This window comes from Pelodiscus sinensis, chromosome 1, assembly GCF_052426305.1.
Source record: "Pelodiscus sinensis isolate ZL-2025 chromosome 1, ASM5242630v1, whole genome shotgun sequence".
Lineage (NCBI taxonomy): Eukaryota > Metazoa > Chordata > Testudines > Trionychidae > Pelodiscus > Pelodiscus sinensis.
Window position 1 is genome coordinate 232588410 of NC_143052.1, and position 288358 is coordinate 232876767.

Genomic DNA, 288358 nt, shown 5'->3' on the forward strand with positions numbered 1-288358 from the left:
GCGGCGGCCATGTTTATTTAAATGCCGCGGGGGATATTTAAATCCCCCGCGGATTTCCCTACGACGACTGCTGAAATTTACATGCCCCTTACGGAAGAGGGGCCAGTGTAGACGTAGCCGCCGTGTTCTGTTGTAAGAATTAGATTGTATAAAGTTATTTAATTAAATTGATTCTTTTGGAACTTGAATGTAGGGAGGCTGACGCTGTGCAATCCTTGCTGAAATTCCTTACAGACTAAACTCTGGGTCTCCAGTACTGCAGTGGAAGTGGTGGTTTCTTTAGCAAAATGCAGGACAATGTAGCACTTTAAAGACTAACAAGATGGTTTATTAGATGATGAGCTTTCATGGGCCAGACCCACTTCCTCAGATCAAATAGTGGAAGAAAATAGTCACAACCATATACAGGCAATCCCCGGGTTACGTACAAGATAGGGACTGTAGGTTTGTTCTTAAGTTGAATCTGTATGTAAGTCGGAACTGGCATCCAGATTCAGCCGCTGAATCTGGACACCAGTTCTGACTTACATACAGATTCAACTTAAGAACCCCAGGCGTCCCCAAGTCAGCTGCTGCTGAAACTGATCAGCAGCTGATTCCAGGAACCCCGGGGCAGAGCAACTCTGCCTCGGGCTTCCTGTAGTCAGCCGCTGGTCAGTTTCAGCAGCGGCTAACTTGGGGACGCCTGGGGCAGAGCAGCTCGGGTGCTGCTGGGTTGGTCCAGTAGCGCGGCCGCTCCTCGGCGCTACTGGACCAACCCAGCAGCACCCCAGCTGCTCTGCCCCAGGCGTCCTGATTCAGCCACTGCTGAAACTGATCAGCAGCGGCTGAATCAGGACTCCTGAGGCAGAGTAGCTGGGGTGCTGCCGGGTTGGTCCAGTAGCGCCAAGGAGTGGTGCTGTGGGACCAACCGGCAGCGTCCCACCTGCTCTACCACAGGCCCCGGGCTTTGCTCCACATCTCCCTGGTCTGCTGAGGGGGGCACTAGCTGCGTCCCCCCCAGCAGACCAGAGAGACGCGGAGCAAAGCGGCAGAGGACTCGGGGCCAGACCCGCGGCCGCTTCCAGATCAGCTGGAAGCGCCGGGTCCGGCCGGGTCCTCCGCGGCTTTGCTCAGCGTCTCCCTGCTCTGCAGACCAGAGAGACGCTGAACAAAGTGGCGCAGGACCCGGGGCCGGACCCGCGGTGCTTCCAGATCAGCTGGAAGCGCCGCGGGTCCGGCCCCGAGTCCTGCGCGGCTTTGCTCAGCATCTCCGTGGTCTGCTGGCTCCCGCAGCAGACCAGGGAGACGGGGAGCAGCTTTTCTCGCCCCGGAGGAGGCGGGCGGCGGGACCAGGCGTCCCGCCGCTCCAGTCCTCCGGGGCGAGAAAATCCCCGTTCGTATCTGCGGATCCGACATAAGTCGGATCCGCGTAACTCGGGGACTGCCTGTATACCAAAGGATACAATTAAAAAAAAATGAACACATATGAAAAGGACAAATCACATTTCAGAACAGGAGGAGGATGCGGGGGGGGGGGAAGGAAGGAAGGTAAGTGTCTGTGAATTGATGATATTAGAGGTGGGGAGAGTGGGATCTTTGTGAGTTAATGGTATTAGAGGTGATAATTGGGGAAGCTATCTTGGTAATGGGTAAGATAGCCTGAGTGTTTGTTCATTCCTTTTTGGAGAGTGTCGAATTTTAACATGAATGACAGTTCAGAGGATTCCCTTTCAAGTGCAGATGTAAAAGGTCTTTGTAGCAGAATGCAGGTGATTAAGTCATTGAGACAGTGTCCTTTCTGGTTAAAATGGCAAGAGACTGTTTTTTCTTTGTGATCTTGTCTGATATCTGTTTTGTGGGCATTAATCCTTTGGAGAAGGGCAGTGAAGTCTAGCCCGCTCAAAGTTACACTACCACCCAATGAAGAGTACAGCAGTGTAGTGGGGTTGTGACTAGGAATGAACTAAAAGTTAATCATTTATCCCTACTTCATCTCCTTGAGCCTTATGGTTTCTGGTAAAATGGGTCCTGCAATCCTACTGGTTGGCGTGGAATGGGCTCAGGATTTTGCACAACCTATGTGAAGCTACACAAGTTACAAAAGTTCAAATTGCTGTGAGATCAGAATTAGAACCTTGAACTTCACAGCAGTGAGAGTTATTTAAGATATGTGGGGGAAAAGCTGCACGGAATGTATATAATTCTCCGTATAATTACCCAGATGATTGCCGGGATACATTTAATCTGACTCAATTTAAATGGCCTTTGAAATCAGGAGACAATGGGGTAGTGCTTTTAACAATGGCATATATTATATTGTGCACCTCGAGGCAGCTAATATTATTTGAGGTCAACAGTATATTTTTCTATAATAAGTTTCCAAACTGAATCTGAAATGAGAATCTGTTCAGAATGAAGCTAACCATGGTGCAGTGCAGCAGAAAAACTTTATCTCCGGGTGACACAAAGACCGTCTAAGTGATTTTAATGAGGATTTTGTTTTGTAGCTGGATACAGGAGGCTCCAGAGATGCAACCGCCCGAGTTCTGACCCTCTGCACTTACAAAAATGGTTGTAAGTGTGGAAGGGGCCAGAAACCCCCAACTTACCATAAATGCGGTTTCAAGTTACAACGCCCCCGACTTGCAATGCTTCCTCCTGGAACCAATCACGTTGCAAGTCAGGGGCCTCCTGTATACTGCTGTTACAGCATGAACAGTTTTCCAGAAATGTTTGCAAGATCTGGAATTACAGTATTTAAATTAATTTCCATTTTTTTCCCCTAATAGCTAATGGAGAAATCTCTAGATAGGAAAAAAATCATTTCTTTTTGTTGTAATGCAATATATATTGTCTTCTCAAATGAGTTAGCAAAAATGTGTAGCCAAAATACTTTTTATTGCGGTGAAACCATTGCATTTTGTTACCTTATAGGTGATTCTTCTAGGTCACAGATGAATATAAGTATAGGATAGTTTGCAGTGGTGCTACCTTTAAATGATATGTGTTCTGTACATTGAATGCAGACTTCATTTTTCAGTTTAGTTTTTATATATAAGTGATTTTGTGTGGACAAGAAAAGGTTTTAAAAAAACAAAACAAAATAGCTAAATTATTATAAGTCAATAGTGTTCAGCTATTAATAATTATAAGTCAATAGTGTTCAGCTTGAGAAAACCTCAAGGAAACACAACGTGAGAAGAGAAACCAGCCAGCATGCATGCAGCATCCTCTACAGCACGAGAGATGCACAGTATGCCACATCCAGGGGCAGCCCATCCATATAGGCGAACTAGGCGGTTACCTAGGGTGCCACGTTAAATGGGGCACCAAATGGTGGCGCAATATCATTGAGAGGTTTGGAGGTGGGGGCGCCAATTGCATGGTTCGCCTAGGGCGCCAGTTCATGGCAGCTAGTCTAGGGCCGCCCTTGGCCACACCTAAACTTGGAAAGCTGGTTCCAGAGGTGGTGTTAGACCCCAAAGCTAGATCACCATTCATCTGGCCGAGGGAAAATGTGGGAGTTTCAGTAATGTCAGAAGCTCTCTCCCATTTTGCTCACTACGGTGATTGATAATGTTATCAGCTGTCTACACTTGCCCCCTAGTTCGGACTAGAGAGGCAAACGAAGCATACCGAAGTTGCTAATGAAGTGCGGGATTTAAACAATCAAGTGTGGGATAGCATATTTGCAGCCGGTTGCTATTTTAAAATGCCAGTCGCCCGATTTAACTTGCTGCATGTAGACGCAGTAGTCCGATCCAAAACCCTTCCCTCGAATTAACTGTTACTTCTCATTGCACGAGGAGTAACAGTTAATTCGAGGGAAGGGTTTTGGATCAGACTACGGCGTCTACACGGGGCAAGTTAAATCGGCGACCGGCATTTTATAAGGGCGACCGGCCGTGAATATGCTAATCAAGCAAGGGTTATTTAAATCCCACGCTTCATTAGCAACTTCGGTATGCTTCGTTTGCCTCTCTAGTCCGAACTAGGGGGCAAGTGTAGACATACCCAAAGATGTTAAACTCAAGTTGATTATGAGGATGGTGCAAATGGAAACATGTTGACATGATCTTTTATATACATGGTTTCAATGTCCATTCCTTACAGTAACTATCAGTATATACTATTGACTTTTTGAGAAGGATGGTGACAGGAGGTTCAAGATGCTAGAAAAACAGAAAATGCAATAGTAATGGGTGATTTCAATTTTCCTCATGTTGACTGGTTTAATGTCACCACACGGCATGGTGCAGAGATTCAATTTGTAGAAGAGCTTTTCTTGGAACATCTGCTGCTAGAACATACAAGGGGCAAGACAATTCATGATTTAGTTCTAAGTGGTGCACAGGATCTAGTCCAAAGGGACACCATAGTTGCACTGCTTGGTAATAGGACCATAATGTAATTTAATTTAGCATCTTTGAGTGGGGGAGTACCAAAAAAATCCCTACCATGGTAACATTTAACTTTAAAAAGGAGAACTACATAAGAATGAGGCACTAGTTAGAAATGTAAAAGAGCAGTCATAAAGGCAACAGCTCTACAAGCAGCATGGAAACTATTTAAAACTCCATAATAGAAGCTCAGATTGAATGTATAGCCCAAGTAAAAAAGACAGTAGGAAAACTAAACGAATGCCACCATGGCTAAACAGCAGAGTAATGGAGGCCATTAAAAGCAAAACACATCCTTTAAAATTTAGAAGTCAAATCCTAATGAGGAAAATAAGGAAGAAGCACAAACTCTGGAAATTTAAAATACAAAAGTATGAGAGAGACAAGCCAAGAAAGAATTTGAGTAATAACTTGTTAAAGGCACAAAAAACTAGTGGTATTTTTTAAAGTTACATCAGAAGCAGGAAACCTGCCAAACAAGCAGTGGGGCTACTTAGTAGGCAAGTGGGAAAGGAGGAAGGTCCTGTCATTCATCAGTAACTGGTGCTCATTCAGAAAAAGGCTTCTTCCTCATAGAAAGAGGTTTTCCAATGTCGGGAAAACCCCTCTGTTCTTTCGATTTTTTTTCGAAAGAATGCAATTACAGTGTGGACGTAAGTGAATTTTTTTTAGGAAAATAGCCATTTTTCTGAAAAAAAACTCTGCAGCGTAGACGTACCCTAAGACTTTTCTACATGAGCAGTGACTTAATTTAATAAAAAAAATTGAATAAGTGTATTTTATAATCTGTCAAATGAAGGAAATTGAAGGAAAGACTCTATATTAAAAGAAGAGAATGCCAAATTCTGTCTCTTTCCACGGGTGACTTGACCATGTACAGTAAACTTCCAATAATCCGGCACCTTTAGGACCCAGGGGGTGCCGGATTATCAGATATGCTGGACTATCAGAAGGGGAGGCTATGAGGGGTCTGGGGCCAGACCCCTCATAGGCCCCCCCCTTCCGATAGTCTGGCTCTGCCCCAGAAGTCCCTGATTCAGCCGTTCCTGGTCAGTTTCAGCAGCGGCTGAATCGGTGACGCCTGCAGCAGAGCAGCTGGAGTGCTGCCGGGTTCGTCCGGGAGCGCCGACCCTTGGCACAGGGAGACCAACCCGGCAGCACCCCAGCTGGTCTGCCCCAGGTGTCCCCAAGTCAGCCGCTGCTGAAACTGATCAGCGGCTGACTCCAGGAAGCCCAAGTCAGAGCTGCTCTGTCCCGGGCTTCCTGGAGTTAGCCGCTGGTCAGTTTCAGCAGCGGCTGAATCAGGACGCCTGGGGCAGAGCAGCTCGGGTGCTGCCGGGTTGGTCCCACATCGCCGAGGAGAGGAGCTACTGGACCAGCCCTGCAGCACCCCAGCTGCTCTGTCCCAGGTGTACCCAAGTCAGCTGCTGTTGCGCAAAAACTTGCCAGCTGTCTACACTGGCCGTTTGAATTTGCTCAAGAGCACTGACTTTGTAATGTACAAAATCAGTGCTTCTTGCGCAAATACTTTCACGCTCCCGCTCGGGAAAAAGCCCTCTTGCGCAAGAATACTTGCTCAAGAGGGCCAGTGTAGACAGGGAAGAATTGTTTTGCGCAAAAAAGCCCCGATGGCTAAAATGGTGATCGGGGCTTTCTTGCACAAAATCGCATCTAGACTGGCCACAGATGCTTTTGCGCAAAAGCACTTTTTGCACAAAAGCATCCGTGCCAATCTAGACGCGCTTTTGTGGAAATACCTTTAACGGAAAAACTTTTCCTTTAAAAGTATTTCCGCAAAATCATGCCAGTCTAGACGCGGCCTGTGAGTACTCAATCAGATCTGTTTGACAGCCAATGAGAGGAGAACTTAAAATATTTGTGCTAAATTACTGTTCCTTAGCTCTGTACGCATGAAAAATCAGTGAAAATTAATTTGTGGTGATTTATTTCTTGCAAGTGGCTGAGTGTAATTTAACGGCGAGATGTGGCCAGTCTCTCTTGGGCTAAAACAAACAATTCTATAGTACCTGTGAGATGGCACTGAAGAATCTGTGGTAGATATGCTAATTTAATTGTCCAAATATGCATCCTAAGTGTGACAGATATGCAGGCATTTTAATTATATAACCTTGGAAAAAATGCATTGTGACAGGAGCAGATTATGTCTAAATATATGCAACCATTGTGTTTATATTCAGCACATACATCCAGTTGCTTAGAGCAGAAAGTAAATTACATAGGCCAATTTTGACTGATATAACGCTATTCACTTTGCAGGTATTTACAATTGCTTACCACTACACTGAATTTGGTGCCACACCTGTTAGAATAGGGGTGTTAATTGAGGCAACACGAGGCATACCTGTGCCGATCAAGAAAGGCTTCTTTGTCGGCGCGGCGCGTCCAGACTGCCCCGATCTGCTGACAAACAGCTGATCGGCAGAGCGGGGCAGCCATTTAAATTTAAATGAAGCCGCGATTATTTTAATCGCGGCTTCATTTCCCTCTGCCGATCTGGCTAATCTACATGCCTCCGTCGACGGAGGCATGTACTCTAGACACACCCTAAGGGTACATCTACATACTGACATTCTGAAATAACATAGTCTGCATCTACTCTACAAGCAGTTATTTTGACATGACAAAATAATGTCGATCTGGAGGACTTCTTCCTCTGACTCCTGTAGCCCTCATTTTATGAGGAGAAAGGGAAGTCAGAGGAAGAGTGCTCTAGCTCGGACTTCCTGCCGCATAGAGAGCGCCAAAAACCGAATTAAGATATTTCAGCTTAAGCTACGCAATTGATGTAACTCAAGTTGCGTAGCTTATTTTGGCTTTTAGCCCTGCTGTGTAGATGTGCTCTTAGGTGTTACGGGACAATTGTTGTTTTTTAAGTTTTCTTGTAGTCTTGATGAGGTGAGCATAGGAACTTGTTCAGGGAAAGACGCTCAGAAGAAAGAGCACTTGGAAGAGGAACTGGAGAAGCAGCAGCAAGTCCCACAAACACAGATAAGTGATGTCAGCCACTGATTTTAGCTTTGGGGTGCTCTCTCTGCAGTTGATTTTAGGAAGGTTGTGTGGGGCTTTATTACTTGACTTAACTAAGTTGGATAAGAGAAAAGCTGATTTTAGGATGGGGACAATACAGAGGAGAGGAGAATAAAGAGAGGAGGGCTATGTGTGACTGGGAGATGTTCTTGAGGAGCAGCAGGATGAGAGGTTGGGAGAAGTTTAAGGCTTCAGGGTATTTCTGCCTCATATACCTCATTCCATAAGGAGTAACAGTTAATCTGAACTAAGGATTTAGTTTGGATTAACTTTCAACTGCCGCATGTAGCCGCGGGCAGTTCATTCGAACCAAGTGGGATTTAAAAATGGCAGCCGGACGGGAACATGCAAATAAATATTTAAATCCCGGGCTTCATTTGCAACTCCGGTTCCCTGATTTGCCTACCTAGCTCGAATTAACGAGTTAGTGTAGACATACCCTAGGAGAGTGAGGAGGGTGGGAAGGACAGCTTAAAACTGCCTCTCCCCTCATGACTATGGCCCCTTCATACGCTGACGTTTTGGCCCAGGGCTGACAAGGCAGAACACCACTTCTTCAGGGACTTCCACCAAGAGTTATGGGAAGGGTCTAAAGTGGATCACAAAATTGACTATTTGGAAATAATCTAAAAAAGCCATCTTTATTGCAAGGACTTGGCTTTCCTTTGAGTACATTTATGGTTGAGGATTTCAGAGAATGGAATACACAGGATGCCTCTGTCAGTGCTTCAAGAACTCCTGGTAGTTACTAAATAGTTATGCACCCCTTACATAAGACTTCTGTACAATACAGCAGCTCCATGGAGGAGGATCTTAAGTAGTATTTATTCTGTATATTACATGTCAATAAGATTTTTTTAAATGATTGGCCGGTATGTAGTGTTTGATTAGCTAGTATTCTGTTAGGCTCTCTTTTCACCACTAGATGGCGGGGATGGTTAGTACAGTCTTTTTCTATCTTCCGGTTTAGTCAGCATGTAGGACCAAGCATTATCTCTCGTACAGTAAGTAGGTTCCTTAGCCTGCAGCCTTACCCCGTTTTCCCCATTACCTCTCATTGATGGGTAATGAGGAGAATGGCTGTTGTTAAGAGAGTGTTGGGATTGGGATTACCATACCGTTAATATTAATGGCCACATTTTAAACTGAAAGTGTGGGTGGCGGAGGCATGTATTTTTATTCTAGAAAGAGAAAAAATAACAGAAATTATTTTTGAGAGGGTATTTCATGACCACCTGCTTCTGTGAATGACAGACTACAGAACTTCCCCAAATCTCTGTGTGCAAGTTTTCCCACAAACCTTCTTGGGCCCTGGCTGGCCCATGGAGCCAGGCTGTTCCTCAGGCTTCTCCTCCAGCACTGTTTACATCAATGGCTCCTCCCTTGGTCTCATCATGTTGTAACACGGCTGCCTCCTAGCTGGACTGCACTCTCCTATTCCCTGCCCTGTCCTGGGGAAGCTTATGCGTGCTTTCTCTTCTCTAAAGGGGCTGTTTCTCCTGGATGTAGCTCCACCAATACCTCCCACCTTCCAGACACACTACAATCCATACAGCATGGCAGTGAGATCGGCTTCATAAAGGGTATGTCTACATAGCAGCATTATTTCGGAATAACTTTGACATTGTTCAGAAATAACAAAGAGTGTGTCTACACAACATGCCATTATTTTGAAATAATGTCATGTTAGAGGACATCTTACTCCAACTCCTGTAACCCTCATCTCGCAAGGAGTAAAGGAAGTCGGAGGAAGAGTGTTCTTCCTTCAACTTCCTGATGTGTAGAGACAATGCCAAAAGCTGAATTAAGCTACTTCGACTTAAGCTATGCAATTGACTGCAGCTGTGTAGCTTTTTTTACCTTATCCCTGATGTGTAGATGTACTCTTAGGGTGCATCTACACTGCACCCGTAACTCAAAATAAGCTATGCAATTTGAGCTACACAAATTGTGTAACTTATTTCAAGTCAATTTCAAAGTAGCTTATTTCGATATTTGGTGCTGTCTACACAGCATTTATTTTGAAATAAATCACTATTCTGAAATGTCCCTTACTCCTTGTAGAATGAGATTTACAGGGACATCAAAATAGTGAGCCTTTTATGTTTTGAAATAACAGGTGCGCTCAAAAGATGTGAAATAGCTATTTCAAGATACAGGAGGTATCTTGAAATAGTGCTGTAGTGTAGATGTAGCCATAGTGTGCAAACACTATCCTAGTCCATTATACCCCCTGCAGCAAAGGATAGGAAAATTTCCTATATATTTGTTTCTACTATGATGAATCATTCCCTCACCGTCTTTCAGATTTATGTTCCCCTCAGATTAACACTACATCCTTTAATTGTGTGAAAGTCTCACAAAATCTCACTTTAATTCATCATGCCCCTATCTAGCCCTCAGATTTGACTTTTGCCTTTCTAATCTTTTTCTTCAATTGTTTTCCCCTCATGTTCTGTCTTTACATACTGCTCTGAACAAGAACAGCCAGTCTTTCGGACCCTCACATGAGAGCCAAGCTCTGCTTACAAACCAAAAAATCTCCCATGAGAAACACCAAAACAATATGCCCTTATAAATGCCTTTGATGTTGCTCATTGTTCAAAATGAAAAAAGATTTAATTTTGCCATTCACAGTATGTTCTTAAAAATTCTATTTTAAACATAAAGATTTTTTTTTTGTTGGCTTAAGAGTTGAAAAAACTATTTTCCTTCACATTTTTCATGGTACGGTCAGTGCATCACTGCAGCACTCCCTCACTTGGGCTTCTTTTCCTGCTAACCAAATTTAGGCAAAACTCCAGCATGAAACTTAGTGGGAGTGAAGGAGGAGCATTGTACAAATGTTTGCATTTCTTATTATACACCAATTGTGGCTGTTAAATCTGTCTGTTCTGGCAGGTCTTTTGTGATAAACATTCATTTAAAATCCAAACCAGAAACATAGTTTTAACTCTTTCTTACTGATAACAACTGGGGAGAAAGAGATTTCTCAAACATTGCCCAATGTACTAATTAAATACAAATGAGCAAGACCGGGAATGGAAGAGATACAGTAGAAAGACGTGGGGAGCATCTGCAGTAGCTGAATTATGATAGTTCCCTACCATGTCATCACTTTGTTGATGATGTGGAAATGAAGCAAAACAGCAGCTTTTTCTCGTGATGACAAATGAGGTGCAGGAAAAGTTCCATCTGTGAAGGAATCTAGTAACCAGGCAGTGTTACAGAACACAAAAAGGTGTATTCCCTTACTCCGTTGATTTATGTGTATCTGCTGCCTAGTTCACTACCATGTTTTGCTCTCTGGTACATTATGCTCTTGTGAAATGGGGCGAGCTCAGGTTGAAGGAATGAGGAAACAAACTCCTTGCTTCTTGGTTGAGGAAGTGTAAAATATTTAGGTTGAAAGGATAAGTAAAGATTCGGTATCAGGGGTGAAAATTACCAGCATCTTTGGTAATTAGGAAAGATCGAGGTGCTAAGCTCAGCGCACTTGGGGCATTTATGTAAAGGGAAACTTGAGGCTTGGATAAGAGCAGGGGCTGGACTGAGCTCGATACCATCTCTGTAGTGACTCCTTCAGTTTTGTCGCTCAAATTAACTTTGTTCTATTTAAATATATATTTTAGCTCTTTTGGCCATCAGAAAAACCTCCTACAACCTGGCACCAGGCATCCGTGCAGCTGGTCTGTACTGTTCACAGATGCACTGCTGGGTAGGCTTCCAAAATTTCTTGGCTTAATCTTTGTGACTTCAACATTTTTGTAGGAAGTGAGCAGCATAGTGGTTGGTGCTTCAATGTACAGGAGAAGGCATACCCTTCTCCAGCCAAGCATCTTTACAGCCCTCTCTTTGTGCATAGGAAATACACGGTGGTTTTGCTTAATTTGGGACCTTCTATACTCTACAGAGCCTTAAGGAACCTTTCCTCAAGAGATTTGTGAATTCTCTCCATTTATTTTAATGGAGTGAACACTGAAGGTTAATGAGGACTATTTACAACATTCTTAACTATATCAGTGGGTGGAGCTTGTGTATTTCCTTCATGCCCCAGCCTCTGTAATCTGAACGTTGAGAGACGGTGAGCGCTAAATGGGACTAACTGGTTAAAGGCAGAGGACAAGGCAACATTAAAGGTTTTCTAGAAGAGGGGAGAACATGCTTAGAAAACGAGGGATTAAGAGATCACATCTAAAGTGTTGATAATATTTGTTTTTTTTTATTGCCAGTATCATATTTTGTGTTTCTTTTTCTTAAACCCCAAGGCTACGTATAGACTGGCATGGTTTTCCGCAAATGCTTTTAACGGAAAAGTTTTCCATTAAAAGCATTTGCGGAAAAGAGTATCTAGATTGGCACGGACGCTTTTCTGCAAAAGCACTTTTTGCGGAAAAGCGTCCATGCCAATCTAGACGCGCTTTTGCGCAAAAAAGCCCCGATCGCCATTTTAGCCATCGGGGCTTTTTTGCACAAAACAGTACTGTGCTGTCTACACTGGCCCTCTTGCGCAAATGATTTGCCCAAGAGGGCTTTTTCCCGAACGGGAGCAGCACAGTATTTCCGCAAGAAGCACTGATTTCTTACAGGAGGAAGTCAGTGTTCTTGCGGAAATTCAAGCGGCCAGTGTAGACAGTTGGCAAGTTTTTCCGCAAAAGCAGATGATTTTGCGGAAAAACTTGCCAGTCTAGACACAGCCCATCTGTTAGAATCTTGTTGTTGTTACCAGTTTTTAAAGTAAGTTTCTAGCCCTGATAGTGCCAGAGAGAAGGTAGAACATGTGAACCCTAAAGTTTCCTGCACCAGAAGGCACAGAAAAGGAACCCACAGTTTCTTATTTTTAAAATCTCAGGATTTGGGGGGGCTAATGCATTATTTTTAAATGCTTCTAGTTGGCAACACTGTGATCAGGATGTATTATCATTTTATTAAGTTGCAGTCAATCAGGGTATGTCTACACTACCCCCCTAGTTCGAACTGGGGGGGGTAAGGTAGTCACATGGAGTTGCAAATGAAGCCCGGGATTTGAATTTCCCGGGCTTCATTTGCATAAAGCCGGCCGGAGCCATTTTTAAATGCCGGCTAGGTTGGACCCCGTGCCACGCGGCTACACGCGGCACGGACTAGCTAGTTCGGATTAGGCATCCTAATCCGAACTAGGTGTACACCTCGTTCCACAAGGCGTACAGCTAGTTCAGATAGGAAGCCTAATCCGAACTAGCTAGTCCGTGCCGCGCGGCACGGGGTCCGACCTAGCCGGCATTTAAAAATGGCGCCGGCCGGCTTTATGCAAATGAAGCCCGGGAAATTCAAATCCTGGGCTTCATTTGCAACTCCGTATGACTACATTACCCCCCCAGTTCGAACTGGGGGGTAGTGTAGACATACCCTCTGAAAGCAATTTTTGGTGTGAGAGCATGAGGACATGTCCAAAAAAAAAAAAGGGAACAAGGGATAAGCGGCAATCGCAACCCCGCCTCCCAGCAGCTGGGACTCACAGGCTGGAAGGCAGGGCCATGATCGGCCCTGGGAGCCTGCGACTGCGCAGAAGCCTTGCGGGGGCAGACTCCTATCCACTCCCCCCACCAGGCTTCTGTGCAATCACAGGCTCCCTGGCTAGGCTTCTGAAGTGCCCAGAACAGCGATCGTGGCCCCGCCTCTCAGCTGGGACTCCCCACCTGGTAGTGCTCTGGGCACTTAAAAAGCCTTGCAGGGGCGGGGGGAGTGGTTGGGACTCCCAGCCACTCCCCCTCACCCCTGCTAGGCTTCTGAAGCACCCAGAACAGCGATCGCGGCCCCACCTCCCAGCTGGGACTCCCAGGCTGGGAGACGGGGCTGCCATCAGCACTGGGAGCCTGTGATTGTGCCTGCGATTGGGAGTCCCAGCCACTGCCCCCGCCCCCGCCAGGCTTCTGCGCAATCACAGGCTTTTAGCGCCGCTCCCCACGCCAGGCTTCTGTCCGGTGCGCAGCCAGAAAAATCAGAGAATAACAGACCTTGCACATGTTGGGTACTCTCTGATTTTTTTTTTACAGGACAAAGCACGCAAATACTGGACACTTGGCAACCCTACCAAGGACTGATAGTAAAATTAGGTTTTTAGAATAGGAAAGATGGAAGGAAAGGATTGAAAAGCACAGACATGGGTATGTTTGGAGAGGAATGCTAGATGAGACAAGGTAGTTGTAATCAAATGCTGAGAGGAAAGATGGGTAGGGTCTGCGGTAGGGTGAGTGAGGGTTGGAGTGGGACACGTTAAATTCACATTGAATCCCACAGTGAGGATAAAGTCTGGCAAAGATCAGTGAGAGAAGGAGTCTAGGTCATGCAGCAGAGAGTGCCATGTGAGCAGGGAGTGTAATGTTAATATGTTAATGCAGGCAGTCTCTGTTTAAAATCTAATAAAATCACAGTTGGTACAGCCCTCTATTCCAAAGAAAATAAGAATATTAAAAATAAACAACACTCCCCATTTCTTATGACTGGACTTTTACTCAGACCACACACTTTAAAAAGAATATGAGCTCACTCTTTCCTCCTTTATTTTGTTCCAGGTCTCGCCACTTGGCTATATTTTTTTTCTTCTGTAGTAATTTGTAACATCAGATATGATTGGAGAATAGCATGTGTTCATTATCTGAGAAATTACAGAGTTATTCTGAAATTAAAATAGAACTATATTTAGCTCTTAAAATCATAGCATCTTCTGCTTATGTAATACTCAAACCCCTGTGGTTCAACGGCTTTTTGCTTTTGCTACCTATATGGAGTGTTCCTATTTTCATGCAAATACGGGGATGCTATCCCAATTCTTCTCCACCCTATATATTTATTACACTAGCTGCCCTTCAGGGTTTCTTTTGACCTCATTCAAAACATCACCCTTCCACTGGCATTCTCCCCAGTTTCCCTCATATTAACCTGTTTTCATTGAAGGTACAGGCCTCTCAGACCCAATGCTGGGTTTGCCTGTCCAAACACGGAATAATGGGATTTACATTTCGGAGTGTAACAGTGTATCACTCGAAGACATACTGCCTTTATGGCACAATCTAGCTCACAGTGATTAGTTAGCAAAGAATGGACAGGCAAACATTTGTTTTTGTCAAACAGTGGATAATGAACAAACATTTCAAAGAAACAAACAGTTCTCTCTTGACCCCCAAACAAAGAAAAGGCCACACTCCACAGATAAATTATTTGCAAATGATGACTTAATCAGCAATGCTATAGTGATGTGCATGATAGAAAAGTCTAAGTGGAACAGAAGACTAATGCAAACATTTTGTTTTCTAGTCTTTCAAAGCCAGAAAAAGTTAATCGTTTCTTTCATGGAAGATGGATAGCACAAAGGGATCTTGAGAACAGTCACTCTGATTTCTGAAGCACTGGATATGTCTACACTGCAGCGTTTTTCTGGAATAGCAGCTGTTATTCCACAAAAACAATACTTTTTTTTTGTTGCTTTTGCGTTCTTTCGACAAAAAATCGAAAGAACAGAGGGGTTTTTCTGATGGTGGTAAATCTCTTTCTGCAAGGAAGAACACCTTTTCCAAAAAAGCTTTTTCAGAAAAAGGTGTGTGTGGACACGGAAGAGAGAGTTCTTTTGAAAAAAGAAGCCTCCAGGAAATAACAGAGGTGCCAATCCATCCAAACTCATCACAACTCTATAGTTCTGTCCCCTGCCAGCTCTTAAAGCTGCAGGTACCCGGGACAAGCCTTGTGGCAGGAAGCTGGCCCTGAGAGTTGCACTCACCATGTGGCTCTAACTGCCACACTGCTGCTAAGCTATGGCCCAGCTACAAGCCCCCCCGAGATTCTCCTGGCCCTCACAGGGAGCATGACGAGGGCTCTCACAACCCTGCCACAGGCCAGAAGAGGCATGTGCCATTGTGGTCTGAGGTGGGAATCCTGGCCCTCCTGGAGTTGTGGGGTGAGGAGGAGACCCTCCAGGATTCTCTGCTCCTCATGGCTCAATGCCAACATATATGGCTGGTTGGCCGAGGCTCTGGGTGCAAGGAGCTACCACCCCAGGAGTCTCAAACAAGTAAGGAGCAAGGTTAAAGAGCTCTGCCAAGGCTACACCAGGGTAAGGGAGAGCAACTCTTACTCCGGGACAGGACCCCACTCCTGCCCCACACAGGGCTCCGCCATATCTTGGGGGGTGGTGAAGCCCCTTTCCACCCTTGGTCATCAACTCAGGGCTGGAGATGCCCATTGTCACTTGCCTTGGGCTTCCAGGCCAAGAGGAGGAGGACCAGCTGGAGGAGATGGCCACCACCATCACCCTCATCCTTGAGCCAGTACCCCAGGGCCTGGATGTGTCTCAGACATCCTCCAAGGGTGGGGAGAGATCATTAGGTGAATGCTCTCAGTTTTTCACACACACAGGACAGGGGAGGCGGGCACCAAGAAGCTGGGGAGCGATTGTCACTTGGCCTTCTCAGCCTGGACATAGCGCTGCACTCTGTGCATGTGGAAGCATGTGCAGCACCAGTCTGCATCTTGTGGCCCAGGAGACAGCCCCAGAGCACCCCCAGTCTCCTGCTCACAGGCTCTGGGGAGGACACACAGACATCTGGCTCCCGGGGAGGACACCTTCCCCCCACCAGCCACCACTGGAAGCAGGCTGGGGACAAGGGCACACACATGGTCAGACACAGATCAAGGAGTACCACACACGGCACACGGGCATGCCTGCAAGCGCAAGGCACCACCTGCTCCCACGGACAGAACTGTCAGGTGCTGGTGTGTATGTGGCCCCCATGGAAGGCCAGGATGCTCCAGGCCCCTCTCCTGCCCTGGAGATCCCAGTGTGGACAGACACTTCCCTTGCCTGCTTGTCCAAGGAACAAAAGGGTGAAGCAGGGGGAAGAATGGTCTGCTGGGCACCTTAGGACTTCTGTGAGGCAGAGCCAATGTGCTGGCCACACATGGCCTTGCTCCTGGGACATCACTGTCCTGTGACCCGAGGACTGTTGCTTGCAGATCACAGAGGAGGGCACGGCCTCATGGACAGTGTCTGCATGGATGACTGACCGCCTCTCCCTCTTTATTCTCCACAGCTGGACCAGCCATTGCTGAGGGGCGATCACTGCCAGCCAAGGCAGCCGCCTGACCCCAGGGGAGGCACGAGCACCGGAGGGCCCAGAGGGATCTGACGAGAGAGCACGTGGCCATCCTCCAGAACATGCAGCAGACCCTGGCCCAGAAGGTCCGGGAGGATGCTCAATGGTGGACCTGAATCTTGGCTGAGCTGGTGCAGCAGGGCCAAAACATGTGTGCCACCATCTGTGAGATGGTGGCACACCCAACTCCTGTCCCTGCCATCTTGCCCCCCGATCCTGGCCCCTAACCCCCAGCCCTCCCTGCCATGCTTATGCCCCCTCCCCCTTCTCTTGCCATGTCTGACCCTGCTCCAGCCCCCCTCCTGCTCATCCCCTGTTGTCCTAAGCCTCATCCATCCCCAAGGCTGCTGAGGTCCCTGGACCTGAGGCGGCACTTTCAGCCACACCACGTGCCACTCACAGCCCTGAGCCCCCTTCCTCCCAGCCCCTATCCAGGTTCTGAGCCCCCCTCCTCCCCAGTTTCTGTTATTGACAAACAAAATACAAAAAATGAGGAGTAACATTAGTTTGAACCAAGGGGTTTGAGTCGAACTAACGCAGCCCGGAGTACACTTCCTGGTTCGAATCAGATGGCGATCAGAATAGCGCATGGGCGAGATTATCCTAATGAAGCGCAGGATATTTAAATCCCCGCTTCATTAGCAATTTCGGTCGGCTACATTTGCATCCCTATCTCAAGATAGGGAGCAAGTGTAGACGTACCCTAGGAGGATGGTGAAGCACTGGAATGGGTTACCTAGGGAGGTGATGGAATCTCCATCCCTAGAGGTTTTTAAGTCTTGGCTTGACAAAGCTGGGTTGATTTAGTTGGGATTGGTCCTGCCTTGAGCAGGGGGCTGGACTTGATGACCTTCTGAGGTCTCTTCCATCCCTAGGATTCTCTGAATTGGGCAGCTCAATGTTGTCATGCTCAGATGGGAATATGGGTTCCATCTAGGGCCCTCTGCAGTTGGGGAAGCCCAGGGTAGCAAATCTGGCCATGATGGGGTCGAGGTCTCCCATCCGGATGACCCTGCACAGCAGGACAGAGTTTATGGCTTTCACCATCTGCAGAAGAAGACAAAGAAACACACAAAACAGAGAATGACAGGGGGTGCCCAAGTCCCTGCTCCTTTCCCTCCTGAAGCATCCCAGGAGCCATCCCTTATGAGCCCCCCCACAGGGCTGTGTGAGGGCGGGACAACAGAACCCCCCCAGGGTGGGGCTTCTCCCCCACCCCCAGCCCACCCCGTGCACTCCTTTCCCTAGGGTCCCCCTTTCCAGTACTTCTTCCCCCTCCAGGCACTGCAGTCCAAGAGTGCCTGGCAACCCCTCAGTGCCACGAGGAGGGCCCTGACAGTGGACTTTCCCATGTTGAACTGGTTGCCCACAAACCGATAACTGTGTGGGGTGAAAAGCTTCCAGACGTCGATGGCGACCCACTTCTCCATATCTGGGTGTTCCCTCCACTTTCCCGAGGGTCCCCCTTTTCCAGGCCCACCCAGAGGGAGTGTACGCCAAGAGTGCCTTACCTCCATAAAGAGGACCTGACAGTGGACCTCCCCATGCCGAACTGGTGTCTCACCAAGCGGTAGCTGTCGGGGTGGTGAGCTTCCAAACAGCAAGTATGACCCGCTTCTCAAGGAGGATAGCAGGCCAGAGGTGGGTGCCCTGTCGATGTCACCCCAGACCTTCATAGCCCCTCCTTCCGATAGTCTGACTCTTCCCTAGGCGTCCGTGATTCAGCCGCTGCTTGTCAGTTTCAGCAGCGGCTGAATTGGGGACGCCTGCAGCAGACCAGCTGGAGTGCTGCCTGCTTGGTCCGGTATCACCGACCCTTGGTGCGGTGAGACAAACCCGGCAGCATCTCAGCTGCTCTTGGGGATGCCTCGGGCAAAGCAGCTGGGGTGCTGCCAGGTTGGTCCTGCAGCGCTGCTCCTCGGTGCTACTGGACCAACCCGGCAGCACCCCAGCTGCTCTGCCCCAGGAACTCTGCCTCGGGCTTCCTGGAGTCAGCCACTGGTCAGTTTCAGCAGCGGCTGAATCGGGGACAGCTGGGGTGCTGCCAGGTTGGTCCCGCAGCCTCGAGGGGCAGCGCTACGGGACCTACTCGACAGAACTCCAGCTGCTTTCCCCCCGGCTTCCCCGATTCAGCCGCTGGTCAGTTTTAGCAGTGGCTGAATCGGGGAAGCTGGGGGCAGAGCAGCTCCAATGGTCCGGCTGCCCAGAGCACTTCTGGGTTCCTGATGGTGCCGGACCATCAGGAGTGCTGGACCGTCAGATGCCGGACCATCAGGACTACCGGACCATCAGATGCCGGGCCATCGGAGTTTTACTGTATTTCCAATTCCATGGCATGCTTTGTAAGAGTAGCAATGTTTCCAACACTATCTCTTTGAGTCAGGCCTCCCAAAATCACACAACTGGCTTTAAAATCACAATATGATTTTTTTTTAGTTAATAGATTTTTGCATCTTTTCATTTACTTTCTGCTGTCTGAGCCTTTAGTGTGTTTTCAAACTTCTCTTTTCTACCATGAGGTGAGATACTTATTTCCTTAAAAGGCTGAGATTCTCAAGTAATCATATGACTCCAGAAGCAGAGATTTTAAGTAAGAACCCAAGTATAATTAGACTCATGATAAAATCGCAATAGTTGGAATAGGAATGCTAATATTAATCCCTATTTCCTACCAAATTCTAACTTGTTCCTTATACTCTTCCTGAAGGTTAATTACACATGATCTTAGGCTTCATTTCCTGTTCTAAATTATTTTGTAGTGTCCCTTTGAGCTGTTAAACCACTGCTGGACTGAAGTAATGGGTAAGTTAGGTTCCTTGTAAAGAGATAAAAAGATGCATTGAAAGCATGCCATAGTTCTGAGTCAGCATTATCTAATGGTTACCACAGGGACTCTATTCCTGACTCAGGCTTTGTCTACATTGGCAATCGAGAAACAAAGCTTTTGTCACTCTCGTGCTTAAACCACATCTCACCATGACACAAGCTTTGGCAAGTACTAATGTAAACTGTGCTTTGTTCACAGGAGTGCTCTCCTGCCCACAAAGCAAATGATGTTCATAGGCAAACAGTGTTTACACTGCCTGACTTTTAGTAACATGGTTGTGTCCGCACAACCCTGTCTCTAAAAGCTATATAGTGTAGCCATATGCTCAATCACAAGTTCACTATGTGGCTTTTGGTACATTTGTCTAATAAGTACTTACCTTTCTTTGTAAGGCTGCCTGTAACATTTAAATGAAGATTACAATATTTCATAGCTGCAAAGTCTTCTTGTGAGCTTGCATGTGTCCAATGTGACAAGTCTTTACACCTCTGTTTTTATGGGTTCACTCCAGGAGCTAGGGGCTGCCAGTGGCTGCGGGGACCTGGTGCCTTTTCCTTCCCATGGTCTCTGTCCCCACAGCCCTCCAGAACCAGATTCCCGGGGGAGGGGAGGAAGGGGAGTGGGGGATGTGCCATTATAGGAGCAGAGGACAAGTGCTAACCATGTATTTTTACTAGCAGAGCCTGGGGCAAGCCCTGCCCCCATGAGTGGGGATTTTATGTTCAAAAATAGGGGTGCAGCAGGAATTTTGAATATAAGGAAAATTTAGCAAGGCAGGGTACTAGTACTTGGCTTTTATTTCCCTCCCCCTCCATGGCTAGGAGGGAGTGCAAGGAGGTGTGGGGGAAAGGGCGTCCAGTCTTCTCTTCCCTTGTTCTTTGTCAGGGAACCTAAAGGTGTGAATTGCCACTTTCATATGATTTTAGTTCTCACTGAGTTGGGTGTTCACTTGGGACTCATATCTTTAGACTAAATACATCTACAGGTCGGAGCTTCCTAGTATGGCATCCTCAGGACCTGTGCAGTCCAGAACCAGGAGAGCTTGCTGGACCACGGGAGGTCAGGCACCTGGATACTCTCAGGACTCTCCTCCTAGCCAATGCCTTGGCCAGCTGCCAGCCTCCTTCCTCCCTGCTCCCGGCCACTAGGGCACTGGCCTTGCATGCGTCCAGCCCGCCATAGTGGCTCTGCTCCCATTCACTCTCAATCTCTGCAGATGAGGCTCTCTGGTCCAAGGGCTCTCTGATCCAGAAACATTTGATGTTTCTGGACCACAAAGTCCTGAACCAGAGAAGTTCAACCTGTTCTTGAATAATTTTGTCTTTATTTTCAAGTTTCTGTATCACTTTAGTTCCCTTTCCTTGTGTCAAGTCTGGGGTATAAGGTAGTATGGCCTAATGGTTGGCGCTAGAACAAGGCTTCTACTTCTTTCATCTCCCTCCCTTCAATCCTCCATCTCAGAACATGAGTGGAAAAGGAATGAGGCTTGTTTTGGCTTTTTCCCTCATGGGCTGGCTAGAAAACTAGAATTCCATCTTATGAAAAATGTTGAGGTTTGACACTTGTTTGCATTCCACATCAGCTCAAAACTGAGACTTTTGAAATGTCCAGAAAAAGAGGGAGACCCTGCTCAGAATACGAAGTAGTTCTTTGGTTAGGACAGGCAGCTGGGGTGTGGGAGATCTGGGTTCTCTGATTTGGAACAGGGACTTCAACCTGGGCTCCCGTTTCTCTAGCCTATTCACTATTACTTGTATTTCTCTGTGACTTGCATATCTGATCAGCTCTAATCCCACTCCTTTGATTAAATGTAGTTTTTGTAGGGCATTTTAGTGGGGCATCTGCTTATTTAAAGCTCCACACTGGAAAACAGTAGGCATGATCTTGCTTCTATTTTGCAATTTTCAAATGTATGACGGTTAAAAAGTGAATGCAGATAGCTTTCAGCCTTAATGAGAGCCAAACAGACACAGCCTCCTCTGCAAACAGAGGCTTGGATTCTGCACAATGAGCAGTGCCACTCTGTAGCTGTTTGTCCCATGACAGACTCCATGGAACCTAGATTCTGATTTAAAGCCTTAGGGCATTCCCATGATATGAAGAGTAGCAGTAGTTTAAAATGTGGGAATCTGGGGTAGTTTGACATGTGACTGACAATATCCTAGACATCTTCTACTGGCCTGAGGATTTTTACTTTTTAAGTTATATGCAGGTCAGATTCAAGAAATTCTTCACAGCTATGAGGATTAGACACTTGCATTTCTTTTTAATGAATTCAGGGATTCTTATGTTTTCTAATGATGTCAAGAGCTGGGGTTGTAAGTAATACAAATATTGCACAAGCTAGCATCATTTGAGAAGGTGAGAAAGCTCTTCTGTCATACTTCCAAAAGACTGGTATGTTGATACAGGAAATAGTTTCAGATGAAATCTTACTGTAAGATAAATGACAAAATTGAAGAGTGGAATGTCCTTCCTTAACCACTTTGTGGTGGAATGACTCCATGAAACTGGCTAAGTAAGTCATTTATTTAAAAGTTTCAGAGGGATAACTGTGTTAGGGTATGTCTACACTACCCCGCTAGTTCGAACTAGCGGGGTAATGTATGCATACCGCACTTGCTAATGAAGCCCGGGATTTGAATTTCCCGGGCTTCATTAGCATAAGCGGGGAGCCGCCATTTTTAAATCCCCGCTGCTTCGAACCCCGTGTAGCGCGGCTACACGGGGCTCGAACTAGGTAGTTCGGACTAGGGTGCCTATTCCGAACTACCGGTACACCTCGTTTCACGAGGAGTACCGGTAGTTCGGAATAGGACCCTAGTCCGAACTACCTAGTTCGAGCCCCGTGTAGCCGCGCTACACGGGGTTCGAAGCAGCGGGGATTTAAAAATGGCGGCTCCCCGCTTATGCTAATGAAGCCCGGGAAATTCAAATCCCGGGCTTCATTAGCAAGTGCGGTATGCATACATTACCCCGCTAGTTCGAACTAGCGGGGTAGTGTAGACATACCCTTAGTCTGTAATTAAAAAAAACTTAAAAAACCAACAATTGGTCCTGTAGCAATTTAGGGACTAACAAATATATATATTCATTATATATATATTCATTAGTTGTACAGTAAACTTCCGATAATCCAGCACCTTTAGGACCTAGGGGGTGCCGGATTATCAAATATGCCGGACTATCGGAAGGGGAGGCTATGAGGGGTCTAGCCTGGTGTGGGGGGATGCCACCCCAGGCCCCTCATAGCCCCCCCTTCCGATAGTCCGGCTCTGCCCCAGGCATCCCCGATTCAGCCGCTGCTGGTCAGTTTCACCAGCAGCTGAATAGGGACGCCTGCGGCAGAGCAGGTGGGGTGCTGCCAGGTTGGTCCGGTAGCGCCGCCCCTTTGCGCTGCGAGATCAACCCGGCAGCACCTCAGTTGCTCTTGGGGACACCTGGGGCAGAGCAGCTGGGGTGCTGCTGGGTTGGTCCCACAGCGTCAAGAGGCAGCGCTACCGGACCAACCTGGCAGCACCCCAGCTGCTCTGCCCCAGGCATCCCCAGTCAGCCGCTGCTGAAACTGACAAGCAGCTGACTCTAGAAAGCCTGGGGCAGAGCAGCTCTGCCTCGGGCTTCCAAGAGTCAGCCGCTGGTCAATTTCAGCAGCGGCTGAATCGGGGACAGCTAGGGTGCTGCTGGATTGGTCCCGCAGTGCTGAGGGGCAGCGCTACGGGACCTACCCGGCAGCACTCCAGCTGCTCTGCCCCCGGCTTCCTCGATTCAGCCACTGGTCAGTTTCAGCAGCGGCTGAATCAGGGAAGCCGGGGGCAGAGCAGCTCCAATGGTCCGGCTGGCCGGAGCACTTCCGGGTTCCTGATGGTGCTGGACCATCAGGAGTGCCGGACCAATGGAGTTTTACTGTATATAAAATCTTTCATGGGCACAAAAAAACTCATGATATAGGTTGCACCTCCCAAAACCAGAATTCTCTGGTTCAGCAATATCCACGGTCCAGTAGGACCATGAATGTTACTGGATCAGAGAACCCTGGTAGCCTAGTGGCGGGAGGGCAATCCAGGGGAGACCAGGCTGAAGTAGCAGGATAGGTCAGGGGTTGGGGCTGGCAGCAGAAACCCACAGCCATGGGGCTGGAGCCAACAGCAGCCTCCTACAGCTCCCAACAGCACACAGCACTGGGACCTTGTCAGGGCAGTGCCTGGTAGCGCAAGATCGTGCCAGCAACAGCCCATGGCAGCACGGGGCCAGGGCCAGAGCCCCAGACAGCCTGTGATCATGGGACCAGGACTGGGGCTTGCAGCAGCCCTAGCAGCATATGGCAGTGTCAGGCTGGAGCCCCGGAAGCCCGCAGAAGCAGGGCCAGAGCTCGCAAGCTGCTGCAGGGCTAGGACTGGAGCCTGAGCAGTTGGCAGCCCCTAGCAGCCCGACCAGGGCCAGAGCCAGCAACCTGCGGTAGCGTGGGCTGCTGTCGCCTGGCAGGCAGTCTGGCCAGGACTGAAGCAGTGAGACCAGTAACCCAGCAGGCAGACCGGCCAGGACTGGGGTAATCCTGCTGTCTCCCCCTGCTCCCTCTGAGCCCTGGTCTACACTAGAGAGTTATTTTGAAATAACCCCCCCCCCCCCCCCATTTCAAAATAATAAGTGGAGCATCTACACTTCCTGTTATTTCAAAATAACAGGCTGGTTATTTTGAAATCTGTACTCCTGCTTTCCTGAGGGAATAAGCTTATTTCAAAATAGTTATTTCAGGTGTTATTATTTCAAATGTAGTTATTTTGAAATTATTTCCTAGTGTAGACATGCCCTAAGGTGCTACAGGACCACTCATTGTTTTAAGTCATTCATTTAGTATGCATGAAAGTACTTATACTTCCAAACCCCTTCTTTCTTTAGCCATTTTGCATGCTAGTGTAATGTTGGCAGGCGGAACCAAACCTGGGATCTCTTAGTACATGAGCCTCTATTACGTGAGCTAAAAGTCTGCTGATGCTCAGCTAAGGCTGTAGAGTAAACTCATTCATTCTCTCTACAAGTGGTCTAAGTGCCACTACATGGGACAGTGAACCACACCCAGCAGGTGTTTCAGTTACAGTAGCCCTTGAGAAATTGAAATATAAACCTGATCCTACAACATGGGAGGGGCTGGGCAGTGTGGGCAGAGCATGTATGTGGAGGGTGGGGAGGACAAGAAGGGCTTTGGACAGCGGGAGAAGGGAAAGGGAAAAGGGCCACCAGGAAATCTGGCCAATAGCAGGGAGCGGTGCACAGGGGAGCCAGGGAACCTCCATTTTTGTGTGAGTACTTTGTATATATTTTGACCTGTAGTTGCCACGGGTCATGAAGACTTGTGGATGGGTGAGATAAAAAACAGATGTTAGGTCAAAAGTCTCTGGTCTATACTTAAAAGTTAGGTTATCATAGCTATGGCACCTAAGCATGTGAAAGCCTTGCCAACCTAATACCCACAGTATAGATGCCTCTTGATCAATGGAACAATTCTTCCATCAACTTAGCTACTGCTGCTCTGAGAGGTGGATTATTACAATGGTGGGAAAAACCCTTTGCATCTCAGTAAGAGAGGTCTGCACTTTGGCTGCAGCATTGTAGCTGGCCCACTGTAGTGCCCATATTGTACACACATGGTTCCAGTATTTATTCTGCTGAAACCTTTGCATGATTTTAGGCCAGCCACTTGGTTTGGTGGCCAGGTTGACTCATTTTTTTTAAACTTTTGTGGCTGGCAGTATTGCAGTAAAGTTTAGCCATTGAGTCACCAGCAATTACTGGTAACATGGGTTTTCAAAAGCTTCAGAGGGGTAGCCAAGTTAGTCTGTGAGGCTTTGTCTACACTGCGAGTGTAGTGTCCCAGAGAGACATAAGGATCTTGCACAAAATGGGGTTTTTGTGCAAAATGGAAGCGGCTACACTGCTTTTTACGTAAAAACCCTTTGCACAAAAAGAAACAGCAGAAAATACACTAATGATATCATGACTCATGCAAATGAGTCCCTCATTAGCATATTTTCTGCCACAAAAATTTGCAGTGTAGACAAAGCCTAACTGGAAAAACTTAAAAAACAATGAATAGTCTAGCAGCACCTTAAAGACTAACAAAACACGTAGCTGGAATCATGAGCTTTAATGGGCACAACCCACTTCTTCAAGACACTTTAAAATCAGGCTGAACTCTTGTTTCTATCAGTCATGGTTATTTAAATAAATATCCATGATTTCTGGCACTTGGGGATCTCTGATATGACTGAATGAGAAGACATAATGGTGAACAGTTGAAAAAATTTCAAAAGAAACCCCCAAGTTAGTCTTGCTTGTGTAAGAGCAGTTCAGTGGCAACACAGCTGAGTAACTCAGAGGGGTAAGATCATGAGAGTTTTAAAAACCCAATCCTGCAACCCTTCCCATTCATTTAACTACAAAAAGCTGTTCAAAACTGGCCATTTATTTTGTGTGTGCCTGACAGAAGACATTAAAACAGTCGCAAATCAAGTAATACAAAATCTGTATGTAACTTCTTTACAGTGCTCACATTGGCTATGTCTAGACTGGCTAGTTTTTCTGGAAAATCAGCCACTTTTCCAGAAAAACTTGCCAGCTGTCTACACTGGTCGCTTGAATTTCCACAAAAGCACTGACTTTTTTGAAAGAAATCAGTGCTTCTTGCGGAAATACTATGGTGCTCCCATTCAGGCAAAAGTCCTTTTGCGCAAAACTTTTGCGCAAAAGGACCAGTGTAGACAGCTCATATTTGTTTTCCACAAAAAAGCCCCGATCGTGAAAATGGCAATCGGGGCTTTTTTGCAGAAAAATGCATCTAGATTGGCACGGACGCTTTTCTGCAAAAAGTGTTTTTGCAGAAAAGCGTCCGTGCCAATCTAGATGCTTTTTTCCGCAAATGCTTTTAACGGAAAACTTTTCTGTTAAAAGCATTTCTGGAAAATCATGCCAGTCTAGATGTAGCCATTGAGTCTCATAACATTTTGAGCGTTTTAAAATCAAGTTCCAGCTCTTGGAGTCATGTGATTACATGAGACTTTCAGCTTTTGCTTTTACTTTTTTGATTTCTTTGTCTTTTAAACAGAAGTAAGTTTCTGCCCTGATGTTTGTGGAGGAATGCTCAAAAGAATCCTAAAGGATGAAAACCAGAAAGCCAATAAAAAGATCCCCCACCCTCACACACACCTTTACAAAAAGAAGCCCTCATGATGTTTCATCCTGTCTCATGATTAGGAGCCGTGAGAGACTCATGATTATTGAATGCTTGAGATTAGTAATGCTGCTCTGAAAATTCTACCCAATGTGCTTGGGAGATGAGTGTTCATTTCCTCCCACAATCAAGGTCTCCATCTTTAACTGCCATACACTAGTTTTTCCAAGAGGCATGGGTATGAATGATGCCAGCTTTTGATTTTTCTTGGCTTGTGTTCTGTTTTGTAATTGAATAGCAGTTGCTGGTTCTATTCCATACCTAGTACAGAACTTACTTTTTGTCACTCTTCATCAAACATACACAATGCAAAGAAAGAAAGAAAGAAAGACTGATGCATGGCATCAGGGCTCAGACTGACCTGGTTAGCAGCAGCAAATCAGTACATCTTCTTTTTATGGTTTCTTTGTGCTCCAGGATGTCAGCTAGCTTTAAACAAATAAAAAGGTGAAGCCTGATTTTTCAAAAGAGGTCAAGGCTGGACTTCTGAATTCTCAGCACCACCAATTGGAGCCAGATTTTCAGAAGAGTTCCACTCTCACTTAGGCACGGGAGTGAAATCCTAACAAATGTTCCCTCTAATCTCTTCCATCCATATGTGGAATAATGTTATGTGCACCAAGACATGTGTGAATGTGCACCAGCCGTAGAAACAAAAAGCTAGCCAAGGACACTCTGCTAATTATTTGGGTGGCATCTGAATTGCTCCGGAGTGGCTGCCCAAGCACAGCTTACAGGGAATACTTTTGAAGTGATTGGGAGTTTTGACATTGACTTCTGTGAGCCCAGAATAGCCTTCATCCTAGGACATAGCAGCTCCCATTGTGACACTGGGTAGGTTTTTCTAAGGAGCTCAGTATCCAATCTGGTGAGCTCTTTTGAAAGATCCCTCATTTTAAGAGGGATAAGGGATCTTTCGGAAAAGGCTTTCTTTTCCGAAAGATCCGCGTCTAGACTGGCGCTTTTTTCCGGCAAAGCTCCAAGCCGGAAAAAAGTGGCAACCATTTTTATGCTAATGAAGCGGGGGGAATTTAAATCCCCACTTCATTTGCAATTGCGATACATCTAATTTACATCCCTTTTACGGAAAAGTGATGCAGTCTAGACACAGCCCAAAAGTTGGCAATACTGTGGAAAGGCACTGTTTAGCCTGTGTATTTCACAACCTCATTCTTAATGAAAGTGTTACAGCATCAAAGTGTTGTGCCAAAGCCATTCTTAGAAATTCAGATGTACGAGTTTACTAATCTGCACATCTGCTTTTATTTGGGTTAGCATAATTGCACCCATCTCCACACTCACACAAAGCTAGAGTTCATACTCTAACTTTGCAAGGCATGCTATTTTACTATTTAGCTTTGTTCAGAAGAGACTGGCATTAATTAGGGCTTGTATAGTGCTTTGTATGTTGGAAATGTTTCATAAACATCATCTAAAACACAGCCCTCCAAGACATTTGTATGATTATTACCACTTCCCAAATGGAGAAAATGAAGATAAGAGGAAGGACAGTATTGTGGTTTACGGCATAAGGCATGAAATGTGGACTTGGTTCCTGGGTCTGCGGTGCACCTCAGTTTTCCCATCTGTACATGCCTGATTTTCTGTTCTGTCTGATGGTGAAAAGACAGGCAAGCATACGTGCACTGCAAAGAGTAGGAAGGGAGGCATGTGCAGCTTTGTGCTTGTGAGATCCTTACGTGTAAGGTGTTTTACTTGATCGCTGCAATGTCTTGTGCTTAATGCATTTCTCTGGTGTGAATAGTTTTCATTCCACTGATATTATTTCTCTTTGGATATTTGCATAGTTGTGTTGCCCTTCAGGCTCATATCTGTGGGCTAAATATACCTACTTACATCAGGCTAGTATGCAGGAATTTCTGTGGGGGGTGCTTTTTTGTAAAAGTGGAACGTAATTTTTTTAAATATAAAGTTCAAAATGATCACGAAATGAGTGTTCATAAGAAAAGTTAATGAAAAATTTGAGTGGAAACAGTGATTGGTAAAATGATTTTCTTATAAAATACTAAACATTTATACAGTAATAAAGGTTTTATAGAAATCACCTTCTGGGATCATGGTGGCACAGCCGTCGTGCCCCTCTGCTCCCTCAGCTGCCTCTGCCTGCTGCTATTCTACATGCTCCATGAGGCCAGCACCAGGCCAGAGTGGGTGGGACTTCTCGAGGGTGAGGGTACCATTCCCCCAGACCTGCTGCGCTGCCACCAGCCCCGCCCACCTGCAACACAGAGCTCTTCCATCCCCCTAACACAGTGGTTCTCAAACTTTTTGGCTCATGGCCCACCTGGCTCTATGCAAACCTTTTCGTGGGCCACCAGTTGCTAATGAAAACTCACTGTTAATTATATAATTACACCCAGGCCGTAGTGCTGCAGCTAGGAAGAATGGTTTGATTTAACCAGTAAGAAAGGAAATATTAATTTAAATTATTGAACCAACTAAACACTTTAACTTTCTCATGTTAGGTTATCAAACTTCATTTTAAATAAGGTAAAATATTAATGTATGTCCAACACAAAAGGTTCCGATGTTTTCTTTATTTATGGCAGGCCTGAGGGAACCTTTTTTGGGTAGGGGAGCCACTGACCCACAGAAAAATCAGCTGGGGACCACACAAGTGAGAAGCACAAAAAAAACCCCAACCTACCTCCAACCTCCCCCCCCCCCAATCTCACTGATATGGCCCCCAACTGACATATTTTACTCCTCTGGTGCTCCAGCCCCACCAGGGAAGGCACAGAGAGGACTGAGGTTCAAGGCTTCCCATAGGCCAGATTTATTCTTCTGGGGTTCCAAGGTTAGTGGATTTTGTGTACCTCCTAGCCTCTAGGGTTGGGACAAAAATGGGAGGTTCATTGTGCAGGAAAGGGTTGCCAGTGAGATGAATGGAGGTGCAGCATTTGTGTGGGAGGTGGGGTACAAGAGAGGAGTGAAAATGTGAGGTCTGGATGGGAGGTAGGGAGTCTGGCTAAGTGGAAGGGGCAAGAGCAAGGCAAGGTGCAGTGTGTGGCCAGGAGGAAGGGTGCAGGAATAAGAGTGGGTGCAGGAGCACGCTGGGGGTAGAGTGTCTGGCCAGGGGGGGGAAGGGTACAGGAGCAGGAGAGGATGCAGGAAGTGGCTTGAGGTGTGGGGGTCTAGGCATGAGATAGTGGGGGGCACTTACTTGCCTTTGCACCCCGTCAGTCCGAGGTACCGCCTCCCACTGCTCCCATTGGATGGATTCCATTGGAGCATTAGCACCAGCTTCCTACTGGGGGTGAAGAGGAGGGAAGAGAGAAAGTACTGAGCTATGTGTATGGCTAGCGGGGAAGAAGCACTCCTCCTCCCCTTCCCCCAGCTGGGAGAGGGAGAGCACTTCTTCCCCATAAGCCAGATCACACAGTGAGGCTTGCTCTCTCCCTCCTCCCCTGCAATAGGAAGCTGGTGCTGACATTCCAACTGGGGGGGGGAGAGAGGAGGTGGGAGGGCGAGGCAGCAGCACAAGCATGGGCTCCCTGCTGTGGGGGAAAAAGAGGGGAGCTGAGCTCAAGTCACGGACCACCAGGAAGGTGGTCGCAGAGCCCCCTCCCACTGACTTAGAGGAACTATGGGGGGGGCAGTGTATTTGCACCCTTCCCCACATACAGGCCTGCACATTAACTGTTCATTTGCAAGTGCCTGTATCACTCTGGTTGTGTTTTCCCAAAGTTTGAGTTTTTAATAGTTGCCTTTTTAAAAGGTAGAGACCAGATCAGTGCAGAGAGTGCACTGCCCACTCACCCTGTGCAGCTGGAAAAGTCACTGCAGGGGAACTGAAAAATCCTTGTGAAATTAAATAACATATTACAGGTGAGGTGGTAGTCAGTCTAGTTGAGGTTATCCAGCTGCTCCTCTAAACCCCTATTTTCAGTTACTCATAAGGTTCCCCAAATTTAACCATTGAAACTGAGCTTTTCCGTGCCAGGTGTCTGTCTGCCTGAGACTCAATTATTTTTGGAGCAAATATGATTCAGCTGCTTGAGAACAAAGTTAGGGGGAAATAGGTTGCTTTTTCCATGTTAAAATGTGTGTGATGCCGCTTTATTTAAAGAACACTATCAAAAACTGTGATATTTTTAAATGAATCACTATATAAAGTCTTCCTTGACAAGGACTCTTAAAGGTAGATTTGTGTCGCACTCTGGAGAGCCTTGGCAGGATGCAGCACGAAACTTAACTTTCAAATGGAAGAGGGAGAAAAGAGAAACCACACCCTCCCCCTTGTTATGTGTAATGGCAGATCAAAGGCAGCACAAACTGCAACCTTTGGGTTTACCTCCGCAGTGTTTGTGGAAAGCAGGGGGCGCCCGCCTTTGGTTGGGCGTGTAAGTCCAGGGTCCAGGAGGATGGAATGAAGGAGCAGCTTCCAGCAATGCCAAAGACCCGGCGCACACCAGGGTCACACTTTAATTTACTAACTCTGGGGAGTCAAAAGTTCTCCTCCTCCTCCTCCTGATCCCCGAGCTGGCTGCTGTTCTGCCTTCCTCCTCCCACTCTTAAACAGTGCTTCGGTCTCCCGCCTCCCTCCCCAGCTTGTGCCTACCCCGCTCTGGGGTTTTTACTACTAAAGTGCTGCTGCTGCTCCTGCCGCAGCCGTTCTGCGAGCCCCTCAGGAGCGGAAAGAGGAGTGTGGTTGGTGAGAAATGACGTACAGGACAAGGGTTACTGTGTGTGTCTCTCTTGCGGAGACAGACAACGGGACACTCCTCGGTTCCACTAGCCCTTGCCAGGGGAGCACGAGCGAGCTTAGCCTTCCAAGTAGAAGAGGCTGGGCCAGGGAGGGCGAGAGAGTGGGAGGGGAAGAGCTCTCTCCTCCCAAACACTGGGGGTGGGGGGAGGAGGAAGAGAGGCAGAGGCCAAACAAAACGGAGAGTTGAAGTAAAACCTCCTGCCCTGTCTGAGGGGAAAAGGAAAGTGCAGAGTGAGTAAGCCCTGAGGATGATAACTTAGTGCAGAGCAGGGAGGGGCAGCCAGTCTTTGCTCAGTGCCTCTGTTGCGGAGCAGCTCAAGTTTGTGCTGTGTTTGTGTGTTTGGGAAGGAGGACAGGGGAGATGGCACAGGACACTGCTGCAGATGGGGATGTGCCCCAGCTGCAGAAAGAAGAGGAGAAGGAATGGAAGAAGAGGCGGCGGAGGAGGAGGAAGAAGGAAAGCAAGACACGGACTGTGCGCTCCAACTTGCTGCTACCTGGGCCTGAGGCGGAGAAGCCCAAAAGGAGCCCCCTGGCTAATAATCGCCTCAAGACTACCAAGTACACAGCTCTGTCCTTCCTGCCCAAGAACCTCTTCGAGCAATTTCATCGCCTGGCTAATGTCTACTTCGTCTTCATTGCTCTGCTCAACTTCGTGCCAGCGGTGAACGCCTTCCAGCCCGAGCTGGCCCTGGCCCCTGTGCTCTTCATCCTGGCTGTCACTGCCATCAAGGACCTGTGGGAGGATTATAGCCGCTACAGCTCAGACAATGAAATTAACCACATGGAGTGTCTGGTATACTGCAGGTGAGGGAGCAAGCTGTGTTCAGGGGGAGCTGGGCGGGAGATTGGCAGAGATCGGATGGGAGTATTGTGGCAAGATTGGAATGGGGATGCATAAGAAGGGCTGGGACATATTGAGGGGTTGATACAACCAAACAGAGGTTTGTCCCTTCCCTCACATGCTTGCTGCTATGAAACGTGGGAGACATTCTAGAGGACAGTACTGTACAGTGCCTAGCACAGTGGGGCCCAGCCAATAATTAGGGCTCTTGGTGGCTACAGTAATGTGAAGCATAATGAGCCCTGAGGAATGAGCTTCCATGTAAGTGTTTCCATTTACAAAATTAAACTCAGCATAAGGAAAACACTGGCACCCACATCTTAGGCTTTTATCCCACCCACCCAGTTTGTTGTCATTGTACCTTTAAGTTTTGACATTCCTGAAGCATTTGGGATACGCTGTACTTGCAAATCGAGAAATTCTAATTCATTCTGATGACTGGGAATCCCGCAGAGAATTATGGACTGGTGACAGTTAATGAATAAGCAAAATGTGTGTGCGCGCAGCGTCACAAAATGAATTTCATTCACTTACTAGATAAGTGGTGTTTGATGTATAAGTATTTGTGAGAATACTCCATGGTGTAAGCAATCAATTCTACTGCACTGTATTTGCTAACAGTAACTTAGCATCAGTAACATGAAACCAAACTCTAGCAATGTGCTATTGCTGAGCATAGGATATAGTTTCTCTGTTTGAATTATGGGCTGTGTGGGCTAGTGAAGTGTGAATTAGTGGGGTTCTGCTGTGTTTGCTTTTCTAAAGAATGTGAGATGGGGACATCATTCGCTATTTTCCTTTTTAAAGCCAGTAATTTATCATCTCAAGTGTCATCATCCACTATGAATTTGCTACCTCCCTGTGCTGAGAACAGAGTTTTCCCTTCATTTGTTTCTTCTCTCTTTGGAATTAATTTTTACATGTGATTGGAGCTATATTTTAGGAGTAGATCCTCAGCTGGTGTAAATTAGCAAGGCACCTTTTGAAATCAGTAGTTATACTGACTTACACCAACTGAAGATCCAGCACTTAGGCCAGGTCTATAGGAGAGTAGGCAGGGTGGTATAGAGTTTTATAGCAACTCATTTTGAAAAACATCACCCATTATTCACGCAATTCATACCTGAAGCTAAGATTTTTTGGGGAAGTTGTGGGAGAGCAGGTATCTTATGCACATGTTTTGAGAGTACTGCTTTTGCTGATTAAGTGAAGCAGGAATGTGGAACCCCTGTTAAGGAGTTTATGTTGTCTCTTGCTGGAATGGGTGGAGAGGTCCTAACCGAGAGAGGCATTCTAGCACATTGCAACTCTCATTACAAGTCAGAACAGACCAAGTCAGAGACATTCACAGCAGGCTTTATTTTTAGTCTTCATCAGATTCTCTTTCTGTTTCCCAGTCTCATGTCACACAGAGAAATCTCAACCTCATTTTTCCCCTCCTTGTTTGTGTGGGAAAGGCCGTAAAAGATTTTTATTTCAGTTGGCTAAAACTGTAATAACTAAACCAAGAAGAAAATATTTATTTAGGACCAAATATCGATACTCCAACTCATGTGGCGCAACCCATGTGCTTATTCCTAGCACTTCCACTTTCTTCAGCAGGGCCATTCCTGGAGCAAAGGAAAGCTCAGTGTGAGTAAGGGTGGCAAAATCTATCCATTTGTGAATACGAATAGAGTAGAAACAGTCTAGTCTAGGAAGGGCAAAATAGGGCTCATTAGCCTGATCTAGTCTGCCACCATCCCACAGCCAAGCGGGAGCCTAGGGCAGTGTCTGCCGTGTTCCCTTTCTGCTGTGCCCCACCACTCTACTCAAAGCAGCTGGCTGTGGGAGCCATGTTCATCTCTGTGCGACATGCACCCCTGTGGGGTGGGTTTGGTGTGCTGCCTCCGGCACAATCTTTCAGCTCCCATTGGCCCAGGGGAGCTACCTGGGTCACGCGTGTTGCATAGGCAGAGCGCGGAGTGCCCCTTCTAATGGATGTATGATGCACATGTCCCCCTGCATCCAGCCACTTTGAACAGCATGTTGGGACACTGTAGGTAGGGAGTCTGCCCTAGGGTTCCTCTGGGCTGTTGGTTGGCAATTGCCTAAAGTAAGTGCCTCCTGGCCAGAGCTTGCAGCTTGAATCCCACCCCCTCCTACACTTCAACTCCTTGCCCCAGGACACAATTCCAATCCTCAGCAACTCCTGCCTCAGTTAACAACTCTACCCCCCTGCACCTGCTTCAGAATCCATATGCCCTCCCAGACCGTGCACGACTTCCTGCACCCCAATCTGCTGCCCCAGGTCACAACCTTCTCATTCACCCAAACTCCCTCCCAGAGCCCACACCCGCTCCTGCATGCAACCTCCATCACAGACCCCATACCTCCTCCATTAAAATCATAGACGAGTGCAGCCCTTGACCACTTACCAAATTCTTGGAGTTGTCCCCCATCAAAAAATTATTGGGATGCAGAAGCTAGCCTCTGTAGTGTGTTTTGTATTTTTCTGCTAATTGATTTAACAGATGAATAAAATAAAATGCATCCAAAGATTTTTTTTTTCCCTGGGTTGGTTTAATCTGAGACTAGGTGCAAAGCCCTGCATTAAAATCCAAGCTGCAGAGGATAATTTGTCTTCAAACCTGAATCTGTGGTGAACTCTTCTTTCATTCTGCTCTGTCCCTATGATCTAGTGGGAGGTATTTCTGGGGTTTCAGGTGACAATATTATTTATTATGTTTAATAATTTGGATTTGAAATATCACAATCTTTTAGGGAAGTCCTCTGGTTTTGTTTTTTATGATCAACTTCTTGGACAGAGGTGACTCTTTGTTTTCTCTGTTCTAATGCCCTGCAGCAATAGAAAAAACTGAACACTGAAATATTTTCTCAGACTGATTCCAAGATGCACACATTGCTGCTGTTTTTAAATATTTGACAACACCACGTGTGGCCTGGGGGCACATGTCCTAAAAGGTCTTCTAGGCTGGGTTCTTGTTTTTAATGTGTTCTTGCAAAGTATGATGTGCATTCACACGCTATACATAATGAAAATTAATAGGAATAACATTGGCACTCATCCTGTATGGAATTATATTTTGTAAGTGATTTCATGTTGCTGAAACAGAGTTAGCATTTTTCATGGAACTTCATGTTAAAAACTAAAGAATTTAGTTTTAGTTCCTGATCCAATGTGTTTTAGGCCCAGAAAAAATATTGCCGCAAAGTGAAAGCTTTCCCGTTTACCGTTCAGAAGGTGACACTGATACCGTTTCTTTTTTGGACATGGAAATTCAGATTTACCAAATGAAAACTTCTGACCTGTTTTCCCCGCCCCCCCCCCCCCATGGTGTTGATCATGTTCAGCTCCTACTGATTGTAATGGGAACTGTGGGTGCTTATTACCTCAGAAAATCAGGCTTCTCCTCCCTCAGTAAAATCCAAGGGAAGGAAAAAAGAGATCATGAGAAACTTGTTTCATGGTGTTTCTGAAATATGTTCCTCTAATGAACAAGTTTTCAGCCCTACAGAAGAAACACAGGGTAGCCTTGTAAAGACCCACGCATAATGTGAGGAACAGGTGCAAAGCAAGTTACATCTCTTGGGATCCCAAGACATACATCTGGGGGCTGAAACCACTTCTCTGCATCCTTCTATAAGTAAAGTGTTCCTGTGTCTGACTCAAAAGGAAACTAAGGATTCAGGGCTGGCCTTACCATGAGGCAAACTGAGGCGGCCGCCTTAGGTGCCAGACTGGGCTTGGAGAGTGCAACTAGGACCCAGAGTGTAGAAAATTGTGTTTGCTGCTGGTGCAGCGAAGCAGCATGGGGGCATCATTTGAGCTCCTCGCCTCAGCTCAGGTGCCAAAATGTTGTGGGCTGGCCCTGTAAGGATTATTCCCTTTTCTCTGCAGGGAGCTCTTTACATTAGACATTGATTGCAGAGAAAAAGAGAGTAGGATTGTGTGATTGGAGTCAAATCCTTTTTCAGCTGGCTAGGAGAGCATTACTCTTGATGTTACCTGATATTACTCCCCATTTCGGGTATGTCTGCACAGTGTTATTTTGAAATAACTTAGTCCGTATCTACACAGCAAGCAGTTATTTTGAAATAATGTTGAAATACTGTCAAGCTGAAGGGCTTCTTACTCCAACTCCTGTAACTCTCGTATGAGGAGTAAGGGCACTCAGAGTGCTCTGTTTCGAAATAAGTGCTGTGTAGATGCTCCCAATTTTGAAATAAGCTATTTTGAAATAAACTATGCAATTGAGTTAAGCCCTGCTGTGTAGACTCACCCTTCAACTCCTATTGTAAACAGGCCCAACTGCTATAAACCCTGATGTGCGCTCATGTAATTTTACCATTACTGTAGGCTGCAGGAGTTACCTTCTGTATTGTACATCATGGATTATGACTGTTTTGAGTTTCTATGCTTGAAGTTTGCAATTGTGCAGCTATGCTGGTGGCTGGCCACCAATGAGTGTAACTAAAGCAAAGCTTCAGTGTCATCAAGTTCTGCTGCTGAAGTAATGCTTTCAGCCTGTCTCCCCAGTCAGGAGGTAGAAGCAAGAACTAGGCCATAAATTTTTTTTTTAAATAAGCTCCAGGTGAAGTCTAATTTTAATTGACCTGTCAAAGTTTTTAAAAGTGGTGAGATGCTAACAGAATGGGCCTGTCAACAAACCCTACTATTTCTGGGTTGGTCTGTGGATGGTACATCATCATTAGAACATAGAGGCTCAGGATGGTAGGCCTAAGACTAGAAAGTGCCTGAAATGTAAGTTCGGAAATCCAAGCTAACATGTCTGCCTCGTTTCTTTTTATAACAATTGCTGTAGGACATTTATTTCCATGGTTGGTAGCAACCTGGGTTAAGAGCCCTTGACTTTTCAAAGGGAGCCATAGACTTCAGTCCTGATTTCACAGACTTCTGCTAGCAGTTCTCTTCATGAAGACTGTCATTAGCTCCTTTGTCCCACACCATGGTCGTGATGCACTGATGGACTTACTATAGCCAAAAACCTGGGTCTGCTTTACAGACCACCCTCAGACACCTGGATAGCTCTAACATTCCAGCTAATAGGAGCCATGTATCAGTCCTCTGCTGGAAGGCAGGACCATGAGAACTAAAACCTCTCAGAACCATGGTCCAGATTTGCAACAAACTCCAGCAACAAGGTTGGGGGGGTTCTCAGATTCATAATGTAGGCCACAAGCTCAGCAAGAGATTGATGTGAGTCCATCCATGATTGTGTAGATCATATTCTCTCCCAGTGCTGATCAAATAACATTTTAAAACAGTTCTTTATGTGGAAAACTAATGCTTGGAAAATATTCAATGCGGTTCGGAAAGGAGACCCAGTCCCATGTGACCACGTTCTCTAGCAGGCCTGTCTCTTTGTAGACTACCAGCAAGAGCACTGTAGACCATAGTTCGGGAAGGTTCTCATTGGTACATCTATACTGGCATAGTTAAGACTCAAAATGCAGCTTTTTGTGAGTGCAAACAAGAACCAAATAGTAAAAAGCCTCTTTAATCACCTATCTTCAGCAATTTGACTATGAAAGTTGACTGTGATATCTTTATTGTCCTTCGAAGGATCTTTCTTTTCATCCACTGTCATCTTTGAAGGTTCAGAAACTTTCCCACAGACAAATTAAGGTGACTTAAAACCAATCCTCCCCCTCAAAAAAACAAAAGACAAACCCTGTCTGTCTTACTTATGAAGCCAGTTTTCCACACTAAAATTGACACTAGAGTTATGAATCCCCATTCTAAAATAAATAAATCTGCAGGTATCAACTTTATATTCATGGACAAGAACATAAAAACAGCCATACTGGATCAGAACAAAGGTCCATTTAGCCTAGTATCCTGTCTTTCAACAGTGGCCAATGCCAGACGCCCCCAGAGAGAGTGAACAGAACAGGTAATCATTTTGTGATGCCTCTCCTGTCATCCATTTCCATCCTCTGACAAACAGAGGCTAGGGACACCATTTCTACCCATCCTGGCTAATAGCCATTGATGGACCTAACCTCCTTGAATTTATCTAGTTCTTTTTTGAACCCTGTAAAGGTCCTGGTCTTCACAACATCATCTGGCAAGGAGTTCCACAGGTTAACAGTGTGCTGTGTGATGAAAAACTGCTTTTAGTTTATTTTAAACTGGCTACCTGTTAATTTCATTTGGTAACCCCTAGTTCTTATATTTTGGGAACAAGTAAATAGCTTTTTCTTATTCACTTTTTTCACACCAATCATGATTTTATAGACCTCTATCATATCCCCCTCTTAATCTTCTCTTTTCCAAACTGAAAAATCCCAGTCTTTTTAATCTCTCTTCATGGGGAGCCCGTTCCAAACCCCTAATTATGTTTGTTGCCCTTTTCTGAACCTTTTCCAATGCCAAGATGTCTTTTTTGAGATGAGGTAAGCACATCTGTGTATGGTATTCAAGATGTGGGCATACCATGAATTTATATAGAGGCAATAAGATATTCTCTGTCTTATTCTCTATCCTTTTTTAATGATTCCTAACATTCAGTTTGCTTTTTTGACTGTTGCTGCATATTGAGTGGATGTTTTCAGAGAACTATCCACAATGACTCCAAGATCTCTCACTTGAGTAATTATAGTTAAATTAGTCCCCATCATTTGTATGTATAACTGGGATTATTTTTCCAAAGTGCATTACTTTACATTTATCAACATTCAATTTCATTTGACATTTTGTTGTCCAATCACTTAGTTTAGTGAGATATTTTTGAAGCCCTTCACTTTCTACTTTGCTCTTAACTATCTTGAGCAGTTCAGTATCATCTGCAAATATATTTACCCTTTCTAAAGATCATTTATAAATAGGTTAAATAGGACTGGTCCCAGTATGAACCGTCCAGGGACACCACTAGTTACCTCTCTCCATACGGAAAACTTACCATTTATGTCTACCTTTTGTTTCTGTCTTTATCCAGTTATCAATCCATGAGAGGACCTTCCCTCTTATCCCATGTCAACTTACTTTACTTAAGAACCTTTGGTGAGAGACCTTGTGAAACGTTTTCTGGAAATCTAAGTACAGTATATCCCCCTTGTCCATATATTTGTTGAACTCCTTAAAGAACTCTAGTTAGGCATGATTCCCCTTTACCGACACCATGCTGACTTTTTCCTAACAAATTATGTTTATCTATGTGTCTGACAATTTTATTCTTTACTATGGTTTCAACCAATTTACCCGGTACTGGATTTAGACTCACCGGTCTGTAATTGCCAACATTACCTCTAGAGCCCTTTTTAAATATTGGCGTCACATTACCTATCTTCCAGTTGTTATGTACAGAATATAATTTAAATGATAGGTTACAAACCACAGTTAATAATTCTGCAATTTCACATTTGCAAAGCCGCGGGGGAAGCCGGCAGCGGGACAGCCCAGACGCCCCGCGGCTGTCCCGCTGCCGGCGTCCTCAGAGCCTTTGCTCCCCGTCTCCCTGGTCTGCTGGTCTCTAGCAGACCAGGGAGACGGGGAGCAAAGCTGCGGAGGACCCAGGCGGCGGGACCGTGGTGCGTCTTGGTCCGCCGCCCGTGTCTTCCTGGTCTGCTGAGGTGGGGGGGGGGGGGGCAGCTAGTACCCCCCCCCCCCAGCAGACTAGGCTTTTCTCCGGACGCCTGTGGCAGAGCAGCTGGGGTGCTGCCGGTTGATCCCGCAGCGCCGCTCTGGGCGCTACTGGTCCAACCCAGCAGCACCCCAGCTGCTCTGGTCCTGATTCAGCCGCTGCTGGTCAGTTTCAGCAGCGGCTGAATCAGGACGCCTGGGGCAGAGCAGATGGGGTGCTGCTGGGTTGGTCCAGTAGTGCCGAGGAGCGGCGCTACTGGAGCAACCCAGCAGCACCCCAGCTGCTCTGCCCCAGGCGTCCTGATTTAGCCGCTGCTGAAACTGACCAGCGCTGACTACAGGAAGCCCGAGGCAGAGTTGCTCTGCCCCGGGGTTCCTGGAATCAGCTGCTGATCAGTTTCAGCAGAAGCTGACTTGGGGAAGCTTGGGGTTCTTAAGTTGATTCTGTATGTAAGTCAGAACTGGTGGTCAGTTTCAGCAGCGGCTCAATCTGGACGCCAGTTCCGACTTACATACAGATTCAACTTAAGAACAAACCTACAGTCCCTATCTTGTATATAACCCGGGGACTGCCTGTACTCCTTTCTATTTTCCTCAATAGGATTTGACTTTGACTTTTTAAATGATGCCATGATAACCACTGCTATGTTTGTGGATTGCAGATCAGATGCGAATACAAAGTTCATATCCATGCAGGGCTTTGCTAATAGGTAATTACCCTCATTGTCACAAATTTAGTCCTAATTTTAGGACTCAGTTATTTGCTGTATTTCATCAGGATCTTGCTTTTGCCTTTGATTCCAGATGTATTGGCTGCCAACGTTGTCAGCTTTATTTTTTCTTCTGCCTTCCTCTTTTTTATAGTCTTGCAAATCTGTAAAATAAAAGCTTGAGCTTACACATCATATCAGGAAAAAAGGTATCCTTTATTTTTAGCATCTGAATGACATTTGCACAACTTAAAGCATTGTGACCTCTTTTTTTTTTTTCTGGAACTGGATATCTACACTGCATTCATATTTTATGTATTTTCATATAGAATAACTCTTTCCTGAATTAATGGGTTATTTGGTCTTTAACTCTTTTCCTTATACTATTACCTATCTTCCACATGCACAAAGGTTGATTCATTAATACGTAGATGGAGGATGGAAATCTTTTTGAATTCTAATTAGGCTTTCATTGATCTGTTGCCTGGAGTAATTTGTTAATTTCTCTCTCTCTCATTCAAACAGGAACTGGATTTTAATCATTCCAATGTATGCATCATTTTAGTCAATATCCAGTAAGACTTCTGGATAGTGGGTTCATTATCTGTCCTGCTGTTTTTCTAAATGGCTTGTTTAACAACTGGATTTTAAAAAAGAGTAGATTAAATGTGTTCTGTTAGATGAAGTGGTAAATTTAGTCTCAAATGCCTTATCTCAAATTGCATCCTGCTTTCAGTGTTATCCATTGACATATTATTCACACTTTCAAATTCTATTTACATAATTAATATCAAAGCTAAGAAACAGAGTTAGGCAACGTCTACGTTATGGGTTTTGCCAGAAAAGGCAATGCAAATTAAGTGCAGATTAGCATTTTCTCGCATTTCATTTGCATAATCTCTTCTGATCCGTTTTTCCGCAAGAGGTCTTTTTTTACTCAAAAAGGAAACGTCCACACTGCTTGGTTTTTGCGCAAAAACCTCTTGCACAATAACAGATCGGAAGAGATTATGCAAATGAAGCGCAAGAAAAATCTGCGCTTAATTTGCATTTCCTCTTCCTGCAAAACCCATCATGTAGACGTAGCCTGAGATATTAGTAGTTGTTGTTAATAAAGAAATTTCCCCTTGAATAACTGGTGACCTTTATGTGAAATTGTTGGTCTATAAAGTGGGCATTTTTCCTCCTTTTGCTGTTTGCTTTTACCTTCAAGTCATGACTATTGGTTTCCTTGTGATTATTTTTGTTTAATTTTAATTTTTTTTAAAACATGAGTTACTGTAGTGCTTGATTATGTTACCCACTTCACCTTTGTATGGGTTAAGTATTAGGTCATCAAAAAAAGGGTTGTATTTATAATTTACTAAAATACAGAAATATGTATGTGTTCAGCATGCTTATTGCTGTATTACAAAACAAAAATGAGCTCACTTTTGAAAGTGGAGAAACTAAATGAATTCTTTGCTTTGGTTTTCAAACCTGAGGATGTGAGGGAGAGTCCCGAAGCTGAGTCATTCTTTGTAGGTGACAAATCTGAGGAATTGCCCCAAAATGAGGTGTCATTAAAGGAAGGGGTTTTTTTTGGGGGGGGGGAAAGGAATGATAAATTAAACAATAATAAGTCCCCAGGGACACATAGGTGAATACTATCATTTTAAATCATCTTCTGTACTAGATGAATGAAGGATGCTCCAGAGGCAATCCCAACAATTACAGGCCACTTTACTATAGTTTCCTAGTACTGTTCAACATAGTCATAAATGATCTGTAAAAAGGAATAAACAGTAAGGTGGCAAAATTTGCAGATGATACAAAACTACCCAGATTGGTTGAGTCAAAAGTTGAACTGTGAAGCTTTGGTAAGGATCTCACAAAATTTAGTGACTGGTCACCAAAATAGCAGGTGGAATGATGATAAATATAAAGTAATGCCTATTTGAATACATCCCAACTATACATACAAAATGATGGGTCTAAATTAACTGCTACCACTCAAGAAATAGATCTTGAAGTCATTGTGGCTAGTTCTCTGAAAACATCTACTCAGTGTGCAACAGCAGTCAAAAAACAAACAGAACACTGGGAGTTATTAAGAAAGGGAGAGTTAATACTGAAAATATGATATTGCCTCTATATAAATACATATTACACTCACATCTTGAGTACTGCATGCTGATCTGGTAGCCCCATATCAGTGTATGTCTACACTACAGAGTTTTGTCAAAAAATGGCCGTTTTTCTGACAAAACCTGAGTTACGTCCACACTGCAATCACATTCTTCTGAAAGTAAATAAAAAGAACAGAGGGGGTTTTCCGGCATTGGTAATACTCTTTCTGCAAGGAAGAAGCCTTTTTCCCAAAGAGCTTTTTTGGAAAAAGGTGTGTATAGATGGGGAAGAGGGAGTTCTTTTGAAAGAAGAGGAAAAAAGCACAGGTTCACTGGTGGCCACTCTGTCCATAGTAATCACAGCTTAAATGCAATATAGCATCCATTCAGTGTGGACGCTATCTTTCGAAAAAGCAGATCGCTTTTTCAATGCACTTTTGTGTGTGGACGTTCTCTTTCGGGAGAAGTTTTTTTTTTTTTTTTTTGGAAGATCTCTTCCGAAAGAAGCCTGTAGTCTAGACATAGCCTCAGAAATGAAATAGTAAAATTGGAAAATGTACAGAACAGGATAACAAAAATCATTATGGGTATGAGGAAACAGCTTCCGTATGAGGAGAGGTTTAAAAGATTGAGACTTTTCAGCTTGGAAAAGAAGAGACAGCTAAGGAGAGGGGTATGATAGAAGTCTATAAAACTGACTAGTGTAGAGAAAGTAAATAAAAATGTTATGTACTCTTCCCTAGCTCTTGCATTATGAGAGTCACCAAATGAAATTAATAGACAGCATGTTTAAAACAAGCAAAAAGTAAGTATTTCTTCATACAACATACAGTCAATCTGTGGAACTCTTTGCCCAAGGATGTTGTTAAGGCCAAAACTATAATGAATTTTTTTTAAAAATAGAGAACTTCATTGAGGATAGGTCCATCAATGGCTTTTAGCCAGGATGGGCAGGGCTGCAAAACCATGGCTTAAATATCCCTAGCTTCTACTTGCCAGATGCTTAGAATGGGCAACAGGAGATGATCACTTGATTACCTCTTCTGTTTATTCCCTCTGAAGGGCCTGGCATTGGCCACTGTCAGAAGACAGGGTAGTGAACTACATGGGCCACTGTTCAGATCCCATACAACTGTTCCTATGTAGCTAGTCTACAGCACCATATCCACTTATGGCAATGGATGATATCCAGACCCTTATGATATTTCAGATTTTATTTACTGTCTCTATCTACCTTTACTTTTTGTTCTTCCTTCTTTCCATTCTTAAATTCTGCTTTTTTCATCTTCTATATCTCTTTTTCCACTCATTTTGCTTTTCTTATTTTCTGTGCTGCTTCCATGATAAATGATCATGGTAAATAGGAGCATTTCTTTCTTTCTTTCTTTCTTTCTTTCTTTCTTTCTTTCTTTCTTTCTTTCTTTCTTTCTTTCTTTCTTTCTTTCTTTCTTTCTTTCTTTCTTTCTTTCTTTCTTTCTTTCTTTCTTTCTGATAATCATATGTGCTTTTCATTCTGCAATTTTAATGCAAAGTCTCTGCAAGAGCTGAGCTAGCTATCATTCTGGGCGATATAGCAGAGATGACTTCTCATTGTTCTCCTCAGCTCTGGGACCAGTGACCCAGCTAATGGTCCGGAACAGCTGTTAACACAGAACGAACAGTGCATACAGTACAAGCAATTTGAATAATACTGCAGTTACTGAAGAGTGGATTTCATCTTTAAAGCTCTAATACCCATTATTACATAAAATACAATCATAATCCATTATAATATATAAGTGAAGTGGTTTGGGGAGGAGGGAGGAACTAGCTTGTGTAGGGAAAACGTACACTTGTCCATCTTGAGCATCCTGCAACTTAATAAGATATATTAAAGAATAGTTCCCTGTCCTCTTGAACATCCTGCAACTTAATAAGATATATTAAAGAATAATTCCCTGTCCTATCTGCCTTACACCATATTTAATGCCACCAAATATTTGATCATCTATTCCCATGGAGACTAGAAAGAAAACCACCAATGTGTAGGTGGGGTGTTCACATATAAAATATGTTCAGGGGTGGTGGTTATGCTTGTTTGTTGTCGATATTTTGAAGGGGAAGGGTGATTAAGCTTCAACCCTTGCTGCACTCATAAATAAACAGGAAGATTTCAAAACTGCAATAATCATTTTGTTCATTCCAGTTCTTATAAGGGGACCAGTATTGGGGGGGAAACTTGGATCCACATCATTCTGAGCTCCCTCGGATAAAAATGTTGTTGAAGTCAAAGGGAGTTCTGGCGAAACAGTGACAGAGTATTTGGCCCTAAACACAAAGGGATTCAGGGAGCCTCAACCTGTGTGTTCCAGTGCTTGCCAGAGATTTTAAAAATATTCTTACTCTTGAAAGAATGTTTAGAATTCAAAGCCCCATTTCTAATGTCTTTGTCCATAAGTTTATGTTCAGTAGCTTTTAGTTTGTCTTGAAAGATTTTTATATCCTTACTCAGTTCTGAGAACTACACTGTCTGTGCTTCATTGCTCCTAACTTGAAAACTTTCCATTCTGTATCTGGCAGACTTGGGCCCAGTTGTTTGAACTTTGTTTTATCACTGGTGGTAACTGTTTCTTGCAGCATGCCTAGTCTTTTAGTCATAACAACCCCTCCTTGGGCTGTCATTTGTCTGACACAACTGGAACAACTGTTTCTGGAACAACTTTATCGCTATCAAAATTTAACTTAGAAAAATGCTTTGAGATACTGCCACACCCTTACACAAAGAGCTCTTGTTGAGGAAAATGGATTGTGTAATTAATTTTTCAACATATGGGAAAAAGCTTAATTATGTCCACATTTTTTCTGATCCAGCTGCAGATCCCACTATGCTTTGTCATATGAGGACATTGTACTTCCTGTAATTTCTATTTGCCTGCCTTTAACATAGATGTTGTTTAACATCTGTAGGCAGTGTCTTCTCAAATAAATGTCTAACTCATGTGTGGTCTAATACTCATGAAGTAATTTATTTCAGTAATATCCTGCAAAAATTAGTTCCACAGAATAATGTACAACAGAATTTTTTAATTCAGTTGAAAGGTGCATGGCACAACGTAAAAAATGTATTATAATATATCTTCCTCATAGCATATATATTGTACACCTATACAATATTGTATATATTTAATGAGAGCACTATGCTCTGTGACAGGTTGTTATGGTCCAAGTCCAAAAAGGCTTTTATACATATTATTCTTTATTCATGCTCCATAGCCCTAGAGTTGGTCACTGTAAAGCAAAATCTTAAAGACATACACGTTCTCTTAGCAATTTGGGATGACAAAATAATCAGCATAAATAGAACATTTGTGCAATTTTTTTAAAATGTAACTTTTTAAAATAAACGTATGTGATTTGCTATATGAGTGCTGGTAAAAGTACCACTTGATTCATGTTTGTCGTAAAACAGCAAAAATATATTTAAGTTTAAAAAGTTCAAAAGATGCCAATGTAAGCAAGGGAAGCTGAATGTTGCATAGATTGTTCTTTATGTCTGAACTCTAAATCCACTTCTGCAAAGAATTTTTAAAAACTGAAGAGAAAGCACTCACTCAACTCCTGTATAGCAATGAAGCCTTTCACACTGGCTTTCAGAATCATAGAGAAGAGTAATCCTAAGGTGCAAAGCTTGATAGTTTAACAGCTTGCTGTGTACAGTATAAAGTTTTGGAGTGAAATCTCGGCCTCATGGAAGTCCATGGCAAAGCTCTCATTGACTTCAGTCACACCAGATTTCATTTCTGGATTTGTAAAACAATATTCTCTTTGCTAGTAAAACACTTGTTTAGGCTTGGTACACTATGGTACATTCGTTCTTCAGTATATAATTGAAACAAATGATCATGCTACTTATAGTCAGTTGTGGTACATGCTAAATATGAATGCTGAATAAATGTTGCTAGAGCAAAATGTAGCTATAGTTGTAAGTTCAAATGAAAAACTTTTATTAGAACAATATGATTTCAAGAACCTTAAATAGCTGAAAGGCGGAATGTTCAAATTTACAGTAAAAAAGATGAAAATGTAACATTCAAGTGCTCCGTAAGCAACATTAATATAATAATTTTTGGCCTTCCTGAAAGGTAGGTATGTTTATCAAATATGAAAACTACTCAACACAGTAGTCCTCAGAAAAACAGCTCCATGTAAGAACATAAGAATGACCTACTGGGTCAGACCAAAGGTCCATCTAGCCCAGTATCCTGTCTGCTGACAGTGGCCAATACCAGATGCCCCAGAGGGAGGGATCACAACAGGTAATCCTCATGTGATCCCTCCCCTGTCACTCACTTCCAGAGAAACAGAGGCTAGGGACACCATTCCTACCTATCCTGGCTAATAGCCATTGATGGACCTACCCTCCATGAATCTATCTAGATCTTTTTTGAACCCTGTTAAAGTGCTAGCCTTCACCACATCCTCTGGCAAGGAGTTCCACAGATTGACTGTGCGCTGAGTGAAGAAAAACTTCCTTTTGTTTGTTTTAAATCTGCTGCCTATTAATTTTATTTGGTGACTCATAGTTCTTTTATTGTGGGAATAAAGTAAATAATGTTTCCAGTGTGAACTTTATTTTATTTTATGTGGTGCCCATCGGAAGCTAATCTCAGACCTTCTCATCATCTTAATCCCACTCATTTTTTACTTTTTTATGTCTGCAGATATCTTAAACTCTGTTCATAGTGGATTTGCACAGCAGAGTATATTCCAAACTACAAAGGAATAAAGAGTTCTTAAGATGTCTGCCATTGTAGGCTTCCAAACACTGTCATTAATAAAGAATAATCAAACTATGAATTTTTAAATGTCTAGAGTGAAGAAAGTCTATGGCTGGTGAAATGGAGCTGGTTAGGGCTTTAAAAGGCTTATGGAATTTATAATCTCTTTATGGATTTTTGCCCTGTATCCAAAAAGTACATTATACTTCTTGCAAACAACATTTAATTTAGCCTTGAAACATATTAGTTCATTAGAAATATATGTGGATGAGGAAATTAAGGCACAGAAAGATCAAGGGGCTAAAGCTACTCAAGAAATCTGTGGGAAAAGCAGGAACAAAATCCAGAATTTAGCCATAAAACCATTATCTTCTCCCTAGTGGCAAGGTGATGATGTAGCTGTCTTATCAAAGACAGTTGAATTAACAACAAACAGGACTATGTAGCACTTTAAAGACTAACAAGATGGTTTATTAGGTGATGAGGTTTCATGGGCCAGACCCACTTCCTCAGATCAAACTGTTTCTTGCCATTTCAACCAGAAAGGGCATTGTCTCAACAACTTGATTACCTGCATCCTGCTTCAAAGACATTTCAACACCAGACTGGAAAGAGAAACCTCTGAACTGTCATTCATGCTTAAATTTGACACTTTAAGCCTGGGTCTCAACAAGGATGCTAATTACCTTACCCATTACAAAGATAGCTTCCCCAATTATCACTCCTAATATCATTAGGTCACAGACATTAACCTCACCCTCACCCCCCTCTGTTCTAAAATCTGATTTGTCTACTTTATGGCTACGTCTACACTGGCCCCTTTTCCGAAAGGGGCATGCTAATTTTACAGGTCGTAATAGGGAAATCCGCAGGGGATTTAAATATCCCCCGTGGCATTTAAATAAAAATGTCCGCCGCTTTTTTCCGGCTTTTAGAAAAGCCGGAAAAGAGCGTCTACACTGGCCCCGATCCTCCGGAAAAAAGCCCTTTTCCGGAGGATCTCTTAATCCTACTTTGAAGAGATCCTCCGGAAAAGGGCTTTTTTCCGGAGGATCGGGGCCAGTGTAGACGCTCTTTTCCGGCTTTTCTAAAAGCCGGAAAAAAGGGGCGGACATTTTTATTTAAATGCCACGGGGGATATTTAAATCCCCCACGGATTTCCCTATTACGACCTGTAAAATTAGCATGCCCCTTTCGGAAAAGGGGCCAGTGTAGACGTAGCCTATATGTATTCACTTTTATTATTGGTATCCCTTTGGTATATATGGTCGTGCCAATTTTCTTCCACAATTTGATCTGAGGAAGTGGGTCTGGCCCACGAAAGCTCATCACCTAATAAATCATCTTGTTAGTCTTTAAAGTGCTACATAGTCCTGTTTTTTGGTTCAGCTAGACTAGACTAACACGGCTACAGTTGAATTAATGGCTAACTATGATAAAGTGGGTGGTACATTGTTCACTGATTGTGCTGATTGTAGATGGAGGTGGGGGATGGTTATTCAAGCTGTAAAAGTTCAAGATGTTTGGCATGCAATAAAGGGTCTGCATACCGAAAGGTATCTCAGTAGACAACTTCATTTACGGAAAATGAATCAAGACAAATGCAGAGGTAGGTACTTTCTTCACAAAACTCAGAGATAGTGTGAAGAAGAAGATGCATAGTACAAACTGAATGCCGACTTTTCAGAGCATATGCATGTAATACAGAAAATGGCAACCTAACCTTTAGGATACAGGCAGTCCCCGAGTTACGCAGATCCGACTTACGTCAGATCCGCAGCTACTAACGGGGATTTTCTCGCCCCAGAGGACTGGATCTGCGGGACGCCTGGTCCCGCCGCCCGCCTCCTCCAGGGCGAGAAAAGCTGCTCCCCGTCTCCCTGGTCTGCTGGGGAAACCAGCAGACCAGGGAGACAGGGAGCAAAGCCGCGGAGGACCCGGGCCGGACCCGCGGCGCTTCCAGATCAGCTGGAAGCACCGCGCGTCCGGCCGGGTCCTCTGCGGCTTTGCTCAGCGTCTCCTGGTCTGCAGCAAAGTGGCGGAGGACCCGGGGCCGTACCCGCGGCCCTTCCAGATCAGCTGGAAGCGCCGCGGGTACGGCCGGGTCCTCTGCTGCTTTGCTCAGCGTCTTCCTGGTCTGCTGGGGGGGGGGGACGCAGCTAGTGCCCCCCCCCCCCCCAGCAGACCAGGGAGACGTGGAGCAAAGCCCGGGGCCTGTGGTAGCGCAGGTGGGGCGCTGCCGGTTGGTCCCGCAGCACCGCTCCTTGGCGCTTCTGGACCAACCCGGCAGCACCCCAGCTGCTCTACCCCAGGAGTCCTGATTCAGCCGCTGCTGATCAGTTTCAGCAGTGGCTGAATCAGGACCCTGGGGCAGAGCAGCTGGGGTGCTGCTGGGTTGGTCTAGTAGCGCCGAGGAGCGGCCGCGCTACTGGACCAACCCAGCAGCACCCGAGCTGCCCTGCCCCAGGCATCCCCAAGTCATCCGCTGCTGAAACTGACCAGCGGCTGACTACAGGAAGCCCGAGGCAGAGTTGCTCTGCCCCGGGCTTCCTGGAATGAGATGCTGATCAGTTTCAGCAGCAGCTGACTTGGGGATGCCCGGGGTTCTTAAGTTGAATCTGTATGTAAGTTGGAACTGGTGTCCAGATTCAGCCGCTGTTGAAACTGATCAGTTTCAGCAGCGGCTGAATCTGGACGCCAATTCCGACTTACATACAGATTCAACTTAAGAACAAACCTACAGTCCCTATCTTGTACGTAACCCGGGGACTGCCTGTATAGTCTAATTTCAATTAGAAATTGTGTTCATCTTAACTTCCGGTTTACCTATGTGTTTTAGGGTCATTCCAATAGTTAATACTTTTATGGATGCGTGCACTCTCAGTCTACAGGCACAAAGTCCAGGTTATGAAGCAAGAAGGCTACAATCTGTGGTGATGCTAACTTAATTTAAACTGCTGAGCAAAAAGAACAGTGGCAACCTTGATAGATTTATAGACTTGAATCTGTTTTCTTTTGTTTATGGATATTAAAGGAACATCTGAGTAATTTTAAATAAGAGGTTTTTTAAATGCTTCCCATTGTCTGTAATAATCTTAAACGCCTGCAAGTAAATAGTTTTCTCCTAAAAATGTTGTTTACATTTGGCAAGCTTTTGTATTTTTGGTTTTAGGAGTTTTTTTCTGCAGTATTTTGGATGGAGTTAAAATAAGCTATGTTATCAAAAGCTTACAAGTGCACACATAAACCACTTCACTTGGCAAAACAAACTTCTTTTTCCACAAGCATTATTCTTCCCCAGCACACTTTCAAAAATTGTGGCTTTTAACAGCAAAGGAAGATATTGGTTGTTTCAAGCTTGTTGCTTTTCAGCTATTACTTTATATATCAGTAATGGGAGAGGCCGTTAAAATGATATCTTGAAGGACTTCTCAAAGAAGGATCATTTTAAGGTAGAAAACGTTTCAGGGCAGAGACTAAAATTCCTTTTTAAAGTAGCAGATGCTTACATGGAAAAGAAGATTCTGATATAAGAGGTGTCTTTTGCTTCATTATTAATCTTCAGCCATATTCTATATGTGCTGAAGCTTCCAAGTGGCTTCCAAGGGTTAGTCCCATGTGAAGTGAAGTGCAGTTATCTATTCTAGGCCTCTTGCCCATCAAGGTTATTAATCAGCCAGATGGAATAGTGTCATCTGCACATCACATCAAGCTGAAAACAGAACTAAAAGGGACCAAAGCAATTCGAGTGCTCCAGTTGACATAAAAATTGCTTACCCACAACCATCACAATTATATTTCCCCCAAAGAGGAAGATACAGCTTAAATGGTATGCTCATTGATGACGAGATGTTTTCAGCATAGACCAAAGTCTAGTACCTTGCCTTTCTGAAGGGAGGAATTAATTATTTAGATCAGTAATTCACCTGGTATGCCTTCTCCCCCCCCCCCCCCCACCTTCATTTGATCTTACCAGCCATGAGGAACAACTATTTCATAGGCTTCTGTGCTTCTCCCAGTTAGAGAAACCAGCCGAAACATACCTAATGCATTTTTCCCCATTGGACCTTAAACAATCACCATGAACACAGCCAATCTCTTTTTCATCCAGTTAATTCTACCTATGTGTGAATTCTCCCTAGTGTTAATCATTAGGAAGAATTCAAGACTTCTTTGATACTAGGCCAGGAATCTGCATCTGTTAGCCATAACACAGGGATTTAGAAAAATGTGCGCCTAAGTCAGTCTGACTTGTACAGCTCTGATCTCTTTCTCAAACTGTTCATCTGTATACCATGGTGACTTTTGAGGTTATCCTAGAAAAGTTTATTTTATGCACCAGTGTGCCAGTGGAGGAAAATGAGAGGATCATAATATTCTACGAAGTCATCTGAAGCGCTGTTAGTTGCCAAGTTTGTGATTTTTTTTTTTTTAAATGATATTTTTTAAGCTAGCATTTTGTTAAATTACTAAGATACTTCAGACCCCTTGAGAGGAGTTCAGGCTTTGTAGTTTAAACACATGATACTACAGCTGTAGCACAGGCTTACTATATGATCTTGTATAAGTTATTTAACTGTTCTGTGTTCAATATGTATAAATGGGACTAATTCTGTCAGAAGTGTTTGAAACTTGATATGGAATATTAAAAGGACCCAAAAGGAATGTCTACACTAGAAAATTATTTCAAAATAACTACATTTGAAATAATTCCCGAAATAACTATTTCAAAGTAAGCTTATTCCCCAAGGAATGCAGGCGTTACTATTTCAAAATAAACAGCTCCTTATTTTGTAGTGTGGGTGCTCTGCTTGTTATTTTGAAATAAGGGGAGTTGTGGAATAAGTGGAATAAGTATTTACCCCCCACCACCACCTTATAGATAGCCTCACTCAGTTTTAGTTTCTCGAAGTGACTTTTCCAAGGCCCCTCAGTCAGGGTTTAGGACACAGGGACTCCATTATCCTGCCAGTTTTTCAATTGATTTCAAGGGACCCGTATGTCAATTGTGTCTCAAAATCTGGTGTTCAGTCAATTAAAGCTGCTAAATCTTTTAATCGTATTCTGATATATACTCCACTTTCAGGGAGTACTTAATAAACGCCCAGGCCATACATACAACAGGTCTTACCATTCCCCAAATTCAAGTCTGTGGGATTGATTAAATTCTCTCCTCTTCTGATTGAGTGAGAATACTTAGACTGAAGAGATTTTAGGTCAGCATTACTAGATCCCCTAAGAGCATGTGTAATTTATGCAAAAATGAATAAAAAATCCAAAGACATGCCAGATCTAGAAATAGAGCTACTTCAATAAATGTTTCTTTATTAGTAACACTTTTAAAATATATTAAACTCTCTGTGGTACAAGACATATGAAAAGATGATATGCATATTAAGGTAGAAGAAGGAAAGGTGAGAGGAGAGGAGAGGATGCAGAACAAAACTGCGAAACAAGTAAAATTATAGAACAGAATATTCAAGGTCACTCATTGCCTTCCTTAATAGCCAAGGAATAATCCTGTGAAATATCAGTTTCAAAGGTCAAAAGTAAAAGTTTAATAAACGTGTTAAAGCTCTGAATCCCTCACTATTGACAGCTCACCAACTACACCAAATAAGAAACTGCTTGTGAGCAACTTTGGTGAGCAAAGACATGAACAACTTTTCTCATGTGAGTAGTCCCAAAGATTTCCGTGGGTCTATGTTCTGTTTCACACCTAAATTTTCATGGTGATAAATGGAAAGATTTTTATATTTTGCACAAGTGGGGTTTTTTCCTTGTAATAAAAGCAATGTTAAAATTACAAAAGGATGCTTTAAAAGACAGAGGTGTCCTAAACAGTATTAAATAACACTCTGGTGGGCAGTACTGGAGGAGATAAGCTTGTATCCCATGGCTTGTACTTTAACCTAGTATTAATAGTGGTTATAATAATTACAGGTTGTGCCTTCCTTAACTGGGACTCTTTGGTCCGCCAACATCCCTGGTCCGGCAGGACCACAGATGTTCCTAGACCACAGAGCCCAGGTATAGGGGTATTGGGCGTGAGGCAGGAGTGGCAGAAGGGGCGTGAAGACTCAGCTGGGAGTCAGGGGGCAGCGGGCAGAGGGGCGAGTGCTTCAGCAGGGAGTTCTGACCCCTACAGCCAGGCATTAGGGGGGCCTGGCAGCAACAGTCACAGAACTTCGGCCCCAATCACGGAGCTCCAGCAGCGGTAGCTGCGGAGCTCAGACCACACCAACCCCAGTGGCAGCCATAGCCAGGCAGGCAGCTGCGGGGGTAGGCGGGAGCCCTAACTGAGGGGCAGCAGGGTGACACGGGCTATGTTGGGAGGGACCTCCCCTGGTCAAGCAAATCCCCTTATTCAGGACTGGTCAGGTCCCAAGGGTGCTAGAATATGGAGGTCCAACCTGTACAATTACTGTGATCTGGGAAATGTGTTGCTACGTGGTGAACTTTAAACATGTTCAGGATCTAACTGATACCATACGTGCGATTGGACAGGAAAGTATTGAAATTATAACACTTCTTCCAGGTCAGATTGGCAATCGTCTTGGGGTTTTTTTCACCTTTCTATGCAGCATGTAGGTGTGTCTCACTTGTTAGGATTATCTGTTTCTCTCACTTAATTATTTCCTTGCCATTGTGGGGACTTGACCACTGGCATACCTTGGTCCTTCCTGTTTTCTACATGTGGTACATAACAGCCTAGTCTTCTATGAGCTGTCACACTTTGGTTTAATTTCACTTGTGTTTAGTGTGCAGGTGATGGTAGTCAATGATAACCAGGAGCTCAAACTAATTACATTGTCCCTTCTTGCCTTAAATTCTATGAGTATGTCTACACTACAGAGAAGATTGACGCTGCTGCTGTAGATTTTCCAGGGTTAGAATTAGTGGATCTAGTGAAGACACACTAATTTGAACTGAGAGGGACACTCTGGTTGATGCTGGTAGTCCTGCTTCCACAAGGAGTAAGGGAAGTCAAAGGGAGAGTGTTCTTCCTTTGACTTCCTGCCATATGGACAACACCAAAAGTCGAGTTAAGGTACTTCAACTTCAGACACGTAATTAATGTAGGTGAAGTTGCATATCTTAATTTGACCTTCTCCTGCAATGTAGACGTATCCTGTGATTCTAAAAATAGCATTTGCAATTCTAGATGAATAGCATAACTAAAAATAGAATAAATACATGGATTTTTAAGGGAGACCAGACCTTTCTGAAAATCTAGTCTAAAGTTCTTCATGACACCGACCTTAGAATTTCATGAAGTGGTTCTTGCATCAAGTCTGTTACTTCTGGTTCAGTGAGAGCATCTCATTTAGAAAGATATATGGTCTTGATTCAAAGACTTGAAGTGATGGAGAATCTACTGTACCCATTAATAAGTTGCTCCAATGGCTAATTACCCTCACTTAGGGTGTGTCTAGACTACATGCCTCCTTCGACGGAGGCATGTAGATTAGCCAGATCGGAAGAGGGAAATGAAGCCGCGATTAAAATAATCGCGGCTTCATTTAAATTTAAATGGCTGCCCCGATCTGCCGATCAGCTGTTTGTCGGCAGATCGGGGGAGTCTGGACGCGATGCCCCGACAAAGAAGCCTTTCTTCATCGGCACAGGTAAGCCTCGTGAAACCAGGTTTACCTGTGTCGATGAAGAAAGGCTTCTTTGTCGGGGCATCGCGTCCAGACTCCCCCGATCTGCCGACAAACAGCTGATCGGCAGATCGGGGCAGCCATTTAAATGTAAATGAAGCCGCGATTATTTTAATCGCGGCTTCATTTCCCTCTTCCGATCTGGCTAATCTACATGCCTCCGTCGAAGGAGGCATGTAGTCTAGACACACCCTTAGAAGGCACAGAATTTTAATTTTAATTTGTCTAGCTTTAGCTTCTACCACTGGATCTTGTAATGCCTTTTTCGCTAGATTAAAGAGAACTCTCTACCTTTGGGTATCTTCTCCCCAGTGTACATTCTTTTAGACTGTGATGAAGTCACCTATCAACTTTCTCTTTGTTAAACTAAATAGATTATCACATGACATTAGAAACCCAGCATTATCCTTGCTATACATTATTATCGCCAGTTCAATCTCTGGTTAGATTTCCTTCCTATGCATCTTAGATTTCCTGTTAGTTGAATAGTCAAAGATATAATTTAAATGTTAACTTGGTTTTTGACAACCCGAGTTATAAATATAACAGATGTAGGACTTGCTCCCATTTGAAATCAATGGCATTAAATTTAATAGCACAAGTTCAGTCCCATAGTTTCACACTGTAAAATAATAAAATCAGAAGTGAGTGATTTAGACTAGAATATCAGATAAAGTTCATGAGTTCAGCTTATTTTAGACCCAAATGAATTTCTACTCTTTGTTTAATTTTATTGCATAAACAAATTGTTTTTCTTAGGTGGTTTGTCAGTTCTGACAAAGGGCCAGATTTTGCCATTGATTTTTCTGCAAAACTCCAGTTAACTTCAGAGGGTGCTCATCATGTGGTGGATGGTACTATGCAAGTGAGAAGCAGTCCTGCTCTCCTTCCCCACACCCATCTTATTTTTAAATCTGGAGGTTAACAACACCTTTTTTGTGCTAGAAATCCAGTTTTATTAGTAGCCTGCTCCAAAATATCACAGAATTCTGTGCAAAAACTGCCATTGTCAGTTGAATAGGCTTTGGATGAAGCACTAGATCATTCCAGAAGGGAAAGTACTGTACAAATACTTGTAATTACAAGTGCTTTTGAATCAGAAAGTATGCTACATTGTTTTTAATATCCACTTTTAGGGGCTAGTCAAGATCAGAAAGATTTGTAATGTGATATAGGGCATTAGCTTGAAGTCTGGATAATTTTTTCCTGTTTGCTCTTTCAATCTGAAGGGGAAAAAGGTGATATTTTCTTACAAGATTGTTTCAGACTGATCATAGATAAATTAAGGTGCTTTGATGTGGTTAAGCAAAACACAGTTACTGATCTAATAACAAATATAAATGTTCTTGGTTAAAATGGGTGTATACATATATTCATTGTTTTTTCCCCTTTTGAATAAAAAAAAATGCATTTTTAGTAATGTTTCCTCAAGCTGATTGTTCAGAATCAGCTCAGCTTACACGCTAACGCAGAAAGAATACACAAATACAGCTTTGTACTTGGTCCAGCATAAATTATACTAAATACAAAACTTTTTTTTTAAAGTTAAGCTAACCTGTCTTAAGTTTCTGTTTCCTGGCTTTTGTTGGTTCCAAGTTAGATCAATACCAGAACTTTGCTCTTTCTATTAATCAAAATCCATGTGTGAGAGAGAATTCTTCTTAAGTGTCATAAAAGTTTGATGTGAAGTGGCAGCCTTAACTTTTCATACCTTGGATTGTCTTTATCTCATCACTTGAATGTGTAATGGCCGAGAGTTTCAGATATGAGTGCCTAAAGGTAAGCTCTTAAATCATTATTAGATGTCTAAATACAGTAAGTGGCATTATTTTTAAAAGTGAGAAAATCAGGTGACTTACACTAGCACCTAAATGAGGACTAGGCTCCAAGCCATCAAGCTGTCTTAGGGCAGGTCTATACTGACCAGGAGCTCAGCACTGTGGCATCTATTCCCCAGGGGTCAATTTAGCAGGTCTAGCAAAGACCAACCAAATCAATTGTTGATTATGCTCTCCGCAACTCCAGTACTCCGCTGGAACGAGATGCATAAGGGAGTTGATGAGAGAGCTTCTCCCATCAACTCTCCACAGTGGAAACCCTGTGGCAACTCAGTCTAAGGTACTCTATTCATATAGCTGGAGTTGCATTCGTTAGGTTGACATTGCCCCCTGGTGTAGACATGCCCTGCTTCTTGAATCTCTGGAACCCTGTCAACTGTGTGGGATTAATTCCAGAATCAGGGTCTTCATTATCAAAAGTGAAGACTGAGTTTGGATCCTAACTTATTACATAGTAAAGGCGACTGACTTCAGAGGGTGTGTGAGTTTAGAAAAATCCTGCCTTTTTAAGGTATCTCCAAAACTGGACACCCAAACACTGTTGCCCTCCTAATCACTAGTCACTTTTGAAAGTTTTATCCCTGGAACCTATCTATAGACTCCCATTTTGAAAGTACGTGGGGGTGGGGGGTGCGCAAGTGTACATGTATACATATGGAGCAAAAGCTCTTATTATTCAGATGGGAAAATGGATGCTAGGCATATGCACTTAGGAGGAATTAACTATTTTCTAATGTATCCCCCTTTCTGCATTACACTGAATAATCTCTTTCCCTCTTTAATATTAACCACTTGAAGGTGTTTGTAAGGTATTCCTGTATCCCCAGTCTATATTTGAGAGTTGTAATCACAGACTTAATATAGCTTGTATAGCTCTATTGTCAAACCTTCCTAATGGAGACACAGCTTATACAGTAAAACCTGCACTATCCGGAACCTAAGCATCCAGAAAACTGTAGAAACTGGCATATTTCTGATGCTAGGAAAAGCAAAACAAAACCAAAACAAACAAACAAAAAAAAGGAAACTGGCCCATTAAATGCTGGGGCCGCTCTTCAGATGAGCATGCAGCACGTACCTGGGGGAGGGGCAAACAGCAGCCGGAAGCAAGCATCTTGGCTCCCCCTGTGGCTGCTGGCACCCCCGGCAGGCCAATCCCCCCGTGGCTCCCACCCCCACCACTCTGGGCAGGCCGCCCCCGCCCTCTCCGCCTCCCTCCCTCCACCCCAGCTTTCAGCCTCCCTCACCAGGCCACATCCTGCCCCACTTCCTCCTCCCCACTGTTCATGGACCCCCCCCCCCCCCCAGCAGGCCACATCCCAGCCCCTGCACAGCTCCTATGTCCCCTCCTGTAGGTCCCGTATGGCCTCCGCCCACCCCACCCCCATCCAATAACAAGAGAGTGCTTATACTGGTGTAAAGTATCAGAGGGGTAGCCGTGTTAGTCTGAATCTGCAAAAGCGACGAGGAGTCCTGTGGCACCTTATAGTCTATAAGGTGCCACAGGACTCCTCGTCGCTTATACTGGTGTACTTACACTCATTTATACTGGTATACCTGACATGATTTCCTTGAATAAAATAGTCTATACTGGCTAAAGGACATTTTTGCTTGTATAATTGCTTCTATACAAGTTATTTTTCCAGCATAGCTATGCTGGTCAGAACTGGGACAAATCTCATTTCTGACCAACATAGTTGTGCTGACAAAACTGTTAACCATAGACCAGGCCTTAGATATTTTTGTTTCCTGAAATGGTTTTGTTTGCTAAACTATCTAGTTTCTAACCTCTTCCTTTCTGCTGTCAAAATGCCTAAAACTATGTGCAATATACAATCTCCCCAGAGCTTTAAGAGATCTAGCAATTCTCTATTTTTTAAATGTGATGCTTCCCAAAATAATATTAACTTTATACTGCCATAGTATATTGCAAGTTAGCATTTCTTGGCCATCATTAACCCTACCTCTAATTTAGCATTACTATTTTTCCATGCATTTTTCTCATTGTCATTGAATAACTATGTAGATGACCTGTTTTTCTAGGCTGAATATTTTCTGTTTCCTCTCCATCTATATGATTTCCATAGGCATTTTTACCTTCCTCAGCAGTGTTTACAATCCCAACCATTTTTAGTCGTCTGTGTTTTTAATCAGCATGTGACATGCCCTTGTCTTCCAGATCATTACTCAGGATGCATTTAATACAGCACTCCATTGTGCATCTCCCCCCAACTGGATAGATTGACATTTGTTATTAAGCTATGTTGACAATCCACCAGCTACCTTATAATTCATATAAAAATGCTGTTTATACTCAAGTCAATTTAAATTAACATTTCAAGTAAAGTTTCATGAAACACTGTATCAATAGCTTTATTGAAGTCTTGAAATGTTATACCCTCTGTTTCTTTCATCCACTAACTTTTCAAAACATGCAATCAAGTTTAGAGTCTTGTCAAAAATATACTTGATAGGCAGTTTTTATCCATGTATTGCTGCCAGGCATGCGAGACAAAAATCCACCATTTTGATCAATGGGAATGCTGACAGTTTTAATTTAAAATATGACTCCAGAAGAGTCTGCCTCTTTTTATCATTGTTATTCACCTTGACTCGTAAACTCTTGGCTCACATATTATGCCATCATCCTAAAATTCAAGGAATCATGATAGGTAATGAAACTCATGTTGTCTCACTACATGTGATTTGTATACCCTGTTGGGGGGAAAAAAACTGTTTAATTCTCTTTAGATTTGCTGACTAAACTCAGGTTCTTAATTTCTGTGTTTATACAGTGCCCCAGTCCAGACTAGAGCCCCTGGTCATTATTGCAGTGCAAATAATACACCATAATATTGGCCCACATTGTTCCATAAATTGCTAGTCAGTCTTCTCTATTAATGTCAATGGGGTATTTTGATTTAAAACTGATTACAAAATATTCCCAATAGAAATAAAAACATCAGATTTATTTATTTATCTTTTATACTAAAGCAAACATGCAGTGACCTTGTTAGGAAGTCTACTTTATGCATAAAGTTGAATAAAGGATATTAACATATTTAAAATAACCATGCTCTTCAGGCTGCTAATTAATTCCCAGTTTGCCACCAAGCCAGTTCCTATTAAATATTTAAAAAGCATATGGATGATATTGGACTGTGGAAGGAAATGAATAGCTATGTATAAAAAAAAAAAAGCGATCAAGTGAGATTCTAAGCCGGTGATATTTAGACTGAGGCTCGCAGGCCACAAGTGGCTCTTTAATTTGTCTCCTGCAGTATGTGATATTAAAAGAGGGTGTGGTTTAATTATTAACCAAACAGGATGTTTTTACTATGTTATTAACCAATTATAGTTGATAAATAGGGTTGCCAGATGGTTTAACCAAAAATACCAACCCCCCCCAAAAGACATGGAAAGGATTCTAAAGATTCTGTAGGGAGAAAAAAAGGGGGGAGGCCAAAGTTGTTCAGCCCCCCCCAAAAAGGGACCCCCAAGAGTTGTTAAGCAAAAACAATAAAAAAAAACAGCATAGCCTCTTTAAGAAATGCTTTTGAGGCTTTTTGGCCCTAACAGTCTGCCAGCGGCTGTCCACCACCTTGTCCCCCTGCTCCGGGCCAGACAGCTCCCCTGCAGAACCCGGTAAGCACCTGGGATTTTCACCTCCTGACGAGAAAAATATCAGAAAATACCAGACATTTTAGGTGTCTGGTATTTTCTGAATTTTTTTACCAGACAGGAGGCAAAAATACTGGACTGTCCAGGTCAATACTAGACACCTGGTAACCCTACTGATAAAATAATAATACTTGTCCAGTAAATATTTCCCTGTCATGTGGTTCAAATATGAAGATGTAGTACTAGAGTAAATGAAACAATGAATTCACACTACTGTGGGGGGGAGGGGGGCGGAGGAGGAGGAGGAGGAGGGTTTTCAGTAATGTTGATTGCTAATTTGGTTCCTGAACCAGTGAAGTTTGAATATCACTGTTCTAAGGAGAAAAGCCAAATAGTCTTCCCAAATTGTAGGTATTCTTGCTGGGACACTGCTGGTTTCATAGGCCAACACAAATGCACTAGGTAATTATGTAGTAACACATTTATTTTAATTGCTAAAATTTATAAAATAGATTATTACAGATGCAACTAGATCAGTAGCAGCTGCTTTTAAATTCCAATGCAATATGGGGATTACTGTCAATGTGAGGAAGTAGTGAAATATTAAATTTCAACTCTGTCAACAACTTCTTTTCTCTGTAAGTCTGGATGACCAATTTATGCAGAAAACCAATGACGGTCTTGTTATTAAAATTTGTTTATTTTTTGAAAAGGGAAAATTCAGATCTTTGTGGAGTACTGAAATGATAATTGAGAAGGCATATTCTGTATTCCAGTACCTACATAACAGGTGCTACTCTTCCATCAAATCTAGATATAGCATCGAAAGAGCTAGAGGCCACTTTTATTACCACTCCCTGAAAGGATTTATGTCTAATTGCTAGTCTCAGGACCTGGAAAGAATGAAATACATTGCACCGTGAGTAGGGATTTTCACCTTAGTTAATCTAATGCCTACTGTAATGAGATTTAGAAGTGCATGTGCTCTTGTTCAAGATCATTAGCATCTGGAGAAACCCAACTCAAAATTGTTCTTACATCCTGTAAGTTCAACTATTAATAATGGAAGCCCTTCAGTCTGTTGTAGCTAGTATTTACAGAGATGCTCATTCACAAAAGTGTGGAGGTTATATTCTACTACTGAACACTGAGTATCTGGGCCAGTCCCAAACAAAATTTTTAATAAACTGGTGTGGATTTGCCCTTGTTCTATCCATTTTTCTTTTAGGTGTTGATCCCAACTTATAAATCTTGTTATCTTGTTAATATTAGTGGGTTTTTACCCTTCTTTACTCAGAAAAAATAAGGATTAGTTTTTTGAAAATAATCTTTGTATGTTGATGTTTTATGATCTGGAAAATGCATCTTTGGATGCTAATATCTATTTTTGCTCTTTTTAGAAAATTAAGAATTCTCTTCCTTAGTTGATTTCCATTGTATTTGGAATGATACTCAGATTTGCTCAGCCTGGTGTCAAATTGCCCTGGTCTACACTTACTTGTCAGTTTTTAAGGCAAAAACTAAGAGTCTCTAATTGTTTCATTTAAACCCTTTTAATCTTATTACATATAAATTATTCCAAATCGTGGTTTGCAGTTGTGTCTAAATGCAACCCCCGAGAGTCAGGGGCATAGTAAACAGAGGAGAGAACAGAGTTCAAATGGCTATCCTTAAAAGAGGCAAGTTTTTTTTCTCTCTCTCTCTCTCAACAAAAATCCTTGGTGTTCCCCATTAAAAAAAAATATTATTTGGTGTTCCTCGGTCTTAAAAAGTTTAAGAAACACTGCTCTGACAGGTGATCCTGATTGGTTTAGCCAAGAAGCTATCAAATGCTGTTCTCTTGTCCTCTACCTTGGAACTATCTCTGGAAGCCTTCTGCTCACTATTCAGAATGGGGAAGGGAGTGAAGTAGAGCGCTGATGTCAGAGTGTCCCCTTCCCTCCCCTGTACCCGATCTCCACAGACAGGGGGGCATGACAGGGCTCAGGATGGAGGGAGCTTGCTGGCAGTTGTTCCTATGTCTGAACATGTTCAGCATACTTAAAGGGGCAATGAGACTGTCTGTCATTCACACACTTCACGTGTCTGTCACTCACACAAACACTTTCTGTCTTTCACGCTCACCTCCTGACCCTACATGGACTTGTGGTGGTGTTACTACTTCCCTCAAAGTGTATTGTTTTAAGTTTTTGACTGGTCTGGGAATTTCATATTTTTTAATTTAATAGTTTTTCTTTCTCTCTTGTGCCTCAATATTGGTGCATATAACAAAATTCATTCCCTATAATTTTTCCCATCTGTGTGTGGAATACTGGCTGGGAGTGTCCTGGAACTGGGTTCAGTGATCTGGAGGCTCCTGCAGCCACATTGGGAGATTGGATGCTAACAATCCGGCAGTGCAGGGGAACTAAGGCAGACTCCCTCCTGCCCTGGCCCTGCACTAGTTTTGGAAATTGCTGGCATGTCCCTGTGGTGCCTGGGAATCTCCACATGCTGCAGCTCCTTTTGGCCAGGGACAGGAAACCATGGCCCTCAGAAGGTGTGGGGGTGATGCCTGCGGACAGGGAGCAATGTGTGGAGCCACCTACACCTCCCTCTCAGGAGCCACTACTAGATATGCTGGCCAGTTTCGGGAGTGGTACAGGAGCAAGGCAGGGGTCTCTTGAACCCCCTCCTGCACCCAACTCCCCTCCCCAAACTCAACCCAGAGCTTCTCCCACATGCCAAATCCCTTGGTCCAAGACCAAATCCTACACCCCTGCTTCAGCCAGGTGAAAGTGAATGAAGATGGAGCAAGAAGAGGAGATAAAATGAGCAGGGAGGGGCCTCAGATAAGGGGTGGGGAAGGAGGCAAGGCAACTGTATTGGGATTTGAGGTAAATCCTGGGTTGCATTTAAATTGAAAAAGTGATCTTGTTCTTAAAAAGGTTAGAGACCACTCGTCTAGGTGGAGCTCCATGGTGAGTATGTGCAAGTGACTGGTGGCTCAGAAGTTCTGAGACACTGGTTTTAGAGTCTAGGGTAGCTGAACTATGGAGTCCCATGTCTCAAGAAAGGGTAAAGTAAGAGGTCTGAGCATGAGTGTACCCTAGACACCCTGAGCCAGAAACAATGACCAAAATCAGACCAGACAGCTAGGGACTTACAAGGCTGCGGGATCCAACTGTTGAGCCCGCTCTCCACCGTCTGGTGCTGGTACAGGAGGCTATTAGGCCAAATTCCTTTTAGGACTTTCCTTGTAAAACTGTAGCTGAAGGTGGGGCCGGAAGCCACTGTATCAGAGGCAACGTGGGTAGGGTTGCCAGGTGTCCAGTTTTCGCCTGGTCAGACCGGTAATTGTGTCATTTGGCCAGTTACAAAAATACTGAAAATATCGGACATATAAAATGTCCAGTATTTTCTGTTTTTCTCAGATGGAAAGCTGTGTCTGGTGGGGGCAGAGGGAGCAGGGAGTGGGGGAATTTAAAGGCAAAGCAACATTTTTTTTGGTAGGTTTTTTTTTTGCTCATCCAATTTTTTCCCTGCTATGTTCAGGATTTTTGGGGAAAATATCTGACAGCCTTAAGCGTGGGGTGCCAGGCAGGAGCTGGTCCATGAGGGGAGCCATATTAAAAACAAGCTCCCCTTGTGGACCAGCTGCCTGTTGCCCAGTGTTCTTGCCCCTGATAAAGAGGCAACAGCATGGGGTGGCAGCAGCCCCTTTATAAGGGTGGGGGGGTCTGAGCTCCTAGACCCAGTGCAAGCTGGAACTGAGCTAGGCTGCCTGTCCACCTGGTTCCTAATACACTTTAAATGCAGAGCTGCAGCAGGGGTAGATTCTAGACCAGGCATGAGCCAGAACTGAGCCAGACTTCTGGCCAGCTTGCTAAAAATTTTACTGACAAGGGAAGGGGGAGGGAAATGCATGTAGTCTTTAACGTATACGCTTTGGCTTATCAGTTAACCTGTTAATCGACTACACGATTACATCCCTAACGCGTTTGGGTAATATTTAAGGAGTTATGTATCCATCCTGCAAATTAGTTTCTAAAGACCTTGGAGTTAACGCAGGTAACCAGGAGATGACATACCTCAGACAGGTTCCTTTCAGCCAGGAGCTAGGAGACACTTATTTCCCTGTCTGGTTGTATGTGTATTGTCTGCCTCACAATGGAGTCTTATTTTCCTACTGAGCCCAAGTTTCAGTCAAAAGTTTATAAAATCTACATAAAAGAAAATGGACACATGAAGGAACAAAACAGCAGATTTTTTTTTTTTTTTTTTTAATGAATGAAGACAAAGGATGGGACTCATATTTCCAGGAAGGCACAGCAGTAAATGTAACTACTGTGAGTGTCCCATGGAGCAGGGGCTGATGTTCCAGAAATACTGAGGGAGAGATGTTGCTATTGCTAACCTCAGAGTCAACGGTGGTCCTGCACAGGTGTTGAGGAGAGTCCTGGTGCTGCGGGTGGCTGCTGGAGTTGGGGAATTGATTGCCAGCAAGCACACGACTTCCTTGTGCTCCAGACAGGTGGTAGCAAGGTGTCACACAAACCTCTGTACTGAAGGTGTGTCACAAACCTCACACCTAGTGGCTTGTGAAGTACAATCTCTTTTGTTAATCCATTTTATTAGAATAATATAAATTTGAGTGCAGTTAAAGACACCATATAGATCTCTGGGTCCAGTAGCGTATAAAGGGATTGTAACTGAGGAGCAATACACTCGGGGAGAAAGTGGACCTATGCTGCTTCCTTTTGCAGACCCCGGTGAAAAGGGCGATGCTGGGAGTTACCACAGTAACCTGTATTACTCTGCTCTGCAGAGACTGTGCAGTTCATGGGCTGTCTTGGTAGGAGGCAGCTGTAGCAGCCCCTGGAGATGTTTATGCTAACAGCTGTTTCAGCCCCTGCAGAACCCCAGAATCCAAGTGGTACACTGGAGGTATAAAGCAAGCCTTGTGGAACCACCATCTTCCTTGGTTATGCTTTCTGTGCTGTGCCTCTCAAAAACCTCTTGCCTTTTGTATGCAATGTGTGTTTTACTGGCCATTTGCTCATGTTAGCAAGGTCAGTTATTTCACACAATGCCAGCCCCATTTATCTACTGTTCAAGTGATCATTGACTAAAAGCAACAGTTTTAAATGTAACTTTTAGTAAATGGCTGGGGGTGAGGAGGTGAGAAGAGAAATCATTTAAAAATCTTTATTTGTAAATGGAAAGATCAGCACGTGAACAGTGGAATTTGATGTATGTATATATATGATTGAGAATTGCTGCTCAAAGCAGTGATACAATCATGGGGTCAAATTCCTCCTTAGTGTAATGCAACAGTGTAATACAGTCAGTAGAGCAGGGTCCCTGTGCAGCATCATTACTAAAATTAGCTCATTCTCTTTAACAATGAAAGTAACTGCTGTGGTTTGCTGAGTTCTGTGTGTGGCAGTGCAGGGAGTATTGGGGAAGTGTGTATGTGAGGAGGGAGAATTTGGCTCTAAATAAAGTCATATTATGATAATCTTTCCTTGCCTATGAAAGATACAGTGGTTCCAGTCACTCTGTTCCCTTCTTCTTTCACTTTCCCCATCCTGAAGGAGAAACAAGAACTGGGAGAAGAGGGGGAAGGGAGGGAAGCTCAACTCCTTGCCTTCCATATCTCATCCTGTTAAAAGAGCAGCAGCACTTGAGCTAATCTCTTCCTTTCCTCCCATGCCAGTAAAAGTTGGAGACAGCAACAACTCAGCCTCACTTCCTCATTTGCTTGGGAAAAACTTCTCACTCTGAGTGCATGCATTTTTCATGCTCTGGTAAAACTACTTTGCTCAGGACTGACACAGTGAAAAATTGTAAGCTGGAAAGCTGCATATTTATGAATAAGGGACTGAGGGTTAAAATAAATGCATTCCGCTATTGATCACAGCCTCTTCCCTTCCATTAAAATAATCAAACTAAATAATGTTACATGCTTTAAAAGTTGCATCTCACTTTAAAGTGCTGCAGGCACCAGCACAGGTAGCCACATCCACCCAAAAGGTTCTTTGTTATTAGCAAGTATATATTTCATGTGGCTTTGTATACTTTTGACAAATCAGGAATTCATAGGTGCACGTGACTAGTGTGTAGGCTCTGCCTTGTCATCCATCTTGACTGAAACTGATATATACAGTTTTCAAAGATATATACAATCAAGCAAAAAGTCAACAGAAGAGAGGGAGTTAATTCTGAGGAATAAATATACCCGTTGCACTAAAGTAAAATTAATTGGGCAGAGAACAGGCTCAAGTGACTCTCAGATTGCAAGTATTTTGTTTATAGTGTGGCCTGCTGGGTAGAGCACTGAACTACAACTCTGGAGATCTGCTGGCTTTATGGTATCACTGGCAAGGTGGTGACCTTGCATAAGTCAATTCCTCTCTCTCTGTCATATTTTCACCCTCTGTAAAATGGAATTAACAACAATTATTTCCTTTGAAAAGTGTTTTCGATCTACAGATGGAATGCTCTATGGGAGTGCTAGAAATGACTTGTTATTTTTATGTATTACCCTAATTCTGAATGTTACAGGGCTATGCAAAAGTGGCAATGTCTTAAACCAGGGGTTTTCAAACTTGGGTTGCATCACTTCCCACAGCTCCGCTTGGCTGGAAATCACAAACCACAGCCAATGGGAGCTGTGAGGCTCTGTGGCTGTGGAGCTTTAGAGTAAACAAAGTGTTGTGGGCCCGCCACGGTGTCTGTGACCCAAGTTTGAAAATCCCCTGTCTTAAACCAAATGACTGTAGCCTAAAAAAAATAGAGCAGGTAAATTATAAGGCCTACTTTTCAGGGGTGAAATCCTGGCCCCAATGAAATCAGTAATAAAATTCCCATTGATTTTGAGGCAATCTTAATCCCCAGTTTCTGCCACAGAATCTAACATGTTAATATTTAACCATATATTAAAAATAAATGTATTTTGTTTGGGGTTGATGTATAATCAAATCGAATATTAAGTCCTAATCTTCTGCACCTACCTAAATCTTATTCTGTGCTTTTTCTGCTTCTGATTATTGTGTTGCAGTATTTTAATCAGGTATTTTACTGGTATTACTGTTTCGTAAAAGAAATAAAAATATAACATATTGTGGCACGTCTCATGTTGATCAGGTAAAAGACAGAGGGTTATAGTCCTGTCTACAGGAAAAACAAATTTTCAATGGGAAATCTTACCCCACTGTTGTGTGGCTTTTTAGGGAGCAATTAAGGAACAGGGTAACCCTGCTGCCCTGATTATTAAGATCCAGTAACTCTCTTATGGCACCTCTACACAGCAGGACTAGAACCAAAATAAGTTATGCAACTTGAACTATGTCAGTAGCTTAGCTTAAGTCGAAATAGCTTATTTTGGCTTTTGGCGCTGTCTACACAGCAGGAAGTCCGAGTTATAGCACTCTTCCTCCAGCTTCCCTTACTCCTCGTAAAATGAGGGTTACAGGAGTTGGAGTAAGAAGTCTTCCAGCTCAACAGTATGTTGAAATAACTGCTTGCTGTGTTGACACGGACTATGTTATTCCAAAATAACGCTGCTGTGTAGATTACTGTTTATATTCTTCTGTCTCTTGTTATAAGTCACATTAAAAATAAAAGCCTAATATTTCGTTTCTGATCATTTCCACACTGGGGATGTAAAATCCTATTTAATTAGTTAACAGTTTAAAAATTAAGTTTAATTGTTTAGACAGGGGTGGCGGGAGAGAGGGGGCTTCGGGCCTGGGGCAAGGCTGCTGATTCCCAGCCCCACACAGGCTGTGAAGTGGAGCAGCCCTCCACCCCACGGCAGGTTGCTCCTGGGTAACCGGTTACCCATTCACATCCCTATTCCACACAGTAGTTTCTTCACTGAAATCCAGTGTGTGTTTTGTATATAATCTGGGTCAAATTCTGCTCCCTGATAAATAGGTGCAATTCTGTTAACAGAGCAAAATATTAATCATTTTTAACTCTTCCTCCTCACTAGTTGTGTGATCTACTTCTCTAAGTCAGATCACTCTCTGTCATCCAACCACCAAAATTTGTTTGATACATGATCTTATTACCTATACATTCTGGTTCAAGTGCCAAAAATAATTTTCTTTGATAACTGATCTATTGACTCAAAAAAGCCTCACAATCCCCTTAAACTTAGATTGTAGTAAAGGAGCTGGTTAGCACAGCATTCACACTGACCATTTTATTTTCATACCTTTCCAGCATCATTTGCGTGGAACTTAGAACCTTTCCCAGATAGAAATACGTTTTTCTTCTTTTTCTTTCCGTTAACCCTTTTTTATTTTCTATTTCTGTTTGATTTGTGGCTAGATGAATGTGCTTGCTCCAAAGAGAGGCTGCATGCGGTTCAAGACAGAGATCTGGAAAGTGGTTGCAGCAGCAGTAAATTTAAGTAAGGAATAGTTTGAGGTGTAAGATATGAAGAGGTGGCAGCAGTTAGCATGTGTCTGAGCAGTCTTGGAAGCCAAAATCTATTTATAGATTGGAATCACATTATGGGTAGGGAATGTAAAAGGGGAAGGAAGATGGTGTTCTTGAGACTAGTAGTGTTTGGTCTCCCAATGGGAACTGCTACTCTCACTTTTCTCTGTAGTTGTGTTTTTTTATTCAAGAAAGAATATGCTCCTTTACAGCCCTATCCTGATGTCATTTTGTGCTGATTTGTATTAAACTGTACATAAAATTTTGAGAATTAACGTTTTACCAAAGATTCTGTTTCCTTTTGTATTCACTAAGAGCCCACAGGTGTTTTTTTTGAAGTCATTCAAATACATAAGGGAAACACTGCCCCTCTCCCAAAGAGCTTACAGCCTTGGCCCCAATCCTGCAATGGGTTCAACACATACGGACAAGGCCGCTGAACAGTCCTCTGTGCTCATGCAAGACCTACAAGAATTTGGATTTGCAGTATTCAGAGCCACGAGTTTTAGACTAGGCGGAACGAGTAGAAAAAAATAAACAAGATCAGAAGGATAATAGGGAGTAGAGAACAGACACAAAGGTTGAAACAGTAAGAATCATATGGTAACATAAGCCCCAGAGTGCAAAGTCTTATGTTTATATTTTGATGGCTGTTGTAACTATATGTTAATCAGCATACCCATGTAAACTCTGTTTGTGAAGAACATATTAAAAAATAGCATGTTATAATTTAAAGACTGTCCTTATAATAAGCAGTGTATATACGTACGCAAAAATAGTACAATAACCCATAAGAAGCTGAGATACCAGAATCACCCAACAGTGCAGTATAGATGAGATTAGCTCTGATTTAGTGGAATCAATAGACAGTTTATAACTGTGACAGTTGAGAAAGCAGTTTGATTAACTGAGGTATTAAAATTGAAGTTAATTAAGCAGTTTGAGAGAATGGTGTTAGAGAGCTGATAGCAGTACAGTATACTGAAGGGAAATACTAGTCTTTTGAGTTAATTGTCAGAATCAAAGTATTATTAAAAGTAATTAAAACCACATCAGTGGTTACATAACATTTAAATACAGAATGAGAAATATTACAACTGTACCCAGCTTTTAGTACAGGACTTGACCAAAGCCAAACCAGAGAATTTGCAGAACAATGGGAGGTCAGTACTGTCTAGCAGCATTACCAACACTTCCACTACTTACTGGGCTTTTAGAAGATATTTAGGGGAAAATTAGAGCTAAATAACACAGAACCTGAGAGTGAATACTGGTGGCTGTATACAAACTTAATTAACCCAGGAAACTTGACCACACCCATGTTGAGTGAACATCCAGCTAACTAAAATCATGCCAGAACATGGATGCTGTTGGACCAGAAGGTGCTGGACTAGAGAGGTTCAACCTGTATTTAAAATAGACCAAAGTTAAATAATAACAAGTTACCAGCTTGGCCAGAGCAGTCTCCACTTGCCCCCTGGTTAAAACATAATGTTTAACCAGTTAACTGATTCAACAGGTTTTTATATCCTATCTTATATACATGCTGTGTTACAAGAGAGGGGGAGTGTTAGTGGCTGGTAATTCCCACTCATGTCAGGCAGCACATTTGCAGAGGTTTCAATATGAAGATGTAGGCACAGCAGAAATTATATTTTTAACTTTTATTTAAATGCTTTTCTTCTCTTTTTTTCCCCTTTTGTGGTCTCTGGCAACAGTAATAAGGAAGATGAATGAGGGCAAATGAGTTTGGAGGGACAGGGCATTGAGGAGTGTTACACAGGGTATAAGAACAAGGAAGAGGAAGAGAGGAGGAATGAGAGAGAGAAAGTCAATGGGCAAGAGCAGGCAGCATAGTAAGAACAAACAGAATTCATTAGTGGCCAAGAATCCATAGAGAGCAACAAGTGTCAAGGAAGTAATCCGTTAACTTCAATGGGAGACAAAACATTCTGATATGAAGAAATTCAGCCTCTGATATGAGCAGGGATTTAGAACAGGAGAGTCAGTTAGGTGCAGAGGGTTCCAATTGAAGCTATAGCTCTGCCTGTGCTGCAGTTTCTGGGGACTTTTTAAGCTCACAATCCAACATGAAGGGATTTTCATACTGTGCTCTCTGTAGTGCAGCTCAGTTTTTTAGCCCTACTGCACAACTGGAGGAGAGCTCTAGTGCAGCTCACCCCTGCACTGTAGCAATGGTCAAGTGCTGTGTATATAAACCCTGTATTGCAGAAATTGGGCCTTTCAGTTGTGAACCACAGGGAGAAGAGAAGCCTCTGTGTGGCCACTACATGGGTAGAGTGAAGACCTGGTTCCAGGACCATTTCAAAGGGTATTCAGGGCCTGAGGTAACCTTCCCCTGCCACATAATGCACCAGGTGTGGGCCCCGGGGCAATCCCCCACACATCAGTTCCCACCTTCATTCCACCCCTTTCCCAACACCTGCTCTGCCCCCTCTCCTGAGCAACGCAGTCTGGAGAACTAGAGGCTTGGCATGGAGATAGGGCGGCTGCGTCTAGACTGGCATGATTTTCTGCAAATGCTTTTAACGGAAAAATTTTCCATTAAAAGCATTTGCGGAAAAGAGCATCTAGATTGGCACGGATGCTTTTCCGCAAAAGCACTTTTTGCAGAAAAGCGTCCGTGCCAATCTAGACGCGCTTTTCTTCAAAAAAGCCCTGATCGCCATTTTCGCCATCAGGGCTTTTTTGCGCAAAACAAATCTGAGCTGTCTACACTGGCCCTTTTGCGCAAAAGCTTTGCGCAAAAGGACTTTTGCCCAAACGGGAGCAGCATAGTATTTCCGCAAGAAGCACTGATTTCTTACAGTAGGAAGTCAGTGTTCTTGCAGAAATTCAAGCGGCCAGTGTAGACAGCTGGCAAGTTTTTCTGCAAAAGCAGTTGCTTTTGTGGAAAAACTTGCCAGTCTAGACACAGCCTGGGAGGTGATTCCCACCTCTGCTCCACTCACCACATGGGCAACAGGAGCCGGAGTGGCCCAGCAGTATGTTCTGTTCCTCTGTGCGACCCCACTGCCCCCGGGAAGTGGAACAACTTGGGGCTGGGGCTCTCTGCTTCCTGCTCCAATGGAGAAGCCACATGCAGAGGTCTGGGACAGAGCAGCAGGAGTGGAGCAATGAATTAGAAATGAACATGGATCATTAGGTTGCTCACATTGAGGATCTAGAAAGCAGTTTTCTGTTTATTTTGGAAGTTGTCAGTTAACAAAAATGGTAGTGATTTGTGGTCAGGGAATGTATTTTGAGATGCAGATGGTAGCGCCATATGTACCTCAGTGACTAAGATTGTGTCATTGTTTCCACTGTTAATTTTCTCCTTGCTCTGCTGCTATTCAAAAGAAAAAATTGCTTTGGACAGAAAGTTCTCAAACAAGGTCTTGGCCAAATAGCTGCTTTTTTTTTTTTAAACAATCTTAAAACAAAACAATGATTTAAGACCGATTTCTGTTCTTCTGTACAACAAAAACAGCCTTGTGCTTTATACAAAAAAATTGAGATCCAATCGAAAATGTAGGTTGGCACATTTATTTGTGTTGTTAATGTTTTATAGTTTAGAAATACATTTAAATATTTTGAAGTCATGCAGTATATATATGGAAATTTATCATGCTGAACTAGTGCTCATGCATAGTAGCTGAAGTAGCACAGGAAGATGGAGATTCTTAAAAGTTTTCACCTTGTAGATAGCATCTTTTCAGAATGTCTGTTGAACTGCTTCTCTTTTTCCCTATGCTTCTTGACCATGCAGTCTACCTCCTCTGCTATTGAAGGAATAAAGTCCTCAAGGACACTACAGCAAACATTCGCATAGAAAAATAACATTATTAAAGTTTGGTTTTTTCATTCATATTACTTGTATTGTAGAAGTGCCTACAATCGACAGTCAGGGACCGGGATCCAGATACGCTAGGCACTGTACTATTACAGAGCAAAAAAGATGGTCTTTGCCTGGAACTCTTTCCATCTATGGGTACATCTACACTCTTGACTCCTGTAACCCTCACTGTACAAGGAATAAGGGAATTCAGAGGAAGAGTGCTCTATTTTGAAATAAGTGCTGTGTAGATGCTCCCTATTTCGAAATAAGCTATTTCAAAATAAGATGCGCAATTGATGTAGCTCAATTTGCATAGCTTATTTTGAGTTAAGCCCTGCAGTGTAGAGACACCCCTAAGAGTATGAAGAGAGACAACTGATAGATACAAAATTTACAAACAGAGCACAGCAGAACAGTTGGACAAGCGATAGACACTGATCACAACACAATAACAATTGTGCTTTTGTTTTTAAATACAGGCAGTCCCCGGGTTACGTACAAGATAGGGACTGTAGGTTTGTTCTTAAGTTGAATTTGTATGTAAGTCGGAACTGGTACATACTGTAGGGGAAACTCTAGCCAAACATTTCTCCAGAGCTCAGTTTTATTCTCCCACACCTCACTTCCCTCAGTCCTTTATTCTCAAGCTGAGGTGTCTGCTGAGAAAAGCCGCTCCGCGTCTCCCTGGTCTGCTGGGGGGATGGGGGGGGGCGCTAGCTTCGCATCTCCCTGGTCTGCTGGGGGGAAGCAGCTAGTGCGGGGTTGCCTCACCCCGTTTGTAAGTAGGGATCCGATGTAAGTCGGATCCCTGTAACCCGGGGACTGCCTGTACACTGGCTTCAGCTGCAGGCGATAGGATGACACCGTCAACATTGAACAGTAATGAAAATAATTCAGCAGCAGCAGTAGCATTTTGTATGGGTTGCAAAGGGACAGTGTGCTGTGGGGGTATGATGTTGTTAGCTGAGACCACAAATACACGCCTGATTGGGAGTTCAGTGGTAGGACTAAGCAGAAAAGGGCTAATACTAGATATATTGAATTAGATATGACCTGTATGTGTAGATCAAATGAGAGGGAGTTAAAAATTACTAGATTATGGGTTTTAGTAATAGAGAGAAAGGTTGGGGTGTTGCCGTTGATAAAGAATGCAGGGGTAGAAAAGGTTTGGGCGGGTGGGTTAGGAATGTAGTTTTGATATTGATAAACAACTTCTGTAACATGATGTGAATTACAGGGTTTTTTAAAATGTTGACTTTCTCTTTGTGTTTTTTTTTTTTTTTTTTAAGAAAAATTATTTGTGCACAGTGCCTGGTGTTGCTGTCTACAAACTTAGAGAGATTTTGCTCGGAGTGATCTGTTGAGAGAGAAGGTCAAAGTGTCAGTTTTAACACTGAATTTTCTGGCCTTTTACAATTTATGTCAAAACCCAAAGGCAAAATGTAACTTTTTGATCTCTGTGAAATCACAGTGCTGCTGAATGTTGAGTTTTCTGGGTTGTCTGTAATCTGGAGAAATGTTTTAGATCTCAAAACCTTTCAGTGAATAACTTCTGTGTATCACCTGTTTTCAACTTGAGTCTCTGTGTGTTTCAAAAACATGGTTGTCTAAAGTTCTTCTTTTGGATAAGGGGAAAATTACAATTTTTTCTATGGTACTACATTCTGATATTCTGTCAGGCTTTTCTCTCAGAGAATATAGGAAACAATGAATAGGCCTGTGGTACCTTAGAGACTAACCAAAATATATAGAATCATGAGCTTTCTTGGGCAAAACATACTTCACCAAATGAATTGAACTGGAAAAATAACAGAAACCAAGTTATATAAAGCAGAAGTACCTGTCAATTGTAGGCTAATTAATGATAGTGAGGCTAATTAAGTGGCCTGGATGTGTCATACATAGCTTTTGAGGTGGAAATGCAGATGTTAAAGGCAGGAAAAATACATCAAAAGCAGCGTACATATAAAGATATATGTCAGCATATTAAGAAATATATGTAATATTTCAGCTGACTTTATCCCGTTTGTGATCTTTGACAGGCATATGCATTGTAAATCAATGGGACAGAACAAGGAGCCTGAACTATTTGGAAAAGGGAAAGAAAAGATTGTTCAGATGTAGAAAACTTCAGATCCATCTATCCTCAGTGACTGGCTCCATCAAGTCTGTCATTATTGAGATAGAAAGATTGACTTTACTTCAGCAGCAGACTTGAAATGTGTAAAAAATATGGGCTCTGGTTATATGTTGCTACTTGGCATTGATGATACTACTGCTCTCATTTAATTTTAATAATAGAATTATTAAATTGTGTATCTTAGTTTTTTCAATTAGGACTTGTATTTCCTGGCATAATATTGCAAGCCACAGTTAATTTGGATTTAAAACTGGCATATACACAAATGGATTATGAAACCAAATCTCCATCTTTTTAAGAATCATAGCATTATGTCTAGTTATTTGCATGGAGTTTGGTCTGCCCACTCTTATCTGCTGTATCTATTTGAGTGGGAGAAGGTGGTTCATTGGCCTTCGTTTTTATACTCTCTACTAATTTAAATACAGAGCGTTGGCTATGTCTACATACTATAATAAATCTATAGACACTTATTATAGTGACACATTGGTTTTTCCATTGCTTTAGTAAATCCACCCCCTCGAGAAGCAGAAGCTAAATTGACAAAATAATTCTTCCATCAATCTAGCTCAAGGGTAGGTAATAAGTGACCCAGATGCAGTTTGGTAGGGTTAGCCCTTGGCAGGCTGCTGATGCTTTGTTTACCTGCGCGTCCATAGTATGGCTGCTCGCAGCTCCCGGCCACAGTTCATTGTTATTGGGCAATGGGAGCTGCACAAAGTGGTAGCATGGCCCGTACCACTCCCCGCAGCTCCCATTGGCAGGGATTGGTGAGCCATGGCCAAAGGAAGCTGTGAGCAGCCATACCTGCACATACACAGGTAAATAAAGCATCCAGCAGCCCGCTGAGAGCTAACCCTGGTGAATTGCATCTGGCTTGCAGGCTGCTTATAGCCCACCCTTGTAATTTCATCTACATTGGGAGTTCGAGTGACCTAACTGTGTCACAAAGTATGTGAAACTTTTCCCATTCTCATTGATATATATGGCTTGACCTACATTTTAGATGTAGACCAAGCCTTTAACTATGCTTCTCAGATCTACCCTGCTGGAGTACAAGTTAAGGCCTATTCTGCTGCCAACTACTGTACAATGAAGAATAGGAATTTTGCAAGATCCAATACTATTTACTGATCCTTCTAGTCTTGCGGATGTGAAGATGCTGGAAACAGCAGGTCATGTTTCAAATCAGGGTCTCCCCAGGGATTTAAACTTTCAGTCTTCTCATGGAAAGGTAACTGGATCTACAAAGAAAATATTAGGCAATTCTCCTGACTTTGGCCTGGCTATGGCACTTGCAACAATGAGAGTACTGGCATAGACCAGCCATCAATTACTTGAGATCTGATTAGACAGAATGGTGGAGGAATACTGGTGGCATATATGCTAGAAGTCTGGTCTACATGACAGGCCTACATCAGTGTACTGCATTGCTCAGAGAAGTGAAAAATCCATATGCCTGTGCAATTGTTGTCATACTAATCAGTCTTCCCCACATAAACAGTGATATGTCTGTTTGAGAGCTTCTGCCATCAATTTAGCTCGCACTTCTTAGGGAGATGGATAAACTACAGCAATGGGAGAGCTCTCTTCTGTTATCTAGAGCGTCTTTATTTTAAAAAGGTTGCATGTGCCAATGCAGCATTTTAAGTGTAGACCTATGCCTTCACTGTCCCTAGCCCTGATGGAGCTATATGGCAAAATTAAAACAGGGAGATTTAGGAATACTGGGGGGGGGGGGGGGAGCTTTTGTAAGGACTATAAACACCCTCAATTTTCAGGGCTTAAAGCAACCTTTGTATGTCTAAGGTTAGGCAGAATCTTTCTGGGGGTTGGTTACCCAGTAAATATCTACAACAAAGATTTCTCAAGCAATTGGTGCTGGCCTCTGAGCTGAGATAGGGAGATAGATGGAATTTGGGTATGATCTGGAATGACATTTTCCCAGTATACACAGTAGTTATGATGTGATAGAAAAAGTATAAGGCTTTGTTGTTTCTGCACATTTCCATCTGATAAAACACCATAGGAAGAGGAGTGAAATTCTTTAATAGTAGAGTTTAAATTAAAAAAATTGTTAAGAATTAAGAAATGTGTATAGGAAGACGTACTTTAGACATCAATTCTTTGCAGTCTGTAACCCAAGAATTATACAAATTCATATTTAAATTTGAGAGCAATGCCAGAAATGCTTTCAAGTGAGGGAAAGAATCATTAAAGTGTATTACAGTACTTCTTGTAGTCATCTTCACTTTCGCCTGTAAAGTACTTTTAAAAAATAATTCTTTCTTTCTTTCTTTCTTTCTTTCTTTCTTTCTTTCTTTCTTTCTTTCTTTCTTTCTTTCTTTCTTTCTTTCTTTCTTTCTTTCTTTCTTTCTTTCTTTCTTTCTTTCTTTCTTTCTTTCTTTCTTTCACTGGTGATCTCCTTTTGTAATTTATAGTGTGATATTGGATACAACAAAGCATAGCACGGGCAAGTGTTGTATTCAATAGAGAGGTATTTAATTCAGGTTGAATCTCTCTAGTCCAGAACTCTTTCGTCCAGAAATGTTTGTCATCTTTTCGTGGGTGTAGTCAAGTTTCTCGCATAAGTTTATTTACAGCCACCAGTCCTAACTCTCAGTGTTTTATACTCTTATTTAGCTCTAATTTACCTCCAAATGTCCTTTAATAGCCCAGTAAGCCGTGGACGTGTTGGTAATGCTGCTAGACAATATTGACTTCCTGTGGTCCGGAAAATTCTCTGGTTTAGAACTGGTCAGGTCCCTGATAGAGAGGTAGCAACACACAGGGTGTGGGAGGTGGTTCACATGGGAAGCTGGCTTTCAAGCCATCTGTCCACATGCGTATTGGCTGCTGTGGAGCTGCCGGCCCCCCACCCCACTTCTGCTTCTCTATCAGAGGGTGGGAGGGACAGGCGGGAGCTGATATGCATGGGGAACATATTATGCAGAGTCACCTGCCCCCCCTTGTTGCCTCCCACAGAAGCAGTGGGGGCAGGTGGGAGTCGGTGCGCGCGGGGAGCCAGCTTTCTATCAGAGTCGGCAGTGTGGGGCAGGGGAGGAGGCAGGGGAGGCTGCCACCGACAGGGCCCCCAGAGAGGAACTGTTGCTGCCCCACACTGCTCCCTCTGATAGAGAAGCAGCAGCGTGGAGTGGCAGGGGGCTCCCCGGGAGTGGGGCCAGGAGCGCATTGGCTACTGGCTCCACCTCCAGGGACTATCGAATAGTTGTATAACTGCTAAAATTTGATGAAGTTACATGATTATTAAATTACACGCTATCTAGCATCCCTAGATTTAACCCCAGGGGACTTGCAAACAATGGCATGCAAAACTCCATCTCACTTGGACGAATGCTAGACCATCACAAGCTCAGAGCACTGAGATGCCACCTGGCCCTTGGAGGAGCAATTATGTTGCACATCCTGAACTAAAATTTAGTTTATAGTATTTTCACTTAGATGTAACTTTACCTATACATTTTCCTTTTTTCGTTCTCTTTAATGAACAAAAGAATTGAAAGGGGCAGGGACTTTGGTCATTTTATCCTAGAGAGGGAAATCCTAAAGCTTCATTTACTTAGTGTTGGGAAGAGTGGCAAAAGAGGGGTAAAGGCTTTATCTTTTAATCTGAGAGATTGGTATTTGCCTATAAGATACCAAACTTCCTGTTAGAAAAAGATTATAATCAACATACAACTTTTGTTCTAAGTAAGGATGAGCTATGAAATTCTGTATGATTAATAATGCTCACTAACATAGAACTGGAGTTAATGAGTCACACTAGTTTCTGGCTTACTTTCTACTTACAGTGTCACATTTGCCCAATCAATTTTTACATTTGCCCCACATTACTATATGTATCTACTGGGCACTCTTTTGAGCACTAGTGTGACATCTGCCCACAATGAAACTATGCAGTAGATACTCTTTTTCTCCACTGTCTTTCTGTTTGTTGGGAGGATTATATTAGTTTATTTCTATTTGCAGCAATAAATTGAGACATGTAAAAAAATTATATTGCTTAAAAAATAAATCCTGTACATATTCTGAGTGGAAAGTCAGTTGTTGCAAGCTAGTGTTGCTTTTTTTTTCTTCTGTTTGTCAGATCTCAAAGTGTTCTTCTTTTATATTTAATCTTGTTATATCAAGCATGTAAGTTCCTTGACTGAAAAATCATTTATTCTGGGTATCAAATGTTTCATTACAGTGACCCAATTGTAAGACTGTTCTCAGCAACAGAAAATTGGGGGAAAAAAATCAGCATTTGCTTCCAGATTCTAATACCTGAGCTGCTGAGGTTCCAGGGTTTAGGTTTTTCAGAATGTGACATCATTCTCTCTTTCAGAAGCTCTAAAATTCACTATTAAATATATTTATGCCTTATTATTCTTACACCTTCTTTTGAGAAGCTTACCATCTTATGTACCCGCCCAATTGCTAATTGATAGTAAATTCTTGGAGAAGGATCAACAAAGGAAAAAATGTTAAGGACTCTCCAGTAAAAAATAAAGATAAGGAATCCATTCAGTAACTTCTGTCATGGATGGGGTTTTGCCCTTTTAATTAAGTTTCTTGAGAGAAATATATTTTCTTCATCTTTTCTATCTAATTAGTATCAGATTCAGATTCTATTTGTGAATCTTACCCTGGAAACAGATGAAGGGGAGACATATTCTGGACATTATGTAAACTGCTTGGTTCTAGTTTCTACTACATGTTTTTCCTGAAGTCTGGCACAGCACTGTAATCTTACCTAATAGTTTTTAGTATGTGTCTGTAGCTATTTAGCTTGTCCAGTTTAAATAATAAACAAATTAGGCTCAGAGATAGCTTTGACTTTAACTGTTTTAAGCATATCATATGCCCTTCGTTTTTCTAATAATGATTCATATGGCTTGTGTTCTGCAGTATTCTCTTACTTTATGTATCTGGCATCTTCTCTGGTTATGTAACAATATAACTCGCCCAACATTTTCCTTGAAAAACAAAAAGAATAACTCGAAAGTTGTCTCAAGTTTTGCTTTTATAGACCAATTAATTTAAATGGCTTGGAAGGATTTTTATGGATGAGCTGGACTTAGTATTTTTTGTTCTGTCCCACATCAATTGATGCCATCTTGAGAGAGAATGGTATCGAGAATTGATACAAGTAGTGTCTGGGTGATTTTTTGTTTGTTTGTTTCCCCCTTTATTGTGTCCTTTAAGGATTGCTTTTCTTATTCCTAAAGCATCTCATCCCCTTTTCAGTAGAGACAGGTGCTGCTTCAAAAGCTAGCCATTAGGTGTTCTTGGAATGGGGGTTGTATGAAATTAATTGGAGTGTTAAGAGCCTACACTACACTTTGTAGATCACATAAAGTCTGTTTAGTGGCTGCTTCCTGTTTGTGTCTGTGGCAGGGTAGACTAGGTCCAGAGGCCTAAGGCTCCTACTATAGCCCAACCCAGAATGGAGCGGAACAGAAATCTATCCAGCTGCATAGAGTGGGGGGACGGGGGGGAGGATTAACCAATCAGAGAGACAGCCAGGTATAAGAGATGCTACAGTGCTAGAGTTAATCAGTTGTTGTATGGATCAGGCTGAGAATAGTGTTCCTGGCTGGCTGAAGGAGCAGCAGAACCATGGATGGATCAGTTGCTAGCTGAGACCCAGAAAGCAAGAGAGCTCCTTGTTGATGCTGGGACTGAGTACCTCGAAAATTCAATCCCATGGCATGAGTAAGGCATTTGAGAAGATGCTGGAGCTGTGGGGTAAGAGGCCCAGGGGATAGAAATGCAGTTCAGTTAAAAGGGATGCATAGGCGTAGCTTCTATTGGTATGGTCCATGGCTTGGGACCTAGGCAGGCCCAGAAAGTGGCTTGACTTGAACTAGAACCCCTTCCAGAAGTGAAACTGAACTGTTTAGTGGCCCACTTGGAGAGCTGGAGCCAGAAAGGCCCAGGAAGGGTGAAGAGTCTCCAGGGAGGAAACCAGAATGAGAGACTCTTTGAAGGCTAGCCCAGAAGGGAAGGATGCAGGAAAACAGTATCTCTAGGAAGGAAGCCCCGAGAGTATGGCTACTTAAAGGGTGAGCACAGGGAGGGCTACATAGAGATCAGTGGAAGGGTACTGGGATAGAACCCTTCTGAGGTAAACAATCCATGGGGGATCTGTTTTATTTCACATACGGTATGTGACTCAGCAGGAGGGCTGAGTTGTTAAAAACCACTTGAGAAACCAATGACAGAGGCCACCGCAGACTAAGAAAGCAGGCATATTCACTGACCCGGAAATGCTTGCAAGAGGTGGGTGCCATCCTGTTACAGTGTTTGACTGAGAGTAGCTTCACCAAGGAAAGCCAGAGGGAATTGTTCTCAATTCAGGTTAGCTAACTCTCTTTAAAATAATGAGTAGCACCGTAGACACTAACAAAAAATATCTATGTAGTATCATGAGCTTTCATTGGCAAAACCCACTTCCTCAGATGAGCAGAAGAAGTGGGTTTGCCCACAAAAGCTCGTGATACTATATATATTTTTTGTTAGTGTCTAAGGTGGTACAGGACTACTCATTGTTTTTAAAGTTACAGACTAACATGGCTACCCCTCTGAGACTTTCATAATACAGTAAAACTCCATTAGTCCAGCATCCAATGCTCCGGGACTCCTGATGGTCCGGCACCATCAGGAACCCGGAAGTGCTGGGGCAGCCGAACAGGCTTCCCCCATTCACCTGCTGCTGAAACTGACCAGCAGCTGAATCGGGGAAGCCGGGAGCAGAGCAGCTGGGGTGCTGCCGGGTTGGTCTCGTAGCGCTGCCCCTCGGGGCTGTGGGACCAACCTGGCAGCACCCCAGCTGCTTTGCCCCAGGCATCGGGATTCAGCCGCTGCTGAAATTGACCAGCTGCGTCAGTTTCACCAGCAGACTGAATCCGGACGCCTGGGGCAGAGCAGCTGGGGTCCTGCCGGGTTGGTCCCGCAGCGCCGTCCTTTGGCGCTACGGGACCAACCTGGCAGCACTCCAGCTGCTCTGCCCCAGGTGTCCCCAAGAGCAGCTGGGGTGCTGCAGGGTTGGTCCCGCAGCCCCGAGGGGCAGCACTACGGGACCAACCGGGCAGTACCCCAGCTGCTCTGTCCCAGGCATCCCCAAGAGCAGCTGGAGTGCTGCTGGGTTGGTGCCGTAGCGCCGCCCCTCGGCGCTGCGGGACCAACACGGCAGCACCCCAGCTGCTTTATTGCAGGCATCCCCAATTCAGCTGCTGCTGAAACTGACCAGCAGTGGCTGAATCAAGCCTTGAAGAATTGTGGATGTTGAGGCAATGTATAACTCCTTTAAATTCCTACCTAACATTGTTTGTAAAGGTTCTTGAGCTTTGGGGAAAAAAATAAAGGATTCTTCCTAAATTTTGAGTAGGTGTGCAATTATATTGTCTTTCTTCAAAAGAATTGTCATTTTATGTACTGCCTTGTCATGTGAAACCTATCAAAAGGCAGAAACAAAATTATTTTTGGTAAGGACTAGAAAGATATAGGTACTTTTGCTCTTAAAACTTTAACAGTAAAATGGTATCATTTTAAAAACATACCATAACGAAACCCAATCAAATACTGTGATATACCTACATTTAAATCTAGGGACAAAAACTTAGACAGTGATCTGTACTTTCTACCTTTTTCTTAAGACTTTTTCATAAATATACTTCCAAGATCTGGCACAAATATGGGAGCAATCAGACTAATGCAATATTTAGATATCAGTTATGATAACTTCGGTGTGTACACAAGTTTGAAAAAATGTTGCAGGCCTGCCATGGCTGTTTAAAAGTATCTGCTCAGTAGACACTTTGGAATAGTTGTGCCCATTTGTGGCAGATAAATGTTATTCTTTTATGAATTCCAAGGCTTTCCCCATAGCTTTCAGGGCCAAATTTTTGGCTGATGTAACCCTGTTGAATAGGGCTAGTAGATTTCCACCCAAAGTCTATAGGTTTAAACCTATATTTGCAGTTAAAAGTCTGCCCAAAAATGTGGAATTGCTGGCTTGAGTTGTATCTATTTATGCCTTAGAAGAAAACTGGAGGGAAAAGATTTCATTCACTGCTGTCTGCATCCCTGACCAGCAGCTTCAGTCTACTCAGTCTAAATTTTTCAGCGGAAAATAGAATGGGCTGGGGAAGGTGGCTTTCTATCCAGGCATTTGCAGAGGGGACTGGCCCTCCACTGCACTTTAAAATATTTCCATACAAATATTGGAAACTAGTTTACCCATAATGCATCAGTTTAACTCTGAAATAACAGCATTTGTTTCTGTACCATAGCATGACAATAGTATATCACAAAGCCTACATTCTGAGGTATTTATCTACACCTCCAGCTTTATAGGCTAAAAGAAAATTATACCTCCCCTGTGTTCTAGAATTCTTGAAGCAAAACTGGTAGCTAAATAAGAGCCATCTGACATTTGCCAATGGCTTTTTAAAGGCTCAAATAAAGTTCCTCACAAGAGGCTTGGGTGACTGGCATAAGTATTGTCGTGGATTAGAAACTGGCTACGAGATAAGAACAGATCAGGGATGTGCAAACAGATTAAAGTGTGGCAGACGGTTACATGGGAGGTTGCAGTAGATCTGTTTTAGCACGGTTTAATTGAATGAGATGGCAAATAGTGAAGAGAGAGGTGGCAAAATTTGCAGATAACTTAGATTATTCACTAGAGAAGATATGGAGGCCCTTAAGAGGCACCCGTCAATTTGACAAACTAGCAGTACAGTGGCAGAAACAAAAACACAGTTGGCAAACACACATTGGAAGGAATAATAATTACATTTCCACTTTAGTGTTTTCTAAATTAACTGTAACTACTCAATAAAAAGGCCTGCACCTCACTGTGAGGAGCTCAGTCAAAATTTACCTTCAACATGTAGTGGTAATTTTGGTTTTTTTTAAAGGTGGGATGTATAAAAATGAATTGACGACAATGCCAAAAAATTATAATGCCACTTTGTAGAAATCTATGGTAAATCCTTACCTGGGATACTGTGTCTTGCTTGGATCACCCTGTCTCAAAACAGATATGCAATGTAAATGATTGGAGGCATGGAAAAATTTTCATATGAAAGAGGGATTGAAGGGGGGCTTTCAGAAAGACTGGAGCTATGAGTAGATGATATATGTTTGAGAGACAAGGTAGGTGAGGTAATATCTTTTATTGAACCAATTTCTTGTTGGTGAAAAAGATAAGCTTTTGAGCTACATAGAGCTCTTTGGGTCTGGGAAAGGTACTCAGAGAATCACTGTTAAATACTCAGTGTCAGAGACAGGACCTAGATCAGGAAGTTTCTCTGTTCCTAACTAAGGGGCAGGGGAGCTTATAGCCTCCACGGGCCCCTGAACAAAGTGGTGGTAGGGGGGCAACTCTGCACTCCTGGAAGAGGCAGGACCAGCGAGCCAGCCAGGGCCAGCGATCCCGCTCTCCACACCATCCATATCATGGCATGTGACCCCAGGGCCAGCGTTAGCAAATGTGGGGCCCAATTCACGGGGGTGGGGTCCGCGCATGTGCCGCGCGCCCAGGGCAGGGACCGCGCATCTCCCGCGTGCCCGGGAGCGTGGCCCTCTTACGCGTGGGGATCCTCTCTTACGCACGGGGCCTGATTCGGGGGAATCGGGAGAATCGGCCTAAAGCCTGCCCTGTGTGCCTCTCCATTCCCCAGTCCTCAGAGCTGCACACAGCATGCAGTGCAGCACTCCAGCAGCAATTTAAAGCGTCTGGGGCTCTGGCCACTGCCGTAGTAGCAGCAGTGGTGGCTAGGAGCCCTGGGCCCCATTGAATAGCTGGGCCATGGTGTAACTGCCTCCTTTCTCTCCCACCCCTTCTGTAAAGAGACTACTTTGTGTCCCTGGCATGTGTGAAAATGTTCCTACAGTACATCCATTCTTAATGAGGTATTTGGCATTCTGTTCCAACATCTCCACCATTCCAGTAGCAGATAGTATACGGGTGTGATAGTTGTCAAGTGTGTGGGAGATTAGGAAATGTGCAACACTACTTAAACAACAAAAATAAATGAAAAGTTTTTAGGCCCCATAGCATGCAAGACTGTTGCCTCATTTTTAGTCTGGTAACATTTGTATAACACCGCTCATTACAAATGCATTTTTGAATTTCATCCACTTCCGCAGTTAAATTAAAAAAGATCAAGAGCAGCAGTCATATGTGAAAGTGTTCTGAATTATTGCTTGCATAGCTAACAAACCTTTCAGATCTGTGATCCGGTGATTTGTTCTACATTACTGCACCCTTAGTTTCAAAGCAGTTCATACTCATTAGTAGGAAAAGTAAAATGCTGCAGGTGAGCGTGGAGGGAATGGGGAATGTATCTACAGACAATGTGAAAATTATCTGCCCTTATTAGGCTACAATGTTATGTACTTCAAGCTCTTATTAATCTGTAGTGATGTTTATTGAAAAAATGAATTTTTATTTAAATTTCACTCTTCCTGTTATAAACTGGGTGTGGGGAAGGGACAGCAAAGAAATTCTGGGGGTTGAACCTGGCTTGAGAGATCCCTGTAATATTACCTAACATTGTTGATGTAAATGCTAAATAAATACATATAACCATAGAGACTGTGTAACTCTGACACCAGTAGTGTCAAACAAGGATGAGTTAGGTACATAGGACCAGATTTTTAAAGGCACTTAAGTTTCACTGTGCTTAGTATGCAACACCTGAGTTAGAACTCTAAATTTCACTTCAAAAAGGGATGGCACCTAATGTTTAAATCCCTTTTGAAAATGGTTTCTAGGCTCCTGAACCAATTAAATGTTGCTATCTTGAGTGCAGTACACTTACTGTAAAGTTGTGAGTATAGTGCGCACTTTTTTTTCCATTTTTTAACGTCAAAGTCGGGGTGTGCATTATCCATAGGAGTTTTTTTTCAAAGTTTTCATTTGGTGGTTCCGCAGCACTTAATTAATCGCTGGACACCAGAGGTTAAGTTGATTTTTATTCGCATCGACATGCAACTCTATACAGTTTCAAAAAGGTAAGTTAAACAAATGAAATCACCACTGCAGTGCAAACAAGCAAATACTGTATGTTAATTGATCTTTTACTCATCTTCGAAGCCCTCGAATTCGTGTTTGTTAGAATCTTCCTCGAACAGATGAGCAATATCTTCCTAGGTATAGCCCTCGACATCTTCATCTAGGTAATACAAATCATTGTCATCTTCGCATACCAGTAATTCGCCCTAGGACGATGCATCGTCGCTCGGATCCATCCACAGGGCATCATCCTCGCTGCCATCCATTGCATTAGAGATGCTGCATTTCAGAAACCCCTTCCTTATGATAGTGGGAACAAGTTCAACCCAGACATCCGCTATCTACTGGGTAACATCTTGCAGCGTTGGTGTTCGCATACGTCCACCTGCAGTAAATGTATGTTCACCTTCCAACAACCAGGTGTTCCGTTTCTGCGTAGTGCATCTTTCATTGGCTTGTTAACTGTCACGTCAAGCGGCTGCAACATTTTGGTCATTCCACCAGGAATAATTGCCAAGTCTGTTTTGTCCTGCTGAAGCCTTTTCTTGATGGATGGCATATGATGCCACCGAAATGCATCCAAAACTATTAGAGACCGCTTTCTCATAAGTCCACCTAGCTGCTTCGCCCAAACCGTCTGTAGCCAATTAAGCATTAAAGCTTCGTCAATCCAGCCTTTAGGGTGAACATGCACGTGAACGGTGTTTGGGAATATAACATTCTTTGGCATTGTCTTGCACTTGAACACCATATAAGGAGGCACCTTCGTTCCGTCGGCCATGCAAGCAAGCATTACCTTAAACCTAGACTTTTCATAGCCCGTGGTAGCAATGGAGATGGTCTTGGCACTTTTACTTCAAGCGTTCTGTTGTCAGGATTATCAAAATGTAATGGTGTCTGATCTGCATTACCCATTAATGAAAGGTTGTAGCAGTGCTGCTTGTGTAGTTTTCTGATAAACTTTTGGAACTGTAGTACCTTGGTGTCTGAGTTCATGGGTAGCTTCTGTGCGATTGTTGTTCGGCATTGGACTGATAGGCCATGGCGATTCATGAACCGATTGCCCCAACCATGCGAAGCTTTAAACCTGGCTGTGTTAGCGCACATTTTGGCAATGGTCAAAGCCTTCATTCTAACCTCCACAATGCTAACACCACCGCCTTGCTGTCTACGCTCAGCAATCCATTCAACTAGCTTGGCCTCCAACTCAGGATGTGCAGTGCTTTTTCCTCCGAGGCAGCGCTTGCAGGCACTCTTTCTGCCATCTCCAAAGCCGAATGTTAGACTCTGCTATGCCATCAAATTCACAGCTGGCAGCTCTGTTACCATGAGCCTCAGCATAGCTAACAACTTTAAGTTTTTCAGCAGTCGTGTAAGATCGCCGACAACACATGGCATCCCAAAGAGAGCATGGAAATGCCATGCACTGTATACTCGTGTGCTCATGCGTGATTACCCGGCAATACAAAAAGGCAAGACAAAATATGGCAAAGTCGGGGTGCACATTATAGATAGGAGTTCTGTTTATGCTGGAATTCTCATGTTTAAAAGGTAGGTGCATATTATGCATAGGTGCACATTATAGTCGGGATTTTACGGTAGATACCGTTACAAATCTGGGCTGTAATCTTTAGCCGTAATTCTAAAGTACAAAGTTACTAGGTCGTCTTCCGTGTTTTGTTCTAGTTAAAAAAACTGTTGAGGATAGAATAACGGCAGTGTCAATTGCAATGTAACAACAACGGCAGACATTTAGAATACTGTGCTATGTTATTTCATTAAGTATTTATTCTGGTAGTTTAGGAAAGTGTCAAAAATAGCGATTTCCCATTTGCAGTAGCTGTTTTACAAAGTTAATGCCTTGGCTGTTTTAAAAATAAATTTCTTTTAAAATACCAAAGGGAAGCAATTTACACTAATGCTTTTTAAAACACTGTATTTTAACTAGAGCTATTTAAGCAGGAACCTGTTCCTTTTTTTAACGTACATTCAACAAAAAAATTACTAATTAACTCGTTTTTTTAAAAAAATAAGCTTTAATGAGCAGAATAAGATTAACAACGTGCATGTTAATGTTTCAACTAGATACATCTTTGAAGTGACAAAGAAATTCAGCTGTAAAATAGGTTTACAATGGCTGGACAGAGAGATTGTTAATTACACAACAGATGCAACTATGGTTAATGTGTCACTATAAAAATGCACTTTAAGGAAACAAGAATGTCCTCTGCCCACGCTATATTTGTGGCAGCGTTTTTCAGCAGAGATACCACAGTGACTGTAGTTTAGTGGATGTTTTTTATTAGAATTCCTTTGGGTTGTATATTTTTGGCCCTTTAAGTTTCACATGCAGCATCACACAAAGTTCATACTTGTAAGTCATAGCAGTTGTTAGTAGTCAGTAGGGAGAGGACAAATTTTTATGTTGGATTTCTTTAAATAATAATTCGCAATAACGTTAGTGATTTTTTTGTTTGTGTGAAAATAAGTAATGAAAATGTTTCCACATATTTAGTGGCTAGACTGTGCTGATACAGGATGGCACATAGCTGTGATACTTCAGGAATAGTGCAAAGGAGGAGTTGTACCTCAGAGGCCTAGCCAGCTCCTTTACTGTCCCACCTTTGCCCCCAAGGTGGAGTACTAATCTAATACTAGCCTTCATCTGTAGCCAGTAACTAGCCTCTTCCTCCCTCCCCCCCTCCCCCCCGTACTGGTTAAGCTGAACTGATTGATACAGTTGGTTGAGGGAAGTGGAACACCAGCCAGCCCATCTGCCAAGGGAAACAATAATGAACATACAGAATCATTTTACCTCTACATACTCAGGCCCAGGAGGTTAAGTAGACAATTTAGAGGCTGAATAGAGGGTGTCTTGTTCTCTTTTATGCCATCCTCAGACCATACAGTGTAGCTTGTGATCTAGCCCCTAATTGTTATCCTGCCACATGATCTCTTCATCACCTTTCTATGTCCATTTAAATTTTCTAAAGGAGGAGAATTTGAGAAAAACCTTGGTGTTTTATCTATCTATCTATCTATCTATCTATCTATCTATCTATCTATCTATCTATCTATCTATCTATCTATCTATCTATCTATCTATCTAAAAAATCTGTGATGCAGGTTAAAATCCAGACTAGTCTGAAACATCCCTGCCTAATCAGTGTTTTGATTCATTTCCTGTACATGTTTCTTTGTCAGGAATGAAAAGAAATACATGACCAGATATTGGAAAGAAGTAGAAGTTGGAGACTTTGTTCAGCTTCGTTGTAATGAAATCATACCTGCTGACATATTGCTGCTCTCTTCAAGTGATCCAGATGGACTGTGTCATATAGAAACTGCTAACCTGGATGGGGAGACCAATTTAAAACAAAGACAGGTCATAAGGAGATTCTTAGAGTTGGTAAGTCAGCATCTTTAATTTTTATATAAGATAATGGTTTGTTTGAACTCTGTATGTGATTCACCAATCCAGAACCACGCCCATCAAATAACTTTTCTCTTTTTAGCAGCACTGGTGCTCCACTGCATTACACTTAAACAACTAGTTTGTGCTAACAGTTAATCACATCATGGTATAAAGTAGATATTTGAGAATTGTGTGGGGCGGGCAAATGTTACCTTTCTAAATTACTTCCATTGTATTTTGGGGTTTGTATCACATTTTTAACTTTTCTTTTTCTATGATGAAAATGATCTACAGAAAGAAAAACTATTTCTCATGTCTGTGGGACAAGTCACTTTCAGTGTGAAACCTTCTACCTAAAAATCCATATCCCAGTATGTCCCTTTAGCTTTAAACGTGCAGGATACATGCATTTTAATTGTGTGTGTTAAGCTAGCAAGAGCTCAAGCTGTAAAAGTTTCTTCATGGCTCTCTTGTTGGCAGTCCTTTTTCCACGACAACATTGTGCATGCCAATAAACAAACAAACCAAAGAGGCCAGAAATAGGAATTATTTCAGTTAAATGATTGGAAAACTAGCTTGAGTTTTACTTAGTCTAGCAACCATACTTGCATATTATTCATATGTAGCATAGTGATCATAATACACAGAGGTGCGTGATTGTGAGACGTTCCAATACTGCAGTAACGGAGCATGTGTAAGTACCAAATATATATTGATGTCAATGACAAAACTTCAGTTTATTTCAACAAAAGCTCCCACCCAAAGTCAAATATTGAAAGAGAGCTGCAAAGGAAACAGAACATGACCACCTCCTCCTAAAATAACTCAGGAAGCACCAATCCCAGTTTTAGTATCAGTATAAGTTGTCCCCAGTGTTGCATACCTGCAACTTCAAAGAACTCTAGGGCAAGTGTAGCATCCTATAATTCCTTCAGCAATACATTAACAGTCTTTATTATAATACTAGCTAAAACTCCTGGCATGTGATGTCGGTGTATGTGTTGCACTAATATGAGTAGGGTCTTTACAACCTTTGAAAAATTTGCCCTAGTGAGTATTGGTCAGGGTTATGTCAGAGGTAGTTCCTCAGAGTCACTTTTTAGACAACCAAATGACAAGGAAGATTTGGTGAGTTCTCTGTTTCTAAAATGAAGTTTGCCTCTTTTCTGGACTCAGCTGGAATCATTCTCACCAGAGATGGGCTTATTCTTAGGCTTCAGAGGTGTTTCTGAAGAGTACATTGTTGCTATCAAATGTTACAGATCATATATATAAAATCCCATAGGAACCTGTTCCCAAATCCTCTAGAAGAACTCTATCCTGCCCCTTTAATTCACTGGAGCTGAATGCTGCTACATTATCAGTACTACTGTAAAGTGATTCTTAATGGGTCTGTTGCCACGTGGAACTGACTTCTTCAACAGCACTTTTGTTTAAATGGTAAACAAATGAATAGATTGTGCACTCCTTCCTCCTTCTTTATAGTGCACACACATGGATCATGTGGCTTATCACAGGCCAAGGTCAAGATGTGGGAGCCCGTTAAAATATCAGCAACACATCACAGGATTTGAGCTGGCATGCCTATAGCAAGCACCAAGCTTTAATATCAATACTTAACTTTTTTCTTAAAATGTAAATGCTATTTTGCATAAAATCTGTGTGAAGTAGGTCAAGAAGTACTAGGATTTCCATTTTACAGACAGGGAAGCAGAAAAGGGAGCCAAATTCTTTAGTACCCTTTCCTGAGCATGGCATGAGGAAATGAGGAGAAGGGAAAAGCACTTCTATGACTCCCTAATTCTGTCCCAGTTCAGAGTTCCTTGCTTTGTCACCACCCAGGCAGTTTACGGCGTGCCATGTCTACTGTCAGTTTCATGCCATAAAGAGCCATGTCACCAACACAGTCTAGCCAAAGTGCAATACTTTATAGTCTTGCTTCTTCTAGACCTCAGGAATTCCTCAGGATCAGACTGAGGAATCTGTGCAGAGCTGTTATGCCAGCTCTGAATTGGTCTGAGAGCTCCCCCTGCAAAGTGGTCGGTTGTTTTGTCAGGGCAGTTTATACCCTTTTTATGATCTCTACACACTCCATCCGTAGTATTCAGGGTTCAGAGCTTCAGAAAGTTAGGCGAGAGTCAGAATTCCTAGCTGCCAGTCCTGTTCTCTTCCGGAACAACTGTTTTCCACTGGAGAGTGGATGGGTCACTTGTCAGTACTACTTTGAATCACAGTAAGCAATTTCAGTGGCAGTCCTGAGACAGGATGCAGCACTTTGCAGGCCTTACCACATTCTAAACACGTCAGATGGCTCATGCAGATCCCAGAATTGTTTCTTCAGCCATTGTAGCCAGATTGTTCTTCTTAGCTGGTGTATGCCAAGAACCTAGGTTTTATGATAGAGTAACTAATTCATTAATTATTTCACTTCTGCTTTGATTTATCTGAATAATATTTAGTATGAAGGGAACATTATTATTTATATATTAGTAAATGTGATTCTTCTGACATAAAGCCTATATTTTCTCTGAGTATCAATGGGATATATGATTATATAAATGGTGAAAGCTATCCTTGATGCTTTACACGATTTTAATTTCATGGGTTATATTGCCATTTCTCTGGCTTTTGAAGAATCCAATTTGAATGTATGACTCTTCAGTATACATTTACAATCAGGTAAGCTAGCAAATAAATGATCACTTGAGCAAGTAGGTGAGAAAATTTATGTAATTGCAGTTTAAAGATCTAATTCTCCTGAAACCACTCAATACTTGAAGTGCTACTGCATAGTAATTTAGTTTACTAATCTTTTTTCCCTTATTTTGCCGTATAGTTATGAAAGGCAATTCATATTTTTAATTTACTGATTTGCATTTAACCTGCAGTTTTTGTTTCAGTATCCCTGTATGTCTCTTCTCATGTAAACAAATTTTCTATTAAAAACAAATAAAACAGCTCCTGAAATGTATTTTTTCAGAATTTTTAAATTTTTCATTTAACTTATACTTACTGTTGTGTGTTTTTTAAAAAAATCTTCCTTCTGGGAAGGAAGATACAAGGAGAGATTTTTTTCAAAGGCATCTGTGCTTTTGAAATTCTCCCCTTAGTATTTAGATACTGTAGACTCAGGACCCTAGATACTATCAAGATAAGCACCTTCAGAAACCTTAAATCAGAATTTTTCTTTCACGTAATTTGCCTTTAGATTAAAAAAAACAGATTTATTGAATACCAGCCCATGAATCAGGTCAATGTGTGTATTGAGACACACTGGAAAGTTAGGCTGAAAATACTTTGCTGTACCAAGTTTTGAATGACCTAACGTTTTAGCAGTGAATAACCAGTCTTCTTTTCAGAAAAAACTTAGTGTATCTTGGTGGTATACCAAGTTCCTCCTAAACCCTAGCTGTACTTTATGTAACAGCAACCATTTCTAGTGTGCCGTACCTAATAGGAGACACATTGTGTGAGAAAAATCAATGTGTTTTCTGTATTACTGTGCAGGCTGTTTTGCCACCACACCCTCTATAATTGCTTACGGAATGTTGCACATGTGTTTTAAAATATTTTGTCCAGCCACTCTTCTGAGAGTGGATAAGCAGAAGCAGCCTTCATTATAGAATCAGTCCTTCCTTTCTGGTATCATAAGGATGATTTAGAATATTTTGCTAGTATTAATCTAGACCCATGGAAAAATGTTTACATTCTTAATGCACCACATTATGAAACAACCCAAATATTTTAATATTTTTTTACTTACTGTATTCCTAACAAAATCTACAAAGACTCTTTTAGATGATGTTCACCAGGTTATGGTTTGTAAAACCACTGGCCATGTGGGACATAGGTGGAGTGCTTCATTCAGCAGATGCCCAGGATGAGGCCCTGGGAAAGTGCACACTGGAGCAACAGTGGCAAAGCTGGATTGTGTTCCTTTTTATATCTGGACAGTGAATGTTCATGTCTTGCACCTGCCCTCTTTCTTTCTGAGAGAGCTGGGCCTTGTTTACATAAAGTCATGAACTGGTTTGATTTAATAGATTTAGATGTGCTGGTTCTGCAAAACCAGTGAAAACCCCTCTGTGGACACACATTTTTATCGGTTTATTTTGGACACTTTTTGGATTCAAATTCTCCTTTCAGTTTAACTTAAATTAGTAAAAAAATCAATTTACAAGACCTAGTCAACTTGACCTAAATTAGAAATAAATCTGGTTTAAACCTAAATGAGAGCATTTACCCACAGCCATCTGCATTAGTTTGACTAAATCAGTTTATAGCAACTTCGAATGTTAAACCAATGCAACTGCACATGTAGACTGACCGTGGAACTTGACATATGTTTGATGCCAGGTCTGCCCTACAAAGTGTTGCCAGTGTATCTGTGGCAAGATGTGAGGTCAAAAATCACACCTCTAACCAACATAACGATGCCAGCAAAACTCCTGATGTAGCCACAGCTTATACCAGCACAAGGAATGATTTTGTTTGTTGTTTGGGAAGAACATTTAACAATTCTAACAAAATAATTCCTTGTGCTGGTATAAGCTGTTTCCACAAGAGGGATAGCCTTTATAATGAGAACTAGTGTTGAAAGATTGTGGCTGAACCCCATGAAGGGACAGAAAGTGTGAAAAAGTTCCTTGCTTCCCTTTCCTTTTCTTACTCACTCCATCTATCCCTAGAGGGCCATCCTCAGACTAGCTCTGTGTATACTTCTCTGAAAGGACTAGTAAAAATACTAAATTATAATGAAATGGAGATTGAAATGGAGAATACCTGATCTTATTTAACTATGCAAATATTTTGGATGTACAGGAGCAGGATGCAGAAATGAGGTAAGTCTACACTGTGATGCTATTTTGGGATACCTCTGGTATCCCAAAATTGCATTTTCCGCATCTTGACAGTCCACATATTATTTCAAAATGTATTTGAAATAACAGGCACGCTGTTCTGACATCCCGGTAAATTTCATTGCACAAAGATTAAGGGACTTGTCGGAATAGCAGTCTATTTTGAAATATTTGCGTAGCTCAAATTGCATAATTATTTCGAGCTAGCGCCACAGTGTAGACTCACCCACGGTGAAAACATTTCTAGCAACTTTCTAGTGTAATTCCCCATTTACTACTTTTTACGTTATTTTGAAAAGTTCATGGACCTTTAAAATTCCAGATATGTGAATGCTAAAATAGCAGATTAATGCTTTATCCCACACGCATTGCCATAATTAGATTCACCATAGGAAAAAGAGTTTAAAAAAAACCCAACCTACAACAAGCAAAAAAGAGAAGCCAACTTCCCCATTTTGTATCTTCTGTACTGCAGTGAAGTGAAACTAAAAACTGACTTTTTTTTAAGATGAAGCTTTCAATGAAAGAAGTCTTTTTCAGAATGTCCAAACTTGACTTGTCACACTGTATTATATAGGCTTTTTGTTATGCAATGCAAAATGCTAACATGTCCAATCCATTCAAAACCACAGTTCAAAGGCAGATTTTTAATTTTCAACGTAGAAGTAAAACATTCGAAAACCACACATGTATTTTTTAAAAGTTGAAACAGGCTGAAAAGCACACTGTTGGTAGTGCAGTATCAGATCCTTTCAAGTAATGCTATGTTCTGAGAAAATTGTGGATGTCTCTAATTATAAAAATATCTTTCTAACAAGATGATAGAGCAAATAGCAGGACAAAGTACAACAAGTAAAACTTCTTCTTCTTCGAGCAGTGTCCCGTGGGTGCTCCACTATAGGTGTCGGGCTTGTCCCGGTGCCGCAGATCGGAGAACTTTTGCAGCCGTAGTCTGCCGGACCACGCATGCGCGAAGCGCGGCTCGTGCTCTTTCGCGCCGTTTGTGTTCGCGCAGTCCGGCTCCCGCCAGTTCCTCCTGACCGTCCTCGGCCACGGACGGAATATACGTTTCTCCTCAGCCCTGTCAGACTGAGAGAGAGGAGGAACTCGTTTCATTTGGTTTATTTAATAGTTAGTTCTCCCCAGTTAGTTAGTTATTAGTCGTAGTCATTCTAGTTTAAAAAAAAAAAAATTTTTTCCTCAAGTTATCTGTAAATAGTTTCTCCCCCTGACTCAGTCAGAAGAAGACAGAGGCCATCATGCTGGGTTTGCCTGGATTTAAGAAGTGCGGTTCATGCCGGGAAGCAATGCCTGCCTCTGACGGTCACGCTCTCTGCATCAGGTGTCTGGGTGAGGGACACATACCCCAGAAGTGTCCTCACTGCTCTAAACTCACCGCAAGAGCGAGGAAGGACAGGGACATGAGGCTTAAAATGCTCCTGTTCGACAGGTCATTACAGCCACAAGATGGAGCAACTCCCGGATCCCTCCCTGCTCCTTCAGCCAAGCCGTCCCCACAGAGAGCCAAGAAAAGACCTTCACCTTCTCGCTCTCTACCTCCGACGCGGGTTAGCGTGGGGGACAAACCGGGCACCTCGGGTGTGCATGGCCCTTCTAAGGCGAAGCACGGCCGCAGCACTTCGGCTCCACAGCCCGCAACTATTCCTGTACCTAAGTTGCTGTCGGCACCGAAGCCTTCCCCGGCGCCATCGGTACATGCGGCACCGAAAACACCCGCCGCTCCGGCACCAGAAGTGACCTCTGCACAGGCTTCTCTAACGGCACCGGCTCCCACCTCGATGCCGAGTGAGCCTGCGGCGCGGAGCGCGCTGCCGGCACAGAGCGTGCCGCCGGCACCGAGTCGCCACTCGGCACCATGCCCTTCAGCGGCACCGAGCAACTCGCCGGCACCGAGTGATTCTTCGGTGCAGGGACTCACCCCGGCTCGGGAGTCTCCTCTCCCACAAGGCTCTCCACTTCCCAGCGCGGCACCGCCGGCACCGACTCAATCTCATGCACAGCCCTCACGACCCTCTGCAGGGCAAACTGCCACAACCACCCATCCAAGGTCCAGGAGAATCATTACACCGTCTCCCACACCTGAAAACATCCAGTTTTCACCGGAACCACCTTCTCCTTCATCAGGACTCTCAGCCCAATCCATTAGACACGCACAGAGGGTCTACCGCTCTCCTCGTATTTCACCAAGACGCCACTATCGCAGGTCACCTTCACCAGCTCTGAGATCCAGGGAACGGTCCCGATCCCCTAGGTCTCTATCTGTCTCCGGTCGCTACGGATACTATACCTCCCACAGGACCCGCTACTATAGCAGATCACCTCATTGCTCACGATATTGCCATAGGTCTCCAGAACACCTCCGGTATTACAGGCATTATTCTCACTCCTCCACACGTCGTTCCTCAATATTGTGCTCTCCACACCGGTCACACACACCACCCAGCAGGGAGTGCCAGCCCTTACCATCAACCAGACCACCAACTCCATTGGGTATTCCGCCTCCCCAGCCGCCTGAGCCACAGGTCCCACAACAACATACCGTTCAGGACCAACCTCAGGATGAATCTCCCACAGGTCAATCCTCTTCCTCGCCGGATGATGCAGTGTTTCAGGAAGATACATCACCATCGGATGATTTCCAACAATTTCAGGATCTTTTCAGGAGAGTGGCGGCATCACAAAACGTGCAAATTGCAGAAGTCCAACAGAAGTCCCATCACCTCCTCAGGAACCTTCACCCTTCACATCAGGCTAAGGGTGGCTCTTCCACTCGATAACGCCATTCTTGAGATTGTCAACAACATATGGCAGTTACTGGCTTCTACACCGGCCACTAACAAAAAAGCAGACAAAAAATATTATGTCCTGGCTAAAGGGATGGAGTTTCTTTTCTCTCATCCCCAACCAAATTCTCTAGTTGCCGATGCAGCCCAGCAAAGAACAAGGGGCCCGCAACAAAGATCAAATATGCCGGACAGGGATATGAAACAGCTAGACCTCTTCAGACGAAAGGGCTACTCGTCTGCAACCCTTACGCTCCGTATGGCAAATTATTCCGCATTATTAGCTAATCATAACTTCGATAATTACGCTAAATTAGTTCCCCTTCTGGAACATCTACCCGAGGGCAAGAGGGAAGTCCTCAAATCAGTAGTCCAAGAAGGCTATGCGGCTTCCAGAACAGCTCTCCACATAGCTTTGGACACGGCAGACACTGCAGCTTGTACCACAGCCACATCCGTGGTCATGTGCAGGGCTTCTCTGCTGCACCAGGCAGCAGTCCCTAAAGACCTTCTCACCAAGGTCCAGGACTTACCCTTTGATAGACAGAATCTCTTCTCCGACAAAACTGACCAGGTTCTTCATTCGGGTAAAGATTCAAGAACCACACTCAAGACCCTAGGCATGTATACTCCTCCCTTTCATCAGAAGAGGTACACTCCCTATCAGAGAGAGACCGTTCACCTTCCAACCATCTCAATATAGACAGCAGGACCAGCAATGCAGCCAGCAGAAAAGAAGACCTCAGCCAAAAACATCTGGCCATCTAAATGCCAAACAAGAAGTTTGACATCCCAGTTCAGGGACTGTGCACCATTCCGCTAAACACCCATCCCAACCCTCCACAGGCATTATTCCACCATCGCTTGAGACCCTTCGAATACCGATGGTCTCACATCACCACCGACAGATGGGTATTGCAGACAATCACGCTAGGGCATACCATTCCATTCACCACTCTACCCCCACCCAACCCCCCTACCCCGTCCCTTTTCAGGGACCCATCTCACGAACCTCTCTTACAACAAGAGGTCAATCGCCTCCTCACCATCGGAGCAATAGAAATAGTACCAAAAGAGTTCCGGGGACGGGGGTTCTATTCCCGATATTTCCTAACAGAGAAGAAATCAGGGGGATGGAGACCGATTCTCGACCTCAGAGGATTAAATCGGTACCTGCGGAGGCACCGCTTCAGGATGGTTACCCTAGCCACTATCATTCCAGCCCTTCACAGCGGAGATTGGTTCATGTCCCTCGATTTACAGGACGCCTATTTCCATGTAACAATACACCCAGCTCACAGACGCTTTCTACGCTTTCAATTAGGCGCAGGCCATTTCCAATACAGGGTCCTGCCCTTTGGTCTCTCGTCGGCTCCCAGGGTTTTCTCCAAAACGCTGGCAGTAGTAATGGCGTACCTACGACGTCTCGGCGTAATAATATTCCCCTACCTAGACGACTGCCTAATCAGGGCGCCTTCAGCGGCAGAGGCTTTACGTGTGACACACCTCACAAAAACAGTTTTCAAAACCTTGGGCCTGATCATCAACATCCCAAAGTCGGCCATGACGCCGCACCAATCAATACAATTCATAGGAGCACAACTCGACTCAACCACTGCTCGTGCTCTCTTACCAATAACCAGATTTCAAGCAATCCAAGATCTTATACAGGCCATCACCACCAGTCCCAAGCCCTCGGTCCTACAATGTATCTGGCTTATGGGACACATGGCAGCCATGACATATGTCGTCGAGCATGCAAGACTGCACTTCCGTTGTCTCCAGCACTGGATAACTACTGTTTACACTCCAAACGTTCGAGACGTCCACAAACGAGTACCATTTCCCGCATACGTCAGAAATTCTTTAGCCTGGTGGACAGTTCCCAAAAATCTGATATCGGGTGTTCCATTTCATCGCCAACAGCCGACAACACAACTGACCACTGATGCATTGTTACTAGGCTGGGGTGCACATCTGGAACACAATCAGGTACAAGGGCTTTGGTCCCCTACATATCAATCTCCTAGAGCTCCGAGCGGTGCGCAATGCCTGTCGTCACTTTCTCCCAAAGATTCGTACTCAAACTGTCCGAATCCTTTCCGACAACATGACCACAGTATATTATATAAACAGGCAGGGCGGGGCCCAATCCCGGTCACTTTGCGCTGAGGCAATTGCCTTATGGGATTGGTGCATCCACCACAAAATCTCCCTGATTGCAGAATACTTATCCGGTCAGCAGAATTCTATGGCCGATGCACTGAGCAGACACTTCTCCCTGAAGCACGAATGGGAGCTTCAACCGGAAGTACTCTCAACCATATTCCGTTCCTGGGGATTCCCAACAGTGGACCTATTTGCGACCCGAATGAACGCCAAATGCCCCCAATGCTGTTCAAGGGCAGGAATGGGTCGGAACTCCAAGGGAGACGCGTTCCTATACGATTGGAGCCATCAACTGCTGTATGCATTCCCACCCACACCTCTAATCCCCAGAGTACTAGAGAATGTACTAATGGACAAAGCCACGGTAATCCTGATAGCTCCCTTTTGGCCAAGACAAACGTGGTTTCCTTACCTCCATCAAATGTCAGCGCGTCCTCCATTCCCTCTGCCCAAGAGGCGCAACCTTCTTGTCCAGAACAATCAATGTCTGTTCCAACCCCAGGTCGACCTACTGGCACTGACAGCGTGGTTCCTAGTTGGTTCCAACAAACAGAAATGATCTGTTCGCAGGAGGTCAAGCACATTCTCTTACATAGCAGAAAATTATCTACGAGATCCACCTACCTTTACAAATGGGCACGGTTTTCAGCATGGTGCTCGTCGGCATCCCTGGACCCCTACTCCATGCCCATTCACCGTATCCTAGACTACCTTGTGCAGCTCAAGAATTCTTCTCTCAGCTGCGCCTCTATTAAAGTGCACGTTGCTGCAATCACTGCATTACACCACGCTGTAGATGGTTATTCAGTTTTCTCCCACCCGATGATGCGGCGCTTCATGAAAGGCTTGACTAATCTCTTTCCACACCAAACACGGCCAGCGCAACCATGGGATCTAGAGCTAGTTCTTAACACGTTAACACAAAAACCCTTTGAGTCCTTAGCCACATGCAACTTGCGCACTCTCACAATGAAAGTTACCTTTCTCATTGTGATAACTTCTGCAAGACGGGTTGGTGAGAGAGCTGCCTTATCCGCTGTACCCCCATACACAGTGTTTACCGATCAAGGAGTGATTTTACGTCCTCAACCCACTTTCCTTCCGAAAGTGAATTCACAATTTCACATCAATGAACCAATAGTACTTCCCACTTTCTATCCAAAGCCCCATGTCTCGGCAGAGCAAACTTGGTTACACACTCTGGATGCCAGGTGTGCCCTGGCTTTCTACATAGACAGGACTAGGTCCATCAGGAAGACAAACACGCTATTCGTGTCTACAGCCGACCGCTCTAAGGGTCACCTGTTGTCAGCTCAACGCATTTCGTCAATCACTGTGAACTGCATAAAGGAATGCTATGCTCTACATAGTAGACTGCTGTTGCAGAATCCGACAGCTCATTCAACACGTGCAGTTGCTACATCAACTGCGTTCTTAAAGGGCGTCCCTTTAAAAGACATTTGCAGGGCTGCCACGTGGTCGTCAAACTTCACCATTGCCAAGCACTATGCCATTCCCAACCTTCACCTTCCAGAGGGGGCAGTGGCAACAGCGGTGCGGTCCACAGCTGCAGCACGATAGCTCCGAACCTCCCTCCTTTCAGGGGCTACTGCTGCATATTCACCTATAGTGGAGCATCCACGGGACACTGCTCGAAGAAGAAAAAGAAGTTACTCACCCTGTGCAGTAACGATGATTCTTCGAGATGCGTGTCCCGTGGGTGCTCCATGACCCGCCCTCCTCCCCTCTTCGGAAGTATGATTTTGTCTTTCAGACCAAGAGGATCAGGAGGAACTGGCGGGAGCTGGACCGCACGAACACAAACGGCGCGAAAGAGCACGAGCTGTGCTTCGCACATGCGCGGTCCGGCAGACTACGGCTGCAGAAGTTCTCCGATCTGCGGCGCCGGGAAAAGCCCGACACCTATAGTGGAGCACCCACGGGACACGCATCTCGAAGAATCATCGTTACTGCGCAGGGTGAGTAACTTCTTTTTATTGAGTATAAAACTTAGTGTGTCCTTAGCATGTGGAAGGATTATAAATCTGTTTACTTTTAGAATTTTTAGTTTGTACGGGTTGAAACTCTCTTATGCCAAACCAGAGAATCCCAGGTAAGGGTGCTAAATTGTGGTTATCTGGCTAATCATGTAGTCGATATAATTTGTATTGACTACACAATGACCGTTCTTGCAGAGACGCAGCGAGATAGCGCCAGGAGCCGGCTCAAGCAGCAGCCTCCCCTATCCCCCCTTGCTACCTCTACCAGAGGCAGAGAGGGGGTTGAGGGAACCGGCTTTTTATTAGTTACACTGACAGACATATGGGTGTGCCAAGCACTATATAAGCAGGAGACAGTCTCCTGCCAAGATAACAGGTGCTGCTTGGTGGCGGTGGTTTAATTATGTTAATGGGAGAGCTCTCTCATCGGCATCAAGTGGCTACATGAACCAGCTTTCAGTGGCACAACTGCTTTCGTGTGGCTGTACTGCAGTAAGGTGGCCTAAGGCACGTTGGAGCTCTAGGAGTAGCATGATTACACAGTCCCTCATGTCACTGCCCCACTCCCATTCCGTAGCTATAACCTCACATGGGGGAGGGGCAATAGCAGGGGCTCCTCCCCTTCCGTAGTGGTCAGCAGCAAGGGATCACCTCTATTCCATGGAACCCCAATAAGGCTTCATGGGCTCCATTTCTACTCCAAAAAATCAAGGACAGCTACAGAGGTTATTTTCCTAAAGCAGGGGTGGGCAATAATTTTAGAAGGGGGGGGGCACTTCACAAATTTTGAAAGTGGCTGTGGGCCAACCTAGAAGGGGTGGGGCCTCAGGCAGAAAGGGGTGGAGCTTAGGCGGAAGGGGCAGGGTTGAGAATTACCCTTCTGGGTACAGTGACCTTATTTTCTGAACCAGCTGCAGCTAGTAAGAACAGTTTAAATTAAACTATTAAACAGATTAAGCGTTTTAACTTTCTCATGTTAGTTTATCAAACTTCACTTTAAATAAAGTAAAATATTATGTCCAACACAAAAGGTTTCAATGTTTTCTTTATTTATGGCAGGGGTGGGGAACCCTTTTTGAGTAAGGGGCCACTAACCCACAAAAAAAATCACTTGGGGACCACACAAGTGAGAAGCAAAAAAACTCCTCCAAAACTCCCCAACGCTCACTGATGTGGCCCCAACTGAGATACCTCACTCTCTGGTGCCCTAGCCACACGGAGTAAGGGGAAGGGAAGGGGGGACTGAAGTTCAGGGCTTCCCACAGACCAGATTTACTTTTCTGGGGTTCTGGAGTTAGTGGATTTTATGGACCTCCTTAGGCTCTTGGGTAGGGATAAAAATGAGGGCTACAGTGCACAAGACAGGGCTGCCAGCAAGTAGGATTGGGATGGGGTGCAGGATCTGGGAGGGAGTTGGGGTGCAGAAGCAGGCTGGGAGGAGGGTGTCTTCGCCAGGTGGAGGGAGCTGGAAATAGGAAGGGTGCAATGTGTGGCCAGGAGAGAGAGTGCAAAAACAAGGGAGGGTGTCGGAGCAAGCTGGGGGTGCTGGGTCTTGAAGGGGAGGGAAGTGAGGGAATTGGGGTGGCATGAGGAGAAGTCTTACCTGGCTTCGTGCTCCCCTGGAAGCAACGGCTGCAGCCACGCTGTCTCAGCTGCCCCAGAAGGAGGCCCCGCTTCCATGGCAGCCACGCAGTCCAGGGCTGGCCCCGGAGGCCAGAGGCACTGCAGCCAGAGAGGCCGGAGTAGCTGCTGTAGCCACATAGCCCTGGGTCAGCCCCAGAGGCGCTGATGGTATGGCCATGTGGACCAGGGCCGGCCCTGGAGGCACCACTGCCATGGCCGCAGGCCGGCCATGGAGGCAAGAGATGCCACGGCCACGTGGTCTGGGGCTGGTACCATGGCTACAGACTGCCCAGGCGTCTGGGGGTGCCACTTCTGCAGCCACGCTTCCTCAGGCTGCCTCAGAGGCCAGAGGCATCATGGCTCACGGCTGGCCCCGGAGGCGCCGCTGGCATGGCCACGCGGCCTGGGATGTGTGGCCGCAATAGCGGCACCTCCAGGGCCGGCCCCGGCCATGTGACCATGGCAGTGGCGCCTCTGGAGCTGGCTCTGGACCGCATGGCCAAGGCACTGTTGAGGAACCTCAGCCCCAGTGCTGCCTCTTCTCCAGTGGCTGTGCGAAGAGAGGAGGGGCAGGGCTGAGTTCCTTCCCCTGCAGCGTATGCCCGTTATGGGGCAGGACCTGGAACTGCCTCCCAGGCAGAATCAAAGCCCTAGGCGGACCAAATCTGGCCCGCTGAGAAGCTTTTGCCCACCCCTGTTCTTAAGCGTGGCTTGTGAGCGCCTCAACATTTTCATAGCAAGGAGCTTAAGGGGGCTCCTTAGAAAAACAGACAGATAGGCTGGCTCTACAGCCTCACAAAAGTGTTAACTTACTCAGAATGGTTCTCAAGGTCCCCAATTCTTCCCTCCTCCTTCTCATCAGAGCTATCACGGAGGTGCTTGGCTCTGGTAGTATGTGAGGGTGGGGTGGTCTTAATACTACAAAAGCATCAGGAGCTCTTCTGCAAGGAGTCTGTGATCATGGACAATGTTAAAAAAAAAATTGATTCCAGGCTAAGACTTTTATGCCAGTTTCTGGTTTGGAAAGTATTGTTGCTGCTTAGTTATATAACCTAGAAGTTAGAGACGGTAATGGAAAGACTGACACAAATATAACAGTGGTGTCATCACTGATGCTACCCTGTAATATTCAACACAGTAATGCTCTAGTTTCATATTATCCATATTAGGACTTTTCTTGTTTTTGAAAGAGTGAGGACTGGAATCTCTCAGAAGTAGGGGCTCCCTGCATGTTACAGATTTCACCCATTTGTAAAATTAGATTAAAATCAGCCTACATAAACATTTCTTCTGTGTAATGTCATGAGATAAACTCTTATCTAAATTGCATTTCTGAGATGTAAATACAATAGGTACATCAGGCTTCTGCTTTCACATCTGGTATCCGATTAATCTTAGTACTTACTGTTCATAAAAGAAATTTCCCTAACCAGTCACAGCTTTGTGGTGTTGGGGCTCTGGAGTTCCATTTTAAAATTGCACAGCGGAGTGGGAGAAAGTGTGCTGCGTGCAGCTTGAATGAAAGAGCTTATGTCACAATTTTCAAGAGAACTCCTAGAAGATCTTAGGAACATAAATGAATGGCAGACTTGCACCCCAACACTCAGACCATTCCTCTTTATAGGAAGGAAGTGACCCTCCTTCTTTTTCTTCTCCTCCTTCCCTTTTCTTTTGGCAGATTTTTGTGGGAGGGAAGAGAGCATGCCAAAGGGCTCCCCTCCTTCCAGCAGCTTCTTTTAAAAGATGAGCAGAAGGCTAAACTTTCCCTCCCTCCTGTTTTTATTACTCAAGAGTAGTATGAGCAGCCCTTACTCCTGACTCTTAGGGACATGTCTCCACAGCCCGCAGGAGCATCCTTGCCTCAGGCAGTGTACCCAGGTTAGCGCTTTAAAAGGAGCTGTGTAGACATGACTTTGAAGTTATGGCTCCGGGTGCAGCTTGAGCCCTGCAGCCTGCCCTTGTCCTGAGCCCCAGTTCCAGCTGCAACTTCGAAGTGCAGTCTGCACAGTTATTTTTAGAGCCACTAGCGTGAGCCTCACAAATCCAAGTCTCTCGACACAGGCTGACAGGCTTGCAGCCGCAGGCTGTGTAGACACACTCTAGGAGGTTGTGGCAAGGGCAGCAGCAGGCCCCTTTATTTCTGGCAGCTTCCTTAGGCCTTAATGCTGTCAAATTAAAATTCTGTGTGCTCTCTCCTGCATAGCACCCAGGGCATGAAATTTTAATTAAGCAGTTTTTGACAGCTAGCAGAAAGACTGGTCACGGTGTTGAGTAACCGTCTCAAGTAAAGGTGAGGAGAGTGTGGACAACTGGGTTGTAGTGAGTACATGGACAAGGTATAGAAGAATAGCTGTGTATCCTCTTGGAGGGATGAAACGCATAAGAGTTCATAAGGTAACAGCCTGTGTTGCGCACACAACTTTTTCAAACACTAACGTTTGGTCTCTTGTTTTTTTTATTCAAAGGTTGGGCTAATGTTTAGGTTGGTTCTTGTTACGTATAAACCAGTTAATCCCTTCCACTGTCTGGCTTGTGGTAGCTATGGATCTCCATATTCTGAACCTTCAGTCAAGTTCTGGATCTGTATTTGGGAAGCTACTTCAACAATAAGATCTTTTTTTCCTCACACTGTAACCTTAGAGCAGCGGTTCCCAACTTTTTCCAGATGGGGACCCATTTTGACAATTCAGGAAGACTTGGTGACCCAAGGCAGTTACAAAATGGCGGGAGGAAGGGGAGCAGAGCCACCTGGGGAGACACTTGGTGACCCTTTTGAAATGTAATGGTGACCCATAGGTTGGGAAACCCTGTCTTAGAGAGTGTTACCCTCCTTCGGAGAACTCACCACAAGGACACGCTTCACTAGCTCGCTGCTTTGGCCTTGGTTATTTGGACATTGCTAATAATCTTGTTTGCCATACATCAGAAGACGTTTGAACTCAGCCATCTGTCTTGTTCACATCTCTCTGGCAGCTGTGCAATATGTAATGTTCTGCTCAAGACCTCACCAGTGCATAGGGATATATGGTGGGGGGAATCGCTCAAAAGTTTTAAACTTTTCATTGTCCCATGACTGACTAAAGCCTTTTCACCAAATTGCTACTCCAGCATGATGGAGAAAGGTTGAAGTTGTTATCCAGCATGTTGAGTATTACTCAGATCATTCATAATATCTTCCATTAGATGACTTCAGTAAGAATAGGATCTGGCTCCTAAGTGTGTTTTGGCTCATGCAACTATACATCCTTGTGACGGGGCGAGACAGCCCCGTACTGAACTCACAGGTTTTAGCCAGGGTAACCTGGCTAAAGAAGCCCTGCCCCTGCAACTCTACCGGGCATGCTCAGACTGCAGTCCAGCTACAAAAGCCTGGGGAGAAGCTGAATCTGGACTGACTGCAGGACTGGAAGGACCTACGAAGGAAGCTCCTGACCCACATCAGCCAGCGGCCCCAGGAGAAGCCAGTGAAGACGCCGGGGCCAGTTGGGACATCTCCACGGCCGTCTACAGAGGAGAAGCTGCCCCCGGGAATGTGGAGGACCCGGCAAACTCATGGGAAGAGACCCCATAACACCAAGTAGAAAGTGGCCCAGGGAGGATGCAGGAACAGCTTCTCCCACCCTGGAAACCTCAGGGTATGTCTACACTACCCCGCTAGTTCGAACTAGCGGGGTAATGTAGGCATACCGCACTTGCAAATGAAGCCCGGGATTTGAATTTCCTGGGCTTCATTTGCATAAGCGGGGAGCCGCCATTTTTAAAACCCCGCTGGTTCGAACCCCATGCAGCGCGGCTACACGGGGCATGATCTAGGTAGTTTGAACTAGGCTTCCTAGTTTGAACTACCGTTACTCCTTGTGAAATGAGGAGTAACGGTAGTTCGAACTACCTAGTTCATGCCCTGTGTAGCCGCGCTGCACGGGGTTCGAACCAGCGGGGTTTTAAAAATGGCGGCTCTCCGCTTATGCAAATGAAGCCCAGGAAATTCAAACCCCGGGCTTCATTTGCAAGTGCGGTATGCCTACATTACCCTCTTAGTTCGAACTAGGAGGGTAGTGTAGACATACCCTCTGTGTGTTTTGGTTGGATTCCCTGCTGAGGGAGTGGTGGGCCTTCCTGCCACTCACAGGGCCCTGGGCTGGGACCCGGTGGAGTAGGGTGGGCCCGGGTCTCCCTACCAAGGGTGCAGCCCCACCCCATCAGTGATCTGCCATTACAGCCCCCCTGCAGCCCTGTTGTAAAGGGTTGACCAGTGATGGTGCGTTGGAACTTGTCAGTGGGCCCTGCCTTCAAGGGCCTCCCAGTGTCGGTGAATAGAGGCTTGGGCCAGTGGGCCCTGTGTTGAAGGGATAGCCACTGGCTTTGCATAGAGACTCCAGCCAGTGGGCCACCGAACTCTGCCTTAAAGGGCCTCCAAGAGACCTTGCATAGAGACTCGGTCCAGTGGGCCCTGTGTTAACATGACTTTATATAGAGACTCGGGGTCCTTCCTCTGCCCTCCGGAGGGGGTAGGAAAAGCAGCCCCGTGACAATCCTTGATCTCTCTAAACCAGAATTGCCTAAAAAATCTAGTTATAGTAGTAGTCATTATGAAAAATAAAGCTGTTAAATTCTGACTTACTACTTGATCTTTTTTCCCCCTAAATACCATAGATCAAAATACTTTTTCTTTTCTTGTGAACTAGCATCCACCACAGAATTTATCTATGCTGCTAATACTGTTTAGACATTACAAAATGATCACTACTCTAATATATAAACAACTGTTAAGAGTGTATTCCGTAGGTTTGGATAAATAACATCATTATGTAATTCTGACTGCACATTAATAAGATGCTAGATTAATTTTGTACTGTAAATGTAGTAGCTTACTGCATAAGGCAATAATAACCTAGAAAAGTACATCAACACTGAATAAATATTGTTTATTTTTGTAAACTTTTGAATTAGAGTTTTGACTCTAATTTTTGTATATCTCCACCTCCCCAACAAAAACATAAAGCCTCCATAACAGCCATTATCCTTCAAGGAGAGGACTGAACAGGATGCTATTTTTTTAAATCAGTTAACACCAGACGCTCTGACTACGGGACAGAAAAATCACAACTAGATAATGTAAGTTTCTTTCCCCCATCCCCATGTAAAAGAGATTGAATACATTCCCCCTATTACCTCCCATCTCATGGCTTTCTGGAGAGGGCATGGACCAGGATCAGAAATCAAACTCAGGTGTCTGATGTGGTAGAGTACAGGAGACCACTAAATGAGAACCTTTTAATAATCAATATACATAATTATTTAACATGTAAACTGGCTCACTTGGGAAGCCACTGGGCTTTGCCTCCTAAGATTTCACAGCTTTAGAGCATTGCCAGCAGAATTATGCAACGTCTGCACTTAGGCGATGTCTAGACTGCAGGCTTCTTTTGGAAGAAGCTTTTCCAGAAGAGATCTTCCAGAAATCTTCTTCCAAAAGAGCACATCCACACACAGCGAAAGCACATTGAAAAAGTGATCTGCTTTTTCGAAAGAGAGCATCTACACTGAATGGGCGCTATCTCGCATTTAAGCTGTGATGACTGTGAACGGAGTGGCCACCAGGGCACCTGTGCTTTTTCCTCTTTCCTCTTCTCTCGAAAGAACTCCCTCTTCCCTGTCCACACATTCCTTTTTCTGAAAGAGCTATTTAGAGAAAAGGCTGCTTCCTCATAGAAAGAGGCTTACCAATGTTGGAAAAAACCCTCTGATCTTTCAATTTTTTTTTTTCAAAAGAACGCAGTTGCAGTGTGGACGTAACCGGAGTTTTTCTGGAAAAACCCTGCAGTATAGACCTACCCTTAGAGTGAAGGATATGATTCCCAGCCTATAAACATGTATTTGCTCTAGGACAATGTTGCCACTGGTCAGGCTGTCATGGCTACACTGTTATTTATACTTGTGCTAGCTCTTACCAAGTTGCCCTGAGTATGCATGAGAATTGCACCCCTCATTCAAAATGTGGATGCAGCCTCTGAAGAGTGGATGTTAAACTGCAGCATGGTTCTGAGGTTAAGGCACCGAGTTGAGTATTAGGAGAACCACGGTCAATTTCTGGCTTTGTCTCAGACTTTCCATAGGATATTATGTAAGTCATTTGCTTCCTCTGGGTCTAAGTTCCTCATCTGTAAAATAGGATATATTATTAACCCCTTCTCCCACCGCTTTTTAGGTTGTAAATGAGGGGTAGACAAGAGAGTCTCTGCCGGATGGATCTAGGCTACTGATACCCTGCCACTCCCCCATCCTTAGGCCAGTCAGGGTCTGTGGGCAGGAGAGCACAGAAGTGTCCTGGCCCCACTCCTTCTGCCTGAGGCCCCTCCCCTTCCAGACAGCCCGGGACCATTTCAAAAATTTGTGAAGTGGCCCCTCTTCTAAAATTATTCCCCACCCTGTTGTAAGCTTTTCAGAGCAGGGATGAATTACAGCACCTAATACAATGGGACTCAGATCTCAGCTGAAGGCATTGAGGTGCTAATGTAACACCACTGCTGAGTACTACAATGCTGTAGGGACCCTAGACTTATGAGGTATTCAGGCTTAAATGAATCTGAAAATCATAAAATTCCATTCTAAATGACTTCTCCCTTTTTGTGATAAAACAGTTTTTTAGGGGTGGAAAATAAAATCCATTGGGAGGGGGAAATTTTTAGTGGGTGCTGGTGGGAATTTTTTTAACTTCAAACAGTCAAAATAATAATTTGTACAGCATAGAAATTGTACTCTTTGATAGTAGATGGCAGTCTCTGTTGGGCCTCATTCTATTAGCAACACCTTCAGATTGATGTTATTGTACAAGAACGTAGACAGTCGCATCTCATATGCTGATATATGAGGATCAATATAAAAAGGAGCAAAACTTTGATCCTCATGGAATCTTCTGTTTACTTAGTAGTTTCTTCATATGCATCCAGAGGAATCTCATGAATGCAGTATTTAATGTATTTGCTCATTCATTTACAAAAAGGCAATTTCATGTCAAAACTGTCAGCCACTGTAATACAATACAGACTATGTACACTTTCATTTCATAAGGAACAGATGAAGCCATTTGATTTATTTATGAGCTAAAGAGCTTTAGCAGTAAATCAGAATTGCTTACCACAGACTACAACAGTAATTGGATTTTCCCCAGTCCAAGATACTAGCTGGTTAAAGGTTGGAGTGGCATATTTTAAGGAAATTATGAAAGACCCCCCAAGTATAGAAGCAACAGTAAAAGGTAGAATTTTAGCTCCGAAAAGGTGCCATATATGAAAATTATACACCAGATGGGACAAAAAATTTGTTTTGGGGTGCCGATATGGAAGTCAACTAGTATTATTTCTTTCAGATCTTGACACGATCTTTGTTTAGAAAGACTTTGTTCTTGATGTATAATGGATTTTTTTTAAAGCTGTTGGCTTTGTTGGCAGGTGTTCCTGGGAGGAAGGAAATACAGTACATCAACTTGCAATTTCTGTAAAAGTTAATGTGGCTACACAGCTTTGAAACCATACTCTGTTTGCTGAGCTCAGCAGCCACAGAGAGTTTTTATTTGATTAACTTGGCCATTGGTGTTAAGTGTCCCTAGGATTTCCTCAGAGACATTTATCAAAGAGAGTAAAAAAATTTTAAGAGCATTAAATGAAAATTTATGCTTGATAAACTAAAGACTGCTCAAACGTGACATTGTGTACTATGATAAAAGGTAAAATCTTTCCCTACCTTAGTAAATATTATTTAGTAATAAATATTCCATTTACACAGAGGGTAAATGATAAAAATTCTGCCGCAATGAGTCTGAGCCCAAGTCACCTGACTCAGGCACAGGGCTTGGATTGCAGGGCTCTAAAACTGCACTGTAGGTATTTGAGCTCAAGTTGGAGCCCAGGCTCTGAGACTCAGTCCCTGAACATCTATGCTGTAATTGTATAGACCTTCCACTCAAGCTCCCACGAGCCCTAGTCAGCTGATCTAGACCGGATTGCAGCTGTGCCATGGGTCTTTCCTCAGTCTACAGATGTACCCCTAGGGAATGGCTACACTGGGTGTGCAGGGGGGGGGGGAGAGATTTGGAAGAAGGTATGCAAATTGAGCTTGCATTTGCATATCTTCTTCCAATTCTTTTTCCGGAAGAGGCCTTTCCGATATTTGACCCATTTACACAGGGCCAAATATCAGAAAAAAAAACTTTTTTGGAAGCCCCCTGTAAACCTTGTTTTATGAAGAATAAGGGGGCTTCTGAAAGAGGGTTTTTTTTCCAACATTTGGCCCTGTGTAGATGGGCCAAATATCGGAAATGCCTCTTCCAGAAAACGAATTGGAAGAAGATATGCAAATTATAGCGCAATTTGTATGAGAAGGAAGTTCTTCCGAACATCCCTCCCTTACACAAAGTGTAGCCTTGACTTCAAAATTATGTGTTACTAATCCTTTCTCTATACAATATGTAGTTAGGACAATAAAGTGTTTTATTGAAATATCTTGAATGATTTTCATATGTTGCTGGGTTGGGGTATGTGTGAGATTAACTGTTTTCCCCCGTACTTCCCCCCTCCCCCCCAATGGAGAATGATGCTGGATTGAGTCTGGTGTACCAATTCCTCATTTTTTTTTTCAGGAAGAATGGCTCTTGCACAAAAGCCTCTTGCACAAAAACAGCCCCTAATTAATTATGCAAATGAAGCACCACAATATGCTAATCCGGCCCCCCCCCCCCCCACACACACACAAGCACACTTCATCTTGTTGTTGTTACCAACTAGTTACTCCCCCTAACTGCGCTGGCCTGGTGAGTAAGATAGGGGGAAGGGTGGAGCCAGGCTTCTGTCAATCTGGACTGATGCTCCGACATTGACAGGATGAAATCCGGAGTCCTCCTGCAAGATACCTTACATTTATAGTGGCTTCCTTCTCATGCAAATCTATACCAGTTAGTCATCATACACATATACAAAAGCTGTGTCGTCATATATTTATGCAGTTAGTCATCTGTGGCGCCTTCTTTTGGTTGTTGTCTTATGTTGCCATGCTCATCTTCAAAGAGGGTGCTTTCAAAGGCTACGTCTACACTATGAGTTTTCTGGGCAAAAAAAATGCTAATAAGGGACTCATTTGCATGAATTGCAATCTCATTTGCATATTTTCTGTGGATCTGTTTTTGAGCTGGGGGTTTTGCGCAAAAACAAGCAGTGTGGATGTTTTCTTTTTGCACAAAAAACCCTTTTTCTGCAAGATCTTTATGCCCCAAAAAAGGAGATATACCGATCTTGCCGGAAAAAGAAGTTTTTGTTGAAAGAAAACATCCACACTGCTTGTTTTTGCGCAAAAACCCCTAGCGCAAAAACAGATTGGCAGGAAATATGCAAATGAAACCACGACTCATGCAAATGAGTCCTCATTAGCATATTTTTTGCCCAGAAAACTCATAGGCTGTGTCTACACTGGGCCACTTATTCCGGAAAATCAGCCGCTTTTCCGGAATAAGCTGCAAGCTGTCTACACTGGCCCTTGAATTTCCGGAAAAGCAATGATGCTCTACTGTACAAAATCAGCCACTATTCCGGAAAAACTATTCTGCTCCCGCTCGGGCATAAGTCCTTTTTCCGGAACAGTGTTCCGGAAAAGGGCCAGTGTAGTCAGCCCAGTAGTCTTTTCCGGAAAAAAGCCCCGATCGCGAAAATGGCAATCGGGGCTCTTTTCCGGAAAAGCGCGTCTACATTGGCCACATACGCTTTTCCGGAAAAAGGGCTTTTCCGGAAAAGCAGCCTGCCAATGTAGACGCTCCTTTTCCGGAAAAACTGAAAACGGAATAGTATTCCGTTTTAAGCATTTCCGGAAATTCATGCCAGTGTAGACACAGCCATAGTGTAGACAAAGCCTTTAAGTGCTTGCTTCTTACTCCCAAGACCATCAATATATCTGATCTTCTTGGCAGGTCTTATTGTCCTCGTATCTGACTTCCATCCCCTCTCCAACAGTTGTAACTGCTCTAAGGTGCTTACCTTTCATGCCTTATCAATTCATACCTCATTCGTTCAACAGGGCAATCAATTAAGCAAAAGGGAAGAGATCTATTCTGGTACAAAGACATGACTACAGTAAACTTCCGATAATCCAGCACCTTTGGGACCCAGAGTTATCGGATATGCCAGGTATCAGGAAGTACTCCAGAAGGGGGGCTATGAAGGGTCTGGGGGGTGGGGTGGCGGGGGAAGCCCTGCGAAGCTGCCGGCAACAGGCCAGCTGGGACTGCAAGCGGCAGTGGCGACTTGGTGAAGCCAGGGGTAGAGCAGCTGGGGTGCTGCCGGGTTGGTCCTACAGCGCCGCCCCTCACCTGAGAGGTGCTGTGGGACCAACCTGGCAGCACCCCAGCTGCTCTACCCCTGGCTTCCCCAAGTCCGCCGCTCGTCAGTTTCGGCAGCGGAGCAGAGCAGCTGGGGTGCTGCCAGGCGCCGAGCAGGGGCTGAGGGGCGGTGCTGCGGGACCAACTGGGCAGCACCTCAGTTGCTCTGCTCTGTGGCTCTTCCCCAAGTCCACCACTGGTCAGTTTCAGCAGCAGCAGCAGACTTGGGGAAGCAGCCCGGAGCAGCTCCAATTGTCCGGCTGTCCGGAGCACTTCCAGGTTCCAGTTGGTGCCAGACTGTAGGGAGTGCCAGACCACTGGATCCCGGATAATTGGAGTTTTACTGTATAATATTATACTAAAACTTAATACAAAGTTTCTATATAAAAGGACTTAATACAATATGGAAAAACTTAATATAAGGTTTATGATAAGGTTTAATACAAAGTCATATGAAAATGATATGAAGTTATATGAAGATGCTTAATACAAAGATTTATCTACAATAACTCGAGCTACTCTCCTCAGCCTGTATATTTTGGACACCTGGTTCCCAATATGTATCCAAATACCTATTGTGTTTTAGGTTTTTAATGCTTGTTGTACTGAGATATATAAAGTAGCTCTCTTGGCAGTTCAGTTACCCATTGTTCATGTTAACTTATTTGTTTTTTTTCCTGATTGGAAGTTGAATTCTGAATACAAATGTGACTCTATCATCTGACTTTGGCCATCTGTCTGAAATGCCTCTATAATCCTCTACCCCATCTTCTCAGCCCTGCTGCTTCTCTTGTTTGTCACAAATGTAACAAAGTCTTCACAAGATGTCTTATGTGGGCCCGTTTGAAAATCTCATGAGGCACTTAATCTGCATCTTTTGACACCTAAATGTTTTTGAAAAATCTAGCCCTTTGTGACCAGAAACCATCCTTTCATACACTGCTCATGATCAATTATAGCTTAATAAATAATTTATTTTATATAACAAATCAATTTGAGATGCAAAACATGTTTTTGTTAAACTGACATATTTAAGTTAGTTTTACATAATAAATTATGGGGACAGGAGTTGGACAATAATTATTTAATGACCTGTTGAAATAAAAAAAGTTAAAGCTTTATAACCATTAAAAACAAATTATCTCTATTATATGTGAATATATGTAAAGTAAATATCCTTAAATCAAACATTAAGAAGTTTTTGAGCAGCATTTTTTTTCTACTTTACCTATGTGTATGCTGTGGTTGTTATCAGTAGAAATAGATTTTCATTGGTTTGTGTGTACAATGTAATTGACATTTATTGATATACTGATAAAAACCTAAGCTTTTCAAGCCTATGTAAAGATTGTATTTGGATGTAAATCAACATATAATAGTTGGCAACCAGTGTGAATGAACTTTTCTTTAAGAAAATAAACACAAACTACAAATGCAAAATAAAATTAAAATCCTTTATTTCAATCAAGCTGCTTGCTGATTTAAATTATCAAGATAGGTTATTTAAATCACTTTGATTTAACTCAGTCCACCTTGGGCTATTAATACCTCATCAGCAGGAAGTGTCCTGCTTTTCATTGAAATGAAATTAAGTAAGTGTTCTATGATAGAACATTCTGTCTCCAACACCACAGCCTGATAGTTAGTGGTAAATGTCCAGTGACCACAGTCAGTGTATGTATTAGCTTCAGCCTTGTTAGCCAGAGTATCAAGTTGAGATTTTGGTGTTAATTGGTCGGGGGGGAAGGATCCTACTGTAGGTGTCCAATTACTATATTGGATTAATTCATCTGAACTGATGTAAAGCAATTAAGAAATGTTACTTATTTCATATTCACTTTTTCTAATTCATAATAAATTAACTTGTGGTGCTCCAAGCTTGTGGTTACTTTGTTTAAATGTGAAGTATTTGAAACCCAGGAATGATACTTTGTATATTTTTAGCCTTCTTGGACAAATATGATGTTTCCTCTCCAACCCAAAATAAATTTGGTCCTCTGTCTAACTTCTGTTTATTTCATGCCTTTGAAACTTGTGCTCTTTTACTTTTTGTTAAGTTGTCTATCTCCGTTTACTTTGGGGGCATAGAAGGAGATCATCTGTTAAAGAAGATTTCCTAAAGTACCCAAGGAATTTTAGAACATTGACACTTGTCCTGCTAAGTCATTTTGACTGTGGTAATTTTTGTTGTGTACAGGCAGTCCCCGGGTTACGTACAAGATAGGGACTGTAGGTTTGTTCTTAAGTTGAATCTGTATGTAAGTCGGAACTGGCATCAGCCACTGCTGAAACTGATCAGTTTCAACCGTGGCTGAATCTGGATGCCAGTTCTGACTTACATACAGATTCAACTTAAGAAACCCAGGCGTCCCCAAGTCAGCTGCTGCTGAAACTGATCAGCGGCTGATTCCAGGAAGCCTGGGGCACAGCAACTCTGCCTGGGGCTTCCTGTAGTCAGCCGCTGGTCAGTTTCACCAGCGGCTGACTTGGGGACGCCTGGGGCAGAGCAGCTGGGGTGCTGCCCAGTTGGTCCGGAGCGGCGCTGCGGGACCAACCCGGCAGCCCCCAGCTGCTCTACCCCAGGGATAGGCAAGAAAAGCCTGGTCTGCTGGGGGGGGGCACTAGCTGCACCTCCCCCCCAGCAGACCAGGGAGACGGAGAGCAAAGCCGCGGAGCACGCCCGCAGGGGGACAGCTCAAGTGCACCCGGGCTGCCCTGCTGCGGGCGTGCTCAAAGGCTTTGCTCCCCGTCTCCCTGCAGACCAGGGAGATGGAGAGCAAAGCCGCGGAGCACGCCCACAGGGGGACAGCTCAAGCGCGCCCGGGCTGTCCCGCTGCGGGCGTGCTCCAAGGCTTTGCTCCTGTCCCCCTGGTCTGCTGGGGGGGTCCAGCAAAGCCGCTGGACCCCCCCAGCAGACCAGGGACACCCGAGCAAAGCCGCCGCCTGGGAGGCTTTGCTCGTTTGCCCGGGAGCAAAGCCGCCCAGGCGGCGGTTTTGCTCTGGCATCCCTGGTCTGCTGGGGTGGTCCAGCGGCTTTGCTGGACCCCCCTCAGAAGACCAGGGAGACCGGGAGAAGCTTTTCTCACCCCAGAGGACACAGGTGGCGACCCGCCGCCCGTGAGCTCCGGGGCGAGAAAAGCCCCATTCGTAAGTGTGGATCCAACGTAAGTCGGGGACTGCCTGTATTGGGTTGTAGATATAGATCTTGTTGTTATAGTAACTGAGTAGGTCACTGGGGTCAGCCCAGCTAGTCTGGGCTTGTGCTAGTGAGCTCTGTGCTATGCAATAAAATGGACACTTGCAACTACTCAAGCTCTCTGTCTTTCCACTGATTTCTTCCTATACTGTGAAACTCCTCATGACATAATAAGTGATAAGTGTGCATTCTTTCAGCCCTCTGTTGAATATTTGGGACACATCATTGATGCTACTGGTCTTCATAAGTCCCCTTCAAAAGTTAAGGCTATTGTGGAGGCTCCACCCCCTCAAAATGTTAAGTCAACTTTGCTCATTTCTAGGACTATTGAACTATTATGGAAAGTTTATTTCACAGCTAGCCACACTATTAAAACCAATTCACAAGCTCCTTGGCCAGAACAAGGTCTGGAAGTGGACTGACGCCTGTGATGTTGCATTTAACAAGGCTAAATGTGCATTGCTAAATGCAGAGGTCCTGACACATTTTGATCCATCCTTACCTTTACAGTTGGCTTGTGATGCCTCCCCATATGGAGTGGGAGCGGTCTTGTCACATGCTATGCCTTCAGGAGAGGAGAAACCAACTGCTTTTGCTTCACGCACCTTAAGCAAGGCTGAAACTAACTATGTGCAAATTGAACGTGAAGCATTGGGAATCATTTTCGGGATTCAGAAATTTCACCAGTACCTGTTTGGATGGAAGCTTACACTTCTCACTGACCATCGACCTCTGATGGCAATTTTTGATCCACACACAGGTATTCCACCAATGGCTGCTAGTCGTATGCAACGATGGGCATTGTGGCTTTCAGGACACACATACGAGATCAGATATCAGAAAGCCACTCTGCATGGCAATGCAGATGGTCTCTCTCTAGGCTGCCTTTGCGTGGAACATCTCTACAGAACTCTCAGGTCTCACCTGACTTTGTCCCCTACATGTCCAGGAGAACGGAGTTATCAACCCATTCAGGGTGCTTGTTGTGGGGAATGCGTGTCATTATTCCAAAAATACTGAGACAACAGATGTTAGCTGCATTCAGGCAGGTTATTGTGGAATGATGCACATGAAAGAAATTGCACAAAGCTATTTTTGGTGGCCTGGCTTGGACAGTGACATTGAAGAGAAGGCAAGAGCTTGTATTTCTTGCCAAGGTGTGAGGAATGCAGCTCAGTTGGCACCTCTACACCTATGGGACTGGCCTGAAAAACCATGGCAACGTATTCATGTTGATTTTGCTGGCCCATTTGAAGGTAGCATATTATTGGTGGTGGTAGATACTGTGGGAGAAAAATCAAATAACTCCAATTGTGTCTAAAGGGGGGAACTGTGCAGAAATCATAACTTTCTAAAAGAAAACTGCTGTAAGGGTTAAAAGTTTTCCAGACCTCTCTCCCTGTAACAGAGAGAAATCAAATTAGCTCTAATCAAGACCCTTACAATGCCTCCCATCTCAAGTTCATGGAGACTCCTAGTCTGTCACAATTTGTCATGTAAACCCTTATCTTTGTCACAGTTTGCCTTGTAGACTCCTCCACTCAAGTTCTCATGTGGCTTTGTGTACTGTAAAAACTTACTTCTAGCACTCCTGGGGTGAACAGAAGTCTCAAAGTACTTCTGCTGAGACTTTGATATGTTAAAGAAGAACAATCCACAACTGAGCTGTCTAAGCATCCTGTATAAAGGATACCTGAATCTGTCTGTCAGGGCTGCTGCTTCACTCTTGGAAGTGACAGCCTGCATGCATGCATCATAAAGTTTTCTCTTTTAGGTTTCTTTCCTGCCTCACTGATTTGACCTCCGGCCTCGAACCCTTCTGGGGGCTCTGTACCCCAGGGGAGCGAGATTTCCCCCTCAATTTGGTGTCAGAAGTGGGATGGCTTGGAACTCCAGTTGGAAAGGCTGATGACGGGGAATGGGAACGGACTACAGCGCGCATCTGGAGGGTAAGGGATCCATTTAAAATCCCCCGGTCCGCCTCCCTGTTCTCGTCACCAGCTGGACCGGCTGGCGGTAAGAGTCATCTTTTACTTAAAAATTTTTTTGTTAAGAGGCTTGAGGGAAACTTAAAACGAAAACACTGGGTATAGCCAAATAGGGGTTGGATTTTGTTGTTGTTGTTGTTGTTGCTGACTGATTGGTGGCGAGTCCAAGCGCATGGTTTTGAGTGAGTGAAGTCCGGAGGGGAACTGCAGCCGCACCAGTGCTGTCAGTGTCACTGCACAGCTGCTGAAAGCAAGGGCGGTTTCCCCCGGCACATAAGGAGTGTGAGTGAAGCTGACAGTTTGTGTGGACTCCCACACTATCCTTGGAGAGGGTAGTGTTGCTGGACGCCTGTACTATCCTTGGAGAGGGTAGTACTGTTGGGCTCCTGCGCTGTCCTTGGACAAGACAGTGCTAACATGGATAAGATTGCTCTCTCAAGTCTGTCTCCTACTGAGGGGAAAGGTTTCTCACAGCCTGGGACTCCCTTGTCTCAGATGATCAGTCAGCTAGGTATTGCCTGCAGGTTTGAAACTAAGGAGACTTAAGGAATTATTGAGCATTTGGAATGGCTATACTCAGGGGAATTCCCAGAATACATGACAATTAGAACTTTGACTTACAAAAGCTTGCTTATCTTAGAGTTTTCCTCGAGGAAAAACATCCTAACCAGATGGAATATTGGTGCCTCTGGGAGGATGTGGCAGTAAAAAAAAAATATAATCAGAGCATTATGGCTAGCAAAAAAGATTCTATTGAAAAGCTGCAGCAAGAATTGGCTACTCTAAAGAAACAGCTTGATTCCCCAGATGTGCCATCTGCACCCCCACCCCGCTTTGGACCCTTGTCAGCTGAACATTCTTTCCTGTTATCTCCCTGTTCTCCTGTAAACCTTATGGGACGTGACTTGTTGTGTAAATTGGGTGCAAACCTTCTCTGTAGAGAGGAAGGGATATTTGTTGACCTTTCCCCCTATCAGGCTCCAAATTTGATGGCATTACTACTCTCAGAGGAATCTGATGAGACCTCAGGACATACACCCCTCCTGGACCTCTCAGATGTCCCAGAGACATTGTGGGCAGCCCATTGTGAATGAAGTGGGGTTGCTAGCCTCTGCAACACCAGTGCAAATAACATACAGACACAACAAGCCTTTTCCAAAGGTACCCATGTATCTATTGGCTAGGGAGGCACAAGAGGGCATTAAGCCTGTAATCTCTCCCTCCTTAAACAAGGGATACTTGTTTATACAACTTCACCATGTAATACACCTATACTACCTGTGAAAAAGCAAATCTATAGATTTGTAGAAGACCTAAGAGTCATTAATAAGTTTGTAATCCCTAGATTTCCAGTAGTACCTAACCTGGTTTTCTGTTCTGCCTTCTTTTCTATTCCAGTGCATAAGAATTCCCAATTTGTCTTTGCCTTTTCCTTTCAGGGTCATCAATTAACCTGGACATGTTTTTGTAAAGTTATTGTAAAAGCCCTACTTTGTTTTCTCAGTTTTTAAAAAACTGACCTTAATTCTCTCTCTCTTCCCTGCAGTTCTGTGTTAGTTCAGTATGTTGATGATGTGCTAATTGCTAGTAAAACTGAGGAAAGATGTAAAACTGATACCTCTATGTGTTAAAGTGTCTTGCTAAAAAGGGTCACAAGGCTTCCAAAGCCAAATTGCAATTTGTAAAACAAAGAGTTCAGTACTTAGAACATTTACTTTCAGGAGATGGCCGCCAGTTAACACCTGAGCGAATCTCACAAGGTTCTTTCCATTCCTCACCCTTTCACCAAAGTCAGGTACACAAATTTCTGGGTACTGCAGGATATTGCAGACAATGGATTCCTAACTTTTCTGGACTCACCAGGCCCCTTACTATTCTACTCTTAATCTTAGCTCCTGACCCAGTGACCTGGTCCCCAGAATGTGAATCTGCTTTCCTTTCCCTTAAAACTCTTCTGCACAGTGGGCTTACCTAAATATAGCAAGCCTTTTACTCTGTTTTGTCATGAACAGGATGGAATTGCAGCTGGAGCTCTCTGTCAACCCCTTGGACACACACCTCGTCCAGTAGCTTATTTTTCTGCAACACTGGACTCAGTAGCCCGTGGGTTCCCACTTTGTCTGAAGGCTGTTGCAGCTGCTACTGAATTACTTTAAAAAGGCCCAACCTGTCACATTAGGCCACAGCATTATCTTACAGGTCCCTAATGCTGTCTCTGCTCTCTTACAGCGACACCGCACTCAGCACCTATCTGTTCAGAGACAAACCCTGTATGAGAATGTTATCCTCTCTTCCCCAAATGTGGTAATTCAAAGATGTAATGTACTTAACCCAGCTACTTTTTCTCCTTTACCCTCTACTGGTAAAGCACATACCCATAACTGTGAAGAATTGCTTGAGCACTGTGTAAAGCCTCCCCAAGATTTGTCTGCTCAACTGCTGGAAAATGCAGTTCTTGTATTGTATACTGATAGCTCATGTAAAAGAAATTCAGTTGGTAAACTAAAGGCTGGATATGCAGTGGTCTCAGATAATAATGTTTTAAAGGTTTTTTTTCTCTTCCAGGAATCAAATCAGCTCAGGCTGCTGAGCTCATCGCTTTAATTCGTGCTTGCCTTTTAGCGTCCGGACAGTCTGCTGCCATTTATACTGACTCAAAGTATGCTTTCTCTGTCTGTCATGCCACAGGACAAATTTGGAAACAACGAGGTTTCCTTACCCCTTCTGGCTCTGCTATCTCTCATGGTCCCCTTATCTCCCAACTCCTTGATGCTATTCAGCTACCCACATCCCTCTCTATTACCCATTGCCCGGCCCACACAGGTGCCACTGATCCTGTTTCTCTGGGTAATGGGAGTGCTGATGCAGCAGCCAGACATGCGGCAGCACATGGACCTCTGACTCCCTTTCAGATTCTGGTCTCTCTTTCTCTCCCTGTTTCTTTGCAGGACCTGATAGAACTATAGCAAGCTGCTCAACCTGCAGAGAAAAACCTTTGGGAGAAAGCAGGCTGCTCCTTATCCCCAGCTGGGATAATGGGTGCACCTGATGGCTGCCCAGTTGCCCCAAAAATCTCTCACACGGCAGCTTGCTCAGGTGTCTCATCAAATGACACACATGAGCAAAAGGGGGGTGGCCTCACAAATCCCAAAACAATGGTACGCCCCAGGCATGCACCTAGAAGCTGTCTCAAGAATATCTAATTCATATCTAATTCATGTGTGATTTGTAAGCAGTTTAATGTTGCAGGAGGCCCACAGGCTAGCAGCCACACAGAAAGAAGAAACCTAGACATAAAATGACGGTTAGGAGAGCTTGCACCTGCAGGTAAAGGAAGCCCTCCCAGCACCTACTGATGTACCGTGCCACAACATCCAACCAGGCGACTACGTGTTCGTGAAGGAACATCGCAAAAAGAATTCCCTGACAGCCCGGTGGGAAGGACCGTTCCAATTGCTGCTCATCACCCACACAGCAGTAAAGGTGAAGGAGCGCCGCTCGTGGATCCACGCAAGTCATGTACGCCGAACTGCAGATCCAACAGAGCTGATTGACCCCGTCACCCAGGACCCCTCCCTGGAGGAATCACCTGAGGACGAGGTTCAGCGGACCGAGGCGGCAGACTCTCAAACCAGACTGTTACCAAACCGGCCTCCACCAGGAGCTTCGAGGTACAACCTGAGAGGTAGGACTGTACCAGCAAAGACCTACAGGTGAGCCTGGAGCCCTGTAGCTCTCACAAAGGGAAATCCATTCCAGTATTGAGTGAACTAAGAGACTACGAAATCTCGAAGAGTGCCTGCAGAGGCAAGCCAAACAATACTAACTGATTAAGCTTAGTTAAAGAGACTGCTTTGCTAGTTGCTAGCTAATTACTATATTATTATTATCCTTTCTACTTTAGAGACTTAAGATACTATAATAAGATGGGGATTGTTTTCCTTCTTTTAGTAGTCAGAATAGCCTTAGTATATAACTTTCCCCACCCTTATTGGGAAGCCCTGCAAAAGGTTGTGTCCCTCACCAATACAAGTGATACAAGTGACTGTTGGATATGTGAACAGCTTATAGAAGGCTCTGAAGGCCTTTTACCATTACAGTTTATCCCAACTCCTGCCTCCCTGTGGACCAGACCCCTAAAATTCAGATCTACTGGTAGTCAGTACTCTACAGGAGAGCGGGAGTGGGTAGATGCCCAGAATGATAACACTGTGCCAGAAGTACATAGTCATGGGGGGGAACAGGCAGATTTGGCATAAAAATCTGATTGCCTCAGGAATTCCCCTTACTCAAGCATTACATCCATCAGGGAATGCTTCCCTTATGTTTCCCTTATGTTTTAAAAGCAATATTGGCACTGGTAAAGATCTGGGGGTGAATTGGCAGTGGATCATTTACCCAACTGATAAAGAAAACCTCCCTCTAAGATAAGAATTCATCCCAGCAAAAAAAAGAATACCTAAAAATGTCTAGAATAACTTTGAGTAATACTCCAATAGGAGTATTAAAGGGGGGAATTGTGGGAGAAAAATCAAATAACTCCAATTGTGTCTAAAGGGGGGAACTGTGCAGAAATCATAACTTTCTAAAAGAAAACTGCTGTAAGGGTTAAAAGTTTTCCAGACCTCTCTCCCTGTAACAGAGAGAAATCAAATTAGCTCTAATCAAGACCCTTACAATGCCTCCCATCTCAAGTTCATGGAGACTCCTAGTCTGTCACAATTTGTCATGTAAACCCTTATCTTTGTCACAGTTTGCCTTGTAGACTCCTCCACTCAAGTTCTCATGTGGCTTTGTGTACTGTAAAAACTTACTTCTAGCACTCCTGGGGTGAACAGAAGTCTCAAAGTACTTCTGCTGAGACTTTGATATGTTAAAGAAGAACAATCCACAACTGAGCTGTCTAAGCATCCTGTATAAAGGATACCTGAATCTGTCTGTCAGGGCTGCTGCTTCACTCTTGGAAGTGACAGCCTGCATGCATGCATCATAAAGTTTTCTCTTTTAGGTTTCTTTCCTGCCTCACTGATTTGACCTCCGGCCTCGAACCCTTCTGGGGGCTCTGTACCCCAGGGGAGCGAGATTTCCCCCTCAATACTCATTCCAAATGGCCAGAAGTCTGTATAATGCCTTCCACTACTGCTGAGAGTACTATCCAAAAACTATGGGGAATCTTTTGTCATTTTGGTCTTCCTGAACAACTTGTGAGTGACAACGGTCCACAGTTTGTCTCTCAGGAGTTTGGAAATTTTATGAAAGCAAATGGGATCCATCATATTACTTCAGCACCCTATCACCCAGCCACAAATGGATTGGCTGAAAGGTTTGTTCAGACAATGAAACAAACTTTGAAATCGGTTAGAGGACATTCACTCATACAAAAGAGTCTGGACACCTTCTTACTATCCTACAGAAACACTCCTCATGCTACAACCAAAGTGTCCCCAGCTTTTCTAATGATGGGACGTCAGCTGCGCACGTGCTTTGATTTGCTGAAACCTTCAGAACCGCGACAAATTGTGCAACATCAGCAGCCAGGTCAAGTCATCAGGAGTGTGTCCAGAGCAAAAGATCGAACCTTTAGTCCTGGACAGCCAGTTTTGGCTCGGAACTATGCTCCTGGAGCTAAATGCGTCCCTGCCATTATTATTGCTCAAACAGGACCTGTTTCCTATACTGTCCGGACTGCAAAGTATCTCATCTGGCATGTAGATCAGTTATTGACAGGTTATTCCTGCCCCCAAGGCATGTCTCCAGTTGAGTTGCCCATCCTTCCCACTGCTGGTGAGCTACCGTGTCAAGAATCACGGCTCCTGACTCTCCTCCTCCATCACCACCAGCGGTGAACAATAACCCCCTCCCTGAGCAGGCTGAGCCAACAGCCTCCCCTGGTCACACTTCAAGTTCCCAGCCCAGTATGAGGCCTGCACTCATAACATCTTCGGGTGCGAGAACGCCAGATGTCCGCCGTAAGCACAGAACTCACTAGCACAAGCCCAGACTAGCTGGGCTGACCCCAGTGACCTACTCAGTTACTATAACAACAAGATCTATATCTACAACCCAATACACAACCATTTTTAAAAGCCCATCCATAGTATATTGTAGATGTTGTGCCAAAAAAAAACAATAACCAACCATGAACAGTTATGCTTATAAATTAAACTCTTTTTGAAAAGACTAACTCTAACTTTTATGATTCCAGGACTCGGAATTTGACCCCTTGAAGTTCACCAGTGTCATTGAGTGTGAGAAGCCAAACAATGACTTAAGTAGGTTTCGAGGTTACATGTGAGTATTTCTTCTAATTAGTTTCAGTGTATAGTCCCTTCTCTATAAGGCAGAATTTACTTCTAGACTCTCTTCTTCTAGTCCCCTGCCTCATTCCCACTTCAGAAACAAATGAGTCAGGAATCCTTCATACGGCTTCACTACACAAGCCTGATTCATCTCCAGAGCAGGACCCCCTTGTGCACTTACAGAGGTATATCAGTTCTCCTGAAAAAATAGCATGCGATGATGATATTCAAGTCTGTATCACAATGCATATGCATTAGAGGGCTGCATTAGAATCTTATCTTTTTTTATCAACAGCACTGCTAAAATTATTCTTTTCTACTGTGTATCTCTATACTGAAGACTCTTTGTCTTGGGGCCAGCATTCAGAACTCTTGCTTGCCCATTCAGATGAGGTTAGAAGTCTCTCACTTCCATTCCTGAAGTTTAATTTATTTGTCAGTTCTGATCAGCTAACATTGTGGTTATAAGTGCCTAAAGCAGGGCACTCATAGATAAAGGACTCTCCCCTCACAATCCCCCAATTAGTGAGGTAAAAAAAAGATTCTGGACATGGGAGGGGGGATCAGTTGCTCATTATTTTTGTTCCGTTGTCTGTCTGACTTTTTTCTTTAAGTGATTCTTCTGGAGGCGACTTAGAAATAGAAATTAGATTTCTCCACTCACATTGATGTTTTCTTCCTGTCTTACAAACAAGTGAATAAAGTTGTCTTTGTTTTTGTGGTGTTGGCTTACAAAATATTGCACTAGCACAACTTTAAATTATTCAGCATAGCACCTTTGAAGCTACATCAGTTTAGACCAGCTGAGAATGTGGTTGTGAGGTTCCCCACAGGGTGCCATCTGAAATGGGGTACCACTGAGCCCCCATGACTCACCAGCCTGGGCTCCCTTCATACTGTACTGGTGTGACAAGAAGCCAAGCCCTCTGGCCTGTACTTTCACCAGCATGCACACAGGCAGGGACTAACCCAGCTGCAGTTACATGCAGGCTTTCTGACCAGTCCTTGCGTGGGAAGGCTACATAGGGCAACTACCAGCTCCTCAGGCGCTCTCCCTCCCCTGGGATATAAATCCAAAATGATACTGTCCTGCATTGCACAGGAAACCTTACAGCATAAGTTCTTAAAATGTGCCCCCTCCCACAATGTGGAGAGAAATATGAAGCAGCCTTTTGCTCCTGAGTTATGATTCCCACACATTGGCTTAGATAAAGCAAGAACAAGTTTAACTACAAAAAAATAGATGTTAAGTGATTATAAGGGATAGCAAACAGATCAAAAATTAAAATAACACAAACTAAAGTTAATACACTAAATAGACAGGATATGAATAAATAGATTCTCACCCTAAGAGATGATAGAATCAGCTCCACATTCCAAGAGACAGGCTGCATTGGCTTACAGCTTGGAATCCCCGGGGGTTTCATTCACAAGCTAAAAAATCCCTTCAGCCTGAGTACAGCACTGCCCCCCACTTCAGTCTTTTTCCTCAGGTGTTTTCAGGAGTCTTGTCATGTATGGGGAGCAAAGAACCACAGACCATGTCGCTCCCTGCTTTGTCTAGCTTTTGCGTATGACAGGAATATTTTGTTTCTGTGCGTGGTTTCCACACTAGTCTGTAGAAAAATACTGACATCCCAAGATTGAGTCTAGAGATGTGGTCTCATCACATGTCCTTGTAGAGTCATAGTGGCTATTACTCATAGGCTTTCAGAGATAAGCTTTTGCTAAAGCCTATTGTTTTTCCCTAATGGCCCTTCCCCACCCATTGTTTAGGCTAAAAGCATTATTATCCAGTGGGTGTTTCCCAGGTATAACTACATTTGAAATACAGATTCATAGGCAATATTCCTAATTTTAAATACAGAAATGATACATGCATTCAAATAGAATAATAATATTCATTAAATCTGAAGCTTTCCAATCATGTGTATATATAAGAGCACTATAAACTCACAAAGTACAAATTGAGTACTTAATACTTTGATTCACACCATGATTTTAGTGCAGCTTAGTCATCACAAAAAGTAAATGTAAAGCTAGTGATTGGGAGGACACTCAAAAGTTACAAGTGCATTTCAGAATAAAGTTTTGATGCCTTTCTTTATGGCCCACTGCAGTCAACCTTCCCCCAAAAGCCCTTCTACACATCTTCCTCCTAGCAAATCCTCATCCCCTTTCTCTTTTTAACACTTTCAGTGGAATAAGCTAATGGTCGTCTACTCCTCTCCAGAGATCTGTTCTCCTCGCTGTTGTTTTGAATGAGAAGGTCACTGTCCTCACTCCCAAAGTTACCATGGTCTCTGGTGGAAAAATTGTTTAGTACTACTCTACTATATATGACAACAGGGAATAAGCTTAAAAATTTCTGAGGCAAGCAGATATACCATAAGTCCTGCTGAGTAATTGCTTAGGAGAAGCTCAAGCTTTTAGCCAGTGAAAAAATAAGAGACACCACAATTTTCCTTTTTTTTTTTTTTTTAATTAATGTTGACTTATTTAGGAGTGCACACTTTACAGATGCTCTCTCTGGTCAATAATTGAAAATAATTTGTGTTAATCCTCCTGACCACAAGAGTTAGGCTTAGCATATCAGAGATCCGAAAGACATACCAAGTGACTTCATCCGTTTGACTTCCACCATGTAATCCGTTCCAGTTCAGTATTAGAAATGCACTATTAAAAACTCCTCTAAGTACTCAGACATCCAGATAGTATAAATCCTTCCCTGTCCAGATTACAAATCTTTATCAGTACAAACTGTTTTGTAAAAAGAAAATTAAAAAAATTCTGCAATAAACACTCCATGTTTGAGGAAGAGCTTTCTGTTTTAAAAACCAGCAAGTTCAGGGAAATTTTTTCATATTGAACACTTTATAGAATCATAGAACACTAGAACAGAAAGGGGCCTCAAGAGATCATCGAGTTCAGTCCCCTGCCCTCATTGCAGGACCAAACACCATCTAGACCAGTGGTGCGCAACCTTTTTTAATTTGCGACCCCCCCCCCCCCGCCCCGCCCCCAGGGCTGGGAACATTTTTTGTTGAGCACCCCCCCCCCAAAGCTGGGAACATTTTGTTGTGGCCCCTTTAATTTAAATCCCCGGTCTGCTTCCCTTCCGCTCACCCCACCCCCGCCGCGTGTACATTAAGTGCCGAGAAAACAAAATGGCAGCTGGCATAGTGCTGCAACCACCCAGGAAGCCAGCCGCGGTCGTGACCTACAGGTTGCACACCGCTGGTCTAGACCATCCATAATAGATGTCTGTCTAACCTGCTCTTAAATATCTCCAGAGATGGAGATTTCATCTGGTGGTAGAAACCAGAAACACAGGCATGCAGATTTTTCAGGACTGCTAGATATTTATTTATAGATCTTCAACTATTTCAAAAACAATGATAGCCCCACAATTTATTTTTCAGAATATATGAGAAACTTGGGGTTGAAGATGAGAGGAAAAAATTTCTATCTTCTTTTCAGTTAATACAGTACAGATGCATCACCCTACTGATCTCACTCTGGCAAATGAAAAACAAGACACACAAAAAAGAAAAACCTAGGTAAAATTAGTTACAGTCAGGCTCATTTTCAAGTTACTCTATTCAATGAGACTTTCTCTGTGCAAATGCCTTCACAATTATTTATTGAAACAGTAATTGCAGTTATGTAGCCATTTCTCATAATTGTGCATTAGATATTTATATATTTATATGCCACATATTTTGGGATGATGTCCATGTGACGTGGCATATGAGATATATTATATTTATCAAGTACCTTTTACCATCTCATCTGCACTCCATTTGTTAACCCATTGTCCAGCAGTCTAACATTCCAAATTTCTGAGGAGCTTAAAAAAGTCGCCATTAAATTTTTTTTTCCATAGAACAATGTTCTCTTAGTCCACTAGATTTCTGAAGAAAAGTCCCAGGAAGGGGGAAAAGTCAGTGCTTAACCAGCACCATGTTAAAGGGTCAACCCTGCAGAGAAAGAAGAGGGAGCTCACTCATCTCCTCAGTACAACCACAGTAGTTGCATACAATATGGGATGTCTAGTTCTCAGACCTGTCTGATTTTATTCCTGGGGGCATGAACACCAAAAAATGAAAATTCTTCATACAGTATTTTTAAATTTCTGCAAAATCTTGTGAATTTCATTTGTCAACATAACACTACATACTTATACCAGTAACAATTATTTTTGGTAATTTATTTCAAAATATATCAGCAAATATGTCAGTAACAATATGGACACACAATTTCCCCCCCCCCCCCCCCCAGAGTAGAAAGTTAAAGGAACCCCTGAGACAGCCCAGTGCGTGTTTTTCTGCCCTCTTCCCCCACCCCAGAGTTCAGCCATGGGGACAGACACCCACAACTCTTCCCAGAGCCCAGCGATGGAAAAACCCTTTGACCAGACACTCAGACTCCCTGTCACCATAGACCAGCAGCGCCAGCCCCATCCACCTCCAGAGCCTAGGGATTCAGAGGAAAAACAGCCTGGTGCGTGGTCCCAGGATTCCACGGAGTTTTCTGCATGCCACCCTCTCCTTCCCTCAAGGCATGCTGGGAACTGAAGCTGCCAGGCGCATTCTGGCTCCCTCAAGGAGGCTGATACAATTGCCAGGCCTCTGGGCAAGGTGCGGGAGGGGGGAGGAAGGCTGCTCTGCACTTCTGGAAGGGGCAGGGCCACAGGCAGAAGGGACAGGGCTAGGGGCAGCCAGCCCTCAGCATCTCCTGGACCATGCTGTACCTTTTCCAGCCAGCCCCTCAACTGCCCAGAGCATGCTGCTTGGCATCCTGTGATTTAAAGGGCCCAGAGCTCTAGCTTCTGCAGTAACAGTGGCCGGGAGCCCCAGGCCTTTTGAATTTCTGGGCCGTAGGGGCAACTGCCCCATTTGCCCCCTTCTGTTGGAGGCCCTGCACTCCCTCTTCCTCTCTCAGCAATGGCTTCTATGTACAAGCTAGGCTCTGCTGGGTCCAGTGGCCTCTAGTGGCAGCCAGCAGCACTTCAGCCTGTTTCTGTGGGAGAAAAGGAAATTCTGCACACACTGGCTGTGACAGTGGTCTCCAACCTTTTCATACCCAAGATCGAGCGGATGAGACCTACTAGAATAGGACCAACGGTCATGAAGGTGGTTTCTGCAAGCGATGTGGTACGCTAAGAGCACGGCAAGACATGAAAGATGCCCTGGTCAACCACTGCGCCCAGCCCATCTCCAACCGTCTTGACATTAGTCCTGCCATTGGAACAAGATGGAATCTGGGAAGAGAGAGTGAGGCTGACTATGCGCACCTCTCCCTCACTTTAATCCAATTCACGCGCAAGTCTTGACATCTCGACATCCCCTAATTCCCGTAACCTTAAAGTCCTGTGGCGACAGGCGAGCGACGAAGCAGCAAGTGTGGATACACTGGGAGCTGTAGCCGCGGACCTGCACACAGGCGGCTCATGTCTAATGGTCGTCTTCTTGCTGGCTGAAGCAACAGCTGGATTCGGCGTCTACCTGAGTGACTGAGCAGCCCTCTTTAGGATTGCACTGCTCACCTCCGTAGTAAGAGGAAGGGGCTAGAAAAGGTGCCCTAAACATTGTTTGCTTCATAGAACCCTGGCCAGCTTACCGCGGCTGGAGGGGATCCCATCTCATGTGGTCGAACAATAAAATTTCAAACAAAATGCAAGGTAACACCACTCACTATTGGCACATGGAACGTACGCACGCTTCAAGACAACCCTTCAGCAGATCGACCAGAAAGAAGAACAGCCCTGGTTGCCAGAGAGCTCACAAGATTTAACATCAATATTGCGGCACTGTGTGAAACTCGTCTAGCAAATGAAGGTCAGCTCATGGAAATAGGAGGTGGTTACACATTCTTCTGGCGTGGACGCAGCGGTGATGAACGTCATGAATCTGGAGTTGGCTTTGCGGTTAAGAATCATCTTGTCCGCAAACTTGCCAGTCTTCCCAAGGGCGTGAATGACCGACTCATGACACTGCATCTTCCACTACCGAGAGGAAAGCAAGCCACACTGATCAGTGCTTACGCGCCCACAATGATGAATCCGGATGAAGTAAAGGACAAGTTTTATGAAGATCTCGATGCCCTACTCTCATCCGTGAAGCGCACTGACAGGCTGATTCTACTTGGCGATTTCAACGCGAGAGTAGGATCTGATCACACTGCCTGGGATGGCGTCATTGGAAAAAATGGAATCGGTAAATGTAACAGCAATGGCCTACTATTACTGAAGACTTGTGCGGCTCATGATTTGATCATCACCAATACCATCTTCCGCCTGCCCACTCGCAAAAAGACGTCCTGGATGCACCCACGCTCTAAGCACTGGCATCTCATTGATTATATCATTGTGCGAAGGAAAGACAGACAGGATGTAAGGGTGACCAAGGCCATGCCAAGTGCTGACTGTTGGACTGACCACAGACTTATCATCTCCAAATTAAGCTTTCACATCAAGCCAAAGAGACGTCCGCAGGGAAACAAAGCTGTGATGAAAAAGATCAATGTCAGTAGACTGAGGAACCCCAACACAGCAGCTTTACTATCAGAAGATCTTGGCAACCAACTCTTAGAGCTGCAATTAGAAGAAAATGCTGAGAAGGACTGGGAACGCTTCCAAGGATATTGTGCACTCTTCTGCACTAAAGGTTCTTGGACCCTCACACAGGAAACAGCAGGACTGGTTTGATGAAAACGATGAAGAGATCAAGGCCATACTTGCTGAAAAGCATCGCCTTCACCGTGCTCATCAGAATGATCCATCGTCAACAGCTAAGAAAAATGCCTTCAACAACATTCGCAGGATTGTACAGAGCAAGCTTCGCAAGATGCAGGACTCCTGGTTGAGTGCCAAAGCAGATGAAATCCAGAAGTTTTCTGATAGAAACGATGCCAAACGGTTCTACGAAGCCCTTAGATCCTTGTATGGACCTCAGCCCTCAGGGAGTTCCCCTCTACTGGACTCAGATGGTGCAACTTTCATTACTGAGAAGACTCTGATTTTACAGCGTTGGGCTGAGCACTTCCAATCCGTACTGAACCGCCCATCTTCCATCAATAACGAGGCGATTGATAGAATGCCCCAGGCGGATATCAACCACAGCCTGGATGTCTCACCATCAGAGACTGAAATCTTACAGAATAGTGATAGAGATGTAGCCGTGTTAGTCTGGGGTAGCTGAAGCAAAATGCAGGACAATGTAGCACTTTAAAGACTAACAAGATGGTTTATTAGATGATGAGCTTTCGTGGGCCAGACCCACTTCCTCAGATCAAATAGTGGAAGAAAGTAGTCACAACCATATATACCAAAGGATACAATTAAAAAAATGAACAAATATGAAAAGGACAAATCACATTGCAGAACAGGAGGGGGATGCAGGGGGGTGGGAGGAAGGAAGGTAAGTATCTGTGAATTGATGATATTAGAGGTAGGGAGAGTGGGATGTTTGTGAGTTAATGGTATTAGAGGTGATAATTGGGGAAACTATCTTGGTAATGGGTGAGATAGTTCAAATGTTTGTTGAGTCCTTTTGGAAAGTGTCGAATTTTAACATGAATGACAGTTCAGAGGATTCCCTTTCAAGTGCAGATGTAAAAGGTCTTTGTAGCAGAATGCAGGTGGTTAAGTCATTGAGAGAGTGTCCTTTCTGGTTAAAATGGCAAGAAACTGTTTTCTCTTTGTGATCTTGTCTGATATCTGTTTTGTGGGCATTAATCCTTTGGCGAAGAGTCTGAGCATCCCCCTCCTGTTCTGCAATGTGATTTGTCCTTTTCATATTTGTTCATTTTTTTAATTGTATCCTTTGGTATATATGGTTGTGACTACTTTCTTCCACTATTTAATCTGAAGAAGTGGGTCTGGCCCACGAAAACTCATCATCTAATAAACCATCTTGTTAGTCTTTAAAGTGCTACATTGTCCTGCATTTTGAAATCTTACAGGCCATCAGCCAGCTGTCCAGTGGCAAGGCCCCAGGATCTGATGCGATCCCAGCGGAAGTCTATAAGGGTGGTGGTGCAGTGCTTGTCGACAAACTCACTCAGCTGTTCCAGTCCTTCTGGAATCAAGGATCTATTCCTCAGGAACTGAAAGACGCGTCCATTGTACACCTCTACAAGAGGAAAGGAAATCGACAAGTTTGCGATAATCATAGAGGAATATCACTGCTTTCCATCGCAGGTAAGATCCTTGCACGAGTGTTGCTGAATCGTCTGATTGACCACCTGGAACAGGGTTTATTACCTGAGACACAGTGCAGTTTCTGCAAAGAGCGTGGCACGGTGGATATGATCTTCGCAGCCCGACAGCTCCAAGAGAAGTGTCAAGAGCAGAATCGTGAACTGTACACCATCTTCGTGGATCTCACAAAGGCTTTTGACACTGTCAGTCGCGAAGGTCTGTGGCACATCATGTCGAAGTTTGGGTGCCCTGACAGATTCATCTTGATGGTACGTCAGTTCCACGACTTCATGACGGCTCGTGTTCTGGATGATGGAGAAGCTTCAGAGGCCTTTCCCGTCACAAACGGCGTCAAGCAAGGGTGTGTGCTGGCACCAGCCCTGTTCAGCATAATGTTTTCAGCCATGCTGTCAGACGCCTTTCAGAACAGTTCCTTGGGAATCAGACTGAGATACAGGACCGATGGGAAACTGTTTAACCTGCGAAGACTCCAGGATGTCACCAAGATAAAGGAGACTGTGCTACGAGATCTCCTTTTTGCTGATGACTGCGCCCTGAATGCTGGATCAGAGCAGGAAATGCAAACCAGCGTGGACAAATTCGCAGCAGCATGCGACAACTTCGGCCTTCTCATCAACACAAAGAAAACCGAAGTAATGCACCAGCCAGCTCCGCAAGCTCAATATCAAGTGCCCACCATCACAGTGAAGGGACAAAAGCTGCAAGCAGTGGACCAATTTACATATCTTGGCAGCACCCTCTCCCGCTCAGTGACAATTGACATCGAGGTCAACTGCAGAGTCGCCAAGGCAAACTCTGCATTCGGCAGACTGCTGACCAAAGTGTGGGACCACCGTGGAATAAGCCTTGCTACAAAGCTTAAAGTCTATCGAGCAGTAGTGTTAACTACCCTGATGTACGCCAGTGAGACTTGGACTGTATACAGGAGGCACGCTAGGCAACTGAACCACTTCCACACGATTTGCCTCTGCAGACTTCTGAGGATCCGGTGGCAGGATAAGGTGCCAGACACAGAAGTCCTTTCTAGAGCAGGTCTGCCGTCAGTTTACACCTTGCTGATGAAAGCTCAGACACGCTGGGCAGGCCATGTTGCAAGGATGCCAGATCATCGCATCCCTAAACAGCTCTTCTATGGTGAGCTGTTTCAAGGGAAGCGATCGCACGGGGGACAAAAGAAGCGATACAAAGATACGCTTAAAGCCTCTCTCAAGTCCCTGGATATTGACACCACCTCCTGGGAGACCCTGGCACAAGACCGATCAACATGGCACACGCTGATCTGCCAAGGCTGTCAAACATCTGAAGCCAGAAGGACAACCATAGCACAAGAGAAGTGAGCACTCCGTAAAGCCAGAGTTGCAATAGCTGCAACAGTGGTGCCCACACATGTCTGCCCGACATGTGGCAGAACATTCCGTGCCCGTATCGGCCTTATCAGCCATTTGCGGACACACCGTGGACAGTCCACAACCCGTTAGATGTCAAGGTCTTCTTCGAATACGATGGACGAACAACAACAACACCCAAGATCGCTTTTTAAATCTCAGAACAAGCAAAGATCTACTGCCACATCCTTCCCCCAAGACCCCACTCCTTCCTTGAAGCCCCACCCTCTCTATTCTCCTGCTCTCCATCACTTGCTATCCCCAACCCTTATACACTCTACACTGCTGCTTTTTTTCCCAATTCTAATGTGGGAAGAGGTTTTTCCAACATTTGGCCTGTCTAGAGTGGACCAAATGTTAGAAACCCCCCTTCTTTTGGAATGCCCCTTATTCCTCGTGGAATGAGGAATATAGGGGTTACTGAAAGAGCATGTTTGCTCATCCATTAAAAAAAGCAGAAGAACAAACGCATCCCTGGATGTGGAAGAGTTTTTCCAGGATATCTCTCGAATCCTGGAAAAACTCCTGCAGTCTAGCCGTACTCTCACAGGGTTGAGACAGGATGTGTGGGCTCTGGGATGGGAATGAGGGATTTGGGTGTGGGAAGGGGTGAGAGGTGCAAGCTCTGGGAGGAAATTTGGATGCAGGAGGAGGTGGAGATGGGGATGCTGGCTTGGGGAGGGGGCTCCAGGCTGGGGAGTGTTGGGGTCAGGTAGAGGGTTGGGGTGCTGAGCAAGCCACAGGCTTGTGGCTGTGAGGAAACAGGAATTTGGGTTGGGCTATGTGAGGGGCTCAGGGCAGGGGGTTCCTTTTTATAATAGGCTCAGATCTAGGTTTTGGGGGAGTGCAGGATTGTTATAATGCTGTGGCCAGTTGGGGTCTTGGCCCCAGTTGTGGGTTTGTTGGCCAGGCTTCATTTTTAAATAAAATACTATGTCAAACACAAAAAGTTTCTGCATTGTCTTTATTTATGAGAAGGGCAGGGAACCTGTTTTGAGTCAGGGGTCACTGACCCACAGAAAAGTCAGTTGGGGCCACACAAGGGAGATGCAAAAAAAACCTCCTCCAACCCCCTGCCCCCCCAAGCGTCACTAATGTGGCCCCAGCTGGGCTGGTAGGAGCAGGGGACATGGTACTGGGGAAGGGTGCTAGTGGGTGTGGGGCAGGGGACAGAGTGCTGGGGTGGGGGCAGGGTTCCTCTGGGGAATAGGAGAGAGGGGACAGGGTGCTAGTGGGGGCAGGGTGTCCCCTGAACCAGCCTCCTCCCAGGACACTTCCCCCCCCCCCCGCGGCACAGGAAAGCCCCCACGCGGGCCTACTCTGGGACCAACTCCCCCTCCTGTGGCGCAGGAAAGCACTGGTGTGCGCCTCCACTGGGGACCCCCCTGCAAGTTCCGGCAAGCCACAGACCTGAGGGAGGGGAGCAGCCAGCACACTTCCGGAACCCCCGGAAGTGGCGTGCAGCTGCAGGACTTCCGTCCACCCCACAGGAAGCCGGCGCTACCTCCATTTTTGCTGGAGGTAGGTAGTGGGACTTCTCGGGGGTAGGGAGAAATGGGGGGGCCCCGAACGCCTCATGACGAGCCCTGGTCACTCACGATCGACCGGTAGGTGACCAGGGGGCTATGGGGATACTGGATACTGGAGGTATCTCAGAAAAGCTATGCCACATCCAAGGAACACATCTGCTTTTTTGGAACAATTTGCAAAAAAATGGATGCGTTCTTTCACCATCCCTGTAATCCTCTTTGCAATTTGCATATCTTTTTCCAACTTTTCTTTGCAGTCTAGGCATAGCCACCATGTTAATTTATGCAAAATTCTGCTTTGAACAGTGGCACAGAATTTGCCCAGGAATATAATCTACAGAGCCCGTGTTTTGAAAATTTTCCATCCACATCCCTTAGGGTTTTGTGCATCAGCAGATCACTTTGAAATGTGCTATTGTGGAGCAGACACAGATTGTTCTATCTAAATTTGTGTTTTATCTGAGCTAAATTAATAAGAATAAATTGGATATGAGGTGAGCGAGACCTGCTGAGTGCAACTGAAATATTTTAATAACTAGACAAGTAAGCTTGAGATTCCCTTATATTACTTTCCTGTGCATGTTACAACTTTATACCTTAATACACAGGTCTCTAGTGAACAGTATATGCATGGCAATCAGCTATCATTAACATTCATCTGTTAAGAACTTGTGTGGGCTATAAAGTCACAAATCAGAGCTGCTATTTCCTCAGTTGGTTTGTAAAAACCAAGTCCACTTATTAACAGAGAAGTTAACTACAATTTTGAGACTTTACTGGAAAACTTAAACTAACATCCTAGTGATTCACAAGCTAAGCTGTAGGGGATTTGGTCTTAAAAAGCAGAGAAGTCGTACTCAGAGTAGTAGGATTATTTTAGTTCTGTTGTAGATAATTTAACAAATTATTCCCATAGATTGTGCCAGTCTTTTATACATCCCAAATACAGTGAATGATTGCTTCTTATTGACCTGCTAAGAATTGGAATTCTATGATCAAGGACTGGGACAATGATAAAAAGGGGACAAAGCAGAATTTTTGTAACTCAAAAATCAATAAAACAAAAACACGTGTTCTGTGTTCTTAGAACTGCTGAGAGGAATTCTCTACTAGAGTGATAAAAAGCATTTGTGCTTTAAAGATGCAAAATCTGCACCTTTCCACTGCTAAAACACTTGGCACATTCCATGGTCATCTAAATTAGATTTTTTTTTTTTTTTTTGAGGCAGGGTGTGTGTTTTATTTTTATGTAATGCTTTGTGCACATACTGAAGGTCTTTCAAATGAGCAGCCCCCTTATTCTTTGAACAGTTCCATTATTTTCATATCAGTTTTGCCAATTGTGATTATTTTTATGGTAGTCTCATGGTATTTGGTATGGTTCTTAAAGTCACATCTCCTAGAAGCATGTGATAAAACTCTAAGCATTTGTTTTTAAAATGCATACATTTCTAGCACTTAGAGTTGTGAAGAAAAATTTGAACATATGACTCAAGTGCACCTTAAAGATTCATAAACCCAAGGTCAAATAAAAGAATCCATTTTAATAAAACCATGATGTTTTAGTCAATTTCATGATTTTGGGGAGCCGGGTTCATGGTTTTTTTAAATGCTCAGGACTGCCAATAGAGGGTTACACTGCACCATACATAAGGATGGCAAAATCTGCTATATAAAATAAAATATACAAAAATAAACTTTACTTATAATTTACTTATTCCCACAAAGAACTAGGGGTCACCAAATGAAATTACTAGGCAGCAGGTTTAAAACAAAAGGAAGTTTTTCTTCACTCAGGGCACAGTCAACCTGTGGAAATCCTTGCCAGAGGATGTGGTGAAGGCTAAAACTTTAACAGGGTTCAAAAAAGAGCTAGATAGATGCATGGAAGTTAGGTCCATCAGTGGCTATTAGCCAGGATAGGTAGGAATAATATCCCTAGCCTCTGTTACTCTGGAGGTGAGTGACAAGGGAGGGATCACGTGAGGATTATCTGTTGTGATCCCTCCCTTTGGGGCATCTGGTATTGGCCCCTATTGGCAGACAGGACACTGAGCTTAGATAGATCTTTGGTCTGACCTAGTAAGACCGTTCGTACGTTCTTAACCATAAACATAACATTTGTGGCTGCAGCAGCAGCAGTTTTATTACCTTAGTTCTATTTCTAGTGCATTCTGTTTCTCAGCATTTCTCTTTTTTATGAGCTCTGTATTCTAATTTATCTTAAAAAATTAAGAATTCTGTTTTTGATGCTATTTATCTCAATGAATGTTAGTTAAAATATTTCCAATTTTCTTTCACCATCTGTTCTGAAGCATTAAGACACTGGAATCTGATATGTGGAATTTTATTCATACACAGCAAGTCTATAAAGGTTATTTGACTTTTCTCCCCTCTCCCCCTCCTTTCCTCTGCCACCCCTTAGCACTTTTCTAGTACTACTGATGTAAGAAGTTAATTTTTTATTCTTAATGTTTCCCTTGTGGCAATCCATTCTCCGAGACATTTTTTCCCTCTGTTTCTCTGATGTAGTTGCAATTTTTGTCAGTGCATAAATAACAAACTGTAAGAACTTAGCTAGGATAGACATTTTGTTTACTAAGAGTTTCTCATATAACCTAAAGCCCCACTTTTTCCTGTAGTTTGTCTGTTGGGCTTTAGTAGGCAGTTGTTTATAGACGCTGATGTTATTACCAGTTAGTGGTTAATTTGAAATATCTTGGACGTATTATATTTATCTGATAAGAACATCCAGCTCTCTACATATCCTGGAGAAAAGTCAATGAAAACAAAAAACTGTTTGGGGTTGCTAAAGGTTTTACTGTGCATAGAAATGTAGATGTTGAAAATGTCCTGATTTCTGTGTGTGTAATCTCAGAGAACAAAAGAGAGTTCCCTGAAGAACTTTCTTCATTTTGTACCTTCAGTGGTAAAGTTGTTGTGTGATATTGGGTTATATATTTTTCATTTACTAGAAATGTTTGCTGTTTTGCAATTAAGCTTCTCTCGGTGAATCATATGCTTTTACAGAAGGTTTTAGAGCTTGGAAACATCCAAAGCAACTGTCACATATGAGGGGTACACAGCACTGAGCCTCTGAGTTAGCATGGTTAAAACTGAAAAAAATCACTGTCTGGTAGGGTTGATTCTGATATGACACTGCAGAAGCCAATTTACTTCAGAATGGCAATACTGAAGACATGTTCTTCAGCGTGTGGTGGTGGTAGTTGCACAGTTTAAGTATTTGTGGTGTTGGCTTCTGTATTAAGAGTTTTAAGAGTCGAAAAGCTGTGGAAAAGATTAGGGGATTTTTGAGCTAATATTACAGTTTGACCCATTTCTGTCCCCTTGCTAACTATTGACAGAAGGGGAAAGCCATCCTTCCTGTTCTCAACTCTAGATGACAAATTCATTGAATTGATGAGAAAGGAAATTAAAACTGTAGCAAGATAATTATAGTAAGCCAAGTATTTGTCTGTAAATACAGCCGGTCTCCAACTTACGACCATACATACTTATGACCAATGCGGTCCCCGAGTTACGAACACAATCCATGCTTATGAACAGCGCGGTCACCATGTAACCGAATGGGACCCAAGTTACGAATACTTCGAGTTACAGCCAAATGTTTGGTCCATAACTTGCTCGTAACTCGGGGACCAGCTGTAGTTGATTCACCACCTGCTGTAGCACTAATAGACAGCTTACATTCATTTTCTAACTTCTCAGTTCAGAGGGCCAAACAAATGGGTTTTAGCCACACTAGTGCAAACCTGGCTGAAGTTGTGCAGCTCATGATAAATAACCTAGGTGTGGCTGTGTCTTACAGCTCTGGACAGTTGTATAATAATGCTAGGGATATGAGTGATCATTACAATGGTCTGCAAGCCAATCTGTAATGGAAATGCCCCAAAAAGAGTATGTGCCATGTTCTGCACATTCTCTACATTTAATTGGAGTCAGCTGTGTTAATTGTTCTTCTGATGCATATATCAATGGAAAACTATTTTCCACAATCTGACAAGAGCCAGAAATTATTGATTCTTGGCTATTCAAATGAAGAAGAGCTCTATGTAGTTTGAAAGCGTGTCTATTTCACCAATAGTCCAATAAAATATATGATCTTATCCACCTTTGCTCTTTAGTGAACTCATTATCTTATTTTTTCTTTCAATGCTTGCATGGAATTGCTAAGGTATTTAATGTCTAAACTGACATGCTGTATCAAACCAGCAGTGTTTCTCTGGAAAACTGTTAGCTGTGAATTTTACATTTTAGCCAACCTAATTCTTAACCTCTGGCTATGGTGCTTGTGTTATTCCCTTATGCTGTTAATGCCTTACATGACACATTTTTAATCATCTGAGGAAAGTTTAAGTTACTGTGCTAAATGCAAAACTCAGCCATACAGCCACTATTAGAACCTCCATCACTGACTTGAATAATTATAAAATTCATGCCATGTCTTGTTTGTAGATCAGTAAGAAACATATAGTGCAGTCATCCTGCTCTCATGCATATACATCCTGCCCCTTTACTTCCCTTTCATTGGGCACAAATATATCATCTGGAGAATATCTGTGTCCTTTATCCTTAGGCCACTGTATGAGGATCTAACTATTTAAGCTTTGAGAATAATTCAGGAGTGTGCAAATTCCAGCCCATGGACCAGATCCGGTGTGTAGAGTTAGTCTCTGGCAGGCCCCTACCTCTATATTTACCTGCAGATCACCATTCACAGCCAATGGGAGTGGCAGAAAGCAACACCCTGATCCACGCCTCTTCCCACTGCTCCCATTGGCCAAGAACGGCGATCCATAGCCAATGAGAGCTGTGATCACCTAATGCCTGTGGTGGCACAGGTAAATAAAGATGCAGCGGGCTGCCATGTTTTGTTTTGTTTTTGTTTTTTCATTGCCCACCCCAGGGATAATCTGTAGTTTATTTTACTCAATGGTGATACAATTCAGTAACTGAATGTTTTGATTTTGTTATTAAATCTTTTGCAGTATACATAAAAGTGGAAAAAGGGATGGATTAGATAAAGAAAACCTTTTGTTGCGTGGCTGTACAGTTAGGAACACAGAAGAGGTTACTGGGATAGTAATCTATGCAGGTAAAAGACAACTCCTTCTACTTTACTTTACATGTTCACTTGATAGTTTCCTTAGATCGTTAACAAATATCTTTATTGTTTAATGTGATTGCTTCTGCAGGGCACGAGACTAAAGCTTTATTAAATAACAGTGGCCCACGTTACAAGCGCAGTAAGCTTGAAAGACAGATGAATATTGATGTCCTTTGGTGTGTCCTCATACTGATAGTCATGTGTCTATTTTCAGCCATTGGTAAGTCCTCTTGAAAAATAAATGCTAAGGATCAAAGTCTATCCTAAGAGTCAAATGCTTTACTTTACAGATTCAGAAATATGTATCTTCTATCTCTTGATTTCTGTAACTACTTCCTTTTCTGTGTAACATTTTTGTTTTTGTTTTTTGTTTTTTGCGGGGTTTTTTTGTAGAAAACATCAGCATAGTACATAAGCACATTCAAATAGTAATCTTTTAATGACAGTCTACTCTATACAAATACTAAACCAAATTGGATTAACTATTAGGTCAGACTCTGACACCTTCAGTAGCAATGAGTAGTTCCCTACTTCAGAAGTAGTACTGATATAATTGAAAACAACTCCTCGTGACTATCTGCCAAATTCTGTACTTTTACTTAGTTGCCAAGGTGATATATGAATACAGAGTAAACATAACTAGCACAATACCATTCACATAGCTGTATTATTTAAAAAATGACACTCCTAAAATACAATATTAACCCACCATACTAAAGTATCCAAATTAGCATAATAAAAATTATATGAAGACCAAATTCAAAGGGGAAGCCAAAGAAAAGACTAGCACTGACTTTTTCCTGCTATTGCTAATTCCCTTTAAAGATGAACGTTGAGGGCCAAACACTACCCTACTGTTACTGTTACAAAATTGAGGGTTCCTCAGTTTTGGGCTGCCGAGCTGGAATTATCTTGAGAAGGATTCTGGCTTTTAGGCTACATATACGCTGCAGAGTTATTTCGAGATAACTCTTAATAGCATGCCCGTTATTTCAAAATATAATGGGATCACTATTCCAACATTCCTGTAAGCCTTGTTTCATGAGAAATAAGGGACATTTCAGAATAGCGGGTTATTTTGAAATTAAATTACTAAATAAGCTGTTTCAAAACTTACTCCAAATAAGCTAAGCAATTTGCGTAGCTCAAATTGTGTAGCTCATTTCGAGTTATGAGTGCAGTGTAGATGCATCCGATGGCTGTGTCTACACTGGGCCACTTATTCCGGAAAATCAGCCGCTTTGATAAGCTGCGATGATAGGACAAGAAGCAATGGGCTTAAACTGCAGCAAGGGAGGTTTAGGTTAGACATTAGGAAAAACTTCCTAACTGTCAGGGTAATTAAACACTGGAATAAATTGCCTAGGGGAGGTTGTGGAATCTCCATCTGGAGATATTTAAGAGCAGGTTAGATCAACATCTATCAGGGGTGGTCTAGACAGTGCTTGATCCTGCCATGAGGGAAGGGGACTGAACTTGGTGATCTTCCAGTTCTCGTGTTCTATGATTCTGTGAAAATATTCGGTGAGACAATGTCATTTTTATGTATCATTATTTCAGTGTGGGACAAGGGGCAGTTTAGAAACTGGACAGAGAACCCTTACAAAGGACTTTTTAAAACTGGCTTTATTCCTTTTTTGTAGCTTTATAACATAAAGAGAAAGGTCCTGAAAGCTTGTTAGGTTTCAAGAGGGGAAAGTTAAGATATTGGTTTTTTTTCTGCTTATTTTTAATATGAATATCAGACTTATCAACTCGGGTCTTTCCTGGCTGGGCTAGAAGGTCCTCTTATATGTCTCTCAGGCTATGTTTAATTATTCTCAGACCCTAATAAAAAGGGTAGAATTACTGTATCTTTGGTAAAGGCATCGCTGCTGTTCTAAAATGTTAATACTTTCCTTGTATTAAATAGGAGTTAACAAAGAAAGACAGTAAGCAAAGAGATTGAAATCATATGACTAACATCTCTTTCTCCTCAGTTGCGCAGTTAATAGTCTTTTGACTTTTGTGACAGCCACCATTTCACTAGTTTTTATGGTTGATTCCAGGGCAGAAAAGACTTGAGTAACTCAAGGTAATTCAAGCTGAGCAGCTCCCACCCCCACCCATAAATAAATAAATCAGGCCTTTCTCATAAATTGTAGCAAAATTTGAAAAGGAACAAGTTCCATTTTTTCCTTTGCAGGAAACCAGTGGTTTTTGTTTTAACTTCTTGGCATTAATTTAAGTTTCATTGATTTCAACTTTCTTGCAGGTCATGGCCTATGGGTGTGGCAATATAGTGAGAAGAAACCAGTTTTCAATGTTCCAGGGATGGATGGCAACTATTTATCCCCGGTTCTAGCTGCAGTATATTTATTTTTGACAATGATAATAGTATTTCAGGTAACAAAGTTGTGCATGCTGGTTCCTGTGTTCACAGTTTAATGATAACAATAATTATCTATACACAGAGAGTCCCACCTCTACCACCAAGGAGCTTAAGGAGCTAATTAAGCATTTAAAAGGCAATACAATAAGATACAATATAATAAAACATGAAAAAGAAGAATAAAATATTTCATCATCAGAAAAACAAAGCCGCCATATGAATGTGCTAATGGTGCCCAAAATGAAAACAGCTCTGAAAAAATCAACAGGCGGGTGTTCCAAATTGTCTTTGTGTCATTGACTTTAATGGAGCCATGATAATTCACACCTGCTAAGGTTCTGTCCCAAATATTCTAGATGTGGTTTTTTTTTTTTAACAAGCAAGGTGGGTTACAATAAGGAGGGGCTTGTTGAGGAACAGCAAACTTCGCACTTCGGAAATTATTTCTAAATAACTTATTTTGAGATGATAACTCCCAATATAACTATTTCAAAATAGTGTGTCCACGCTACAGGGAAGCCTCAAAATTAGTCCGAGGCAGGCTCCCTTAGTATGGATGCATTACCTTGACTTATAGTCCCAGGAAGCACTGGGGTATAATTACTGAATGACTCTGGGGAGTAATAATTTTGAAGTAGCAGCATTGGGGCATCCATACTACCGCTATTTTGAAATAACTAGTGAATAACGTTATTCATTGTGGCAAGCAGGAGTTATTTCAAAACAACCAGTCATTTATTTTGAAATAACAAGCTTGGTAGTGTGGATATTCCGCTTGTTATTTCAAAATAACTCCCTAGGGTAGACCAGGGCTTAGTGGGATGCCATGCTGAAAAATCTTGGTTACTTTCCTATCTTGAAGGAACACTTAGAACCTGTGGTGTTAGAATGTAGTTACCTTATAAAACCAAGGTTCATTCCAGAATTTAACCCTTTAATGGCTCCAAATGGTTTAGAAGTTATACAGGCGATCAATGATTAGAGTCGTCATCACTCAGCACCTATCTGTAGGAGGTGAATACTGGAGAGATAGAGGGAGAAGAAAGTCTGTTGATGGTGAGATCTACTATATTGTTGAATACTGTGCTGTGGTCAAGAGAAGTGTGGATGTCTCTGTCTTTGGAACATGTAAAACTAGAACTGACCGCACCAGAAAATAGCATAATAATGAAGAGAACACGGAAAAGGGATGGATTAAATAACTACCTTTGCCATTTCTAGTTTATTATTTTAATGTATCAAGGTTTTTTTTTCTTTTTTTCTATTAAAAAACCTCAGAACAGAGTTATTTAAATATGCACCCTTTACTATAGGTTTTGTTTAAATAACTATATATGGAACGTATATAGGTTCTATAATAAATATTGCTAGTCTAATTGGCCAAGATGAATTTTGTATATAACCAGGAATTTCTGCATTGAAAAACATTCAAGGCGATTTTATATTCTAAATTGTGTCTTCCATGGATTTTTTGAAAATCCCCAAGAAACTGCTGAATTTTTTTTTTTTTCAGAAAAACTGTCTTAACACTTTGTTCAGCAATTACTAAATATGTTCTTCGTTTGGCTGAACTGCCACTCAAAAACTGCAACAGAAAACATTGCTTTCTCTGCAGAACCTTCCGCCAATCATTCATTTTACCTCCCCTGTTCTTGGAAAGCTAACTTAGTGACAGCCTGTTGTTTATACAGATACAATTTGGGAGCTATTCATCTATTTTCTGATGCAACATATGCTTTTGTATTTGCCGGATTCTGACTGTACTATATGTTCTCCCCCCCCCCCCACCACCTCTCTTTTTTCCCTTTCCTAGCTTCTTTCAAGCTCATCTTATTACTCTGAAAGCGTTCGCTTCTCTCCGAACCTTGATAATCACATTTCCAGACATAATTATGGATTTCAGCTCTTCAGTTGCACCATAGGCTTTCTTAATCTATCCCAATAAACTCTTTGCAAACATTCTAATTACTTTACAATATTGAGTCTAAGCCTATTAAACTCTTTAAGGTACAGTATAGTACATAAACGCTTTGTAATTTTAGTTGGCCATAAAGTTGATTAGATTATACCAATTTAATATTATATTATTGCCCCTATTTTCTCCTAATTAGTGTGTTTTTATGTATTTTAGGTTCTGATTCCAATTTCTTTGTATGTATCCATTGAAATAGTTAAAGTGTGCCAAGTATATTTCATTCATCAAGATAAGGATTTATATGATGAAGAGACAGACTCTCAACTACAGTGCAGAGCTTTAAACATCACAGAAGATTTAGGGCAGATGCAGTATATATTCTCAGATAAGACTGGTACTCTTACTGAAAATAAGATGGTTTTCCGAAGATGTACTGTTTCTGGCATAGAGTATTCCCACGATGCTAATGGTGAGCCTGATGTCTTTTTTCCTGTCCAATGGTTTTACTTTAGTTTGATTTCACTCACACAAAAAAGTTACTATGGTCTTAAAACAAACAACAAATTGTGTAGGATTTATGATATGTGCATCACAGTTCAGTTCAGAATTATAATTTTATGGGATCTTGAATGTGTTACGAACATTGCTATTCTCTTTGGGTTTACGCGCTGATCCTGCAATGCATTTAAAAATTACTTTAAGGACATAATAGTACCATTGATATCAATGGGACTAAACTGATGGCTTTGTCCCCTCATGTGTAACTTCACTTCAAGATACTCTTTAGTGTCAAGAATGAAAGGTGAACAAGGTTATTAGTATGGCTTTCATGTTAACACAGTAGCAGAGTCTGTTGTAATAATATTTCATCTGTTTTAGCTTTATGCTGTTCACTTCAGTGCCTTGGTGTAATGGGTATCTCTGAGTTAACATTGTTTTGCTGCCAAACAAATATTGCAACTGAACAGAACATCCTCAAGTATCTGACTTTTGAAGCATTACAATGTAATTCATTACCACAAGGGAATGAGGTTGCTTTTAGTTGTCACCCATGTGTCATCTCGTCAACCTCTTAAAATTATTAAATAACTTCCTATTTTGTGATTTTTGTGAAATTTGTATTAAGCTATCCTCCCTGCTCCCCGCTCATCCTTTGGGACATGAAAGATGTTACAATCTCAAATTTCTTTGCATACTTGATAGATATTGTACTGGCTTTCTCAACGTAGTAATTAAGCTTTTTAACCTGAAGTACATTATATTTTCCTTAAAGTTCATTTGGAGAGTTCGGCTAACATGCCATGAAAGGAATAAGAGAGACTTATTAAAGGTGAATTCTAAAGTTAAGAAAATCATTTAAAATTGTGTGAGATCCCATGTAACAGAATATTATGGAGGTTTAAATTACAGAGAGCATTTACTTGTATATTAAAATATTTTAAAATAGTAATCCCATATTGCACTTTCACCACTTTTCCTGAGAAGAAATTAGTGCATTTAACAAGGCTGGAAGGATATTATTATTATTATTTATTCTTAACCCTCTGTAATTGATAGGAAAACTGAGAAAAAGAGAAGCTGCAACTTTCCCAAGGGTTCACAATGAGTGAGAGACAGAAGTAGAATTAGAATCTAAATACATTCTAACTCCCAGTTCTGTGCACTAGATAGTAGACCATACTACTACCTTCATTCTTCTTGTTTATCTGCCCCCCCCCCCCGATTTCAGAGCATATTGTGTTTTTTCCAGCAGTTAATAACATTACAGTTCACTAAAATAGTACAAAAAGAGGAGTATTTCATGGGTTAGATTGCATCAGGTGATGCAGTGAAAATAGAAAAGCTTAAACTTGTGTCTTGATGGATAAGTAAAGAAGAAATTAAGGGTCAAATATTGTGTCATACAATGTATTATCAATTTTCAAGTGTATCCATACCTTTTTAGTGATTTAGTATTAGAATATAAATGTTAAAAAAATAATAAAAACAAAACTATGAAACTGAAATGTACAAAATTATCAAATACACATAGTATGCAAAGGAAAGTAGTATTTTTCTTTATCTTCTCTCATTTATAGGCATTTTTATGCTCACTTGTAATCCTAGTCGGAGCAAAATTTTCAGATTGAAATTTGATTTTTAAATTGATTACCACCTTATTCATAATATTTGAAGCTTTCATTTTCTCTTCTTTATATAAAATGAGCTTGCACTAATTCTTTGCTTTTCAGTGTATAAATGGTCATAATTTTCATTGGTTTTAGTCTTAATTTTTAGGATCAATGGCACAATAAATAAGTGTTCTCACTCAAGTTTCATTTTTGTATTTTTTGTTTTGTTTTGTTGTTTGTTCAGTTTTTGTTCGTAAGTGCCTATTCCTCGTGCCCATTTTTGGATGAAGTTATTCCACTGATATCTTGTCTTCTCACCTGCTGATTACCCACTATGTAGGTCTCATACGATCTCTCTTTCAACCCTTTTTCCTGTCAATAGGAACATCTATAACACTTTATGCTCCTGTGTTTAAATTCAAAGGATTTGCAGGAAGCCCCTCCATTACACATACAAGAAGCCGGCAATCCCACCAGTTTGTGTTTGGGATATTTTTAATAACTGATGCTATCCAGCTGTCCTAGTCATTTCTGGTTATGGATTCCAAATGAGGTTTAGAGAGCTCTAAAATCTGCCACATATAAAAAGATCCAGTGTCACCACATATGCAAGTTTAAAACGAATTTAATACTAAGGACCCAAAGCCACACAAAACCCATTGGCCTCCCTGCATAATCTTATCTATTGTTTTTAAAGGCCTGAGTTTTTTTCTCTTAGTCACAGTATTTCTTTTCATTGTAGTAATTTGACACCAGGAATCAAACTGTGACTAGTGTGTGAGGTGATGAGATAAATGTCAATATCATTGTAAGAGCTGATTTATAACAGTAACACTAATGCCATTATTTGGATGCTGAAATCCACAATTCATGTTTTGTTGGAGTGCCTTATAGGAGTCCAAGTATTTGGAGTCGGAATTCTACTCTGTGTGTCTTGGTTTGAGCTTATATAGGAATGTCATCTGGTGGAACCTGGTAACTCATTTAGCATATTGACCACAGTCTTCTCAGCTTTGTTCCATGACCTATGATATGCTACAAACTTTGTTCACATCCTGAAAATTCATCCAAAGGTTCTAGGTTGTTTTTTTTAATTCTGTGTAAGTTCTTATTCTGCCCTCATCAACACAGTATCTGAGCACTTTCCAGCAGTGCAATAAGCAGCATAACTAACTATTGTCACAGGTGCTTGGTGTACTTTCCCTTGGCCTCTGTGACAGTGAAAAATTGCATGTACAGTGCAGAATTTTGTTTTGGTAGGATTTTGGTATTGGTTTAATACATATATATTATTTTAATATAATATTAAATGATGTAACAATATTTTATATATAATAATTTAAATATAATGTTATATAATTTACATTTCTCAGGGGCTGGTTGAGACTGTGGAATGAATTACACACAGAAAATAAGGATCCTCACAAACCTCACCACCTTCCAAATTAAATGCTATGTACATTTCAACCTTGCCTTCCCTAACAAACTCAGGGCTGTATATATTTTCTGTGTGGAGTTCATGCCACAGTCTCAACCAGCCTCTGAGAAATTTAAATTCTATCACCTGAACCAACGTGTTTAACTCTTTTATGGTAGAAAGTACCAACATGCCTGAGAAGCAGATCTGTCAGTCACAATATTCTTCACAATAGGAGATCTGTTTAGCTATCGTGGGCATAAACTGTGAAGCACCTTGAAGATCAGGACAAAGACCTTGAACTTGGTTTCCCACACTATTTCAAGTATAGGGAGCAGAGGGTAGTGTGGTGATCTTACAGTAGCCTGTGTTGCTGAGAACTGTTGCAGCATTCTGTATGAGTTGGAGTGTCCTAAGGGCTGATGATGTTTTGTCCAGATATATTTCATTTCCCTGGTCCAAACTGGAGGTGACAGAGTTGTGTATAACCATGTCCAGGTCATCATCTACCAAGACAAGATGGTGTCTCCTAGGCAACTTGAGATAGTAGAAACTGGATACAGTAATGTGAGAACTTACGTTCAGTGAGAAGTCCAGGAACATGTCTAAACTACAGACTAACTTGATCAAGTGCAGCTGTGTATTGAGGCCCAAAGAAGACTGAACCATGTCAGTGAACTCTTTCGATTGCTTTCCTCAATCCACCAGCACCACCTCTGGCTTGCTTGGATTTAGCTTCAGCCAGCTGTGCTTCATCGATGAGTCGATTTTCTTGATGGTTGTGATATGCTTGCAGGCTATCTGTTATTTTCTTATGAGCAGATGTTTACCCCCTTCCTGACCCACAGACATAATTTCCACAGTCCAAACTCACCTTGCATCCATCCTGGGGATTTGGCTTTATTAACAGAAAAAATGTGAAAAAAAAAGATTGTAAAGATCAACTCAATTCTTGGCTGATGCTCCCTCATGACTGCTCGCTTCCCTTCTGTTTACAGGGGGTAACAAGTCACTTTCCTTACAGTCCACTTAACCCTTTCCCTACCACTAACAGGATGGGAAGTTTTGGACATTTTTAGCTATTTTTCCCCCATTTCAGTGTCTTTTGCTTTGTGGAAAGAATAGTTTCATTTGTCTCTGTGGAAGAGAGTGGGGTCAGCAAAGCCAGAACTGTGTGTTTTAATGGTATTTTTGTACTGTGAGTTTTAACCCCGGTATAACACAGAAGCACATTGGCATTCAGCATGGATATAATCTGAGACCTTCAATGTACAGAAGAAGTTTTCTCTAAGTTTATGCCCTGGGAAATTCTCATAAGAATTAAAATAGTTCTCAGACATTAAGAAGAAAAGATTCAGTGAGGCTTCCTTAAGGAACTGGAAGGGAAGGAAGGGAGGGACCCTTGGTGCTTTCCTACCTTGGAAGTGGTTACAGGCTAGAAGAGGACTGTTCTGAGTGTTATGCACTGCCCTTTATGGGGAATGGAGTCTGAGATGCTACACCCAAAAGGAGACTGCAGGCGCCCTTTACAATGACCTGTTTAGATCAGTAATCCACTTGTCAATTTGTCTGATTCCATTCATGAACAGAGGTGGCCCACCTGAAAGGAATGGTCAGAGATTTACTAAGGGTTTCCCCTCTGATCCTTGGAAAACTTGCCAGGGATAAACTAATCCTTTTCATCCATAGGACAAAGATACAGCCTTCTAATCGAAGAACTGACACTTGGGCACTAATTCTTTGAAAAACAAAATAATATTTATTCAATGTGCAAGTATTTTCTGACACAATATACCATAAAAACATATATCAAGAAGCAAAACACTAATCACGTTAGCCCAGGGATGCATATCAGAGAATCCAATACTACAATACCATATAGTTGGAAATAGTTTTTAAGTGGTTATGTAACCCACACACCTACTGGGTGTGGTGTGCTGTTCCATGTAGTAGCACTTAGACCATTACAAAGAGAAAAAAATGAGTTTATTCTACAGCCTTAGCTGATAGCCAGGTGGCTTTTAACTCAAGTGGTAGAGATTCATGCACTAAGCTCCAGAGGTGCTAAGTTCAGTTTGGCATTACAGTTACTTTCTAGGTGTGGTGATCAGTCACATTTAAGTTGGTAACAGCAAGTTTCTTCTTAAACATTAACACTTAGTAATAAATAGACACCTACACAAACATCCAACTTTATTATCTTAAGGAGTGTGTGGGTTCCTTATACTATGGTCCTTTTGCTTATTTCTCTGCCATCTTCTTTTCCTCTACTCCGTCCAAAGGTCCTTCGTTGCTGCCATGACTCCTCCCATCAGTGATTTCAGCACTCTTCTGACCTTTTTTCTTCCTCTCCTGCTTCTTCACCTGCTTTTATCTTGACTGACTCAAGCCTGTCATTTCTCTGCCTTATATACAGGTTTTGGCCTATTCTGACTGGCTATTTCCTCAATCCTTATCGTTAGCATGCACATCCACCAATCATCTTTAAGCCTTCCCTGACTGGTCTGTTCTTATGAACCAGTCACAGCCTGCGCTTATGTGTCAGGCAAAGCTGGACCTGATTGAAAACCTGCACCATTCTCAAGTGACCCTTCCCTTCACATTTTGGAGTGACCTTATTTCATTTTAGCCTTCCTGTTTCCAATGGCCCAAATTTTTCCAAATCCACCCGCTTATTATCCCTAACTATGACTGCTTAAACTGCCGTTATTAATTTTTAAGTGCTTACAATTCTAAACAATTACACATTTATATGCATTTTAACATTGGGATTCACTATAACCATTCCGTTTTTGCTAAATTAAATAAGCTTAATTTCTATCTTTCCCTTACTTCAAGCTTGTGGTGGCAAGGCACTGTTCTTAATGTTGTATTCCTGACACAGAATAGAGCAGCTGAAAAATCTCTGGTATGGAAGGGGAATACTGACTGTAATTTACCTGGAAGATATCATTTATAGAGCTTTGCCCGGTGTAGGTTGCCTAATTACCAACATATCAGGGTGACTCCGTTAGCCTAATCGGGAAGCTATGATGTTATTCCAGGGCAGGTTACAAGATGATATGGAGGGTCAATTCATATTAAGTGAAGCAAAGGGCTAATTAAAATAATTACATTCCTTATAAAATCTTTACCAAAAAAACTCACCACATAGCTTGGTTGATTATTAGTGCAGTGCAGTTATATTAAATAGATTATTGATACATTTGAACATAAACAGAACAGAAGTGATACTCTTAGTTCCTGGAAAAAGCATTGATTTTTTGGTTACTTTGCTAATACAAAAGTTGTATAACTTGAACTATGCGATTGTGTAAATTGACATTCCTCAGTTACGTTACTGTGGTTCTGAAAGGTATGTACATATCTACTCTGAATAAAGAGTCCTTTATATGAGGAAAGTCCAAGGACTGAGTATTCAAGTCAGTAAAAGATATTGACACTGGAAACCATCCTGCAACAATGTATTTCAGGACGTGCAGCTCAAAGAAGAAGGTTCTGAATTTGAGGGTAGAGGAATGGGTGGGTGGAAAGAACATAGCATTCCTAAAGAAACATGTTTTGCACAGTTGAAGTGTTTTGAACCTTAGTTATAGTGAATATATTAAACCACATATCCTAGTTTCTTAAAAACGTCTTAATATTTATCATACAAGATATAAGAATGTTTCAGAAACAACCAAAATCCTATTCTGTGGGCCTGAGCCTTGTCTCGTGTACACTCCTGAAAATTTGGAGGACCACCAGAGATTAACTAATTATTCTGAGCACAAATTCTCATGCAATGAGAATCAGGTATCTGTTTCAGACTGTGATCTTATATCTACTTCACTTAAGAAGTAAAGCTTTGGTTTAAAATGGCAAGAATGTATACAAGTGTGAGTTCTAAAGCAAATATCTCCTGGAAACAGAATATTTTCATTTTTTCTCTGCAGACTAGAGATGACTACAGTTTGTGTGTGTGTGTGTGTGTGTGTGTGTGTGTGTGTGTGTGTGTGTGTGTGTGTGTGTGTGTGTAAGTGATAAGTTTGTTGAATGTCATTCTAGGGAAACACTTACTGTATGTTTTTGCCGTAAGCAAAATATTTTTAAAAAAAAATAGAAGAGACAAAAGAAATGAATAATTATACAGAAAAAAATGCAAAGGGAACTTTGGTACATTTTCCATGCAATGCATTTTCACTTAGCTTCTGATTTGTATGTCTGTGGAATAAAATAATAATTAGCTCAGGTTTGGGCTTGGATTCATGAATTTTGAAAGATGTTTTCAAAACAGAAACTTTTTCCTGAATGTGAAGATCTCATATTTATTTGGAAAAAGTCTGCAAGTCAGGCACTTAGCCCAAACTGCAGTGGCCTATTATTAACCAGTATAATTGGAGAAGAGCTTGACCAGCTGTGTGAAACATTTTATAAAGATTAAAAGTAACCTTTGTCTGGTCCTTTTCCCTGGAAAAGGTACAAAATATAGAGCAGTGTAACATTCCCTTGGTAGGCCCTTCAGGTGCATGTTCTCAACTGTAAGAAAGATTGCTTGTGCAAAATTTGAGTCTGATATCTTAGACTCCTTCAAATCTGTTCCAGTGAGCTTCTGGGTGCCCACAACTCCTGTGGATTATGCTAGAAGTGGAGGGTGCTGCTCAGAAGTTTGCAGGATGACGTGTAAAAATGTGTCTTTGATGGTTAGCAAAGTGAATTGATAATACTGATTTGAGATGAAAACAGGTGAATGAAAATGAGCATGTTTCCCAGAGTACATTAGTGTGTACAGTAGAACCTCAGAGTTTGACACCTTGGGAATATATCTCTGAAATGTCCTTAATATATCTCTGTCTATATCTCTGAAATGTCTTTAATTCTAAACAAGATGTTATGGACTTCAGCCACTGGGGGTTTAGGACTGTAACCACTAGGAAGTGGGGCCAGCGTTCTGGGCACCAGGACACAGGACTTTGGATTAGATTGGGGAGGGTAGGATGAGAGAAAGCTGGGGTGTGAGGCTTCAACCCCATAGCATCGTTCTTGGCCTCCGCCCCCCCAGAGGGGCATCAGGGCCCAGTCTCCTTGTAGCTCCATTTCATTCCTCCATAAAACAATGTGAAACTTTAGAATCTACAAGTCGATTCAGTCCTACTTATTCACTCAACGACTTAGAGAAACAAGTTTGTTTACATTTACAGGAGATAATGCTGCCTGATTCTTATTTAGGTAACCTGAGTGTGAGAACAGTCATTTGCATGGCACTTCTGTAGCTGGCATTGCAAGATATTTGCATGCCAGATATGCTAAATATTTGTATCCCCTTTCATGATTCGGCCACCATTCAGAGGATATGCTGCTCATGCTAATTTTAAAATTGATGTGTTAATTAAATTTGTGACTGAGCTTCTTAGAGGATAATTGTATTTTTCTTGCTCTAAGTTTGTGCCTGCATTCCACCATATATTTCATATTATGGCAGTCTTAGATTATCATCCAGCACATGTTGTTCGGTTTAAGAACATTTTCACTGAAGATCTGACAAAATGCAAAAAAAAGGTGTAAGATTTCTAAAGATAGCTACAGCATTTTACCCAGGGTTTAAGAATCTAAAGTACCTTCCGAAATTGAACAAGGTGTGGAATATGCAGTCAGAAGTCTTAAAAGAGCAACACTCTGACACACAAACTACAGAACCCAAACCACCAAAAAGAAAATCAACCCTCCATTGGTGACATCTGATTCAGATGATGAAAATGATCCGTCTGCACTGCTTTGTATTGTTATCAAACAGAATCCATCATCAGCATGGAAGCATGTCCACTGGAATGTTGGTCAAAGCATAGACGGGCATACAAATGTTTAGCATATCTGGCACATAAATACCTTGCAAAGGTGCCATGTGAGTGCCTGTTTTCACTTCCAGGTGACACTGTAAATCAAAAGCAGGCAGTATTTTCTCCCATCAATGTAAACAAATTTGTTTGTCTTACTAACTGGCTGGACAAGAGGTAGGACTGAGTGGATTTGTATCCTCTAAAGTTTCACATAGTTTTGTTACTGAGTGCAGTTATTTAAAAAAAAACCCTATATTTCTAAGTTACACTGTCATAATATTGCGCTACAATATTTGTCGGAGTGTGATTATAACTGTGATTGTGTGTTTTTAATTTCATGATAGACCACAATTAATTTTTAGTCATTTGACAACCCTAGAAATAATGAATTCAGCTAGAAATAGATATGTGCTATACCAGGACTGCTCTGCACTTCTTTTGCTCGGTGACATCTTCCTTATGCTGATTAAACTGCATAAGTGTTATCATAAACTTTTATAGTTACACAATTGATTAAAGATTTGATTTTAAAAATGGGAAATCTTGCTGGGAAAACTTTGAAGCAAACTTAATTCTATGTATACTTAATTTGTGCTCTGCAGTAGATAATTAATAGACTCCAACCATTCCAATGCATAGCAGTTTTCAATCCTACAGTGTTAGCAAGCTACATTATGACTATACCCACAGACTGAGGTTTCAAAAATTATTGTTGATGGCTTATTGAGGTTGATTATTCATTGTACTTTTACCTAGCATTGTCATGGTTATTTTGCTTAGGATTTCATCCAGACAGAAAAGATGGTCCAGTGATTAGCTTATAACTTGAGAAACAAGGTTCCCTAGTCTTGCTCTGCCAGAGATTTATATATGAACTTGAGCAAGTTACTTAGTCTTTCCCCATTTGTAAAATGGAAAGATTGTGATGTGCTCAGATATTATGATAATAAGGGCTTTATAAGTACCATAGAGCGATTAATTCTGAATTTTTTTGTGGAAAGAAATACATGGGACAAAATTTCCCAAACTTTACTACAGGACAATTAGTTTTCATTTTTTCCTTCACAGACTGTAACTGAAAAGCAAATTTTTATATATTTTTAGCAAACAAAACGTAGTGGAGAGAGATTTTAAAATGTGCATCAGTGGACTTGTGAGCAACTGAAGAGTCCAATAGCCTAATCACAGTTAGTTGAAGATGAGGCAAACAGTGTACTGAATTAAATTGCTACTCATTTTATCTGCTTTAGTCAAATGCTACTGCTGTTCAATTAAGACTAGTTTGTGTTACACTGAAATAATAGTATAATTCAATCTTATAGTAAGCTGCAATATAATACTAAAAGTAGACTATACAGAGAAACTTCTTTCTGTCTTTGTTCACTTTGTGTATTTTTGTCAATAGCCAAACGTTTAGCCATGTACCAGGAACCAGATTCTGAGGAGGAAGAAATAGCAGCTAAAGGAGGAACATTATCCCAGCGGAACAGTGTCAGCAGTCACCAGAGCATTAAGGTTGTTCACAGAAGCCTGAGTACAAAATCCCACCGACGCACTGGCAGCAGGGCTGAAGCAAAAAGAGCAAGCATTCTCTCCAAGCACACTGCATTCAGCAGCCCAATGGTTAGTTGTGAACCATAATCTTTCAGCATCACAATTGCGTTATGGGGAAAAGATGTAGAAATTTGTACCACATTGTATGCTTTTCATAGCTTTCATCTTGGCTTTTTCCTTTTCATCACAATTTTGTTTTGTTTTCTTATTGTTGTTTAAAAAACAAAGTATGCAAAGATTCTTTTATAAAAAGTCATTCTACTAGGCTCCCAGTTCATAAAGACAAACTCAAATAGTTGTTTTGGGTATTCCGTGATTTTTTCAAGAACAAAATATGTTTCATCCCTTTGTTTACAGCAATTTTGATATTGGATTAAGAATTATAATTGAGGGCTCTAATTGGTCTATGTATTGTGATAGGGTCAGAAGAGAAGGCTATAGAAAAGTAGTGGAAGAGAAAAATATAAGCCACAGACTGAGGCGATCTCTATTCCCAGAGTAACAGGGAGGGGCTGGTTTAGAACCAGCAGAGGCAATCAGAGGCAGTGGAACACTTGGGGCTAATTGACCAGGCCTTCAGAGTAAGGCTAGCCTAGGCTAATTAGGACACCTGGGGGTAATTAAGAAAACCAGTTCAGACTGGCTATATAAAAGAAGCTTTGCCTACAGTTAGAATGCAGAGTAGCTGAGAGGACGGAGGAGAGCACCACTGGGAGTAGGAGGAAAGGAGACAACAAATGAACACTAGGAGGATGAACCAGAGACAGGGAAGGTGTGGGGAAGTCGCTCAGAGGTCTTGGAGCTGTCCCATAGCAGGTGTCACACAGGCAGCTACTATTACAGGGCTCTGGGTTGGAACCTAGAATAGAGTGGACCTGGGTCTCTCTCCTGCCCCCCCCCCCACCCACCTCCCCATTTCCACTCTGGGAAAAGGACTGTGGAGTTTTATCTTCCATTTTACTATATACTGCCCAATGATGAAAAGAGCTCAACAAACAGCAAATTAAAGCCCTGGGCACGGTGCCTAAAAACCTGGGCTGCTGTGAGCCTTTGAGGCAAGCAAAATCTTCCAGGAAGCACAGGACCCACCGAGTTTTCATAGGAGCTTTATCACGGAATGTGTCCTTTTATCTTAGTTTTGGGGAAGCAGTGATTTATAAAAGCATGAGTAACAAGGACTAGATTGGGAACTATGGCATTAATATATTCAAATTCATGCTGTAATTGCATATATAAGATATTCCATAGCTTCAACTGTAAATAGTTTGAAATTACCATTAGGTAGAGCAAGTTACATTAAAAGCAAACAAACACAAATTTCCTGCATATGCAGAAAAGTTAAGTGGAACAATGTCATAATTTTTCCATAACTAATCTCTACATGTGTTATTATGTGTCATGTGCATGTTTATCATCCTGCAGTTTGCTATCCTATTAATACTGCATGTGCCACTACAGTGTGTTGACACAGAAGCCAATGAAAATTTTGCCAAAGTTAATTTGTGTTAATGGAGTGGAAAATTAGGTGCAGTATACTTCGACAGTCCTGATTCCAGCTGTCAATGTCCAGTCAGCAATAAAACTGCATTAATGCAAATCCCAAGTGTAGAAAAGGAAAGCTGCAATGCACACTAGTGTTGCTAACTCCAGATTTAGACAATGGTAAGCGCCATTAGCATAGCTTGCAGCGCACTGTGTCTACACATGGGGTTTGTACTGGCACAGCTACCTCCCTAGTTTATCATCAGTTGGTAAAAACTGCAATAAATTCCCAATAAAGATAATGCTTTAAAACAAACTTTGTATTTTTTCTGTAACCAGTGTTATGCCTTCCTAGGAAATTAATATCTGAAAGGAATGTAACAGCTGTTTAAATACAGTGGGGAATATGCCACATTTTGATTACAGCAGCATATAAGCTTCTCTCGAATTCAAAGAGGTTAAAATATATAAACAATTTCTAAACAATTTCTTAGTGGTGCAAAATGGGTAAGATTACTGTTTTGATGTCAGAATTAGCACTTAGTTTTGTTGTCTTTTTTATGATATAGGTCTATATATTATGGCAGCCTACAATAATTCTCTTAGATTAGATTGAAAACAGGATGACTGTCAGTACATTGCTCAGTTTCCATCTCCAATCCCAAAATAGCTGGATGTTTCTATTATTATGATTAGTAATGAAAAGATCAACAACTATAACATTTACAAGGTAATTGTCATCATTAGGTACCGGTGTAGACAATCTGTTGAAATAATGGAGGCTGTTCATGTCATTTTAGAGCTATTTTAAGTGTTCTGTCAGGGAGAGGAAGACACCTCTGCATTTGTTTACATTCACAACATTAATGTTGCAATTATAAGGCCTAAAAATGTACAAATTTTTGCATGTTGGGGGAAAGAGGACAGGAAGTGTCATTTAATGGAAAATTGAAATTCTTCAGAAATACGTGGGGCCACAAAAGAGGTGCTGATGCATCAGGCAGAACCAGCTCAGTCTGAGATTTGAAATATAGACAGAACTACAGAGTGTTAATACTGCTCTTCTTGTATTTCTAGGAAAAAGACATCACTCCAGATCCTAACTTGTTAGAAAAAGTAAATGCATGTGCAAGAAGTATTGAGATCATGAGAAGTCATGAACAGCCATTATCCCAACTCACACCTGAACTTTCTGACATCTTTGACTTTTTCATAGCATTGACTATTTGCAATACAGTTGTTGTTACCTCTCCGGATCAGCCACGGCAAAAGGTAGGTAAGAGAGACAGCATACTGGAGTGTGAGGCTCCTTTATGTTATATTTGATTATCTCACAAATTTGTAACAAGGATACAGAAACTGACCTTTCCTAGACTGAAACAGAGATGTTTACAATGTAATTATTGGCACCAATTCATACATCAATGTGGAAAACAACATCTGCAAGTTTAAAATGAATGGTGAGGTCAAGCTTTCTTTAAAAGGTGTATTTCAATTTTTTTCTCTTACCCCAACAGATTATTTGTACATAATGAATTTTTTGAAGCAGTTCTGACACTGTTTTCCTTCCTGAGTTCACATAAATAAATATAATTTGCATCTTTGGTTAGTTCTTAAGTTAATTTGTCATCCCTTGAATAAAGGGCACATAATTATAATATAAAATTAGGGATGATTATGACAGGTGGTGATTTGGCAGAGCTATGCACTTACAAAGTAGTGTCCTTTAATAATGAGGAGTGGAACAAAGCACTCACCATCTAATGCATTAGATGTAATGTTGAATTTAATATTAGAGTTGATCAGAAGCTGGAATTTCCATTCCACAAGAAATAGTAACATTTTTTTGAATTTTTTTCCCTCTTAGCAGAAAAGCCAATATTTCCCACAAAATAAAAATTCCAAAGAATTTTTATTTGAAGCCACTGTTTTAATGTTAAAGTGCCTTTTGTTTCAATGATAAAAAGTATATCATAATATTAAATATAATGTGCATAATGTAAGAGAAAATTAATGTTTTAGTATAAAGGAGTCTGAACAAAATGAATTAAAAGCATGTCAGAGTGCAACATTTTACCATATTAAAATGAACTTTCAACATTATCAAAATGAAAGAGAAGGTTTAAATGAGGAGACATGGTTAGTTCTGATCAAACTAATGCGCTAAAACTAGCTGTGTAGCCACAGCAGCACAAGAGGAGAAGCTGGCTGCCCCAAATTTGTATCTGTGGGCTCGGATGGGATCATACTCAGCGTGAATAGACCCATTTGCTACTCATACCAACATGGCTCCACTTTATTTTTGACCAGAGCTATCTGGGGTATGTCTTCTCGAGCTGGAATTTGTGTGTGTAGACATACCATTAGAGTGCAAAAGTTTTAATTATATTAACATTAGTTTTTAGGGAGTGATTCCAACACTGGTTCCACAAGGAGGGGTCAATAGTAGTGTAATTCTCAAGTGTACACATACTAGTTCTGGTAAAGTTTCTGGTACAGCATCAACCTAGGACAGTGGTCATCAATCAGTAGATCGGAATCTACCAGCAGATCTTGGAACCTCTGACAGGTGATCCTGACTGCTTTGGCCGGGAAGCTATCAAGCACTGGCACTTCAGTTGCCCCTCCACCCACTGTCACGCTGCTCCTGCCCTCTGCCTTGGCACTGGTCCCCCTGCTTGCTGGAGAAAGCTTGGCAATGTAAACCTCTGTCACTCGCTCACACTGTGTGTGTTTCTGACATTCTCACAAACACACACTGCCCTTCCCTTTCCTCGCCCAACCCAACACATACATGGGGGGTTGTTGTTACTTCTTTTACTGCTTGCAAAGTGTGTTACTTTTGGTTTTTGACTGGTCTGTGCTTTTCATAATTTTCATTTCTCTCTCATGCTTAAATTTAATTCTTTGAGTAGTGAAGTCTAAAATTCCTTAACCTATCCTGGCTGGAGTAATTATCCCTATGGTAATTGCTGCTCCTGGAAGTGGCTGGTATGTCCTGCAGCCCCTGAGAAAAGCACAGCAGGGGGTCTCCACATGCTGACTTTGCCTGCAGACACCACTCCTGCAGCTCTCATTTATCAATAATGGGAAACCACAGCCAGTAGAAGCTGTGAACTCAGTGCCTATAGATGAGGGGCAGTACATGGTGCCATGGAGCCATTGCTATACATGCTAGCTGCTTTCAGGAGTGGTGCATAGCTAAGGTAGCAGTAAGCCTGCCTTAACTGCCCTGCTCCACCACCTGGAAGCTGTCTCAGTTAAATTGTGCCAGCCAGAGCCTGCTTCCTGAACACTGTCCCTGCCCTAAACCTCTTCCTACACCCAACATCCTGCCCCAGACATGAGTCCCCCTGCACCCAAACTCCTTCCTGAGAGTTCAGTCCTGAAACCCCCCCTGGACCCTGCTTAGGCTAAGCCCAGGACCCTTCCCACACTCCAAACCCCTGGGCCCAAGACCAGAGCCTGCACCCCAAACCCCCTATCCCAGCTTAGTGAAAGTGAGTGAGGATGGGGGGAGGAAGGAGAATGGAGTGAGCAGAGTGAGGCCTCAGAGAAGGCGTGGAGCAGGGGCGGGGCTTCAGAGAAGGGGTGGGAAGGAAATGGGGCAAGGGTATTGGGGTTTGAAGTAGATCTTACGTTACACTTAAATTGAAAAAGTGATCTTGTTGTTGAAAAGATTGGAGAACAGTGACCTAGGATTTCTTTTTCACTTGTCCAATCCAGATTGTTGATGCTATAGCTTTTTGCTACTGAGTGAGATTGGCTTCCTGCCTTGAGTTATCAAATGACAATATCAGACTTATTATGTATCCTTTTTATTTTGGTTGTTGTTTTTTATTTCTCAAGGTTAGAGTTAGATTTGAACTTAAGTCTCCGGTCAAGACCATAGAAGATTTCATTCGGAGATTCACTCCCAGCCGTCTGACCTCTGGATCAAACAGCAGCAGTTCATCAAGCCTGACTACCAGTAAATCAATGAACAGACTTGGTTCTGGTATTTTTTCATCTATATCCACTGAGAGCACTTTATTGAAACTGGAAGAGAAGTTGGCGCACACTGCACAGATGAATAATAATGGATTCAGCTTGCAGTCAGGCAGAAGGGCTATAGGGAGTAGACCTGAAGAAGAAGAACTCCGGTATGAGGCAGAGAGTCCAGATGAAGCTGCGCTTGTTTATGCAGCTCGGGCATATAACTGTGCTCTAGTTGGAAGACTGTCAGACCAGGTATCAGTAGAGCTACCTCACCTGGGAAGGTTAACCTTTGAACTCTTGCACACTCTGGGCTTCGATTCCATCAGAAAAAGAATGTCAGTGGTTGTTAGGCATCCCCTTACAGATGAAATAAATGTTTACACTAAAGGAGCGGATTCAGTTATTATGGATCTTCTTCTGCCCTGTTCCTCAGGTATTATTTTCTCTTACTTTTTCCAGTTAACTCTTAGAGCAGGGCTACTCAACACGTGGCCCATGGGCCGCATGTGGCCTGCGGTGCAGTTTGGGTTTACACGGGGCTCAACATGTGGCCTGTGGGTGGGATCCTTTGAACATGGCCTCCGCTGGGAACATGCTGCACAACAGTGAAGCGTCTCCCAGGTGGGGTGAGCACTGAAAGACGCAAGCGGACAGGCTGGCTGGAACAGACGGGTACAGGGTGTTGTCGTTTCTAGCTCCCAGGGAGAAGGTGCCAGGGCATTGTGGGAAATGCTTTGTATTCATGCCTATCAGTGTAAATGACGTTATTTGCATACATATTTGCATGTATATGCAGCCACACTTAAGTTGCAGCCCTCTGAATGTGATGTATCATTGTGGCCCCTGGGTCTTCCAAAGTTGAGTAGCCCTGTCTTAGAGAGTGCTAGAGAACTGCAGTCTCAGCATGTCTGATTGCATCACAATGTCTGTATTGTTTGTGGGTATGCAGAAATGTATTCTAGCAGGACAGCTTTTGCTTCTTTTATAAACTTCTGCTCTTAATAACCAGTAACTTCTTATAATGGATTGTTGGTACTTTGCCTAAAGAAATATGAGTAACATTGATTTCAGTACGAGCTTTCCCAATGGCAAAGCTTATTTTAAGTGGACATTTTTCAAGAGCTTGCCAAATCAATTTACTTTTTATTGAGTACATTTTCCCAACATTGCCTGCTTACTCAGATATTTTTTGTATTAAGAGAAATGTTGCTTTGGAGATTACTAATAGTGGTCTTAGTTTTAAAGCGGCAGATGATTAGTGGTGAATAGACTTCTAACTGCAAACAGTAAGCTTGGCTTTTGGAAGGTGATATTTCACTTAAAAATTCTCAAATATGGGAGTGTGCTGTGAACCAGAAGCAATTTTAATGTCTCTTTATTGTAATAAGTTGGATTTAAAATCAACTCATTGCTCTGATACACTTAGTTGAGAGCTAGATTTTTTTATGTTGTACAGTCTGATTTTCTGGGCTCGACATTTAATTTTGTACAATTTACAAAGGTTAACCCATTATGAATGGACAGAAATCAAATGCAATACAAATATTTCATAATTGTCATTAGTGCATTGACTTTGTGGTTACTTTCACATTGCTGAAGACTCCTGGAAACAGTGAAAGAATTGTACTGTGTAATTTTCGTTTAAAAACTACCAGAAAAGTTAATGTTACTGTCATAGTTCAGAGCAACTGTTGCGTGTACTCAGACAGGCTGTCTAAGCACTAGTGATGTTAAAATGAGTGCAATTTGCTAATTCTGTAACCGCTGAAAATGTCAGCGGTTACATAGTTACTGTGAGGTAGCAGCTCCCCAGTGCACGCTAGTAGATGGCTATTAAGCCAGTTCCCAGCAAATACCAGCTCCTACCTGCTGCCCCGCTCCTGGAAGTTTGGAAAAGTGTCCCTTTTGCTTTGGAACTAATGTAAGTTTCATGTCCGCAGGTCTTGTAGGAGGATCAAGGTGATCCATTAGGTGACTGTATTGTTGAAACAGGAAGAGGTCTGATAAAAACTACCTTTTAAAATGAGAAACTGGTAGGGTTGCCAGATGGTTTCAGCAGAAATACCGGACACACTTGACATTACATCACAATCTACATTACATCTTATTTTCTCAATTTGTTTCCCGAACAGAAAGCTCAAATACAGGATTGTCCGGTTCAATACTGGATACCTGGCAACACTAGAATTTGGGAGCAACTTAAACATTCCTGTAAGACACTACACTTCCGTGGTTAGGCTGATATACATTAAAAGGTTACACTTGTATTTTGCTGCTGTACATGTCCTGTGAAGACTGTATAGATGATTTTAAACTATTTAAATACCTATTGCCCCCTTCAGGTTTGATCCTGCAAATGATTGTTGTGTCCCCCATCCCCAGCCCTTAGACCATGTGGTCTTTGAAAAATAAGACCAGCCCAATTTTTGTAAAACATTTGGTACAAAGGTAGCAACGTGGGGTGGCAGCCGCCTGTAACCGTTTGGGTAACCAATAAGCTCATTCTTATTAGTTACTCATTTAAACAGCTAAATTCTTACATCCCTACTAAGCACATGTGCTTGCATTTTCTTTAAAAGCAGCTAACCATTTTACCACACAACTCTTTCTAAGAAGGGGCACTTTGTTCCTGAGGTAAAAGCATTCCAGAGAAAACATATTAAAAACAATAAAGGAACCTACGTGCATGATAATAAGCTTACCAGAGATTACCCCATCCCTAATACAGGCTCTGTCAGGAGCAATTCTCCCACACTCATCCTAAAGGGTTTTGGTTTGGTTTCAAATTCATTGCCGTTCAGCTCAGAACAAGCACCCAAGTCTTATGTGGCCTCATTAGACTAAGGCCTTCCAACCTTCCCATAAAGATTGGGGCCCTCTGTGGACCAGTGGCCCTGTCTGTTTGCAGAGGCAAGAAAAAGGTTCTGATCGTGTTTAAAACCAGGCTATTTATCCCAAAGTCCTTTCTTTGTTGGACCCTCAAGAATTGAGTGTGAAGTGATACATGTGTAGCTTTCAGGGAAGTGGCTTCAGAGGACTGATACCCAGAGAAATTTATATCAGCATCCTCTAAAGGAATTACATACAATTCCACAATGCACATACACATCTGCATTTTTAATACAATAGACCATACAGGTATAACCCTACTTCAGTAAGGTTTAACTTAATTTGATAAAGATTTGATTTCTCCAGGATATTATAGGGTTTCTCAGTCTGTCACAATTAGTTTTCTGCTTTACAGCAACATAGGTCACAGCAGAGCCAGAAATTCAAGGACTTAACCATAGATCATAATAAAAAGGTTTTTTTAAAAATGTCAGATAAAGTTACTGATATCAGGGATTGCACTTAATACATCTGAAGTTGTTTGTTTCCCTCCAAAGTGTTAACAGAGAAATTGTAGTGCTGGGAAAGTTTAATAGAGCTCACCAGGCAAAAAAGAAGCTGCATTCAGACACATGCTGTTTCAAAAAATCTGCTACTAGTATCAAATAAATATTCTAGTGTGGGTCAGAAAAGGATAAGGGGAAAGCTTTAAGAGTTGCTGTTAGATACAGGTAAATGCTACAGATGAAGGCGTGGGAACAGAACAACTGTAAACTACAGTATTTGGAGGTGTCCAAATTGACCTTTTTATTAAAAAATAGTCAAAATTCTAAAAACAACTCTTATACAGCATTGAATCATGAGGGTCTGTAACTTTTGGATTTGTAAATATAGCAAAGTGTAGTAATTGCAACTCAAACTCTCACCTTCCTTCCTAACACTGATCAGCTGCCATTAGTAAGTTGTCTGTAATAAAATGCTGTGTGTGTCCCATTGCCTTACATATCAATTAATCTGCCCATGGGTACAAATGTCCTTTCCAGAGGCCAGTCAGAATGCAACAAACAATTCAAGCGTCTACACTACACCCTTCCTCCCCATGCTGTATCCAGAACACAGCAAGCTCCATGCTTCTCATCAAGGCGGTTCACCTAGAGCGCAGCAATTTTAGAGCTAGTGCACAGTAAGTGCTGTGCCAGTGTGGACACCTTGGAAGTTACACCACTGGGAGCTGATTAACTGCATAGTAACTTGCCAGTGTAGAACTTGGCCTTAAACTGTGATTGTTGTCTACCCGAGTCAGTAAGCTGGAACTAGAGACTGCTTAATGCTCTGTCCCACCCAGAGGACCAGAGCCACCAACACTAATTGACTGATGTTTGTTGCCTAATACAGGAAGACAGAGTGGCCTCCCTCCAGACCTGTGACTGAGGGGCCAGTACAGTATCCACATGTCAAGTTCTATCACTGGAATAAATTATCTGGCTGTGGAGAAGCCATATTAAAGTAGGATGCATGTGTAATTCAGAAAGCAGATGCACAAATGCTATAGCTTCAGTGTTATCTTGTGAATAATCCAAAACCACCAATGAGCTTGTCATCTTGTAACATTTCTGAATGCATTACATTGGAGCTACCCGTATGTTCCACAGAGACTAAGAAAGCTAATGTCCTCACACAATATGCGGGAATTTCCAAAGCACTTGGAGTATTTCCAGGAGAATATTCCTTTCACCTTGCCCAACAGGAGTAAAGAGGAAAGTTACTGCTTAAACTGAGTAGTCAACCTGAGTAAGAATTACATTACATACAGGTCTCACTACAAAAGCAATGACAGATGTTATTAACTCACTTGTGGTGATGGAAGAAGCCCAAGCTAGCAAACCTGACTCTCTCTTGGTTATGAGTAATTAAATAAACACATCATTCTTTGCCAACTGTCAAAGACATCATAACTAAATTTACCTCCGTGCACTGTTTGAGTGGGTGGATGTAAGGTCAAGATATTGGACAACTGCATAGACATCACAGCTATAAATTTTCAACATAGATTTTGGCTGATTCCTTTGGCTACATGGGCTCAAAATCCTTGAAAGAATTATAATTGGCAATGTAAAACAATCGCATACAGACCAAATCCAAGAATGCTTGCAAGGAAACCTGTCTCAGGCTACCTGAATATCAGCACATATCTTTTGATAATTTTCAGACTCCTTTTCTCTGCCTTTTAAATTTAGTTATTTTCTTACTTGCGTCTGACCAGAAGATGAATTTCAGTGCAAGACTAATGAGATCTATGAAGGACTAAAAGGAATTGCCGCGCTCAGTGTTGATTCCCTATTATTTGTATGATAAAACAAAGGAAGTGATTCACTCCTTCATGCTATCCTTGAGAGAACACATGAAAAAAGGTCTATCACTGTCTCTGTTTCAAAACATAAGATATTTTGAACCTTTTCTGGATATGAGGTGGTATCAAACCAGATCCAGTTTATGCAATGTAAGCTTATAATGATAGAAACAGTTCTTAGTGTGTTTTAACTACCTATGAAAAATTGTACCAGACTGAAATCAACTATATCACTGTGGTGGCTTCTACAAAGAGATACTGCATCTGGAGTAAGCAAACCACGTTGCTTTTTCGAATCCTTGAAAAAAAATGCTGACTCTCTAATACTAGTCTCAAAGGGGTAATCCAACTCATGACTACTAATTGTCTCTAATACTAGCTGTCTACAAATGAACTTGTTTCAGGGCTGCTCCCAGAAGGTAATGTCCTATATTACAAAAGTCTTATATACCACAGAGAATAATTATGCATGTGTATAAAAGAAAACTACATGTAATTGTGTTTGGGTGCAAGTTCAGTAAAATGTGTGCTCCAGGTCTGGGTTGCAGCTGAATCAACTATTTAAACAATTCCTGAAGAGATCCCCATCTAGAATGGATCAAAACCACCTAGAATGGAGCTCTGATGGTGTAAATAGAGTATTGGCATTGTTCATCTGCCAGGAAATGATCAAATCTATTGCAGGCACTCTGTCAAGAAAATAAACACTCATAAAAATAGTAGTTCATAGGCATGCAGCTATATACAATACTCCAGAATGTTCCAGCAAATGTCCAAAAAATGACAGAAATTGAAAATCAGCAAATAAAAGTTCTGAAGCCAGTAGTACTGGATGAATGGGCAGACAGTAGAAAAGTTCTGCTCCAAACATTGTAAATTAATGGAACTACTACAGTGCACATCATTAACAATGGCTTATTAGACTTATAGCAGAAATGTTTGGATCACACAAATTTTAAAAATGAAAAAGTAATTCTATAGAAAACAGTTAACATCAGTGTGCATTGTGGTAATACACATTGAGTTCATTGGCATGGAAAAATGTAAATAAAGAGCCCAAGATGTTCTTTTTTGGCTCTACTGTGTGTCAACCAAAATTGAACAATCATTAATGATGTCAGCAACACTTGAAAAGTTCAATGTATGAGTCATATTAAGAAGAAAAATAAGGATGCTACTGAAATGCCAACAAGATCATTTGTATATGTGCACCAATTTAGATTATATAAATGTTGTAGATTATTATAACAGATTTTTCAAATAAAAGAATTGGAATGCTACAAGAAGAATGGCACCAAATATAAAAGCTACATGTGCTGGACATCCTTGAACAAATTATCTTTGCCAATTGTAAAAAAGGTTGCATACAAACCAAATCCAAGAATGCTGGCAAAGAAACCTGTCTTGAGTGATTTGAGTGTTAGCATATATCTTTTGATAATTACTTTCTCAGTTGTTGGCATGCATATGTATTCCCTCCAAACTGTTTCCTAAAAGAAACATGAAACTTGATGTTGTGAAGGCAAACCAGATATAGGCATTCAGTGACAAAAAAAAAAAAATCTACTAAGTCATTGTTGATGTGCACTGCCACTTTGGGAAGCATAGGACAGGGACTTGCTGCCCTGAAATAAGGAAATGCCCCCAAAAAATAATACTCATCTGCCCCATAAAATGAAGTACCATTAAAAAGGAAGATAATAAGATCAAAAATAAAAGCAGCATTATTTACCATTAAAAGGAAAAAAGGCCAGAGACTCAATTCAATTCACTAGGGATTTCACTGTTGCTGTTGATTTTTATGCACAGGCACTCAGATATTATTGTCAAGTGCCTGTATAAAACTCCAAGATAGATAAAAGAGACATCACATGGTCGTACCCCTGGTTGAATGTGAACATCCTCATTGGATATGATATTAAAAAATTCTCTATTCACCAGACCCATTGCTAATATTCTTGCTTAGGTGAGAACTGTTAACACTATATCCACCAAACTGTGCCTTCCCAACCCCTTAACTCTAGTTTCAACCACAATTTTCAACCACATAAAGCAAGAATTACAAATAAGACCAATATTATCTAAGGAACACTGCATAGACCTATCCCTCAGACGTCATACAGTTTATAAACCTAGAAAATGTGAAAACTTTCAGAAACTATTTTGGTTTACAGAAAAATTGCTGCCTCGATATCAAGGTTTCTCAAGTATCCTCATTCTTTTGTTTCAGTGTAAAATCTTTCTCAAGTCCACTTCTATGTTCATTTTATCACTGTTATTACAGTTAATTCATATTATTTGTTAATACTGTGATTGCACAGTGTGCTTGAGTCATTTTGATCCTGAAGGATAAAAATATCCTCCCTTTTCAATTCTTGCCAACAACATTTTGAGAATTTTGTATTATTTCTAAAAATAATTCAATATCTTTTGTACCCGCATTAATTTAGAAACATTAGTTTAATAATAAGATTTCTGACACATAGCTCATCTGCCTCTGTTTATTGTCACTTTGAAATCATAATTCTATTCGCGGCATATTTGATTGCTGTGAAGATTATCATAATGTCTCAAAATACTTGAGGAGCAGATGAATACTTTATAAGAAAAGATCGTATTGTTATACAGTTATTCTTGGTGACTTTTAAACTGGGAATTAAAAAATAGATAGCATGTAAAGATAATTGTTTCTAAATAGAAAGCTTTTCAGTGTTTCCCATGAGATGTCAGCAGCTCTTTAAAAAAAATTGCTTCTTAAGCTTTTGTACAGTAAGTGCTGAAGAAACAATTGTATTCTCTAAGGCCATTTAATTGCTATTATTTTTCATTCATTAGTTTTCCCCTTTATTTTTGACTAGATGACCCTAGAGGCAAACATCAAAAAAAAATCCAAAGCAAAACTCAGAATTACCTTAATCTGTATGCGGTAGATGGGCTGCGGACCTTATGTATTGCCAAGAGAGTAAGTATATGCAGGTTCTTAGTTTGCTTTTAAGGAGAGTATTGACAAATCTTTTTGCTGTAGTCCATTAGCAAGAACATTTATTAGGTTTTTTTTTTTCATTTTTCTAGTAATGCATGAATGCTTTTGCATATTTTGGATGTACCTTTACCTTCTCTTTTTAAATAGGTTCTAAGCAAAGAAGAATATGCTAGCTGGTTAAAAAGTCATTTAGAAGCAGAATCTTCTATTGAAAACCGCGAGGAGCTGCTGTTTCAATCTGCACTTCGTATGGAGACAAATCTGCATCTACTTGGTAATTACATGAGAGTTGGACATGAAATTAAAGCGTGTTTAAAAAGTTCAAAGCTCAGTTTTAAACTGCTCTATTTAAATTATTTCTGTGCCTTCACAAATTGGTTATTACAAGACTTTCTCATGAGTGTCTCTTGCATCATCACAAAAGAATGGGATAATAAGTAACACACACATCCTGTTTGTCACAGTTTGATCCCTGATGTAATACCAATTAAAAGAATGGAGTAAGACCAGGGATGAACCTAACCCCTTATCTTAAATGAGATTTGCTGACCTAAGTAAGAAAAGTAGAATGTGGCCCATTTTTTCTGCCTATTTTTGTCACGGTGGTGCATCTTGAAAATACTTGAGATTTGTTTTGTCCTTCTGAGGCACTGGAAACGTTGATGATGTGCATTGTATTTATGGTTTAATGGATTGAGGAGGCAGGAACTCATTTCCTCCTGGGCTGTCTATCTGTCCATTGGCTATGCCCTGAAGTCCATACAGCCCTGAAGATTATTGATTACATAGTCCTAGACCAGTACTTTAAAATATTACCAGTACCAATGCAAACATGGGTTCACAGACATAACCCTGACTTACTTACTGATGTGGTCCAGGCTGCCGAGGATTTTCTGCCCACTGCTGAGGCTAGCAAATCTACCATGCCATGGCCTGACACCTGGTAGGCCTAGAGCTCAAAAGATCCAGCACTTCTCCCTCAGCTACAGTGGCAACTCCCTGTTGAGGACAGAGTCTCTCACAATCCTGCTCCAGTAAAAAAAAGCTGTTCTTATTAGTGATCGTGGTGGTCAGCATTTCATTTACATTTGTTTGGTTAATGAAGGCGATTTTAAGACGCAGTCATGAGGGAACAGTTTGAGCAGCCAAGTCTTCTTTTTTTTAATTGATTTACTTGCTTTGTTCATGCATTCAGGTGCCACTGGCATTGAAGACCGTTTACAGGATGGGGTCCCAGAGGCCATTGCAAACTTGCGTAAAGCTGGCCTGCAAATTTGGGTTCTCACTGGAGACAAGCAAGAAACAGCCATTAATATAGCATATGCATGCAAGCTATTGGATCACGATGAGGAAATCCTCACCTTGAATGCTGGATCATTGGTAAACAGATCCTTGGGAGACGGTTAAATGTTATGTTGAAGTCTAAATGTGAACAGTTTTGCTTTGATTTTTAGCAGCTGCCGTTAGAAGGTTGATTCCTTTCTTTCTTCTCCTTTATTTTTCTTCTTCATGTTCAGTCTATATTTCAGGGATAGGATGTGTACAGTGGTGTAGGGCTGGTGGCTGAGTGGAACCCAAGCCCAGCGGCAGAGCCCCTGAGCATCTGCGGCCCAGCAGCCAGCGGCAGGGGCATGTAGCCAGAGCACTCAAAATCTGGGGGTGCTGTAGCAACCCCACACTCCTATCTTCCGCACCTATGGATTGTATGTGGATACTTACTTATTATTTATACTCCCTGGTTGTAGTTCCTTGTATCATGATACAAGTTGAAACTAAATATAGCAGCACCACTATGCATGAATATTTATCACAGCATAATACGAATGCCTTTCTTTGGTATACATTTTAATGTCTTTCTGAGCCTGATGCCCACTGTATAAACTCCATAGTCCCGCTGTGTCACAATAACTATTTTTCAGTATACAAAAGCCAGGACCAGCATTAGCGTGCAGCAAGCAAGGCATCTTGTCCCACATCACAAGAGGGCCTATAAAGCTAAGTTACTTGAGCTTTGGCTTCAACCCCAGGTGGCAGGGCTTGGCACCCCAGGCTTCAGCCCCATCTGATGGGTCTTCTGCTTTCTGCGCTGGCACCCAGCAGAAATAATGCTGACCCTGGTTAGTGACACACCTGAAACTTGCTTGCAGCCTCCCAGGGGACCCAAACTACTGGTTGGGAGCCACTGTGTTATACCATAGATCAGGGGTGGACAATCCATTTAACAAAGAGAGCCAAACAGTGGCGGGAAAAAAATGCAAAGAGCCGTACCAAAATTGTCAAGCAAAAAAAAAAAAAAAAGCCTCCAGAACCGAATTGTTGAGCAAAAAGAAAAAAAAGCCCCCCCAGAACAGATTTATAGAGCAAAAACAAAAAGGAGACTGCCCCCTTTAAGACGGGCGCCATCTTGGGCACCAATTTTTAAACCCCGCACCTCCAACCCTGTAAGCACAGGGAAGCCGGGGGTCAGGGGGAGGAGCCGGTGGGGGCTGTTTGGGAGTTCGCAGGAGCGGCTTTACGAGCCGCACTTTTGGGGGCAACAGTAGCATGCGGCTCTCAAGCCGCGGGTTGGCCACAGCTGCCATAGATGCCTTACGGGACATAAGTATTCATTTATTTCTTATTGGCATCCACTGCAGATACAAGAGCCATCTACCATATGTATTTTAAAGGAGAAAACAATGAATTATTGAGAATTATTTTAAAACCAATGGACTCTAATACTAGGTAATTCAGTCATTCATACTCTGCTACATTGACTTTTTCATTTGATGGTAAGGAAGATGTTTGAATTTCAGTGCTCATAGTCATTGATAACCTGAGCTACAGTCAGACATTGCTCAGCTTGTCTTAAATACATAATAGCAAGGAGTTTGCTGATACAGTCAAACAGATAAGGAATCAGATTGATAGCACCAAAGTAATTAAATGTGGTCATCAACTCAGCTTTCAAATCCAGAGCTTGCGGTAGACTAGAACTATCCAACTACAATTCCTTTTGAAAGGAAAGGGAAAGGGAAAGGAAAGATAATGAGATGTTCCAGTCTTGAATGTATAAAGTTAGCCGGTAAATTGATTTCCTATGGTCTCACTTCTTTACTTCTGATAAATTGACAAATATTTCACTACCAGACTGGTAGTATTTTATCTTACGTGTTCAGATGTTCATAATACATTCTGTTAATTAAGTTTGGTTTGGTTAAAATATAGATTTTAAAATACGTGAAATAATCTTTAATTGTCATTTACAAATACCTGATTAATGATTTGATTAATAGTCATTCTGTGATGTTCATTACCATGGTTAGTTGAGCGCTGATTCTCATTATATCACATGCCAATTCTGTTACTCTGAAAATAATCTGAAAGAAATTAATTTAAAAGCACTACAGTTTAAAAAGGAAACATAATTTCTTTTGAGCCCTTTTTTATCCATTGCTAGCAGTGTTTTCTCCAACAAAAATTAAGTGTTTTTAGCTGGAGTAAAGAAAGAGCAAAGAATAATATAAATAAAAATTGTTAAAGTGGAATCAGTATTGAATGCTCTATAAAGTTCCCCATTTCTAAATCTATAACAAGCATGGTAAGTTGATTATATGATCCCACAGCAGCAACTTCCAATTAAACATTTTTTTTACTTTATTTCAGGAGACAAGTGCTGCTTTGCTGGACCAGTGTCTGCGGTATATAGAGTCTAAGTTTTCAAACAACGCAATAGACAAGACTGCAGGAAACATGACAGTTGGATTTGGACCTCTCTCTCCACCTTCATCTTCAGTGAATTCCAGCTTGGGCTTAGTGATTGATGGAAAGACTCTGGCTTATGCTCTGGATAAAACACTAGAAGATAAATTTCTTTCACTAGCCAAGAGATGTCGTTCAGTTCTGTGTTGTCGCTCTACCCCACTGCAAAAAAGCATGGTAGTAAAATTAGTCAGAGATAAACTCAAAGCAATGACGTTGGCAATAGGCAAGTATCCTCATTTATGTGAACCTATAGTTACTTTCATGCACCCTTTGGGAATTTCCCTTTACTTCTGGACACTTCCAAAGCCTAAAAATTCAATTTTAGTTTGAAAATGCTTCTGTGAGCTTAAGATCATTTATTCCCAACAAAAATAGAATTTCTGTAGTGACATCCGGGATTCCTTCCTGCAGAAGTTGGTCAAATGGAGTTGGCTGACTCCACAATGATGCTTGCATATAGCAATGTTTTGTAAAGAATTGAGTGAGCTGACACGATTGACTGTAGCTTTGCAGTACAAATCAGAACAAAACTGTGTTCAGAGTCATTTCAGTTGATCACAATTAAACCCCAAGCCACTGATTTTTAATTGTGAGTTGGCAACTGTGCTGAAGACCGGTTGTCCAGGACTATATGTATTGCAAAGTTGTGATCACCATCATGTCAGCCAACATAGTTCTTCCCTATTTTCCATTATGTGGTTTTTCATGGGGACTGTAAGTCATCCAGTCAGTCATCCAGTTCAAAATCCTACAGCACCCACAAAGTCACCACTTGTTAAATTGAGAAAGCTCTGCTTGTTCCTCACACAGCCCTCCTTTTTCCCACTCTAATGTCACAGAATGTATCTATTATGCTGAGCCTCATGCCCAATTTTAGGGTCCCTTAATACTTCCAGTCACTTAATATGCAGCAGGAAAGTTTTCAGGAGTTTGTTTCCCTCTTACACATGGACTGCTTAATATTCATACAATGCAGACATGACCTCTGCAGTCTAGCTCCCATTAAAGAGCCCAGTCATACAGAAGTACTCCATTTATGTTTCCTTGGCATGATACATGAAAAACCTAGATAGATGGACATGAAGGGCGTGGTGGTCCCTTCTAAAGTTCTGAAATTGTAGTTCCATGAAGTACAGGTGTTTCAAACGAGATCCCTATGCCATCCCTTCTCACTGATGTTCACAGTACTTGTCTTTCCTTTGTTTTTCTGCTTTAATCATCTCTACTTTAATAATATCAAATAATATGGAATCCTTTTCTTACTAGGTGATGGAGCTAATGACGTCAGTATGATCCAAGTAGCAGACGTGGGTGTGGGGATCTCTGGTCCAGAAGGCATGCAGGTAATGTAGTTTATTGAAAAGATTTCCCAGGAAAAATTTGGACCAAATGTTTTCTGTACATCTGCTTGCATCTTGCCTCCTAGTCAGCTGGAGCAAGTTATCTCTTGACAGACAGCAAAAGTAAATGAGTAAGTTGCAAACTGTCCTGAAGTGTACCAGTTGGGCTTTGTAAAAATCATTTATGCTTGAATTAGAGCATATGTTTCTTCTCCAATCTCTAAGGAGCTTAAACAGTTTACATTCACCTCATAAAACTCAAATTGCAAGAAGTCTTTCAGCACATTTACTTTTTAAAAGAAATCAGTTATTCATTTTTAAAAACCCTCAGCTATGTTCTATTTCTATAATAAATAAAGATTACATTTACTTCTTGCATTTTCCTCCTCTCACTTTTATTCTTCCTATGTCTTGCACTGGTCCTGTAAAATTATCTTGTGGTATGGCTGGACAAATCCATTTATCGAATGCAGCTAAGATAGGAGGCACTGAAGAGTATACGCCACAGAAGGCTGCACGTGCTACTTGTGTTCCAAGCCATCCCATTCAGACTATATGTCTGTGTTGTGCACAAGACCTGCTCTCCTCTTCCTGCTGGTACATACAGGTCAGATATGGGTCTTACGCTACAGCTCTTGGGATATGAGTATGTAGCTGCGGCAAGAGTTAGGGGAGTGCTAGTTTGGGAGGGGAGCCAGACCACCCTCAATTGTTAGATAGCATAGTTGAGAGCTGAGATTGCCTCCTGAACTCTGTTTTTGTTAGGTGGTCCCCATCTCCACACTGTAGTTGTGGGAACTGTGACTTGTCAGGAGGACAGCCCCTCATTCCTATTACCATGCAAGAGGGTAGAGTAAATGACATCTCTTGTTCAGTGGGTGTTGCCTTCTTGGTTAATCTGCACTTTGGTACAGTCCAAGGATACAGATTGAGGTCGTGCAGACTGTGATGGAGCCAACGGGCTCCGCACTCCTGGAGCAGGGGCCGCACAGGAGGAGACTCTGCACGGCGATGTGGCTACTGGGAGCCGGCGCGGGCACCACTTGTGGTGGAGCCGTCACGCTCTGTGTACCAGGGCCGGAGATTGTGCCGGAAGAGGCAGGGGCGATGGCGCCGCTGCAAGACTCCTGTGCATGCGTGGCCAAGACAAGTGGCTGCGATGAGCCAGCCCCTCCCTCACGTAAGAGGAGGGAGAACGTGCGACGGGCCGGCGTGCGCTCCGTACGGCTGGGGCGATGTTGTAGCATGGTCTTCAAAAGAGACCGGCCGCTGTTCAACGGGGGGGAAGCAGGAGAGGTAAGCGGGGACAGAGCAGTGCACAGGAAGAAGGTGGGGGAGTAGGTCTGTCGCCAGGGCAGTCAGGATCTGACAGGCCAAGCGTCGGAGGTCGGGCAAGGAAGGAAGAAGGCAGGGAAGAGGGTGAGTAGGAAGTGGCCCCGGGCAGGGCATGGGGCCCATGGGTCGACGTGTGTTGGGCAGTGTCCCTGTCAACCGTAGGAAGAAGAGAGAGAATGATCTCACCTCCCTTAGGGCCCGGGAAGGGACCCAGAGGAGTGGGCGGGCCCAGGTCCCCCTACCTCCCATCTCGCTGGCGTGAAGCGGAACGCAGAAAGGGGCGACTATTGTATTATCTGGAGAACTAGTGGCTGCATTAAAGACGCTGATCCTGCCATACAGTGGCCATTATACTGGTTTGAGGGAAAATACCCGGGCACGGGCGGGCAGTAGGACCCAGACCAGGACCCTGGGGCGACGCGCCCATAGGGTGTGGGGTGCGCCCGCTTACATGGACCACATGAAGTCCTTTTCCTGTTTGTCTGACAACCTGGCTGGGAAGAAGCTGCTCCTGCTGAGATTTGTGGGGATTCACTCAATATGCGTTTATCTCTGGCCATCGTTCCTGACAACCTGATGGCTAAATGTGGCAGGGCAGTTGGGCAGTAAAAGGTGAAAGCTTGGGTTAGGACTGGAATAGGATTGTTGTTTGGGTTTTTTTTTAAACAGGGTGTTGTGCTGTAATCAGGATCCAAGTAAGGATGAGTCTGGGGGCCTCACATAGCTTGTGTAGGTTTTACAAGCATGGGTTGAATAGAACCCAACAAGCATAGAATCCAGAGCAGGCTGTTTACAAGGGTCCATTTGAAAGCCTGTTGAAGTCAGTGGGAGTCTTTCCATTTACTTCATTTCACTTTGCATAGGCTCCTAGCATCTCTGCATGAACTCAAACCACTGATTTCTCATGAACATCTGAGCTTATAACATCCCACATCTCTTACTCTCTGGTTCTCCTTTTTCTGCCTTCCAAGTCTGCTTTTCCGTTGATCTTGTAATTCTGAGACATCTGGTCTTTCAGTGTCCCTAGCTGTTTGAGTGCATTCTTATCTGAAAGCCTGTCATTTCGCTTGTTATTCCATTAAACCACCTGGATTATTTCTCTTTTTATGTTTATTTTTTAATGAATGTTCGCACATTGTAGGAAGGCTTATGGATCCCCTGCCTTTGATCCCAGGGTTCCATAAGAAGCCGCGCATGCCTTTGTACAATAAACAGCTGTCAAAATTGTATACATGCAGGTACTTCAAAGGAGTCAAGCATCTGGATCTCTCAGACAGCAAACTGACTGATTTATTTTTCTTTCACAACCTATGGAAGGAACAGCATGGATTATGAACCATGCTTTCCTAGGAAAATCTAGGGGGGCGGACTAGAATTAAAATGTCAAATCCAAATGATCTTTTGGGATAAAATAAACACACGAGTGTAATTGGATAAAACTGTCTTTCCATTAGAATGTGTTTTGGAATAATTTGGTAGAAATATAAAATTAAGAGAAATAAACAATTTTACCTCATTATTCCACAGTAGATTAAGAACATGTGTAGAGGAGAAGGAGAAACAGATGCAGGCATCCTTATGAATGAATAAGACACTAAACAAATTGCAAATTATAAAAGCAATACAGCTGTAGGTGGAATCTGTGGCCAACTCAATGACCTGCAGAGATCTAAAGCAACTGATATGCTGCTCCATTCATAATGAGCTCCTAATTCTTAAGAACACTTTATCTTGAATTTTAGACAGTCAAAAGTAGCTATGATATAGAAAGAAATCATGCTGATTCATACCATAGGTATGATTTGGCAGGTTCTAAACTTTCAAGGGGACTTCTTTTGTAATGATTTCTCACAATTTACCAAACTTGCATATATACTTAAAAACAAATTTCCTTAGAGTACTTGGATCTCAGAGGAATGTGAGTTGGACTACATTTGAAAGTCAAGATAATGATCATTAATTAAATTATTTTGCTTTTTTTGCTTTTAACTCAACTCCTTTTTAGCCTTTTTAACTTATCATGATACAACATGTTGTTTGTCTCGCTCTCCCCATTTATCTCTCCTGCGCAAAATAATAATGTTGTCTTTGTATTTCTTAAAAAGAGAAAAGCTTACAAGCATCATCTCTGCGAATCTGTGCAGTCACACTCAACTATAACCCTTGGCCCTTTATCACCCCACTTCCTTCCTGCCATTTGTTACTCATTTCATCATCTTCAATATTATAGATTTTAATATAGAAGCAAGGATCCTGTCATTTTTGTGTGTTCTGTAAAGCACCTGTTTTGCTTTGGGACACTATAAAATTATAACTGTCAAAGCTAGGGATGTCAACATGAAGTTGACTCTACAATTAACCAATAAACCTAGTATTATCGGTTAATCCTATCTACTACACACTTCCCCCCCACCTAACACAGGCAGCAAGCGGCGGGAGAGAAACCAGTGCCATGTGCTTTTAAGCTGGGTCCCCACAAGCACCGTATCCTGTGGAGCTGCTCCCTCTCCTCCCCCCACCCCCACACTGCTGCCTTTGATAGAGGGGAAGCAGCACAAATGGTAAAGGGGGACAGGCAGGAGCCAGTACATACGGAGAGCTAGCGCCGTGCAGCCGCCTGCCCGCCCTGCCCCTCTTGCTGTCTCTCACAGAGGCAGCGGGGGGAGGGGCAGGCAGGTGCCAGTGCTCAGGGGGAGCTGATACAAAGGCAGCAGAGTGGAGTGGCAGGGGGCTTCCCAGGAAGGGGGTCGGGAATACACTGGCTACTGGCATCAGGGGCCTATTGAATAATTGTGTAACAGCAAAGTTTTGATGTGGTTACACAATTATTCAATTAGTCTGTATCAGGGGTGGCCAACTCGTTACAGATGAAGAGCCAAAATAGTGGTGGATACCAGTGCAAAGAGCCAAGGGAAAAAGTTGTTGAGAACAACACTCTCCGCCCCCACCCTCCGACTGCCATTTGGTCGAGCCGCAATTTTTTCTTTGAAGAGCCATGGGTTGGTCTATATCTAACCTCCCTAGACAAAGCATTGAGGACACAATGGGCCAGACTCTTCTTTCACTTACCCCAAGGTGGATTTTAATGAAGTTACTCTTCATTTACATTTGTGGATGTTCGTTGGATGCTTGCTGGCATTTTACAATAATGATTTCAACTCTTCTTTCATTGAAGGCAGTGATGGCGAGTGACTTTGCAGTCCCAAGGTTCCGGCATTTGGAGAAGCTCTTGCTTGTTCATGGGCACTGGTGTTATTCCCGGCTTGCTAATATGGTGCTGTATTTCTTCTACAAAAATGCAGTAAGTGTTTGACTTGACAGTTTTGTGGCTCTGCATGTTTCTAGGGTTTATTTTGTGTGAAATGAGCATGAGGTCAGCCTTCAAATGGTTTATAAATAAGCTGCAAAGAAGCTTGCGGAGTTGAAAGACAGCTGGCTGCCATTCACAGGAATAGCAGGCCCCACTCTGTGACAACTACAGTGTGCTGAAGAATGTGCAAATTAAGTAACATGAATAAGAAATGCTGCTTAACAAAAGTTTCTTTATAGAGCAGCACCTTTCACAAAAATCTAGCTAGATAGATAGAGGAGCCTTTAATGCCAAGTCCAATCTGTGCTGATCTGAAGTAGAAGTAGGTGTGATTTCTCCTCCTAATCCTGTTTTATAATTGTTTATGCAAATTATAAATTGTCCCCAGTGATCTGAGCTAATTTGGGCCTCCTAGATTTGTCAGACAAGCATATTGGAAGTGTTTTTGTTTTCCCTTACTTCCTTCAGCCAAATAAGTACACCATGAAAGGAGCATATTCCAATACATATCAAAGTAAGGGTCTGAATCTCCTCCTTATTACACCAATGCCAATCATGAATAACTCCATTATTAGATACTGGGCTATTAAAAACTCAGCTCTTCAGCCCTGCCTGAGTCCCTTTGCATCACTCCTATAGCATTGAAAAGTCATCTCAGGTTTCCTTCAGCATGGAAGAGTCATTGGCTGGCATGAAGATGCTATGGATTTGCATCGCTTGCTCATTCTGTTGAGAGTAGGGATCATGAAGGAGAGGGATCACACACAGCACTCCTGTTTAATCCCAGATTCATGCAGAAACCCTCTCCAGAATTTTAAAAGGTGCTTCTGTCTAGGCCCTAGTTGGTCACATGGTTGCTTGAGGCAGAGTATGAAAAGGAAGAGAAAGCTGGGTCAAACAGATGCCAAGGGAGAGGACACAGTCCCTCTCCTTCTAGCTAGCTAAATTGGGGAAAGCCTCTGAGAATTACGGCTAAGTGTTATTAGTTGATAAGAATATAAGAACGGCAACACTTGGTTTGAGCAAAGGGCTATCTAGCCCAGTATCCTGTCTTCCAGCAGTGGCCAATGCCAGGTGCCCCAGAGGGAATGAGCAGAACAGGGAATCATCAAGTGATCTATTCCTATCACTCATTCCCACCTTCAGGCAGAGCCTAGGAACACCATCCCTGCTCATCCTGGCCAACAGCCATCGGTGGACCTATCCTCCATGAATTTATCTAACTCTTTTTTGAACCTTGCTATACTATTGGCCTTCACAGTATCCTCTGAAAAGAAGTTCCACAGATTAACTGCATTGTGTGAAGAAATACTCCCAAGTCCGCCCTGTGTATTTGTTTTAAACCTGCTACCTCTTAATTTCATTTGGTGACCCTTTGTTTCAGGAAAATAGGAGTAAATAGCACTTCATTACCTAGTCAGGATTTTATAGACCTCAATCATATTCCCTCTTAGTTGTCTTTTTTCCCAACTGAAAAGAGATTCTGTGGTACAGTTGATTCACTTAAGATTTTACCTCATTTGATTCTACACTTTCTTTCACATAGAGTGCCACTTTTCCACCAGCACAACCTGTTTTATCCTTCCAATATGTTTTGAACCTTGGTATTACTACAACCCATTGATTATTCTCCTTCCACCAAGTTTCTGTGGTGCCTACTATATCAATATCCTTATTTAATATGAAGGTATCCTATTTAGTCTTCTAGCATTGTATATAAGTACATGCTATATAAGTACTTTAAAAATGTGTCATGTTTTAGCTGTCTAACATTTCATGATGTATTTGAGCAAGACACTTTTTTATCACATCCTGCCTCCATTTTATCATATTTCATCCTCTCCTCTTTACTAAGACATAGAGAATCTCCATTAATAGATCCTACCGTTAGGGATATCTCTGTCCAAACTAACTAAATGCTCTTCCACACCTGTCAGCTTTCCCTGAGCTCTTAGTTTAAAATCTACTCTACAACCTTTTTGATTTTAAGTGCCAGTAGTCTGTTCCCTTTTGGTTTAGGTGGAGCTCATCCTTCCTGCATAGGCATCACCTTTCACAAATGTTTCCCAAGTTCCTGATAAATCTAAACCCCTCCTGTATACATCATCATCTCATCCACGCATTGAGACCTTGCAATTCTACCTGTCCTACCTCTGGTTGAGTAGCAGTGAGCTTTATATAGCTCTGGTCTTCCTGAGTAGCCCTGCCCCCTAGTTAGACATAGATGGGTGCTAAAAGGCTCATTAGCCATAATGAGGATCAGTGCCTCATTAAGTAGCTCTCAGCCTTTCCTAGTGGACCACTAGGCTCAGCACACACACAGTCAGTACACAGTCCCCCAAACAAACAGATCACATGGCATATTTAAGTCAAGCAGCAATCACACGACTAACACAGATACACACACAATGAACCTACCTCCCAAGGGTTTGCTTTCAGTTTTTTGTGATTCTTTGGTGGATGGATAATCCACAAGCCTGGAGAACAGCACCTCAGAAGGATTGAGACGTGGATCTTTATTTCCTTTCCTGGCTGTAAAGCTACACACTAGCTAACATATTCCTTTTCCAGGGTACAAGATGTACCATCCTGCTTCCCCTCAAAGCTGAACAAAGCACGGTCTCACTTCCAGAAACATGTCACCTCCACTGATAGGCAGATACATCTCTAACAGCCAGACTCTGCAGTTTAAATGAACCCCAGCTGTTCTACAGACACTTCAGCCTTGCTGGTCTGGTTGTCTATCCTGCATACATGGTAGAAAAAAGTAGATAGTGTGATTTGTCCATCCCTGAGTGACCCCAGCCCCATGCTGGAGGCAGCATTTCCAATACCAAGATCATCACACTCCCTCAATGCGAATGATTCACTTTTCCATTTTAAAGAGAGGATTGTAGGATGTTAAATCTCCATCCACTGTTAGTCGGATGAAATTGAAAAACAAAGATATTTGGGGGTATGTCTACACTGCCACCCTAGTTCGAACTAGGGTGGCTAATGTAGGCATTCCAAGTTGCAAATGAAGCCCGGGATTTAAATAACCCGCGCTTCATTTGCATCTTGCCGGGCGCCGCCATTTTTAAATCCCCCTTAGTGCGGACTCCGTGCCCGCGGCTACACGCGACACGGAGTAGGTAGTTCGAATTAGGCTCTCTATACCTTGTACCGGTAGTTCGAATTAGAGAGCCTAATTCAAACTACCTACTTCATGCCGCGTGTAGCCGCGGGCACGGAGTCCGCACTAAGGGGGATTTTAAAATGGCAGTGCCCGGCAAGATGCAAATGAAGCCCAGGATATTTAAATCCCTGGCTTCATTTGCAACTTTGAATGCCTATATTAGCCACCCTAGTTTGAACTAGGGTGGCAGTGTAGACATACCCATGCTGTTTAAATCAAACACAGCTTAACAGTTCTGCAATTGTATCCTCCAAGCTGTGCTCCTCTGATTACAATCTTGAAAAGAGATTGAGGATCACTGGGCTATTCAGCTATTTACTTTGCCCTGGATGCATCTCCAGAAAATTCTCAAACCAGCACAAGATACTGAAATAGAAACCTAGTCCTCCTTTTGACCGTAACAGCACAGAGTTCTGCATTCATCAAAGACATATGGAACTCCAGAAAAATGTCATTATTCACTTACGTTTAGCTGCATTTTTAAAGTTGTAATTGGATTGAAAATTAATTTCATGTGTGGCAGAACCCCAATCATATCGAAGATCACAATCCTGTTGAGACACTTTAAGCATGAGTAGTGAGAATTTGAAATAAAAAAGATCAGTTGTCCTTAAGGAGGATTACTCATGATTTTAAGATTAAGCACATGTGAAAGTCTTTGAGGGATTGAAGGCAACATGATTTCACAGAGTTTGAAGAGACAATGTACTAAGATTTACACTGTTGTGTTTTTTTAACTTGTTTTAAATTCCTGACTAATCATGCCTTATGTACTGTTGATTTGATTGCAGATGTTTGTGGCCCTTCTCTTCTGGTACCAGTTCTATTGTGGGTTCTCTGGGTCTTCCATGATTGATCAGTGGTACCTGATCTTCTTTAATTTATTATTCTCTTCTCTCCCACAACTGGTCACTGGTGTGCTGGATAAGAATGTACCAGCTGAAGTGCTAATTGGAGTACCTCAGCTCTACAAAAGTGGCCAGAACATGGAGGTAAAAACTTTGCCTTTCAGAAGATTTTTTTGTGATGGTCATAAGTTTAAATGAAAACAAATCTTATTGGCAAAGGACACGTTGGCTCCAAATAAAGCTAAGGAATGGGAGTCTGAGACATAGTTTTTTCTTGTTTGTTAGCATTTCTAGGTGAACATCTAACACCCACAACTTGCCACAAAGGGGAGTAGACTCAAAGTCCAGGCTCCAGTCTGTGCCCAAATGTCTACACTACAATTTAGAGTCTCTCAGCCAAAGCCCCACAAGCGCGGATAAGCAGACCCAGGCTTTGAGACTCAGTATTTTTATCACAGTGGAGATCTACCTTATAATAGTCTTAACCAAAATATCTAAATTCCAGAAACTAAAAAAGCGAGGAAAAAAAGTCTTTTTAAAAAACAATAACTTTAAGTACTTGGCTATATGTTTGTTAGTGCATTTTTTTCTTTTCCACAGTTCATTCTAAGCATCTACTCTGATGAGCTAGGTGGTGTTCCACGTTTCAAATAGAGGCAAAAATAAAAGTCATTGTATAGTAGAGTAAAATGGACCGTTCCCATCATAGCATAACACTGTTTACTCACCAAACACAAGAACTCACTCAATCCCATCAGGGGGAAAGGAGTAACTTGGAAGTGTGCCCAGAACCATTCTGAAATGGGGGGAGGGGCAGAGTGTGGGCAGGACTATGCCTCCCAGTTTGGGGAGGCATTACCTTCCACCACCTCTTATGCCTGCTGCCCATGATACTATACTTGAAAGAAGAGGTAGGGAATTGCAGAACTGCTCATTTTCAGTGCATTTTTATTGATTTTATTTCTTTTCTTTTCTTTTTTTTTAAACAGCTGTTTCTGGTTTTTAAATTTCCATTCTTTGGCCTGCTGCTCCTGAACATTGCAATTAAAGTTCCACAAACTAAATGCCCCGATTTCCTTTTCTATTAAAAGCTGACAAAAATAGCTAGAGTTATTTTAGACAGTTTTATTTGTTTTTCTTCATTGACAAACCAATCTACAGATTAATAAGAGAAACCTTTCACATTCACAAACAAGTTCTTTCTCAAAGCTGAGTCAATTGTCCATTCAGAAGTTCTTTGAATGTATTAAGCAATTTTACATTACATTTAGAATATCTGTCTAAAAAGGCTTATAAAGAAAATTTTTCTAAGCCATTCCTGCTTTGTCCCTACTTTGCTCTTTGGAAAAAAATTTTATTGAATTGGTATGTGTGTTGTTTTATTAGACCAAAGAACGCAAGAATTTTCTGAGAGTCTCATCTCTACGCTCAGGAAACCTTGAGCTAGAGGAGGAAAAAAATCACGAAAAGAATATTTTTTATCATAGGAAATGTGCAACCAGCATAAGAATATCAGTAAAATATACAAGCATTTTACAAATATGATGTTTACAGAATGATTTCCTCTATATTCAGTTATTATACCGTATTTTCCGGCATATAAGGTGACTGTGCGTATAAGACGACCCCCTAATTTTCTAGTTAAAACATAGGTTTTTGCCTATACTCGCCGTATAAGACTACCCCCCCTTAAGAGGCCAACCGGCAGCACCCCAGCTGCTCTGCCCCAGGGTCCACAACAAAAGCCTTGTCTGCTTGGGGGGGGGGGGCGCACTAGCTGCGCCTCCCCCCCCCCCCCCCAGCAGACCAGGGACACGGGGAACAAAGCCGCAGCGGCAGCGGGGTGCCGCGCCACTGCTGCGGCTTTGCTCCCGGTGCCCCTGGTCTGCTGGGGACCGTCTCCAGCAGACCAGGGACACCGGGAGCAAAGCCTCTGAGGACGCCGGCAGCGGGACAGCTGCAGCACTTCTGGGCTGTCCCGCTGCTGGAGCCCCTCCGCGGCTTTGCTCTGCGTCTTCCTGGTCTGCAAGGGCGAGAAAAGCCCCGTTCGTACCTGCAAGTCGGGAACTGCCTGTTTGTTTATACCCGGCGTATAAGACGACCCCCGATTTTTGGGGGATGTTTTTTAGTATAAAAAGTCATCTTATACGCCGGAAAATACGGTATATGATAATTCATGTGAATGTAAAAATGGTTAAATTATTTATACTAATTGGTTAGTAAAATTCAGTACTGTTTCTTAAGGAGTGATTATATTGCTGTTTAAATATTCATTAAATATCATTATGGATTTTTCCTTCAAAGTAAGCTGCATACTTTCATATTTAAACTGTTTTGAGAGTCTTTTGTTTTATATGTAGATGCCATAATACCAAATATTGAAATGTGCTTCGGTGCCAAGCACCCCACTGAAATCAGGCACCCAAAATACATTTGAAAATCTGGCTCTTTGCCTCTAGTCCAGCAAAGATGTCTGCATGTGTAGAAGTTTACACGCTACAAGTATGTAACTCCACTGAAGTCAGTAGGGCTATGAAAGCCTTTGCTTGTTCAGGACCTTAGTTCTAAATTATACCCTCTTGTGAAAAAACTACAGAAGAGGATGCTTTAGAGGCAGAAATTCTGGTCATGGAAACCCCAACTAATCACTCCAGCAGGAGGGTGGAGTTTGTTGGCTTGGGAAGGGAAAAAAGAGTGATGAGGTTATCTGCACAAGCACTGAAAAAATACATTGCAATTTAGATGTTTCTGGTAATAACAAATGACTTCTTCATTTGTCTCTTACTGTATGTTTTTGTGTCACAGGAGTACCAACCACATATGTTTTGGATGAACATGATTGATGCTCTCTATCAAAGCCTCGTTTGTTTTTTCATTCCTTATTTTGTAAGTTATCTCTTCAGACATTCTATTTCATGCAATGTGAGGAACAGGCTTGAAAATACAGATTGAATCCCTTTTCCTTCTTTTCAGATTTACTATGACTCAGAGGTGGATATATTCTCCTGGGGAACCCCCATCACCACAATAGCTCTTTTCACCATTATATTACATTTGGCTATTGAAACCAAAACTTGGGTAAGCTGTCTACAGGAAAATTATATGCTTCTGGGATAGTTTACTTATTTCCTTAGCATCATTCTTTAAAATTAACTAAAGCTTGTTTTATTTTCTTCAGCACTTCTGTTTTTATCAGGCATTGTAACCAAACATAAAAATGATTTAAACTTTGAGCAATTTTGTAATCCTGTTTGTAGAATAATGGTTTATGAAAATACACACCTGGATTTTTGTACCAGAAAATTAAAAATCAGTTTGTGTTCCTGTTTCTTCTAGACTTTGCTCCACTGGTCATCTTGTGTCTTCAGTATCCTTTTATTTTTCATTGTGGCTCTGATTTATAATGTTTCTTGTCCAATATGTTATCCTCCATCCAATCCCTACTGGACTATGGAAAAATTGATGGGAGATCCTGTGTTTTACTTGACTTGTATTATATCACCAGTTGTTGCATTACTGCCCAGGTACAGTATCTTCCTTGCGTGCATATGTTAGAGGCTCATGTACTTTGTCTGGGGTAGAATTAGAGGAAAGGCGAAGGGAGATACCTGAAAATAATTTTGGGGTGAGGACTTTTCTATTTTTTTAAAATTCTCAGCCAGATAAGGAATATTATTATCTGCATTTGATTACTTAAGGTTGCTAGCTAGCAGAGTCAAATTACTGGTATATTAATATCACTGGTGGGTGGTTATTGTAGGTCCCATTGTCAGCATACTCACAGCTCTTCTTGGGACAATTTTTTTTATTTTAAATGTGAAATCTAAAATGAATTAAGTGTGCTGCTTGCCTGTTCCAATTCTCATTCTGTTAAAGTAATTGTTATACTGTGTTCTGTGAACATTTTTCCCTCGATAAAAATCATAAGCAGTTCCTGTATCTTTGGGGTGTCTTTTCATACATGAATTTTTTCCTCCTTCAGATTTCTGTACCGAACTCTTCAGGGGACTATTTTTCCAACCAAACTTCAGCTTGGACGCCAGTTGAATAGATGGCCTCTGGACGCTCGCAGCCAGATTCTGAACCGGTTGAATATCAAAAAGGAATCTATTCCCCAGAAGCTACCATGTACAGAACATTCCTCACAGGATCCTCAGTCAAATGCTAGTGATAGTTTTAAGGCCTGCAAACAAACCCCTACTTCAGAACCATCTCAGCATGGCTACAACCCAGCTTTCCCATCATGTACAAGGGTAGAACACAAAACAGGACTGAGTGTTACTGTCTCGCCTGCTGGCCCCCTGTTATGTGGGGAAAATAAACACTCTTCAGTGACAAATAGTCAAGAACAATACCTGGAATTTGACAAAATTACTCACAATGCTTCAGAGATGGAGTCAATGTCTGTAGAAGAAACGTTCCCATGGAACTCAACAATAGACCAGTCAGGCTTCAGTTTATTGAACTGGATCACATCAACACCCTTGTTCAGTCGATTTGGGAGACTTTTACAACTCCCACCAAGTCAGTTACAAAATGAAGTGCAGGGCAACGTGTCTGTGCTTGGCTCCACATCTTCTTTGTATCAGGACTTCAAAGGCTTAACAGGGAAGAACTCAAATGACTTTCAAAAACAAATTAAAGGGACCCCAACAGATTGCTGTAAAAATGAAGCTCATGAAATCACCTTCTTATGACATGGGCCTTGAGTACATTTATATTGTTTCTGTTTGCACAGATTTATAGTGAAATTATTCCATTTGTTTCCAGAGATGAAACAGGAGATCAAAGGTACAAAAATTATTTAAAAAATCTTTAAATATTATATATTGAAATAAAAGCTTTAAATATAAAGAAAAAAATATACTTGGATGTTCCAATATCTCTTTATTTTTTTCATCACATTTTATAAGAAAATGCAGGACTTTCATTTTCCAGTTGCTTCTCTTTCATTTTGGCAAGTATTGCCCCAAAAGATTTGAATTTCAGGAGCAATTATAGACATGATTATAGTTGGTTCAGCAATCATGAAAAGGAAAATACATAATGATAACACTGTATCCCAGCGGTTTGGATAATTTGTGTGATTTAAATTTATCTGATTTAAAATAAAAAATCTCTGTGAGGTCTGACAATCAAGTTTTTAAGGGGAAAACTGCCAGGCAGGATTTTGAAAGTATCATACTTTTTTGTAAATATTAACAGCATCTTGCCACCATATAAACACTAGCAACTTGTGAATGTTGTCATATTTTGAAATCTCCTGAATACATTTTATTTCTTATGATAAAACAATAAAAAATGACCATCCATATACAAAATGGTTGCCTAGTTTGGCATTAATAAGAGTTCAGTTCTTCATTTGCAATCAGTAAAAACAGTTTGCACATGGCAGGTCAGGCCATTCCTTTCTAAAAGGAAAACTATTTTGCTTTATAAAGACATATTTTGGGGGGAAATAAGTGTATGTTATATGTGCAGTATCATATAAGTCAGAGGAAATTGAAAGCATACTCAGCATGTTGCAGTCTGCTCCACATAACTTGCTGAAGAGTGTAAGTCCTGTTTGCTAACGAGAACAGGGAAAGCCCTTTTGTTATGGATTACAGGCAGTCCCCGGGTTACGTACAAGATAGGGACTATAGGTTTGTTCTTAAGTTGAATTTGTATGTAAGTCGGAACTGGCTCCAGATTCAGCCGCTGCTGCTGAAACTGACCAGGGGCTGACTACAGGAAGCTGGAGGCAGAATTGCTCTGCCCCCAGCTTCCTGGAATCAGCCACTGATCAGTTTCAACAGCGGCTGAATCTCGAGCCTGGGACAGAACAGCTGGGCTGCCAGGTAGGTCCCTGCAGGACCAACCCGGCAGCGCCCCAGCTGCTCTACCCCAGGGTCCACAACAAAAGCCTGGTCTGCTGGGGGGGGGGGCGCACTAGCTGCGCCCCCCCCCCCCAGCAGACCAGGGACACGGGGAGCAAAGCCGCAGCAGCGGCGGGGTGCTGCGCCTCTGAGGCTTTGCTTTGGCAAAGCCTCAGAGGCGCGGGACTCCCCCGCTGCTGCGGCTTTGCTCCCGGTGTCCCTGGTCCCTGGTCACTGCGGCTTTGCTCCCGGTGTCCCTGGTCCCTGGTCGCTGCGGCTTTGCTCCCGGTGTCCCTGGTCTGGCAAAGCATCAGAGGCGCGGGACCCCTCCGTCTCCCCGGCTTTGCTCCCGGTGCCTCCGATCTGCTGGGGACCGTCTCCAGCAGACCAGGGACACCGGGAGCAATGCCGCAGCGGTGGGGGAGTCCCGCGCCTCCCCGGCTTTGCCAGAGCAAAGCCTCAGACGCGCGGGACCCCTCCGCCTCCCCGGCTTTGCTCCAGGTGTCCCTGGTCTGCTGGAGACGGTCCCCAGCAGACCAGGGGCACCCGGAGCAGCTTTTCTCGCCCCGGAGGTGGCAGGACTGCTGCGCTCTGGGCGGTCCCGCTGCCTGCGAGCTCCGGGGCGAGAAAGCCCCGTTCGTAAGTGCGGATCCGACATAAGTAGGATCCGCGTAACTCGGGGACTGCCTGTATAGCCTTTTTCCACTTCTAGTGTAGTAACTTGAAGCCCAAGTCATTAGTGACCATCTTTCTCTAAGGAGTCTGTTTTCAGTCTGCATATATAATCCTTTAGCCCAGGTCTTTACGAGAAAATTACTTTGAAATAACAAGCAGAGTGTCCACACTACAAAGCTCATTATTTCAAAATAAGGGACTGGTTATTTTGAAATAACGCCTCCTTTCCATAAGGAATAGGGCTTATTTCAAAATAGTTATTTTGAAGTAGCGTTAATGTGGACGCTCCACTGCTGCTATTTCAAAATAACTATTCCCCAGAGTCATTTAAAATAATTATTCTCCAGTGCTTCCGGGGGTTCTAAGTCAAGGTAGCGCATCCACATTAAGGATATGTCTACACTACAGAGAAGATTGAAGCTGCTGCTGCCAATCTTCCAGGGTTTGAATTAGCAGGTCTAGTTAAGGCAGCTAATTCAAACTGAGAGGGTCGATGCGATAGTCCTGCTTCCATGACGAGTAGGGGAAGTCAAAGGGAGAGTATTCTCCCTTCAACTTCCTGCAGTGTGGACAGCACAAAAAGTTGAGTTAAGGTATTTCGACTTCAGCTATGCAATTAACATAGCTGAAGTTGCGTATCTTAATATGACCCTATCCTGTAGTTTAAATATACCCTAAGGGAGCCTGCCTTGGACTCATTTTGAAGCTTCCCTGTGGTGTGGAGACGCTATTTCGAAATAGTTCTTTTAGAAGTTATTATTTCAAAATAACTTACTCTGAAATAATTTTAGTGTAGACATGCCCACAGTGTGTGCCATCTTCACACACAAACTGATACAGGATATTGTTGTCACTTTACTTGAGTTTTCACAACATCCTATTTTTTGTTTACTATTAGTTATGTAATCCCAGGATTTGCAAACCTTATTCTCTGTCCATTGACAGGAAATCCCAGCCATGTTGGTTCCCATAGATTCCCTCAACATTAAGCCCCAGTGTTTGACGTATGCTGATTTCTAAGACTCTCTGGCTATGTCTACACTGCAGGTTTTGTTCTTGTGCAAAAACTTGCAGATCGTCTACACTGCACGTGCGTTCTTGCACAAGTAAATTTACAGTACAGTGTTGAAAAACAGGGCCTTTTCCAGAAGATGTATCCCTCTCCCCACAAGGAATAAGTCCTCTTGCACAAAAGCTCTTCCACAAGAAGGCAGTGTAGACAGGCAACATTAATTTCTTGTGCAAGAAACCCCTATGGCTAAAATGGCCATCAGAGCTTTCTTGTGCAAGAGAGGATCCACACTGCCATGGACGCTCTTGCGCAAAAGCACATCTCTTGCATGTCGCAATTTGGTTCGGTGATGGGAGCCCCCTGGGGTTACAGCCGACTACCCAGTGAAAACTACTGGATGATGGTGAAACAAATTATTTTTTTATTAAACAGAATGGTTCTTTTATCAAAAATGAAGTGACTTTTACATGAATTTTAAAACAAGCAATTGCCTAATGGTGGGGAAAACTGGTGCCTAAAAGGAGGGGAAAACTGAACCAAACTGCACTTAACTGATTACAAACGTTGTGATTATAATTCGATTATATTAAATCACTATCTCTAATTCACTTAAGGCAGCGCAGCATGCAAGCAAAAAATACAAAAACAAAGCCAATATAATGATAATAAAAACTCCGTTCACAGCCAGCCCCTCTATGGTTATTTTAGGGCAGCTGGTGGAGTTAGTCATTAATCTACCTCTACAACTTAACAACTCCTGGGTTTCTATTTCTAACACTTATACTTGGCCTAAATACAACACCACTACACAACACAAGATTATACAATTTACACAGTGTGGTTAATAGAACTCAGTTACACTCTACAGAATTACACAGTGAAATTAACACGATTCAACTATTAACTAAACCAATAACTAATATATTTAAGCAATACTTACAAATCCAGCAACGATAACAGCATAAAAACACACTAGAACTCAGAGCATGCTCAGAACTCATGCACCCCTATTTTTGACTCAAAAGGTGGGGAGGCAGCCTCAGGGTGATCAATCCTTCAGCCGGGCAAAAAGACACGTGCCCTCAATACACAGAACCTCGCTGAACAAAGGGGTTGAGGGTCTTTTATAACATAACCTGATATCCGGTACCTTATTAGGGTCTGTTCCCTGGCCGGGCCTGACAGGCTGGTAATGAGGTAATGTGCAATAGTGCCCTATAGGTTTTTCATGATGACCGCTTGACGGCCCCGTGGACAGTGCCAGGTGCGGGCATGGTCAGTGTGCATGGCAGTTGCGTCTTATCTCCCTCTGCCTACCTCCTCACCTTCAAGGACTGGTCAAGAGAGTCTTATCCATCTCTTGCAGCTGTGCTCTTTCTTTTCATGCTCACCTCTCTGTTCTTTGATGCCTACAAGGTTAAATTCCGTTCACAGAAAGCTGCATTGTGCACTTACAAGTTATGCTTTCTCAGAGTGTGTCAGCGGCCTACATTTTCTGTGAGGGGCCTTTGTGTGGCAGAATGGGTAGGGTGCACACGAGGCCATGGTCAAAAGGACCTGCTCTGCGACATTGCACAAAAGCACATGGAAGTGTGGATGTGCTCTTGTGGAAAACCTTTTGCACAAGAACTCTTCCGCAAAACAGTTCTTGCGCAAGAAGCCTGCAGTATAGACGTAGCCCATGGGTACTGCAAAATGTTTGTATGTTGGCCTCTTATCGCAAACAGACAGAATTGATATAATGTGAAACCTGAAGGGAAGAAGTAAAAGCAATATAAAAAATGGGTTACTATCAGTCTTTATGTATATTGTGCTGATAAAGCATGATATGCAACCATACAGCCAAACAACATTTGGGAATGAGAATATTTCTGTCTTCTTTATGAAGTATATTATTGAGTATGCTAAATGTATCCACACAACTCGCATATTCTAGCTTTTTATTAAACATGAAATTAACTTGGGGAAGGACTTGTGATTTAAAACGGCTTTACAATTTTTTCTTACCTCAAAAAAAGGTGTTAGGTCTAAAATAGAGGAAACCTCTCTTCTTTTTAATAGATTCTTACTGGTTAAAAGTGTCATAATACTTCTGCATTCTGTATTGTTACCTTAGGAATCAGGTAATAGATTTTTGCACATGCTTGTACCACCAAACGTATCTCAAATAACCCTGTTGGAAGGATTCATTTGGCAAGTTAGCTGGCAGACGTTTAACGTGGACTGTGTCTCATGTGCCAGTCCAATGAACTTTCCTTGATGGGATTATACATTTTTTTTAATGTCAAAGGAAGTAATGGCACACCTCCGTAAAGCTATATCAGTGTGAAAATATTGCCATCTGGTAGAAACATTTCCTTAGCTGTAAAACAGGATGTCAGAGTGAAACCCACTTCACCCACATAACGCCAGAATATTCAGAAATTAAGTGGGTGAAGCTTGGCGAGGCTGGGGAAATGAAATCCGCTCCATGGCCCAACAGTGTCTCTGGCCAGGGCAGGAAGCTGATCTGTATGGTCCTTGTGACTGCTACTGCAGCACAGGTCCAGGTGTCACAAGACAGGCATGCGGAGTCTGTAGCCCTCCTTTTTCTCTTCCTATCCTTAATATGTTCTTATATCATTTAGAGTAGTGGTCCCCAACCTTTGGAGGTTGCCGGGCGCCAGGGGGGGTGGCCGTTCGCCCGCCGGGCGCCAGGGGGTGGGGCCCCCCATATCCGCGCGCCCGGGGCCGGGGCCACCTTCAAGGGCCGCGTGCCCAGGGCTGGTGCCCCCCCCAATCGCCACGCGCCCGGGGCCAGCGCCATCCTCCAAGCGCCGTGCGCCCGGGGCCGGCGCCCTCCCTCCCCCAAGTGCCGCGCGCCCGGGGCTTGCTCCCTCCTCCAAGCACCGCACGCCCAGAGCGCGGGCGGCCAATTAGCGGCGCTCCCGGGGCCAGCGCTCACCGTGCGCCATGCGCCTGGGGCCGGCTCTGGCACTGTGCATGTGCCACGTGCCCAGGGCCAGGCCAGCCCCGAGCACTTGGCGGGCGCACACGAATGCACCGTGTTGGGGACCACTGATTTAGAGGCCCCAGCTGAGCCTGGAGTCCTATTGGGCTAGGCACTGTATAACAAGTACTAGTGACCTACACATTGATGTTTGTGCAACATTTTGAGATTTTTATTGACGAAAGGTGCTATATAAAAATACAAACATTGTTTATATTGCAATATGTGGCTATGTTAAAAGTCTAGTTCAGGTAAATTACATCAAATGTGGATGTTGCTTCCCTTGGTGGTCCAGTCATCTGGGAATCACATTTTCTCCCTCCTCCTGGAATCCACATTAAAAAACCCAAGCCAAATAAAATATCTTTTGCCACAGCAATTTCTCAGTTCAAACTGTACAGCCCCTGCGGCATTATTCAGTCTCCAGTTAACTTTGGAAGTGTACTTTGTATCTTAACACATGTAAGATTTCTGAGAAACGATGGTATAGTCGGCCAGAGAGTCTGGATAAACATGTCATGCAATGGAAGAGTAGCAAATTTGCAATCCCACCCCAAAGTTCAGAACTTAAGCTCAAGTCTGTCAATCCAAGCTGGGAGATTTGCTTCTGTTGCTCTGTGTAGGCATACCCTCTGTTACGTTACTAAGCAATCTGCCACCCAGATATCATGGAAAAGTCTATTTTTTCTCCCATACTTTCCAATAACAATACCCTATATTAAAAATCTATTTAGGTGACTGCAGTTTGAGACACTATTGAAAATGTGCTGTGCTGGCTCTTGGCTGCCTTAGACATGCCAGTCTCCAGGATTGCTGCAGTGGGGATTTTGGATGCTTAATTAGTAAAAAGAATTCCAACAACTGATAGATAGTGCTTATGTGTGAAGCTAATTAAGATTTCTTAATGTTAATGAATAAGCCATTTAACAGTTCCAGGCTGTGTGTCTTCAATTAAAAAATAAAATTGGAATTGCAGCAAAATATCCTTTTTGTAACCTAAAGATACATGCAGGGCCAAATTTGTAAGTGTCTAATTTTGGATGCCCAGCTTTAGATATGTAGGGGCCTGTTTTTTCAGGTGTGCTGAGCACTTACAGCCCCACAGAAATTTAATTTGAGCGGAATTGATTTCAGACAGCATTCCTGGCCTCAAGACATCTGAAAATCAAGCCCTCAGTGTCTGAGGCTGGGAACACAAGAACCAATCAACCCAAAAATTAGCTGCCTTTTTGAAAATGTAGGCAAGGTTCCAACGGTCATGTGTTATTTAAACAAAATGGGCAATGTAAAACTAATCTCCCTGAAAGCAGAACCTATTAAAAGGTTTTGGGACATATTTTGATCTTCTGACCTTTGCTCCAACTTGATCAGTGTCTTCCAAGTGGTTTTAGGGGTGTTTGCTCTGTCCAGTAATTTTCCCTTTCACGTGTAAGGTGGATCATCACATTTAGCCATCCAAGAGAAGGTTTAGCATATCATACCCAAGGGAAGTAAAGAAGGCAAATTGCTGAAGTCTGTTTTGCCAATGCAAGAATTCTTGTTAGGACAAATTTTAAGATGCTATTTATGACAAACTGGGACAAGTGTATCAATGTCACATACCCTCAGTGGGTTGTTCTCTAGATAGGAATCTGTCTGACTTCCAGGCGTTACATCAAAAGACACCGTTGAGACAGAAATCCACAGGAAACAAAACTATAGCAAAGATAAGGCTCCTTGGGGAGAAATGTCTGGGATCCATCCAGATGCGAATAGTTTACTTTTTCCAAGACTAGAGCCTGGGACCAAAGGAGATCCAAAACATCAAGGACCTACAAAGGGAGATTGGTTGGGTGAGCTGAGAGCATACGTCTGTGCTGCAATTAGACACCTCTGCTGGCCTGTGCCAGCTGACTGCTGTGCACTTGGCTCAGGCTGCAGGGTGTAGACATTCCAGCTTCAGCTGAAGCCCGGGCTCCTTCCTCCGTGCAGGATTCTAGAGGCTGCACTACAGCCGGAGCCCAGACATCTATGCAGCAGTTAAACAGGCCCACTGCCCATGAATCTGTCAGCCGCGGGGTTTTAGTTACAGTGTAGACATACCCAGAGAGGCTGGCCAGGATGTGTCAGTGAAAATTGCCCACAGTCTGCCTGACACACAGCCACGGGGCAGGCTGTTGCACTACAAGCTGTTTCTCCCTGCCAGTAGTGGAGTTCAGCGGGTGGAGGGGAGCTTACCAATGCATCAGAAAGGCCATGTGAGTAGGCTTTCATTTTTTTACCCTTTGCACTGCCTACTTTGGAGACATGAATACACCTCAGTTTATGTTGGAGAAATTTGTTTCTGGTCCACTGCCACTATCGACTGTCCCAGGTTCCTAGAGAGAAAAAGGACTTTCAGCAGCTGTTGTACCCCCCCTAAAGCAGTCGGGGTCCATAGCCAGGCAGCTGTAACCCAAGTTGTGGTCAGGACTAGGACCCGGTTTACCCAGCAGAGGTAAAGTCCTAAGGAGGTGGACCTTGTGGGTGTGCTTGGTAAGACCCCCAAGAAGGGACAGCTACGCAGCTAGCCCAGTAATTTTGACATATGGGTGTGCTTGCAAACAAATTGAGTGAATACCTAACGACTTGGCCCAATGGGAGTTTTGCCTAGAGAAAGGTCACAATTAAAACTAAGCAAAGATTTCAGGCCCTTGCCCCATATCAGCCATGTATTTATTACAATTTATAACATGTCTGAATTTGAACAGTCCCTTGGGCTGTGTCTAGACTGCAGGGTTTTTTCAAAAAAAAGTAGCCTTTTTTTGAAAAAACTTCACCTGCGTCTAGACTACAGCCGCGTTCTTTCGAAATTAAATCGAAAGAACACGGCTTTTCTTTTGATGGCGGTAATCCTCATTTCACGAGGAATAACGCCTTTTTTCAAATGTGTTCTTTCAAAAAAAGGCGTTCTTGAATGCAAACAGGGCTTTTTCTTGAATGCAAACAGACTGCCTGGGTGCTCTCTTTCGAAAAAGCGGCTCACTTTTTCGAAAGAAGAGGTTGCAGTCTAGACGCTTTCTTTCGAAAGAGGATTGTAGTCTAGACGTACCCTTAGTGTGTACAATAATTAAAACAAAAATTAAAGAACTGGTGCTGTACAGACAAAAGACACTAGGGTCAGGGTTGCCAGGTGTCCGGTTTTGAACCGGACAGTCCAGTATTTGAGCTTTCTGTTCGGGAAACAAATTGAGAAAATATAAATGTCCGGTATTTTCTAAATAAGATGTAATGTCGATTGTGATGTAATGTCAAGTATGTCTGGTATTTTTGTTGAAACCGTCTGGCAACCCTAACTAGGACCTAAAAATGCATAAAAGGACTCAAGTGTCTCAGTCTCTTGTTTAGGCACCTAAGTCCCAGTGTCAGGACCAATGAGATGCCCAGAACTCCTGCTGAGCTTATGTGGCAGAAGTTGTGTGCGTGCGCCTGGCTGCCTCCCCATGTGTGTCTGACCCAATGTGTCCGTTCTTATGTCCTACAGGGCAGGCCATTAATGGAGCCCTGCACATGACATTATAATCCTCAAAGATGGCACCTTGATAATAATGGCTAGGAAATACTTGGAGGGAAATGACTACTTCCAGGGATTAGTGTAAGGCATTCGTGATGTGGTTTTCATCATCATGTGGTTTCCAGTGATATTTATAGAACCATCCTCTGTTAGCAAAATTACATTGCCAGTTGCTTTGGTGGAGAGCGGAAATTAATTTCTCGCTACATATGCACAGTTATTTGTCCCCTCGCTGCACTTCCTCCCCCCATAAATAAGTGGCTCATGAGCAGCTTGGATGTGTTTGGGGAAATCTGTGGCTTGGCCTCTGAACAGCTAACACAAAAGGAGGGTTTCTGAGATTGTGCATCCTTTTAAAGGGCTGATCCTGCCTGGTGCTGAGTTGAGTCTCATTCAGATCAAGGCAAGTGAAGACACTTAGCACTGCAGAGTTCTGGGTCCGGGAGGTGCATTACAGCACTGATTTTACATGCAGCACACTCTTGTAACCCTTCGACATACAACATCATTTAACATACTTTTCATAAAGCCAGTGGGAATTTAAATGACACTGATCTGGAAAGATCACAGGTCAAATAAACCAGTTCCAAAGCCAGTTCGAGTGTTGGGCTTCAGCCAATGGCTACTTTTGAATGTACGAGCCAAGTACGAGCTAAAAGCATTAAAAATACAGTACAGTGGCTCTCGAGAGATCAAGTCTCATTCATACACTCAATAAATAATGGGTCTGACTATCCCCTGCCTTGTACCGTGTGCAGTCGTAAAATAAAGCAAAATGCTGCTTTGCTGATTTGACACCCACTATACAGAGGTGTAAGTGACTGCAAAAGGCAGAGGAAATATCAGGCTCAATTTGTGCACTAGATCAGAGGTATCCAAAGTTGGGTCACAGGCCCACCAAAGTACGCCACTAGTGAGGCTGTGGGGCTTTCATAGAATCATAGGACTGGAAGGGACCTCAAGAGGTCATCGAGTCCAGCCCCCCGCCCTCAAGGCAGGACCAAGCTCCATCTACACCATCCCTGACAGATGTCTATCTAACCTGTTCTTAAATATCTCCAGAGAGGGAGATTCCACCACCTCCCTTGGCAATTTATTCCAATAATTGACCACCCTGACAGTTAGGAATTTTTTCCTAATGTCCAATCTAAACCTCCCCTGCTGCACTTTAAGCCCATTACTCCTTGTCCTGTCCTCAGAAACCAAGAGGAACAAATTTTCTCCTTCCTCCTTGTGACACCCTTTAGATATTTGAAAACCGCTATCATGTACCCCCTTAATCTTCTTTTTTCCAAACTAAACAAGCCCAGTTCATGAAGCCTGGCTTCATAGGTCATGTTCTCTAGACCTTTAATCATTCTTGTCGCTCTTCTCTGTACCCTTTCCAATTTCTCCACATCTTTCTTGAAATGTGGCGCCCAGAACTGGACACAGTACTCCAGCTGAGGCCTAACTAGTGCACAGTAGAGCGGCAGAATGACTTCACGAGTTTTGCTTACAACACACCTGTTGATACAACCTAGAATCATATTTGCTTTTTTTGCAACAGCATCACACTGTTGACTCATATTCAACTTGTGGTCCACTATGACCCCTAGATCCCTTTCCGCCATGCTCCTTCCTAGACAGTCGCTTCCCATCTTGTATGTATGGAACTGATTGTTCCTTCCTAAGTGGAGCACTTTGCATTTCTCTTTATTAAACCTCATCCTGTTTACCTCTGACCATTTCTCTAACTTGCTAAGGTCATTTTGAATTATGTCCCTATCCTCCAAAGAAGTCGCAACCCCACCCAGTTTGGTTTCATCTGCAAACTTAATAAGCGTACTCTCTATCCCAATATCTAAGTCATTGATGAAGATATTGAACAGTACGGGTCCCAAAACAGACCCTTGAGGAACTCCACTTGTTATCCCTTTCCAGCAGGATTTAGAACCGTTAACAACAACTCTCTGACTACGGTTATCCAGCCAATTATGCACCCACCTTATCGTGGCCCTATCTAAGTTATATTTGCCTAGTTTATCAATAAGAATATCATGCGAGACCGTATCAAATGCCTTACTAAAGTCTAGGTATATGACATCCACCGCTTCTCCCTTATCCACAAGGCTCGTTATCTTATCAAAGAAAGCTATCAGATTAGTTTGGCATGACTTGTTCTTCACAAACCCATGCTGGCTATTCCCTATCACTTTATTACCTTCCAAGTGTTTGCATATGATTTCCTTAATTACCTGCTCCATTATCTTCCCTGGGACAGACGTTAAACTGACCGGTCTGTAGTTTCCTGGGTTGTTCTTATTCCCCTTTTTATAGATGGGCACAATATTTGCCCTTTTCCAGTCTTCTGGAATCTCCCCTGTCTGCCATGATTTTTCAAAGATCATAGCTAAAGGCTCAGATACCTCCTCTATCAGCTCCTTTGTTTAACTAAGTGTCCATAACCACAGAGCCTCACAGCTCCCGTTGGCTGGAAATGGCAAACCCAACTTTGAAAACCACTGCACTAAACAACCACATTCCTTACTCTGTATGAAATGTCTACACTGGCTCCCTATGGACTTCTCCTTGCAAAACAGCTTGGCTCCAAGTATCGATGCATATACTGGCATGCACAAAAATTGTGGCGTTTGTTTCATGACTTAACTAGGGTGTATTTTTCCATATTTTGATTCAGAGATATCACTCTGTTTATTCTTATTGCATTACTACTGGTGGATGGTAAGTCCTAATGTCAAATGTCAGGGCACAGGAAGGACATTTTATAGAGGCAGCCTCTGATGTTGGGAACCCGACTAGAACAGATAGGGAGATGTTGAACATTAGGAGTTATGCACTGGTGGAAAATCAAGTTCAAGTTGCCTCAGATAACTGGACACCCAAAAAATAAACCACCCAGAATCAGAGGCTATGTTGGACACTTTTGGCCTGGAGAAGTGTGAATTTGGGATTAGAAGGAGGGGATTCTGGGTAGGCAGAAGAGACCATTCCAGCAGACATGCTTAAATTTGTGAAAAGCTGGTCCAGAAACAGAAAACAGAAGAAAACAGAAAGGATCTCTTAGGGAGTTGTCTGCAGGTGCAGAGGCACCTTGGTCTTGTTCTTATTTTGTGTATTGTCAGTTCTTGACTGGCAGGAGAGTTTTGCAAGTTCATACTTTCCAAATAGTGCTTCACGGCAATCAAAAATTGGTTTCACATCACACCTTACAACATAATTTAACATAACACGTTTCTATGCATAAAATGCTATTTCCCCATAGCACTTAGTAGAAGCATAGCAATAAAATCTAATCATAATAACAAACAGCGAAAGCACTTTGCATGGTTCCCACAAACACTTAGCCACATCCTTACAGTCAAGCAGTCAAGTGCATGTATAAGTGTCTTCAGAACTGAATCTTGTATAATATTCTTCCTCTCAACAGCTCAGACATTAATCTTCACATTACCCGATTTCCATCCAATAATGTAGGCAAGTACAACATAATATGACAATTATTAGAACAAGGGATCTCTATGGTAAATAAAGGGGCAAATTATGAAAATATTGAATACCTTTCTGATAACTGTTAGCAAATATTTACATTTTAATAGCAAATCCTTTAAATTAAAATTCACATTTCAACAAAATAAATTTAGAAACCAGCTTAATTTGGTGCTGCTAATTTTTTAAACCTGTATTTCTTCATTACTATAATCAGTCTAGTCTGTGGAGTTTTGAACCATGGTTGCCATTAAAGGGTACGTCTACACTACAGCGTTATTCTGAAATATCTTATTTCGAATAGGGTGGCCATCACCCTCTGGAAGCTCTCCACGCCAGATAGCTACTGATCCGTGGCGAACCAGTTCGGCATGGGGAGCTCCACCATCGGAGCAGTGCTCATGCAGGTCTTGCAGTCTCCAGCCACTGTGCCAGAAGGGGCCTGCAAGGAGGGGATGGGCTGCCCTAGGGAAAAGAGGGGGAGGTGGTGACAGTCCCCTCCCTGGGAGGATTTGGTCTGTCCCAGCTGCACTACGGACTGCCTGCGGTGGCCAGGATTGCAGTGGGGGAGGGGTTGCTCCTGGGAGTGGGGGCGCGGGGCACTGGCGGGGAAGGAACACCCTCAGCCACCCTGGCACCCCAGTGACTCTCAATGGTTTTTTGTGTCCCTCTGCAGGTGGTCAAAGCCATCAATAGAGTGCTGCTCTGCAATCATCTGCGTCACCAATTTGGATGTGGTGATCGAGGGGTTTGACACCCGGGGCTTCCCCAACTGTGGGGGGGACAATCGACGGGATGCACATCCCCATCAGTGCCCCGGAACACCAGGCCTCCCTCTACATCAACCGGAAGGGATACTCCTTGGTCATCCTGCAGGCCATGTCTGACCGCCAGGGCCAGTTTGTGGACATCAGCATGGGTTGGTCCGGCAAAGCACACGATGTGCAGCTATACCACAACTCCTCCGTGTGCCAGAGGCTGCATGCCAGGACTTTCTTCCCCGACCGCCACATCAGGGTCAGGGACGTGAATGTGCCTGTGTGCCTGGTGGGGGATGTGGCCTACCCACTGCAACCCTGGCTCACGAAGCCCTACACAGGACACCTCAACCCTTCCCAACAGGCCTTTAATGCCAAGCTTGGCAGGGCCCGCATTGTGGTGGAGGGTGCCTTGGGCCGGCTGAAGGCCTGATTTAGATGCCTCCTCGCCCAACTGGACCTCTCTGAGTGGAATATTCTGCACGTGGTGGCAGCATGTTGTGTGCTGTATAATTTGTGCGAGCGGAAGGGGAAGGCTTTCCTGTCAGCCTGGATGGCAGAGGCCGACCACTTGGCTAGCCTCTACATGCAGCCCCCACCCAGAAGACCAGGGAGACGCAGAGCAAAGCCGCGGAGGATGCGGGCGGGACCGCGGCGCGTCTCGGCGGTCCCGCCACCTGCGTCTCCCTGGTCTTCTGGGGGGGGCACAGCTAGTGCGCCCCCCCGCCCCAGCAGATCAGGCTTTTCTCGCCGACGACGCCTGGGGTACAGCAGCTGGGGTGCTACCGGGTTGGTTCCCGCAGCGCTGAGGTGCAGCGCTGCGGGGACCTACCCGGCAGCGCCCCAGCTGCTCTGTCCCAGGCGTCCAAATTCAGCCGCTGTTGAAACTGATCAGCGGCTGATTCCAGGAAGCCCAGGGCAGAGCAACTCTGCCTCCGGCTTCCCGTAGTCAGCCTCTGGTCAGTTTCAGCAGCGGCTGAATCTGGACGCCAGTTCCGACTTACATACAAATTCAACTTAAGAACAAACCTACAGTCCCTATCTTGTATGTAACCCAGGGACTGCCTGTAAATAACTATTCCTTCTTTACCTTTTCCACATCAGTCATGATTTTATAGACCTTTATCATATCCCCACTTAGTGTCTCCTCTTTTCTAAGCTGAGAAGTCCCAGTCTTCTTATCTCTCTCCTCATAATTACCCAGGTCTAATGTCCCAGTAATGGGGTAGGCTACAACGCCATTAATTATTATCTTACATGTTTCATATTTCATTTTCTTTTATTTATGGGGCCCTAAATCATACCTGTATCCTGTGTACATCACTATAAGAGCAGAAAATAGTGTTCATTGTTTTTATTTAAACACACTTGATACACACCCTTTGAAAATAGTTTGCATGTTTTTGACAAGTGGCCTTGACAAATACCTGTGTGCTTGAACTTCAGCATGAGCATTTAAAATAATGTGCATACTGCTGTGTGTTTGCTCACGTTGGCATTACGCACATATTCTTACTGCTCCTGATATGCAAATTTTCAAATAATGGATTTGTATACCAGCCATGCTACTTAAGTGGGGATGCTAAACAGAAACAAAGTGAAAACTGAAAGCAGCAGAATTGTTAGAAAAAATTTGTGAACCTAAAGATTAATGTGTCCTTGAAACACCCAGAGAAATCCCTGCAAGTGAGTTGAAGTGGCTGAAAAAAAGTGATGCGGAGCAACAATGAAGCTGGTAACCTTGAAAATTTGCAAGCAGAAGGAAAAGCCATAGAAATACAGCAGCTATGAAAGAAAAAAAGAGGTAAATGTATCTACTGCTGATGAAGTTTCTGCATATTCTGCACTATGTGAAAAATTTGACGCAACAGCAGCCAGTTTGGGGATGCTGAATGTTTGGCCTTATGTAGAAAGATAGATGAAGAAAAACTCCCAACTTCTGTGTGGGTAATTGCAGGGAAGAAAATAATATTTCCAAAAGAACTTTCTTCATGTTGTTTGGATCATAGTGAAGATGTTGCATGATATCATCTTATTTATTCTCCAGCTACTAGGTATGTTTCTTGTGTCACATAGATGCTTTTCTCCAGTGCTTTAACAGAAGGATTTGGCAACTGGAAACATTCCAGACCACTTTCTGAGCATGAGAAAGGTATAGAATGCATTGAAATGGTGAGTTGACTTAGATAAAATGAACAAAATCCTCATTTAATTTAATTCAGAACAACAGTTTTAGAGAAACATTCTTCAGGATGTTGTGGCAATTTTTAAAGTGCTTCTGGGTTTGGTATTTCTGGAGAGAGTGAGAAGTAAGCATTCCAAAACAATGGAAAATATTTAGGGATTGTCCCAAAGTGCTTCAGAAGGTACCCAGCGAGCAACATTACTGAACCTGTTTTCATAGATGCCCAGACACAACAAATACAGGGAGTTTCTTTTCCACCATAAGTATCTTTAATCTTCTGTTTCTATAAAGGGCAGGACACGCTACAGATAAATCACTTTTAATGCCATTACTTTCCTCCACCCAGCTCACCTTGTACAGCCCCCCTTCTCTCCTTGCTGGCTATTCCTCCCAGTTGTATATCCCTCCAAGCACTGAGCTAATTCTTTAATTGTTTAATTAGTGCAGCAGTCATAGAATCCTAGGGCTGGAATAGACTTCAGGAGGTCATTGAGTCCAGTCCCCTGCCTAAAGCAGAACCAACCCCAACTAAATCATCCCAGCCAGGGCTTTGTCAAGCCAGGACTTAAAAACCTCTAGGGATGGTGATTCAAGGCTCCCCCACCCCAGGTAACCCATTCCAGTGCTTCACCACCCTCCTAGCAAAGTAGTTTTTCCTAATATCCAATCTAGACCTCCCCCACTGCAACTTGAGACCATTGCTCCTCATTCTGCCATCTGTCACTACTGAGAACAGCCTCTCTCCATCCTCTTTGGAACCTCCCTTCAGAAGGTTGAAGGTTGCCATCAAATCCCCCCTCACTCTTTTCTTCTGCATCCCCCCTCACTCTTTTCACTGCATTTTCAAATCCCCCCTCACTCTTTTCAACTCCCTCAGCCTCTCCTCGTAAGTCATGCACTCCAGCCCCCTAATCATTTTGGTAGCCCACTGCTGGACCCTCTCCAATGCATCCATATCCTTTCTGTAGTGGAGCGCCCAGATCTGGACACAATACTCCAGATGTAGCCTCATTAGTGCTGAATAAAGGGGAATAATCACTTCTCTAGATCTGCTGGCAATGCTCCTCCTAATGCACCCCAATATGCCATACCCTGGAAGTTACAAACAGTCTTGTTGTAGGCTGAACGCGCGTGGCCTTAGCTCCCGGCCTGTGGAGCCCGGCTGGAGCGCATGGTCCTGTGGTGGCAGAACAGCTCAGATCCCCCTTGAACCTGCCCCTTGAGACTCCAGACTCCACGGATCATTGTACGGCCTGTTACTGAGCTAACCCTCTGGGGTCTGCACTGAGCCCCCACGAGTCCTCCAGGGGCAGATGACCATTTTGTGGGGCCCAGGGCAACACAATTTCGCGGGGCCCCCCTTTGCCACGGCGCATGTGCGGGGCTTCTTGAAGCGCGGGGCCCGGGTCGGCCGCCCCACTCGCCCTGCCCTATATCCACCCCTGCCTCCCCGCTCCTGGCCACGGGATCACAGTTTGATCCAGGGCTGGCTGACCACCTTTCCTCTTCTGTTCAGATTTAGAGAAGAGAAGCCCTGCTACCTGTTCTCAACTTCAGGCGACAAAGTCATTGAATTGATGGGAAAGAAAATGTAAAATACTGTAGTAAGAGGCTTGCAGCCAGCCAAGTATTTTTCTGTAACTGTTTCTTCAGGGTTGCCATAGCAGACTAGCTCACATTCATCTTTTGATTTCTTCTCTCAGATGGGTAAATAACTGAGTGATTCATTGAGTTTCAGTCACATGAGAACAAAAAAGATGCAAACCTGGCTGAAGCTGTGCTGGCTATGATAAATAACCTAGGTTTGGATGTATCTAACTGCTGAGGACAATTGTATGATAATGCTAGTTAGATGGCTAGTTGTTGCAATGGTCTGCAGGCCTACCTGTCATAGAAAAAGTACTGTGCACTAGGGACTTTTTGGTGCCAACCGGTCAAAGATACAAGGAGAGGATAGGGTTTTACAGGAATTCCCAGATCAGATATGTGCATAATAGTTCACCACAGTATTGTATGTGAGGTCCCTGCTGAGAGCTGGTAGCCCACTGGTGGTCATAATCACAGCAAAAAGTGTGTACAGATAATATTAGAATATCTGTGCGAAAATTTATGTTAAGGTCTTGGAGTTGAGGCAGTTCACTCTGTCTGGACATTTGGATATTGTGTGTCGTCTGCCTCACATTGTAGGCCTAGATGCATATTAACTCACTGGCAAAAGGAAAGATTGCAAAATCTACCAGACAGGAACTTCACAACGAGAACCAAGTAACAAGGGGTGTTCCTGTTTAGGACAAAAGACAAAGGACGGGAATGGTATATTGTGGAGGGCAGAAAAAAAATACACACAATCCGTCTGCTAGGAGGAGAGATGAGAGATATATCTGTGCCATGAAAGGCAGTTAGTAGATAACTTGGCTGTTAATTGCTATAAGGGTTTTGGGTGAGTAATATTCTACAGGACACGAGGGTACTTTGCTAATTAAGGTTAGGTTCTAGAATGCATGGTATGAGTCTATCCCAGATGTAACCATTTGTTTCCAGTACTAATACTTACTACTAGTTGTGTGTCTGTGCTTTGTTAAATAAACATATACCCGATTTCACTGAACAAATCCAAGTGCCGTGAGTTACATGGGATGGAGACCTGAGATAAAGCCGGCTGCACTGTATCTTTAGAAGCAGCAAAACTGTAACACTGCAAGGTTCCAGCGGGTTAGAGGCCGTACGCTCCAGGGGGAGATTCAGGGCGCCAAAGGACTGAAGTGTACCTATTGCTAACCCGTAGAGAGACATCGGGGCCTGCGAGACCTAGAGAGGAGTGCTGGTGTGGTCAGCGGAGTTGGGAAACCAATCCCTGGCAGTCAGACAAGGCTTTCTTATGCTAATGGCAGGTCCCTGTGATTATACCTTTTGAAGAAAAGAACTAGTGATAGTAGAGTGCGGAATTTAGGATCTGGATCCAATGTCTTAATAGCCTCTAAGGATGTGTGTTGTCAGAGGATGTTTTATCAGGAGAAGTGTACATTTGAAATGCATCATCTGTACCTACTGTCACCTTGTGTTTGAACTGGGATGTCAGTAGCGAAGACAGCTGTTATTTTCCAGAGCACATTCATATAAACTGTCAACAGGCTCCCCCTGCTGTGGATCTTAGAGCACTCTGCAAACAAGCACTTGGGAACTTCTGGTGCAGCAAATCTCTCTATCCACAATGTAATGGAGTCAGCAAGAAACTTCAGATAGTGCTGAGACTTCCTGGGAAACATGGGGAAAATTTTTTGCTAAGTAACAATTCTACTTCTCTTATTTATTGTATTTTCTCCATTAGTGCTGCCTGGATATGGTATCTCTTCTTTATTAATTAATTGGTCGTGGCAGCTAATTCTTCACTTAACTTCATAATCCTCTGTTTACACAGTAATTATTTCCAGGCCTCAGTGAAGTACAGGGAAGCATTTCCGTTGACTTCACTGGGGTTGCATCAGGCCCAGGGAAAAGAATTCTGTCTTCAGGAAGAATGGGTGTTTTACAAAAAGCAACCGTATTTACATGCAAACATATTTTAGTGACGGATAATAGAGAAAAAACCACAACCAAACAAGAAAGATAAGCAGAATTTTTAAAATAGACTATTTTTCAAATGCACATGCACTTTTAACACCCATTAACGAGAGTTCCCTGAAGACAGTGGCAATATCTGCAGAGAGAAGCAATTTATACTTTCTGTTGTTGAGGGTGAAGGAAAGCCAAGAGGCAATGGGGAGCAAAGTAGTAATGAGATCTTTTGTGTAACTGAAATGTGGATATTGTCCAAAAAGATCTGCTGATGTAAGCTCTAGAAACTCCCTCTGCACCTAAATCATCCTGGTTTAAAAGAAGCACTGATGTTTGAGGCCTGCACAAGTGCTCTACTGGCTGCATTTCTTCTCCTCCCCTCCCATCTCTGATTCACCCCAGCAATACTGATCCGAAAAAAGCAAATGAAGGAAAGAAATAGCAAAGGGATTTTTTTTCTCCTTTATGGAACCTCCTTGCTTGGAGTACTGTATGTAATCTTTCTGGCAGGTGGAGCCAGCAGCAGCCAGGGCCAGGTTCAATATCTAGGGGTTCCACCCCATCCAACACCGAACTGGCTCGTTTCCCCACCTCCCCCAGTAATCTGGGAAATTCACACAACACCCCTGGGTGCCTCTGGGAGGCAGTGCTTCCCCAATGGCAAGCAGAGTCTGAGTGTAGAAGAGAGACTTTTAATAAAAGGGAGGGACGTAACTTGGCATTAATTTGGGGAAACACCACAAACAGAGTTATAAACCAAAAACCCCAGGTAGGTTGGGTGATGTCCTTTTCCTCTCAGGTTCTTAGGTCCAGCAACCTAAATGTCCCCTTCTCATGCCCAGCCCTTCTCTGCACCCCACTCAGTTGCTGCCTTTGGTCAGGGCAGATCCAGAGCCCAGAGGTGCATCCACAGAGTTCACCTCCTGTTCTGAGTAGAGGGAGGTAAAGAAGCATCTTCCTCACTCCACTGTCACTCACCATCTGCCAGCCCACTGCCCTCTCCATTGCCCTGCTGACCGTTTGTCTCACCTCTCTGCCACCACCCTACTGGCTGCCCCCCCACACACACACACACAGACACACACCATCACAAATGATGCCCATCCTCTCCAGACCAGTGCCCTGTAAAGCATAAGGGGATCCTGAGTTGTTGAATTCTAGTGTGTTCCTTGTTCTCCTCTAAAATGCCATATTTTTTTAGAGAAGGACAGGGAGTACATAAAAAATTCGACAACAGGTTTTCTCTTGAAGGCTGTTCTGGTAAAATAGTGCTGTTGTGTACTATATGTTCCATTCATCTCCACATCAAAAGGTATCAGTGGTAAATGTGGTGGCTTATCATGTTTGTTCATGTTTTGCAGGTGAAGCTGCAAAGCAATTGTTCATGTTGTTGATCAGCTCATTCGACCACTTGAATGTCGGGCTGAAAACTTTGTGGAAGAGCTTCTGATGAGCTTTGCTACTTATGTTAGGAACTTGTTGCTGGAAATTTGCTACTTATGTTAGGAACTGTATGTAGGAAATTCTTCCATTTTCCAATACTACCTCTATGTTGTTGCTGATATTCCAGACTTTAACACCACTCAAAGGGCATTAGTTTTATTGGTGCATTATCTTTGACCTGCAGAGATCTTATTTGACTGAGTAAAGATCTGAGTATAGCTGTCCTATAAATTTACAGTTTTATTCACTGCAAAATCACCAGTGTGGTTTAGTGCGGTTAGCACTCAATGCCAGAGAGGACCAGAATAGCAGAAATTAGGAGTGTTTTAGCTCAGAAAATTCACTGAAGAGATGTCAGAGACATCTTCCTACCTCTTGTCCACGCTGTGTGCTTGGCATGAGATTGTGCTATTAGTACCTTGGTTTAATCAAGATTAAGTCCACTCACAAATGTTTGAAGGAAAAGACATTTTGGTACCAAAGCTCATCCATTCCAGCCGAAAAGTTCTAGCTGGAACATCTCACCATCACTGTCACTCTCCAAAGTAGGCACAGAAAAAACTGTCAGATCCAATTAGTTAGTTGCCTACCTTCCCCACCATCATTTTTTTCTGGTTGAATCATGCAAGGATTTGTTCCTGATGTGTGTGTGTGTGTGTGTGTGTCTTGTCATGCTCCAGAAATGGCAGCCAAGTACCATTTTCTTAGCTGGTAAACTGCAGGGATTAGTCCTAGGTTCTTTACATTGCCCTCCAGGTATAATTATCATTACTTACTGAAGAAGAATATTTACTCAGACAAACCTTTTAAATATAACAGCTCAGTACAGCGAAGTTCCCGCTGAACTGTGTGTTTATGGAACAGCACCTGCCTGGAACCTCACAAGGGTTTTTTGACTTAAGTCTCTCAGGGTATGTCTACACTACCCCGCTAGTTCGAACTAGTGGGGTAATGTATGCATACCGCACTTGCAAATGAAGCCCGGGATTTGAATTTCCCGGGCTTAATTTGCATAAGCGGGGAGCCGCCATTTTTAAATCCCCGCTGGTTCGAACCCCGTGCAGCGCGGCTACACGGGGCACGAACTAGGTAGTTCGAACTAGGCTTCCTAGTTCGTGCCCCGTGTAGCCGCGCTGCACGGGGTTCGAACCAGCGGGGTTTTAAAAATGGCGGCGTCCCGCTTATGCAAATGAAGCCCGGGAAATTCAAATCCCGGGCTTCATTTGCAAGTGCAGTATGCCTACATTACCCTCCTAGTTCGAACTAGCGGGGTAGTGTAGACATACCCTCAGATCTGTTCCCATTTCCACCTGTGAAGGCTATAGCAAAATAGTTTGACATTATTCCATGCTCTTTGCTGAAGTCACTGAACAATCTTCTGGGCATGAGACTAACTGCTAAATCTGGACACCTCTAACACAGATTGTTTTGTTTTTTTAAAGCCTGTGATAACTGTAAGGAGCAGTTTGTAAATAAGGGATGTTAGAAGAACACTCTATGAACTTTCATTCTGGATTACTTTTATTTTGGATTATGAAAAACCTCAAAGAGTGAACAATAATAAAATCTCCATGGAAGAAATAGCACATCTCATTTTGTTAGCGCCTCCTACGTGGTCACCTCAGTAGATAGCAGATTACATTTTAAAATGCAACACACAGAAAAATGACACATAGCCATGTACACCTCAGAGAGACCACCTTTTGTGTAGCCAATTAGAAATACCCTAAGCAACACAACAAATGGGAGAGTCCTACTTTTTCGTCATGAACAATTGCTGTAGCTGCCACAGGTAATGTGAATGGGAGGGCAGATGATCCATGAGACAACCTCTGTTCTAATGTGTAGTCCACATTATGAAAATGTTGAACTTTAGTTTCGGACAATGGGTAAAGTACGGTCATGATAACAGGTAAAGAAATGCCACTGAAGTTTTCTGAATCATACCTGCATTGTACCAGAGCTGAATTTTCCCAAAAGATTTTGGGACTAGAATTTGCTATTGTTTTTTAAGTGTTATTTTTGCTGTGCTTTTTCAATATTAAAATTTGCAATAGTTTTATCTAAACTTATAACAAGTGACTATTACAGACTCTAAATATCTAAATGGGAAATATTTAATAATGGTCTCTTCAGTCTAACAGAGAAAGGTGTAACATGGCCCAGTGGCTGGAAGTTGAAGTAAGACCAATTCCTACCAGAAAAAAGATGCAATGTTTATAGTGATAGAAATGTAGCCGTGTTAGTCTGGGGTAGCTGAAGCAAAATGCAGGACAATGTAGCACTTTAAAGACTAACAAGATGGTTTATTAGATGATGAGCTTTCGTGGGCCAGACCCACTTCCTCAGATCAAATAGTGGAAGAAAGTAGTCACAACCATATATACCAAAGGATACAATTAAAAAAATGAACAAATATGAAAAGAACAAATCACATTGCAGAACAGAAGGGGGATGCGGGGGGGGGGGGGGGGGGGGGGAAGGAAGGTAAGTGTCTGTGAATTGATGATATTAAAGGTAGGGAGAGTGGGATGTTTGTGAGTTAATGGTATTACAGGTGATAATTGGGGAAACTGTCTTGGTAATGGGTAAGATAGTTCAAGTGTTTGTTCATTCCTTTTTGGAGAGTGTTGAATTTTAACATGAATGACAGTTCAGAGGATTCCCTTTCAAGTGCAGATGTAAAAGGTCTTTGTAGCAGAATGCAGGATGTTTATAGCTGAGAGTGATTTAGCCACTGGAACAATTTACCAAGGGGGTGTAATGGATTTTCCATTCCTGACATTTTTAACTGGAACCTGGATGGTTTTCTAAGAAAAATATAATTTAGGGATTACTTTGGGGAAGTTCTTAGCAGGAGTCTAAACAAACAGATTTCTGTACCCACACAATTTCCTTCAAATGTAAACCACGGTTTAAAAAGGCTTTTGTGACCTAACTGCAAAATACATTCAGTGTAAGGAAAATGAATAGTAGCCTAGAATTTGAGCTGTTTCATATCTGTTTAGATTATATATTTTCACTCTCTGTGAAAAAGCAAACAAACAGCACATCACCTACATTTGTAATTCTTCTCCTTTCTATAGTAATTACTAGATAGAACAAACTAAATCTGGCTGTATTGCTAGAATATGTCTACTATGACAATTCCATACGAGTCCTGAAGGAGAGAAGGGGCCAGATGGACCAATTAAGTGCTTCAGCTGTACCTGGAGGAGTAGTTAGGGAAGACTGAGGATTAATTAAAGAGGAGACTCAGCTGGATAGAAGCCAGAAAGGACTAGAGCCCAGTAGCTCAGAGAAGAAGGGGGCTGTAGAGAGTAAAACTACAGTCACTGTCAGGGTGAGAGAAGGCAAGATAGAAAGTAGCCCAAAGATATAGCAGTAAGGTTGAAGACTTTGCAGATCTTACCTACTTGTCGTAGGGTCTCTGATCTGGAATCCAGTGTTGAAGGTGGGCTTGCATTCCCTTACCCATCACTGGGGAAGTGGCACCATTAAGGGCCAGTGAATGGAAAGATTTCCTGAGACAGTACTGTAGTTCCCAAAAGACTTCGATACATGTACCCCACCCAGAAGAGGAAAACTAGAGCAGCCTGACTGGAGGGCCACACCATAAAGCAAGAGCAGTCAAGCCTTGGGAAAGAGAGGGACTGAGAAAGTGATGCAGAGCAACACTAGGAAGGGATGTTGATGTGGGAAAGCTAATCCCTGGATGCAGCCAGAAAGAGGCACTTGAGCCACATGCAGCTCTTTGCAGACAGAAATGTGGCTCTCTGGGTTACGGCTCATTCAGAGCCGCATGCCTGCTTTGCCACCCCAGTTTCTGGAGGGAGAAGTGTGTGGCTGTTGCGGTGGCAGCTTCGGTGAGATCCAGGCATTGAGTTAGAATGGGAGAAGTCTGGGGGTGCCTGCCTTTGGGGGAGGGGAAGAGCATTGGGTTAAGGGGGAGGCTTGGCGTACCTGGCTCTGGGGGAGGGACATGTGGCTCTTTGCACTACTATCAACAGCTCTTTTGGCTCTTCGTGTCTAACTGGTTGGCCACCCCTGCTCTAACGCATCAGAGAGCTGTGTTTAAACAGAAGGGTTATTTCCTCAGTTAAGTTAATGAGCTGTGATTTTTAGTATGTCTTTAGAAGAACAGAGTAACCATATTAGCTCTCTGAACTGTCCAGTAGAGGGTCAGGCATTGCAGAGCTCATACTTTGGAGAAAACTTAGGACTGGAAGTATGTTGGGTCACCTTGCAGGTTGTAACCAAGGCAGGTGGAAGCCAGAATAGGCCTGTAGACAGGCTGCTGGGGTCCAAGCTGCTGAACCAGTGTTGTCTGGTACACAAACACTTCAAGTTGTGACCTTCATGCCTGTAGGCTGGTTGTGAGTGACCCAGCTGGGAGCTACAGCAGCAAATGGTTGTGAAACACTGAGGATTGTAGGACAAGTGGTGACACAACCTTTTACTGTTCTGGATTGCACCCCAAACTCTGTCAGCTACCTATAAATTGCTTGGACACACTAACATCATGATTTTATAAACTGCTGACTTGGGACCTACCTTGGCTCTGAGCAAGTGTTCTGTGTCCCACTGGAGATGCTAAGCCTTTATATAACACCTTTCCTCTCCGAAACTCAATCCAGTTCAATGTTGCACCACAATTCAAAGGCCAATGCACCTTTACAAGTAGCCCATTACCCACAGCACCACACTCCTTTAATTCTCTTCTCCCATTACTTAGCCTAGTTTTTACTCCCTAGCAAGCAAATGTTCCCTTTTAGCATGGTCCCCATGTAATTTCTGAGTGTTGTACTGATCCGGAAATATTCTGATAGGCAATATGCGCATTGTGCTTGAACACCCATAATGGCTCTGGTTTGAAATCTGATTTGAAGACCCGGCCTTGTACTGGTAAACAGTAACAAGTGGGGCACCGGTTGCCAGTAATGAGCACCTCCAGGAACAGAACGATTACTGAGATGTGAGAGCTTTGAGGTTACAGTCTCTGTGAAGTAGGTGAGAGTTGATGGCCTCTAGCCATAAGCAAAAAAAGTTTTCATTTAAAAGCCCAGCAGGAATTTCTTTTGCTGTTTGTACAAGTAATTCAGAGGCTTTTTTTTCAACATGGCTAAACTAAAGTCATTTGCTCTCATAGGCTGAAAATAATTAATCCTGGACCAGAAAATAGAGTAGAATGACTCTCTTGGGTCTAGTGATAGAAATGTAGCCGTGTTAGTCTGGGGTAGCTGAAGCAAAATGCAGGACAATGTAGCACTTTAAAGACTAACAAGATGGTTTATTAGATGATGAGCTTTCGTGGGCCAGACCCACTTCCTCAGATCAAATAGTGGAAGAAAATAGTCACTTGAAAGGGAATCCTCTGAACAGTCATTCATGTTAAAATTCGACACTCTCCGGGAAGGAATGAACAAATACGCAAACTATCTTACCCATTACCAAGATAGCTTCCCCAATTATCACCTCTAATACCATTAGCTCAAAGACGTCCCACTCCCCCCACCTCTAATACCATCAATTCACAGACACTTACCTTCCTTCCTTCCTTCCCCCCCCCTGCATCCCCCTCCTGTTCTGAAATGTGATTTGTCCTTTTCATATGTGCTCATTTTTTTAATTGTATCCTTTGGTATATATGGTTGTGACTATTTTCTTCCACTATTTGATCTGAGGAAGTGGGTCTGGCCCATGAAAGCTCATCACCTAATAAACCATCTTGTTAGTCTTTAAAGTGCTACATTGTTCTGCATTCTCTTGGGTCTAGACAGACTTCTGCCAGCTACAGCTCTTATGACTCCTCAAAAGCGACAAGGAGTCCCGTGGCATCTTATAGACTAACAGAATTATTGGCGCATAAGCTTTTGTGGGCAAAGACCCACATCGTCAGATGCTTGAGTCCTGTTTGTTAGATTTCAATTGATTGGCATTTTCATTTCTGCTGTAATTTTTAAGGGTGAAGAGACTATACAGAAAGTAATGAAATACAGTAACCATCTTTGAGAAATAACTTCAGGAATGTGTGGTGGCAGCGGGACCAAAAAGTCTCAGTTCTAGGAGCTTTTCAAACAGCAGAACTCTTTATAAGCATATGATTCTTGTAATGTCCCAGACAGCAATCAAATCCTCGTTAGATGTTGCAGTGAGTAGTTCTCGCAGCTCTCTTATGAGGCCTAGAGTTCTTCAGACCAACACTTTGCCCCATTAGTCCTATACCTTCATGCTGGAGGCATCTGATTATGGCACATGTGGGCCCTGTTGAACCATTGACGAGGGCAGAACTTCAAAGGTGTCTGGGTGTGTCTACACTACAGTGTTAATTCAAGTTAATTTAATTTGAAATAGTTAATTCGAATTAAGTTAATTCGAAATAACGCATCTATACACAAAACCTATTTCGAAATAGTGTTTTGCTATTTCAAAATAACGCATCCACTGAGTGGACCCTGAACCGAAGTTAAGGTTGGCCAGAACCAGTACCAGCAGGGCATCAGATTAGGACTTAGTGTATGGGGCTGCTGCCTGAAGCTAACTGAGCTCCGTGCTTAAAGGGACCCTACCCCCACCCCGGAAGAGACAGTTCTCAGGGTTCCCCGCTTACTTGTCTACCTCGATGAGGGACAGCAAAGCAGTTCTGTCTTGGAGTGCCCTGAGTGCCCGCACTCGGGACACCATAGCACTCGGCCACATGGAGCCAGAGCTGCCCCTGGGTATGCTGGTGCATCTCGTGGGTCCATTGCCATCAGCCCGGCTGCACTTGCTGCAGGCTGCCAGGGGTTGACCAGGGGGCTGTCAGGCCCTGAGGGAGAGCATCCACCCCAGTCCTCCCTACCGGGGGCTCATGCCCCATTCCTCCCTCATGTCCTTCCACTTACCCCTCCCTAGCCCCCCTTCCTGATGTCAAACAAAAGACACATATGTTCAAAAATAGAAACTGGGTTTATTGAACAAAACTGGGGAGGGATGAACATCTGGGGAGACTGGGAAAAGGAGGTGGGAGAGGGGAAGAGAGAAGGTGAGAGAGGGGAGGGGGAAACCTGGAAGGAGGGAGCTGGAAGGAAGGGGAAGAAGTGGGAGAGGAAGCTCAGGGCCCAGGGTTGTAGGTCTTGCTGGACCAACTTGATTTTCATGCAAACCTGCTCCTGGGTTCGCATGTGGCCTTTGGTGGCCAGGCTGGCAGCTATCCTGCCATTCATGGCCACATTCCTCCATCTAGTGTGGAGATCATGGACATTGGGGGCATCCCCCCCAAACCTGAATAAGGTCCATGATCTCCACCCTGGACCACGAAGGTGCCTGCAGCTGGCAGACTGCTCCTGGGGTGCGGTGGAGGGCTGGCTGCCAGTGGCTTGCTGGCTCATGTTTTGGGGCCACTGGGTCAGGGGCCCCGGTGGCCACTGCTGGCTCTGGGCTGGCAGGCTTGGAGCTAGCACAAGCACTGTGGCCAGGGTCTACCCCTTTAATGGCTCCGGGGCTGGGGGAGAGGAGAGTAAGTTTTCCTGGTTGTGCCCAGAGTGGCCACCAGGGCTCCCTGGGAAGGGCTGGAGGCCCCCTATTTCCAATTAAGTGTCTACACAGCACTTAACTCGAAATATCTATTTTGAATTTGGCGTTACTCCTCATAGAATGAGGTTTACCAAATTCGAAATAAGTGCTCCGCTATTTCGAATTAATTTCGAAAGAGCGGTTTGCATGTATAGATGCTATTAAAGTTAATTCGAAATAATGGATGTTATTTCGAATTAACTTTGCAGTGTAGACATACCCTCTGAGAATAGTTCTCTGCCAGTGAAGTGATGCAGAGACATCTTTAGGTCTCCCTTGACGTCTACCAGGACTAAGACCATCAAGGCAGCAGATTGGTACCCAGTGTAAGGAGAACATCCAGAAGGCTACTCTAATTTATGCCAGTGGCCAACAGCCCCAAAAGGCCATTAGGTCAGCCTGACATTGCGGTGGCATAAAGGAGCCACAGCCATTCCTCCTTCCTCTCAGGTACATTACCTGTACTTTACAGCCATAAAAACAATGCCTTAGGAGTTTCTATGATGGCTCTGTGCAAGCCCCTCCCTTCCCCCCTCCCCTCATCCCCGCTTCCCCCGCAGAAAGAATCTTTCAGTGACTGGATCTACATACTGACCATAGCATTAGTTCCTTTCAAGATTAGGCCAAACCAAGCCTGGTTTAAAGATGACTTGCAACAAATGAAGTGAGGAGGAAGATAGCTAGAGCACCAGCAAATGAGTATGACTGTGCCAAAGGCAATCTGTTGAAGCATAAAGTGTATTTCAAGTTGTGGGTTTTTTTTTTCCTGAGGCTATGTGGAAAACAGACTAAAGCAATCTGACTGAGGCTCACTCTACACAAGAATAAGTGGTGATGGTAGACCCCGGGGAAGATAACTGTAACAGCTGCCAGTGACGCTATCTACTGCACTGGCTGAGGGTGTTCATATTCCTTTGGTCTCAAGAGACAGTGTTGGGTCTGTTGCATAAGCCCCCTGCTTTGTAACCATGGCCAGGATGAGGGTCTTTTCAGTCCATGTCTAGTCAGAAAGCTTTGACTGTTTTGATCAGCTGCAGATAGTTATAGCAAAGTCTGTATCTTAGTCATCTCAAATTGCATTCAGAGATAGTACGACACTGTGAGCAAGGGCTGCAGAGCTAAGCTCTTCTGGTATGAGAAACTAGTCAGATTTTTACATTAGCTTGAAGATCAGTTGATGGCTTTACCCTTATAGCAAAGAGGTGGTTGGACGTATTATAGAGTTAGACAATTCAGCATATCTGTCCCCCAGCATACAAACCCTTGTATGTATCACACGTGTGATGCACTGGGAAAAATGAAAATAACCAAGATGAGGGGAAAAAACTGAAACACCATAACACTAGTAGCACTGCAGAGATATTATTGTAGTAAGCTTTTATTATAGCTCATTTCTACACCAATTCAAATCTCTGATCAGAATACACTACTTGGTCTTTGGCCTCATAGTTTTTCCACTTGGGAATTGCATTATTACCTCATAAAACACCACAACTATACTATTGCCATTTAAGTAAACACACTGTATTGCTGAATCCCCTAGTGTTGTGGAAATAACACATTTCCTGCCTTTCTCAAGATGTTTGTTTTACAGTTTTGTTGCAAGGATCCAGAGGTCTTGAAAGTCACACAGCAACTCTGGGAGGATGTCAGTTTATTCAGTATTAGTTAGAATTTTGTATATACTTTTTTCTATCTAATGCAAAATGTGTGGGAGTTGGGGAGGGTGGCATCAGCACTGAATAACCATCTATATACTATATATATTATACTAGGCCAATTTCAAAACTGCTCCTCAAGGAATTGTCTTGCCACTGGTGATTAAAGAGAAATTCTGATCTGTGCAGCAGCTCTTCATGTGACTGGGAGGCAGGATACAGAATGCATCACAACCTTGCGAGGCTGTCCGCTCTTCATGGTTTCAATTGGCTCAGAGCCAGGGCATATAAATGTCATAGTTGAACATTACAGAGTGTGGGGTGGGAACTTAAACCTACCTCCCTTAACCAGGACTCCCTGGTTTGGCAACATCCGTGGTCCAGCATGTTCTGGCAGGATCATGGTTGTTCCTGAACCACAGAGCCCAGGAAAAGGGAGGTCTGGCAGCAGGGCAGGAGCACGTTGGGGGGCACTGGCTACCCAGTGCCTGTGGGGGAAGGGGCAATCTGTTGATTGAAGGGGACAGGCAGCCCAGTGGGAAGTTCTGGCCCCAGCAGTGGCCAGGGAGCTCTGTCCCCAGCTGTGGAACTCTAGCTCCATCCCTGGCCCTCTTCCCCAGCCATGACTGTGCAGCTCCAGCCTCAGTGTGGAATGAGGTGGCTGCAGAGCTCTGCCCTGGCTCCAACCATTATGCTCTGCCCCGACAGCAGTGGGGCTGACAGCATTTATATGACCCCAGGGGGGCTGGGGCAGTAGCAGGGACAGGCTGGAACTCTAACCCGGTGGCAGCACAGCCACAGGGGGAGGGACCTTCTCTGGTCTGGCAAATCCCTTCATTCAGTCAGGTCCTAATGGTGCTGGACCACCAAGGTCCAACCTGTAGAACGAAGCCTAGGAGAATGTCTTTCAAGTAAAAGAAAATTTTGAAGACTCTTTTGAACAATCTTTAAAATTACCTTTCATACCTAACACTTGTAAACGTTTTACCAGTATAATGAACATATCGAAATGACATTTTTATTTTTTCCAGCATATCTGTGCTGACAAAAACCCCAATGCAGATGCAGACTGTAGTCACATATAGCACTTTAGACAGGCATAGATCAATTATTAAATATAGACAAGGCCTTTGTTTTTATTGTGTACTAACTATTCAGTCTATTGAGGAATTCTGAGAATGGCAGGGAGAATCTACACTGGTGTAAATCAGAAGTAATGCCACAAAAGTCAATGGAGTTACACCAGCATGAAGTCAGAATGAGGCCTGGTCTTTGACAAGCAACAGTTGACATTTTTTTCAAGAACAAGGAAATTCATAATGCAGTTCCACACTTTTATTAGCGGATCATTGACTTAAGGGTCAAAAGCTAGAACTTGAATTAAGAAAGTTACTACTAGCAATATGTTTTCCTGGACTCATTTTTGTGTCTTGCCTTCTACATTGTTTGCCAAGAGATTATACTCTTGTTCTTTTTGGCGCATATCCCAGGGTGTCCATCCAGCCATAATGTAATACAAAAGCCTCTCTGCTGGATGCAATACCAAATGAGGGTGTATTACAATATAATTTACACGGTCTAATTGTAGAAATATGATGCAGCAGAAGGGAGGGCTGGTAGACTGAGATTCTTGAGAGGAAAGTTACCTACTTAAATCCAGCCTCATAAACAGAGAAAAATGTATCCCCTCTCACACAGATAGAGGGTAAGCTGCCTGGAGCAGCTCCAAGATAGCCTACTACACCTCAAAAACATGCATCAGGTGTGAGAACTGGCACTTGTGCTGCTGCTTTCTGCAGTTAAATTACCTCAGGAACACATTCTCATTCTTTCCCCCATTTTATCTTTACATACGATTATTAGCTAATAGTAATTAGACATTGCTACCCAGACTCATGAATAAGCCTTCCTTCCTCACTGTTTTAATTTGGGGTGGGGAGGGTTATTGTTGCCAGTATGAACTAGCTGCATAGGGGAGAATTGCCATACCATGTAGTGTAACATCAGCTTTTTGCGTTGCTCTGCATCACTTTCTCAGTCCTTCTCTTTCCCCTAGAATGCTTAAGAGCGTGGGATGTAGGAGTTCCATGTTCATTTTCCTCTTCTGTGTCCCCACCTAATACTATATCCACTAAACTATTGACACTCCACTGCATGGCTAGAGAACCAGCACTGGCTTGCCCTGCTGTCAAGTGGGTGTAGTCCTGAGCCTCACAGGCCACATCAAGGCAAGCCATGGGTCAGGCCAAGGGTTTGTGTTACACAGATGGGGAAGACCATGCTCAGTGCAGGGCAGGTGCACCTGTCTCCCTTGTGGAGCACGCGTGCAATTCCCTGGTTTGTTCTCCGTAACCCAGCTGTATAGATCCACCTTTAGCTGTGCGGCTGTGTGGCCCGCTGGCCAAAGTCAGTAAACTCGCCCTAATCCACAGGGCAATATGGCCCACTGACCAGAGTCAAAAAACTCACCCCTGTCTGTAGTAGGGATGTTAACAGGTAACCAGTTAGCAGTTACCCAGTAAACATCACTCTTAACAGGTGATGCTTACTGAGTAACAGTTAACTGGTACCCAAAGAGCAGTCCCAGCATGGGGTGCCAGTCAGCAGCCCATGAGGGTCCTCGAGCAGCCCCTACACGTGATGGGTAGGGAGGGGGGCCACTAGCCCAGTCTCATTTAAATCAATTAACATTTAACCAGTTAATTAAAGAAGATTTTACATGATGAAGAACCTACAGTATCCTGCTGGAGTACAACACTCTTTCCTCCAGAGGGGTTTGTGTCTGTGAGAGTCAGAGACACAAACACTTTGTGCATGAGCAGTTGGTGCAGTTGGGGCTGGGGGAGGCAGGCCCTCAGCCCCACCTACAGCCCCGCCCCCTCTGCTGAGGCCCTTCCTCCCAGGAGGAGGGGAGGAGGCAGGGCAGCATGAGGAGTGCTCTCTAGCCTTCCTGGGGCACCGGGGAGGGACAGAGGCAAGGGGATGCATGCACACACTGCGGCTCCCCAAGCACCAGGGGTAAGAAGGAGGTTGCATGGTTCCAGCTTCCTCGGCCTGGAGCCGTGGGAAGGGCAGGCACAGGGGTCAGCAACACTGCTCCCAGAATACCTACAGTAGGCGTTCTGGGGGCAGACAGTGGGTGTGGCCATGCCTGGCAGTTGGGGAAGGCAGTGACTTCCCCTACCTAACATACCAGATGCATATGACTGTGTGTGTGTTTGAGAAGGAGGCCGACAGAGACATGCATTGCCCCTTTAAGTATGTTGGCTCCACTTCAAGTACACTGCCCTTGTACATAGATGAGGAAGTCCAGACACAAACCTTTCGCTGTGATATCCTGCTTTGTGGAGATGGGGTACAGAGTGGGGGGGCTCAATTTGGGAAAGGGAGGGCAAGAGAACATCCTGATATCCGCACCCCTCTCTCCATTCCTCCCCCCTCAAACACACAGCAAGCAGGAGGTTCCTGGGAACAGCTCCAAGGCAGAGGGCAGAAGCAGAAGGGCAGTGGGTAAGGGACCTTGAATTGCAACTGCTGAGCTGCATACCTTACAGGGAAGTCAGGGGAGCTGATAGGGGGTCGTAAGCCCACTCTGGTTCTAAGACCCCACCAGGACAGGCTGCTTTTTCTGCAGATAATGTACAAATCAGGCATTCAAATGGCATTACAAGGGAGTGTTGCACAACTTTAAATGAGCATGTGCTCAAATTGATAAGCAAAGTAACAACTAAATGATGTTAACCAGACAATGATAAGTAAGGAATTGCTGTATAAGCATTGACAGACAAATTAAATGGTACAAATCCATTGTTTTTTGTCATGTCTAGTCATGCCAGGAATACCCTCAGCATACAGCAGATATAGTTACCACTTAGGATTCCAGAAAACTACGTTTAATCACATCCTTTGTAGGTACGTTTTTGAGGAAGTAGGAATGGGTTTGAATGCCTAAGACCTGAATCTGAACTCTGCTGAACTTTGTTTAAATTTGATTCTAGATATGAATGCCTTAATAGATCCCTTTCTCTGTGTGCATCAAACAAAAATTGAAGAAGTTCAGATCCAAACTTTGCATTTTGGTTCCCTCTGCATGTATTTGCAATCCTTCATATGTATTAATATACCAAGGTCACTCTGCCTATCTGTGTCAGTTTCATAAGCGTCTCTGTGAAAATGCAGAAACAAGCAAAATAGCAAGTATTTTTTGGGGGGGTCACTTTTTTTAAAACATGCTGTGAAGCTGATAAAAGCAAAACCAAATAAGAGCTTCCGAAACTCAGAGGCTATGTGACTGAATGGTGCACTTTCTCACTCTGACCTTAAGAGCATTGAGGAATGTAGCATTATTGTCCTATTTTGCTGTCTTGTTGAAATCTAGTATTGCATCAGAATTCTAGCATGCAACATGCTACCAAGGACACATTTTTTCCTACCATTTCTGCTTCATTGCAGATAGTTGCAAAGTGGAAATAAAAAAGGGACACAGAAATTAGATGCCCCGGAGATGGTATTTTTCAAAGCTTTTTTTGCATTGTCAGGAGTTGTGTATAGTAACAACCAACAGGGGAGGGAGTGTATGTGGGAAGGGGATATTCAGAACACTTTTGATTCATTCCTGGCTTTTAGGAATGCCCAAGGTTAAGGAAGCTGGGAACTAGACAATAGACCAGGGCTACTCAACAAGCGACCCTCAGGCCACATGTGGCCCACGGCCCATTTGTTTGCGGCCCGCGATGCAGTTTGGGTTTATGGTGCGGTTTGAGTTGATATGCATTTTAACAGTTAAATTCCTGGACTGTCATTAAAAGTGCTGTCATATGGGTGGAGATCGGGTAAATATTGCATTTTATTAATAGCAGCAGAACTGACTTAAATGGGGCCTGTATATTGTGTAGTCTTGCCTTAATCTTTGTATACATGCCCGTTAGTGTGAAAGAAGCTATTTGCATATATTTGCATATATATTTGCACATATATGCAATCGTACTTAGGTTGCGGCCCTCGGCATGTGCTGTGAGTATCATTGTGGCCCCTGGGGCTTCCAAAGTCGAGAAGCCCTGCATTAGACTGTCAGTAACAGGCCCGGCCAATGAATTTGTGGGGCGCAAAGCAGCATGCTGACAGCAGGGCCCAGCCAGGACAACAAGCGAGCAAGCAAGCACCAGGCAGCGTGGAGCCCTGAAAGTGCAGGGCCAAAGGCAACTGCCTTGCTTGTCTTGCCCTAAGGCAGGGCCTGACCAGTAATAATCATGTTAAGAGATATGGTCTGCATATCATGTGCCTGATAGACAAGGTGAGGTGGGAATAGCTTATTCAATGTATTTTTGGCTTCAGCATTTAAACTATCAATATTAGAGTGAGAGAATATTTTGTATGGGATGGAGGTAAATTTGGTCTGAAATGACAGATGTGCTTCTTGGCGGGATGATAGGCGGAGGCAGAATGTAACAGTTCATTGACAACATAGCTTGGTCTAAAATTTCAGCTTTGACCCTTTGCAAATGACAATAAAATTCAGGACTTTGAAATTCCATAAATAGCAAAGACTTACAGGATGCAAGCACAACATTGTTTCAGTGAATTGCAGCGTGTAATTCCATTTAGAGCAAATCTCTATCATGAAGAAGTTTTGTGTAAGCGAAGTAAAAAGTACACAAACAAAAAAGACTTTTGCTATATAAAGGTCCAAAGAGTGTTCAGTTCTGTATAATTCATTCACCATGGGGAGAGAAGCCTTGGGAATATTAAAGTTATGGTGATATGAAATACTTTCACCAAAACTGTGAATCTCATGTTACTAGACAAATGTTTAAATCAAAATCCTCTCACTCAATAATGAAGATCATACACTAAGATTTGCATAGGTTGTGCCTGCAATATGGATCGGATTCAACATATACAGTATTGAAATCAATAGGATTCTTTCCATAGTCTTGGAGGGAGCAGAATAAAATCATCTGGATGACATTTTCAAAAGCTCAACTGCAGACTTTCTAAAACCCAGCAATTCCAATGGTGATACTGACGCTTGTACCCAGCACATGGCAAGCTGAATTCTTTTGAAAATCTGTCTTTTAATAAATCTTCCCATACTCAGAGTAGTCTCCTAAAGCTGGGTTCAATCTGGGATAGAGTTGCCTCTTCCATTGTTCCACACCTGTGGTCAGGAGGAAGAGGCTATCTCCCAGCAGTAGTTGTGAAATTAAATTAAAATACCAAAATAAAACACGTATAGCCTTCACAAAGCAAATACATATAAAATGTCAAAACGAATGGCTTGAGATTCACCAGCATGTTCTAGTTCAAACAGAAATTCATTTCAGTAAGGTCAACAGCTTATGTTTCAGAGGCCGTAAGACTAGAGGATCACAATGACCCTTTCTAGCCTTGCAATATATGCCGGGGGGCCAACCTGTGGCCCATGGGCTGCATACAGCCTATTGGGGTCCTGTGTGGCCCACGAGACACTTTGTTTTCCAATGCTCACACACAAGGTTGCCAGATTCTGCTGGTTTCTGTTCACATAGTTTTTTCCCTAACAGTATTTCTGAGTGCTTCAGAGGGGTAGCTGAGTTAGTCTGTACAGGATAAACTTAAAGAACAACAAATGGTCTGGTAGCACTTTCTAGACTAACAAAACACGTAGATGGTATCATGAGCTTTCGTGGGCACAGCCCACTTCTTCAGATCTGAAGAAGTGGGCTGTGCCCATGAAAGCTCATGATACCATCTACGTGTTTTGTTGGTCTGGTAGCACTTTCTAGACTATTTGTTGTTTTTTAAGTATTTCTAAGTGACACACACATAAAGCAAAGGCTTGTGAAGGGAAGTTCATGCTAATTGCATACAACAGTCACTGTGAGAGCCATGTGCTTCCTCTGCTTTAAATCAAAGCTCTGATATGATTCAGTCGGCACACGCAACGAATTCTAGGTATACAAGTGTAACCCACACACCAGGGCTATGTCTACACTGGCGGCTTCTTGCACAAGAACATCTTGGCAAGAAAGAAGTCTTGCGCAAGAAAACATCCACACTGCCATGTGCGGGCTGTGCTTTTGCGCAAGAGCTCCCATGGCAGCGTGGACTCTCTCTTGAGCAAGAAAGCTCTGATAACCATTTTAGCCATAGGGCTTTCTTATGAAAGAAATCCCTGCTGAGCGTCCACACTGCCCTCTTGCACAAGAGCTCCTGCGCAAGAGGGCTTACACCTGTTAAAAAAGAGCGTAGCTCTTGCGCAAGAAGCCCTCTCTTACCACGCCGTACTGTAAATTTCCTTACGCAAGAGTGGGCAAGCAGTGTGGACGCTCTGCGGATTCTTGCGCAAGAACGGCCACATTTGCGCAAGAAGCCGCTAGTGTAGACATAGCCCTAGTGTGGTTACTGAGCAATGCAAGTGGTACCTAGACCACAGCAACAGTTAAGATCAAGAGACCTCTACAGCATGGGCTGGGAATCAGCTGGCTTTTAGTTCAGAGGGTAGAGGCTCCTATACTGAGGTCCCAGGTTCAAATCTGCCCCGTGGCAGTTACACACGGGCAGTTAGTAAAACAACCCTATCCTAGAAGACAGTCTTAGCTAGAAAAGCCTTGCAATCCACTGAGATGATTTGCTAGCCTTGATTGCCCATCACTGATCTATGCTATGCCACTTTTTGCCTGAGTAAGGCAGGAGTAAAAATTCGATTAACAAGTTGTGAATTTGCCCGATAGGAGCTTGGGGCTGAGTAAAGACTTAAGCCGACGTCCTTTGAGATCAGTGGGAGCTCTGCCTCTGACTTGAATAAGAGCAAGCTTGGATCCTGAACAAAGACTTCACAAGCTGGCCCACCATTAATGGATCTCATAAATGCTGCTGATAAAATGAGGATCTTAGCCTTTACATATGTTGTTCTTCCAACTTTATGAGATTTATTTTATAGATTCAGAGAGACAAAGCCATACATCAGTGACGTTAACATTGAAAGACAGCAGTGGGTGACAAGGATTGCCAAAAAAAAAAAAGAGAGAGAGAGAGAGAGAGCAATGAAAGAAACGTGAAAATGTATGACGTGCTAAGCTTAAGGATAAAGACATAAACATCAGGTAGTTTAAAAAGTCAATAAAGATGTTTCAGTGGGATGCAGGCATTATATCAGAGCCAAACAAAGATATGCACCACAAAAAAATAAATAGGGTATCTAATTTTCACTGGCTACTCCATGAATGGTGGGTTTGCTAGGTTGGGGAAGCCATTGCCACCCCAAACTGCCAGCCTAGCCCCACCCACATGCCGCCCCAGAACGCCTATTATAAGCATATTGGGGGCGGAATGTTGCTGCCCCCAGTGCTCCAGGGCTGGGGTGGCTCAGGCCATGTGCCACCCACTCTCCCCATGCTCCAGGGCTGGGGTGGGGGAAGGAGCTTACCTCCTGCAGCCTTACCTTCGCCCACCACCCATGGGCTACTCCTTAATGTCAGAAAACCATGAATGGCAGGTTAACCTATAATTTTGTGGTAACTCATTCCATCACCCTGACATTTCCAACATTAATTTTTGTGCTTTGAAATGCGGCTATAGCTGGACATTTTGTGATACTAGCTTTGACATCCCAAATCAGTCTGTCTGATGATATTAAAGCCAGTCAGTGCTATGACTGAAGGATGCATGGCAACCCAGTTGTGCTTAACAGAAAACAGAAGATCTGCTTTAAGAATGAATCAGTGACAGGCTAGCATGGCACTATTTGATGGACTGGAAGAGTGCCTGGATGCACCTGACAAGGCCAGTGGATATTAGAGGGAAGCAAATCTGCTCTAAATATATGCAGAATGGTCTCTAACGCTCCAATAACTATAAAACAGTTCATTTGTTGTCATCATATAATATGATGGGGGCTAATTTAGCTACAACTAATCAGGAAAGAGATCTTGGAATCATCGTAGATAGTTCTCTGAAGATGTCCACGCAGTGTGCAGTGGCAGTCAAAAAAGCAAACAGGATGTTAGGAATCATTAAAAAAGGGATAGAGAATAAGATGGAGAATATCTTTCTTATTGCCCTTATATAAATCCATGGTATGCCCACATCTTGAATACTGCTTACAGATGTGGTCTCCTCATCTCGAAAAAGATATACCGGCATTAGAAAAGGTTCAGAGAAGGGCAACTAAAATGATTAGGGGTTTGGAACGGGTCCCATATGAGGAGAGACTAAAGAGACTGGGACTTTTCAGCTTAGAAAAGAGGAGACTAAAGGGGGATATGATAGAGGTCTATAAAATCATGACTGGTGCGGAGAAAGTGAATAAGGAAAAGTTATTTACTTGTTCCCATAATATAAGAACTAGGGGCCACCAAATGAAACTAATGGGCAGCAGATTTAAAACAAATAAAAGGAAGTTCTTCTTCACATAGCGCATAGTCAATCTGTGGAACTCCTTGCCTGAGGAGATTGTGAAGACTAAGACTATAACAGGGTTTAAAAGAGAACTAGATAAATTCATGGAGGTAAGGTCCATAAATGGCTATTAGCCAGTATGGGTTAGCAATGGTGTCCCTAGCCTCTGTTTGTCAGAGGGTGGAGGTGGATGGCAGGAGAGAGATCGCTTGATCATTACCTGTTCGAGTCACTCCCTCTGGAACACCTGGCATCGGACACCGTCAGCAGACAGGGTACTGGGCTGGATGGACCTTTGGTCTGACCCAGTATGGCCATTCTTATGTTCTTATAGGCCTTGTATATGTGGTAGACCTTTTCAAGACCTGTGCAACTATAATGAGGTCTCTTCCCCCTTAGAGCACGCAGATCATTCCAATTAGGATGAATGAGTATTCTGTGCGTCCACAGATGGACAAATTCCCTAAAAGGTATGTTTGATCCATGCTGTATACTCCTTACATATTTTCACTGTGTCTCAATTAACTTTAGGGCCATGAAGACCAACCTATTTCTGAACCCAGTTTTAAATTCTCAGACGTTAACCTGCAACTAGAATCACAACCTTCACGTTTGTGTTGGTACACATACAAATGGCAATGTTATAGGACATGGCAAGATGCAATTAATGTGCTGTATTCGTCATAGATTACCACTGTCCCAGGATTACAGCACAATACTTAAAATACACTTCCTTCTACAGTATCTGTCACTGCAACACTTAAACATATATTATTTTAATTTTGACTGCAGATTATTCAAAACCAAGTAAAGGCATAGGCCAAAAGTTCATCTAGATGATAATTTATCAGCAGTAACTTTGTTGTGCAAGCCATTTAGGTCTAGTAATTCTTTAATGTCATGTTCAGTCATAAGACAGAACCTGTTGCCTTCAGCAATACCTTGATAAATGCTGAGTATGTGAAACTCCACTTGGCAGTTGCCATAATTAGAACAAAAAGGAGAATTTGTAAGGAAAGTTTCAGTGTGTGGATGCTGCTATGAGAGTATTAATTAGAGCTGGCGGGGAGGGGAATTAGCTTATTTACCTGTCAAAATTATTTGTAAAATTTGTAGCAAAGTTGGTAAATAGTTTCAGCAAGAAAAAAAAAGCTGGAGGCAGTCACAAAGTCAAGAGGTTTCATTTTTTACATTTTTGAAATTAAACATTTTCAACTCTTAGTTTTGAAATAATGTTTCATTTTAAAATTGTTCTAGATTATTAAAAAACAAACATAAAAGGGTGATGTTTGCCTCTATCCCTCCCAAAAAATACTAAAGTCGGGTATTACAGGGCAAACAAAGTTTTGTTAAACTGAAAATAAAAAAGATCTGGAGGGGATTGCTTGTTTTGGGATGAGTGAATGGTTTTGTTCATTTGTTTGCAGGGAGGGTGTTGATTTTGGAGGTTTGGTGTGTGTTGTTTCTCTTGTTTGGGGGCTGTTGGTTTTTTGTTTTGTGGGATTTTTTTTTTTTTTTTATTAAGTCACTGAAATGAAAAGTCAATTGTGTTCACTTGGCTCAACTTGTAAATGAAATATAAAATTGTAAACTTCAGAGTAAGAAGAACAACCATCTGCTCAGAATAGAAAACTGCTGAAAGCTGAAATGAATGATTATCATTTCATTTTGAAAAGTCAATTGAAAAATGAATGAATTCCAAATAAAAATTCTCAACACTTCCCATGAGAAACCGCAGCTTTTCCATTGAAATACTTAGAATGAAGATGTTTTCATCCAAAATTTCTCATGGGAAAAATGAACAACTCTATCTTTGATGGTGATTGGTCATCAGGTGCTTCAAGGGGACGTGAAATAAATCCCATAATAGACAACTATAAAATAACCTGCAAACAAGACATTTCTTAGTAAGGTGCCTCAGTTAGTGGCCAGTTTATGCCCTGAAGCATGAGAGTTAAATCCAACAAGAAAGAGGAGTAGATCTAGAATGAATTGGAAGTGTACAAATATCTGCGACATAGAAAAAATTAATTTGAAATGGGAGCACTTAGGTCACAAGTCAGCTCATAAGCAAGCATGGAAAGTAGCTCAGTATGCTGGAAAGCACTGGATGGACTAAAGTCTAAGGTAATTTCATTTTATGAAATGTAACTTTACATCGTCTTGTAACCCATATAAAGATCTCATCCTTTTTGGGAAAATATTTCTTTTCAGCATTTTAGAATTTCCTGCTAAACTAGTGATGGGAAAATGTCTAAAGATTTGGTTCAGTTTGAGTGTTTATTCAAACCTCTCTGTTCTGGAAATCTTGAATCAGATTACACCTGGGGACTTCGGTCTATGCAAGTTGGTCTCTGTCATAATCAGAAGTGCTGACCAGCAGTTGGTGACTAAGGGGTTAACTAATGCCTCTTGTACCTACCCAGGAATCTGGTGGTCAGTCAATAACAATGCAGGTAGGAATTTTAAACTAGAAGGGAGGGGTTTTTCTCTCTCCGTTTTTTTGTTTGAGAGGCAGAGCAGTTTCTTCCAAGTACTGAGGGAGATGGGAGACACTTCTCTCCAGAAGAACGGACTTCTTACAATGTGTAAGTAGGGAAAAGTTTAGCTAGTCCATTGTGATTTATTGTTTTCCTTGTCTGGGGATTTGGAAATAATGTCTGAACTGTTAATTGTGGGGCTTTTTTCCTTGTAACTAAGTTTTAGCCCAGGGTCTTTCCCTGAGTATCTATATCAATTGCAACAAGGAGTCCTGTGGCACCTTATAGACTAACAGATTTATTGGAGCATAAGCTTTCATGGGCAAAGACCCACTTCGTCAGATGCATGTAGTGGAAATTTCCAGAGGCAGGTATAAATATGCAGGCTAGAGATAACAAGGTTGAGGCCCACTTCTAGCAGCTGATGTGGAGGTGTGAACACCAAGAGAGGAGAAACTGCTTTTGTACTTGGCTAGCCATTCACAGTCTTTGTTTAATCCTAAACTGATTATGTCAAATTTGCAGATGAACTGTAGCTCAGCAGTTTCTCTTTGAAGTCTGATCTTGAACTTTTTGCTGCAGGATGGCTACCTTTAAATCTGGTACTGTGCGTCCAGGGAGATTGAAGTGTTATCCTATAGGTTTTTGTATATTACCATTCCTAATATCTGATTTGTGTCAATTTATTCTTTTACGTAGGAACTGTCCAGTTTAGCTGATGTATATAGCAGAGGGGCATTGCTGGCACACGATACCAATATTATATTGGTAGATGTACAGGTGAATGAACCAGTGATGGTCTGGCTGATCTGGTTAGGTCCTGTGATGGTGCGGCTGGTGTAGATATGAGGGAAGAGTTGGCACCGAGGTTTGTTGCAGGGATTGGTTCCTGAGTTAGTTATTATGGTGTGGTGTATAGTTGCTGGTGAGAATTTGCTTCAGATTGGCGGGTTGTCTGTGGGTGAGGACTGGCCTGCCTCCCAAGGCCTGTAAAAGTGAGAGATCATTGTCCAGGATAGGTTGTAGATCACTGATGATGCGTTGGAGAGGTTTTAGCTGGGGACTGTAGGTGATGGCCAGTGGTGTTCTGTTGGTTTCTTTCTTGGGCTTGTCTTGTTGCAGGAGGCTTCTGGGAAGGGGCGGCAGGTTTGTATAATTTTTGGTGGTGCCTCATTAGTCACACTCCCTGACCCCTGTTAACCACACCCCTGGCCCCCATTAGACACACCCCCTGACTCCCATTAGCCAGGCCTCTGGAGGTAACACGCTCGGGGCAAGATGGACACATGACCAGAAGTCAAAGGTGTCATGTGACCCCTCTCTAAGGACTTTTCCCACCATCCTCCTACCAAAAGGGATTAGTTTGGCCCCCACCAAACCCCCCTCATGCAACTATCCTGCAGTTTCATTAACCCAATGTGTGTGACATTAACTCGGGGGCGAAAGGGGCGGAGAGACTGGGGGTAGTGTTCCCTCTAAGGCTATGTCTACACTCACAGCTTCTTGCGTAAGTACAGACCTTCTTGCGCAAGAACCCGCAGAGCATCCACACTGCCCGCCTGCTCTTGCGCAAGGAAATTTACAATACAGCATGGTAAGAGAGGGTGTCATGCACAAGAGCTATGCTCTTTTCTAACAGGTGTAAGCTCTCTTGTGCAAGAGGGCAGTGTGGATGCTTGGCAGGGATTTCTTGTGCAAGAAACCCCTATGGCTAAAATGGCCATCAGAGCTTTTTTGTGCAAGAGAGTGTCCACACTGCCATGGATGCTTTTGCGCAAAAGCATAGCTTGCACATGGCAGTGTGGACGTGTTCTTGCACAAGAAGCCGCCAGTGTAGACATAGCCTAAGAGTTTCCTCCCATGAGCAGAATGGATTTTGTGCTGTGCACCAGTACTGAGTTCATGTGGTTTGTTTGGATGTGCCACTGTTGCACCCAAGTTATTAATAAATATGTTATAAACCTCTACCTTTTCTCTCTGCTGCCATGTCTCCTCCCCTTACTCCATCAGCTCCCCTCATGCCTGCTGCCCCCCAACTCCTCACCCTTCTCTGCTGTCCTGACTCCTGCCCTTCTCACTGCCCTCAGCCCTCCTGCGACCTGCCCCCCTCCACGAGCCCTCCTCTCTCCCCGGTGCCCACTCCTCCAGTAGCCCCACTCTGATCATGTGAGCTACCCCTCCTCATCCCCTCTCCTAACACCTCCCTTTTGAGGACCAGTAACATTTATTTGCATATTCATTAAGCAAATGATGAATAGGCAAATAAATTGTTTCTGGTCCTCCCAAAGCCCCCAGTGCCAACTTTAGCCCACAGAAAAGTCAGTCGGGGCCACACAAGTGAGATACAAAAACACAGCCCCTCAAACTTCACTAATGTGACCCCAACTGTGCTTGTGGGTGCTGGGACAGAGTTCTGGGGTAGAGGACAGGGCGCTTGTGGGTGCTGGGGCAGGGTACTTGTGGAGGTCTGGGGGGGCAGGGAGGTGACAGAGACCAATACCTGGGGATCCTGTAGCTGCCAAGGCCCAGGAAGTGTGCAGGCTGCGCCTCCGTCCTCCAAACAGCAGTGTGGTACCTGACACGCTGGTCTGTTGCACGCCTGAAGCCTTCCTGCACAGGGGGAGGGGGAGTCCTGGGCCGTGCAAGCCCCAACTGCTTGGGCAGCGCGCGCCTTGCTCCTCTGCTCCCCACGGTAGCATCCGCCACCCGAGCAGCTGGAGCCAGTGCAGTCCCCTGCGTGCAGGAAGACAGCAGGGGAACAAAGTCCCCAGCGCATGATGGACCGGCATTTTAGGTACTGCACCGGCTGTTGGGGCAGGGGGGGGAGAGCAGCCCGCACACTTCTGGGACCTGGCACACAGCTGCAGAACTACCCCCTAATCCCACAGGAAGCCTGCGCTACCTCCGTTGACACTGGGAGTTCAGCGTGACATTCATCTTGGGGGTTGCGGGCAGCACGGTGGGCTCTCACGAAAATTTTTCTGAGGCCCAGTATTTTTTTCCTAAGGACCAGTACTGGGCCATGGACCACAGTTTGGAAAACGCTGCCCTGTAGGATCAACGTTTTGGGTACTTTGTGATGATCAAGACTATTTGTTTTAATAGTCCCTTTTAGGAATTGAGCTCCAAATTCTTTCGTAAGATGGCTGGCCGATGCAGCAGCCTTTCCAAACCATTTTCTCTGTTGTTAGGAACAAAGGCTGCCTTCTCATTCATCACTGATGAAATCATTGCCAACTTCCTGTTCTCTTTTTTTCCTTCAGGGTTGCTGAGCTATACATTCAATTACAATATATGAGGAGTGAAGTGTGAAATCTGAATATACTCTATTTTCTTTCTTTAATATATTTCACTTCAATAGCTGCAGTGCTCTGAAAACCTTCAACAATGACTGAAAAATGTCCATGCCATCTTTAATTAAACCAAATATCGTATTCTGCATTAATAGTTCAAAATACAGGTTGCACCTCCCTGGTCCAGCAACTGTGGGACCTGAGCTGACCTGGACCAGGGAGTTTGCCAGACTAGAGGAGGTCAGTGCTCCCCTGCTGGCTGCCCTGCTCCTGGGCTCCTGTTCTTGAGCCTTTCTGCCCTGCCTCTGGCCGATGGCTCCCCAGCCTGCTGCCCACCCGCAGCCCCAGGGTCTCCCAGGGTTCCCAATGGGGACTGCTTGGCCGCTGCCAGCCCCGCTGCCACAGGGTTTTCCCTGGGTTCCCAGCTGGAGCCACCCAGCACCACTGGTCCTGCTGCTGCTGGATGTTCCCAAGCCGGAGCACCCAGCTGCCCCGTCCCACTGGCAGGGCTGGCCCAACTGCTGCTGGGGATTCTGGCTGCCTGCCTCCGCCAGCCCTGCTTCAGTCAGCGGGTTCCCTAGCTGGGGCCAGGACTCCCCAGACACATGGCCCCACTAACACTGGGAGCTTCTCAGCTGCTTCCTGGCCCTGCTAATGGCTGGGATTTCCCCGTCAGGGCAGGGGCTCCCCAAATGATGCCTGGCCCCACTGATGCTGGGTTACTGCAGCCACAGCTCCCCAGATGCCACTTGGCCCAGCCAGGGCTCCTCAGCCTCTATGTTGCTTCTGCCTCCTCCAGGACTCTTTGATCTAGCAGCAACCATGGCCCTGTCAGACCACTCATGTTGCTGGACCAGAGAGCCCTGGATTTGGGAAATTCAACCTGTACTACAGATTACAGGCATGACACTGTATTACTTGGGCTATTACTGGAGGTTCCTGTGGTGTTTTGGGTTATCATTTAATAAAGGATTTTATCACTACTGATCACAGCATACTTCTAATGCCAAATCACAAAACACTAGATCAGGGGTGAGACCCCTTTTTTTGGGTTGGCAGGGCAGTTGACCCACAGAAAAATCACTCAGGGGCCGCACAGAAATGAGAAGTTAAAAAAAAACCCTCACTGATGCTCCCCACACTCCCCTTGCACACCAGAGCCTAGGGGGGCCCAGGCTGATAGATTTTTGTGTGTGCCAGCTCCTCAGAGATGTGGGGGAATCTGGAGCACCAGTGTGGGCTCCTCAATGCTGCAGGGGAGCCCTGAACCTTGGGGGCCCAATCCAAGCTAGCTGGGGGCCACATCCAGCCCCTGGGCCTTAGATTCCTCACCCCTGGTGGTGCCCTAGACACTTTGGTCAAACATACATCTAGGAGATAAGGAGCAACAAGAGATTAAGAAATAAATTATATTCCAATGCAGTATTCTCCAGAACAGCTTGGGCTGACACATGGTGCAACATCTGATGCCATCCATAACATCTCTGGAAAGAGCAGCTTTCTTTAATTCAGATGATCAGGATACATAGGTGATAAAGTACAAGTGTTTTGAGGAAGTTTGTGTGATCTCTGCTCACGTACAATTCAGTTTCCAGTAGATGCTGCCATTTTCAGAATGTACATCTTTTAATATTAGATTTTCTAATTATGACAGTTCCAGTCTTGGTTTAGTGAAATGTTGTGCTATCTTTTGTCAGACCAGAAAAAGACTCTGCCGAAAGTGAAAAATGGTTCATCCTACACTTTAACCGAAGGCTATAAATTATATTGAAAATAAATATACAGCGTTATTACATTCTTAACCAGAAAGTGATCTGTTGACTAATACAAGCTCATTTTAAAATTGGCAAAGGAGCTAGCTATACAGAAGAATAAATCTAATCTGGCTTAAGCTTTTTTTTTTAAAAAAAAATACACACAATAATTAACGATCAATCCTTTTTTTTCTTCCTATTTTGAGCTTAATTATCTGGTTCCATGTTGGCCTAGAATGATCAATGAGTTTTATTTGCATCATGAATGTCTTGAAACAAATTGTGGGCCTGTTTACTTCATTGTGATGAGAACAGGCACCTCAAAGACTTTAGATATTCTTTGTACAGGTGGGTAGGAGGGCTTAGGAGGTGAATGAAACCTTGGCTTTCCTCCAATACACTGGCCAGTGTATTTATACCAATGCTCTGGGGCAAGCATGTTATCTTGCATTTTACACACTTCATGCTTTCAAAGCCGCGGAGGGGCTCCGGCGGGGGGGGCAGCCCAGGCACGCCTGGGATGCCTGGCTGCCGGCTTCCCCCGAGGCTTTCAAAGCCGCGGAGGGGCTCCGGCGGGGGAGCAGCCCAGGCGCGCCTGGGATGCCCCCCCGCCGGCTTCCCCCGAGGCTTTCAAAGCTGCTGCGGCTTTGCTCCCGGTGCCTCTGGTCTGCTGGGGACCAATTGAGATGATTTGGACCCTTCTTCCAGGGTGCCACCTGATATGCTGGGGTCCCACAGAAACTGCCTGTACTGCAAGCCTCTGTTACCCTTATTTCCTATTGCTATGACAGACTCTCAAGCCACTTTCCAGCACACACAGGTGGGGATCCTCTGAACTGTAGAATTGTACAGAGTCTGCAATCAGCTGTGTGAGGGAGGATTCAGCTCAGGGAATTGCCCAGCCCTCAGGTGATACACTCTCTGAAGTGTAAACCCAACATCATATTGTCTTGCACTGCAGAAAGAGCTATGCAACATAAGCTCATAAAATTTGCCTCCTTCCTCAATGTGGAGGAAGATAGGCACAGCTTCCCCACCCCCAGCTATGAGCTGCACAAACAGGATTTTAGAATATACAAAAAATAAATATATTAACTATGAAAGGTCATTTTTAAGTGATAAGAGACAGTAAACAGAACAAAACAGATTATTGAACAAATAAACCAAAGCACACAAACGAGGCAGAATATAAGGTTTAAATCCAGCCCTGGGAGAGGGCTAGGGTTATACAGCAAGCAGCTGCTGCATTAGCAGTCAATTCGGGCCCAGCTGGGACTGTATAAATAGGGACTCCTAGGGAGGAGGAGAAAATACTCTCTCTACTCCAGCTGTGGAACAAGAGAGACATGGCTGCTTTGGTAAGATACAGGGGGTACCTGAGTCTAAATAGGGTAGGAAGCGCTGGCTGAGGCCTTGCTCTCAAGTTCTGAGGGTCCTAGAGCTGCAGAAAGCAGCAGATCTACCCCCCTTGCCAATGATGAGTGGCCATGTTAGACTGCAGTTTGCCCCTGAGGTAAGGGGCTACATGATGACTGACAGTGGGCCACTGAGGGAAGGTAGCTTATAGGAGTTGGTGTTCCCTGGGAGGGGAAGACCCCAGAGTGTAGGGGCACTGCCATAGGGCGGGACTGTGAGGCAAGGGCACTATGGTCTGGGACAGGACATGGGGCCTGAACCACGCAGAAGACAGGTAGCTGAGGTGAGACATCAGCCAGCAAAAGGCACTCAGAAGCTGAAGAGCTAATTCCCTGTGGAGACCAGCAGGAGGCGCCATGGTGGCGAGTCATGGCCTGTTACAGACCCCCTTTGATTTTTTTTAATTCCCTCATTGCAGTAGCAACAGCATGAGCTTGACAGGAGAGCTTCATTGTCCTGACAGAATGGTAAATGTCAGCTGATGCATATATCGAAAGTGCATGATGTACAGCGCAGACATTCCAATGAAGAGTCTGAAGGCAGGTAATCATGGGAGTATTCTGGGCTGGGACTGGCTGCTAACAATAGTTGCTTTGGATAACCACTAGAGATACTGCCTAAGAATATTTAAAAACAATGGTCCTGTAGCACCTTGTAAACTAACCAAAAATATATAGATAGTATCATGAGCTTTTGTGGACACATACCACTTCTTCAAATGACAAAAAAGTCTAAGAATATGTAAACCCTATACACTACCCCTTAGAATATGCCTAAGAATGTTAACTCTATACACTATCCCTCAGTTTGATATATTTTTTTTAAATCCTTGTTCTACTTATAAGGGGCTCATGTTGTCCTCTGGCTGTTCAATGTCAAGGAGATCACTGCATTTGCATAACTGTCAACAGGAGAGATGTGTGAGAACAGAAAAGCTGTATATGGCTCTAAGGCAATGTGTTTCACAAATTGACAATTTTTCATGTTAAAGTTCACCATCTGATTCCTTCTTAAAAGAAACTGTGTGTGTAAATAAAATATACCTGACAATTATTCTTTTAAGTGAATTTAGTCCTGACTAAAAACCATGAACTGCCCTGGCAGGATACATTGACAGCAACAGCATCAAACTTTAGCATGACACACGATTTCAGTCTCTGATGCTTTTGTCAGTTATTTTAGGCTGATTGTTTTTAAATTCATAGTTTAGCTGATGTGTTCATTTGAAGAAGCATGGAAAATAGTCTTATGAAAAAGACTTGGCTAGCCAACAACTGCCATTCTTGTCTGCCTAAGCAAACAATCCGTACACTAAAAACATGAAATGTCAAGAAATAAAATATCTCCCTGTATCATCCTAAGTGGGAACAGGTTTTCCAAAAAGTGAAATGTTAAAATCCCAATTTCTATGCAAAACATCTCTTTGCATAGAGTATAGAGAAGTGCTTTTGTCTCTGTGGTAGGAGTATATAAAAAGGGGTATTTTTATAAAAGATTGTATTTTTGGCAAAGGGGTTCATCTTTTCTGTTTATACATCTCATTTGAGGAGTCCCAGGCCGCAGTCCTCTATGCAAAGTTTTATCTGTGAATAAACACCTACAGGAGCAGGGCCTCCATTTATTTTACTTTTATCTATAAAAATATAGAGCAATTGTGAAAAACTCACTCACATGCTGTTGTTTTGCTTTCCCAAGGATTTCATTCTTACAGTAGTAAGCACCAGAGTTCCAGACTGTTTTTTGGTGTGGTTTTTTTTTAAGAAATTACCAGATATATTTCATCTTTCATTTCCATGAATTCTGAGAAATACCTCTCTCCCCCACAACTGCAAGATCATGAGCCTTGGAGTTGTAGACTGGATCATCACAAGTGGCAGACTATTTGCAATGCCATGCACAGCCCAGAATTGAAGGGCTGGATAGGCAAAGAACGGTGGGAGTTGTTGGCCTGGTGTCTTAATCTCACAGGCTATGTCTAGACTACATGTCTTCTTCGAAAGTATCTTTTGAAAAAAGCCTCTTTTGAAAAAGAGCATCTAGATTGCATTACGTGGATCAAAAAAGTGATCTGCTTTTTCAAAAAAGAGTGTCCAGACTGCTGGACGCTCTTTCGTGGGGGGGGGGGGGAGCACCCTTCTGGCAGGGCATGAGGGCAGCATTTACTTCCTGGTGCTGCTGCATGCCCTTTGCAGAGATGCATGCTTGAAGGGATCCTCCTGAACAGCTGTTGCTCTGCTCCTGCTTCTGGCTTGCATACCTCCTAGAGCAGCAGTTCCCAACCTTTTCCAGACGGGGACCCATTTTGACAATTCAGGAAGACTAGGTGACCCAGGGCAATTCAAAAAATGTGTGAAGGGGAGACACCTGGTGACCCTCTTGAAATGTAATGGCAACCCATATTTGGATCCCAACCCATAGGTTGGGAAACCCTGTCCTAGAGGGACAGCAAAGCTGCTACAGTGCTTGCTCTGGTTGCCCTGCTTTCTTGGACACCACAGCAGTTCCTCCAGAGCTACAAAACCTTTGTCGGGGATGCAGGAGCTCTGCCCTTGCCCCCAAACTTTTTTGAGGACAGGAGGATTTGGAGGCATGAGACGAGTTCGGACTGGTGGGACCAGCTTGTCATGGAGCTCTAGGACGACGACCACTGGCTCTGCAACTTCCGGATGCGGAAGGCCCCATTCTAGGATCTGTGTGCCTGGCTTGCCCCTGCTCTCCAACACCAGGACACCCACCTGCGGCCTGCCATCCCCCTGCAGAAGTGGGTCACAATCGCCCTGTGGAAGCTGGCCACTCACAACAGCTACCGGTCTGTGGGACACCAGTTTGGCATGGGGAGGTCTACCGTCGGGGCTGTTTTGATGGAGGTAAGTCACTTTCGGAGGACAAGCCCTGCTGAGTGGTGGGGCTGAAAAAGGGGGACTGCCAAGCAAGGGCAAGGGAGAGTGGGGGATGGAGTGGGAGTGGAAGGCGGCTCCTCGGCCAACCCTGTGCTGATGTGGGGGAGGGAGGAGTCCTGACAAAGGGAGGGTGGGTCTTGGGGTGAGGGGTTCTCCTCCCAAGGTCTTAGGTCTAACTCCCTGGTTTCTGTCTGTCCAATTGTCTCTTTCTGCAGGAGGTGAGGGCCGTCAATGAGGAGCTGCTGAAGAGTGTCTTCCGTCTGGGAGACCTGGACACCATCATTGCTGACTTTGCTGGGCTTGGTTTCCCCAACTGCAGAGGAGCCCTCGATGGGGACACACATCCCAATCCGCACACCACTCCATCAAGCAGACCAATTTATTAATCGCAAGGGCTATTTTTCTATGGTGCTATAAGGGCCTGGTTGACCACGGGGGACAGTTTATGGACATTTGTGTCGGGTGGTCGGGCTGGACGCATGATGCTCGCATATTCCGCAACTTGTTCCTGCCTGCAACTTGCAGTCCAGGTACATTTTTCCCACAGCGGGACCTTGTGCTTGAGGATGTGCAGATGCTGGTGTGCATCGTGGCTGACGTGGCCTACCCCCGATGCCGTGGCTCATGAAGCCCTGCACCAGCCACCAGGATGCAAGCAAGGAGCTATTTAACACGCATTTTAGCCAGGCTCGCATACAGGTGGAATGCGTGTTCGGCCCCTAAAAAGGGAGGTTTTGTTGCCGCCTCACACGGCTGGACATAGGTGAACACAACATCCCCGAGGTGGTGGCCACATGTTGCGTGATCCATAACCTTGTGGAGAGGAAAGGGGAGGCCTTCCTTCCGGGGTGGGGGACAGGTGCTGGTGGCGAGCGGAGGCAATTTGAGCAGCCCCGGATGGCTGCCATCCACCAGGGTCACCAGTGTGGTGTTCGCATCCAAGAGGTCCTGAGGGAGAGATTCTCTGAAGGAGCACACTGACTCTTCCCCAAGGCCTCCCCCATGGGGGGTTTGGCCTGGACCACCCATATCTCACCCTCACCCTCTTCCCATAAAGAATACATAAACTGTCTGTTTACAAAGAAAACCGGGTATTTATTAGAAACAATATCAGTAAGGAAAATGTGCTAATTGTTTAAAACAAAACTTTCTGTTTTTTACTGTTCTACTGTTTATATACAAACTACAGCTTTCACTCCAAAATAAAGATTTTGTTACATCACTGAAATGTTCTTTCACTGGCTGAAAACCTTGAGGGTGGAGGGGGTCTCAAGTAGGCTGCTGCGTTCTTGATCACAGGGTCTTGCCACCTTGTGTCCTGGCACCACCATGGCCATGGGGTCAGGTGGAGCAAGAGCTAGTCCTGGGCTGGGCGGAGTGGGGGGAGAGGGGAAGAGCAGCTATTGGGCCTGTGAGGGCTTGGAAGCAGGAGAGACTAAGGGGGCAGGCTCCTGGCATGCAACAGGAGTGGTGCTTGTTGCGCCACTCGACCTCTGCCTTTGTCCTCTGCTGAAGACTCTTGTTGAGGTCCTGCAGGGCCACTACGTGCTCTTTCAGCAGGTCCGTGCCTGTGGGTGCCACGTGTCCAGAATGGTGGCGGGGCAGGTGTGGTGCTACCCTCTTGCATGGGGGGGTCCAGCTGTGGAGGAAAAGAGGAGGAGACCATCATATATGTGTGCACCTGCTGTCCCCGAGGGCATGCCGTCCCTGTAAGGGACCCTCCTTCGGACAGGTGACTCAGAGGTTTTACATGTGACACTGTGTGTGAGTTGGGCAGCAGCCTGAGCATCACAGAGACCCCACAGGGGCAATGGGACCAGATGGCCCCCCTGCACTGCCAACCCGCCCATGTGTGGTGACCCTTCAAAGCACTCACCTGATGTTCCCTCCCCCATGTCTGAGGATGCCTGGGAGGTGTCTGGGGGACTGGCTCCTGGGATAGGGCCACTGCTGTCTGTTCTTCCTCCTGGTGCAGCTCTCCTCTCCCTCCTTCCTGCTCATCCTCCCTCAGGGGTTGGTCCACAATATGGTGGGGTAACCCTGACTCCACAAGATGTAGCAGAGTCTGGGCTTCCCCACCGCCCAGAATCTGCTCCAGGTCTGCATAATATGGGCAGCTCTGTAAGGCTGTCCCAGAGCAGGAGCTCTGGTCTTGGGCCTTTGCATACCCCTGCCACAGTTCTTTTACCTTGGCTCTCACTTGGTGCAGGGTGTAGGGATGATGCCCTTTCTTGGCCAGTCCTGGGCCATGCACTCATATATGTCCGCGTTCCTGCAGCGCGACTGCAGGGCCTGCAGGGATTCCTTCTGAAACCAGAGCTGCAAGAGATTTATTTCAGGCCCTGACCAGGCTGGTGCCCACCTTTTGGAGCCCCTGGGTGGGTCCTCTTCACTGTCCTGAGAAGGGCCAGGGGGGCCTTGAGGCTTGGACATGGCTAGCATGGGTGCTCTGGCTTGCTTCCGGACAGCAATACCTGTCTAGGTGCATGTGCCTTTAAGTGACTGCGGACAAAAACAATAGAGGTGCTCAGCATGTAAGAATGGACTGTCCACCAGGACTTCTTCCTGGAGGTCTTTATTTTGGGAAAAAAAAATTCCCTGCATTTACACATACCTTTTTTCGACAGATCTCTGTCAAAAATAGTTATTCCACATAAAACGAGGTTTACCACTGTTGATAAAACCACCACGTTCCTTCGAGTTACTGTTGACAGAATGCAGAGGCAGTCTAGACGCAGGTAACTTTTTTTTGAAAAAAGCCCACTTTTTTCAAAAACAGCCTGCAGTCTAGACACACCTTCAGACTCTTATAAGAACTAAAGACTCGCTATACTTAGTAAGTCCACTTCTCAGGAGAGGCATCTCATTATGGGATAGCCCAGAGAAATATGGAGCCTGCTTTTCTGTTGATTAACACCAACTTCAGTGGAATTCTATCAACAGAAAATGTTGACCTTCATAAAGTGTCAGACAGCTTACAAAGTATTCTAGGGCTGATGCAAAGGGAAATTATTCAGACTATTTTGAAAAAATTATTTAAAATCCTCTTGACTAGGATGACCATGTCTTCCAGAGGGAAAGCAGGATGCTGCATGAAGCTGGTGTGTGTGTGTGTGTGTGTCTGTGTGTGTGTGTGTGTGTGTGTGTGTGTGTGTGTGTGTCTTGCGCGCACACACACAAACACACACACACACACACACACACACGGCTAGCTCAAGCTGCTTGCCCAAGCCCCTCTCCCTGCACAGGAGGCAGACAGAGTTCAGGCCAGCAATGACACTCATACTAGATAGGGTGACCATATTTCCCCAAAAACATAAAAAAACCAGTGGTCCTGTAGCACTTTAGAGACTAACCGATTTTTATATATAAAATGAGCTTTTGTGGGCACAACCCACTTTTTCAGATGAGTGGAGCCAAAGGGACATACTACCTAAAGCCTGGGGCTGGTGTTGCTACTTGCCCAAGATCTGCCTCCCCACTCAACACCCTGACACCAGCTGACATTGCTATTTGCTCCACGCCATATTCCTCTGCACTACACTTCTTCTTTGACCCATTTGATATTGAAACTTTTTTGCCCCAAAAGTTAGAGTGGCCAGAACAGGGCTTAAAAAGGAATTGTCCCAGCCAAAATGGGACAAATGGTCACCCTGCACTTGATGGAAAAATGTGTTGGTACACACCCTGGGATACCAAGGGTGGAGAACTAGGAATGATGGTATCACTTTGCTTGAATGTCTGTGTTTATGATAGTGATAGAAATGCTGTGTTTATGATGTGTTCCTGGCTACAGAGTTAGATCAAAAGGGGTTGTTAATAGCCACACAGGAAAGGTAAAACAATGGCCTAGATAAGAAACATTCCGGCAAACACCCAAACATAATAGCTCAGTTTATAGCTGTGCAGGGGTGACTTCTCAGACCCCACCTTGGTGACATGGTTGTTTTGCCAGTGCTAAGAACTTAGAGATCAAAAAAGACTGAATCATTAAAAGATCCACCCTACAGCGAGGAGGGGGGAACTGTTAGCAGCAGCATACAGATGGGGTCAGCAGCAGCAGGCTGCCCCAAGAGAAGGGGCAGGAGAGGAAGTCAGAAGGGAGTGGGACGTTTCAAGGCTGAATTGTGTTTACCTAGGGGAGTTAAGGGGCTGCCAAGTGCAAAGAAGAGATTATGCCGCTCTTGTTTCATATTCCATTTCTCTAAGCTCTGCATCTTCTGGACAAATAAAACAGACTTTGTTTTGAAGCAGCTGCCTCCCAGTCTATGCATAATGTTACTGCCTATAAGCTCCTTAAAGGAAACACTGGCAGGTGCCAGCCTATTAGGCCTTTGTGGTAATCTGGTTGGCAACCAGGAGACCCCATTTGAAGGGTGGTTGGCATGTAGGGTCCCACCCAAAGAGATGCTGAGGTATGGGCAGGTGGGGGACTGGAAAGGGATCTCCAGAGGTGAAGCCTACCTACACACAGTGACACCAGGTTTCTAGTTTAATATATTAAATGATGTGTACTCTTAGAAGATGGGAAAAAGCAATTTGAAGACGTAGTGCCACATTCAGCAAAACAGCTGGGGTCAAGTGCCCGGCCAATCTGTGTACCCTACTGCTACTTCCCTGCTCTGTGTCTCATACTCCTCTTCCGCCCATATATTAAATCAGTTGAGTTAAGGCAGTCACTCCACACACCCACGCTCCAGGCAGCTGGCACATGTAATTGAAAAATCACCCAATGGGTGGACATATGTCTGCATGTTTCTGCTTGACCACATTATCGTTGAATGGGATAAAGTAAAACTCCATCTAATTTTCTTCCCAGAGACATCATTACAGGGATAGGATGATAATATTGGGGCTACGGGCCTCAGGCCAGGCCAGCTGAGTAGGAGCCCTACCTGCTGTACCACTGCATTATCAGGGCTGATGAGGAAACAGATGTTAATATCCCGACACTAGAAGTTACACCCACTGACACATTGGGGTTAGATGACTAACAAGAGGCATGTGATTGGACACCACTAGGTATGAAGCTTCCTGTTCCAGTCGCCTCCTTTTTCCTGTCTCTCTCCTTCTGAGCAGCTGGTTGCTAGGTCTTTCCTGTCTTTCCCTATTTCCTGCTTCTTGTTCCTGTTACCATATCTCATCCCTGTTCTTGTCCCTAGGCCTTGTTCCTTGCTTTGACCTAGGTTGTTGACTTTACCTTTGACCCTTGGTGTGACCCCAACCCCAATTCTGCTCCTGGCTTCAACCACTGGATCAGGCAGCCCACGTTTTGAGCCCTGACAGATAATTGGAAACTAAAGTGCATGAGATTTATTGGGCAACATAATTCAGTTTGCTAAATCTCTGAAGCTTGTTCTTCCCCCTGACTTTTTCCTTCATTTTCACATGGGGTGCTACTGATGTCAACGATTTTTATGTAAGGTGCTGTTCATCCTAAGTAAAGATTTCACATTCTAGCTAATAGATCCTGCCATCCTAGAAAGCTAATGTGTTCCTAATGGCAATAAAATTTTTGCTTTAAATGTGATTGATAGTAGTAGCGTTGTTTATTGACATTACAAAATGATACGCCTGAAATAAAATCACATGAAGCATGAAAAGGAATGTGAGAGGATGCTCATATCTCCGTGTTGTGTAAAGTGCTGCTTTGGATGCTGTGGAATGTTCATCGTGCATGCATCTTGTTGAAAGCTGGAGGCTATGCATTTATCTAGCTATTGTCTCCTTGAAATAGTACCTAGCAAATAGACTGTGGGGAAGGAAGGAAAGCAAAGCTAGACAAATGGTGTAAGGAATCCAAATTGTTCAAATATGGGAACCTGGCTTTTTTAACGGTGCCTTTACTGACATTAAAGGAAATTCTGTGTGGTTCAAGGTTGCTGACAATTTCTATGAGGCTCTGAGGGGGATTGCTGCTTTTCCCCCTCGCTGAATCCATCTCAACAACTATTCAAATTACGGTGATAGAATTAATTTCCTGGCCTATTAAACTGCAGTGAAAATGTCTGGAAGCATAGGACATGCAGTATCTTAAAATGCAAGGTGAATTGCAAGCACTTGGACCTTGGTGGTGTGGTGATGTGGAGGTTTTCCTCCTTTTCTTTCCAAACACATTTTATGATATAGGTACAGCTAGATGGCTGCTTAACTTATCTGTGGATGGTATGAGTTTCAGACTCATGTGGAAATTCAACTTTCACAGTCTATGCACAGGGCATTGCATGCAACACTGAATTAATTCTTGGCATTATAATGTGTCTGAGATGCATTTCAATGCCTTTGGATTTAGTCACTGAGGATCAAGGACACATGACTTAAATAGGTCTGAAGCATTCTTCTTATTAATGGGTCTTCGCGGAAAAGTTGAAATCTAGACCCAAACTTCCACAAAGTCTGAAAGGGCTTTGGGTGTGTGTGTGTGTGTGTGTGTGTGTGTGTGTGTGTGTGTGTGTGTGTGTGTGTGTGTGTGTGTGTGTGTGTGTGTGTGTGCGCGCGCGCGCACGCACCACAAGCTTTAAATCTGAATTTCCCCAATTTTTTAAGGGGATTTGGGCCCATCTGATAAATACCAACCATATTCCGATGACAAGAGACTCCACCAGGTAATGATTCATTAGCAGCAAGTAACAGACTTCTCAAAGACATTCTGCATCTAAATCAGGTGCTTTCACACAGTTCAAAAGCCGCTAATGTAGACCTCTTCCAGGTCCCTCCACAGCCAAACCTGAATTTCAGTCACTGAGCTACAATGAACAATTGTCTCTGTGGTCCAGAAAAATCCATACCTCTTGGTGTGAAACCAAGAAAGGCAGATGACTGTAATTGGTACATGCAATGTGAATATAGCACATCAGTTGCTTTAGGTCAGTGGGTCTCCAAACTTTTACAGGATGAGATCACCTTTTGAATTTAAGTGCCATCCAGGATCTACCTCAAACCCAAATACCTTTGCCCCACCTCCTTTGTGCCCCTCCTCCAAGTCCCCACCCCTGCTCACTCCATCCCTTCCTCCTTTTCATCAGGCAGGGGCAGAGGGTTGGAGAGCAGGCTTTGGTCTTGGGCTAAGGGATTTAGAGTGTGAGAAGGGCTCTGATTTGAGCCTGGGGCAGGAGTTGGGGTGCAGGAGGGGGTGAATCTCTGTAAGGGAGTTTGGGTGTAGGGGGGCTCTTGGCAGGGGCTTGGGGTGCAGGAGAGGGTACATGACTGGGACAGGGATTCAGGAAGCAGGCTCCAGCTGGACACTACTTACCACAGGTGGCTCCTGTGTGGTGGTGCAGTGAAGCTAAAGCAGGCTCACTCTTGCCCTTGCCCTGCACTACTCTCAAAGCAGCCAGAAAACTCCATCCCTGTTATACCCGCCACCCCCTTTCGGTGGAGATGGAATACAGGGTGGAAGAGGAGAACAAAGGGCAGGAGTTATGCAGCAATGGGGGAGGCAGGAAGCTGAAGTGCTGTGCTTGATACCTTCTTAGCCAAACGAGTCAAGAGCACCTGTCAAAGGCTCCAAGATCTAGCAGTAGATCCTGATCTGCTGGTTGGTGACCACTGCTTTAGGTGATTCCAGAGTCTATACGTGGCACTTGGGAAGTCCCTCTTTCAGCTTGATCTTGGATTTCTTTAGGAGTTTGTAGTATACTGGCTACGTCTAGACTGGCATGATTTTTCCGGAAATGCTTTTAACGGAAAAGTTTTACGTTAAAAGCATTTTCAAAACAGAGCGTCTAGATTGGCACGGACGCTTTTCTGGAAAAGCACTTTTTGCAGAAAAGTGTCCGTGCCAATCTAGACGCGCTTTTCTGCAAAAAAGCCCCGATCGCCATTTTTGCGATCGGGGCTTTTTTGCGGAAAACAAATCAGAGCTGTCCACACTGGCCCTTTTGCGCAAAAGTTTTACGCAAAAGGACTTTTGCCCAAACGGGAACAGCATGGTATTTCCTCAAGAACACTGACAATCTTATATGAGATCGTCAGTGCTTTTGCGGAAATTCAAGTGGCCAGTGTAGACAGCTGGCACATTTTTCCGGAAAAGTGCTGATTTTCCGGAAAAACTGGCCAATCTGGACACAGCCTATAGGGTGTGAATGACGGCCTACTTGCTGTGTAGATGAACATGAAGCAGAACTTGACACAAATGAAGGAAGCCATTTGAGAGGTCAGGCTGGGAAAGAAACTGAATTGTCTCCAAGAGGTGTTCCTTGTTTTCCACCTCTTTGCGCGCAGATGTATGATTAGCTATAGCGATCACTGGCAGGTCTTGTTGAGACTTCAGGAGTAGGGAGGTGGCATTACTTCTGTTTATGGCATTAGTGAGACCATTACTGTGACTAGTTCTGGTGTTAACATTTTGAAAAGATGGGGTATGTCTACACTACAATGTTAGTTCGAACTAACGGACGTTAGTTCGAACTAACATTCATAGGCGCTACACTAGCGCTCTGCTAGTTCGAATTTAAATCGAACTAGCGGAGCGCTTAGTTCGAACTAGGAAAACCTCATTTTACGAGGCTTAAGCCTAGTTCGAACTTACTAGTTCGAATTAAGGGGTGTGTAGCCCCTTAATTCGAACTAGTGGGAGGCTAGCCCTCCCCAGCTTGCCCTGGTGGCCACTCTGGCCAACACTAGGGAAACTCGTCTGCCCCGCCCCCCCCCCCGGACCGCTTAAAGGGGCACGGGCTGGCTACGGTGCCCATGCCAGGTGCAAGCCTGCCAGCACCCAGCCAGCAGACCCTGCACCTGGCACGGCACAGAGCCACCCACCCGATGTCCCCCAGCCCTCCCCCTCTTCCCGGGACCAGGCTGGCGGCTCCCGGGAGCTTGCCCGGGACCGCAAGAGGCGGGCACCTTCCTGGGCTAGGGCAGACATCGTGGACCTCGTCCACGATCTCCGCACTAGGCACAGGAAAGTGGCCGTCTAGGGCAGGAGAGCTGCCAGCCTGGCCACCCAGGAGCAGGTGTGCATGAAAATCAAGGGGGTCCACTGAGACCCCCGACCCTGAGCCCTGAGCTTACAATGGCCGTCCTGGGTCAGACCAAAGGTCCATCTAGCCCAGTAGCCTGTCTGCCGACAGCGGCCAAACCTAGGGATCCTGGAGGGGATGGACCAAAGACAGTGACCAAGCCATTTGTCTCGTGCCATCCCTCTCCAGCCTTCCACAAACTTTGGGCAGGGACACCACTCCTACCCCCTGGCTAATAGCACTCCATGGACCCAACCTCCATGACTTGATCTCACTTCCCTTTCAACTCTGTTCTAGTTGTAGCCTTCACAGCTTCCTGCAGCAAGGAGTTCCACAGGTTAACTATTTGCTTTCTGAAGAACAACTTTCTCTTACTAGTTTGAAGCCTGCTACCCATTCCTTTCCTTTGGTGTCCTCTAGTCCTTCTTTATGGGAACTCATGAAGAACTTTTCTGAATGCACCCTCTCCACCCAACTCCTGCTTTTAGAGACCTCTATCCTGTCCCCCCTCCGTCTCCTCTTTTCTAAGCTGAACAGTCCCAGTCTCTGTAGCCTCTCTTCATATGGGACCTGTTCCCAACCCCTGATCATGTTAGTTGCCCTCCCCTCTCCCACCCTCTCTCTTCCCCTCTCCCACCTCCTTTTCCCAGTCTCCCCCAGTTTTGTTCAATAAAGACAGAGTCAATGTTGGAAGAAACGTTATCTTTATTTTGTCCATCAGGAAGGGGGGTTAGGGAAGGGTAAGTGGAAGGAGGTGAGGGAGGAATGGGGTACGAGCCCCCGATGGGGAGGACTGGGCTGGCTCTGCGGGCTTCTGGGGATGGAAGCTCTCCTGCAGCCCCCCAATTGCCCCCTCTCCCCAGATGGCAGCCTGCGGCAAGTGCAGCCGGGCTGATGGCCGAGTGCTGTGATGTGCCCAGTGTGGGCACTCCGGGCACTCCAAGCCAGGACTGGTTTTCAAGCGGGGCACCCCTGAGAACTGTCTGTCCGGGGGGGGGGTCGGGTCCCTTTAAACGCAGCCCTCGGCTAGCCTGAGACAGCATCTCCACGCTCTAAGTCCTCCTCTGATGCCCTGCCGGCACTGCTTCCGGCCATCTTTAAGCCCTGCTCAGGGTCCACTCAATGTGGACATGCTAGTTCGAATTAGCAAAACGCTAATTCGAACTAGTTTTTAGTTCTAGACGCGTTAGTTCGAATTAGCTTAGTTCGAATTAACTAATTCGAACTAAGTTAGTTCGAACTAACTCTGTAGTGTAGACATACCCATGTTGACAAACTGAAGAAGTCAGAAACAGAGCTTCAAGACTGAAGGGCTGAAAATCCAATCTTACCGAGAGATTGCATTTCTTCTATCCATTTAATTTAGCCAAGGTATGCCTAAATTTACCTAGAAACTCGTGGCCTTAAAACCACAGAGCTTCTGTGGTATCATTCCCTCTGAATGGGGCAGCAGGACTGGATTAAGGTCCACAGTCTCAGCAGCTAGAGTCTCATGATGAGGGCAGAACCTCGACCTTCTTTTTTTTAAACGCTTCTAGAACACTTGGTCACAAAGAGAAGCTTCAAAATGGAACCAGAGAGTAATCAAAGTGCTTGGTACCTGAGTCTGCAGCCAGTTTAAAGTAACAGCTACAAGAAGAATAGCTGTACCATCCCTGCCCTCTCAGCTGGGGTGCCCCTTACATTGCCTAGCTGCTGTAGCCACCAGCCTGGACTACTCACAAACAGCCTCCAGCATGTAAGTCACATGTGTCTGTGTGTGAATTCTAGCTAGCCAACTAGATCTGGCTCTTACCAGCCTTGTTTATATTGCAGAGTCACCCCAAGTACATCCTCAAGTCCTAATTTCCTCCCCAAAATGCATGTCCTGTACTGCCAAGTTATCTCCAGGACAATACTCATTCGTATAGTCTGTATTTCTTTAATAGAAAGTAATATGTACATATTGTAAACCCCCGCCCCCATGGAATTTACCAGACACTTCAATTTAAAACACACTGGATTAGATTAAACGGTGCAACAAGTTTATTAACTACAAAGAGAGATTTTAAGTGAGTACAAGTAATGAGGCATACAAGTAAAAATGGTTACAAGAAAAACAGAGGTAAAATGCAACTGGTGCCTTGCTTGACAAATTATGTTAAATACAAAACAAAGTTTTTCTCACCATGATTTAGCAAACTTACTGAGCAAAATTCTTAGGTCAGGACCCCGTTCTCCCCAGAATCTAGAAAATATTTCATTTGTCATGTAGCTTTAGGTGCTGTGAATGCAATGGGCAGGGAGGGAGAAGAGAGGTATTTATTTCTCCTTTTTTATGGTTTGAGTCTCCAGCTGGGATCCCGGAGACAGAGTCTATATGTAAAGAGATTCCCTGCTGATTTCCCACCTGTTTGAACTCCCTTTGTCTCCCTTCCTGCTCCATGATTCTGTTTAAATGCAAATTAAGCAGAGCACACACGTTTTTGTTTGAGGCAGATCTGTTTTGCAAATCTTTGTGACACTGCCCTTCTGCTATTAAAGGAAATGAGGGCCCTGCTGCCACTTGGAGAGAAAGGAAGGGACTGTGGGTCAAGCTAATACCGCTGCAGTGTGGATTCAGCACCTCCTTTTGCAGTCTCTGCCCGAAAGCCCCCACAGAGCCCCAGCTGTAAATGTACGCTGCTCCCCATGGCAGAACTCCAGAGGAAAAAGGGATGGGGCAATGGACTCTGTAAATCTCCCTTTGGGCTAGGCGGCTCCCAGAGACACAATGTGGGGGAAATTACATTCTCTTATACCTACAGAGAGGAACTGGGCCCCTTGCATTCTACAATAAAGTATACAAAAATCTGAATTTGATCAGATTTGTTTCCAAATTGAGCCTATATTGGGTAAGTTCTTTGGTTTGGCAGGAACCATCATCTGTTCTATAGCTTGTAAAAATGAGTCCTGTGGCACCATAGAAACTAACAAATATAATGATTCTATATATTTTCATTAGTCTCTAAGGAGCACTTGTTTTTAAAGTTACAGAATAACATGGCTAGCTCTCATAGTCCATAGCATGTAGTATACCAAGCTGGTGATCCTGACTGTGGCTTCTGTAATATTAATACAATTCACACCATCCTTAGTATTTATTTATTCTCCATATTGAATCCAGACTGTGTTCCACAGCATAAGCTTAGCTGCACTTTAAAAAAAAGTAATAAAAGTATTTATTTGTACCATTAGTAAATCCCAGTCTAAAACTGCTAACCTGATCTTGTAAAACCAATTAAATATGACAGACACTGGTTGACTCTGACTTTTTTTTTAACTGTTCTAATATAGTGGTAACTTGTCTTTCCCATTTCTGATGAGAAATATTCCCATCTGCTGCATGGCAATAATGCAATGTTTCAGCACACTGCGCCAAGGTGAAGGGAGAAACTGATTATTAGTCTGTTTGCTGAAGACTGCAGAAAAATGACAATTCTCATAACACTCTGAGGGTATGCTTTCCTCTACATAAAAGATCAGATAACTCTAAAAATAATCTCCCTACCAGTGCACTGTTCTGACATTTCTTTCTATTTTCTGGAGTTCTTTTTTTAAAGAATTGAAACTGTTGTTTTAAGGTACAAGGACAATATCATTTGCTATACAACGTGTCATTTGTTCACTCTCACTCTTTGGACCACATTACGTCCTTAGAAGTGGATAGGACTCCTATTTATTTCTACTAGAGTCATACATGCTTACTGCAGTGCTGCATTTCGCCCCTCCCGTCCTTTCTAATTACAAGGCTGCTTGCTTGACTGACTGACTGGGAATGGACAAAACTGTTGGTCTCCCATTGTATGGAAAATGTGTTCCTTGATTTGGTTTTGGGTTACCTGGGTTAATTGTCCTTGAATCTACCCCCCAAATGTAAACACTCAAATTGGGAAATCCATCTCTAGGGACATTAAAATCTGAATGTGGTGTTTAGGTACCATGTTGATCAATATGATATTCGAATCTGACTAGAATTCACCTTTCTTCGCCTCTCCCCTCAGGTCTTCACTTCCTGCTGGCTAGTCTGAGTAAGAGTTTTGCTGAATTGTCAACCTGGCTCGTTTTGGGTTCCTAGGCTGCTGAATGGTTTGCACTTTTCCAGCTATGGCTGCTTGCTAAACATGGACCCTGCTTCATTTACCTACTCGACCTCATTCAAGATGTCAGCTCTTACTGCATCTGACCTCCCTCGGTAAGTCATTGTAGATCTTGGCCTTTCCCAGCACAGCATCAACCATCTTACTGCCTCAGGCCCTACCACAGCATCTTCCTAATCCTGGGCTCTTGTTGGTGGTGGTTTGTATTATATTCGCCTTAAACCAAAGCTGCAGTGATCTAAGCACTGTGCAAAATCTTCCATACTAAGGCAGTCCCTGCCCCCAAACAACTTACTTTAAATAGTGGCACAGCGAGATGAAGTGACACTCAAGGTCACAGACTGAGTCAAGACTCCTAGTCCAATGTTCCATTCTCTAGCCACTGTACATCCCATCTACCTCTAGCTGAATACAACAAGGTGATCTTACGGTCAAGTGCTTTAAGACACAATACTGCCAGTGAGAAGGTGACTATTTCAAGTGATTTGTGGAGAAAAGGCTTACTGATTTTTCAGTTATTTTCCAGTAATTCTAGAATTACAGATCTATGGGAATCAGGTCTCCCTCATTTACAGGAACTCTTGGAAAATATGACATATGGAGATATACCTATTTCATAAAACTGGAGGGGACCTTGAGAGGTCATTCAGTCCAGTCCCCTGCCTTCACAGCAGAGCCAAGTACCATCCCTGACAGATTTGCCCCAGCTCCCTAAATGGCCCTCCTCAAGGATTGAGCTCAGAACTCTGGGTTTAAGTAGGCCAATGCTCAAACCACTGAGCTAACCCTCCCCTCTTAGACTACAGTGTGATCCACTAAATAGATGAAAAGGTCTCTTTCTGATGCCTCTTCCTCACTGATGATCAAAAGTTAATTCATGATAGTTCCCTTTCCCAATCTTAGTATCTTCCAATTTTTTTAAATACAGGAGATTGTAAGTAATAAAATGATAGTTTTGTATTAGGTCAAACACATTCAGATAGACTGACTCAAATAAAATTAAGTCTGAGCCAATAAAATACAAATATTTAAATGATAGAACAAGAGCATGTATGCTATCTAACAATATTATGTATTGTAGTTAATGCACTAACTATAATTTAATGAAGCCAACTGTTGTCTTTCATTAATATGGAAAAACTCCAGTATCATGATGAACAACTTGAAATTATGTCTATTGAGGTGACCTCTTCCCAGAATTCTTGTTTATCGGACTGTCGATAATGTGTAAGGAGAAGGAAGAATACTTAGTCACAGTTTTTCCTTTGTGTAACTCTTCAAGTTAAGGTAATATTAGCTGTTTATATATTTGAAGCATCTTAAATGCATGCAATTATATCCTATGTATGATACTGACTCAGATTTTTATGGAAATGTCATTTTGAATATGAATATTCATAACTTGAATATATTTTATGCCAAATAGGGCAAGTAACCTATAATTCAAAAGACTATAATTTGCTAAATGCATATATTCTATTTATGTACATGTATTTTTCTTATATGAAGTTTGAAATATAAAGTGTAAACTTGTTTGTTAATCTAGATCATCTAGTGAAATCCTTTAGTGGTACCTATGGAACTTAATAGCCCAATGCTCAAGACAAGGCTTTGTGAATAGCCTTTTTTTTCTGTAAGCCTAAACTGTGGTTGGTCCTATCAAGACATGTGACCATGCCATCTGGTGCTGGAATCCATCTTGAATTTGGTATTTTTCCAGCAGGGAAGGAGGAATGGGACAAATACTTCATGCCCTGGGAAAACTCTATTTAAGAAATGGGAAGCAAATTATGATTGGCTTCACAGACTGCTCCCCAACTCAGTAGAAGCTGGAAAGAAAAGAACTCTGATGAGGGGAGAAGCTATTCAATCCAGTTCAGAAAAAAATCAACTCTGGCCTAAATAACTTTCTCTGAAATAAGAACTGTTGTGAGAAATTATGATTCAACTATTTATCTTAGAAACCTAGGCCTAGCTGGCATGTTGTATTTTAGTTTAGTAGCTTACTTTGATCTGTGTAGTCATTTGCAACCACTTAAATCCCACTTATAAATAATAAACAAGTGATTTTATTATCAAACTTAATGTAATTAATTATTACCTAGAAGAAGTCTCCTTTTTTGATAAAGGGAATGAATTCAATGAGCTTTCTCTATGTAAAACTGTTATGCAGAGTAAAATGGATTTATTTGGGGGTTTGGTCCCATTGGGGTTGTGCTCCTAGACCTGAGCAGTTATCAAAATCTATATTGCTATGCTCGGGAGCTGTGACCCCCAACTCTGTGTGCCTATTTGATGGAGGAGACCATAGCTTCTGGCTCAGCAGAACAGGGTCCTGGGGCACCCCAGAGGGCAGGTAGGCAGGCTCAGTGGTATGATCAGCCCATCAGGTGACAGTCATAAGGGGTTCTCTGTGATCCAACTCATCATACTACATTTCTGAAACATTCTCCTTTGATTGTGATTTAATCCAAATTGTTATTTTCCATTATTCAGATTTCCTCTGTTTAATATCTGATTTGATTTTTAAAATAGTAAATATATAAATATAACAAAAGCAAATAAGGAATGTTACTAGATTTGTTGTTTTGAAAATATATAAAACTGTGAATTTTTTACATGATTTCATTACAAGATTTTTTTACATTAATTGTTTACATGATTTCATTCATTCTAGGTTTGCTGAAAGTTGGGTTATGAATTTGTTTCTAATATTTCATTTAGCTTTTTATACTGCAAAAACTTTTACAAGTATCCAAACATCATACTGAAGACTAAATAATCAATAAGAAACTAAATTTAGGAGATTCAAATTTCCCAACATTTCTTAGGTGACATAAGAGACCTTACTCAAATCATTGACCAGGATTTAATTCAAATACAGAAAAAAAGCAAAACATTATAAGCAAACATTGCCCAGAGATAAATATTGCTGTTACATATAGTCCTCTAAACAAATCCTGGCAGATGAATTTAATTATAGGAAGGAAACAATGAAAGAGCAAAAGATATTAAACATTTGGCAAATTAGAATTTTGTTGGAATCCTTTCTATTAGGATAAAAGAGTTCCTGTTCCTGTGATCGTATTATTTGAAAAGCAAGGCTTTTTGTGCGTACACTCAGGAATGCTATATATTCTCCCTTATACATCCCTTTCTTCAGCACAATATAAGACTAAGAGCTGAGTTCCAAGATAGAAAACTTGCCTTCTATCACATCCAGTTTTCCTCCTAAATGCATACCAGCATTTGTCTGGGAAAGTCAGGAAACTTATGTCTATTCTGACTCCCAGAATAAATGTCTCCTCCTTTTCATTTTGAAAAGGATTCTATCTCCTTAAGATAAAAATACTCACAGTATAACAGTCCTGCAAAAGACTTGTAGTATTTGAACTTCAGAAGCATACATAGTATTACCAGTACTTAATACTGATAGATTCCCATAGACTTCACTGGGTTTCAGATCAGTCCCATGCTTTTCCTTTTCATCAAAACTAAATGAAGCAAGGGGCATGAAACTACTCAAAATTATAGTAAAACATGTCCATTATGTGTTGTCCTTGGTCCACAGTAGTAGGAAAAGGAGAGTACTAATTAGGCCAGGTTTACGCTATATCTGAAAGGTCAGCTTAAGGTACACAATTCCAATTAGGTATATAACGTAGCTTGAGTCAACATATCTTAAGCTGAGCTTGGTGCCATCTTCACAGCGGGAGGTCAACGGGAGCAAATGCTCCCATTGGCTTCCCTTACTCCTTGAGAATCGAGGATTACCAGCAACAACCAGGGGCACCTTCAACATTCAATTTCCTGGGCCCTTAATAAACCCACTAAATCGAACACCAGAAGATTGATCTCCAGTATGGCAAGTGGAGACTTGGCCTCAGATTTCTAATTTTTAAAAAAATGTCTGGTCTAGTGGGAGTATGAAGGAGAAAATAAAGACACCAGGGTCAGTACAGTCACACTTGAAAGAAAAAATGCCTGAATCTGCAAGAACATTAAAACTAGGGGATATTAAAGTGTAAAAGCAAATGAGGGTGATCTGGAGTCCAAAAGATAGAATGTATAACAAGCACCAAGAAATCTCCTTGTTTGTGCCAAATTTCCATGCAGCATGAATAATAGAATTAACTTTAATTGCTTGCAGAATGTTGCTAAAACCAAAGGGCTGTATGCTAGCAGGAACAGAGCAGCCCTAACCCTTGTTATCTGATATCAAAATGCTTGGCTCATCCACTTACTGCACATATAGCAGCCAGGCTACATCTTTTTCAGCCAGGTTTATTATACCTTTTGCTTTGCTACTCACTTTTTCACACAATGTATATCTTTGTTAGAAGCTACACTCCGTACATTTGCTCCACCCATTTCAGATCTGATCCTGCAAGGTGCTCAGCACTCTGGGGGCAATCCAGCAAAGCACTTAACCACATACTTAACCTTAAGCGTGTGAGTAGTCCCACAGATTTCAATTTGTGACTAAGTGTCTTGCTAGACTGGGACCTGAGTGTTCAGCACCTTGCAGAATAGAGTTCTGTGTGCCTGAGTCTGTCCCTTACATGGAGTAATCCTTTCCACCATAAAGGGCCCCATACATTTCAGTTGGGTAATGTGTGCTGTATTCAGCATGAGTAAAGATAGTGTAATGGGGTACTTCATAACCACGCCTCTGCCACGTATCTTAGCTATGCAAACAAGAGGGAAAATAATTCCATTTAATGAAAGACTTCTTGTGTTGAATCACTCCCACCTTTACAGTTGTACTGAAAAGAACTTCAGTGTAATAGACACTGGATTCTGAATGGATGTGCACAATATTTTTAATACTGAGAAATGTTTTGTATAACCCACTGACAGGGCTTCTTCTCTCCTAGATGAGTACCAAATGTATATCTGCAGTAGAGTACAACTCCTTAGTGCCTCAAGAGAATAAATCCCTTAGTATTCCTGGTTGCTTACTATGCCTGAATTGCAATGGGTAAAATAAATACATTTATATTGCAATCTAACCCAAAGAAACCATTGTTGACAATGGTTAATTTCACATTTTAAAAAAAACCCACAACCACCTAAATATTAAGAAATTTGGCTACAGATAGATAGATCAGAAGTGACAGATTCTCATTGGGTGGGATTTTTGAAAAAGTTCCTGAGTGAGGAGCAAATGTCCCATTTGAAGTCTATGACACTCGTGTTCCTAAATCACTTAAGTATTTAGAATCCTATCCGTTTCCTTACTGAAGCCTAATGCTTTGCCTATTTTGGTAATGATGCTTTGTAGTAGAGTCCTTGGTGGGTTTGGTGGCCTAGAAGTTAGTGCACCTGCTGCCACTTCCCACAGACTTAGTCCACCTTTTAATCAAAGGTGCATTGAGGAAGACAGGAAGTCTGGGTTCCCACCCCCACATTAGGGGCAGTGGTAAGGGAACCCAAACACACCCACTCCCTTGGGGCCTAGGAGGGTGAACAATGTCTGCCTCCCAAAGATTTCCTCTGGGTTACCCTTCCTGGGTCCTATGCTGCTCTCCTCCTTCAGCTTCAAGTCTGAAATAAGGTGAAAGAAGGAAACCAAACCATCAGCACCAACCTAGCTCAGTACATAGTCATCTTTCCTTACTGAGGCTTCTCTAGCACCTTCTTCAGGGGCATCCAGGAAGCTCTGTCCTGCTCCCTTTCCCCGGTTGAAACTTGCTCTGAAGGCTAGAAGGGCAGGAAAACCTGGGCAGAGTACTGTCTTTTAATCCCTTTCAGACCAATGTGGGTGGAGTTTGCACACTCCATCACAGGCTGTCTCTCAGATGAAGTCACTGTGACTGCCATGACGTAAGTTTGATTTCATCAGCCATACACTAGGTAAGATTTTGTCCCTATACCATTTTCCTTATCTGAGCACAGTAACCTCTAGCTGTTGCAGATTGTTTTCAGTTAAGAGATATATCTGTCAAAAGCTGCGTGACTTCTGGGTAAATGATAAACTTAGCATAAACTGTATGTAAATCAGTTTTCAAATAGGAGAGGCTTTCGAGGATCTTGTATTTGGGCATGTAAATCTTCCCCTTGGTGCACAAAATGCACATTTTTCCCATTAAATGCTGATTTTGAGCAAATCCAAATAGGAGATTTAGATCTTTTTTGAAACAACCAACAATCTGAAATTGGGCCCACAAACACTGAAATGAAGTAACTTTACAAAAAAATAGAATGAGCAAGAATAAAAATGATTCAACGAGCACACTGTAAATTCTTGATGAAAAATTAAAAAGAGAGAAAGAGAGAGAGAGGAATAAACACAAAGAAGTTCCCAAGAGGTGATTGGAGCAATGTTGAAAAACTATAAGAAATCATATGCCATGAAAGAATAAATGGGAAAAGAGGCCAGGGAATGGTAAGTAGGTAGAGAATGAGTGAATGGAGCTGAAACCAACATACAGTAGTTTATACAGGCAGTCCCCGGGTTACATGGATCCGACTTACATCGGATCCCTACTTACAAACGGGGTGAGGCAACCCCGCACTAGCTGCTTCCCCCCAGCAGACCAGGGAGACACAAAGCTAGCGCCCCCCCCCCCCAGCAGACCAGAGAGACGCGGAGCGGCTTTTCTCAGCAGACACCTCCGCTTGAGAATAAAGGACTGAGGGAAGTGAGGTGTGGGAGAATAAAACTGAGCTCTGGAGAAATGTTTGGCTAGAGTTTCCCCTACAATATGTACCAGTTCCGACTTACATACAAATTCAACTTAAGAACAAACCTACAGTCCCTATCTTGTACGTAACCCGGGGACTGCCTGTACTTTGTTATTCCTTTGTACTAAGAAAAGAAAGCTGTCGATTTTTATTGGTTTATGAATAATGTGCAACAGCTATATCATATTCCCTGAAGGCATTATTTCTTCAGAGATAAGCATGGCTCTAGCATGAGCCTGAATCCTGGAAAATAAGGTTCAGATTTGCTCCCTATAGCTGCAGGAAGTGGTGGGATAACTCAGTTGCCTACAGTGGCTGGAGCTCTGGGAAGCCCAAGCCCAGCTGCTATGGGCTGAAGTCACAGAGGTCTCTGGAAGTCGCAGATTCAATGACAAAATCATAGCATTGCCAGTTATCACACTAGGGAAAAATCTGTTCATATTACAAATGTGCTTTGGCAGGCTCGGAAGCTTTATATTAGGAAAATAATTTTTTAAAAACTGGGAGCATGTAGAAGTGGCAGAGGAACAGGCAGGATGGTATTTAGCACAGAAGAGCCCCCTAAGCGAAGCATACATTAAGTAATATGAAATGGCAGATGCTATTTTGCACTAGTGAGATTAAATACATACAGACTGATATGACACCAGTAAACTGTGGGCATAAGAAGTAAAGACAACAAAGACATCTTGCTGCATATGGAGAAGAATACGTCGGCATGATCACTTCCTGACTGGAGATGGATCAACAAAAGCGCTGGGCTGCTTGGGCTCTCCTGTCCATTCTTAGCACATCGTCTGCAATGCTGGCAATATAGCATTCCTTTCTAACAGGCAAATGTATTTCTCAGGTATGAAATCTGACATGTTGCTATGATACATTACAGGGCTTCAATTGCCAATGGCCTGAAGCATGACACTCTTATTATTGTTTCTAGATGACTAAATTTAATTGAGAAGTAGTCTTTATTTCTCTCTGGGAAATATATTTCAGAAGTTGCCTCACATACCAAAAGAGAATCTTCTGCAGTGCTTACTGCTGCATCAATGATTCCTCTTTAAGAAAGATGTACAACTGAAAAAATCTGCATTACCTTTAGGATATGCTTTAAAACTTTCCTATTTGATAAAGCTTTTCCCACCATAATCAGAATAACGTTCTCAGCATCAACCACTTCCTTCTTTCCATAGTCTGGAAAAAGACCCTTCCACAAACAGAGTTTTCTCTAACCTTGAAAAGGGAAAATTACAGAATCTTCACTAGGGACTTTCTTCCTGCCAATCTATTTTGCAGGAAAAGCATTCCTGCAGTGAGGGTTTGCCGTACAAAAGAGAGAGAGCATGTCTTCAAAACAGAAACAATTTCATGTTGGGAAATAAATAGGAAACTATAATAAAAACATGTCACCAAATATTTCACAGCAAGCATTTGCTGGAAGGGAGAATTCAGAAATTAATTTTTATACCGTGTGGAAAATGTAACCCTTTAGTGCTGTTATCCTTTTTATATATCTTACAGGTGTTCTGTGTAAATCAGGAACAATGTACAAATCCACACATATTATACAAGCTTCCTGCCCTACTACTCTCCTCCCTTCATACCACCACCACCACATACCAGTACAGGTGATATATCCTTATTTGTTGTGTTATTTGTATAATTTACATTGCACATCCCTTGGGAGTGCATCTTTTCTTAGGCCACGTCTACAGTATGGACTGCACAACAGCATAGCTACAGTATTGCAGCTCTTTTGCTGTAGCACCCTAGTTTAATTTCTTCCTAGTACAGCCAAAGGGGTTTCAACATTATTTTACCTAATCCACTTCTCCAAATAGTGGGAGCTACATTAACAGAAGAATACTTCCATTAACCTAGAGCCATCTATTCCAGCGCTTAGCTTGTTGTCGCTATAATGCTCAGGGGTGTGAATTTTAATTTGTCACACTCCTCAGCATAGTAGCTATGTCGATCTTACTTTTAAGGGTATGTCTACCTTGCAATGTGAGCTCATGGTCATTGAAATTCAAGTTAGCAGACAGCTTGGGCTTGCGTATCTGTACACTTTTGTAACCTGATTGTAGACATTCCTATATAAGGAACTGTTGAACCCAGGGACCCAACCTGGGACTTCAGCATATACATTGCATTAGGCAGGCTTGAATCCACCCACCCAGATTTCCTAATGTCTATCCAAAATGGGGCTGTTCTAGCTCTTTGTTCGTAGTGCAGTGTGGGAAAACTTGACTGTCTACCACGTGTGACTGTCCAGAGTACAAATAAAGTTGTTCCATGGGGTTGTAGAACACCTTTGGCAGACTCCTAGAGCATGAGTCTTGTGGGGCTATGTTTACATTGGAACACAATAGGGCTTGAATCCTGGCTCCTACCTTGAATTAGGCTCAGACCCTCCACACTGAGGGGTCTTGGGACCCCAAGTTAATGCTATTTGTGTGTAGACCAAAGAAGTTATTAGGCTTGAGCTTGAATTCAAGCCCTAGGTTTACACTGCAATACAGACATACCCTAACTGTAAAGTGACCTCTGTTGTATACCTGTAAAGCACCATCCACCCATGTGGTAATACAACATAAGCTATGGTAGTAATGAGGAACTTACAAACCTAAATATATAAACAGGCATAATACAATTCAAATATGTTCACATCTTAGGATACATAGGGTACTGAAGAGTTCTATTCTCTTGAATAAAAGAGGACGTTAAATACTTTTATTTACTGGAAAGCTGTTCCATGTGTCAAAGGTAGCATGGAAAATGATGGAGAAGTCATAAAAATGGTTTGGGGAGAATGCAGGAACAGAATGAGGTTTATAAAGTAATAAGGTATTTGGGGGCCCATGACATGGTCTCAACAAGAAATAGTTATTGACTCTTAGGTGAACTCGTTGATTTAGGGACCCGTCCTATAAATACTTACACACAGGCATAACTTTTCTCACCTGAGTTCAATGGGACTAGTGATGTGAATAAAAGGTTGGCAGGTGTGGTTACAAGCTCCTATATTGTACCCTTTGCACATTGAGTAAGAACTGCATTTCTAAAGAGTCATGCCCACATTTTCTGTCTGGCTGAGCTATATTCCAACACCCTTATATTTCTCTGATCCTGGGGCTGCCCTGCAGCATAAATTATAGCACCTCTGGGCTGCTCTAATTTCTGCCTGTCTGTCTGTTGCCCCAAGAGATTGTTTCAGCGACTAGCTTCAGGGGATAGCCAAGTTAGTCTGTTACAGAATAAAACAACAAATGGTCTGGTAGCACTTTATAGACTAGCAAAACATGTAGATGGTATCATGAGCTTTCGTGGGCACAGCCCACTTCTTCAGATGACCGGAGTTATGAGTAGGGGATATGAAAACTTGAAATAAATAGGAGAGGGGAAGGAGATGGGAGAGAAAAAGAAAAAAAGGAAAAAAGAAGGGGAGTGAGACAGGGCATCATTAAGCATCAGCAACTAGACACTGAGATAGATAAATTCCCCTGGCTACCTGGGAAAAAGTAGAGTAGGAGCTGCTATGCTGGTGATATGTCACCTAGGTTTTCTCCTATGGATGAGGAATCTTCTGATGACCAATTAAGTTAATTTCCCAGCTAATTTGTGCCATCTGCCTAGGACCATGAACCAGGATAATAATGGATGTTCAACCTCTCAATGGGAGTTTGAAACTGCTTACTTGATTTCCTTGGGGAAATGATGAATAATCCCTAAGACAAGTATTCTTTCTAACTAGCCAGTCAGCCTATACAAAATGCTTGTCACCATGCTCTAAGCATTCAAAATTTCCAAGATATGATGCCCACTGTGGTATTATAGAATGACAGATATGTGGGGCTGCAAGGAGCCCTGAGCATTCATCAAGTCCAGCCCTCTGCATTAAGGCAGAACCAAGTAACTCTAGACCAGGGGTGGTCAACCTGCATCTCACAAGCTGCATGCACTTCTTCTCCCCCAAAAGTGCAGCTTGCAAAGCCACTCCTGCCCCCACAACACCCTCCATTTCTCTTCCCACCCCCAGCTCCGTGTGCTCCCCGAGACAGTGTTTTTTTGTTCGACAATTCCAGTGCGGCTCTTTGCATTTTTTCCGTCGCTGTTTCGGTTCTCTTTGTTAAATGGGTTGGCCACCCCTGCCCTAGACCATCCCTGACAGGTGTTAGTCCAATCTGGTCTTAAAATCTTTCTTATGTGGAAAAATAGTTGACAAACAATACTGACCCAGAACCTCAGCTAGCATGAAAGTGTCTCTCCACTGACCTACACTCATACTCAGCGCCATTCCTGTCCAGAGAGAAGAAGCCCATCTCTTTTGCATGCACCACAGGGAGGTCCCCCTACAGTGAGAGCATCCCCAAAATTGTTAAGCAAGCTGTCTGAAACTCTGCTCTGTGCCACTGGAATGGTGTGAGGCATCCTGAACAGAACCGAGAATTATGTCTCAGAGGGAATGTCTACACTACAGAGTTAGTTTGAACTAACGGACGTTAGTTGGAACTAACTTTCATAGGCGCTACACTAGCGCTCCGATAGTTCGAACTTAATTCAAACTAGCGGAGCGTTTAGTTCGAACTAGGAAAACCTCATTTTACGAGGATTAAGCCTAGTTCGAACTAGCTAGTTAGAATTAAGGGGTGTGTAGCCCCTTAATTCGAACTAGTGGGAGGCTAGCCCTCCCCAGGTTTCCCTGGTGGCCACTCTGGCCAACACCAGGGAAACTCTATTGCCCCCCTCCCGGCCCCGGATCCCTTAAAGGGGCACGGGCTGGCTACGGTGCCCGTGCCAGGTGCAAGCCTGCCAACACCCAGCCAGCAGACCCTGCATCTGGCACGGCTCGAGCCAGCCACCTGATGCCCCCCAGCCCTCCGCCTCTTCCCGGGACCAGGCTGGAGGCTCCTGGGAGCTTGCCCAGGACCGCAAGAGGCGGGCACCCGCCTGGGCTAGTGTGGACATTGTGGACCTCGTCCACGATCTCCACACTAGGCACAGGAAAGTGGCCATCTAGGGCAGGAGAGCTGCCAGCCTGGCCACCCAGGAGCAGGTGTGCATGAAAATCAAGGGGGTCCACTGAGACCCCCGACCCTGAGCCCTGAGCTTACAATGGCCGTCCTGGGTCAGACCAAAGGTCCATCTAGCCCAGTAGCCTGTCTGCCGACAGCGGCCAACCCTAGGGACCCTGGAGGGGATGGACCAAAGACAGTGACCAAGCCATTTGTCTCGTGCCATCCCTCTCCAGCCTTCCACATACCTTGGGCAGGGACACCACTCCTACCCCCTGGCTAATAGCACTCCATGGACCCAACCTCCATGACTTGATCTCACTTCCCTTTAAACTCTGTTCTAGTTGTAGCCTTCACAGCCTCCTGCAGCAAGGAGTTCCACAGGTTGACTCTTTGCTTTGTGAAGAACAACTTTCTGTTACTAGTTTGAAGCCTGCTACCCATTCCTTTCCTTTGGTGTCCTCTAGTCCTTCTTTATGGGAACTAATGAAGAACTTTTCTGTATGCACCCTCTCCACCCAACTCCTGCTTTTAGAGACCTCTATCCTGTCCCCCCTCCATCTCCTCTTTTCTAAGCTGAGAAGTCCCAGTCTCTTTAGCCTCTCTTCATATGGGACCTGTTCCCAACCCCTGATCATTTTAGTTGCCCTCCCCTCTTCCAGCCTCTCTCTTCCCCTCTCCCACCTCCTTTTCCCAGTCTCCCCCAGTTTTGTTCAATAAAGACAATTTTTGAACACAATTGTCCTTTATTTTGTACATCAAGAAAAGGGGCTAGGGAAGGGTAAGTGGAAGGAGGTGAGGGAGGAATGGGGTATGAGCCCCCGATGGGGAGGACTGGGCTGGCTCTGCAGGCTTCTGGGGGTGGAAGCTCTCCTGCAGCCCCCCAATTGTCCCCTCTCCCCAGATGGCAGCCTGCGGCAAGTGCAGCCGGGCTGATGGCCGAGTGCTGTGATGTGCCCAGTGTGGGCACTCCGGGCTCTCCAAGCCAGGACTGGTTTTCAAGCGGGGCACCCCTGAGAACTGTCTGTCCGGGGTGGGGGTCGGGTCCCTTTAACCACAGCCTGAGGCAGCAGTTCCACGCTCTAAGTCCTCCTGTGATGCCCTGCCGGCACTGCTTCCGGCCATCCTTAAGCCCAGTTCAGGGTCCACTTAATGTGGACATGCTAGTTCGAATTAGCAAAACGCTAATTCAAACTAGTTTTAGTTCTAGATGCGCTAGTTCGAATTAGCTTAGTTCGAATTAACTAATTCGAACTAAGTTAGTTCGAATTAGCGCTGTAGTGTAGACGTACCCAAATATATGTGGCTCTTTGTGCTGGTTAGCAATTTCCTACAGCTTTGTTTATCAAATACCAGTCTTTTCAAATGACTTCTCACTACCTAAAAAGTACCTTCAGCTGCTTGTCACCTGCATCTTTGTTCTGAGGGTGTGTCTTCACTGCAGAGTAAACATGGATGACTGGCACCCAAGTGTGAGCATGCAAGAGTCATCCTCTTCATCATTACTGATTTAAATGTAGAGCAACTATGATAATGTTATAATTAGATGGCAATCCAGATAATTGTGTTAGGAGTAGCAGTGTGATGCTTCCTTCGTATTTGTGAATCAAACATTGAGTGTAATACGTTTCATGGTCTGTATTGGGTGACCACAGTTATATACTGGAGAGTTTTTAATTTTCCATTTGTGCATCAAATATTCGTATCTGCTATGGTTTGAGCAGGTGCAGTTTAAGGCTGCCCATAAGCTTTGTTGAAGACTTAAGCCAAGGGTCTTCAGCATCGAGTTTTTCACAAGGTGAATTCTTGTGAATTCCATTCGGCTTTCCAAGTTTCAGCAGGGGTGAAGTCACATTGTTGAAAGTTAAGTGTGTTGGTCCGAAAGGGCTTGCAGGACTTCTAGCATTGAGGAGGGATTTTGCTGAAGTGTTGGTGGAAGGAGAGAAGTTCATTTTCCTTGATTTTCTGGATTTCCTGGAAGGAAGGAGCATAGTGAATGGATGGGGGAGCAATTTGTGACAGTCTGAACAACCAGGGTGTTGGGGTTGACTTGAGAATTCCAGAGATGCACCACATTAAAGTGTTCAGTGAAACATAAACAAATCGAATGTGGCTACTTCTGGTCCATACCAGTGTATAGTACACTCAGCTATGGAGTACACAGGGGCAGCCACAGATGCTCATGCTCCCCAGCTTGTGCTTGTCAGTTCCTGAATCAGGTTGACCCTTGTCTTTCTCTTGGAGGCTACCTTCTTCAGGTAGTCATGGAAGGTGAGTGTGCAGTCCAGCTTCAATCTTAGATAAGTTGTAGTGGGGTCATGCTGCAGTGTTGCTGCAGAAAAATGTACCTTCGGGGTCCACTAAGTTTTCCTGTTATCAGTGTAGATACTGTTGTTTGTGGGGCTTTGTCTTGAGCCTCCATTTCCAGAAATATTCCTCCATGGTGGTTAGGTCCCTGTGGTGGCTGCTTGCAGTGCCAGGGCAAGGTAATTTGCATAAGCAAATTTGCATGTCTTCATTGGCAGAATGTCACTTGTGTAGACATTGAAGAACATCAACACAAGCACTGAACCTGGTAGCAGTCTGTTGTTGAGGAACCCGGACAAGCTGATGACTCTGTTGTCCAAATGAACACTTAGCCACTGCTTGCTCAGTACCATCCACAGCAGGCATTGTGTTTTGAGACAGATGGTGCTTCTTGCAAGCTTCAACATCAGGCCTTTAATCCAGACTATGTCATGGGCCAATGACAGGTCTACAAGGCTGTGCCAGTCTTCGATTTCTTGTGAGAATTTGACTTCAATATGCATTGCAAGGGACAAAACTTGGTCACAGAAACTGCTTTTAAGTCAGAATGCTGCAAGCTCTTTGAGGATTAATGAGTCAAAAAGAGGGTTGATTCACTGGAGGATAATATGCTCTAGGAGTTTGTAGGTCACGGGAGTTATATCGGCTTATAGCTTCCCAAGTCATCAGTCATCTTGGTTCAGTTTGAATATGGCAATGACGATCACCTCACATCATGCTTTCAGATGCATCTGGATTGTATAGTTTTGATGTACTGTTTTGCCAACTATTGGAGCCCCTTAGGGCCTAGCTGATGAGCAGATTTTGGGGGACATTATCTCTGCTGGCCAACTTCCCTCCCTTCAAATTTTCCTTTACTTCATCTGTGCTGGAGGAAGTGGGGTCCAAGTGGATATCTCACTTGATGTTTTTGCTGAGCAGTCTTTTTGTGCTCTATGACAGTTTAGAGATTATGGAGTTTAGTGACTTCAAGAAATTGTATTAGGGCCCAAGACAGAAGTGTGTGACATTCAGACCCAGAATACACACGATCCACTGTTGGCATCTGAGTTAGTCTAGAGAATCTAAAAAGCCTTCTCAACTTGAGGACTGGTCAGCTGGTTGTAATGCTAGAGTAGGTCCTGGGCTTCTGTTGTCCATCGGGAAGTGTATTCTTCCTGGAAGTCCTGGTGGATGCTTTTCTTGGCAGCAGCAATAATAAGGCCAACAATCCAATGATAACATTCTAGTTTTGTGGGAATTTGGATCACCACTTTTTCAACAGCTTTCCTATAATAAATTGTTAAAATCAGCAACATATAGGACTGGGATTGGTGCACCTGGGAGCGCTGGCTTCAGCCATTTTAAAGTAGGGGCTTTGTACATGTTCGTAATGTGCAGCTCCTCTATCTTGATGGTGGTGATGGAACTGGCTTCTTCTTCAGTTGCAGGGAAGATGTCAAAATCTATGAAGGTGTTCTTCATATACATGGCTGTGTGTGAGTGCCCTCAGTGGAAAGCCATGCTAGGTCACTGTGTCTACACAGTTTCTGCACTCCCATATGAATGTCAGGGATCATACCCTGTGGTTCTTTATGCTAGGATGCCCTCGAATTTTTTCCTAGACAATTGTCAGTCAAAGAAGACTGGTGCATCTCCATATGTAGAGGGCACCAGCTAAAGGGGGGTACAGGTGACCTTCCAAGGCATCCTTCCCTTCCCCATTCCCACCTGAGGTCCCCATACTCTCTCTGCCCCTTCTTTCACACCCCACTTAACCTGCAGGAAGAGGGGCTCTGTCCTCCCACCGCATCACCCTGGCAACCAGGCCTGGACAGGGAGCAGGATGGAACCGCTCCCAGTCACTGATTTGTGCAGTGTAGTCAGCTGCCTGGGGGAGAGTCTGGGTGGAGAGAAGTGGCAAAAGCTGCATGCTCCCTGCCTGGGCTCAGCTTCCTGGGATGGGCCAAATGTGCACAGAAGGTGAACGGGGGTCCAGCTCATGCAGCCACTGTCCCCAGAAGCTGAGCCTGGGCAGGTGGCAGCTAATCTCTACCACAGCCAGGCGTTTTCCCTAGAAGCCTCTGCCCTGCACCTGGCAGCAGCGCAGCGCAGCAGGAAGAGGCTCTGGCCCTGCCTCTTCCACTCCCTACCCGGGTGGCTGCAGGGGACAATGTGTTCCACCCCAACACGTTACCTCTGGACAGTTGTGGGACAACCTGTCCATCCTTCAGGAGGAACTGTGGGAAGGCACTGGGTACTATCAGCACTTGAATGAGTTAGGCTGAGACCTTACTGATGAGACCTTACAGAGTAAGAGTCTGACCCCTAACCTGTAACTCCTAGCCAAGGAAGCTAGCCCAAGCCCTTCCAAACCCAGGTCATAGGTTATGCTGTGCGTATGGTAAAGGGGGTGGGCTAAATCTCAAATAGTGATAGAGATGTAGCCGTGTTAGTCTGATCTTGCTGAAACAAAAGACAGGACTATGTAGCACTTTAAAGACTAACAAGATGGTTTATTAGGTGATGAGCTTTCTGGCCCACGAAAGCTCATCACCTAATAAACCATCTTGTTAGTCTTTAAAGTGCTGCATAGTCCTGTCTTTTGTTTCAGCTACATCTCAAGTTAGGGTCCAGTTTAACTATGCAACGAAGACATAGTTCGGTCTTTATGGTTTTTGCTTTTCCTACCTTCCCCTGTATCCCATAAACACTCACATCTTTGCTTTTGCAGAGAAGCCATGCTCAGATAGCTAGGATTTAATATTGAAGTGAGTCAATCAATGTGAGGAGTGAGCTCTGTCTGCACAGTGACTTTACAGATTGTAATGTGTAGCTCCCTGGAGAACACTCTGCTTGGGTTTTGTTTATTTATTGTGCCTGGAATTACAGCTGCACAGACAAATATGAGATGCTGAAACGCTGAACAAAACTAAAATCAAATGAGCACTGAAAACTGTTTATGCAAATATAAGCAAGATACCGAGATCCAATGAAAGCCTCACTACTCATTGTTATTCATTAAACAAATTCAAGGAGTGAAATTCAGCAAACTGTCTGCCTCTGCACAGAACAATATGTTCATTGGTAAAGGGAAAATGATATTTGCGTATGAGAGAACTGTGTAGGGGATTCCATCTTCATTTTGAAGGGTCAAATTTCAAAACCCCACCTTTAATTGTATGTGCACAGACAAGCACATCGATTTCTTGACCTCTTATTTCTGCATAGAATTTGTGCTCACAAAACCCAGTTGTCCACTCCTTCATGCACATTCTGTCACCTACAGGCACGGATCTCAGCACTCAAAAAGTGTTTGTGCAGGGGTTTGTGTATACAGAGAAGCAGGTGCATAAACACCAGCCAGATAGACAACCCTCCATGAAAACTAGGTCCTATTTTACTAAAATGAACATTCTACATTCAATCTTTATCCCACTAAGCTCAATGGAAGCCAGTTTGAAATCTCAGTGCTGCCTGCTTTATTGTGAAACCAAACTAAAGGGACCTATGGAAAACGTTTCTTCCTCAGTCACTGTGCATGGTCTAACCCAATATTTGAATGGGTTATTCCAATAGAATAATATGGATCTATTTATTAATTTATTATTATTTATCTGTTTGCATTATGGAGGAACCTAGGGGCCCCATCTGAAACCGGGCGCCCATTGTGATTGATATTGAGCAAACACACAGTATGAGACAGTATCCGTCCCAAAGATTTACAGTCTAAATAGATAAGACCAACACAAAGTGGGAGAAAGAAAGGATTATTATCCCACTTGGCTAGATTGGGCACTGGGGCACAGAGAAATCAATTGATTTCTTAGGTGGTTGGTGCTAGAGCTGAGAATGAACTAAAAACTCCTGAATTCCAGGCTAGTGTGTTAAACTGAGGACCATCTTTTCCTTCTCTTAACCACCCTTCTCACTCCCTTCACCCACCAAACCTTCTATTTACCTCACACTAACTTGCAACAATAATTCAAACCTAACCGCATTTCGGTGTCATTGAGGGATCTATGGTGAGTTTGAGCCTGTCATTTTCCTTGTTTCCATGTGTATCGTGCTTACACTCCATATGGGCACAAAATAATTCATATCTAGTTGTTGTACCTGGCACTAAATTAAAGGGTTCACTAACATTTGTTTTATTTAGTTCAGGAAATAAAAATGGTACAGAATACAGTTAGCCCTGCAGGGATCCCAGGGCCTGAAGAAGATATGGTGTTTCTTAAAAGCTCCCCTGTTTGTTCTTTTAGTTAGTCATTCAGGTGTAACAAAACGTATCACCTATAACTTTGTTCTGTACTGTGTTTCTTTGTTACTTCCATTATAAAACATGAGTTTAATAGCAATAATACTTTGTGTTTGCATAGCTCCTTTCTTCCAATTTGTTTGCTGCATAAATATTAACTGAGCTTCCCAGAGCCTCTTTCATAAAGTAGGAAAGTAGCATTCCCATTTCATAGGTAGAGAAACTGAGGAACAGTGGTTGCACTTTGGAATGGAAACTGCCTTTATATTGGATATGTGCACAGCACACAGCCCAATGCTTTCACAGTAAGTCAGTAGGGGTATGTCTACACTACCCCGCTAGTTCGAACTAGCGGGGTAATGTATGCATACCGCACTTGCTAATGAAGCCCGGGATTTGAATTTCCCGGGCTTCATTAGCATAAGTGGGGAGCCGCCATTTTTAAATCCCCGCTGCTTCGAACCCCGTGTAGCGCGGCTACACGGGTCTCGAACTAGGTAGTTCGGACTAGGGTCCTATTCCGAACTACCGTTACTCCTCGTGAAACGAGGTGTACCAGTAGTTCAGAATAGGCACCCTAGTCCGAACTACCTAGTTCGAGCCCCGTGTAGCCGCGCTACACGGGGTTCGAAGCAGCGGGGTAGTGTAGACATACCCTCGCTGAGCCAGGCCCAGACTCCATAGACTCCCTTGCTTCAGGATTTTGACTTCACTATAGAAGTTGTTCTGGGGGTGAAATTTAACATGCAAGGACCCAGCCAAGAAGTATTATTTTGAATGGAGAGGGCAGTCAGATGTCTGGTTTTCAGCTGAACACTGGGTCAAAAAAGGATCCTCCCTAGACCTCCCTAGACTTCATTCTGTTAAAATGAGTGAATGAGGGTGCAGGAGAGCAAGTAATGGAGGGCGGGCATATATAGTAAATAGGGCAGGGTTTTGGAGAACAGGGGGCAGTGGTGTTCAGTTTTGTTTAGTCAGAAAATTGGCAACCTTAGAATGGAGTAGGACAGGATTATTTGTGCCCTTTTGTAGTAATAGAATCATAGAGTTAGAAGGGAACACTAGTGTCAGAGAAGGGACCGCAAGTGCCAAAGGGAGACTATTATTAATTACCCTTTGGCAAGAGGATTCCTATTAAATATTCTTTTATAACTAGGCAATTAGCCCGTCATAAGATGGGATTTTCAGGTGTCTCCTCCATGTTGGTCTTCTCTCCTGAGCCTCCGGTCTCTCACTCCGTGTCTCTTTCTCTCTCTCTCTCCTCCTCCTCCTACTGCCTCCCCCTCTCTCTCTCTCAGATCTCCTCCGCCTCCTGCCTCTCTCTCTGTCTCTCTCTTTCTCTTCTCCTCCCCCTCCTGCCTCTCATTTGGGGGTCTGCGGAGCCCAAATGGCCGTTTGGGCACCGCGCTCCCCGTGCTGCATGGCGAGCGCGGAGCCCAAACGGTCACTTGTGCCACTTGTTCCCACGTGACGGCCTGGTTGAGCAGTGCAGAAGTCAGCTGAGTGCCATGGCGGGAGGTGAAGGGGGGCAGGGCGGTGACGCTCATAGCCAGGGGGCGGGGTCTGGAGCCACTGTCACTCTGCACATCACCGCCCCGCCCCCCTTCGCTTCCCACCGTGGCGCTCGGCTGACTTCTGCGCCACTCAGCCAGGCCGCTGCAGGGGAGCAAGTGGCACAAGCAGCCGTTTGGGCTCCGCACTCCACATGCAGCATCGGCCGCCCAGAGGGAACAGCCAGCATTTCAGCAACAGCACCACCCAGAGGGAACAGCCAGCATTTCAGCATTACAGACTCTCAGACATTGGGCTACTAGATATATGATTTTTTTACATTGATGTTATTCATTCAAAAACAAAAACTGTGAAGGAAGAGTTAAGGTTGTTAAAGGCAATTCAACCAATGTCACCCTTTTTTAATGACAATAGGTTTGTTTGACAATAGTAATTTTTCAAAATTAAAAGAAGTGGCTGCAGTTATCCTTCTATGAAAACTATCTAACTGGTTTTCAAAAGCAGTATATAAAATGCACTCAACAATACAAAAGGATCAGATGTAACAGGCACTCTTCGGAATGCCAGACAGACAATCGGGCTAATTCAGCAACTTACTTCTGCATGTGCCTAACTTTAAGGATTAAATCCTGACCCTACTGAAGTCAATGGGAGTTTTGCCATTGACTTCAAAGGGGGCAAGATTTAACCCTCTATGGCTACGTCTACACTACAAGATTTTGGGGCAAAAATGGCCGTTTTTCCGCAAAAAGCTGTGGAGCGTCCATACCTCAAGTGCATTTTTGCGCAAGAAAATCTACAGTCAATTGACAGAACAGAGGGATTTTTGCAGTGTAGGTATAACTCTATGAGGCATAACTCCTTTTTGTCCTTCATCTCTTGTGCAAAAAGGCATGTGTGGACACTCCACAGGGGTTTCTTGTACAAAAAGAGCCTATCTGAAAAAGCACAGGTGCTCTGATGGCCATTCTCTGAACGGCCATCAGAGTTTTCTTGAGCAAGAGCATCCATGCAGTGTGGACACGATGTGCTTTGAGCTGTGGACACGCTTTTGCGCCAGAAGTTTTTGTGCAAGAACTCTTCCACAACCGGAAGAGGTGATATACACCTGGCTAACAACAGCAATCTAAGTACAGTAAAACTCCAGTGGTCCGACATCTGATGGTCCGGCACTCCTGATGGTCCAGCACCATCAGGAACCCGGAAGTGCTCCGGGCAGCCGGACCATTGGAGCTGCTCTGCCCCCGGCTTCCCTGATTCAGCCGCTGCTGAAACTGACCAGCAGCTGAATCGGGGAAGCTGGGGGCAGAGCAGCTGGAGTGCTGCCAGTAGGTCCCGTAGCGCCACCCCTCGGGGCTGCGGGACCAACCCGGCAGCACCCCAGCTGTCCCTGATTCAGCCGCCGCTGAAACTGACCAGCGGCTGACTCTGGGAAGCCCGAGGCAGAGCTGCTCTGCCCCGGGCTTCCCGGAGTCAGCTGCTTGTCAGTTTCAGCAGCGACTGACTTGGGGACGCCTGGGGCAGAGCAGCTGGGGTGCTGTGAGGTTGATCCGGTAGCGTCGCCCCTTGGCGCTGTGGGACCTACCCGGCAGCACCCCAGCTGCTCTGCCCCAGGCATTCCCAAGAGCAACCAGGGTGCTGACGGGTTGATCTCGTAGCGCCAAGGGGCGGTGCTACCGGACCAACTCGGCAGCACCCCAGCTGCTCTACTGCAGGCGTCCCGATTCAGCTGCTGCTGAAACTGAGCAGCAGCGGCTGAATCGGGAATGCCTGGGGCAGAGCCGGACTATCGGAAGGGGGTGGGCTATAAGGGGTCATGGGTGGCATCCCTACCACCCCACCCCAGACCCTCATAGCCCCCCCCTTCCGATAGTCCGGCATATCTGATAAGCCGGCACCCCCTGGGTCCTAAAGGTGCCAGATTATCGGAAGTTTACTGTAATACACCTCTCACAGAGGTCAGAGTAGTGGGTGAATTATATCAGTGGGATCTACATTATTGCTCTTTCTTTAATAGCATGAGTCATACAAAAAGATCTATATAAAAATAGATAATCCCTACCTCAAGTTTTCACTGCTCCAAACCATCTTTTGGGCAGGCGGCAAAGTTGTCTGGGGCCCTCCAGCTTCCTTCTGCTCCACTGCAGAGCTTGGATCTGGAAACTTGAAGCTTTGTTCCTCTCTTCTGACCACGAATGGCTGCTTCTCCTCTTTTGCCCAAACTTTCAGAATTTTTCTCTGGGGGATTGCCTTCATGTGTGGTACCATAGCAGAGCACTTCTGTGAAGACACTATGTTGACAAGAGAGCTTGTAGCTAGGCTGATAAGGGATGTTCTCCCACCAATATAGCACAGCCTACATGGAGGGATTAGGTCAGTACAAAGGAGCTTGGATTTTTCACACCCCCATGAGACAAACTGATATGCACTGTGGTATACACCTGGCTTGTATCCCTCTAGGGTGATGTCTCTCATCATCCTCACCATTGTCTGTCCTGCCAATTTCCATTCTCTCCACTTTCCCCCTGCCTTTCGATAAGAGGAGACAGTGTCTTATTCCAACTCAAGCAAACCCATTGTCTCATGCTGCTTTACCCTGAATATATAACCTTTAAGTGCTATTGACCCACCATTGTCTCTGATCTGGGAGATACATATTTAAGGTTTGTCAGCAATAGTGGATAGATATAGGCACAGGGGCATTTGCAATAGAGCAATTTTTATAGCAACCTCTTCATAATGACTTAATACTATAAACCAGCATTCATGCATCATAAGTACATAGATTCCAAAATCATGACAAGCAAACAGTATGGTTCTACATCTCTGTGCCATGCCAAATGATACCACAATCATGGCTATTTCATTGGAAGAGATAACTTTGGTCAGGCAAAGGGAGATTTTAATGCAAAGAGAAGGATGGAGGAGTAACAAGTTTATCAAAATCCAGTAAAGTTGAAGACTACAGTTAGCTAAGAAGAGCTCATATACTGAAGAGCAAATAAGCATTGATTCCAAAGAAAAATCCTGCTACCATACTCTTTGTATATAGCCTTCAATCTAGAAACAATATGCTAAAAATACATCTGCTGATGAGGTCAGCAGCACCATCCCCTGAGAGGGTCATAAGGACGGGAACGAAATAATAATGCAGAATCAGAAAGAAATAGTTGCAGCACTGGAAAAATGCCAAGATCTTTTGTTCATATTTTCAGCTTTCCTGACCCCATCAAGATGAGATCTCTGTTCTATTGCTAAGGTGCCAAGAGCAGCTGTGTGCACTCTATAAAAAACATTATGATGTCAGACAGGAGAACAAATCATATTTTCAAATAAAAATGTATTGGAAGAAATAATTAACAGTGATTAAACACTAACATTTTGAATGTTTTCAAAAAAAATGTAGAACTATTGTTTTCCCAGGTTAAGACAAAGATTTAGTTTTATTCTGAATAATGATGATTAATATGATTCTGATTAGACAGTTATGTCTGCATTTGTATGCTGGGGGCGGGTATTAGGATGTCCAAACTGAATTCATAGAATTGTGTTTAGTCCATATGCTGCTGGAGACCCTGATTCATGCATGACTCATAAGCTATTTTCTCAGTTATCCAGCCTGACCCTTTATGAGAAAGGAAATTATGACAGTTCAGAGCCTTTTGCAAATAGGGCCTTTCACAAGACTGTGCTCCTAGATGTATCCAAAGAATAGTAAAAGAGGCTCCATTACTCTTGTTAAGTGTTTCCAAGAAGAATGAAGAAGAGAGTTTGGTTAAAAACTCTAATAGCTTTAAAATACAAAAAGCTCCATAAGTGTGGGGTTGTTTGCAAGTCTCTCCCTATGGCACAGAGAATAACTTCTTTTACAAAGGGCATCATGAGGCAGTAAACAGCAGGGAAAGGAACACCTTGGACAGTTCAGGATCTAAGGAAATTCAACCTGCAGCATCATTCAGAGTCATGGGTGAACAAATCTGTTTCAGTGTGATGCCCTGTATAAAGGCTCAAGGGAAGAACTAGGTTTTTCACTTCTGCTCTTTTTACTGCTTTCTTCTAGGACAAAAGCCATGACTGGTATGGAGAAAGTAAATAAGGAAAAGTTATTTACTTACTCCCATAACACAAGAACTACGGGTCATCAAATGAAATTAATAGGTAGCAGGTTTAAAACAAACAAAAGGAAGAATTTCGCGTCACAATGCACAGTCAACCTGTGGAACTTGCCTGAGGATGCTGTGAAGTGTAAGACTATAACAGGGTTTTAAAAAGATCTACATAAATTCATGGAGGATAGGTCCATCAATGGCTATTGGCCAGGCTGGGCAGGGATGGTGTCCCTAGCCTGTCAGAGGCTGGGAATGGGTAATATGGGATAAATCACTTGATGATTACCTGTTCTGTTCATTCCCTCTGGGTCTCCTGGCACTTGGCCACTGTTGGAAGACAGGATTCTGGACTGGCTGGATCTTTGACCTGATCCAGTATGGCTGTTCTTATGTTTTGTTGGGTTGGTACAGCCTGGGGAGCAGTCCTGCTCCTGAGGTTAGCCCTTTTCCCATGGTTAAAGGGGACAACTTGACCTCGCTGACCCTAGTTGTCAAGAGGAAAGAGACATCATTTTCTTCACTAAAAAGACACAGATGAGGTTGGAACACTGCACTTCCCAAAATGAACACTACTAGTAACAAGGGGGACCTACACACATTCTTTTTGGGCTTCCATCTGCTCCCTCTGAAGTTGGTGGCAAAATTCCCAGTGACTTCACTTAAAGTAGGATCAGATGCCTTATCGGCATAGTATTGCCAACCCCAAATGTTCAAAAGTCACGAATCAGGCTCACCAAACATCATGGGATTCATTTTAAAATAATAAGATTATGTAAAACATAATATATTTGGGGTTCTTTTCATTTTCCTTCTGCTTTTTGAACCCGTAAGGTGCTCTGGGATCACATTTTGATGCTTTCTCCACAGCCACGAGCACCAGACATTTACTTTTTGTTTAAAAACAAAGGCTGAACTCATCCCATATCCACTTGACTCCATAAGCTGGGGCTTTGAGGAAAATAATAATTAGCAGGAGACTCATGACAAAAATCATTAGAGTTGGCAATTTGCAAGAGAGCAAGTGCCCATTCTAGAAAAGGAAAAGCATTTAGAATTCAATACAACAAATTAATTGCTAAGAAATTCTGAGTACAGTATATTAGGTTTTTCAGTGGATCTGGGATTACTATTTTAGGAGGTTACACCTTTGATTTTCTTTGTCCCCGATGTCTCTCACGATAAGTCTGGGTTGTTGACGTTAGCTTTATGGGCCGGGGGCAGGGTCTTTTTTTGTTCTTTTGGAGGAGTTTAAAATCATTGGATCCTATTGTTTAGCTAAATTGAACTAACAATGTTAATAAAAAACAGACAACTATGGTGCAGCTATACCACTGCTATTTCCTATGATTCAGAACAAGAAGCTGAAAGTATCTTGCATAACACACTTATTTCAATGGAGTTACACAAAGGATAAATTTGGCCCAAGAGATTTTTGTTTGTTTAGTCACTGCTTTTTAGCACAAAACTGTTATGTTTAGAAACATATAAAATGTGTTTCCAGCCAAACCAAAATTAGAGCACAGTAGTTTGAAGCTTCTGCTAAGAGATTTATGTTTCCTTTATATTGCTCTGATACAAGTAGTCTTCAGAAAACAGTTTTATTTCATAATTTAATAATTCTTTACATTAGGGAAACAAGGCTGTATTTGTTTGAAAATCCCATGTTCCCATTATAGGGATTAATGAAAGCTAATTACACTTTCCTGTTTTTTGGGGGGGGGGGGGTTAGAATTTGGGGGGGGGTTAAATTTGTTTTCTAACAAATTATTTATTACATATGAAATTGAGTGACAATTTGAATAAATTTTAAGAAAGAAAGAAAGAAAGAAAGAAAGAAAGAAAGAAAGAAAGAAAGAAAGAAAGAAAGAAAGAAAGAAAGAAAGAATTGTTCTTTGTAGATGGCCATCCAAAGAGCAGCTCTAAGTGATCCTGAAAACACCCATACATGTGTCTAACTTTAAGCACATAAGAGTCACTTTGATGAAAGGCGAACTGCTCCCATGCTTAAAATTAAGTATGTGCACAAGCACAAAGGGAATCAGAGCTATAGTTTGTAACTGCTCATATTCTAAAATGGTTTGGTGATCCCACTGCAAGTTTGAAGACTGCAGACTTCTGGCTAGGATACAAATCTCAAGGACAATTGGTCCCTCTGCTTCCAGGTATAAGATAATCATCAATTGTGTTCAGTGTAATATTTTCCATTTGGCATATAGTAACAGTAAAATTGCATAATTGGGCACCATGGACCTGGGCTAATGCCCATTAAAGTCAATGGGAGTCTTTCCATATTCTTCAGTGGGAAATGAATTAGGGGGATGGATTATAAGGGCACTTCCCTCTGAGCATCTGGCACTGGCCACTCTTGGAGACAGGCTATGTACAGAGGCTAGGCGGGCTATTGAGCTATTCCTGCATGGCCAATTTCTAATGTCCTTTGTTAGATAAGTTATGGAAATAGTTGAAAAACAGTCTAATCAGAAGTCTCAGTGGGGTACTCGTGTTAATCTGTAATTTTAAAAAAATAAGTAATCCTGTAGCACCAGAGGGTACATCTACAAGCAGGGCTAAAGCTGAAATAAGCTACACAACGTGAGCTATGTCAGTTGTGTAGCTGAAGTCGAAATAGCTTATTTCAGCTTTTGACACTGTCTACACAGCAGGAAGTCCGAGAAAGAGCACTCTTCCTCCGACTTCCCTTACGCCTCGTAAAATGAGGGTTACAGGAGTTGGAGTAAGGAGTCCTCCTGCTAGACATTATTTTGACATTATGTTGAAATAATTAAGTTATTCTGAAATAACACTGCTGTGTAGACATACCTTAGAGACTAACAAAAATATATATAGCATGAGGAGGAAGTGGGTTTTGCCCATGAAAGCTCATGATAGTCTAATCAGAAGCAGCTCTGATTCTACAGCATAGCATTTCTCCCCATTCTACATTTATTTATGTATTTATTGGGTCAATGTTCCTGGAAGCTGAGCACTTGGGTGGCCACCCAGAAGAGATTCAAATGCCACCCAGCTGACTAGTAAAGAACCCATAGTGCCCACAGTCTGCATTATGTGTTTCTATGGGTGGTGCACATCCTCACATGTCTCAGTGCACATGTCAAAATTTATTCTGCACATGAATGGAAAAATTAGAGGGAACACACACATTTGTGAGAGACGTTATAATTGGCTGCTCTAGGGGAACTCCGATTGGGGAAAAAGAGGTGGTCATTAATAAAAGAGAATGAACTGTTACAGGACTAAAACAAGCACAAGTCTGATAACACCCTGAATAAAGAGAATAAGGGTACGTCTACACTACAATGTTAATTCGAACTAACTTAGTTCGAATTAGTTAATTCGAACTAAGCTAATTCGAACTAACGGATCCAGACTAAAAAACTAGTTCGAATTAGCATTTTGCTAATTCGAACTAGCATGTCCACATTAAGTGGACCCTGAACCAGGCTTAAGGATGGCCGGAAGCAGTGCCGGCAGGGCATCATATGAGGACTTAGAGTGTGGAGATGCTGTGTCAGGCTAGCCGAGGGCTGTGCTTAAAGGGTCCCAACCCCCACCCTGGACAGACAGTTCTCAGGGATGCCCCGCTTGCAAAGCAGTCCTGGCTTGGATTGCCCGGAGTACCCACACTGGGCACATCACAGCACTCGGCCATCAGACCGGCTGCACTTGCCGCAGGCTGCCATCTGGAGAGAGGGGGCAATTGGGGGGCTGCAGGAGAGCTTCCACCCCAAAAGCCCGCAGAGCCAGCCCAGTCCTCCCCATCGGGGATGCATACCCCATTCCTCCCTCACCTTCTTCCACTTACCCTTCCCTAGCCCCTCTTCTTGATGTACAAAATAAAGGACAATTGTGTTCAAAAATTGAATCTGTCTTTATTGAACAAAACTGGGGGAGACTGGGAAAAGGAGGTGGGAGAGGGGAAGAGAGAGGGTGGGAGAGGGGAGGGCAACTAAAATGATCAGGGGTTGGGAACAGGTCCCATATGAAGAGAGACTAAAGAGACTGGGACTTTTCAGCTTAGAAAAGAGGAGACGGAGGGGGGACAGGATAGAGGAAGCGGATAGGGGACTGCAGACACGGGAGTTGAAGAGGGAGAGCAAAGCGACCCCACCGCCGAAGAGGCTACCCGGTGAGAGTACTAGCTGTGGTGTGAGTGTGTGTGTGTGCCTGACTGTTTGAATTTTACAGTTTGAAGTGTGAATTGTGAGTCTGATTCCAGGTGAGTGCTAGCAGTTTCTGTTTCAGCTTCTGTGGCAGTTGGGACTGAGAGCCTGCCATTGTTCCCTTGATTGCCTCTGATTAGCCTCAGGCTCAGCCTTCCCCTGTGTGACTCAGAAGGGGGCAAGCCTGACCTAGGCAAGCAGGCTTTAAAAAGCCAGAGCAGAGCGACCAGGGAGCGAAGCAGACAGGAGAGTTGACGAGGGAGTTGAGTGACTGATGGTGATGAAGACCCGAAGTGCTTGTGCCAGTACTTCTCCTGTCTCCTCCACCTGTGCCTGTATCCAGACAGAGAACCTGAGCATGGATGCCTCTATCTAGGCCCTGGTGTGGTGTTGCTGTATTTGTGGCTTGCAATTCCCACTGATTGATTTCCAGGCTGGGGGAGACAACCACTGTGAAAGGTGCCTGCTGGTGGAATCTCTCAGGCAGCAGGTGGGAGAGCTACAGGAGAAGGTAGCCAGGCTGAGGAGCATTCGAGGCCATAAGGAATTCCTGGACAGTATTCCTGTGGAGTCCACTGAGGTCACTGTCCTAGGATGTGGGACTGTTGACCAACCACTTATGGAGGAGGCGGTGGTGCAGGGTGAGCACTGGCAGCTGGTTACTCCCGGCAGCGGGCAGTGTTCCAGCCCTGCTCCTAACCCTCCCACTGTGTTGTTACATAATCATTACACTTTACTTTCTGCAGGAGACAAGGAGTCACCCCCCACAGTGGAGGAGACCAGGCCTTGCACCACCAAGGTTGAGCAGTCTCCTGCCACCACTGCGAGGAGGAAACGTAGGGTAGTGGTGGTTGGAGACTCTCTTCTAAGGGGAACGGAGGCGCCCATCTGTCGCCCTGACAGTTCATCTCGAGAGGTATGCTGTCTGCCAGGGGCCCATATCCGAGATGTTACGGAGGCATTGTCGAGGATTATCCGGCCCTCTGACTACTACCCCATGCTACTCATCCATGTGGGCACAAATGATACTGCCAGGTGTGACACTGAGCGGATCAAGCGTGACTACAGGGCTTTGGGAGTGCGGGTGAGGGAGTTTGGGGCGCAGGTGGTATTCTCTTCAATCCTTCCTGTCAAAGGTAGGGGCCCGGGCAGAGAGAGGTGCACCCTGGAGGTGAATGCCTGGCTGCGAAGATGGTGTCGCCAGAAGGGATTCGGCTTCCTTGACCACGGGGTGCTCTTCCAGGAAGGACTGCTTGGCGGAGATGGAGTTGACCTTTCCAGGAGCGGGACGGCCTTGTTTGGACACAGACTGGCTAACCTTGTGAGGAGGGCTTTAAACTAGGTTCGACGGGGACAGGTGAGCAAAGCCCACAGGTAAGTGCTGAATGTGTGGGACTGGTAGATGGGTTGGAAATGGGGGGGACTACAGCCTATAATGGCAAGGAGAAAGGAGGGTCAGGGCACAACAGGGAGGCAAGATCAAATCAGTATCTTAGATGCCTATATACAAATGCGAGAAGTATGGGTAATAAGCAGGAAGAACTGGAATTGCTAACCAATAAAAACAACTATGATATCATTGGTATTACAGCAACCTGGTGGGATGGGACGCACGATTGGAATGTTGGTATGGAAGGGTACGGCTTGCTCAGGAAGGACAGACAGGGAAAAAAGGGAGGAGGGGTTGCCTTGTATATTAAAAATGTACACACTTGGACTGAAGTGGAGATGAACGTAGGAGATAGCTGTGTAGAGAGTCTCTGGGTTAAGCTAAAAGGGGTAAAAAAATGAGGGTGATATCATGCTAGGAGTCTACTACAGGCCACCTAGAGAAGTGGAAGAGGTGGATGAGGCCTTTTTTAAACAATTAACAAAACTATCCAAAGCCCAAGATTTGGTGGTGATGGGGGACTTCAACTATCCAGACATATGTTGGGAAACTAACACAGAGGGGCACAGGCTATCCAATAAGTTTCTGGACTGCATTGGAGACAACTTTCTGTTTCAGAAGGTTGAAAAAGCTACCAGAGGAGAAGCTGTTCTGGATTTGATTTTAACAAATAGGGAGGAAATAGTTGAGAACTTGAAAGTGGAAGACAGTATAGGGGACAGTGATCATGAAATAATAGAGTTCATGATCTTAAGGAAAGGTAGAAAGGAGACCAGCACAATTGAGGTAATGGATTTCAGGAAGGCAGATTTTGATAAGTTCAGAGAACTTGTAGGTAAGATACCCATGGGAAGCAAGACTGAAGGGAAAAACAACTGAGGAGAGTTGGAAGTATTTCAAAGGGACGTTGTTAAGGGCCCAAAAGCAAACAATTCCGCTGTGTAGGAAAGATAGAAAATATGGCAAAAGACCAGCTTGGCTTAACAAGGAGATCTTGCATGATCTCAAAATAAAAAAGGAGTCATATAAAAAATGGAAACTAGGACAAATAACAAAGGATGAATATAGGCAAGCAACACGGGAATGCAGGGGCAAGATTAGAAAGGCAAAGGCACAAAATGAGATCAAACTAGCTACAGGCATAAAGGGAAACAAGAAGACCTTTTATAAATACATTAAAAGCAAGAGGAAGACCAAGGATAGGGTAGGCCCACTCCTTAGTGAGGAGGGAGAAGCAGTAACAGGAAACTTGGAAATGGCGGAGATGCTCAATGACTTCTTTGTTTCGGTCTTCACCGAGAAGTCTGGAGGTGTGCCTAACGTAGTGAATACAAGCAGAGAGAGGGTAAGTTTAGAAGATAGGATACACAAAGAACAAGTTAAAAATCACTTAGGAAAGTTAGATGTCAGCAAGTCACCAGGTCCTGATGAAATGCATCCCAGGATACTCAAGGAGCTGATAGAGGAGGTATCTGAGCCTTTAGCTATGATCTTTGAAAAATCATGGCAGACAGGGGAGATTCCAGAAGACTGGAAAAGGGCAAATATTGTGCCCATCTATAAAAAGGGGAATAAGAACAACCCAGGAAACTACAGACCGGTCAGTATAACGTATGTCCCAGGGAAGATAATGGAGCAGGTAATTAAGGAAATCATATGCAAACACTTGGAAGGTAATAAAGTGATAGGGAATAGCCAGCATGGGTTTGTGAAGAACAAGTCATGCCAAACTAATCTGATAGCTTTCTTTGATAGGATAACGAGCCTTGTGGATAAGGGAGAAGCGGTGGATGTCATATACCTAGACATTAGTAAGGCATTTGATACAGTCTCGCATGATATTCTTATTGATAAACTAGGCAAATATAAGTTAGATAGGGCCACGATAAGGTGGGTGCATAATTGGCTGGATAACCGTAGTCAGAGAGTTGTTGTTAACGGTGCTAAATCCTGCTGGAAAGGGATAACAAGTGGAGTTCCTCAAGGGTCTGTTTTGGGACCCGTACTGTTCAATATCTTCATCAATGATGTAGATATTGGGATAGAGAGTACGCTTATTAAGTTTGCAGATGATACCAAACTGGGAGGGGTTGTAACTTCTTTGGAGGATAGGGACATAATTCAAAATGACCTTAGCAAGTTAGAGAAATGGCCCCTACTTTGAAGTAGGAATAAGATCCTCCGGAAAAGGGCGCTTTTTCCGGAGGATCGGGGCCAGTGTAGACGCTCTTTTCCGGCTTTTCTAAAAGCCGGAACAAAGCAGCGGACATTTTTATTTAAATGCCGCGGGGGATATTTAAATCCCCCACGGATTTCCCTATTACGATAGCTGAAATTAACATGCCCCTTCCGGAAAAGGGGCCAGTGTAGACGTAGCCTAAGAGAATTCTTTTAGTGCTTCCAAACAGGAAAGAAGACTGATAGCTCTAGCTATAAAGTCATTGGCATAACATGCATAAAAATAAAGATTTCCCTGCCCCACATTGGTCATCAGTTCTGTCTGTGACAGAAGACTACCTCCAACTGTGCTATGGCAAACAATTTTTGCTGACAAGAGAATAGCGCAAATTGGCAAAGGAAGTAAAAGTGGAGATTAATGGAATTTGAAAAAGTACTGTAGATATTAACAGACCTCTAAAATGGACAGAATGCAATGCTTGTGAGGTCAGCATTTATAGTTCTAAAATAATTCCTTTATGTACCTAATCATTATAGCCCAAAATACATGCATAGAAATACATTGATGATGAGTACGGTATTCACTGTGATAAAGGCTTGGTCCAAACGAGTGTGAAAAACCCACAACCCAGAATGACTCAGTTATATGGACTGCACTACTAAGCTACGTCTACACTACGAGTTTTGCCAGAAGAGACAATGCAAATGAAGCACGGATTAGCATTTTCTTGCACTTCATTTGCGTACTCTTTTCCAGTCCGTTTTTGCACAAAAACAAGCAGTGTGAATGTTTCCTTTTTGTGCAAAAAAACCCCAAAAAACAAAAAAAACCTCTTTTGGCACAAGGTTCTTATTCTGCAAAAAAGGAGGCATACCGATATTGTGGAAAAAGGGTTTTTTTGCACAAAACAGCCACGGCCACACTGCTTGTTTTTGTGCAAAAACCCCTAGGACAAAAACAGAACGAAAGAGAGTATGCAAATAAAACATAGGAAAATTCTAATCTGTGCTTCATTTACATTGCCTCGTGCAGAAAAAGTCATTGTGTAGCCATAGCCCTACTGCAGACAGCAATGTGTTGTTGTTGACTTGTTGGTGACTCCCACCCTCCACTCTCATTAAGTGGCATTATTAAGGATGTACAAATAGGTTCAGTTGAAATACAAACTGCCCTGGACCTTTGGCCAGAACTCAAACCAAACCACCTCTGAAGTAGTGTGGATCAGAAGGGGAAGCTTGAATCCCATCACAAAAATCATTCTTGTGAAACTTCTGATATGACTGGAAAGTCGGCACATTAGTAATGTTGTCTGAAAAGTCTGATCTCATGAGTAGCTCAGTTTTGCAGACCAAAGACTGGGATAGTTATGATAAATTTGGGAGGGACTGAAATGAACTAGATGTACTCTTTCGCACTTCTCCATATGTTGGTATTATGTAGCTCCGCAGGCAACTTTTCCAAACTAAAGCTGAAATTCAGTTAATTTTTTTTCTAATGTGATGCTCCAAATTTTCTTCCTGAAGCAGATGCTTAGCTGCTTCTTCTACGCAGGGTTAAATGATACCATTCTTTAAACAGGGGAATAATCTTAAGGTTAACATTGATTCATAACTCAGCTAAATGTTTATTGAGCAGTACAAAAATAGACATGCATTCCTACTCTGTTTTTTCTCACATCTGGTTGAATGCAAGATTGATTTTCAAACACTTATACTATACTAGTAAGGCAGGAATGATTGTGTGTTGGATATCCTCTGTGAAAAAGTGTCTAATTCTGCCTCATGTTGTGCCTGAAGAATTGATATAACTAGCCTATGCCGTGTTTATGTGTAGTACAGCTTGCTGACAACCGTGAGGCAGGGAAACTTTTTGTCTTATGCATGATATGCTAATGACTTTTTTGCTAGACCTATCTGTCACTTTGCCTCTTATGCCCTGTACAAATCATCTGTTGATACGCTAGTTCACTCTATTTTCCCAACCATATAAAAGATTTAATTTAAATTTTTACAGGGCAAAGGCGTCAGATTGCTAGATCTCCTCTGGCAAGAAAATCATTGGCATATCATAAATAAGACCCTCGGCTATGTCTAGACTACATGGCTCCGTCGATGAGGCATACCGGAGCGGTCAACAACGGCTTCCCTTGTCAATCGCAACGTGTCTAGATTGCCCCGCTGTGCCGGATTAGCTGATTGTCGGCACAGCGCGGCGGCCATTTTTATTTTAATGAAGCGGGGATTATTTAAATCCCCGCTTCTTTGCCTATGCCGAATAAACTGTTTTACATGGCTCCGTCAACAGAGCCATGTAGTCTAGACATAGCCCTTGTGTTCTGCATACTACATTACATAGAAACATGTGGTACTATGGTCCAAATTCTGTTCTACTGGGCGTGGGTGTAGTACCAATTAAACTATGTTTTCCATTTTTTATAAAAAGTGGCAATGATTTATTTCAGTTAATTATTTCCTCATACTTATTTCTTTTGATTTGTAATGCACGTTAACACATATCCATCTCAGGCTCTGAGCATCTTGATATTTTAAAGCATCTTGCCATTACTTAAAATTACAGAATTTGCATGACCTACATTTCAATCAATTTTATTTTTACATTAAGAAAAGCAACAAAGCCAAGAAAGAAAAAAATATAAAGTCTCAAGTGCATATATCTTAATCTTGAAATGCCTCACAGTAGCACCTCCAGCAAGACAGTCCTCACTTTTAAAGGTACAGACACAGTCATAATAGTTACATATGCCACAAAAGTCAGTGGAATTTCTGCCCTCTCAAAAGGGCAGAAATTAACTCTCTATCTTTAAGTCTGCCTTCTGAAATTTAATTTCTTGCCCACATCAAACCATGTTAGGTTGATCAATGTAAAACTGTATTTTTAAAATGGTTGAATGTATCTGACAGATATTTTAAAGGTTTAAATAACTGTATCTTGGGCATTTCCAATGCAATCTTCATTTTGCTAGTTAGGTGCCGAATGGTCTATAGTACACATTTTATATTAATACATGTTTGATGCAGATGAACCTGAAAATCATTGTTACTTCACATCATTATTTCATGTAATGGCCTTTGCAGTAGAGTACACCCTCTCCTTGTCTTGAGCATAAAGGGAACTCGGTTTTTCTGTTATCTCTAGATGTCTCTAAGCAGGCAGTTCAATGTACAAGCGCAACTTGCATGTATAGCCTTTGAATTTGTGCTATGGATATAATGATGGGGAAAGGGATAAAAAAGATCTGTTGGAAATATTCTTTCACTCGGTTTCTTTATCTTGTAAATTAGATTTCAAATGAAAAGATACAATATCAACCAGCAAAGGAGAAGCAGGCTCTTATGTCTCTAACCGCATTCCAAGAACTTATTAAAACAAGACTATGTCTTTGTGACTTAGAGTTATTCTGTTCACCTCAGACTTGTTCGGTGAAAAGGAACATAACCGTAGCTACTTTGCTACTCTTTTTGACATCTAGTGAGGAAATACTCTTCCCTCACACTTATACTTGACCTGCAGCTCTCAAACTCCACATGGGCCTGAGTGAGTCTCTCTTCCAGCATTTGAATAAGGCAAGAATCACTCAATTCAAAACCAAACAGATTAATACATAAGCAGATGGATCATCTGTATTTTAAAAATTAGTAGCCAAGAGTCCAAGTCAAAGCCCACTGGAGTCAATCGGATTCTTTCTGTTGACTTCTGCAGGCTTTGAGTCAGACCTAAAGAAAGCTGTATGAAACCCAGTGGTTCAGATTAATATGAGCCTAACAAATAAAACCACATGAGTTTGAGGGCTAGATTTCTTTGGTGTTTGGAGTCAGCCTCCTCCTCACCATGTCAAACAGGCCCCTGGATCAACCACCTTACTACCGAAATCATCTGTCTGGATGGCTGGAGTCTTGGTTGGTGGCTCAGTCCTCCCAAGATCTGCAGAGACACTGGATGGATACTCCCCTTAGGATGACTAGATAGCAAGTGTGAAAAATCAGGATGGGATGGAAGGTAATAGGTGCGTAAATAACAAAAAGCCCCAAATATCAATACTGTCCCTATAAAATCAGGACATCTGGACACTCCTTCTATCTTCAGAGAACAGCCTAGTAAGTATGCTACCACCATCTTTTTTAGGAGTTCAAAGGTATGCTTTGAAAGGAAAGCACTACCTGTATTCACTCCGCCTAAACAAATGTGGAACCTGAGCAACACTGCTGAACCCTCTGAGCTGGTTGCTGGGAAAATCCTGAGAATTTGTGTG

At 43.4% G+C, this 288358-nt stretch overlaps 1 protein-coding gene across 2 annotated transcripts; it reads left to right on the plus strand.

Annotated features, from left to right (window-relative positions):
• The first annotated feature begins 31089 nt into the window (after positions 1 to 31089).
• ATP10A (ATPase phospholipid transporting 10A (putative)) lies at positions 31090 to 188329 on the plus strand. Of its 2 annotated transcripts, XM_075916477.2 has the most exons (22): positions 31090 to 32146; positions 89129 to 89333; positions 124547 to 124632; positions 140788 to 140894; positions 140995 to 141126; positions 143161 to 143291; positions 145409 to 145661; positions 155942 to 156159; positions 158650 to 158844; positions 161422 to 161983; positions 169588 to 169691; positions 169860 to 169986; positions 170908 to 171092; positions 173358 to 173679; positions 174723 to 174799; positions 179307 to 179432; positions 183411 to 183611; positions 186273 to 186353; positions 186441 to 186545; positions 186804 to 186834; positions 186973 to 186991; positions 187450 to 188329. In XM_075916477.2, the coding sequence occupies exons 1-22, from the start codon at positions 31701 to 31703 to the stop codon at positions 188162 to 188164; spliced, it is 4428 nt and encodes a 1475-aa protein (XP_075772592.2). In that variant the 5' UTR covers positions 31090 to 31700; the 3' UTR covers positions 188165 to 188329. The 2 variants fall into 2 exon arrangements, with proteins under 2 accessions (XP_075772592.2, XP_006116153.3); XM_006116091.5 differs by having other exon boundaries at positions 31101 to 32146; positions 186804 to 186991.
• The last annotated feature ends 100029 nt before the right edge of the window (positions 188330 to 288358 follow it).

Excerpts from the sequence above, each read along its gene's own strand:
- ATP10A (XM_006116091.5), top strand. The coding sequence starts at position 31,701 with ATGGCACAGGACACTGCTGCAGATGGGGATGTGCCCCAGCTGCAGAAA. Across the intron at positions 145,662-155,941 it reads GTATTCCCACGATGCTAATG|CCAAACGTTTAGCCATGTAC; the intron begins GTGAGCCTGATG and ends TTTTGTCAATAG. Across the intron at positions 173,680-174,722 it reads AGCAATGACGTTGGCAATAG|GTGATGGAGCTAATGACGTC; the intron begins GCAAGTATCCTC and ends TTTTCTTACTAG.